The sequence below is a fragment of the Miniopterus schreibersii genome, assembly GCF_964146895.1.
Source record: "Miniopterus schreibersii genome assembly, chromosome: 16".
NCBI lineage: Eukaryota > Metazoa > Chordata > Mammalia > Chiroptera > Miniopteridae > Miniopterus > Miniopterus schreibersii.
The window spans coordinates 20,307,038-20,589,587 of NC_138116.1; the positions used below are offsets into that span (position 1 = coordinate 20,307,038).

The 282,550-nt window shown below is 51.8% G+C and overlaps 6 protein-coding genes across 19 annotated transcripts; 3 read left to right on the forward strand and 3 right to left on the reverse strand.

Moving 5' to 3' along the window:
- The first annotated feature begins 13,798 nt into the window (after positions 1-13,798).
- MRPL45 (mitochondrial ribosomal protein L45) lies at positions 13,799-22,049 on the forward strand. Of its 2 annotated transcripts, none has more exons than XM_081162648.1 (8): positions 13,799-13,903; positions 14,802-14,979; positions 15,395-15,512; positions 18,070-18,168; positions 19,603-19,651; positions 20,642-20,791; positions 21,226-21,399; positions 21,605-22,049. In XM_081162648.1, exons 1-8 carry the CDS (start codon positions 13,838-13,840, stop codon positions 21,689-21,691), a joined length of 921 nt encoding a protein of 306 aa, XP_081018774.1. In that variant the 5' UTR covers positions 13,799-13,837; the 3' UTR covers positions 21,692-22,049. The 2 variants fall into 2 exon arrangements, with proteins under 2 accessions (XP_081018774.1, XP_081018773.1); XM_081162647.1 differs by having other exon boundaries at positions 13,829-14,195.
- Positions 22,050-25,442: 3,393 nt separating this feature from the next.
- GPR179 (G protein-coupled receptor 179) lies at positions 25,443-39,364 on the reverse strand (the record flags this gene model as incomplete). Its single annotated transcript, XM_081162003.1, has 11 exons — positions 25,443-30,473; positions 30,888-31,034; positions 31,571-31,676; positions 32,270-32,408; positions 32,568-32,806; positions 33,111-33,220; positions 33,853-33,921; positions 34,736-34,971; positions 35,371-35,458; positions 37,098-37,206; positions 38,571-39,364. 11 exons carry the CDS (start codon positions 39,362-39,364, stop codon positions 25,443-25,445), a joined length of 7,068 nt encoding a protein of 2,355 aa, XP_081018129.1.
- Positions 39,365-45,020: 5,656 nt separating this feature from the next.
- SOCS7 (suppressor of cytokine signaling 7) lies at positions 45,021-75,490 on the forward strand. Of its 4 annotated transcripts, XM_081161228.1 has the most exons (10): positions 45,021-46,065; positions 52,613-52,677; positions 55,244-55,348; positions 55,816-55,917; positions 56,791-56,921; positions 57,376-57,544; positions 61,508-61,636; positions 65,893-66,028; positions 66,424-66,572; positions 69,708-75,490. In XM_081161228.1, the coding sequence occupies exons 1-9, from the start codon at positions 45,110-45,112 to the stop codon at positions 66,542-66,544; spliced, it is 1,914 nt and encodes a 637-aa protein (XP_081017354.1). In that variant the 5' UTR covers positions 45,021-45,109; the 3' UTR covers positions 66,545-66,572; positions 69,708-75,490. The 4 variants fall into 4 exon arrangements, with proteins under 4 accessions (XP_081017354.1, XP_081017355.1, XP_081017356.1 ...); XM_081161229.1 differs by lacking the exon at positions 55,816-55,917 and having other exon boundaries at positions 45,031-46,065; XM_081161230.1 differs by lacking the exons at positions 55,244-55,348; positions 55,816-55,917 and having other exon boundaries at positions 45,031-46,065.
- A 7,795-nt stretch (positions 75,491-83,285) lies between these two features.
- On the forward strand, positions 83,286-156,115 carry ARHGAP23 (Rho GTPase activating protein 23). 10 transcript variants are annotated; one of them, XM_081161085.1, is made up of 24 exons: positions 83,286-83,371; positions 116,083-116,244; positions 118,710-118,737; positions 119,940-120,035; positions 120,229-120,307; positions 120,470-120,524; positions 123,530-124,694; positions 126,172-126,327; positions 126,515-126,626; positions 126,811-126,868; positions 128,133-128,276; positions 133,402-133,713; positions 135,002-135,063; positions 135,354-135,484; positions 135,929-136,050; positions 136,419-136,574; positions 140,047-140,125; positions 142,617-142,690; positions 142,956-143,045; positions 143,662-143,787; positions 148,405-148,446; positions 149,003-149,099; positions 151,219-151,253; positions 153,663-156,115. In XM_081161085.1, exons 1-24 carry the CDS (start codon positions 83,363-83,365, stop codon positions 154,683-154,685), a joined length of 4,413 nt encoding a protein of 1,470 aa, XP_081017211.1. In that variant the 5' UTR covers positions 83,286-83,362; the 3' UTR covers positions 154,686-156,115. The 10 variants fall into 10 exon arrangements, with proteins under 10 accessions (XP_081017211.1, XP_081017208.1, XP_081017210.1 ...); XM_081161082.1 differs by lacking the exon at positions 83,286-83,371 and adding an exon at positions 91,440-91,522; XM_081161084.1 differs by lacking the exon at positions 83,286-83,371 and adding an exon at positions 91,440-91,522 and having other exon boundaries at positions 151,222-151,253.
- A 5,858-nt stretch (positions 156,116-161,973) lies between these two features.
- On the reverse strand, positions 161,974-228,851 carry SRCIN1 (SRC kinase signaling inhibitor 1; the record flags this gene model as incomplete). Its single annotated transcript, XM_081162004.1, has 21 exons — positions 161,974-163,970; positions 170,730-170,876; positions 174,620-174,742; positions 175,336-175,488; positions 175,763-175,917; positions 177,566-177,800; positions 178,263-178,509; positions 178,838-178,985; positions 179,139-179,269; positions 184,296-184,471; positions 185,522-185,709; positions 185,984-186,027; positions 186,277-186,369; positions 187,444-188,306; positions 188,822-188,915; positions 189,335-189,533; positions 190,133-190,328; positions 193,927-193,950; positions 203,663-203,970; positions 228,532-228,649; positions 228,780-228,851. 21 exons carry the CDS (start codon positions 228,849-228,851, stop codon positions 163,836-163,838), a joined length of 3,849 nt encoding a protein of 1,282 aa, XP_081018130.1. The 3' UTR covers positions 161,974-163,835.
- A 35,552-nt stretch (positions 228,852-264,403) lies between these two features.
- EPOP (elongin BC and polycomb repressive complex 2 associated protein) lies at positions 264,404-267,360 on the reverse strand. The gene has a single exon (XM_081160851.1). It carries the CDS (start codon positions 266,913-266,915, stop codon positions 265,773-265,775), a length of 1,143 nt encoding a protein of 380 aa, XP_081016977.1. The 5' UTR covers positions 266,916-267,360; the 3' UTR covers positions 264,404-265,772.
- Between the last annotated feature and the right edge of the window lie 15,190 nt (positions 267,361-282,550).

The following is a 282,550-nucleotide window of genomic DNA, read 5'->3' on the forward strand; positions in this document are numbered from 1 at the left end:
GGATTAAATGACCTGCCTGGGATGTCAGTGGCTAGTAAGTGGCAGAGCCAGTGCCAGAACTCAGGACGGGCACTCTTTCCTCCTCACTGCTCGATCTTCCCATGATCTCTTTTTGTCAACTCCAGGGCCAATGTAACCTAACCCAAAGAGTGGAACAAGACAAGGAGGAACAGAGCTTGAGTTCCTATTTCGCTCAGCCCTAGCAGATGGTGGGTAGCACGGCCCACTCAAGAGCAGATGAGTTTCCATCACCTGTTTCACTTAAATATCAAGAACTATTAAAAGACATTATTTTCTCTCGATGATTTTCAGAATCTCCTGACTTTCCAATAGTGCCACCCAAATCCTTTCTCTGTCTCTGGAACCTCTCAGTGCTTTAGTTTCTTCATCTATAAAATTAGGTGTTGGAGTAAATTATATAAATGTCAAATCACTATGTTGTGCACCTGAAATGAATAGCATATTATATGGCAACTATAATTGAAAAATACATTTTTTAAAAAGGAAGAAAAAATTAGATGTATTAGATACTCTTTGAAGTTCTCTCTAGCTCTTGAATTGTTTTTTTCTACTAATTTCCATAGAAAAAGTTATTATACTTGCATCCATCAGCTTTGGCCAATGAGGGCTGCAGTCCACAGTTTGTGAAGTTTAGAAAATTCCCCTTAAAAATGCTTTTCCCTTTCTTACATACCTTTCCATCCTTCTCACTGCCCTTCCCCCTTGACATTATTTTCCAGAGGATCTCTTCTCCCAACCCCACTCCCTTCTCTTTCTCTCCCTCCCCACCCTGGATTTGAGTATTCCACTCCACCCAAGTTTGTTCCTATGTCACAACCTTTGTGTTTCTACTCTCCTTCTCTACCTTTCTCTGGATTCTTTAGTGTTTTCGTTGCATCTGTTCTCTACGTCTGCCTCTATAAAAGCTACAAGACAGCCATAAAGCCTGGAGACGTACATAATAGCTTATTTTTTACAGATTGAACTCCCTTGATTATTTCTTCTGGGCTATGTAGGTTTATTCCGTGAAAATGAAAATTAAAGATAAGTTGTATGAGACAAAGCATCCCAGACTCGTTTGCAGGAATTGGTAGAGACTCTGTAGCACTGCGCGCCCCGTGGGCTGGAGCATCGCATTCACCTAAGCATTCCTAATTCCTAATGCGGGGCGTTATATTGGCATACCATGTAGCGTTATTGAAATAGAATGTATCCTAATAGCCATAAGCCTTTTGTTATGAATATTCACCTATGTTTTCAGATTTTCTGGCCACTCGCAGTCCATCAGTGGGTTTTTGCCCTTGCCTTTTCTTTCACTTTGTGTTATATGTATTTTTTTAAGCATGCTCTTCATTAGAACTAGCCATACATTAATGATTTAGCTGCAAAGATAAAGCCAAATGCTTGAGTGGAGTCTATCAAGAACCAGAAGTTACAGAACAGTTAAATTCTCTTTTGGACCCATGTTTGTTTGTCAATGGCCAGAATTTCTGTCCCAATTAAGAGGAGGAAGTTACTCAAGAGAGGTGTCTTAGCAACACTCAGCGTCCATTTAAAAAAAAATAGCATATCAGCCATGGCCTTTTTACCTTTCTGGAACAGTCTGAGAAATTATTAAAGGTGATAAAATACGTCTCTACAAAGCATGATTTCCTGAGCCATTAAATGTTTCTTATTCCTTTCTTTCCTTTTTCACAATATTGAGAGACAGGAAGTTACGATTCCCGCAGCACAAATGAGAACGTGGATGTACAGACAGGCTGTGAATTTCCAAAGCTCACAGTAAGTTGAACCAGATCTGAAAACAGAAACTGGGTCTGTCTGCTGGCTGAGCCTCCTGTCCGCGGCTTTTTATCCTGCAAGAAGCTATCTGGTTAATGTGGAGGATGTGGCTCATTTATTCATTGCTCTTGGAAAATGAACCTCTCTCTTCCTCTCTTCCTTCCTCCCTACCGCCTACCTCCAACACACACACACACACACACACACACACACACACACACACACACACACACTCACAAATAACCTCACTTTATTACATGAGAAAGAGGGGGAAAAAGTCCATAACAGCCTGCCATCTGGAATGGCTCAGGTGATAGCCAGCCACCTAGAAGCAGGGAAATGGCTGTGGTCACTGGTGATTTCAGTGATTTTTTTTTTTCCCCCACCACCAGCTGTCATCACAATTTCCAGAAAAGCTGCCAAGAAAAAGCAGTAATTAGCATTTCACAGAACCCTCTCCCTCCACACTGTTACGGATCTTGGAACTTGTTCTGACTGCGTTTTGCCCCCATGCCCCCCTTCCTCCACCATTCCAGATAAAGAGGCAAGGCATTGGTCCTCGCCTGCAGCTGAAGAACTCAGTACCCTTGAAGGTGTTTCCCTTCTGCCAGAAACCCTGCCCAAGACCGGGTTATTACTCCTTTCCCTGAACTGGATTGTTTCCCTCAGGTCAACCCCCCTAGGGATAAGCACCTTATTCCTACTTCCCTTTTCCTCTTCAGCTCTCCGACTCCAAATACACTCAGGCTTCTAGCTCTTGAGGCACTTATCACACTGTAGGTGACTACGGCTGAAGTGCTTATCTTCACCTCTAAGGAATGCGACATATATGTTGTACCCTAACCCAGCACAATGCCTGGCCCATTGTTGAGACTCAGTCAATCTTTGTTGAATAGAATTTGCCTAAATTGGCCTCAGGCACCTCCTGAATTTCTCGGAGTCCTGAGTAAGGCAACTGCTCCCTTCCTGTCTGGGGAGACCCACCCAAAGACCAGAACAGGGAGGTCACATCTCTGCAGAGAGAGGGGCTTGACTGATGTTTCCCTCTGCCTGTGATCCTACCCTACACTTTCTCCTCTGCCACAGGCTAAGTAAGGCAGTCCTCAAACTTGTTTTTTTTCCCAGACATTTTAGGGGTAGAGCTGCTAACAGAACAGGCTTTAGACTAGATAGGGATCAGGATAGAGGCCAAAGCTTGAACTGTATTATAGAAATCACTAAGAAAATTAGATTAATATTTGATAGGGACTGAAGTACTAGACCTATTTCCCAAGAGAGGTATCTGTCTGTAGGGGTGGGTTAAGAGTGCTGTCTCTAGCCCTGGCAGATGTGGCTCAGTGGTTAGAGTGTCTGCCCACACACCAAAGGGTCATGGGTTCAAATCCTGATCATGAGCACGTACCGGGATTGCAGGTTCGATGCCAGGCCCTGGTCAGTGCATGTGGGGGGCAACCAATTGGCCTCTCTCTCTCTCTCTCTCTCTCTTTCTCTCTCTCTCTTCCCCCCTTCTACTCTCTCTAAAAATCAATGGGGAGCCCTAGCCACTTTGGCTCAGTGATTAGAGTGTTGGCCCACGGACTGAAGGGTCCTGGGTTTGATTCCGGCCAAGGGCATGTACCTCAATTGCAGGCTCAATCCCTGGCCCAGGCAAGAGGCAACCAACTGATGTGTGTCTCTCACATTATGTTTCTCTCTCTCCCACTCCCTCTGAAAAGCAATGGAAAAAATATCCTCTGGTGAGGATTAACAAAACAAAAAACAAAACAAAAAAAGAGTGCTGTCTCTAGAGACTGTTATCTAGGTTCAAATAGTACTTGTGCAATTTTTGAACTGTGTGACCTCAGACACATTAATTTCTACTGTACCTCTCAATACCTCAATTTCCTCGCCCACGAAGTAGGTACCTGTAATAATGGTACCTGTGTCGTAAGGTTGTTGAAGGGTTAACTAGGTTAACACATGTTAGTGCTCAAGGAGAACGGCTTTTGGATGACAGCAAGTTTACTACGTTGAGGTTTTAATGTGCAAAATGCAGGGTTGAGGCATAGTAGGGTCTGGAGGTAGCAGAATTTCTTTGGATAAATAAGTGCAGAGAATTTGGAGTTTAGGGAGGAGGAACAATCAGAGAAGAGAGTAAAGAGGAGAAATAGGGAGAAGGGAAAAATTAAAATCAATTTCAAATTTACAATAGTATAATAGCAAGATATATTTTAAGGACAGGTATATTTAATTTGAAATTGCTTATGTTGCTGAGATCTAAACCCCCACAAAAATAAAATAGTACGATACCCCTTGGAGAGCAGTTTGGCACTATCAAAATTAAAATGTACACATTTTTGACACTTCAATTCTATTTCCAGGAATTTATCCTACCTTGGTACTTGCAAACAGACTCATGACCTCTTTGTAGAACCAGAGTTTGGGAACATCTAAGTGTCCATCAGCATAGTATATCTATCTATGCAGTGGAATACTGTGTGGCCATTAAAAATATCGAGGCAAGGTTATACATATTATAGCCTATTTGAAAAAGAGAGATATATCTTAGGCAGAGGGAGAGCACCAAGAGCCAATGGGAGGAGACATGCCAAAGTCCAAGCCAGAGTCTAAATACCTGGAAAAGTTTGGAGACATCATATTTGGAGTGACTGGTGGGGGTAATGAGGGATGGGAATCACAAAGCCTCCCACAGAGTTGCATGGAGGGAAGATCAGCATGACAACAGGTTGGGAAATTAGCAAGGGGGGAGGTCTTTGGTAATTCCTTTAAAAACATCTGGTGTTTGTAGGTCCCATACAGAAATCTGTATTTGTGTGGTCCCTGGGTGGGTCTGGTTTGCTTAATGGGCCAGGGACAGATGTGAGAAAGGTAGTAATGGAGCAGGAAGATGGGGCTAAGAAAATGAGCCTGGGGAGGTATGGGTGGATAATCACAGTTATGTAGATTTTTAACTAGCTTTTTAACTGAGCTAAAAGGATATTGATTAAAAGATTGATATCAACAAAGAGAGGGGCCTCACTGTCTTACTAAATATTTTTTAAAATCAATAACTTAGATCAGCAATTTCCAGCCTTTTTCATCTCATGGCACACATAAACTACTAAAATTCTGTGGCACACCAAAAAACATTGTATTTTTTGCCAATGTGACAAAAAAAAGGTATGATTTTGATTCATGCACACCAGATGGCTATTGCTGTGTCGGTTCTTGTCATTTTTTTATTTGACAATCTAAGGGAAAAGAGGTCAGTGTCTCTGACTAAATAATCAGGTATTGCATGTTTTAAAATTCTTGCACCACACCAGTTGGAAATTGCTGACTTAGATGGTGATCTAACTGGGAAAGATAATTTCTAGAAGCAAGACTTAAAATCATCTTGACATATTAGAACAAAGTGCCAAAATCAACAAGAAATTTGACAGGGATAAAGTGAAGACTTACACATAAGTTTTTAACAAATCAATAGTACAGGAAGGAGTGAGACTGGCTTGACAGCATTTGATATGAAAAAGGTTTGGGTTTCGCTAAACCCAATGCTGTCACAGTTTCATGAAAAGACACAATGTCAGATCAAGAGAGATAATAGTCTCACCACAGTTTGAACTGACCGGTTCTGGCTGCCACGTGTTAAAGAAGATATTGATGAACTAGTGTATGCCCTGTGAGAGGTCAGGTTGCAAAAAAATCCAGTAAGTTTGCCAGGTGAGGAAGAATGGGTCAAGCTTAGAGATGTTAAATATGGGGAAGAGAAGACCGAGGTGGGTAAAGAATAGCTGTCCTCAGCTGATTTGACAAGTGTAAGGCTAACACTATGAAGTTGCCAATACGCAACCAGTTCGGTGTCGCTTGGCTCAACCTAGTAGAATAGGACATAGACACTTTTTGTAATGCTGCAGAAGACAAACGAGAATCATCGGGTGAAAGAGGGAAGCAAAGATTACATCAGTATAGGAAGGAGTTTGTCACAGTCAGATGCTCTAGAGCAGACTGAGCTGCCTTACAACGTTCTAGGTTCCTTGTCACCAGGAGAGCCAAGGCAGAGCTGGGTGGCAGTCTGTTGAGGATATTTAGCATTTTCTGCATTCAGAGGGCAACTCTCCATGATCCAGCCTGAGTCTCCAACCTCTCCAGCTGAACTCCACAATACAAAGACAGCACACCGGACTGCTGTGAATGCCCTGGCTTTTCTGTGTTCTTACAGTGCTGTGTCTTTGCGCACATCAATCCTAGAATTTCATATCTCCTTACTGTGCACCCTGCAAATTCCTACTCACCTCTCCAGACTCGACTCAAGTGTAGGCCCATCTGAACTCCCCCAATGGTCTGTCACAGTCTCTCCTCTGCACCTGCACCTCGTGCTTGTGCTTACTTCTATAGTGGCACTTAACATTCTTTTGTAATTTTTTGTGGACTTGTCTGTTTCCTATTAAATGTGAGCTCCTTGTGAGCCAGAAACATGTCTCTTCCATCTTTATATCCCCAGTGTTAAAGCAGATATTTTTTGCCGGGCTGGGCGTGGCTTAGCCGTTGAGCGTCGACCTGGGATCCAGGCGATCGGGGTTCGATTCCCGGTCAGGGCTCATGCCAGGGTTGTGGGCTCGATCAATGACTCTCTCATCATTGATGTTTCTGTCTCTCTCTCCCTCTCCTTTCCTCTCTCTGAAATCAATAAAGATATAAAAAAAAAAGCAGATATTTTTTGTAGTTTCTTTTAATATTCGTTCATTTAATGTTATTGATTATATGATTGTGATGTTTTGATTATATATGTAAAATTTAAAAATTATTACATATGCACTTAAATAAAATATTAATTAATCAAGACTAATGCCCTTATTATGTATGATATACCTTGATATTTTCTATTCTATTTTGTTCATTTTTAAAAATGGAAGTCATGATCCAGGTTCCCAAAGTAATGTAGGTTTCCAGCCTTATTCTGAAAAACACTGAACTGCATGGTTAAGAAAAGGGATTTGAGCCCTGGCCTGGTAGCTCAGTTGGTTGGTGTCATCTCGATATGCCAAGGTAGCAGGTTCGAACCCTGGTCACATACAAGAAGCAACCAACGAATGCACAAATAAGTGGAACAACAAATCAATGTCTCTCTCTCTCTCTTTTTCTCTCAAATCAATTTTTAAAAAAGAGCAGGGATTTGAATGGAAGGTACGAGAACCTAATGAAAGCTGTGGGCCTTCTTGCCAGAAAGATGCATGTGTGCACTAAACTGACATTCAATTTCAGAGGCTCCCTGTACCCACTAAAGTCCTTCTGTGCATCATAGGTTATGAGAAAGATTCTTCTAACTCCCATTTTTCTGAGAAACATGAAGTAGTCTAGGAACATCTAAGAGTCATCCATACAGAAAACACAAAATTGGAAGGGAGGTATATAAAGAACAAATAGAGGGAAAGTCCTGAGATGGGGCAGGCAGGACAGTTAATCATGTGTGAAAGACAAAGGCATGGGGAGCAAAGTAAAAATGGGCTAAGGGTTAGGAGCAGGGAAAGGTGCAGTGCTCCTGGGCCAGGAGATAGGCCTGCTGATCTGATATTCTTTTCAAACTATGGAGTTTGGTAGCTTTCAGCCCTGTAGTTTTCTTTTCCCCTCCCGATGGCTCACTTTCCCTTCCTCCCCTTTAGGCAGCCATTATGGAAACTCTGAAACTTTTTCCCTTTTCTTCCAGATGGGGAGCTCTGGCAGAAAAAGTGTTCTGGCCTGTGTGCAATGACACCGTTCTCTCTGCCAAGGGATAAAGCTAAAATCTGCTTTCCTGGAAACCAGCTTTAGGAAGCATGACCCTAGTTAGGGAGAGACTGGGACCTTTGGATAAATGAGGGATAAGAAAAGAATTTTCAGCATCCACTTGTATAGTGACTCACAGGGATAAACTACGAACACCAACAAATAATTTTAAAATGGAATCTTCTGTTTCTGAGATCTAAACTCAGGATCACAGACTACTATATAGGTCTTCCTTGAATCTTAGATAACTCTACAGTGTTTTCAACAACATGTCGAGGAGGCAACAAACATACATCTTACATTTCCATAGGACATATAGCGAAAGGGACATAAGCATAACACAATTGATTTCCTATTGACCCTCAGGAATTTGGGGTTTTGTAAAGTCCAGAAAGCCCAGAACATTATTATAGTCCATAATTAACATGGCCAAGGGAAAGAATGGAATTTGGGGTGGGGTTAGGAACCTGAGTTATGTGCCTAGATAGGCCCTGACTCACTATGTGATAATGGCCAGTCACTTCCTGGCTCAGAGGTTCAGTCCCAATCCCCACTCTCCCCAGCCCCTTCCTCTGCCCAAGTAAAATAAAATAACAATTTTATTCTTTCTTGAGGAAGTTAAGCTTGATTGTTCCTATAAAACACTTTGGAAAATAGCCAATCTCTGAGTGTAGCAACGTGAGATGATTTTATTCATTTTATATCCAATATCCTGGGTGGTACCTAAAACCATGAGGACTATAAACTTGTTTGTTGTTGGAATCCTCAGATGGGGAGGAACTACATAGGTGGTCCGCTTCTTCTCTTCTGTCTCTTCTGTCTTCTGGGATGACACTGTTGTATTGTAAACAAAGGTCCGTGGGGAGATATTTGGGAGATAACTGGGTAACACCCAACTAGGTCAGGGAATGAGTCAGGGCTCAAGGACTCGATACCAACCTCTCCCACTCCTGCCAGGAAACCTCTTGGGGTGAGACAGAGATGAGAAAGGAGCCAAGGGGCGGGCCTTGTGGCCGCCTGCCCTGGGGCCTCTGGCTGGCCGGTTCACCCTGGTTTGCCCTGCAGCTGTATCGTGTCTGCTGACATGCAAGCCCTGACACGCTCTCCCCCACTCTCTCCCGAACTTCTGCTCAGTCTCAGAAACAGATGGCACATTCCACCCGAGAAGTGACTGTAAGAGAGATGAGAGGAAAAGGGAAGAACTAAACCAGGTGGAGATCTGTCACTTCAGAAAACACAGGGCAAAATACAAGAGATGTTTTGCCTAGGAGGTGAGTAGGAAGTGGAAACTAAATTCACCTCTGAGGAATCTGGATAAATAAAGAACAGAAGAGCATCACGGCGGGCTGACGATAGAACAGGATGGAGAGATAAGGCTGAGGAGGACCACGCAGCACTAGCCTGGAAGCCTGCAAGCCTCGAGAGCAAAGTGGCAAAAAGTCACCTTTCCTGTTTGTAGTTCCTCGGAGCTCTTGCAAATCCATGCCTCTTTCATCAACACCATTCCCTGTTGGTGGCAATTCTTAGAACTCTCCTCCAGGGCTAAAAACAGTTTTAGGCACCTAATGTCTACCAGTCGCATGTTTCCATAAGTTATTTCTCTTAGTGCTCGCAACAGCCCTAGGAGGTAAGTTTTATTATCCCCATTTAACAGAGGGGAGCCCACGTCTCCTGCCTCCCAACCGAGAGCCCTTCCCACTATATCACACTGAGACTTAGAGGATTTAAGTGATTTGTTCATAGAGTTTGGAAGTAGCAGGGTCTGTATCAGTTGCCAGTCCCCAGAGATTCCACTCTACCAAGTTGCCTTTGATTTGATGGCAAATCAAACCAAAATAATGCCAAAATACTAGAGATTTCTTAAACCTTACAAGGAGCAGTAAGGAGTAGATCAAGTAAAGAGCAATGGACAGAGATCTCTAAATCTCTAAATGTAGGTGTTTAAAAATCCTGGCACTGTTGGGTTTGCATAGGCCTCCCTGCAGTCTGAGATCCCAGTGCAGCCTTGGTACCCTCTAGTGGAAGTTTTCTGCATTCACACAGATTCCCTTCAACCCCAAAGAGCTGGAGGGCATCCCAGAATGGTTAGCTGGAAGGTACATGTTTATTTGTCAGGGTCCATGGCAGATAGGCAAAAAGAATACAGATTAGAGTGGAGGTGTGCTGAGCACTTGGTTCACAAGGAGCCCCAAAGGGAGTCCTTGTCAGTGTATTATAAATGAGCTCAGGCTTTTGTGCATTATTAATAAGAGTTCAATATACATTGCATGGGACTGTAGGCTTTTAGGGTTCTAGAGAGTGACTTTTTTTTTTTACATGGGGAAAATTAATGATCAGAGATGTGAAGTAACTTGCTTTAAGGCAGGGTAGGTCAATGTCAGCAATGGTGGGCCTAGAACCCACGTCTCCTGCCTCCAACCCAGAGCCCTTCCCACTATATCACACTTTTCTATTTGTTGGTAGATTGATTTTAAACATAAGTTGGTGTGCATATAAGGACATGAGGTTTAGGTATAATCAGGAAGTTGTTTTTCCTTCATCTGCCCAAATCTATACACTTTTCAATCTTTTGTTCAACACATTTACAGAGTGCCTATTATTGCCAAACACTACTCTAGGAGTTGCTTTTGCAGAGTACCCCAGCAAGTGAAGTGAGAACAGGCTCCAGGATCCATAATCCCATGTTTACAGCCATCCTGGCACTCCTGGAGCTTCGTCCCCATTTCCCAGTGCTAAGGTGTCAGATTTCTTTCTGTCTCCCTCCTCTTGCAGAGGTAATCCCTGGGAACGGAGACGGGTTAGAAACAGATTACTTTGATTCAGGGGCTTTGCTCTCTCCTCTCTAAACGTGGCGCTTGTGGGGGAAAGGGGGGGGGTCACAAACAGCCTGAAATTCTCTTTTAGGATTATTACTTGATTTAGCCAGCTGGGGCGAAAGTGGAGCAAGAAGAGGCCAGGGATTAATTCTAGATTTAGCTTGAACAGCAGGCAGCATGGGCTTCTTTTCTGGCTGAGCCAGAATGAGCATTATCTCTTTCTAAACATACCTTTAGAGATAAGGAGTCTGAGGCAGGTGGCCTTTGTCCTCAGCAGCAGGGATGAGTGGAAGGATGGATGAGAAAGAAAAGCAGCTAGAAGAAAGTTGTGCAGCACAGAAATAAGAAATCACTTTTGGGCTTGGAAACAAACCTGCCTTTAGTTGGTCTTAGTTTCAACAGAAGTGAGAACTGTTCTCTAGGGGAAGACAGCTAACACACAGGGCTTCCTCAGGATTTCCAGTTCATATCTGGGTTAGGAGCTCTCTTGCTTTAGATACTGCACTGGGGTGAACTCTGGGCGCAGGGATGCTATCTGTGTCCAGCTCAAAGAGCAGTGACACTTACCAGGACTCTGTTAGGTTCTGTATATTCCTTCCAGGGTCACGGGGCTCCAAAGCAGTGGCCATAACTAACCAGAGTGGAAACATGTATTAACTCATTTAATGGCTTAACAACAATTCTATGAGTTAGGTACTTATTTACCCCCTTTCTATGGGTGAGGAAAAGAGGTGGAGCTGAGATGTAAACTTAGGCACTATAGCATCCTTAACCATTACGTGAGAGTCATAGTCGACTCTTGGAGTGACAAAGCTCTGCTAACATTGTTAGCTAAAAATCACTTGGGAACATTTCCTAGAAAGTCAGAATTCTTGGTTTCTTCTATGCCACTTTATCTTGGAGAATTCACTTCTGCTCTTCATGCTCTCTAGGGAAGGAAGTACAACACAAATACATGGCAAGCCTGTAACTTACATTGTAATCATAACACGTTGTAATCGGATTCTTTCAATTCTCCAGAAGGAGTTTCCTCCTTCAAATCAACTGTGCTTCTCCTAAAATGTAGGTTAACAGGAAGAACTTCAGAAATATCAATCTTAGACGTCACCTGCCACTGGGAGGGAAAAAACATGCAAGTACATGCCCCCACTGCCCATTCTCTTTGGCTCCACTTAGAAATTTCAATAGGACAGCAGGGGATTCCAGGAGTCCCCTGTATTTGGAGAAATAAGGAATCAACTTTGTCCTCTGCTTCATCATATTTCATCTGGGCTTCTATTCATTTATTGAATAAACACTTGAATGTCTACTATGTGCAAGACTGTCCTTTGTGAGGCTGAGCCCCTAACCACTTTATTCCTACCTCTAATTGTACCTTCTCTTGCTTTTTCTGAAATGTGAATTACTAGGGTTATAGAATTAAGAAATATCCCGTGGTGTTACTTTCCTAGCAGACAGCTCCCAATTTTCCATAGAGTTAATGAAATAGAAAGATAATATAAATTTTCCAAAGGAGCAGTCAATTAAAAAAACCCCACTTACAGCCCTGGCCAGTTTGGCTCAGTGGTTAGAGTGTCAGCCCTGCGGATTGAAGGGTCCAGGGTTCAATTCCTGGTCAAGGGCACGTACCTGGGTTGCAATCCCCCCCCTCCTCCCGCTGCATCAGGGCTGAGGCAACCAATCACTATTTCTCTCTCTCCCCCCTTCCTTCTTCCCTTCCAATCTCTGTTAAAAACAACAACGGAAAAAATCTCCTCTGGGTGAGGATTAATAATAACAACAAAAAAAGCCCATTTATAATTCATCTCCAAATGAATTAAATGATATTAATTTCCCTTATTATTTCATCCAGGCTGAGATGAAACAACTTTGCATTCCATGAGAAGCTGATCAGAGAGCAGGCGGAGAATGATCTGAGATGTATTGGCTACCACGTGAGGCCAACATAAAACTCAACAGTGGAGCAGATAACCCAGATAAACGATATCAATGATCTGTATTAATCAATAACCACTGAGTTGAGTGGGGGTTTTTCACTTCAGTGGGGAGACAAGTAGAATAAAAACTCATGTTTTATTTTCTGGGGCATAGAGTACATAGACATGTGTCTGTTCAAATGACTAGATATCACCCTGGCTGTTTTTGCTCAGTGGTTAGAGCACTGGCCCATCAACCAAAGGGTCGTGGGTTTGATTCCAGGTCAGGGGCACATACGTCAGTTGCAGGTTCCTCTCCAGGGCTGGTAGGGGAATTCTTACCCTTGAAGAATTTGCTGCATAGTTGAGAAGTCAAGATTTAATACAAGTGATTTCCAAACTCAAAAGTAATCTCTCCTTCCTTTGATAGTCCTTAGCATTTTACCTGGAACTCGTAGCAATTCTATTCCAGCCAGTAGGCTCTTGTGTGTACATAGCATAGCTCCCAACTCATTGCAAAATACTGTAGTTAACTGCTCAATACACACTAATTGTCAGAATGAGAACCTATGTGTAAGCGTGAAAAGTGTTTGCCATTCCGCAATGATTACCACACTGGATTTTCCAGGATGATCCCAACATCATGCATCTTTTAACAACGGAATATGAAGCAGTACAGCACGGTAGGTAGTGTATGGATTCTGGAGTTAGACTGCTTGGATTTGAATCCCAGTCCTGCCAGTTATTAGCCATCTAATCTTAACCAAAATTTGTAATTTCTCTGTGACCCAGCCTCATACGTAAAAGGAGAATATTACTCGTTTGTGGTGAGAAGTAATTTAACTAATATATGTAAATGCTTAGAAAATTTCCTGGAACCTGGTAAACATATCTAAGTGTAAACTATTATTTGTTAATGTTAATCCCATGCCTCTTTCGCAAAATGACAGATAAGAAATGTTTTTGTGTGTCCACGTGTCTTTGGCTCCAATAAACGTAGTAGTCATTATGTTTGTTCAATAAACATTGTAGTCATTAATTTCCTTTATATGACACTAAGAAAAAATTTCCTTTACACCGTACTGCTTGGGAAAACCAGGGCTCAAATTTAAGGTTACACAGCATATTGGGGTCAGATACAGACCCAGAAACTATTTGTTATTGCCCTTCTGGGATCAAAGTTGGCATTGAAAACCCCCAAAAAACACACGTCTCAGAAGAGCCACACCTTCTCGTTATCCTCCGAATTGAAACACGGTGCTGCGATGTCCCAATCGTGCAGGAATGCAGCAGCTCCTGGCGGCCAGACAGCCTCGCGCGCAGGCGCAGCTCGCGCTTCAGCGCTCTCCGCTTGGCGCGTGACGGCCGTGCGTTCCACCCTACCCCCCAACGCCCTCTTAGTGCGCACGCGTACTCCGTACCCCGCGCGCACGTGCGCGTTCACGCTGCTCACACTCCGGTGGAGGGCGCGCGCCCTGGAAAATTCCACACCCGAGCCAGCTCCGCCCTGTGTGCCTTCTCTCAGGTCCCAGGCGCTTCTCTCTTAGTCCCCAACCCAGCAGCCTTTGCGAGAACAAAATGGCTGCCCCCATGCCGCGGGGGTTGTCTTGTTTATCCAGGGCTTTGGGATGGTGGTCTCGTCAGGTGGGTAAAAGGGGGCGGGTAAGACTCTAGTGACTGGAGGAGGAGGACAGAGTAGAGGGAAATACTCCCTTTGCAGGTGTCCTTGGTGAGCTTGGACGATATGAGTCATACCAAAGCAAGGGAAGAGTTTAAGGTAGACGGGGACCCAGCTACTGAGCTAAGTGGCCGAGTAGCGAAAGCCTAGGAAGACCGGGTATGAGGGCGAACAAGTTCTCGGGGGTTAAGTTGCTCCGGTTTGGTCTGGGTTTCTTTGGCGGGAAAGGTTTAAAGAGGAAAGACAATGGTTTGGAAGGTGAGCTCGCTTCCCCTTGATTCTATAAATGACCTAAATGTAACAGTATTTGGAAAGGAGGGAGTCCAGTATTGTCACTCTACCTGCCTGAGCAAACCTCAAAGGCCTGAGAAAAGAGAACTGGCCTTTAAAGAGATTATTAATCAGTTGGGAGCGAGAACGACTGAAATTTACAGTGATAATCTCAGTAAACATAAAGGAGATGCCAAGAAGGACTTTACTTATGCTTTAATAATAGCATTATGCTCATTTCAGCATTGAGTTAGACTTTAAATTCCTCATCAAATTGAAGGTTTTTTGAAAGCAGAAGCCTTGCTTTAATCAATCTATATCCCTAGGAGTTTACGTAGTCCTGTACTATGGAGGGTACCAAAGGGATGCCTTTAGGAAATGTTCAGTGGCGTTAGTAAAAGTTGCTTACTAGCTTCTAGTAAGAAACACCCATAAAATGTTAAGGTAGTAATGCATTTCCCACCTTGATATGTGGCTTTTTAATTGTTCCTAAGTCATTCTTTGGATGTGCCTTTTCTACCTTTGCTTAGAGTTTGTTCAAGATGGTAGGTTTTTCCCCAGGTTACTTATATTCTAACCTTTCCTGCTTTCCAGCCAGTCCTGGTGACTCAGTCCATAGCTGTAGTTCCAGTGAGAACTAAAAAACGTTTCACACCTCCTACTTATGAACCCAAATACAAATCAGAAAAGGAGTTTGTAGAATATTCCCGGAAAGCAGGAGTGCTCATTCCTCCAGAACGTTTGGAGCGTCCCATACATCTGGCATGTACAGGTGAGGCATGGTATTTCTGAGACCTTGATGCATTCTCCTTCTGTCAGAGATAATTTGGAAAATGGAATGATTTGGACTATGATTGACAGTATTTAACCTCACAATCAGTTGAGCCTCAGTAATGATGTACTTTGTATACACAATATTTTATGAGGTCATTTTTGATCTTCTTTTCACACTATTCCTAGAAGGCAAAGGTGAAACTTCCCCCTTTTGTAAAAGAAGAAACTGAGGCTCTGAGAGAACACTTAAATTATCTTATTCTGTTTTTCCTAATGTAACATGATTCCCTCTACGTGGAAGTTTAGTTCATTAGTCTAATTTACCCAGGATCCCTCTCAATTTTATATGACCTCAAGATGACTTTTTGTCAGTCTTTCAGTGCTTTGCTAATTTTCTCCTTCTCTCATCACAGCTGGTATCTTTGACGCCTATGTTCCTCCAGAGGGTGATGCTCGGGTGTCATCTCTTTCAAAGGAAGGACTGGCAGAGAAAACTGAGCGATTGAAAAAGAATGTGGCATCACAATTGTCGTAGGTGTCTGAAACAACTAGGAGTTAATATTAGAATAAAAATTTCTTGTTACTGCTTTATTCCAGAGAGATCATCTTGCGTTAATTGGGTTGGACATGACTCCCTTAACAACTTGACAGTATTTTCTTCTCTGTAATAGAGTCCATAGCTAATACAGAATAATATGGGCATTCTGATGCTTAGCATCTCAGCCTTTTTTGGTTGTTTTTGTCACATCAATTAGGGAGTTGATTATGAAGTTTGTAGGATTTTTTGATAACATTTTTAAATTTAAAGTAATAATAAAAGAGAGCATATATGAAAAGCAGGTATTAGAATTTAAATTTCAGAGAGTAAGAAAAGCCAAAAAAGGGTCAAGAAAACAAACCTGTTCTTGGGAGCTAACTGGGCCTTAGTTGAGAAGCAAAAGCAAAAACCCTCTTCTGAGTCCCTCTTTTAGTTGAAAGGACATTTAGTAATTGTCACGCAAAGGTTCTTCAGGCTCATATGTAGATTCATTTGCACAAGTATATTGAGTTGGTGTTAATTCTTAATGTGACCATAATTTATTTTTCTCTTACAGATCTTATCACATCACCTTTCCTGCTTAAAACTCTTTGTAGCTTCCTATTACCTAAAAAATAAAATACCAGATTTCTTCAGTGCTACTCAAGGCTTTTTGTAATCTAGCTCTTGCCTTCCTCTCCATCATCTCTTTATTTCATTTTTTTCATCCTGAACTTTAGCATATCCAAACTAATTGCCAGTTCCTTGACAGTACTGTGCTATGCTTCTGTGTCTTTGCACATCTTTTTCTTTGCCCAAAAATATCTTTTCCCCCCTTTTTTACCTGGTAACTCCGACTCATTCCTCAGGAACCAGTTCAGCATTGTGTCTGCTTTTAAGCCTTCCCTGACTCTTTTTGGAGCTGCCTTTGCTATAATTGTACCTGTACACTTATACAAACTACTTCTAATAACTCTATTCTGTGATGATTTCCTTTCGTGTATTATCTCTCCTGGGCTGTGTATGAACTCTTTGGTGTTTGGGTACGTGATGATGATGAACAAAACACGTGGTGTTATCATGGAGTTATCTAGGATAGGGAAACATCCGTGAAATAGTGATTGCACACACAATTAAATAATTAGAGGTATGATGAATATATGACAAGAAAGATATTTTGGTCTGGGAGTTCAGGGAAGGCTTCCCAGAGGAACTGACATTTAAAGATGGGACCTAAAGAATTGCTTGGAGTTAGGTGGGTAGACGAATGTAGTAAGAAATAGCATTCTAGGGAGACAAAACAGTATAAGCAAGACTCTAAGGTGAAAAGAGTATAAAGGGGTGTCTTGATTTTGTCAGATGCCTTTACTGTGTCTATTGAGATGATCATGTGATATTTGTCCTTTATTAATAAGTTGTAGTACATTAATTGACTCTTGAATATTAAGCCAACCTTGCATTCCTGGGATAAATTCCTCTTAGTTACGGTGTCTCTGATTCTCTTAATGTACTTATATTAACACTTTGATCAGATTGGAACTCCCTGTTTACATTAGTATAATTAGAAGATGGTATTGACAGCTGAGGACATTTTAATGATTTTTTTCCTTTTTTACATAATATATATTTTCTTGGATTAAGTTCCTTTTTTATTTTATTTGCTTACAGAACCCCTGGTTGTATAAGTTTCCTCTCAGTACATTGAAAACATTAAATACTTTATCAGTTTCACCTTCAAGAGGAAATCCCTTCTGGAGCCTTCTTACCTGTTTTAATCTATACTCATTGCTGTTTAGGGCCACTGTACGTCTTGGGATCTACTTTTGTCATCATCCTAATATTCCTTTTGCCTTGCTTTGGTGTTGTATTCCCTTTTTCCTGGATTTTATAACTTTCTCTTTTTTGGTTTATTCTGTTATTTTGGTGGAGCATATTTTCCAACAGCTTTCTGAGAAAGGCTGCATAGTAGATAAAATGAGATCATGCAAGTCTAAGAAAAAGTTTTTCTTTTACTCTCCCACTTCATTTATAATTTACTCAGGTATAGAATTCTGGGCTAGAAATTCTTTTTTCCCCTCATAATTAAAAGCACTGCTACATTGTCTTTCCGATATCTAATGTTGCTGTAAAGAAGCCCGATATCAATCTCTTTTTTCTTTGGGTTTGAGAGAGAGAGAAACATCAATTTGTTCCACTTATTTGTGCATTCATTGGTTGATTCTTGTATGTGCCCTCCCCAGGATCAAACTCACAACCTTGGTGTATCGGGACGGTGCTCTAACCAACTGAGGTACACAGCTGGGCTTATTGTGACTCTTGAGCCTTTGTATGAAACGTGTTTTTTGTTTCTTAGTGCTTATAGGATGTTTTCTTTGATGCCAGAAGTCTGAACTTTTACTGTGAGAAACCTTGGTCTGTCTTTAGAATGTTTAAGCGAGAGAAGGTTCGGTTTTACAGGACTTGACACATTAAAAAATACTGAATAAGTAGATAGACATTAACGGAAGTTAATATAAGCTGAGTTATAGAATTGAACAAAATCTTTAAAAATGATTATCATACTTTTTACAGAATACGGAAGATAAGAACGTATGATGCTAATTTTAAAGTAAAGGACTTCCCTGAAAAAGCTAAGGATATCTTCATTGAAGCTCACCTTTGTCTAAACAAGTAAGTGAACTCTATCTTTTTTTTTTTAAATCCTCACCCAAGGATACATTTATTTATTTATTTATTTAGTTTTTGTATCCTAGAGTAAGAGAGAGAGAAACATCGATTGGTTGCCTCTCATACGCACCCCAACTGGGGACTGAAACCCGCAACTTGGGCATGTGCCGTGACCGGGAATCATACCCATGACCTTTCAATGTACAGGACGATGCTCCAACTGAGCCACCCAGCCCAGGCATGAACTCCCTGTCTTACACCCATATGTTCTTCAGCAGCTATTATTATAGGCACAGATTTATTTTTTCCCTTCAGGTAGGAGTTTTATAGTGGAGGAACTTCCTGTGTGGGAAATAATTGGACCCTAGAGCTGTCCTTGACCCTTCTCCCTGCTGTTGGGAGTTTCACCATTTGGTCTGGCTCAACTTCACCTACAGGTGTTGGGAGACTCTGCTGAATGGCTGCTGTTTTCACCCCACCTGATCCCTAATTCTTTCTGACTCTTTTTGTGTGTTTGTCATATGTATGTACATTTCCCTTTTCTTGGTTATTTTGTATAAGTTTCTTTTTTTTTTTAAATATATCTTTATTGATTTCAGGCAGAGGAAAGGAGAGGGGGAGAGAGAGGTAGAAATATCAATGATGAGAGAGTCATTGATTGAGCCCACAACCTGGGCATGTGCCCTGACCGGGAATCGAACCCCGATCGCCTGGATCCCAGGTCGACGCTGAACTGCTGAGCCACGCCTGGCCCGGCTGTATAAGTTTCTTTTGAAATTTTTCAACTTTTTATTGATTCACCAAGGAAAATGTCAAGGTTGCTAGGGAGATGAAAAACTATTGAGGGGCCTGGAATAATTTTAAATGCCAGTCCTTGGACTGTTGTTGACATTCTTGAGCTGTCGCTGCTATGGCTAGGCTTCAGGTAGGTCCCCAAATCTGTACTCTAAATTTAATTATTTAGTTTTACTTTTATTCCCTCCCTCCCCTCCCCCCTCCCTCCCACTCCCCTCCCCTCCCCACTCCCCTCCCCTTCCCCCTTTCCTCCCCCCTTTTCTCCCCTCCCTCCCTCCCTCCCTCCCTCCCTCCCTCCCTTCCTTCCTTCCTTCCTTCCTTCCTTCCTTCCTTCCTTCCTTCCTTCCTTCCTTCCTTCCTTTTCTCTGTGCCATTGAGTGATGCTGCCACTGGCACAGTCCCAGAACAAGGACAAAATCGAGGGTTTCAGCACCAGCTACCAAATCCTGGCCCCGCTGCCTGTGTTGCCTTATTTCTTAAATTGTTTTTTAAATTGAAAAATATTTCAAACATATTTTAAAAAGTACCATTCATGTTAATAGATGTTTATATTTTATTATATTTGCTTCAGGGTCATTTTCAGCTTTCATACAGGGTATCCTAAAAGCAGGAGTCAGTGATATATGTCTCTTTCTTTTTTAGCTCAGACCATGATCGACTTCATACCTTGGCAACTGAAAACTGTTTTCCGGTAGGTTCTCATCCTTAGAATTGTGGGATGCTGAATGGGCATATTATAGACATCACCTTTGGTTTTCTTAAGAAGGATCCGTTTTGAAAGTGCAGGAAGTTTAAAGTAAAAGCTGAAGTTCCATTGTTTTTGGCTGAATGATAACGACTTGACATGGGCTCTGGTAAAGGCCATGCAAATGAGGAAAGAGGAAGTCCCTCAGCAAGCAGTACTGAAACCTCAGGAATGGATCCTGAGGTCAGGGTATGGGCCCCATTAGGCCAGCCTACACTTGCCTACTCTATAATAAAGGATTTAACAAGAATTCACAAGGCTTACATTGTGTGGTAACAGAGGTACTGGGTACTTTGGGAGACCCCCAAGGAGGGGGACTTTGTGATTCAAGAATAAGAACTTCCATTTCTATCAGTTCAGCCTTATCTCCCTAGGGACAGGGATAGCTAACCTAGTCTTAGCAGTTTAGCCTTTATATCCCTGTAAATCCCACTCATCTCAGCTAAAAAGGGATGGGGGGCAACATATATGCAGTCAGCAGCAATACATGCAATAATTAGCACAGTATGAAAGTGTATGGGAGGTTGGGGTGGTGAACACACAATACAATATACAGATAATGTATTATAGAGTTGTACATCTGAAACCTATATAATTTTATTAACCAATGTCACCCCAATAAATTCAATAAAAAAGTTTTTTTAAAAAGCTGGCAGTTTGGAATGTGGTTTTCATTGATTTGGAGAAGGGTCCTCAAGGAGGTAGGTTAGTCCTGAGTTGTGATTTAAATGAAAAGAGAGTTGTTGTGAGGTGGGCTTGAGCAACAGATTAATCAAAACTTGGGACAGTGAGAAAGAAGGCACAAGAAAGCATTTGGTGAGAAATGGTGCATGTTGGCTGTAATATTGCAAGAAGTGAGGGCAGGTGTGGAAGGAAGCACTAGCTTCCCTAAAGGGAGGAAAAAACTCAGTAGAACTTGCTGTCTTCTGCCCTCAGGACATGGTCTACGACATCCAATATAAGACTGTCCGCTGGAGCTTCATAGAGTCTTTAGAGCCAGCCCAAGTGGTTCAGGTTCGCTGTTCAAGTATGGTGAATGAGGGCAACGTATATGGCCAGGTCACCGTCCGCATGCATACCCGGCAGGTAAAGGCACTAGTTTACTTTCCTTCCAGCTTTTTTTACTCTCAGGTTGGGCACCCACCTCTGGAATTCTGGCTGCAGCTGCCCAGGACTGTGGGTTCTAAGGAAAGGTTCACTGTGGTCTTCCTTGCTCTTTCACTACGCCCTTTCTACTGCTAGAAGTTAGCTCTACTAAGACAGGTGCAAGGATATTCTCTCCCACCGTTCCTGGTCTCGACTTCCTCCCTCTTCCCCTCCCCAGTCAAATAAACTTGTAAGAGTAAAGTGTTAGTAGTTGACCAGTTAGTCTAGGTTCAGAATTCTGAGATATTTTTTTCTACCCAATTAAAATGTTTTGTTATGGTTGTTTTAAAAATGGTTGTGTGAAAAAAAAAAAGGGGAAACAAATCAAAACAACTCTGATGACTAACAGGCCAGACTTGCTCTCATCCTTGCAGACTTTGGCCATCTATGACCGGTTTGGCAGATTGATGTATGGACAAGAAGATGTGCCCAAGGATGTCCTGGAGTATGTTGTCTTTGAAAAGCACCTAACAAACCCCTATGGGAGCTGGAGAATGCACGGCAAGATTATTCCTCCATGGGCACCCCCTAAGCAGCCTATCCTTAAGGTAAGGCAGCTATGTGATTTAAGAGAGCTGAGGCCATACTAAGCCAGTGGCACCCTAAGCCAGTCCTGTTGGGCGCCACCTAGTGGAGAGGGGGTGATGCAGCACCAGTGAAGGAATCCTATTGGGGTGGGCATGAAGGTGAGGGTGAATCTCCTGGGTGAGCCATGGGCTTGAATGGTAGATAACTCACCTTCCTGCTTTTCAGACGGTGATGATCCCTGGCCCCCAGCTGAAACCCGGGGAAGACTATGAAGAGCCACAAGGAGAGGCCCATAAGCCTCAGCTAGCCTGATGGCAAAAATGACTCCTGGGGTGAAGTATGGGTGATGAGGTGGTTGGGAGATGTGAAGTCATCCATCTCCATCATGCTGTGGCAAGAACTACCTTTGTCTCTCCTGTCCTTCTTGGGTCTTTACAGCAGTCTCATCCTCAATAACCACAGCTGATGGCTGGGCCCAGGTCGGTGACTGCTGTGCACAGCCCTGGACCCACTCCTTTTTTAAATTTTATATTTACTTTCTGGGCCTCAGAACATCTGACACCAGTTTTTCCTGCATCAGGGACTGTCAAGAGCAAACTGGCAGAATTTTCTTTCTATCACAGGGCAGGGATCAGAGACTGAAATAAAACATTCTTGGGGTGTTGGATCATTTGTGGTTGGTTCTGTCCATGTGCCCTGGTTCAGGCTAGAAGTAGACCAGCCTTCAAATGGCAGAAATGGAATACAGGCTTAATTGTGACTTCCAGGAAATCCAGACTTGGGGAAAATAATTGGTGTTTATAAAAGATGGTATCATTTAAGAGGGTTTTTTCTCATACACTGACTCACTGAATCAGCGTTTGTATTTCACAGAAGAACATAAATCCAAAGAAATCATTTATCCCTCGGTCTTTGGATTGTGTTCTTGATTATTAGCTGCATCCTGGTGTGATTCCAGGAAGCCTGGGGTGGGGGAAGGCAGGAGCCATGGAGAAGTTCATACATTTGGGTAATCCATCTGAAAGACTTGGTTCCCTGATTTCTGTTACCTTTTATAGAAGGCGACTATTCTTTCTAGCGGAACACTTCTTAGCCAGAAGGCAAAGGTACCAGAATATGAACCTGTGTAGAGTGAAATGGCCCAGCTCTCCTTGTTCCTTAGCTCCAGCTAGGTTGTCAGGAGGAGGAAGTGGGACTTTCACATGGCCATGTGTCCCGGGTCATCGGAAGTAGCGAATGGGAAATCATTCTGTATCAGCAACAAGCTTGGCTTATGGTACTATTGCTTTCACCAGCCCAGTGTGGCCTTCCCTTAAAAAACAGTATTTAATTCTCATACTTTGTATTTTTCAAGCCTAGAATTTTCTTTTAAGGAGCCTGTAAGTTAGGGTAAGGATTAATCTGCTCTGACCTTGTCCTGAGAGTAGAATTCAAAGAAAGGAGTTGGTTGAGAATAACCTAACTCCTCAGTCTTTCTAAAATTACCATCTCAGCAGAGCAGCAAACAGACCAGGCCTCACTGGGGGAAATGGTTGTCTTTACAATGCTGCTGGCTATGGAAACAAGACGTGTATGCTTAGGGAAGAGGCAGCACTGATGGGTTAATCCAAAGCAGCCACTCTCATCATGCGACTTAGTTTCAACCCCTTTGGTTTAAAATGTACATTTTGCAGCCCGAGTGAGGTTTGGTGATAGCCTATTTGTGTGATCCCCGGATTAAGGCAAAATGAAATGGGAAGTGCTTTGAGCAGGATCCACAACAGCAAGGAGTAAAGGGAGGTAATCCAGATTGGGTAGGGAAGCAGAGAAAGCACACTTACTGGGCAAATGATACATTGATTTCCCTAAATATGTGAAAACAGAGTTTTAAATAAGCTGTTTCGCCCCATTCCCCCAGATCTGTCTCCAGGGTCTCTAGATAATCCTGAATAGCAGCTAAGCAATAGCTGCCAGCAGGGAGCCAGAGGATAAGTGCAGTTTTCACTTCCCCTTGAGATCAAATCCAGCTGAGCGAATGGCCCAGATGTAGAGGATTGGCTAGAAGGACCAGGCAGAGACCATCTGCAATGCCAGCCACAGAGCTGATGGCCTGAAGGCTAAAGTTTGTTACCTTGGGCTTTAGAGCAGGCATTGTTTTTCTTCCTGTTCTTGTTTAAAAACATTGAAAAAAGAACATCACCATGATGAATAAAGCTAGAACCAACCACCAAGAAAAAACAGTCTTTACTTTTTCTCCAGGTTTTATTTCATGGCAGTGGGTATAGGGACATTTTTGTTCCCAGCTAGACCAGACCCAATAGGATTATTCTAAGGTGCGCAGTTAGCAAAATACACATTGGCTCTGAAGCTGTGGGGTTAACCAGCCGGAGCCCAGAGCAACAACACACTTCAGATACTTCTCTGAGAGGCCAGGGCAAGGGACCTTGGTAAGTGGCAGGGCCTAGATATGGGAACAAGCGTATTCAGTCCCTGAAAATGGGGGTACTCTGTTCCTTTTTCTACTTTACAGAAATAGAGCACTTGTTACTTCTGTGATGTGCTGTGTCTGCCCAGAGTATTCACATGCACGCTCATTTCTTCCCCATTGGGTATTTGGTCTTGTTTTGCCTTCCCTCCCGGTAAATGGCATCAGTATCTATTTAGTTAGCAGGTGGGCTTACTGCCATCTTTAGAGCAGGGGCACATTTAGTTTGCTTGCTTCCACCCCCACTCACTTCTGCCATTCCTGGGACGTCTTTGACCAGTGTTTTTCTCTTTCCTCATTTCCCTCTGGTAGTATCATCTAATTCCAGCATTCTGTTATCTGGATTGCTTAAGTAAGGGTAGCCTGAACTGATTTAAGAGAATAGAGCCCAGCTAAGAATGAGAGAGCTCCTTAAGAAAGAAGGCTTTGTATTTACATGATGCCCTTTCCCCAGCCCCCAGGCCTCTAACCTGCCCCGTAGCACTACCCTTTCTGAGGGTAGTTACAGTGCTGACTGTAAACAGGACCTCCTTTCTTTCTCAGGCTTCTCAGGAAGGAGACTGATGTGGGCCTCTTGTTACTGAGCAAGTAATTTGGAGTGGTTCTCACATCAGAACCAGAGACTCACCCTGGCTCCAGTTGCATTGACAGGAGAGGGGTCCCTTTGATGTCAGCACTGAAAGGCTAGGACAGGGAGAATGAGCATGTGAGATGAACTCTGGAGACCGGCAGAAGATGGGGCAGGAGGCAGGGGAGGCCATCGGAAAAAGCTAGCAAGAGGCACACTGCTTAAGCTGGGAGACAGGGTGTCTGGAAAGGAGAACTGGACCTTGGCCAGCGTGGGGAGGACCCGGAGTTATTGCCTTTCCTCCTCTGCTCTGTCTCTGATACTGCTTTGGGTGCCAGATGATACGGATGTAAGATGCTTGGTTGGCTCCGCTTCAGCAGTCAAGCAAGGCAGGTCTGAGGATCAATTAATCAGAAACTGGAGATCCAAAGTCAAAATGACAAGGTCTTAAAGTATTTCAGGCACCCCTTTTGAACCATTTAGGTTTTTCCTCTTTTAATTTGAATTAAGTGGCTTCTTAAGCTTCCTATGGTGACCTGTACAGCCTTCTGTGACCCTCAGTCCCTATGTAGCCAGTGCCTTGTGTGGTTTAGTTTCTTCTTAAAAAAAAAAAAAAAGTCCTTTGTAGACTTCAGAGAAGAATAGGGTCTCCCCATGAGAAAATGTGGGCAGGGCACTGCTGACTTCCTTTCATCCTTAACATTGGCTTTTCAAGTGAGTAGACACAGACGGCTTATGTTGAGTACTCTAGCTGGAGAGGAGGATTCATTAGAAGCAGAGGGTCTGGCCTTTGTTCCCTACAGCAGGAAGAATTGGAAGTAAAGAGAGGGTACTACTTCCTGTTGGGGTTCGAGCTGCACTCTTCATGTACAGTTTGTCTTTGAGTGAGTTGACTTCTGGCCTTCCTGGAGAGGAGTGGTCAAGTGTCTTTGTTTCAGTTCTTTGGGAGCACCTAGGACTTGGAAAGGACCTTAGCTCCTGAAAGCCAGCCCCCCAATGTTTGACCTCACCTGAGTTGAAACTGGGAATTGTTACTCCCAGTCCCAAGGATAAACAGTTGGAGGGGCACATTCTTCATGTGGAGCTTTGGAAGCCACTTCTCCTTGGTCTTCAGTTAGGGAAGAATTCTGAGCCTCAGCTTCTTGGAGACTTGGCCCAAGTCCTGAAGGTCTTTCCAGAGTAAAAGAACTGTCTGGCTTGCTCACCTTGGGGCGGGGGCATTTGCTTTCTGGAAGGAAGCCACCCAGAGGTCTCTGGACCAAAAGGCATGGTGGGTTCTCAGGGACTCTGGGAAAAAATATTTCTGTCTCACTTGCTCTTAAAGCCAGGAGGCCAGATTCCTTAGATAGGGCTCCAGTTTCCTCCCAAGGACAGATGTCTGCCATGGTGCCCTTAATTTTATTTCCTTCTGGATCTGTGACTTCCCATTGACACAGCTCTGCCATCCTGCTCCCCACACTACTTGGTCCGTGGGGACTGACTTTGGCTTGGTCAGTGTCCAAAGCATCAAGCTGGGGGAAGAGTCCCCCTGAACCCGTGCCTTCCCAGGGGCAGACTGTCTCCTGATCTCTGCTGCCTTTTCCTGCTGCCTTTGACAAGTGTTCTTCATTCCCTCCAGACCCTGCCTTTTGAAGGAACAGCTCTCCTTGCCCTTGGAGGTCTCTGTCCACCTCCTGTTCTGGCCCCGCTTCCTCTGCTGCTCTTTTACGCATCTCCCAAGGGCAGATTTCTGCTCTCTTGGCAGAGGAAACCTCTGCCGCTTCCCACGGACACACTTCTACTACCCTGGCCTCCGCATTGCCTGCTGCCTCACAAGTGCCTTTGCTTCTGTCAGAAGCCTGTGGAGCTGGTTGTGGAGACAGACCTCCACTATCTTGACCCTCCTGGGGACACACGGCCTCTTGCTTACCATCTGCCTTCTCTGGCTTTCCCTGAACTGCCCCAGTTTTGGACTCTGGTTTTTCTGGGGCTTTCCCCTCCTCCTCTTGAGGTTCCCCTTTTCTATTCTGTATTGACACTCCTTCAGGGATTCTTTCAGTCACCTCCCAGGGACAGACTTCCGCTTTGATGCTGCTGTCAGGCTGATGAGCATCTGGGGCAGGAGTATCCCATGGGCACACCTCAGCATGCCTGCTTCCATTGCTGACCAGTCTCTGAGAGCCAGCTTTCAGTTGGTCGGGGCACTGACTTTTAGGATGAGAGGAAGAGACTGCCAGGGCCATGCTCTCCCATGGACAGATAGACTGTAGCTCATTGTTTGCTTTCCCCCCTTCTTCAGTAGTGATTTCTGCCTTTGAAGATGGAGCTTTTTCTTGGGTTATGTGTTCTTGGAGGGAACCCATTTTTGGGTCTTGTATCAGGTCCCCTTTCTCTGGCACCTCATCATTGACTTCCAAGGTGACTTCTGCCACTTTGTTATTCATGCTGCTGGATGAGCCTGAGATCCTAGGGGCCTGAGCAGAGGGTTCCCTCAAGTCCTTCTCCCAAGGACAAGTAGTTTCCTGCTCTTGACTCAGTTTTGTCTTCCCTTTTGATATGTCTTCCAGGGGGGTAAATCTCCCTCTTTCTGGGGTTTTGTCCCTCTGCCCTGCTGAATCACTCCCCATCTCTTGTTCCTGTCCCTTCCCTGTAGCTCCTTCATTCACCTCCCAGGGGCAGATCTTGGCTTTTTCACTGATACATGCTTCCTCCACTTCCCAGGGACACACCTCAGCTGGCCTGCAGCCTACATGGTCCAGTTCCTTGAATCCAGTTTTTGGTCTGTCAGTATCTACAGTGTCTGAATGCTGAGAGGAGCCCCCTGGATCTGTGCTCTCCCAGGGACAGGCCACCTCCCTCTCCTGGCCTGGCCTCTCTGGCTTCTTTGGAGCAGTAACAGCTATCTTGCTGGGTCTAGGATCTACAGAATCCTTTCCTGTAATGTTTGGCAATTTCCTAATGGCCTCAGTTCCCAAAGTTTGTTCCTCCCCTGCTCCAGCACTCACCTCCCAGGGACAAATCTCTTCCTTCTTAGCAGATACGGTATCCTCCACGTCCCATGGACAGATTGTGGCAGTTTGGCTTCGCATACTGCCTGACACCTGGAAACTGGCTTTGGATCTGTCTGTGTCTTGAGGACCTGGTTGTTGGGGGAAGCTCCCAGGTTCCACACTCTCCCAAGGACAGACTGCTGCCAGCTTTTGGAGCTGTCCCTCAGGTTTCTCCCAAGCTGTGACATCTTTGATCCCTGATGTTTCAGGCATTCTCTCCATGTCTTTTTGAGAGCCTCTTCCTTTGGGTGCCTGTCCTGATGTCCAGTCCTCTGTTTCATTTACTTCCCAGGGACAAATTTCTGCCTTAGCAGGTGTTACTGCCTTTACCTCTGGCCTGAGGTTTTCCTGTGGATACACCTGCATAGCTCTGCTTCCTCCGTTGCTGAGGAGTTGGCCACCAGCTCTGGATGAGGAATTGTCCAGACACGGGCTAGAGTGCCCAGGGGCTGTGCTCTCCCAGGGACACACTGACTCCTGCTGTGGACTAGATGCCTGCACTGCTTTCCCAGTTTGTTCGCCCATCTCTCCAAAGAGCCCTTTCCTGAAGGTTTGACCCTCTTGGACAGATTCTCCACTGGCCCCCTGACTCAGCATTTCCTTCCCCACCACCTCATTACCCAGCTCCCAGGGACAGATCTCTGTTTTCCTGATAGCAGAAGCCTCTCCTGCCTCCCATGGACACACCTCCGCAAGGCTCCTCAAGCACTTGGGGGTTCCTGGGGCCTCGGTAGAGATTGCTAAGGGGCCGCGGAAATCAGTCCTCTCCCATGAACAAAGAGACTCCAAGTCTCTGCCCAATTTCTGTTCTTTCCAGGAAGTTGCTTTCTTGTGGTTTTTCTGCTTTTCCTGGGGGAGCTTCTTGACTCCCTCCTGGAACAGTTTCTCATTCTCTCCTCCTTCAGTTGCCTCCCAGGGACAGAGCTCTGCCTTGGCAATGTCAGGTGTACATGCTTCTGGGCCTGTGACTTTCTGTGGACACTTCTCCACCTCTCTAGCCTCCATACTTCCCCCTGCCTCAGATCTGCCCTTGCTTCTCTCAGAGTCCTGAGGGGACAGATCCCTGGGATTGGCATTCTCCCAGAGACACACTGCCTCCTGCCCCCTGACCAGTTTCTCTGGCTTTTTCCAAGCAAGGGCAGCCACATCTTTGGGCTCTGATTCTTCTGGAGCTTCCCCCCTCTCTTCCTGGGAGTCATCTAGATCTTGCCTTAATGCTCCCCTCTCGGGACCTCCTTCACTTACCTCCCAGGGGCAGATTTCAGCCTTGTTGCTGTCAGGCAGACTTGTTTCTGACTTAGGGACTTCCCAGGGGCATACCTCTGCCACCCTGCAGTCAGCACTGACCAGGTGCTGGAGGCCAGCTTTGAGCAGTTCCTGCCTCCCTGCAAGGGCTTCTTTTGCTTGCTCAGTATTTTTATCCCCAACTGTGCCCTGCCTGACTTGCCTCAGTGGGGCAGGCCCTGTTTTACCTGCTCTCTTGACCTCCCCCTCCCCTTGACCCTGGAATGTCCTCTTGGCTCTGTCTTGTTCCCTGCTGCCCTCTTGGTAACAGACATGGAGCATTCTGCTGGTGTGTGCGTTCTGTTGGTTCTGGAGGGACTCCTCATCTTCATAGGGGGCTAGGGCAGCCTGCTTACTCACCGCCTTGCGCCCGCCTAGCCTGGGGGATCTGGGGCATGCCCCCACACCCTCTCCTGAAGCCCCACCCTTCTCCATCTCAGAACTCCCTTCCCCACTCTCCTTTTCTCTGTGTGTGCTCCGAGAACGGGTCAAAGCTTTGATAGCCAGTCCCAGGCTGCGCACAGAACCCTGCTGAACAGGGGTCTTGAGGCTTTGGGATTTAGAGAAGATCTTGGACCTGTCCTCATCCACATCATCAGCTTCCCGCTGGAGACGCCTGTCCTCCATGTCCATCCCATTCTCCCCAGCACCCCTTTTCTCTACAGCAACAGAGAGGGCCCTCCAGAGCCTGGCCCTAGCTGGGGCAGGGGAATGGTTGCCTCGATCTGGCCCTGCGGGGCCTTGAGCCACATTTTCTTTCCTGACTGGCAGTTCTGCATTCTCCCAGGGACAGATGAAGGTGAGTAAGCTGGGGCTTTGGGGGAGTATTGGGACTGGTGCTAGGTCAGGGACTGGGGCCAGAACCGGGACGGGACCTGGTATCAGAGCTGGAGCCAAGGTGGAAGTGGGAGACAGCATCCTTGGCTCTCCCAGGCAGGCCCCAGACAGGGCCATGATGGGTGTGGAGATCTGGTGCTGGATGGGTGGGTGAGGCAGCCTTCTTGCAGCCTCCTGAAGCTTCCCAGAGGTGTAGGAGCTGTCCATGCTGCTCCTGCTCTTGGCAGGGGAAGGTGGGGCTGACAGAGGGGCTCCTCGAGCTCCCTCCAGCCTCCTAGCTGATGGCCTCCGAGCTGGGCTCGCCAAGGCTGCCTCGGCCTTCTTTCTCTCCTCTCGCTCCTTTGCCTGCTGATAGGTCTCCTCCAGATAGGCCTGGCTGGCCACAAGCAGGGCCTTTTCCCTGGAGCCAGCCATGACACTAAGCGACTTCTGCAAGGAGGCTGGCCGGGCTCTGGGGAGCCTCTCTCCCACTGTTAGGTTGTGGGCGCTGGCTGACCTAAAGCCCAGGGCAGGGGGCCCCTCCACCAACTCCTGGCTCTCTGCCCGTGAGACCCGTTTGGCCAGCTTCCTCCTCAGCAGTGAGTCAAGGAGAGGTGAGTCCTGCTCCCTGTGGTAGTTGTGGTCGTAGGTGCTGCAGGACTTATGCAGGGCCTGTGGCCTCTCCGGTTTTTGGAGGCTGGAGCTGAGGAGCCTGTGGCGGGAGGAGCCGGGCAGGCTGCTGCGGCCTGGGGAGCCCAAGTCCCGGGAGTGCTGTCCGGCCAGGGCCTCGGGGAACTCAGCCAGGTACCTCATGAAGGAGCGGCCCAGGCCCTGGTGCAAGTTGCCCCGCTTCTTGGGCAGGTGGGGGTTGTTAGCAGCCATTTCCTTGGTCTTGTGGACCTCTAGCTGGGCATAGAGCTTCTTCAACTCATCCTGGGGGAAGGGAGGAGTGAGGAGAGCAGAGCTCACATATGGACAAATGGGCTAGTCTTTCCATCCCCTGCCTGTACCTGTTATCCCCCCCCCGCCTTTATTTAGACCATTTTCTCTGGGAGAGTCTCTTCCCCACCAAGCTGTGTCCCTTCCTTGCTTTTAAACCTCTCAGAATTTACTACTCCATTCCTACAAGACCGGTGCCAACCTGGTTCCCGGCAGACCCCCTCAGCTCTGAGGATGCAGCCCCAACTGACACTAGAGTCACCAGCTGCCTCAGTGTGCTGGAGACTCACGGGCTTCTTAGTCTGCCTTTGTGATGCCCTGCTGCATGGGAGTGGGGGACACGGGGAATGAGAGCCCTACTGATGGCTCTGCTCTGATTAACTTGTCCCTGAATGTCCTTGAACCTACCCGAATGTCTCCAGGGTCCAGGCTGCGCTCACTCCAAGCTGAGGCGGTGCTGCTGTTGAAGTAGGAGCCTGAGCGCTGCAGGCCCAGCTCGTCTTCATACACCTCTTCCACCATCTCCTCTCGAGAAGGAGCCCCTGGCTTCCGGAACTGGCCGGGGGAAATGGGCGTGGTTGAGAAAAAGACTAACCTTGGGTCCCTGTTCACTACTCCTCCACCTGCCCCATGGATTAAGTCTTTACTTCATGAATCTTCACCACCCCCTTCTCTGATTCGGAATTCCAGGGTCCAAAGACTTTTGCTCCCTCTCACCCCCCTTGATTTTCTCAAACTTAGAAACCAGGGGGTCTCAACCTCCTGCCCCCGCAACTCTTAGCCATATCCTCAGCTCCCCACCTCTCTCTGTAACTGCTTCTGAGTTGATTTTCAGAGTCCTCCAACCTTATAGTTTTGTTACAAAGACCCCTCCAGTCCTACCCCTTATTTCCCTTGCCCAGGGGTTGGAGGTAGCTTTCTCCCCCAAGTGGGCTCCTTGCGAAGGGCCCCTGTTGATCAGAACCCACACACCTGCAGGGTGTCATCCTCACCCTGACCTAGAGAGGCACTGCTGCTACTGCAGATCCACTGTGTCCCTGACAAAGGGGCTGGGGGCGTCTGCCTTACATCCAGGAGGAGGAGGACCTCACCTTAGGGATGAAGAGCAGAGCCAGGGTGGCGGTGACTGTGCAGTGAGTGTGGAAGAAGCAGAGGAGGAGGGTCCAGTCCGGGTGCAGGGAGGGAACCAGCACAAACCTGAGTGTGATGGGAGGGAGATGATCTGTAGGTGGGAGTGGCCCCTTTCCCCTTACCAGTCACACTCGTCCCAGCCCCAGTCCTGATCTCCATGGAGGTGCTGGTGGGGTGAGGAGGGCACTCCTCCTCCTTGCCCTCTCTGGGATGTAGGTCCTACCTCAAGGCTCACGTTAACACCCACCTGAGAAGCCCCCCCATACTACTACAGCCTACCTTCTCTGGCTGCCTATAGTACAGACTTGTGTGTCACAACTCTATTACAGACCATCCTGTGGATGGATTCTGCCTCCACCACAGGGCCAGGTCCTTATGGACACAGCAGGCATGCTGCTGGGACAGCTGAGGTGCGAGGTGGGACAAGGCAGAACTGAGCAAGTGTGGGAGGGCACTTCTTCTTGGGTGCTGGGTGAGACATGAGTGTAAGAAGGGTATCTATGGGGTAGGGAGAGAGCTACAGGTGGGGGGCCTTGCCCACCTTCCTGATGCATAGCAATGTTGTGCGGACGGCCGTGGGAAGGGTGTGCCCTCATCTGGGAGAAGCGCGGAGTAGTGTTAGGTGGGGAGGAGTCACGGGTAGGTGGGCCAGCCCTCACCTGGCTGCATGGAAGGCAGCAGAGAGCAGCAGCTCGTTGTGCAGGGCGATGCCCATGTAGCGCGGCTCATGGAAGGCTGAGGGCACAGCTCGGGTGGCGTAGCAGAGGAAGCTGCCCCAGCATAGGAGCAGCATCTCGGCTGTGGGGAAGCAGTGAGGGACAGAGCCGGCAGCACCTCAGCAGCCAGGCCCCCCCTTTCTGTAGGGCTTGCTGTGGTGAACCTGGGCTAGGGGTCAGGGAGCAGGACCCGAGGACCCGTGGAAATGCGGAGCCAGGGCCAGGGTGAGACTGGACTCACCCACAACCATTATGTAGTCCCAGCGGTCGTGGTGGCAGAGGTAGAAGTGGCGGCCCATGGGCGTGTGGCCTCGGGTCACCAGGGGCGTGTACAGGATGCCTCGCTCCAGGACCCTCACTGTCCACACAGCCAGGAAGCCCAGTACTAGTAGCAGGAGCAGCGCCAGCCACCGCAGCTGCTGCCCACTGCTTAGATAGGGGCCCCGCTGGGCCATTCGAGACAGAAACAGCTGGAGCACTCTACAGGGGTATAGATGATGGATGGGGGAGGGGGGAGGGCCAAGGAGAGGGGGGCAGGGCTCTGTCCTCTGATAATTGCTCCCCTCCCCTCCACATTTACCTGTTTTCCCATCCCTTCCATGGTTTGCTGCCTCCTTACTCCCAGAAAAGTTATGTGGAGGGGAGGATTATAGTGATGGGGGCAGGCCTTGGGGACAAGGGAGTAGAGCTGGTAAGGATCCTACTGTGAAGAATTCCACTCCATCAATGAGCTGGGATGGCCAGAAGTGAGTAGTCTGAGAGCAAGGTCTGCTCTAGCCCCCACCTGTAAAGCTTGAGTATAATGGTGCCGTAGACAACGGCAAAACCTAGCAGCCGGACCCAGCGGAGAGCGATGCAGCGGAATATACTGGGCTTGAAGTACAGGATGAAGACCTGGTGAGGAGAGGGCAAAAGTGGCTGCTTTCCACTGCACTCCTGTTATGTGCCAGGCCTATGCTAAGCACGTTATTGATCCTCCTAAGAGCAATAGAAGCATCATCTCCTCTGTTCTGCATGTGAGCAGCTTAAGAATCAGAGGTGCCCTGGCCAGTAGAGATCAGTTGGTTGAGTGTAGTCCTGTGCACCAAAAGGTTGCCAGTTCAGTTCTCGATCAGGGCACATGCCCAGGTTGTGGGCTTGATCCACGGTAGGGGTTTTGCAGGAGGCAACTGATCGACCCATGTTATGTTCTCACATAGATGTTTCTCTCTCTCCCTCTCCCATCCCCTCTCTCTAAAAAAAAATAATAAAAATCAATAATAAAAAAGTGTTTAAAAAAAAAGACTCAGATTAGGTAACTTGTCCTAAATCTTACAGTGGGTCATAGAGCTCTTTTAAGCCTGGACTGTTTGCTTCCAGAGCTCATTAGGCAAACCTGCCATTTGTCGATCTGAGTAGGGGGATTTGGAGGTCTCTGAATCCCCCCAGGAGGGCAGAGAAGAGGAAGCATTCTGGGGTTTGAAGGGCACACATTGGTACTGCGGAGGCCCTGGCAGATGGAGGTCAGCCTCTGGCTACAAACTCACAGGGAAGTAAAGCAGCAGAGATCCAAAAAGGATGGTTTCCAGCAGGACAACTCCAGATGCCCGGATTCTCTGTGAACCCAGGAACAAGAGAGGTGGGTAAGCAGGGAAGACAGAGCCTGGATGATGATGCAGGAGGGTCTCAGGCCTGTTTTAGGGGTCACTCAGTGGCCCTGGGCTAAGACTGCCCCATAACATTAGCTCCACCCTCCATCCACAGCCACGCCCCTACTCCCACTACAGGCTCTCAGCTCCCCTGGCACTAAGCCAGCTAAGGCCCAGGTTTCAGCCCCCACCAGCCTAGCCCCATTCTCCTCCCAACCCCAGCCTGGGCCCTGCTGCAGACCTGGGCTCAGATCAGAGGCTGCTGGAGCTAGAAGGTACCTCATGTATTCCTCCAAGCTTTGGTTTAAGCTGCTCCCCTTCTCTGCCCGGTAAACACTTGGTCGACTTTCTAGCCTGGCTCAGATGTCACATTCTCCAGAAAGTCTTCCCCATGCCAGCTCAGACAGGACAACTGGGTCCTTTCTCTGAGCTGCCACAGAAACGGACACACAACTCCATCCTTGCCTCTGTCTTGCTGCGCTGTCATTTTGTTTACATGTCTGCTTCCTCCATTCACTTGGGAGCTCCCTAAGGGTCCAGATCACTTCCCCTAGTTCCTATGCATTATTTTGAATCAAGTCCAGTGTCTTCATTTTACAGGTGAGGAAACAGGTCTAAGTGGTGAGGTCACTTGCCTAATGTCACATAGTGTGTTAGATTCAAGACCAGAACCGGTTTCTCCCAAATTCTAGTCTTGGGTAGCCTCTGGTCTCCAGCTGATGCTAGGGACCCAAGATGGGTAGGAAGTGTGTGCAGAAGGGAGGTGGGGAGCCTTGCTTACCTTGCTCTGGCGGCAGCGGTAGGAGACCAGCATGCTCAGGAAGACAGCCAACATGCAGCAGGCCTGGCAGGCCAACACTGCTCCCCGCAGCGCCGGGGCCTCCTCCACCAGGCACGGTGTGGCATCCATGCAGCTGGTGCAGCCCTCGGCACATGGCTGGCAATGAAGCAGCCTCCCAGAGCTGCCTTGCGGGGATCCAAATTGCCCGGTAGGCTGGGTCGCACTCTCCTCTAACCCTGTAAAGAACAAGGTGGGTGCAGGGAGAGGGGCATGGCTGGGCATCCTGAGATCCTTGCCTTCTTTCCCAGTGGTCACCACCATCACCCTCTCCCTGCCCTCCTATGGTGGCCTCTGGGGTAGGGTGGGGGGGGGGAGGAATGAGGAAGTGGGGACTGCCAAGGGAGGGCAGGGTAACAGGAAGAGGTGATGCCAAGCCGGGGCTCATCGCAAGGTCAACTTGCAGGAGATCAGCATGTTGCAGGCTCATCCTCAAACGAGATCCTGCCTGCCTCTTCGGCTTTTCTCGACCTTCTGCCCTTGCCCCACAAGTTTCCTCCCAGTGTCTCACCCAGATACCCACCTCCAGCCAGCCCAGCCTGTAAAACGCCTGCCTGGCCCTCACCACTGTTACATACCCGCAGAGAGGCTTGCGCCGTAGAAGCCAGGTTGGCAGCGGCAGAGGTAGCGGCCAAGGACAAAGCCCTGACTCTCCAGAGGGATGCACTGTGGGGACGACAAAAAAGCGATAGCTATTCGTATGGGGCTTTCCCTCCTGGGAAGAGATGGAGGATCCATCTACCTTCCTATCCATCGCCCCTGGGTCCACACTAGGGCGTCTCACCAAAGCCCTCCCGAGTCCCAAGGAGCCTTCCCTCTATGGAAACCCTACTCTACCCCACGCCCACTGCCTCTCTTCTCCAAGAGACGCCCAAGCAGAGCATAGCGCTAGATCACTCTTTTATTCAGACCAGCAGTGACAGGAGCCTCGTAGGTCCCGTTTCCCAGTGCCCAGCTGTTGTTACAGTGAGGTGGAAGTAGGGAGAACGCTGAACCCAACCATACCTGTGTGCCTACACCCCGCTTCAAAGGGTCCCATAAGCCTCCCTCTTTGGCACTCCGGGGGATTGAAAAGGCTCCGCAGAGGAGGGGCTTCCTCCATCAGAGGCCATCTGGCTTTGGCACAGGACTGCTTTCCCCAGTCCTAATTCCAGGCTAATGCCAGGCTGGTGGGATGCCAAGGCCAGCTCTTTATTTCACCTCCGCCCATTAATGTTTACCCAGCAGGGGACAGAGCAGACCTCAGAGCCAGGCGAGGAAGATGGGCACAGGGATGAGGCCAGATCTGCCGTAGGAAGTGGCTAGGAGCAGACAGCGTTAGCAAAGGAAAGGGTCAGGAGATCCTATACCCAGCTCCACATCACCAAGGAAGGTTAGAGGGTGCTGCCCTGAAATCGTGGCCCAGCTTCCCCTCTTGCCTGGACCCCTGGAACATGCTCTGCTTCTGCCACAGTCTGCACGATCAGACAAAAGCTGCCCAGAGATGTGAATGTCGCTAGGTTTTAAAATGCACTGGACAATGGGATCCCTTCTCTGTCCCTGGACGGAAAGCTCCAAATACATGTGCCCTGAAGAGCAGTAGATGCCCAAACTGGCCCCACCTCCCAGCAGGCTTCAGGGCTCTCCTTGGCTTCAGTTTAGCTCAGGAACAAGCATGCAGCGTAACTGCAGTGTAACTACAGAGCAGATTAGTGCACTGGCCTCCCAGTTCCCCAGTATGGGGCTTGCAGGATTACCAGCCATTGCTTTCCATTATCCAGATTCTTCTGCATCCATGGCTTTGATTCCACTGGCATCTGGCCTGGGTTCCATCACCTATACCAGTCCCAGAGCTCTTCAAACTCCTGCTTTGGTTAGATTCCTCCCACACCCCAACTAACAATTCCACTTATTTCAACAAACACCAGCTGAGCATCCTTTGTGGGTCAGAAGGAGCCTGGAGCTCAGTGACATGATATGACAATGTGGTCCAGGAGAAGGGAAAGGGATGATTAATAGAGGCTCAGGAGATGGTTCTGGAAAGGGTTCCTAGAGCACCCAGCACCAGAACGGAAAGCAGATAGGGAGGCACACTGAGATTTCAAAGAAATGAGGGTGGCTGTCTTGGTTAAAGGGTGGGAGTTGGCTGTACATGTCCGCACTTTTAAAAAGCCTGGAAACTCATTTTTAGCTTATCACTAGGAACTCCTCTGAAGCCCTGAGAGGCTGGTGTGCCTTTGTCAGCTCCTCCTGGGAGCTGGGTGGTGGCAGTGGTGGGAAAGGGAGAGGGAGGCAGAACCCTATGCTCTGCTGCCCCCTTCCTTACCTGGGTGCTGTTGAGGTCACACAGGTGCGTGTTAGAGTACCATCCCGGGCCGCTGGCGCACTGATTGATGTCCACCATCTGAAGATCTATGTCCATCTGCACCTGCCCCCTAGGGCAGTGAATTGGCAGTTAGGGGCACAGAGAAGGATGCCAAGGTGGACGTGAGTCCTTGGGCCCCAGACTGTGGGCAATGCAAGCTCTTTAGCACAGTGGCTGCAGTGCGTGGAGAGAGGGCACGCATGCATGCCATTTCTCCAATGCTATTAACCCTCACCATCTCTGTAGGCAACAATTCCTCTCCCCCAGGTCATCTCCCATCCCCCATCCTCCCTCAGCTTTTCAACATTCTAGCATTTCCTGGATTCTATCGATTGATAGAGGGAGGGGGCATGTGAAGACATTTGGGAGCTGGGACTTGGATAATCTGTTTGAAGGGGATTTTCACACTTCTCCACCGCATGTACCCACACATACATACACACACACACACACACATACTCACACTCACACACATGGGGCTCAACTATTAACTACCCCTCATTCTGCCCAAACCAGGTCTGAATTCATTATAGCAAAGGAGATATGGAATGGAGGAGCCCAGAGTTAGAGCTGCCAGGCCCAAGGGCTCCCAATCCCTTCTCTGGTTGAGTGGGGAGAGAGTTGGCAGGGATCCAGGCTTCCTTCGGCCACAGGGAACCCTGCTGGGGACAATGAAGGGGGACACATAGCTGGGAAAACAATGTTGATTGCTGAATGTCTTGAAGTACTGTGCCCATTGGCTGCCTCCTTCCCACCGGGACTCCCAATCACCTCATTCTGGTAGAGGGGTCAGTTATTTGAGGGGTATCAGACTCCTGGGTTAGGACAGGCAGGACAGTGGAACCTACCTGATGTAAGAATATAGCCATTGGGAGTGACCCTGAGGACCTGGCCAACTTCTGGACACAAAGGGCAATGGTTTCAAGCCTGCCCGCCCACCGCCCCCCCCGGCCCATCAAGAATTTTCCCTCTCTTGGAAAGCCTCCTTTTACAGTTCTGGATTGCTAGAAAGCAGCCGGCTTAGCTCTTGGAGTGCCCACATGGCTCCTCTAAGACATCTGGTGCATGAGTTGTCGTCTTCATCCACACCAAGCCCTCTCATACCTCTTACACCCACTACTCAGGCCTGGGAGCCGAGGCCTACACCCAGCTATACCCAAACATCTCACATCTGTACACAGACGTATGTGTATACCTATGTGTAAATACATTGATTCATACACAGTACACAGTATGTAAACTCACACCTGTGTGTGTTAACAGTTACAGATTCCCAGAGTCGACTGCAAATACACACGGCTGAATGCAAATGCACACATCTGTGTCCTCCGGACACACATGTGCATGCCAAACGGCCTGTGCACAGCCGGCTGGACTTGAGGCTCCCATCCCCACAACCCACACATGCGTCGAATCCTGCACAAACCCACTTACCTGATCTCCGGGCTGAGGTCTGGCTTGAGCCCATAGAAGGTGGCCGACAGTGTGATAAGCCAGCCTGGACGAAACTGGCCCCCCTGACATTCCAGGAAGGGAGGAGACAGCCTCACATGCTTCATGTCCCCCAGATACCCATCTCCCCGAGGCCACTTGGGGCTTCCGAGGCTCCCTAGGTCATTGGTGAGCACCCGCTTCTGCAGGGCATGAGTGTCCGGGGCCCTGGCTAGGCTCTTTTCCAGCACCCTGTGCCCAGACAAGTCCTGAAGGATGGTCTCCTCCCCCCTTCGGGTGGCCTGTAGGGCCAGCTGCGGGTGGCTGGCCCCTGGTGGAGGATTAAAGGTCAGCAAAGCCCGGTAGGCCTGTGGGTCCCCCTCGGCCACGCTGCGGACCAGCGCCTGGTACCACTCCACATCCTCTCCCACACTGGACTCGCGGATGTCGTTGGCTTGCAGCAGCATGTTGAGGAGATTGGCAGCCTGGGCAAGGGTGCCCGCTGCCCTCTCTAGGACCGGGGGGAGCTCAGGACTGGCTCCTGCCCCCCGGGCTTCATAGCGCTTGCTGCAATTAGTCCCCAAGAGCTGTTGGGCATCTCCAGAGTAGAGAAAAGCCAGGGCTGCTTCAGCACCCTCTGGGGGCACCCACATGGGTGCATATCCTGGCTTGACTTGGGAGGACAGTGGGGGCAGAGAGCGGAGGGGCCGCAGACTCCCCAGAGCCCAGCCACAGAGGAAACAGCAGCCCAGCAGCCCCCACACAGGAGGGGGCATGACCACTTTCCTGGGGCTCATCTTTGGGGCAGCTCTCAGGGACCCTGGGGTCCAGGCTGCCCCAGGGACTTGGTGGCTCAGGAGAGCCCAGGCAGAGAGTAGCTGCAGTCTGGGACTGCCTGCCTTCCCGCCTCCTTTCCTCGCTTTCTCTTTCCTCTCTCCCTCTTTCTCTCCGCTTGTGTCGTGCCGCCTGTTTTTTCTTCTTTCTAATGTCATCAGCTGGCTTCTGGACATAGGCATGAGGGATCCGCCTCCTCCTCTCTGTGTGGCCCCCTTCGTAAACCCTCTTAATCCTGGCACACCACTCTTCCCTCCCCCTCATCCGGTATCTAGGCTCCCCCCCTCCCCCATTCTCCACCCTACATCTGTTCCAGAGAGAGATAGATGGGAGGGGAGGAAGGGACCAGTCATTCTCTCTCTCTCCCTCCCTCTCTTCCTGCCTCCCTCTGCCCTTTGCTCCATTAGGAGAGGCGGGCAAATCCAGGATGGGGCGTCATAGCAACCACAGATGAGCCCGGGCTCCCCTCTCCATCCCTCTGCTCCACTCAGCCTCCTGGCAGCAATGCAACAGGCATAATAAAGGGCCAAGCTGCATCTCCTGGCAATCTGCTCTGGCTGCCTGTACCCCCTGACACAGTGCTGCTGAACTGGAATTTGAGACTGGGGATGGCGAGGGTGGGAAAGAACACTTCATATAACCATGATCAATCTCAATCACTGTACTGACTGTGCAGTTTATAGTGTTTTCATGTGCATTATCTCAGTTAATCTTCCCCACAACTATGCAAGGTGGACATGCTTATCCCCATTTCACAGATGCAGACACTGAGGTTCAGAGGCTCACCTGAGATCACCTAGCTGCTCACTCTGAGTTGAGACTCAAACTCAGAGCTCTGCTTCCCCTACACTGCCCCATCAAACCATGACCACCTCCTGGCTGTTCCTTAGAGACCTTAATCAAACCCCATTGCACAGGAGTAAATCAAGCCCAGAGAGGCAAAGGGACTCTCCTGGGGCCACATTGTTGCTTGTGACAGAGCAGGAGCCTCCACCAGGCCTCCGCCTTCCCACCCAGGGGATCCCTCATCCTGTATCACGGAGCTGCCTGCCACAGCCAATGGGGGGGGGGAGCAGATGGAGGCAGTGAGAAGCGAGTGAACAAAGTTCTGCTTCCACTTCTTCCACCTTCATTTCGCCATTCGAAGCCCCGCCTTCTTCCCATTTTCTTGAAAACCATGCCTAACCTCTCCTGCTTTTCTTGGTTTCCTTACCGCTCACGTTGTTCCCGGGAGCTCAGTTAGTCTGAGGCAGCCTCCCTGGATCAGAGGGGTGTGGATTATTTTGGGTAGCCACAGAGCTGGATCAGAGGGGTGTGGGTTATTTTGGGTAGCCACAGAGCAAAGCCCCTGCCTTCTCTCTCGACCTCTTCCATCACCTTTCCATCGCTGATGTGCTCCCCACTCACAGTGATCTGGCCTCACAGGCACATGCTGTCTTCAGGCTCCTTCTCTTCTCACTCTGCCCACTCCCCAATCTTTTTTAAAAAAATATATCTTTATTGATTTCAGAGAGAGGAAGGGAGAGGGAGAGAGAGAGATGAAAACATCAATGATGAGAGAGTCATTGATCGGCTGCCCCTTGCACATTGAGCCAGGGACCCGGGTGTGTGCCCTGACCAGGAATGGAACCTCGATCTCCTGGATCCTAGGTCAATGCTCAACCACTGAGTCACGCCCAGCCTGGCCACCTCCAACCTTTGATGCCCCAGATCACTGAGTGTATGTAGGAAGGGACAGGTGGAGGTTGCTAAAAACTTCCCTTCTTTACAGGTGGCCTCTGCAAACAATTCTGCTTCAGAGCCCCATGTGGGAATGTAAGGGGTGGGAGGACAAGAGGCTAAAGGACAAGCCTCCAGCAGAATCCCTAGGATGTCAGGACTAAAAGTGCCTACAGCCCAGACCGTTCTCTCATAGGGAAGGAAATTAAAACTAAAATTGAATGTCGGAAAAGTGACCTTCTCAAGGCCACAAAGCCAGTGTGTGGTTACTGGGGCCAGACCTGTATCACACATCCATAGCTGCTCTGATTCTGTGTGCTAACTAGCAGAGAGAGGGACAGAGGGAGCAAGTAACCCATCCCATGTTCTTGGTATTACCAGGTACCATTAGTTAAGGCCAACAAAACACACTGGGTGAAGACATAATAGTAAGTTGTTTTTTCCCTTCAAGAAGCTTTTCATAGTAATAACAGCTAACATTTGCATAGCGTTTTAGCATTTCATGTAAGTTTCCATTTAATCCCCACAACAGCCCCTTTTGAGGGGGATTATTATTGACCTACTTTTGCAAATGAAACACAAGTTCAAAGATGTTTAATTATTTGCTCTTGACCATGGAGCTCTTTGCTCCAGGAAATGGCATGATTAGGACTCAAATGAGATAGCAAGCTCCAGTGGGACAGGGAAAAGCCTGTCTCACTCATCACTGTATCCCTGAAGCCTGGCCCACTGCTGAGTGACTTAAGTGAACCTCAGCACTGGTTTAGATGGTCTGAATTGTTCTTCACAAACTTTAAAAACTAGAGTCCTACCACTGCAGGGACCATTTATATAGCCTTCAGTGAAACAGGTATGTGTAGACACAAAATCCGCTCAACAAACACACACCAATCCAACTCATACAAAGATATACTTCCTTTGGATCTTAATTTTTAATGTTTTTCTAGGACCTGGGCTACAGCCCTGGACATTTAAGGAAATGGAGAAAGGCAGTATTCCTTGTCCTGCCTTAGAAAGAGCCTGTGTGCATTCCCTTGTGCCTCTGTGTACTCTGGGCAGGTGGAGCTACCCGGTGACATAGTCTCCCTCTCAGGCCAAAAAAGTAGCTGGACAGCAGAGGGCGCTGCAGAGCTACGGATTTTGCATTCCCCTAGAAACTGTTCTGGGGCCAGAGTTTTTCAGACCTAGCCAGGGATCTTAGGTGGTCTTCTTAGGCCTCAGGTGTTCTGTGATCCTATAGCAATTTCTCTTCTTTTTTCGAGAAACCTCAATGACCTCTGAGAGCTAGCTGTGGGAGAGAGGGTAGAGAATAAAATGTTTCATATCAGACAGAGCTGGTTTTTTAAAAAAAATACATGTTTTTATTGCTTTCAAAGAAAGGAAGGGAGAGAGAGAGAGAGAAACACCAATGATAAGAGAGTCATCAATCAGCTGCCTCCTGCATGCCCCCTGCTGGGGACTGAGCCTGCAACCTGGGCATGTGCCCTGATGGGGAATTGAACCACCATCTCCTGGATCATAGGTCGATGCTCAACCACTGAGCCACGCTGGTGGGGCCAGAGCTGGTTTTGAATACCACTGCAACTTTTGAACTGTCTGATCTTTGGTGAATAACTGAGTTTGTTTCTTCATGGGCAAGGAAGGATATTTATTCTGTCAGGCTCAATGAGATGAATTTGTATCAGGAGACTCTTACAAGGTGTGAGGTTGAACAAGCATTCAACGCTTATTATCAAGGGCTTACTCTGTGCCCAGAAACAGAGTCCTTGACACTGGAGAATCCACGATGGGCAAATGTGGCCCCTACCTTCATAGAACTGACAGCTTAGTAAAGAAGACAGACTAACCAAATAACCCAACAGATAGAGGACAAATTTTATCTGTGCAATTAAGTGCAACAAAAAAGTGGTCCTGAACCTCAGTGAGGAGGAAGTGCCCAGGCAGGGAGATTTCCCTGAGGTAGTGAGAAGTTCAACCTAAAGAGTGAGTAGGACTTTACTAAGCAAAAAAGGGGGAAAGCCTTTCAAGAATAGGGAATAGCTTATACAACGGCCATATGTGTGCAAGCTTGACACAGAGCTAGTGGAGCTGCAGGGGAAAGAGAAGGGGGGGGGGTTGGTGGAAGACGAAGCCAGGGAAAGACAGGGTCAGATCACACAGGACCCCAAAAGCCTCCTTATGGAGTTTTGTCTTTAGCCTAAGAACAATGGGAAACCATGAAGCATTATAATAACCAGCTATTGGACAAACTTCCATTTTAAAAAGGTCTCTCTGGCTGCAGGACTCATAGCAGACCCTTGATCCCCTTCAATGCACCCTCAGGTACCAAAGTTGCTAAGTTCTGCTGGTTGCTCCTTCCTCATTACCTCTTGCATTGCTAAACACCTCACATGGGCTGGTGGTAAGGGTTTCCTAACTGATCTCCCTGCCACCAGTCTGACCTCCTCTCTACAACAAGCTTGATCTTGTTTGATCTTCACCATATGTCTGCAAGTAAGCAAAGCAGCAATTCTTATTCCTATTTTGCAGATGAGAAAACTGTGGTGCTATGGAGCTCGCTCATACAGGCTCGTGAGACCAATTATTAAAATTTCAGGAATCCTGCAAGCCAGTTGTTAAACACAGCCACTGTTTAAATTATACAAGTGATATTAAAAACAAAGGTAATAAATTCTCAAAACTCATCACTTCCTAATGATTTTACTATTATTAGTTATCTATGCTCTTGGGATTATGTTGTTGTTATCTGCACGATGAAACTATTACATAATGGTATGCTACTGCTCATCTCTTTCTAATTCTGTTCTGTAAAGCCAGGTCGGTAGATTGAAATCAGCCATGATGGGAGTATTTACACAACGGAAATTGGAAAACCATACAAATTTAGTGTTTTATTGCTTATCTGGGCTTAAGAAAGTGATGAAGAAAATGTTAATAATTCAGATTTAAGTTTAATGTGTTATGTCTGCATCCATTACATTGTGAATAGAACAAAAATTGCAGACATATTCAGCATTTGAAAACTGTGTTCCGATTCAGCAAAGAAGTCACTTCCATAATTGACAGTTAAGACTGTCTTTGTTTTTTTTTACTTTCCTTTTACATTGACATAGAGGAAAATATTAACCAACATTCACTCCTTGGTCAACTGAAACCACAGGGCTACCCTTCAAGAGCTTGGCAAAAATCAATGAAAGCATTTTGTGAGAACCAATTGGTTACAAGTAATTTGCAACTGCATATTATTATTTTTTGTAAATTGTGTGCTACGCATCTTTTACATCTGTAAAATTTATGATTAACTTAGGTACCTATACAAAAAATGCATACATCGTCTTTCCCCCCCCCCCGAGCGCCAGCTGTTCAACACTGATCAGCACACCTGAGTCTTAGGACACGTTATTCACGTGTCATTACGTAAATATTTACTAGATGCCAGGAGTGACACACTCAATGTCAGTGAAGAAATGACTCCGCCTCGGTCACACGTCGCTAGCGGCATAGGCAGGACCTGAACCAGAGTTACTCCCAAGGCCAGCAGCTCTCCGCCAGGATCACACCGAGTCCCAGGTCCACCCGACCGGGAGCAGGGGCTTCAGCCAGAACGCCCGGGAAGTGAAAAGCAAGAGTCGGGACCGGAGACCAACAGCCAGGCGAGAAGCAGCTCACGGCCAATAGCGGACCGGGCCGCGCGCAACGTCACGCTCCCCGGAGGCCGGCGCAAGCACGCCCTGGGGGAAAGAGGCGTGGCCACAGCCTCCCGGAAATGACGCCATCCGGGGGCGGTCCTCCGTGGCGGCTGCGCGCGTCCTGGGCTCGCGCTAGGCTCCGCGCGTCCCCCGTCCCCCGCCCCCCTCTATGAGGCAGAGGCCGCGACGGCCGTTAGCGCTGTCGCTCCGGGGCCCGCGGCGGGCGGGGCTCCGGCGGGGCCCGGCCTAGTCCCCACCCCAGCCCGGCTCCCTGCCGCCCGCCCTCCTTCCCTCTCCCCGATGCAGGGGGCCGAGCTCCGGGATGGCGAGGCGGCGGCGGCGGCCGCTTCGTACCGCGTCCTGAGCCGCCTGCTCGGCTATGGAGAGGCGGCCCCCGAGCCAGGCCCGCCGCCGCCGCCCCCGGGCCATGGCCCCCCGCCGCCACCCTTCCTTGCGCGGCCCGGTACGCGGGGCTCCCGGCCGCCGCAGCTGATGGTGTTCCGCAACGTGGGTCGGCCGCCGGAGGAGGAGGACGCAGAGGCAGCCCCGGAGCCAGGACCCTCGGAACTGCTATGTCCCCGGCACCGCTGTGCCCTGGACCCCAAGGCCCTGCCCCCGGGGTTGGCGCTCGAGCGGACCTGGGGCCCGGCGGCTGGACTAGAGGCGCAGTTGGCAGCTTTGGGGCTCGGGCATCCGGCGGGGCCGGGGGTCAAGACGGTTGGTGGTTGCTGCCCGTGCCCCCCGCAGCCGCCCCCTGCGCAGCCCCAGCCGCCTGCTGCCGCCCCGCAGGCCGGGGAGGACCCCACGGAAACGAGCGACGCGTTGCTAGTCCTGGAGGGGTTGGAGTCGGAGGCCGAGAGCCTGGAGACTAACAGCTGCTCGGAAGAGGAGCTCAGCAGCCCGGGCCGCGGAGGAGGAGGTAGCCGGCTTCTGCTGCAGCCCCCAGGCCCTGAATTACCCCCGGTGCCCTTTCCGCTGCAGGACTTGGTCCCTCCAGGGCGCTTGAGTAGAGGGGAGCCGCAGCAGCCGCCTCCCCCGCCCCCTCCTCCTCCTGGGCCCCTCCGGCCACTCGCGGGCCCATCTCTGAAGGGCTCTCTCAAAATCCGCCTCAGCCGCCTCTTTCGCACGAAGAGCTGCACCGGTGGCTCCGGTGGCGTGTGTGGGGCCGGCAAGAGGCCTTCTGGAGAGCTGGCCGCTTCAGCTGCGAGCCTGACAGACGTGGGAGGCTCTGCCGGCCGGGAGCTGGACGCAGGGAGGTGAGACCAGCTGCGGACTGACTTCCCTTTTTTGCTTTATTTCCCTTTTATTTTAACAAGATCCTGACAATTCTTGTGATATGGTCTTCATAAAGAGGCAAAGAATTGGGGCTAAAGGTGGTGACATCGTTCATTAGCGTCAGAGCTAATTATGGGAAACTGCTTTCACTCAGTTCATTCCCCTTGACACTTCTCAGTTGGTGAGCATCTCTAGTTCTGAGATTATTTGAAACCATGCCCCCATCCCTACCCTGGCCCAGCTTTTAAAGTTTTCCCAAGGTGCCTGTCTACCATTAACTCACTCAAGGAGGTTGCTGGAAATGTTTGTCCTTTGGGACAAAAAGTTGATGTTGCATTTTGACCACTTTGCTTATTACTCTTTCTGTGTACCAGCACCCCACCCCCTTCACACTCATGCATCCAAATGATGTGCCGAGTTGTAGGCCCACAATTAACTGGGCCTCTTAATTCCAAGTTTTCATGTTTTCCTGGTTGGTCTCTTAGATGTACTTGGTATGTCAAGCCTGTGTGCTGACCACTGTCAGTGGGAATAGAAAATAGCTTTGCTCTCAAGCCCCTCCCATGTGAGAATTCTAAGTATAAAGTATAGACATTAATTGGTGTATGAGTTCTAGGCCAGTTGATGAAACTTCCAAACTTAAGAGTTTTTTCCTGCATTTCTGAAGGGTGGACTGCTCTCTAACATTCAGTATATTGGTTTAGAAAGCTGTCAGCTTTTGTGTCAATGAAATGAGACTTGCCTTGTGGTAACTGCCATTGTGGTTTGTGCTGCTAAGTAGATTCTAAGAAAGATTGGAATTGGTTTTGGTGCAGCTCATGTGATGGAATCTTGAGACACACTGGCAGCCACAACCCAAGGCTGAAGAACAGGTAGGGGAATAGATTGAGAACTTTGTGCACCAGAATCACGTGGGGAGCTTTGGGAAAAGATCAGTATGTCTGAGGGCCCAATTGAATATTTAAAATGCTCCTCAGTTGATCCTGAAGTATGACCTGGACTGGGAACCGCTCATCCATGGACTTCTCTTTTCAAGGGAACTTGGGTACTCTGAAAGTGTGGGGTCACTTTGACTTTGCTGCCCTTTCTGGACAGCTGTGCCAGGGGCTCATCTTGGGGATCAGACCATACCCAAACTCCCTAAAGAAATCAGTAGGTTGATGCATGTTACCCCTTCAGGTAGACCTATGTTTCTGCATTTGCCTCCCAATGAACTTACGCTCAGGTCCTGAAAAGTGTGTGGCTGCTGAAACAGCTTTTTTAGTAGGTGTAGTAGGCTCTGCATCCGATGCTCCACTTAACCCGTATAGATGAAATTTTCATCATATTGGGGGGGGGGGGCGGCGCAGGATCGAAGCTGTGGGTAATGACATAGGATAGATTGCTAATTTTCTTGTGATTTGTCTTGCCTTTGTTCCATATTGACCAGGACTTGGTCTAAGATTCCAGAGACGCTAAAAATGAGGTGTGGCGTGAAATTAGCTGCTCCGTCTAATAGATTAGGAAGAGGAAAAAAGGCATATAACATTATACGGTTTTTTGCCTTTGGAAGCAGAATTTAATGGTCATTGGCTGCTCTGTCACCAACTCTCACGCTAAGCACAATACAGATTTCTGCTGCAGAGCAAATTGGGCTGTAGCTCTGCAAAGCTTAGTTCAGGGCACTGGAGAATTACATTTTTTGGTCCAAGGGCTTTTTCTGATGAATTGGAGAAGAGCTAGGTATTTGTGTATGAATGGTTGGTTGACTGCTGTTAGGAGGCAGCTTGTTGGACAGAGAATGTGAACACCTCGATTCCATTTAGGACTCCAGCATCAGCTGTGGGATGCTGGCCAATTTTGTTTTCTTCATGCTTCTCTTTTTATTCTTCAGTAAATGGGACTGATTCCTGTCTTCTTCCTGTCCTTGTAGGAATGGAGTGAAGACAAGAAAAGTGGAGATGGAATATTTTGTGCTTTTGGAGAAGTAATAAGATTGAACTGATGATTTTTTTATTTTTATTTTTTTATGCTTAGGATTTGGTCCTGTTAGATTTACTTGTTAGCTTTTACACAGCTTACTATGTGCCAGTCTTGCTGGCAGCCTCACAGCTGTGAGAAACTTGGTATGTCTGGCCAGGGTAGTTGTGATTTCTATGGATCTGCACCTCCTAAGTAAGTCCGCTCTGTTGGAAGGAAGAATGAGTTTGGATTTTTAGCTTGTTCTCTTGTGTTGATTGGTAGGACCTGGAAGCTGTGAGAAATCTCAGTCTCTTGCCAGAAGGTATATGCCTTTCTCCTTACCCATGGTTGGAGTCTCTGTAGTTTTTGCTGTATAATTTGGGGCTTTTATAGCAACCTCTGGGCATGATTCTCTTTGGTCTTCTTAAGATCTACCTTTCCCACAGCTATCACTAGAAAGTACTTCTTATAATCATTTTATAAGGTTATCAGCTTCCATATTTTAACATTAAGCAGAACTTCAGTTCCTTTCAGATGCTTTAGAGTGTGCTAAGTGGACCTACCTGGATGTTCTGAGTCTTAAGTCTAGTATGAATTAGCTTAGAGAACTCTTGAAGCAAAGGTTGAAATGGGCTCACCATCTAATCAGGTTTCTGTTGTGGAGAACTGGGCTAGGTCTTTAACACATATGTTGAATTCACAGAACTGGGCTTGATGCCTGTGGGCTTCAGTGTAATATAGAATTGCTATTTCAAGGAAAAACCAGTTAAGTTCCCTTTTCTGTTTCACATATGTTGAGCTGATTGTCTTCCCTTATATTTGGTGAGAAATGGCATTCGATCTGACTTTTTTTGAATGATCACATAATACACACTTGGTTGGAAATGGGGACCTTGTTGATTTTTTTAAGGTTTTTTTTTTTTTCTTTTTCTGAGTTAACAGTTGAGGCTATTACTGTCGATCTTCATAGTTGCAAGGTGGAAAAATGGAGAACAGTTTGCTATCTATTTGTTTGGGCAAAGAGATACAATTCTGGAAATAGAGGCAGGCTGCCTTGGCATCAGTTTGAGACCCTGCTGTTGTGGACAGACTTGGCAGACATGAGCAACCCTTTTCTCTATTTCCTTGGGTCTTCATGTCCAAGGGGGTAGTTTTAAGAAATAGCATGGCATGCTGAGAACAAAATGATTTTATGGTGTGATGAGGAAGTTCTAACTATGTTTGAATTTTGGGTCCATACTCTATTGATCTTTTTAACTATTTTTCACGAAGTGGTTGTGGTTGGCAGCTCTCATTTGGAATGAGCAGCCTGGCTTCAGAAATCTCTATCCATTTGAATCTTGTATCTTTCACTCCTTAATATTTTCTCTGCTAACATCATTCCTAAGGTTTTAGACCTTGGACTACACCTTTTGGCTTTTTCCTGGAAGTTCCCTCCATAGGTTCTTTAGTTGGTTTATGTGGAGTTTTGGATCTGACCTTGCTGCACAGATGTCTGTGTATTGGAACTAAAAATGAACACATGGTTTTTGTGCCTGTAGCACATGAACAGACACTGGCTTATGACGCGTTGGAAATGGCACAGGCTGGCTGACTTGGCACTGTGTGCTTTAGCAGGGGCAGGGGTAACTTGCGGCTGTAAAGCCTGATATTTGGACATTCTTGTTAGTAAGTCACTTTAGAAAAGAACATGTGTAAGTCTTAGGACATCAGTAGAGGAGGTTAATGGACAAGAAAGGGAGGGCATTGCTATTTCATTGTTTATATTTTAAGTTTCACAGAATTGAACAGTGGCCAGTGGTTATATCAGTGTGCTGTGGGCCTTTCTAGTCTAATGCTTTTAACTTTTTTATCGCACAGATCTGTTGCCATACAGTTAGCAATTTGCAGAATGGAAATGGACAGAGGGATTCTTTCTTTGTTACCTGTAGCACAGGCAATGCTTAGCTGATGCAAAGGACTGCTTAGCCTCAAAGAAGACCTTATGCCACCCCTGTCCTGTTCTGCCACCTGAGGCATAGCCCATCAAATCCTACCACACCCCACACCCCAAGTCGTTCTGCTACTCAGATGCATGTGGCCCACTGTCAAAGCTACAGTGGCGTAACTTTGCACCCTAATGCTCATCAAGGTGATCTGGAGATGAATAAAGTAACATAGGAATGTGGTATAGAAAGGTTAGTTAAAAATGTTATCTGTATCATTCATGATGCTCTCCAAAAAACACACAACACACAGCACAGCCAGCTTAGAATGGGCTTTTATCATTTTAAATGTTTCATATATACAAAAGGAGGTGTATAAAGTGTGTGCACTATAATAATAAATGCACACCTAGATACTCATCTCTAAGCGTAGCAGATAGAATGTTATCAGTTACCTTTGAAGACCCCTGTGTATTGCTTCCTGATTACATCTCCACAGCTACTGTAACCACCATCCTCAATTTTATGTTAATCATTCCCTTGCTTTGTTTTTTTATAGTCATCTAGATTGGTCTTTTCATGAGTGACTACCATTAGAATGCTCTCAGGATCCTTGAGACAGAAACTGCTTTGGATTTTTAGTTAGACAGCATCTCCCCGAAGAGAGAAGGAAACACTCATTTATTATTAGCCTTTCAGCCTCTTAGACCTTCTACTTCTCCAAGCTTCCAGCTCTGAGGCCCCCTTATTTGCCAGAAAAAAACCATCCCAGGGCTCTTAAATGGCTCTGCCTGGGTTTAGATTCATATGTATTTCTTTTTCCAGATCCTAGAAACTATGATTTTCTTCTTCAAAATGCTGGGGGCGGGGGAGAAGATGAGGTGGAGTGAGAAGGCCTCCGCAAGCTGTGTGCATTTGGGTACTGCCGTTCTTCAGTACTTGGCACTGAAGAGATTCGTCCCCAGCATGGGCAGATGGCAGAGTAATGCAGCTTCCTTTGAAAACAGGCACATTGCCAAGTGGCTGAGGTGTGAACCCTTTGAAAGGCCAGTGCTTTAGGTTTCTACTTGCTGAGTTTAATGTTGTACCCACAGATATCAAATAAAAATCAGTTTGGAAGATCTTCAGTCTTAAAGTTCATGTCCAGTGGAATTAACTATCCATTCCAGCCCTCTCAAATGTTGGAACCAAGCTGCAGACTGTCACGAGCAACTTTTATAAACAGAGGGACCATGTGTGCTTGTGTCTTGTTTTGATGCAGGCATCTCTCCCATGGGTGCCATGGATGGGGCATTTACAGTAGGCACCATCATTAGACTTCTTAAGTCTCATGGAGGAGATTGCAGAGGGAGTGTGAGATAGGTTGGGAGAGGAAATCTAGCATCTTGGCTATTTCTGAATAAAATCTTTACAGTATGGTTTTGAAACTTTGTTTGAAGTGCGTTCTGAGAATCTTAGATATCTATGTTAAACCATAAATGCGTTAAGATCTTCCAAAATCAAATAATTTTAAATTGGATTTTCTTTGTTTTCCCCCTCCTCCTCCATTGGTGCAGTTGAAGTTTCATTTAGTCCTTTGGGTGAGAGTACTTTTGGAAGGTGAGCCAGCTACAAGACTCAGAGTCAGGCACTCAAATCAGTGGTGGGAGTTCTTTTAAAAGTCTGGTTTGTTGAGGTATGATTTACATACCACCTAAGATTCACCTTTTTTAGGTGTCCAGTTCTATTAATTTTGATAAATACAGTCATCATGGCCTCTACCACAGTCAAGATATAGCATATTTTCATCACCTCCACAAGTCTTTCCCTAGTCGCCAATTCAGTCATCCTAAGGTGAATTTTTTGAACTTAGCACATTTCTAGCCAAAAAGTCTTTGTCGCCGCAGTCTTCAGATTTCTTTCATTTCTCTCTGAAAAGCCAATTGAAATTGGTACAAAGCAAAGTTACCTTTTGTGCATCTTTTCACAGTAGATCTGGGTTTTCTAGCTGGCGCCCTGGGTAGCATCAAGGAGAAGTCATGGGGAGAGCTATGTGACTGGCATTTCAGAGAGGGGAAGGGGCCGTCTCGTTTGGGTGCCAGGCAGAGCCCCTAATTGAGAAAGCCCCCTTGTTAGTTAATGGTTTTAACCCATGGCTTGGGGACATTTGTGCAGAAATCAGAGGTCTTAGTGGTTAAAGATTACATGTGCATCCTGTAGTGCTGGTCTCAAGTCCAGATATGTTCCCTGGCTCACGTTGGGACCTCCTGCTCATAGGGGCACACCCAGAGGGAAAGCTGTTGCTCTGAGATGGCACCTAGTCAGATCAAGAGCCTTTTTCTTAGTTCCCATATGAAAATCAACTGTGCATCTGACTTCCTTCCTCTAGAAATGGACTTGCTAATTACCACTCAAGGTGTTTTACTCTTTTAATGTGCTGGGTGTGGAGAGATCCAAAGGGATTTCTCATTGCTTTGTAGGCTGGTGAATTCTGTAGCCAGATCTATGTAAGGAATTGTCTTAATTATTTTATTCTCCCCCGAAATTTTAGGCTTTATTACAAAAGTGTTGCTGACAATGACCAGGGTTTGCTTTGTTTTTCAGTGCATATGGAATTGAGTATTGTAATGATTTAAACACACCCCGCCCTCTTGTTCTCTCTCTGTGCTTTCTCACCCCCTAGGAAACCCAGGTTGACAAGAACTCAAAGTGCCTTTTCTCCAGTCTCCTTCAGCCCCCTATTCACAGGTAAGGGTGATCTCTTTCTTTTTCTTCTGACATCTGAAAGTAGGAGTGTTCTGAGACCTGTCAGGAAACACTTACAGATGCATCACAGAGGGAGCTTCAGGCATGCCTGCAGTTATTTTCTTCATTCCCTGCCTGCTGGGTTTGGGGTGAGGCTATTTTTATGGTGCGGAATGTGTTCTTGACTTTGGATGCTTTATAGTTTGAGTAGTGACTGCTTGCTGGTAATTAGTTGGCCTGGCAGTTATGCAGTGCTTAGTTCAGGGTCATCACATATAAATTAAAAGGAGGAATTACAAATTTATAGGCTCGCAGTGCATGAAGGACTCTTGAGAAGTCATACAATTCCTGTCCCTGCTGCCAAGGGAGTTCATGGATTATCTAATAAACATGACCCATGGTTATCTGGTCTATTTTTAAAGACTTTGGGCAAAGGGGATTAAATGAACTCTTGTCTTACCCATTTTAGGGGCTAGCAGTTCTTGCAGCTGTTAAGAGTTCTTCGTTGTATCTAATTTAAGTTTATCTTCTTGCAGCAAGGAACACAGTTGCTAAAGTAGAAAAGCGGTTGAATGTCCTTTGGGCAACTGCCTTCTCTTTAATGGAAACTTTTTCAGAGGGAGCCCTTTTGTAATGTCAGTCAGATGTGAAGCTCCTGCTTGAATGAGCTGTATGAAAAGAAGGTCTTCACATGGCCTCAAGTCTCAGAAACTGAGGACTCATTGGTTGTGGCTGAGAAGGCTTTAAAAAAAATCCTAATTTCAAACTCTTTTGGTATTGTGTCTCTCAAAAAGATTGGAAGAATTATGATTAGGGAATAGACATTTCCAGAAGATATTAAGTGGGCTAGTGGGACTCCCCCACCCCCTTACTGCATTTACGGCCATGAGCTGTGAAAACAAGAGTTGGTGCCTATAATAGGCACAGGTGGAGAAGGCGGTCTCTGTGCTTACCCCAAGCCCAGAATTAAAGAATCTTATCCTGTAGTAATATCTCTTTCTAGTTAATAATTGTTTCCTCTCTAATGTAAGGAACACCCACATTTATAGTTTCTGGTTTGGTGTTCTGTTTGATGCAGCCTTAGGTCTTTTGAATTACATATTTTTATTGAGGTGCTACACCTACAATCTGGACCTCTCTGACCCTTCAGGAAGCACACTTGTCTGGGTTTAATGCATTGCTCTGGGCAGCTAGGCTCTCAGTTACTAAGCTATGTGATGAGTCTAGTACATCACATAGAACTTCCAATGATGATTTTTAGAAGAATTTTTCTGCTTATCTTAATAATTAGTGTTCAAGAAATTTATTAAACAAAAACAAAAACCCCCACAAAAACCAAAACTGTGTATTAGATTCTGAAAGCCCAGCTCCTGACCTTTTAGAGACATTGGTCTCTAATAATAAAATCTAGCTGAGGGATTAATTCAGCCTCCTGAATAAAAAAAAGGCGTTGGAAATAACACCCTCAAATTAGAGAAATCCGGAGTTCTGACCTATTTTTGGCTGTTAACCTTAGTTAATAAAATACCCTTCATCTTCTGGTGACTCATTGGAGAGAGAGTAGATAGGGCTGGGTGGCAAGAAGGAGTGCAGCCTGGCTGGACGTGGCTCAGCGGTTGAGCATCAACCTAGGATCCAGGAGACCACGGTTCAATTCCTGGTCAGGGCACATGCCTGGGTTATGGGCTCAATCCCCAGTCGGGGGCCTGCAGGAGGCAGCCGATCAATGACTCTCTCACCATTGATGTTTCTCTCTCTCTCTCTCCCTCTCCCTTCCTCTGTCTAAAATCAATAAAGATATATTTCCAAAAAAAAGAAGGAATGCATATGGCAGAGAACAGAACTGCATGACATGCCGGGAAGTAAAGAGAAACCACAGGCTACTTGCCCCTCTTCACTCCCCACTGAGAAGCTTCCAGTAAGCCTACCTGACTCTTGGCTGACTGTGAAAGTAGTTAATTATTAGGGTTGTAAATGCACCTTTCAACCTTTGTAGCCTCAGCTATTAGGAATTAGTTGATATCTGAAATGGGTTCTCAGAGTGAATATTCTGAAAACTCTAGACATGGAAAGCCATTTAGGAAGAAGTTGGGACTAACTTTGGAATCTTTATTTGTATTCAATGTACCATGCAGTTCTTACTTTTTTTCTGGCACTTGCTTTCTATGTTCATTTGGGCTGGTAACAAGCTGCCTGCTTGCTCCCTAGGGCAGAAATTGGTATACAAGTCTGTAAAAATAAATGGTGTGGTTTCCATTTGAGTAAAGAAGACCACTTGGTCAAGGTTATATTGTCAGTGGCAGAACCACAATTAGTTGTCTTTTCCACTGTCGAGGCCATGTTTTTGTCCTAAAGGATCCTTGACCATTAACAGGGCAGAGAAATGGTAGAATTTAAAATTGACTTCCCAGGTGTTTGGGGGGTGATTTCAGCCCTGGGAGTATTAGATTTTGAGCTTTTTAAGAGCCATGGACCTCTAACCTCCCTTGCTTGCCCTTCGCTTTCCTTTGCTCTGGCTTCAGCTTTGGGCATGGTGCTCTATAACATGCTTGCTCCATGAATCCTTCAGGTGAAACAGTGTCGCTTGTGGATGTGGACATCTCTCAGCGGGGCCTGACCTCTCCACACCCTCCAACTCCCCCTCCTCCTCCGAGAAGAAGCCTCAGCCTCCTAGGTATAGTCTCCTCTACTCTTTGCCTTCTTGCCCTAGTGGGAGGGGGAGCTCTCCGGACCTGTTGTTCTTTGCCAGGAGCCAAACAAGCTCCTGGGTTTCTAATGATGAACCAATTATTTCCTGTCCCTTTCTCAGCACCCCTACCATCTCCCTAAGCGGTTGAATGGGTCTCTTACCTGCATGCTGTTATAGCATTTACTATCCATATGTTGATTAGATCTGCATTTATCTTGCCCTGAATCTACCTACAGCTAGAGGGCTGCTTTAGAAATATCCTCACTTTCCCTGCTTTCAAGCAGAGGAAACCAGATTAAGATGGTTGTTGCCCTCTGTGCAAAAAGACAGGGTGAAGGTTGGGCCATCTTGCCCCAGAGGGCAGCGTGATGCTCCTTCTCCCTCTCCGCTGCTTCACCTTGCTCAGTCTGTGCTCATATTTCTGAACCTCTTGCTTTTGTTCTCTCTTCTAGATGATATCAGTGGGACGCTGCCTACATCTGTCCTTGTGGCTCCGATGGGGTCTTCCCTGCAGTCTTTCCCCCTACCTCCGCCTCCTCCACCCCATGCCCCAGGTTAGCTTAGCTTAGAGGCAAGATTTGTAAGAGTTGGGAGTACAAAGTGATAAACTTTTGAAGGATGGGAGAAATCTGTTTATGAAAATACAGAACTTATGGGAAAGCTTAAATTTTATCCCCTTGACTAGACCAGAACTCCTTGGAAATGAGGCCAAGAACTAATTTTTCTAACTTGTTTTATTTATGGAGTTGAATCTGATTTTTGTTAGAGATAAAAGACTATTGAATTTTTTCATCTTTTTGCTGCTGAGACTGTTTTTTTAATCCTTGAGTAGACATCACTGAGGAAACTACTGTAATTTCAGGACAGTGAGGAGGTTTAATATGTTGCTGGTTTTCAAAGTTCTGTGGTTTTTTTAAGCTTTTAGTATTGACTGCAGCCTTGTAAATAAGTAGCAAGCATTTAGTAGCCCATACCTGCTTTGCCAGCCTCCGGTACCCAAGGAATAAAATGAATGAAATCGGCATTCTTTTCTGCTTGCCTGGCAAAATCGTTACACTTCCTGGGCAAGTAAGCGAGTCACTATTTCCAAGGCTGCTTTACCGGCACTTCACCTCGAGGTGGGAGAAGTTGGAATCGCTCTAGGCTGGTGAAGGCCCTGAAGTAGTCACCTTAGTCAGGTTAGTGAGCAGCTCCCCCCCTTCCTGGGGTTCAGTGCCCCCACCCATCCTTCACAGCTTACACAAGCCCACACAGCTTTTTGTTCCAGCCCATTCAGCTCTTTCCCACTGCTTTGGCTTTCACCCTTTCCAGCTTAGCTTCTAATGCCTTGCCCCTCTTCAGTTAGCATCTCTGTTTTGGGGGGAGGGTCTACTTGTGGTTGGGAGCATTGAGGATAACCAAGTCACCACCACTCTCTTGCCCTGCAGATGCATTTCCGCGGATTGCTCCCATCCGAGCAGCTGAATCCCTGCATAGCCAGCCCCCCCAACACCTCCAGTGTCCTCTCTACCGGCCGGACTCAAGCAGCTTTGCAGCCAGCCTTCGAGAGTTGGAGAAGGTAGGTGGCACCTGAACACTGGAGGCTCACCTCCTCTCCCACTTCCTAATTCTGCATCTGGCTCTCCTTTTATTATTTTTAGAGGAAAAGTTGTTTTCTTGTCTCTACAATGACAAAACAATATGCTACTATTATCAGTTCCATAAAAGATGTTGTAAAATTGAATCTTGGGGAAATGTTTATGTAGTCTGAGCTGATTTTGGTAGATTTACTCACACGGGTCCCTCTCCTCCTCATAGGGCCTTGGCAATGGCATTGTAGAAATCTTCTGTTACTTTGGAGGACTAGAAGTATAGTGAGCCCAATGTTATTGCTAATGGTTGAGACACTCTTACAGCTTTTCCCTCCTGGAATGTTTTGGAAATGAGGGGTTCTCCTGTGATAAGATATATTGTGCTGAACACTTTAACATTTCAGTTCCGTTAACCACTTGACCGCTTTTTATCTTTGATAGTGTGGTTGGTATTGGGGACCAATGAATTGGGAAGATGCAGAGATGAAGCTGAAAGGGAAGCCAGATGGTTCTTTCCTGGTACGAGACAGCTCTGATCCTCGTTACATCCTGAGCCTCAGTTTTCGATCCCAGGGTATCACCCACCACACTAGAATGGAGCACTACAGAGGTAAGAGGTGCTAGTGTTGGAGGGAACCTTTCTCTGCCTTTGCTATTTGACTTTTCATAGGAAGGAGTCATAGAAGTAGAATTGTGAATAGGAGCAAAGAGCTCACAGATTCAGTTGAATGCTGACATGGCACTGGTTTCAGTCACTAGAAGAAAAATTGGCAGGGGTAGGGAAGAGAGCAAGGGCTCCATTTAAAAGTATTCTCAACATCTTGCTTCCTAAATAGGAGGGCCTGAACAAAACTGTTCAACAGAACAAAGCCAATAACTCTCTTGGTAGGAGGAAGAAATAACCTAGACAAATTCTCCCAAACTTTGTTTGTAATTAAACTTAACATCTAGAGATACTTTCTATTAAATCAGATAGACAAAGAGGAGAATTTAATGTTGATCCTGGACTGTTCTGTTCTGAATTTCTTTGCCTGACAGTCACATCAGCTTTTCTGCCAGTCAGCATGGTGATGATAATTCTCTCTTGGTCAGCTTTGCAGTCTCTTAGGAAGTAGTCATCAGAACTCCGAGAGTTTGCAAAATCAATATGCTTTAGACTGTCTGCCTGCCTCCCTCTGTGGTCACGTTGTGTTTAATGTTGCCGTCATGTCTAGAAGATGACTTGTTAAACACCACTGTCTGGATTGACTTTGCAGCAGTGCATTCTGTACTTGACTTGGGCCAGAAACTTGTGATGGTCATTGGTGGTAGGGCTGGATAATACGTCATTTGTTGAAATACCTGCATATGCTATAAATTTTAAAAGTGTAGAGAACTTTTGGAAATTTTGGGGACTTGCCCTTCCCATCCCTCACACTCTTCCCACATGTGATAACCTTAAATGAGTTGTATTAGACATTCATCTCAAATAAGAGTCTCTTTCATGCTCTTCTGAGGCACCACCATGTCTTTCTGCTCTCAACCATGTTCTGCTGGATTTATTTGGTTTGCTTCTCTTGTGAGTCAGAAAGTAGCTGTTAAAGAGCGTAGCTTTGTCCATGGTTTCCTCTGCCTCCACCTTTGCCTTAGAGATACATGAAGAGAAAGGAACTTCAGTCCAAAGACCTGAGAATTAGTTAGAAAACTGTGAGGTAGACTGCTGCCTGTTTTCCTGCTGTTCCTAAAAGAAAAAAACCAAACAAACAAATGCAAAACAAAGCATTTCAGAGTGAAGTATTTTTATAAGCCTATTAAAGTAAATGACTAGGCCATGGGAATGATGAATAAATGCTTGACCTCTAGGTTCCTGATAGGTGAGATGCCAGGAATGAGAGAGCTTTTTCAAATGGTTCTCCAGTTACTTTTTGTTCAAAGGGACTTTTCTTCCTTGAATAAATGGAATTTTTAATAGAAGCCTTGAGGGCCTTTCAGTTGCCAGTTTGCAAAGGAGCATTTGTCTTCCTCTTTTTAAGTGATACTGTAAGAGTAGCTATAGAGACTCAGATCTGCAGTTCTCTTGAGTGATTTAGTATCCCCTTTGTGGATGATTCTTTTAGATTTAGAGCTTTAGTTTTGAGGGGGTTTTATTGTTTTTTGAAGTCATGGGAGTTCAGATTCTCTTTTACTTTTGGGATCCTGAAGTTTGGGGTGGGATCTTTGTAACATGTTGGGGTCTGGAATTTAATTTTATTATTATTATTTTTAATCCTCACTGGAGGATATTTTTTCTATTGGTTTTCAGAGACAGTGGAAAGGAGAGAGAGAGAGAAGCATCGATGTGAGAGAGAGACACATCAATTGGTTGCCTCCTTCATGTGCCCCAATCAGGGTTGGGGATCGAGCCTGTAACCGAGGTACGTGCCCTTGGTCGGAATTGAACCCGGGACCCTTCAGTCCATAGGCTGACTGTCTACTCAGCCAAACTGGCTAGGGTGGGGCCTGGAATTTTAGAAGTTAAAGAAAGGACATAGAGTTTGATTTTTTTGTGCCCAATACATACATGAATGGGTAATACCCACAAAGCCACTCTTCTTGTCTTTCTTCGACTGTCTCATGAATACTTGAAGACTTAGATCTTCTTGAGGGGAATGTCATTTGAACTAGCTTTTGCTATGGCAATCTTTGTTTAAAATTTTTCAATTACAGTTGACATTCAATATTAGTTTCAAATGTACGGCATAATGATTATACATTTATATAACTTATAAAGTGATCCCCAATAAGTCTAGTACCCACCTGACACCATACATAGTATTACTACGTGTATATATATTTTTAATCCTCACCCGAGGACATGCTTAGAGAGAGGAAGGGAGAGGCAGAGAAACGTCAGTTGGCTGCTCTCTGTATGCTCCCCGACCAGGTATCAAACCCACAACCCAGGCATGTGCCCTGACAGGGAATTGAACTGGCAACCCTTCGGTGCACAGGATGACGCTTAACCACTGAGCCACTCTAGGTGGGCATATTACAATATTTTTGACTATATTCCCTGTGCTGTACTTTACAGGCCGTGATTATTTATAACTACCAGTTTGTATTTCCTTTTTTTTTTTTTTAACCCTCACCTGAGGATATGTTTTTACTGATTTTTTTTTTTAGAGAGAGAGAGAAACATCAACGTGAGAGAGAAACATTGATCAGTTGCCTCCCATGAGGACCCCAACTGGGGATCAAACCCTCAATCTAGGTATGTATCCTGACCAGAAATCAAATCCCACAACCTTTTGGTGTATGAGATGATGCTCCAGCAAACTGAGCCACTCGGCCTGGGCCAATCTGTACTTCTTAATCCCTTCACCTCTTTCATCCAGCCTCCCAGTCCCCCTTCCCTCTGGGAGCCATCAATTTGTTCTCTATCTATGAGTATGCTTCTATTTTGCATTTCCATTTATTTTGTTCTTTAGATTCCACATATATGTGAAATCATGTGGTATTTGTCTTTCTCTGACTTATTTCACTTGGCATAATACCTTCTTGGTCCATCCATGCTGTTGCAAATGGTAAGATTTCATTCCTTTTTATGGCTGAGTAATATTCCATTGTATATATGTACCAGTGTTTCTATCCACTCGTCTATTGATGGGCACTTGGGTTGCTTCCATATCTTAGCTATTATAAATAAAGCTCCACTGAACATAAGGGTGCATATATTCTCCCGGATTAGTGTTTTTGGTTTCTTCGGATATATACCCAGAAGTGGAATCTCTGGGTTATAAGGCAGTTGTATTTTTAATTTTTTTGAGGAACCGCCATACTGTTTATCATAGTGGCTGCACCAATCAGCATTCCTACCAACAGTGCACAAGGGTTGCGTTTTCTCCACATCTTCGTCAACACTTGTTGTTTGTGGATTTATTGAAGGTAGCCATTCTGACAGGTGTGAGGTGATACCTCATTGTGGTTTAATTTGCATTTCTCTGATGATTAGTGACATTGAGCAACTTTTCATATGTCTGTTGGCCATCTGTATGTCCTCTTTGGAGAAGTGTCTATTCAGGTCTTCTGCCCACTTTTTAATTGGATTGTTTGAGGTTTTTTGGTGTTGAGGTGTATGAGTTCTTTATAAATTTTGGATATGAATCCATTATCGGATGTATCATTGGTGGATATCTTCTCCCAGTCAGTAAGTTGTCTTTTTGTGTTGTTGGTTTCCTTTGCTGTGCAAAAACTTTTTCACCGATTTGTTTATTTTTTCTTTTGTTTTCCTTGCCTGAGGAGATAAATCAGAAAAAAATATTGCTAAGAGAAATTTGACAAAGTATTTTTATATCTTTTTTTGTGACTTGAATTTATTATTTACTTTAACAAAAGGCTTGTAAGACCTAATTTATGTCTTATTAAAGGATTTATCTTTCTTGTCATTAATTCTAGAACAAGCAGGAACAGGTGGCTTCAAGGACCTTTGTCTGACTCAGCTTGCCCATAAAACCTTGCCCTCCAAAAAGTGAGAATCATAAAAATGTGCAAACCAGTCTCCCAGATCTTTTAAAAATGTTTAACATTTTTACCTCTTCTTAATTTTCCATGGCAGGAACATTTAGCCTGTGGTGTCATCCCAAGTTTGAGGATCGCTGTCAGTCAGTGGTGGAGTTCATTAAGAGAGCCATCATGCATTCCAAGAATGGAAAATTTCTCTATTTCTTGAGATCCAGGGTTCCAGGTAAGGCTGTAGTTATTATAAAATTATTTAGCTTACTTGGGTATGGTCCAGTATAGTATCAAAATGCACCCTCCAAAAAAAGGCCACACTTGCTTAAAGCTTTTTATCCTGGCTCTTATAGGAAATACTCATTCTAGAGTCCAGTGGTTAATCCCCTCCCCTTGTACATTAAGAGAAGGAATCGTCTTCTCTGACCACATGAATGAGAAAAATTGATCCTTCCTCTGGATATCCAGGCATCATGTGAATATTTTACTCTCAGAGATGTCTCCTTGTCCCTGATCCAGGCATCTTATACTTACCTGTAAAACAGAGATGAGAACTTTCAGGTCATTTCCACTGGAACAGGGAAGGTAAAAGAGTTCACTACAAAAGCAATGGTGAGCGTCAAGGAGGCTGAATTCTGTGGCATTCCGCTCTAGATTTTGTCCATGTCATACTAAAATTTCTGTTAAAGATTAGATAGTTTTTGTTGTGTCTTGTATCCCTACCAGTGTTGAATACAAAAACTTCTCTCCACCTGGGAGCACTAGGCAGTTCCCACCTTTGCTGGTGTGATTATATGGTCTTCCTGCCCACTAAGTAGGGAGGTATCTGTATAATAGCTGTTGGAGAGGGAGAAGGGTTTGGAGGAATCTGCTTTAAACTACTGGGAAAAGTAAAATGACAGACAAATTAATCGAGGCATTTGTAAGATAAAAACAACTTAAAATGAGAATGTCATGCTTTTCCATTGAATCAAATTAAGATTTTTAAACAAACAGTGCCAAGAAATTGCTCTGAAATGAAGTTTCATGGGAGCCTCGGGCAGAACATCAGTAACAGGTCTGAGCTAGGTTACAGGAATGTGTTTTATAATCTTGGTGATTTAAATAAGGCATGACAGGATTCGAACTGTATTAATTCTCACTTCATTTAGTATTTGCCTCAGTGCTGTCAGCACAGTTGGGTCTAAGGCAGTTGACTTGATTAAAGGGAAAAGTTAGAATTCCTTTCTTGTAGGAATTGACTTTGCTTAGCAATTTTTAAAGTTTGTATTTTTGGGGAGTTTTTATTTAATAAACATTTATTTTGTATCTCAGTATCAAAAATAAGCCACAATTCTGCCTTTAGAAAGCTTGTAGCCTCAAAGTGGGACTAGGTGGAAAGGTAAAGGTAATAGCACATGTTAAATTCAATACGAGGCATAGCAGTGATCAACAAGGGCAGGCTAGTAAACTCTGTGGGTGAGCCAGGGAACCCTCTCAAAGGATTCTGGAGTCTGGAGCATGTATCTACTTGTAGAGTATTGAGAGACTTCATGGAAACTTGGACTCCTTTAGCTCATTTTATTCCACAATGTGCCCTGTCTGCAGAAATTTTAACTAAGGTTCTTAACATTGTTAATGGCTAGAGAGTATAATAATTGCTACTATTTATTGAGTGCCTTTTATGTGCCAGGTACTTTGTCAGGTTTTTTATTTATCTCTCTCTAAAGTTCTTTAGCTAATAGATTGTTATTTATAGATAAGACTTTTCATATTGTCAGTGAGTAAACTGAGGTTGAGGCTCAAAAGTGAAGTTACTCTACAGGTCACTTAGCTGTAGAGAGAGCCAGAATTTAAAGTTAGCGTGTCCTCAGTTGGGAGAACCTTCATCTGTGAAGGGCATGAAGATAAAATACCTTTTGTTTTTTAATCATACTTGGAATTAACTCGAAGGAAATCAGTCACTTCGTCTTTTGTAACCATCCTTGAGCTTATACTTGTTCAGTGACATGTCTTTGCTATATCCAGAATTTCTCCATTTAGCACTATTTACTATTTTTTAAAATTGATTTTAGAGAGAGAGAAACATCAATTTGTTGTTTCACTTATTGATGCATTCATTGGTTGCTTCTTGTGTATGCCCTGACGGAGGATGGAACCCGCAACCTTGGCATATTGGAACGATGTTCTAACCAACTGAGCTACCCCTATTGACATTTTGGGCGGGATAATTCTGGTCTTCAGGGAACAGTTTGGTGTCGCAGAAAGACCTACATGTTCAGGTATTAGACCTGGAAGAGATTTGTCATCCCTAACTTGGTACTTTTGGGGGGAAGAGAAAATATTGAAATAGCTGGTAGCTGGATTTGTGCCCAGGACCCCTGGCATGAGGACCAGAGGAAAGTTCCTGATGATCCCTGTTCACCTCGCCCTTTCCCTTTCAGCTACACTGGTGTCTTGTCTTGGCTTCATTTCCATTTTCACCTCTTCTGTTAACAAGCTCTGGATGTGAGAGCTCCAATCTTTTGCTAAGTTTGGGGGCAAATGGTAAACTGTCAGGTCGACACCAGGTAATGTCTGAGAATTAACAGGTTTCAAATTTCTATTTATGAACCTAAGGCTAAAAGTAACACAATAAAATAGGCAAGTATATATAGTCATTAAAATTTAAGTAGGTAAACAATCAGATAATTGTATGCTGCACATTATCCTGATCTCTTTAGACACAAGCCCTGCATCTTTGGGAATAAATAATTAGATACATAAGTTACTTTTATCTCTGAAACATCATGTTGAATTTAGCAATATTACAACGAACCCCCAAAAGCTTTCTGTTTGCCATAGATTAATTTACTAAAGAATATTTTAAAAACATATGAGAGAAAGAGTAAATTCAAAGAGGCATTTAAACCCCAAATCATTTTTAAAACCACTTGAGTTTAAATATATTTAAGAGAGAAATCCATGTTTGAATTCTTTTTCTTTTTTTAATGGTGTACGAGTAGTAGAGGGCCTACCACGTGGGTGGAGTGGGGCTGCAGTGCTTCAAATATAAACCGTAGGCTTGAAGGGTAGGAGTGAGAAGGAGAGGACTAGGAGACTGGTCATATCATAAATCAGGGTGTTGACTGTCCTGGAGAACAGCCCTGAGAGCTTCCCTGGGCTAAATCCCTCCTCGGGCAGCAATTGTTTAAGGCAGGACAGCTTTGTGAGCAAGTTCTCTAAGCCAGATAGGCCTCAGTTTCTTCATATGTGAAATGTCTTAAAGTATAGTTTTAAAGACTAAATGAATTAAATGTTTTTAAGATAAACTTACCTGTTTAGTAACAATATAATAGGTATTTTGATTAAAAAAATTTTTTTAAAGAAAGTCAGTTGTCAACGACCATGAAAAGGCTTTGGAAGGCAATCTGCAAACTGTAATTTTTTATTCTTGTGCCTTGAAACAAAATTTTTAAACAATTTGAAATTAAACTCCAAAAATAGAAGATATTTTATTTTCCAACATATTGTGTCTACGGAATTTCTTTTGCTAGGACAATGGCTGAGAACGACTTTCAAAGATTTTGCAACTCAGATTATTTCTGAGAGCAGTTTGCTTATTTACTTTCCATAGCTCCTTTGTTTATTGAAACCAGGATATCTTTGTTCCTTTGAACCTGTTTCAGTGTCCCTGCTGTTCTGGGTGTCTCCATTTTGTGGCACTGACCCTTAGGGGTTGGAATTTCCAACACAGAGCCTGCTGATATTGATGAAACATAAGGGTGTGGGCCTCGCATTGGGCCTGGCTGCCATCAGTCATCAGGCACTTTTCACTGAATAGTACTAATTCCAGCTTGCCCAAGCTACTGTAGTTTTTTTTCTTTTAATAGCATCATCTTTTTTTTCTGTTCCTGTACCCAGCCTAAAATTTCAGAAGCAAGAAGGGTGGTTGGGGGGTAGGAAATAAGAGGTAGCTAACCCTGATTGTCCTGACTTAAAGTAAGTGACAGGAGTTGTAGGCCTGTAAACTTTGATCCCACCTGTTGCCTTCTGCTTACCAGCCTCTCATTTGGAATTTGGTGGGAACCCCTCTGAACAGCCTTTCTGAGTCCTTACCTTCAGCATACTGCTAGATGTGCTGAACAAGTATCCCCATTCCTAGCAGGGATGCCTTTTATTCTTACCCTTCCCTGAGAGCCGCGGGCCTGGGAGTGGCCACTTGGCTCCCAGCACAGTCTCTAGCTTGGCATTTTTCATTGGGCTGTTCTGAAGAGCAAGATTCTCAGCTGTTAAGAGTGATGCTAGGAGGCCCTTGGCTAGGAAGAATAGATTCTCTTGAGTGAAATATGGCAGTGGTGCTTCTGCAAATGGAAATCGGCAGTCCTTTGTGGAAGGAGGCTTTTGCACAGAACACATAGATGAACTATAAAGAAGCCCATTTCCTTTCCCCGGACTCTCTTCATAAGGGCAATCATAGTTAGCTGCAATGTTCCCTCTGAATATTTCTCTTGGTTTTCATTCTTGAAGGACTGCCACCAACTCCAGTCCAGCTGCTCTATCCAGTGTCCCGATTCAGCAATGTCAAATCCCTCCAGCACCTTTGCAGATTCCGAATCCGACAGCTCGTCCGGATAGATCACATCCCGGATCTCCCACTGCCTAAGTACGATGCGGTCTTTAGGGTTGGGGCAGGAAGGAGGGTTACTTACAAATGTTAGTGAGGCCTGCAAGCCAGTTGCACAGACAGAGCCTGGCAGTGTTCACAGGCATCCTCCTCTCACTCCTCTGTGTCCTGGTACCTATCCCCATTGCAGCCAGAAGGGAGGAAGGTGTGTGTATGTCAGCCTCCCTTCTGCAGTCTCTATGAAGGGTGGAGGGAAGGAGACAGAACTATAATAAGTGAGAAAATGGGAATTTTGTTAGGGTAGCAGAGTCTTTGGTATAGTCTCAACCATATAGGAATTGGAAAGAAGGAAGAGTTGAACAAAGGTGGTCTTTCTTTCATAATCTACATAAATGACACCTTGTGTGTATCCCTCTTGTGTGTGTTTTTTACAGACCTCTGATCTCTTATATCCGAAAGTTCTACTACTATGATCCTCAGGAAGAGGTGTACCTGTCTTTAAAGGAAGCGCAGCTCATTTCCAAACAGAAGCAAGAGGTGGAACCATCCACGTAGCGAGGGGCCCTGCTGGTCACCACCGAGGGTATGAGCTCTCTGCCTCTCTGTCCAGTTATGTCTTCCTGGGCAGTTGTTATCATGCACGGACCTTGTGCCTCCACCCCTGCCATCCCATTCATGTACCCCTGATCCAAGCATCCACCCATAGAGTTACCACGTCTGATAATGGAGTCCCCAAGGGGCCTAGGGGGCACCCCAATTAGAGAAGAGCAGATAGACAAGGTAGGCTTAGAGAATATTTTTGCCAAGCAACATGCAGGCTAACCACTGACTATGAGGAAGGAGGGGGACATACACGTGGAACTAAGTGTGCAGCCTTCTCTCATACTTCGACTGAGCTCTCTGACATTGCACAAATGACACACAAAGCCGGAACCCAAAGTGGAAGGAAACTTCATCAAAGGAGACACAAACATGCCTTTAGTTGCAGTCGGCATGCACTTCAGTGAGAGCTCCACTGTGTGCCATGGCTCAGATTGCGGGGTTGAGGAAAACCAGCTCACTCCTCCCTTTAGAGTTCCATTTGGGTCATTGACAAGGGAACCATTCAGTAGAATAAGTGAATTCACTAAGGAATTCGTTTATCTAAGCGGCTTCTCCCATTACTACACCGAGTTCTATTCATTTAGTCTCCCATAAAATATTGTGGAATAGTGGTTTGTGTGGATGGAGTCTAACTAGTCTTTTACATTTCGTTAATGTGTGCATTGAAAGGTGAGTAGGGAACAAATTCCCGCAGAGTAGTGATTTTTTGGTAGTGCGGGTTTACATGCAAGATCTCAGATTCTAGTGATTGGGTGCGTGACACCCGCCCCCACCTTTCCTTAGTGTGCTTTCCTCGTTATGCACTGAATACTTCTCTTCTAACCTCTGTTCCCCAGTCCCGATCCCCACACCAAACAAAGGGGGAGAATCTACAAGAGCAACCACCTTGGAGTGAAGAGGGCTTTAATCTCTGCTCTCTCCGTAATGGGAGAGTGACAGTTGGTGTGTGTGTCCCATGGGTTTTCTTGAGCATTGCTAAGGTGAACCCAGCTCTGTGTCTCCCCTTGATTCTGGAAGTCTTCGATCCTGTGTTACTGGGAGAAAGTATAGGAGGGGAGCCAGGCTAATAAGGATTAACAAAGGGAGAAGGAATGAAGAGGAGAGATCAGCAGAAAACTCTGGGAGGCTGCAGAATTTTAACTTAAAGGATCCTGGATTGGATGTACAGTATCTTAGCGTGTCTTCAATTATATGTAAATTGTATGCCCTTGCAGGTGTCTCATAAAACATCTAAACGCCTGAATGTGTAGTAGCATTTCTCTGCTTGGTGGCTTTGTGGTTGAGATTAGGGTGGGAAGGAAAAAGGGAACTCAGGAGGCCCACCTACCAGACCACACCCTGAGGAGTAATTAGGACCCTTCTGTCAGAGCACTGCTCTGTGGCTGCTGTGCCCTCAGAAGCACGCATGTGAACAGGAGCACGTTCAGAGGAAGACTCGGGATGGTGGAGGGTTCCAGACTTCATCATATGGGGAATAAGTGGTTAACATGAGCAGAGAAGGCTTAGGGTGAGAGGGACTTGATAGCTGAAAGAAGTATTTGATGGATTTTTCTAAGGAAGAATATTAAGCGTATTTTGTGTGGTTCCAATGGGTGGGACAAGTTCCAGAATGGATGTTAGAAGGAATTAGATTCCAGTCCAACTTTAGAATAACCTTTTTAACAAAGGCCCAACAATGGAATGGGTTTTCCACAGGAATTAGTGAATTGTCCACTTTTTAATTCATTCAGCAGATGTCCATATATAAAGCAGCCAGTGTGAATTGGGAATGGAGTGCTGAGCATGATAGTCAAAGGTCCTGTCCTCACTGAGCTGCAACTCTGATGGGGAGAGACAGACAGCAAAGCTGTGAGTAAAGAAATAGGCTCATTTCAGCTGCCTGTACATGTTATGACGAAAGTAAAACTAAGTGAAGTTTGTGATTAAGTCCTGGGACACTACTCAGGTTTGGATGATTCTGGTGAGGAGGTGATATTTCAGCTGACTGAATATCAAGGCGTCAGCCATGAAAGGGTCTGGAAGCAGAGCATTCTGGGCAAAGGGTCCTGTAAGTGTAAAGGCCCTGAAATGGGAAGGAGCATGATATGATCAGGTATAGGCCAGAGGTAGCCATTTGTCACGAGCGGGGGTCAGTCATGTGTTGGCAAAGGATTGAACTGAACTCCCAGGGTCTCTTTTTACTGTGACACTGGCCATGTTTTCTGGGTCAAAGAATTAGCATCATGCTGTACTCACTTCTGATTTAGAGGCTAAAACTCCTTGAAAAAAGGGAAGTAACACTTCTCAAGGGAAAGGTCTTTAACGGGTAAAATTGGGTCCTTATGACTTCTTGTTGGGCTGATTTTAATTTGGGATTTCTGAGTAGACTACTTGGTCTATTACCTAGGGAATTTCATGCCAGGATGTTTGGAGTCTTACAGCTTAAATCAGCTTTGTGATTATATGTCCACCCTCTTCAATAGCCGGAAGCTACAGAGACCTACAGCTGTTTCTAGCCAGGTTCTCAACGGGCTCAGCTCCTTTTATATTTATTTTATATTTATTTATTTATTTTTTAATCCTCACCCAAGGATAGCTTTTCCAGAGTGCGGAACAGAGAGGGAGAGAAACATCATGTGAGAGAGATAACAATTGGTTGCTTCCCATACACACCTGGACTGGGGCTGGGGATGAGCCTACAACCGAGGTATGTGCCCTTGGCCGGAATCAAACCCGGGACCCTTCAGTCCATGGGCTGATGCTCTAACCACTGAGCCAAATTGGCTAGGGCTCAGCTCCTTTTTGAATCCCTAGAGCAGGTGGGCTTCGGGAGAAGTTGGGGAGGGAATAGGTGGAAAATTAAGGGCTAAGGGAAATGGAAAGGGAAGTTAGGCAAAGTGGTCAGATATACTTACTTTAGAAAGTTTTTTGGCATCCAGGTTGTAGGCTGCTCAGGCCTCCTGACAAAGGCTGTTGCTCCATCTCCAGCCAGCTACAGTGTTTGTGGAAGTGTTTGGCCAGCCAGACTCCATTCTCCTTTTGAGCTGTACTCCAGAGGCTGGGCTATTCCGTCACTCTATTTTGGTTCCACTCTGCTGAACCAACTCTAACTTTAATTTTTCCATTTCCCCCCTAGGCATTTGGTTGCCAAGCTCCAGTTTTGAAGAACCAAATGAAGGTATTATGAAAAGAGGAGCGGGGAAAAGCAAGAGGAACTAGGAAGGGTTGGGGTCCTCTGTGCAAAGACTTTGATTCCCCTCGCCACCCTGGGGCTTGGAAGAAGCACACAGCCATGCTGTTTGCGTGGGGAGCCACCTTTCCCATGCCGCCCCTCTGGTGTCCTGGAACTGGATGAGCTCCTAGAAAACTGGAAGAAGTCTCAACACTGTTTCTTTTTCACACGTTTTGTTTTGGATATTTACATTTCTTGGTGTGGAAAACTCACTTTAAAGGCAGCTGGGGTTTGTGCCCATTGGGTTGGAAGTGGTGCGAAGGGTGAGCAGGTCCAAAGGAGGGGTGGGGAGGGGATTGCCAGTGCCGGTCAAGCAGCTGGTGCCAAAGGCAGAGTGTGAGTCTTCACCATTGACCTTGAAGAAGGGAAGAGAAGGAGTCAGAGGGCAAATCAAGTTAGGTGTTTTTGAGGGAGCTTCTCTTTAAGCATGGGTAGCTTCAGTAGGAGCAGGAAAGAAAGGAGGTGAGTGGTCTCAGACAGAAGATTACTGGACAAAAACTGGCAGATGGCCTCTGCTGGGGGAAGCAGTGACTCCTCGCATCCTTTCCTTCTAAATTTAGGAACCTGATTTCAAAATCACCTCTCATAGAAGCTAGATTCATTTTGTTTAATTTTTAAGCTCTGTGACCTCAAGTTAACCCTCTTCTTTCTCCACCCTCAACCTGTTCCCCAAGATAACTGTACATTTCACTCTGGTCATGGTAACATCATTCCTCTTGCTTCCGCCAGCTGTCAAGGCAATAGTTTTTTCATCTCCTGAGCAGTGGAGCTCCAGTCATGGGCTGCTAAGGTTAATGGAGCATGCCTCCAGATTCTTAATGGCAAACTGTACCGAGACTTAGGAGTCAGTGTCACTCCATTTGCCTGTCAGCTAGTGAGAGGGAATGTGGAGGAAGGTGTGAAACAAAGCTATCATGGTTGTGCCCTTCCTATTGAAAGCTCTCCAGTGTCAGCCTTAAGGGAATGTCCTTCGATCCGAGAGGAGGAGAGCACTGCATTTCATGGTTTTAGGTTTATCACTGTCCCACTTCTGGAATGGGAGCTAGCAAGGGCTTCTTAATTTTCCTGTGTTCTCTCTGGCAACCCAAACATTTTCCTGAGTCAGATCCTGTTTGCCCTCCTTTCACTGGAATTCTGTCAGATGCTGATTTCAGAGTTGCCTGTCGTCCAGGTGGAAGTGAGGAGAGGAGGGAGAAAAACTCCAGTGCTTTTCAGTGGTCTTTAATTTTTTCTGAAGCAGGCCATTGTCAGATCTTATAAGATTATGCATTTGCTTTTCTGTAGAGCTACTCTGGGGAAAAGTTTGCTATTAAGATGTGAAAATTGAACTGTTTGGTCTTTATTACTCATTTGCAGTAGTGTTCCATTAGACTGCGTCTTTTGCTTCCCCTATGCCCCATCTCATAAGGTAGATAATACTATCAAGTTTGTGGTTTCCTGATGGCTTGAGGTAAGGCCCCGGTGTCTGGTTAATTTTTAGGACTGCCTCATCTGGAAGCATTGGCCTCTGCCTTACGACCTGCGTGGAATGACCAGCTTCCTCCTTGTGGCTGAGTAGGGAGGAAACTTGAATTGTTCCTTGCTTGTAAGAGGTGGCCCATAAATTAAGCTGTGTAACAGAAACACAGCCCACCTCTCATTTTTCAGGAGGTACCTCTTCTGTCTGTGGCTTCCATGGTATTATTTACCAACCAGTTAAGATTGTGATCTCAGAAATTGGCTTAACCTGTGAGTCTTGCCTCTTGAGGGTACAGATTAACTTGCAATCTTGCAGAAAGGGCCACCCTCACCCCCAACCCACCCCCGCCACTGTAGAGCCTGAGGTCTAGAATCCATTGGGATCCTTGAGTAGCTGATGTGCAGCTACCTGGGATTTTTTTTACACCCATTTTCACTACCCATAATTTTAAAACGATTTTTTAGTGTGTGTTTGCCTGGCTCTGGGCTAGATACTGTGGAAAACACAAGAAGCAGAAGACATAGTATCTGCCTTCAGGACCTTTTAGGTGACAGCCACACATGAAGCAATTGGAGAATGACTCAGCGTAGCATGTAGCAGAGAATCAAGGGCTGTGTTTAAAGAAATTTAGAGTGGGTAAGATCAGGGTAGACCAGATGGTGTAGGAAAGCTCTGAGGCAGTGAGGCTTTGGATCGTGGGCGAGGGCAGGACAATGAGTTGAGAAACACATGAACCAAAAGCATGAAAGCAGAAATCTGTGTGGTATAACTGAACAGTGCACAGCCCCAAGTTAGAGCAGAAGCCCTTAAGAATCCATTTGCAGTGCAGTGTGGTCTAGACTGAAATTTCCCAGTCATGGGCAAGTCTGAATGCTGAGGGTTTATGATAAAGTGGAGTCCATAGCCAGAAGCCAGCTGGGTTCCGGCCCATGGCCAAGGACTTCACTGCTGTCAGTGCAGCCTGGGTGAGGGAGGCAGAGCCCTAGAGCCCCCCTGGCACCAGGGTTTCCACTGGATAATTCCTGTGCTCAGGTACAAATCCTAACCTGCTGAGATGGCCCAGCCTCACCCCTGCCCTTTCTCCTGGGAAGGGTGGTGTTCACCTATGTCCAGGATCTGTCTGTGCTTCAGTCGCAGCCAGGCTGCAGCCTAGTCCTTGCTTAGAGTGGGCTGCAAGGCAGACTTGTGCGAGGGGAGACAGGCTCCACCAGGAGGTGTGGAGGAAGAGGTGCGGCGGAGGTGCCAGCCTGGTCAGAGAGTGCACGAGGAGCAGGAGTGCTTCCCCCTCACCTCTTCTGGCTGGGCCCACCCTCTCCTTTGCCGGTCCTGCGCAGTGCTAATTGAAATGCAGTCTACAGAGGGTACTTATTCCCTTTTGGTTGTATTTTAAAGTCACAAACTGGAAAGGGCTCTCGCTCCTAGGGACCCCTCGTTGATTTCTAAGTTGTGGATGGGTGATGTCAGTACCCTGGGGTGCTGCCTGTGCAGCCCTCAGTTGTTTATGGTTGATCTGCTGTAACCTTCCTCAGGACAGCGTGAACCACTGTGAGCTAGTGACAACTACTGCCACAACTTGCTATTACTGTACTTAAAACTCATGTGCTGGGTCGGAGCTCAGGAGTAAGGAGGGTGGGAGCTTCGGTATAGGGACTAGGTAAATGGGTGACCCTGGGAGTTTGGTACCATTGGTGATGACCCTGGCCTGTGTGCCTCGTTACAGTGAATGCATATTCACTGGAATGTGAGCCGAGGACTGCAGCCATCAGCCTCCTGGGAGGAAAGGGAGAGGAAAGGCAGGCGGGGAGCTCTCCATGCCACACTCGTCATGCCACCCAGTTTATACTCCTTGGCCTCCTTTCCTCCTTTTCACTTAGCTGATAATGTAGCCCCCTTATTAAGGTTGGGAATGCTGTTGAGATAGCTGTAAACACCCCTACAGTGCACATCCTGGGGGAACTGGGGAGCAGGGAGGATGGTCAGTGGTCCCAGATCCAGGTGTGAGAGACTGGAATGGAGCTGGATGCCCTGGGGTGCCAGCCCATTCAGGCCTCATCCCAGAGCCCCCCCAGAAGAACATGGCCTGCTAGGAGCCCTTAGGGCCCAGCAGGGTGTGGGGATGGGAGGAACTTTTCCTTTAGGTTCCATCTGTCTGCCCTATTGCCTCTCCCTTGGCCTTGAGCCCTGACGTTGGAGGACTGAGCACTGGGATAGAGCGCTGTGGCTGCTGGAGGGCAGTCTGAAAGGTGTGTGTGCATGTGTGTGTGTCTTCATGTGCAGAAGTCTTGCCACCAGTTGGGGTGCTGAGAGCATCTCCATTGGGGGGAGACTTGCCATTTGTTTTCCACTTTTAAGAGAATGACATGCCCCCTGTCCCTAAGGGAGGAGCTTTTGAGTTAGACATTTTCCCTATGGGAATCCTCTTGGGTTTGTCTGTGGGAAAGGGGGGAACGGATAAATGATTTTTATCTCTAATCGTCAACACAGCTGTTCTTACACTGAATTTGTGCTATTGCATACATGTAGCCATCTTTCTTTTCACTGCAGCAGTGTTTATCAGTAGTTCAAAATAATTTATTTGCTCCTGGGGAGTAAAACCTTTTTTATTAAAAAAGAAAAAGAAAAAAAAAATAAAGTGTACCCCCCCACTTCCCCCCATGATCACGATAAGATTTTTGGGCCACAAAGCTCAAGAAGGCAAAGGCAAAGTCAAGTCTGCCCCGTTCCCATGATCTATCCTGTTTTGATATTGGACCTTCTTGCTCAGCACAAAATGACAGGAGGCCTGGAGAAAATGTAGAGCAAAGCCTTGGGAGGAGCGCGGTGGGGTTGGACCACAGAGACGCACTGGGGACTCAGGTGCTGCAGTTAGAAAAATAGAATAATGAACTGTATTTAAAATACTGACTCTAATCCGCCAGGGAAAAACCTTTCTTTACATCCAGATTCTACGTTGTCTTGGTCCTTGTCATCCCTTGACCTGCCTGGTAGGTGCTGTCCAGTTTCTTCCTGTTTCCCTTCCTATCCTCTCTACCCCTTCTCCCGTTCCTTCCCAGCCCCATCTGCCTCCCGGAAAGCCAGTCCTGCATGCCCAGTCTGTGACATGCCTTCACACCCATTTCATCTCATTTAGAGGGTACCTGGAACTGCTCCCTCCCCCTCTCCCACCCCCTCCTCCATCATGCCAAGAGGCATCAAGGGGCAGGCAAAAATCAACCAGCCATGGCGGAAGACATGAATGTCTGGTTGCAGCTGGACTGCAATCATAGTTACTCCTGGAGAGAGAGTGCCAGGAAAGCTTAGGACACTCAGTCAGAACCCAGGGTAATCACAAACCGCACATCCCCGCTCAGAACTGCATCCTAAGCCCCCTACAGCTCAGGTGCAGCGGGAAGGCTGGTCTGACTACTCCATCCCTGGTGCTCCCTTGAACAGGGACCTTCCCCTCACTGTTAGGCCCAGAACCTATTCCAAGGGACAAGCAAATCCTGGCACCACGATGCGGGCAGGCCAGGTATTGGAATGCCTGAACTGGTGCTGCCCATGGCTCAGCCACTGCTGTACATTTTTTGGTTGTTTTTAAGAAACTCAAGAGGGGTGTCATTCTGGGCTTGCGTGGTTGCCAATTCTTCACCAGAGGGGAGCCACGCCCCTTGCAACCACTTCTGTCCTTCAGCCCCCCACTCCCCTGTACTTCTTCCCTCCAAGCCAAAGCGTGGCCTGGCTTTTCCCATTTCGTTTTCCTCCTCTCCTCTCCCTTTTTGTGCTTAATTTATTAAAATAGTTACTGTATAATTTATTTTCATAAACTATAAAAAATTACTAAATGGTTAAAATAGACTTGCAGGCCAATCTTAAATGGGGTGGGAGGGTCTGAGGGTGGGGTGGGGAAAGATGTTTTGATATAAACAAAACAAATGCACTTTGGGTGTGTTTTGGTATTTTTCTGGGGCTAGAGGGGTGGGCGTTGGGATGTCCCTGTAGATTAGTTCCAGAATGGGTTGTCTGTATATATTGTATTAATAGGCATGTTTGACTCTTGTAAAGGGACATTAGTAGCTGCTGCAGGTCCTGTTTGGAACCCCATGTACAATTCCCAGTTTTTTGTAAGTGTCAGTGCGGGAGACATTTGACTCTTGTGTTTGTATCTCCTTTTTATGGTTGCTGTACTGACCCATGTCTTTTTGGGGAGGGGTGAAAAGAGATTTGAAATAAAAATGTTTAGAAATTATTTCATCATTTGAATGTGATTTTCAGTCCCTCTTCCATCTCATATGACTCTTCACACCACACCCCCTAGGGTCAGATGACCCACTCCTAGGGATTGGGGAACCCCTGTGACCTCAGCCAACCAGAGTGCATCCAGAACTGGTCTTGTCAGAATTTAGAGATGTTGAAAAATTCTTGAATCGAATGGTTGTTCCTCAAAGCTCCCTTCTTCCTTAGGACATGCAGAATTCCAAAGAGCTTTGTGGGACCAAATGCCTGAGCCTTTTTGCCTTGGTGAGCAATGGTGTGAGGCTCTACTTAGGGAGAGCTCATATTTTGTCTTAGAAATCAGTCATTCCTTGTATTTACCTAGGCTGGCAGTCAGGGTTTTTTCATAAGTTTAATTTGTATCCCTCTGTCTTTCTAGCCATTCTCTCTTGAGCTGTGCTCTTTGGAGAGGAAAAGACCAGGTATCTTTCTCTGACAATTGTATATACTTGTAGCCACTCACCAAGTTCCCCACTGAGAAAGCCAATATACCACCTTGGCACATTTGGGGGAGTTTTCTGCAATTTCTCTGCATCCTTCTTGGTGGGAAAGCATGTGAGTAAAATAAAACCAGAGTTCTCAGGAGTTGCATTTCCCGAGAACCCACTAGAAGTGCCTCCAGGAGGAAATGTGGGAATCCCTCGTCCCCAGTCAGCTCATTCACAAGTCCCAGGTTCGTGTGATGATGAAACAGTAGCATATCAATATGACAGCATTAGCTCCTGATTAAAGTTTTCTTCCCTTTGGGAAGAAAAGGTGCTCCAAGCTATGCATTGTGAACTGCATTACAAGGGGAAATGCTTAACTCAGAATCAGCAATTCAAATGCTCTAATGGCCATCAGACACCCTTTGTCAATCATAGGGAATCTGCTAACATCAGTCAAGAGTGTTAGTGCACATCTCTGAAAGTAGGGACATAGATTTTCATCACTTCAAATTCACATCATTCATATTAATGAGGATTGTTTGTTTGGAAAGATAAGTACTAGTCCCTTTTGACTTAGGTGATAAAGCCACGGACGGAAAGGCATTCTTTTGGAAACAGCCTAAAATTAAACTACCACCTCCCACCCTCTTTACCCCCCAAACCTGAAACCACTACTTCATTGCCTATGTTCCCTGTGTTCTCCGTTTAACCACCACTTTCATTCTCTCACAAAGGCTGTTCCGTCTCACCTCGGTGGTGTCTCAACATGCACGTACCTAACTTACTTGAATTCAGTTATATGCACGTGGCAAATAGTAATAGTGCAGGGGATTCCCTCCTCCATTTCTTTGTGTGGCCCCCTGATTGAAGATGAGATGGGAAAAGTGAATTGTCTTTGTTGGTTCCCTCCAGCCTCTCCCAGTGTGAGCAGCTTGTGCATAATGATTCTAGTGCCTATTTGTGCCACGTGGGCTCTGAAGACCAACCATTTTCACCTGGTGCTCAGCCAAAGCACAAGAGTTGATTCTAGCTCTGAAGAGGCACTAGCTGGGTTGTCCTCTAATAAAGCCCCTTCCCAAGAGATTGATAAGAGGAATTTTGACTGTGATGTTATCCCACACGCTGGTCCCAATTTAAGCTGTGATTTCATCGTGCATCTCTCCTTAATTGCCATGTCCTAGTTTAGGCAGTCCCCTTTTCCACCTGAACAACTCAGTTTCCCAACTCATCTTCCTGTTTCCCCTCTCCAGTCCTTCTTAAAGTTCTTCTAAAGTAAAGATATGCTCAGGTCACTTCCTTAGTTTAAAATCTTCAATGACTTTCAACCTGCAGGAGAAAATCTTGGCTCCTCAACTTGACATTCAAGTCTCTCCTCCTCTGCCACACAAGCTGCACTCTGGTCACGATGAGTGACTTGAAGTTCTCAGATCATGGTGCCCCCTTCTCCTGTCACTCCACCTTCCTTCTTGCCATCCCCTCTGCCTGGAGGACCCTTACCTGTCACCTTCTGCCTGCAAATCTTCTCAGTCTTCAAGGTTCTGCTCCGAGGCCACCTCTGGAATTTTCACCAGTCACTCCCAGCCAAACAGATGTTCTTTCCTCTGTTAAGATATTTGTTCGTGTGTCTGCCTGCTTGCTCCACTGTGAGGGACAGAACCCATGTCCTGCTCAGCTCTCTTCCTGCCCCCAGGCCTGGAATGGTGGAGTAGATGTGCCAAGGTGGTGGTTGAAGAAACGTGAGATCAGCCCCCTTCCTGGGAGTGCTGCTTGCTTTCCTTGGTCTCTAGTCAGCAAACCTTGAACCTGGATTTTCACCTTTCACACAGGACAACTTGACTGTATCGGGGAGGGGTGGCCACTAAATGTCAGTCTTCAGAATTTTTTCAAGGGATTGAAGTTTTTGGTGGTCGGACTAAGGGTGGGTGGGATGTGAACCGTGGACCACTTCTTGGTGCCAATGGCATCAGGGAGAATGACAGAGCTGTACTTCACATCCTGGGCTTCTCATCTCATCCCTTGAGGTATCAAGGCCTGGCTTTCGCCCTGCCTAAGAAACTTGGCTTTGTTTCTGGGCCTTTATTCTGCAGATTGAGGGGTGATGGGACAGGCAGAAGAGTAGAACAGGCTAGCTGGGAGAGAAAAAGGTGTGAGAAGGTAACGACAGCTTGGGATGGTTTGGAAGGTTTGGAATGGGACAGGAGAATCTGGCAGCAGCTATCCTGTATGAGGGATTGATAGAGTTAAAGATTTCAGGGACTTTCTCTGTGTATTGGGTGTCATCTCCTGGCACCCTTTCCCTGCAGCTGCCACCCTCCCCCATGCCTGGGTGTTGTTGAAGAAAATTATAGTAGAGATATCTTTCTCTCCTGGATATGAGCATATGTCTTTGAATGGGGCACCAGATGTAGAAGTGACTGCAGGCCCAGCTTTAGACATGTTAAACTCTTATCGCACCTGGAGAGTGGGCTCTGGGTCTTGTTCATCTGCTCTGCCCCCCACCCCACAACCCAGCACTGGGCCAGCACACCAAGAGACACCCCCATGTTTGCTGGGCACGATGGAGTAGGTCAGACAGGAGGGAAGGTGGTGTGGGGGGGTCCTGTGAGTGGAATCACCTTCAATCCTGAATGTGGGGGTGGGGTGAGGTGGGGTAGAGTAGCCATGTGGAATAGGAACTCTGCTGGTGGTGAGGGGAGAACCCAGAATGCCATGTGCAGTTTGGAGGAGAAGCAGCAGGGCGGGGCGCAGTGGTCTCAGCCAGGACAGGAGTCTTGTGGGACTGAATCACTTGGACAATCTTTTCAAACCCCACACTCACCCTTAGACTAAGACACCCTCCTAGAATCTCAAGGAGTGGGGTGGGGGAGGAGGAGGTAAAGAAAGTGGACACAACTTCTTAGGTGCATCTGATGGGTCCTTTGCCTCCTGCCCACCCTATACCCACAGTACTCCTATGGAAGACCGCCACCCAGCATTTGCAGACCCAGGTTTGAGTGCTGGCTCCACCCCTTGGCAATCTATTAATGTTTTCTCAGTCTGTCTCCTCTTCAAAAGAGAGAGAGCATTCTTATTTACCTCAAGTGTGAGTAAATGAGATAATGCATGTAAAATACCCGGTACCTCTTCAGCATTCAATAAATAGCCACAGGCACTACTCATTATCTTTATTAGCAGCATTTTGAGGAGAAGGACTGGAAGCTTTTTGCCTTCCCAAAGGCAGAAGGAAAATGAAAAGATTTCAAGCCTTTTCAGGCTGCAGAGAGGGGTGGGCTGGAGGGAAGAGGGAGGAGGGAGGAGAGGTTGTTGAAAGTAGGGCTGTGGGGTGGATGGTGGGAGCTGGCAGGGCTGGATGAATTGTTGGGCTTTTCCTGCCACCCAGTGGTCTCTCCTGGGATAGGCCACGCAGTTGTCTTCTCTGGTCTGGTGGTGATGGGGTGAGGCTGGGCTTAAATATTCCTGAACGCAGTATCTCCAGTCCAATTCTACTGCCCCCATTCAATGCTCTGGCCCTTTGGAGACCCTGGTGGGTGACACATCCTCCACATGGCCCTGGTGTATGGGACAAGTCCCCTTTCTCCTAGTGGAGGGACTGGGAGAAGCCTTTGTTTTCTTGGCTCCCAGGCAGAGTGGGGAACTGAGGCAGACACCCCAGGGGCTGTTGGAGGCCACCATCCTGTCTGTCCTCAACCCCACTGGCTTGCTTGATGACTGCTAATGGTATTCTTGCCCCAGGGGGAGTGCCAGGGCCTCCTGGCACTAGGACTCCAGACCTGCCTCAGTGTCTGCCTTCAGTTTTATGTAATCTATAAGAATATTTTATTTTGTGTAGGCACTGGATTAGGGTTTTCCTGAGCCTCCCCCAGAGGACTTTGCCCTTCATCTCCAGGATGAGAGGAACAGGGGGCAGAGAACTACAGCCCAAGGTCTGCTGCTGGAGGGCCCAATTGGGGCCTCTGAGTCAACTTGGTGTCTGGGTCTCTCATCACCCCCTCCCCCAAGGGGAGCTGCCATCCCCTCTGAGGAGGCTGCCTGGAATGATGTCCTAATTGCATCATGTCCCATTCCAGCTATGACTTGTCCGAGAGGGGTCTGACCCTGGGGGAGGGGCTTCAGGAGTAGGCCAGGAGCCACATGAAGGAGGTACATATTGGGCTGGGAATTCAGAATGGGCAGTTTGGGAATCCACAGGATGCCTGGTGTCTGCCCTGCTGCACACTGCCCTCCCCACCCTGGACACCCACTTTTCCTCCGTGCCTCAAAGCCTCAGTTGCACCAGGCCAGGATTGCATCATTCTTGGCTTTGTTTGCGGAGCAGCAGGTGGAGGAGTGGGGCCTGCTGCCCGCCACCCTCCTTCCCTCTCATCTCCTTCCACTCTCTCCAGAGTAATCCTCCTTCTTCTTCCCTTCTCAGGCCCATGCACCCCAGGAATTGTCTGCCTTTCCCGAGGCTGTCAGCTCCCTTTCCATGTTCTGCTCCCTGGGGATCCCAGGAGGCTACAGGCTACAGAAGCAAAGGGAAGGAGGCTGGGAGCCATGATCAGCACCAGGCTAGAAACTGCCCTTCGTCATCTCTGTTCCCCACCCAGCTGAAGGCAGGTGCCACGCCTAAAAAGAACACCTGGTTGTAGCCAAGGTGTGGCCTCCAGAATTTGGGAATGAGGTCAGAAATTGTCACCTGCTAAACTAAGGCTGATAATAATCAGCATAAGATGAATTAATTCAGCTCTTTGTGCAAAGTACTATAGAGTATTTATGTGCTTGGTCAGAGGACCAAGCATTTTATATTCACGTCTCATTTAATCTTCTTTCATCAACCCTGTGAGGTGGTGCTATTATCATTCCTGGTTTATGGATGAAGAAGCTTGAGCTCATCTAGTCTGCTACTAGATGGCAGACCTGGGATTTGAATCTTGGCTTGTCTCCCTCCAGCGTGACTTGAAGCCTCTCAAAAGGACGGTTGGAAAATACAATGCTGACCAGGCTTGAACGTTTTTTTTTTTACCCCCTAAAAGGAAGTTTTTGCTCAAAGATACTCATCAAGAAACAAGGCTGTCCTCTTTTAATCTCATGAAGGAAATAAAGTAAGATATATATTAAATGGCTCGGGCTGAGCCCTGCCTCCATCCCCCACCGCTACCCCTCTGAATTAAGGCTGCTGCTGAAGGTTCTGGCCCATGTGGGGTGTAGAAAAAGAAAACAAACAGCAGGAGCTTGTGGGGGATCCAGGCTGCCAGAGAAGACTGGGGGGTTGCACATGTGGACCCCACAGGCTGGCAGAGACGGAGGACAATGCCATCCCTTCCTTTCCCAGGGACTCTGCTTGTGGCATTCCTGCAGGGCTCAGGGTGTGCTGATAAAATAGCTTTGGGGTTTAGCAATCTAGCCACCGTGACTTTGGCTGGCAGGAGTCTAGTCCTAAGGGGGAGCTCCAGTATCTTTGAGGACAGACAATTCTTAGCCTTGCCAAGTCCAGCTCCAGACCATAGGCCTGGCCAAGCAGCAACTGTTTCAGGAGCCCAGCCTGGGTGGATGCTGCCCCCTAGGCCACCTCCTCCTTGTTTTCATTCCCCAGTGGGCTCTGAAAGAAAACCAGAAGACAACCAACTGGGAAGAATGGAGTCTGCCTTCCACCACCACCGTGGTCGAAGGGGCATGCTTGCTGGCTGGCACTCTTCTCTGTCTCCTGTCTGTTTAGCGCAGGACAGACTCCGTCTGAAGGGACAAAGGGCCCCATTGACCCTATAGCCTTATGACCCCACCCAAGCCTGTCCCTCCCCTCCCCAGGCAGCCAGCAGGGCACTCACTCGGGTAGCAGACAGGGGCCATGAGGCCGCTGAGAGGGCATGACAGGGAAGCCAAGAGAGGCTGCAGTTTGCTGGCCTGGGAAGACTGGGAGTGCATGAGCAGTGCCCACCAGATCCCTGAGAAGAGGGGTGGCCAGGGATGCAGGGCTGCCAGTTCTCCTGGCTGCAATCCTAGGAGCAAAGCAGCAACTACCCCGCAGGGCCAAAGCATGGGAGGGCAGGGGGAGTCCAATCTCAGCTCCAAACTGGGCTTCCTGGGAGCTCAGGGCCTCCCTGGACTGCATTCCTGCCTCCCTGCCCCCAGCATGCCCCCCACACCCAGCCTATAAAGCCCCCTTTGTCTGGGCCCACTGAGGATCTTAGCTCCCATCTCAGCTTCCTGCCCCCTGCCCCTCACCCTCTGGTGCCTAAGGAAGAGGCCAGGGCTCAGTGAGAAGTGGTGAAACCCCCTTCATGCCAGCTTGGGAGCTGGCCTAGGGGGGTTTGGGCAGTCAGCTCCTGAACACTGATGCCCCCACCCCACTGCCTGCCTCAGGGCAGGTTAATTCCCACCCCTGTCCACACTGGGCTCCACCCTCCTGCCCTGGGCAGCATGCCTGCCTCTCACATGCCTGCTCATGTGATGCCCCCTCAGTTTGGCCCTGCCCTGGCAGGGGCAGGACAGAGAAGGAGTAGGCAGCTAGGAACCAGGCCTGATGGGGGTGGGGGGCTGAGAGAAGGACGCAGTCTTTTTGCCCCCTCTCTGGTCTTCACCATAGTGGGTGGCCCCACAGCCCGCAAGTCAGGTTCTCAGATGGTATCTGGGGCTTCAGATGACCCTTCTCTGGTGGTGGACAAACAGTTCAGCCGTCCTCCTGCTTGGCACATGCCCGGGGCATGCAGGTGGTGGGCGGCAGGAATCTCCATGCTGTTCCCCACACCCAACCCAGGGCCTCAAAACACATTTGAATAGAGGCTGGACCCTAGCCACAGGAGGTGGTCCCTCCCCACCACGTCCTGTCCTTACAGGGTCACAGGGTCCGACCCCTGTTAACCCTGGTGTGGGCCACCCAGTGTCTCCTTGTGTACCAGGCTCTGTGGATGTCTCTGGCCTGCTCTCAGCCAACCCCTGAGGTGGGGCATCAGCCTGGGAGACTGTTCTGGGCCATGGGGTCAGCTCTGTCATCAAGCTGCTGTGTGACCTTGGGCAAGCCCCTCTGTGGCCCCTGTAAAATGAAGGGTGGGGGCCATCCGATTCTGATAAATCTCAGGAATGAGGAGAGGGGTTTCCCTTGGAAGGGGTCTTCTCTGGACTAACGGTGCCCCCAGGACAGGCCGATCAGGGGGTGCTGGCAGGGGTGAGCCCTTGAATGTGGGAGGAGTGTGTGTGCATTGTGTATGCGTGTGACAGAGTGTGTGAGCGCGGTGCCTCCACTAGCTCGTGTAGAGGACGGGAGGGGAGGGGAGGGGAGGGGGCGGAGCCGGCGGGGCGGGGCGGGGCGGGGCGGGGGTCTGGGCCGCCGACACCCCGCGGCTCGGGCTGGGTGGTGCTGCACGACCGCGGCGCATGGAGGGGCCGACACCCCCAGTGCCCCCCGGGGCTGGCACGGCGAAAACGGCTTAGCTGGCAGCAGTATGGAGCAGGTCAGTGGGCGCGGGTTCGTGCCTGGGAGGGGAGGGGAGGGGAGGGCAGGGTTGGGGGGCGCGAGGACAGGGTGCGGGTGGGCGCGCGGCGAGGGAGGGGTCCCAACCACCGCCCGAGGAGTCGGATCCCGGGCGGGCGGGCCCGAGGCTCTGGGGGAGGAATGGGGCTGGTTTGGTGCACACACACACACACACACACACACACACACACACGCACACGCACGAAGTATCCCCCACCACCCACACACGGGGAGGTGTGCACGGAGGGGGCACTCGCTGCCTCGCTCCTCACCCCACCCCCCTCTCCAGAAAGAGATCACGGGATTTAGAAGCCCCCTCCCTACTCGGTAAGGTCCCAAGTCCTCCTAGGCCTGAGGGGGCTGCAGGCTCTGTAGAATGGAGTGACAGAAGGTGAGGGGGGCCCTCCCAGGCCATACAACTATCACGCTGACCACCCTGGTGGACCCCAAGACACAGTTGTCCCCTTTGCCCCCTGCACATCAAGGGGTTTCTCCCAGCCCGGCTCCCCCTCCTCTTCCAGTTACAGCAGCAGCTGCTGGCACCTTTTCATGGCAGTGAAAAGATGGAGTGGGCTGGGCAGCCCCTCCACGTGCCCCCCCCCCAATACAGGCCTGCACCCCAGCCAGGCTGGGGGGCTGTCTTTTTCACACAGGCTCCGTCAGAATGGGGCAGGGGTAAGTGCTCCCTCAGGTCAGAGCTCCTACCCTCTCCACGGAGCTCAGCAAATCCTGGGTGAGCGGGCCAGTTTCCTTAAGTACCCGGAGGGCTCTAGCCTGACTGGTAGCCCCCTGCTCTAAGAGGGGCAGCGGCCCTCAGGCCGAGTGAGGGGCTGCTCCTGGGGCTGCCTTGCTTCCTTCCTAATCCCAACTTGGTGCACGAGGTCTTGGGGTGGGGCCTAGGTTGGTGGCGTTTTCTGTTCCTGGGAGTGCCTTTGAGTGCTGGGCTCATGCACACTCACCGGCTCCTTGGGGGCTGCTGTGCCTAAAGCAGAGGCCTGGGGCCCTGGCTCTGAGGCGCCCCCTGCAGACTGAGCCGCCCCCTGCCTGTGGCCGAGGAGTTCCTGGCTGCCTGTGGAGGTGGTGAGGAGGGGCATGAGGAGGGGTGGAGGGAGAGGAGTCAGGGAGAGGTGGAGTCAGGGAGTAGGCAGATCCTAAGTTGTGGGGTTGGAAAGGGGCACTGGGAGGAAGAGTGAAGTGCTCTGGACATCTGCTCTGGGTTCCGCATGATGTTTGGGGTGGGCTGGTGGGCTGGTGGGCTGGTGGGCTGGTCTAGTCTCCAGGCCTGTTTGGCATCTTGGTTGTTAATTTAAATGGCCTGTGGCAGCTCCCTGCAGCCCCAGGCCTGGCAGGGGGAAGGGGACTCAATTCATCATTATCTGCTGCTGTTGTCATTACTGACTTTACCCTCAACTCCACTCTGAGGGCAAAAAAAAAATTTTTTTTTAATTAAAAACAATTGGAGGGGGAGGGAAGTACTAAATGCCACTGAATTGCTCAATTTAAAATGGTTAATTTAATGTTATGTGAATTTCACCTCAATTAAAAAAAGGAGAGGCAAGGCTAGGGGCCACCACTACTTTCTGCCTACATCACCCTAAATACATCTCACTGGGTGAGCAGCTTGGCCTGAGTTGCTTCTTAAAGCAGCCCCACAGGCGCCTCCATCAGCCTTCTGTACTTCTTCTGGGGGTCAGCTGCTTCCTCTTTCCAGAGGACAGAGCCTGCCTCCCCTGTTCTCTGGCATCATGGAAGGGAGGAGAGAGCCGGATGGAGGGTCAGGACATTGGGCTCTGGCCCTGGCCCCATCCAAGGGCCACTGGGAGGCCTTGGACTTCTGTCTTCTCTCTGGGCTGCTGTGAAATTCCTGCCAGCTGTGCTGAGTGGTGGCTTTCCAGGTCCTTTCTAGGTGTCCTAGGACACCTCTGCAGAGGAGCGCAGCAGCCAGCCTGTTCCCTGGACTGTGAGCCCCTCCACCCAGTGTGGATTCTGATGATCAGCACACAGCGCAACCGTGGAGGTGCCCAGGCTGATGTCAGTGCCTAAGGCAGCCCAGCCCTGCCAGCCCCAAGGGTATTGCCAGCTTTCTGCATGTGCCGGAAGCATAGTGTGTGTGGGGTGCTTCTGAAATCAGAGCTTCTTTCACGGCACCAGGGGAAGCTCCTATTTTAAGTTTCCCATGTGCTGAGCCCTCTTGTAAAGCAAAGAATCCTTTTATAGTGCAAGAACCACCCTGATGTGTCTGTTTGGTATGTGTGGATTTTGGCATGTAGGGTTTCCTTAAAGGGGAGCATGCCTGGAATCTCTCACAGGGGCTGGAATTGCCTGGTGGTGTGTGGGGTGGGTGCTGGGCTTGCCCCCCTGTGGTCAGTGCCCTGCCCCTCTTTCCTCTCCATCTTACGCCCCTCACTCCTGCCCAGGGCTTGGCCCAGGGCCAGACAGAGGCGAGGGAGCAGCTGCCGGGGATTTCTGGAGCTACCAGGGGGAGGTGGGAGCCACCCTTCCCCTCCTCCTTTTGTCCCTCCCCTCTGTTGGGGTTCCTTCTCCTTCTCTCCCTTCCTCTACACTCCCCTCCTCTCTCCTCCTTGCTTCTTCACCCCCTCCCCCATGGAAACAGAGAGGAGAGTGCAAGGGTGTGCAGGGGCCAGGTGGGGCTAGGCAGGGTCTGGGGGCCCGTGTAGAAAGCAGGGTTGCCGGTCAGTTGCTGGAAGAAAGAAAAAGCCCTCACACAAAACCATGGAATTTAGCATCTTGGAGCTGGAAGGGACTACCTGGCCTAGCTCCTCCCAGAGAGGTAATGCTTTGTAGAAAGAGCAAGAGCTTAACATCAGACTTCAGCAAGTTACTTATCTTCTCGGAGCCTGTTCCTTCCTTTATATAGTTGGGCAAATAATACCTGCCTTAAGGTGTTGTCATGGGCAGTATATGAAATCATGTTTGTCAAGAACTTGGCACACAGTAGGTGCTCGACATATTTCAGTTCTTTTCCTCTCCATCTTGGTGTTTGCAAGCTCCTGCTAAGTAATGTCATGGTCCTTATAAGTTGTCCGTTAACCTTGTACACATCCTCACACACACAGCCCAGGCCACCAGGCCTTCAATTGCCAGGTGTCACAAAGCTGAAAGGCTGCAGGGCTGAGACCCCAGCCCAAAGCCATTTTTCTCCCACACCATGACATAGGCTCCCCAAACATGGTTTCCCTGAGGGGCTGCCAGTTGACAGTGGAAGGGCTGGGGCATCTGTCATCCATGCTCTGCCCTGACACCAGGGCTTCTCTGGGTGTGGCTGGCTTACCCGCTGCCAGCCCAGAGAAGCTGAAACCTCTGGCTCCCACCCCAAGCCAGATGTCCAGAGGTTGCTGGACTGGGCCCCAGCTGTTTGACTGGTTGCTAGTGTCCCTGGTCCCCAGCCTGGCCAGGAGTCTATAACCTGCCCTGCCCTAGGGGTGCTCCCGTGGGATTCCTCTTACCCAGATTCCTCAGGGACCTGGAAGCAGGGATGAGGGTGGGGACTGGCTCCACCCTGTACCATTACAGATGCTCAGTGAGGGTCACTCTATGGGACGCCTGGCGCTTCTGCCAGAGCCTGCCCCCCCCCCCCAGCTTTCAGACTTCAGGCCTCCTTTCTCCCAGCTTTCAGACTTCAGGCCTCCTTTCTCCCAGCTTTCAGACTTCAGGCCTCCTTTCTCCCAGCTTTCAGACTTCAGGCCTCCTTTCTCTGCCACTTGCCAGTTGAGAGCGTTCACGGTCTAGGTCAAACACTGCCTCCCACGCCCCTGCCTTCCCCCCTCATTATGGAGGCTCCCACTTGTTTTGCTCAGTGCTCTGCTCACACCGCCATCACACCATCACCCCAGCCATCCTTTTCTGTGTTTGTTGCCCTTCCTGGAATAGGAGCTCATTGTGGGCAGGCATATTCACCAGTTCATTGAACTGTGCCCACCACCCCACACAGCTATTTGCATGTAGTCAGTGCTCAACAAATGTCTTTTGACTTGAATGAACTGGGCCCCCTGCTGCTTTGGAGGTGAAAATTTAGGTGAAAGTGGGTTGCTTTTAGTGACAAGCCCAGGACCTGGGGACTGAGAGCCAGAGGCACAAGAAGAGGTCAGATCTCTTCTGCATTCCCCTCTAGTCCTGCCCTCTTGCTATTTTCCACCAGGGGGTGCTCTTTCACCTCCAGTGGAAGGGCCAAAAGCTGGGGCCAGGTTTATGGCCACCTGTCCTATAACCCGCCTTCCCCCACTGTTTTTTTTTTTTCAGCTCACCACATGCTTTGAATGTATTTCAAATTGGATGCAGGCAGAAAAAGCCTTATTGTTTTAATCTTTCAGAGGGTGAAACTGACGCTTAGAGAATGTTCTTTTCTTCAAAGACATACAGCTACTATGGGCAGGATGGGAACCTGAACCCAGGTCTTGGGACTGGGTGCTCCTTGATGACATCATACAACACCTTACTAGCTCCTGGGCCAGGCCTGATACTGACCCTGGATGGTCTGGTCTGGGGACCCCCTGACATTCCCCCTGCTTCCCTCCTGGCCCTGCCTGGCCCTGGGAAGATGGGTTCTTTTCCCTCCACGCCACTCAGACTCTCTCCTTTGGTGCCTGCGCATCAACCAAAAGGCCTGCTCAAGTCTCCCCTACCCAATGGGAAGGTGCCTCACACATGGCTTACCTGGGCCCCCCTCCTGTCCTTCCCTGAGAATTCTCTTAGCCGGTACGATTTCACCACCTCACCCCTGAAGTTCTTCTTCACAGAACAGTCTGGCCTCTGCCCCCACCCCGCCCTGAGGTCCTCTCTGCCCCACATGGTGCCACTACCTCCAGCCACTGGCTTCCTCTCAGTCTTTTCAGGTTTCCTTGCTGCCTCTTCCTGTCTTACCTGCAACTAAAGGTGGGTGCTCCTTGGGTCCTGTCTCATATCTGTTCTCCTCTCTGCACTGTCTCTGGAGAATCTGCCCACACTACTGGTCCACAGTGACTCCAAAGCCATGTCTCTAACTCAGGCCTCCCTTCAGGGAAATGGACCCAGGGCTTAAGCTGCCAATCACTGCTCCACAGCCTGAGGGTTAAGTCTATGGACTCTGGAGTCCAAATGCCTGGGTTCAAATCCTAAATGGCCTTGGGTGAGATATTCAAGCTCTCAGGGCCTCAGTTTCCTTAGTCATAAAATGAGGAGTATAATATCTATTTCACAGCCCCTTTGTAGGGCTAAATTGGAATAATACATACAAAAAACTTAGCATAGCACATGTCCCCTCTCCCTGAGAATAGCTGAAACAGAAACCTTGGAGTTGTTCTAGATTCTTCCATTTCCTTCCCCCAATACCCAGTTGGTCACCAAGTCCCAGGGTCTCTGATGTTTGTTGCCCCATGCCCTGGTGCAATTCCCCATCCCCTTGCCCCCTGCCCCCCCCCCCAAGCATCAAGCCACAGTGGCCTTGGCACATCTTCTTTTAAATCCCTGCTCCAAGCCAGGCTAAAATCTAAGTGCCTCAGGCCCAGCCACTCCAGGGTCACATCCCCACCCGCATTTCCTTCCTCTTCCCTCCATGCTTCCTGTCCACATACCCTCCACTCGGCTCCAGCCACACCCACACCCCTAGTCAGCTATCTCCTGCCTCCCTGCCTTTGTCCAGGATAGTCCCTCTCCCTGGAGTGCTTTTTTCCACCTTCCCCATCCTGCCCACACCCCATCCATGAAGCCCCCCAAAGCTCAAGGCCACCTCCTTCTGGAAGCCTTCTGCTTCTCCAGCCTTGCATGGCTCCTTTTCTGGGATCTCGCACTAGTCAGGATAGGTAAGACCCAGACGCCCCAAGGGAAGGAGCTAGGCGTTATCTCTAGATCTCTAGGGGCCACCTCCACTCGCCCATGTCCTCATATATTAGGCCTCCCAATAAACATTTGTGAATGAAGAAAGGTGATTGGGCTGGGAGGGGAGTTTAGAAAGAGTATCAGGAAGATTCTCAGTGAGGGACACCTTCCACTCCATGTTGGACTTGACTGCATGAAACTCCAAGGAAAGAGTATGCCAGGAAGAGAGTAGATTTGGGAATGGATGGTGGGATGCTGGGAGTGAGATGAGGGAGTCAGGGGATGGGGAGCCAGGATGGAGAGGAAGGATGGGAGGAAGAGGTACTAGAGAAGATGGATGGGGGAGGGCTGGGACAGGATGGGGGTGCTGGTCAAGGTGCAGGAAGAGGTGGGAAGGGCAGCAGGGTGGGGGCAAAGCATACTTTCTGGGAAGTGGGGGAGGTGAGTGCAGTGCATTGTGGACAGAGAAATTGCCTGCCGGCCAGTGTGAGCTCATTTCCTCTCACCGCCTCCTGCAGTGTCTGAGGGTATCAGGCTCTGGAAAAAGTGAGCCAGGGGCACCCCAGGGGCCACCACTCTCCTCCCCTCCCCCACAGCCTCAGTTCAATCTGGATCTCAGATGCCAGGGATTCCCCCTTACATAGACGACCCATTTGTTCTGAGAGGAAAGGACCCCTGAGCCAAGGGGGCAGCAAACTTTGGACCACTGGAGCTACAGGGCAGGAAGAGTCAGAAACAGGAACCTGGTTGAAGCTTAAGCAAGAAAATACAGCCAATGTGATGGGTCAGAGCTAAATAGCAGGAAGGACTCAGGAGTGGGGGGTAATTCTGGCTGAGCATGCCCTTGATGAAGGGAGGCAGGGAAAGGAGAGGAGTCATTACTGCCCCTCATTATAAAAGCATCCATTCCCTTTGACTTCCAGGGGATTTAAAATAAATTAAATTAAACATAAGATTTAAAAGCAAGTCAGTATCTCCTTCCTCAGGTTCACAGGAGGAAGGATGGCCGTGATCCTGATCAGAGGTGAAGAGGTGGGGGCTTGGGGCTGACCTGATCTCAGGAGTCAAGGTGGTGGTTGTATGAAGTCTCCTTGCTGGGGGTGGGGGGGTGGAGGGTGATTCCAAAGTAGACAGAGTTGGCCTTCCCACTTTCCTTGCCTGCCTTATCCAAATCGTACTCCTATCTATCTGTGGCCTGTGCCTTCCCTTATTCAGAATCTGTAAACCTGCAAGAAGGAGTGGGAAAGAGGTAAGCATGGGCTGTAGGAAATAGGACGTAGGAAGGATGTTAGATAGTAGAAAAACTGCCCATCAGAAATGAAGGACTGAGGGACTGTCCCTTCCTGGACGGGCTGGAGGGGTCCTGCTTGAGGGCAGAAAAATGAGGAACTGGCTCAGGACCCCAGTGGCTCTTTGGGCCCAACTCAAAGCGAAGCAGGGAAGGGAGGCTATGGGTTACGTGTGACTGGGAGGCCTGAGAGGCCTCTGCTCTCACTGCAGAGAAGGTCTGTGAGCTGTCAAGAGGCCTGAGCCACGGGCTGGCCGGGTGGGAATCGGAAGGGCTGCGGCCCCGGCCAGCCTCTCTCTTCCAGCATCCATTCCCCTGCCTCTGTAAGGTCCTGTGCGGAGGCTCTGACTGGGGGAGCTGGAAGGCTAGACTGAGGGGAGCCCCTGAAGGTTCCCCTCCTCCTGAACCCCTGCCCACATGGGCTTCACCATCTCTGCCCTTGTCTCAGCTTCCTTGAATCTCTGGATGGAAAGCTCCCTAAGTTTTTCTGTCTTTCCCTCATCCATCCTGGATCTTTCATCTCTATCTCTGACGTTCTCTGCCTCTCTCACTGTGTCTCTCTGTCTCTGTTTCTGGCATCTCTGTCTAGCTGTGTTTCTCTCTGCTTCCCTTTCCCTTCTTGCCTCCCGCCCTCCCGCTCCCTGTGCTAGTCCTGGGTTCGATGCCCTTGTCCTGTTTCCTTGGCGGGCCCAGATCATCCTCTATTTGGGCTGGTCCCCTGGAGGCTGGCCCAGGCTGTCTCCCTGAGACCACCTCTCTTCCCCAGGCTGCGTCCCGCCCTCTAGCCCTGCTGCCAGCACAAGCCCCTGCCTCAGCCCCCTTTGCCCGGCTGGTGTCCTAGGGGGAGGCGGCGCGTGCGCCCCGTCGGGAGCGAAGGGGGCGGAGCGAGGGGCGGCCCCGCCCCCTCCCGGGTCCCGGCCCTCGCCCCCGACAGTGCCCCGGCCGCAGAGTCGCCGCTGCCGCCCGATGAATGGAGTCGCTTTCTGCCTGGTCGGGATCCCGCCCCGCCCGGAGCCCCGGCCCCCCCAGGTGAGGCGCTCGGCTGGGGAGGGGGGACGTCCAGGCGCTGCCGGGGAGCTGGCGGAGGGCCCGGGTCGCGGCCACCCGCCCGGCAGGCACAGCCTGGGGCGCACGGCGCGGGCACGGCGGGCACGGCTGCAGGGAATGTGGCTGGTGGTGGGCCGGGGCGGGAGGCGGGGAAGGAGGAGGGTAGGCGGGGGCCGGGACTCGCGGCGCTGCCGGGGCAGGGGGCGCAGACCGGGCGGCAGTGCCGGGACCCCCGCGGCCGGCCAGCGGGGGCGGGAGGTCCGCGCCTTTTGTCCGGGTTTTTCAGGCGGGGCGCCTGCCGCCGTTTCCTCTGCCCGAGTTTTCGTTTTCCGTTGGCGAGGCCCCGGCACAGCTGGAGGGAGAGGCCGTGGGGGAGGGAGTTCCCGGAGCGGGCCGTCCTTGACCACGGCGGCCGGACACCCCCTCCCCGCGCCACACTCGCCCCCTGCCGGGCTGGGCCGGCCACCGACTGCCCGGCGCGAGTCGGCCGCCCCCCGGGGTCCTGAGGAAGGGAAACGGCTTCGGGACCCCTGGTCCTGCCCGCGCGGCTGCTCCCTCTGCCCCCTCGGACCGGTGTGGGTGGGTCTGGTCGCGGGGTGCCAGGGGATTACTCAGCGCTGGGCTGCTTTGCTTGGGTTCTTTCATCTGCCAGCTGCTGAGGGTGGGGAGGGGCCAGCAGGGGCCAGCAGGGGCCTCCGGGCCGCATGGGGCCAGCCTCCTCCCGCTGAGCCTGGCTGCCCGGTCCTTCGGGAGCACCCAAACACGCTCTCCTCGCCTTCCCAAGCTGGTTTGAACATTGATTGTCAGGCCAGGAGTTCCCTGGCACGGACAAGAAGTTCCCTGGGGGTCTGTGTTGGAGTCAAGGTCTGGGCTGAGGCCTCTTCCTCTTTTGACAGGGCTGGAGGACTTGGGGTGCTCCTCTCCAGCCCTCCCCCCAGAGTTGAGCTGGGGTCTAGCACTTTGCAAACTCTGGGACTGCTGAGTTTCTCAGGAGCTGGACGGATGGATGCTCAGCTCTCTCTCAATCTGCGCCTCTCTCCGGGACTCCCCCTCCACCTCTCAGCCAACGTGCTCCTAATGACAAACTTGAAATTCAGGATGGACAGGGGGGTGGAGGTCATTAACCCTGAGTCCCTTGGATTCTCCCCCCCACAACACATACTTCACCACCATCTCAACGCCCACCCCTACCCTGTGGCCCAGCTGGGGGCGGATGGCTTTCATCCCACGTGGTTCTCCCCCTCTGCCAGGGCAACAGTCCCATTCCCAAAAGTGGCCGTTCTCACTGAGATGCTGAGCTCATTGGCATGCGATTTGAATCTCGATTACATAACCAGTCATTTCACCTCCAAACACAACTCAAAGGCCCCCAGCCCCAGCCTCTTCCACTTGCTCACAAGGTGGTTGAGTCCACCCCCAGGGGTATAGGAGTTCCCAGTTTCTGCATCCAAGCACCCCCCCCACCCCCCACCCCGTTTCTTGATGGGGGTCACAAGATGAAAACTTTTCAAAAGGGAACATTATTAGGAAGGTGGCTTTAGGACACCATGGGGAATGGGGCAGGCTTTTGAGGATCCCAGTCCAATTTTTGGACTGGATTTGGGGAATAGGCCTAGTGTTTGGGCAGCTTAAATGGAGACTTATGTGCGCTCTCCTCAGGATGACCCTGAGCTCATGGTGAAGGGGGGCAGGAGGCCAGTCTGGCCCTCCAGGGGTGCAGCATTTTTGGCATGGATGGGAGTGGGGGCGAGGGAGGGTGCTGGTACAGAACAGGGCAGTGCGGGAGTGGGCAGAGACATTTATTGCTTCATCCTTCATTGCAGGGATACTTAGAAGGATTTCATAATGTGTATGGTTACAAGAGAGACTACAAAGGAGAAGAATAGACTAAGTTACAATGTGAGGGATTGAAGTTAGCTCTTTGGGAGAACTTCCAGGGAGAGACTTGTGAGTCGCAGCATCCCAAACTAGCCTGTCAGAGAAGTTTCCTCCAGTATAGTGGGTTTGTTAGATTCCTATGAAGTTGGATGCCAGTACAGAAATCCAGAGAGATTCACAGGGGATGCAAATATAGTCAAATGAGCATATACATTAGTGCCTAAAAAGGGTTTTTAAGGAAGGGGAGTTTTTTTTAATAGCCCAGCTGATAGCTAAGATATAGAAATTACTCTGGGCCAGGATTTATATCAATTACCTCATTTAATCCTCACAATACAACCACGAGGTGTGGGTTCATTATTCCCATTTTACAGTTGAGGGCACTGAGGCATGGAGAACTGATAGCTTGAAAAAATCACATCACAGATAAGTGGCAGAGCCAGGGTAGGGTCCTGGCAACCTGGCTTGAGTCCATACTCTCACTCTGCTATCCCCCTTCTCAGGACCTGCCTTGCCCTGCTGTCATTCCCACCCTGAATCTGAGTCCATCTTGGATTCAGCCCAAGATCAAGGTCAACCTCTCACTAGATTAGAGCTTGGTTGTTTTTCTTTCAGTTGGGACAGGGATGGGGACAAGGCGCCTCAGGCTGGGGAGGCCTCAGGTGTCCATGGTTGGTGGGTGGAGGAATCAGCTTGTTTTCCTCTCCAGCCCCCATCTCCCCATGCCAGCCCGTAGCACTTGGCCATGGCTCTGTTCACTGGTGTTTTCCTTCCAAAGGGGCATCAGCCCTGGTCTGCTGGCTGCAGGGGTTCAAAGGTGAGATATTGATTTGGTCAGGAATTTGGATAAAGGCTGGTTTTAATTATTCTGCTCTCTCTCCCTCCCCAGAGAGAGGCATGAATAGGGCCTGTGGGAGCTGGCTCTGCCTTTCCCCTAGCACCCCACCCCTTCGCACAACCCGCCTTTAGATCCAGGCCCCCTGTTCCATGTAAAATTGTGCCAGCTCATCAGCAGGGCAGTGCCAGTTAGTACCAGGCAGGCGTCTTCTCTCCACTGCCTCAGTGGGACAGCAGGCTAGGGTGGCCTTGGGACTGGACTTTGGGGCGCATTTAAAGGCCTGTGGGGGTGGAGAATATTCATCAGCTGTCAGTGTGGGTCAGGACCAGAGGGGTCATCTTGTCCAACTCCCTCATGCTACAGTGGGGAAACTGAGGTCAGAGAGTGCCCAAACTCAGGTGGCCTGTGAGTGGTGGACATAAACCCAGGTGTTCTGACTGCCAGGTCCCCAGGCCGTGCCTTTCCTCGCACCGTTCCGTCCTTGGTGCCCCTCTCAGTGCGGGGTTCTGGGACTGGGCCCAGGAGGGAGAAGGGAGGGTGGAGAGGAGCAAGGATGAGTGGACAATGTGTCCCGTTCATCTCTGTGTCCCCAGTTGCCAGCACAGTGCCTGGCACAGAGTGATTCTCCAAAAATGTTTGTGAAGGCAGGCCTTGGAGCAGCCCCTCCCCTGGCCTCCCAGGGTGTGCCGTGTCTAGCTCTGCCCCTGGCATTGTAACAGTCATTCTACCCATCAGTCTCCCCCAGACTTGCAGTATTTGAGGGCAAGAAAAAAAGAATAGCAACTACTTCCAAAGCGCTTACCACTCTAGGCAGCTACATTATCATCACCCCATTTGACAGACAAAGAAGCTGGTACAAAGAGATTACATGGCTTCCTAAGGTCCCACAGCTGGTGGCTTCCTAAGGTCCTAAGAGCTAAGGAGTTGACCTTGCTCTTAACCTCATTCCAGGCAGGTCCAGAGGTGTCCTATTTATCTTGGTATCCACAGAGCCTGACATGTAGCTCTGTTTGTTGACTGACTGAGAGTGTATGGAAAACCCACAGAATTCTATAATCTAACCCTTTGGAAGTAGGTGGGATTAGTGTCTTGGGAAGGCAGCCTGGAGATGCATTACTGTGTTATCTGTGCCAGGAATGCCTGAGCCAAACCTAGAAAGGAAAGCTCACCCACACCCTGTCACAAATGTCCTCCACCACTTAACAAGAGCCACTGGGGGCCCTCAGTCTTTTGGCTTCTCTCTTCCCTCCCTCCCTCCCCTCTTCTCCCAGAGTTGGAAGGGGACAGTGCTGAACAGTGAGCATGTGGGAAAAGACTACAGGTTGGATTAAAGAAGCCTGTCCCTTTTTCATTCCTCTGGGCTGAGATGTTCAGCCCAATAGTTGGAGGGTGCACGGAGTGTTTGGTTTGGGGCAGGGCCTGTCACAGCTCTCAGTTCTCTCTCTCACAGGAAGGGGTATTGGATTTCTAGTCATCTCCAGTCCTAAACCCTAAGATGCCCAGGGTCATCTCCAACCTCCTCAAACCTGTGTGCTCCTGGGTAGGTGACTACTCCCCCTCTGACTCTCCCTGCTCCCCATCTGCTGGTTTGAGTGAACATCAGTCAGTCTTCATCACCAGGTCATACTTCGTGTGCTGACAAAGGCTGGTGGGGAGCTGAGTAGGAAAAAAGAAGACTCAGTGTGGGGCTGTGGTATGCCCTGTCATGGCCCCTTGGAACACTGGGAGGTCATTTGGGTGTCTGGGCCCTGGCTTCAGCCTGCTGAGGTTTCAGCCCTACCCCTTGTTCACTATGTGACCTTGGCCAAGTTACTTAATTGTTTTTAGCCTCTGTTTTCTTTTACTTTAAATAATCCCTCAAAATGGTTTTGGATTAAATTGGATTAAATGAGGTAATATAGGTAAAGTGGCTGATATTTGATAATCTCAACTATTTGTAGTAGCAACTATTATTAAACAAACAATAATCAATGGATGGAAATGAGAACAACACACTGTGGGCTCAATAAAGGGAACCCTTTATGGTCTGAGTAATCTGAAAAGGAAATGAGCTGCCCCTGGAGGTAATGAGGGCCCCAGTCAAAGGAGGTAAGCAAGCACAGGCTGGACTAGAGAGAATTCAGGTATTGGGTGAGAGGTAAACACAGAAAACCTTAAGGGCTCTGCTTAGGGATCAGCACTGTATAGTAGGAAATTAGAGGAGCTGTTCAGACCTGGTTCCTGCTCTCCGGGATTGGGGAGAGGAATGAGAGGTTGGCTGCTGTGGTTTGGGCTGTGCTGTGAGCTTCTCCAAGGACAGAGAGTCCTGGGAGGCTGCCTGGAGGAGGCCTGGAAAGGTGGGTGTGGGAGGCCCTTTCGGACCTGGAAAGGGCTTGGTGGCAGAGAGACATTGAGGCCCCAGGACACTAGTCCTGAAGTCAGCCCCAAGGCTGCCTCCACATTCTGGCTGCCCAAGGGGGTGGGTGTTTAGTGGTGTGGTAAATGGGGAGCTGGTAGCTCCCTGTCCCCCACACTCCCAGCCTCTCCTGGAGGAGGGGCCAGTGGCAAAGAGCAGGGGCCTGTAAGGAGCGGAACTGGGGAAAGAAAGAGTTCTTATGCCCAGTGCATTTGGGGGCGTCTGGGGGTCGGAGGAACAGTGGAGCCTTTGTCCCCAGCCGCCGGGAATCTGGCCGAGAAGCCAACCCTGGGTCTGGCTGGGCTCTCACGGGCAGGTCCTCTTTGAAGTGACCCTTTCAAAGCTCAGCCTGAACCCCTGGGTGGAGAGACAGCTTGGGGCGGGGTGCAAGGATGACAGACCTGCAAGCCAAGGATGGAAGCAGATCCAATGCCTCTGGGCAGGCAGGCTGGCAGGAGGTGTGTGGGCTGGAGGAATGCAGCCAGGCTGGGGGCACATGTAGGAGCCGTGTGGGAGGACGACCACTCCAGGACCTTGGCCTTCAAGTGGGGGTCAATATAGGGAAGGGCAGAGTTCATTCTGGCCCTGTGCCTGGCTTCTAGCATTTCCAGCTTGATTTCTGTCTGACTCTGGGCTCCTAAATCCATAGCTCTCACTCCTTTTTAATTTCCTCGAAGAGTGAGAGCTCCTTGGAGAGAATCTGGTGTGGCTACAGACTTAGAGCCCGGGTGGCGGGGGAGGCGTAGAGATCCGGACCATCAGAGTCTTTCCTGCTCCTGAGAGCCCCCAAAAGGCTGAAAGGGGAGGCTGAAGTGGAGGCCCCCACCCTCCACTGCAGAGCTTCCCTCATTCTCAGTGGGAGGAAGATCTGTAATGCTCTCTCAGAAGGAGAGAGGGAGGGAGGAGAGAAGCCCCCGAGAGGGAATATCTTCAAAAGTTTCAGCTGGAGAGCTCTTAGAGGCCACTCCTATCCCCCTGCTTCTCCATTTGACTCATGGGGAAACTGAGGCCTAGAGAAAGGCCAAGAAGACAGAGGCAAAGTGCCAGGGACAGGCAAAAGTGGGAGGAAGAGGGAGAGTGGAAGCCAGGTGAGAAGGGCGCTCGGGTTGCTGAGTTACAATGCGAGGGTAGTGACGGCCCCCTAGTCTCTTCTGCCGGCCCACTGTGATTCCATGAAAGGGAGGGGAGGAGAGGGTTTCTGTTAGTTTTTTGTTTGTTTTTGTTTTTTATTGAGCAGTGGACAGGGGAGCCTCCAGCCACCCAGGTGAGAGCCCTACCCTGATGCTGTTTTCTAGTCCATGCCCTCACACCCCGATCTCTCGGTGGCATCATGGCACTCTCTGTACTTGGAAAGTACCTCTTCTGAGTATGTGACCCCTGGTTCCTCCTCAAGAGAGGGGGAGGAGGGAGCTGAGGGCCCAGGTCGTGATGGGGGCTGCAGGCAGTTCTGGTTCTCCTCCGTATCTTGCACTGGCATCTGCAGAGCTGAGCCCTCATTAGCTCTAATGAAGCCTTGGCACTGTGCCCCCCCCTGCCCTGCAGCACCTGGTGGGGATGATAGGGAAGCTGAGGTTAGGCCTGGAGCCCAGGAGGGGGGTGGGATGTCTGTAAGAGGGGAGAGTGGGAGTCAGGAAATGGGGGCCATGCAGCAGGCTGGGGCTGCTGACAGGACAGAGAAAGAGGCACACATCCCCCCTTCCTTCCCCACTGGCACCTTTTCTTTATACTGTTGCTCCCAGATACTTAGGTCCCACAGCGCTAGGGAAAGTGTTATCTGAGAGACTGGGTGCGGCCCAGGGGTATTAAGGACATTCCCAGGCCTGGCTTGCTTAGAGTGCTGTCTTGCCCTAACCCTAATTTCAGCCTGTGGCAGAAGGACCTGACTCCAGACACTGAAGGTTCCATGTCTGGGAAAACCGGGCAGCAGCCAGATCTTAATGCCAACTGGCCTTTGTTCCTTTGGTGATTACTCCTGTGCACTCTCTCATTTCCTATGTTTCAGGTTGTCTGTGTGGGTCTTGGGACCTGGATGGAAAAGACACAACTCTGCTCTCAAGGGGTTTGTCTGTTTTTCCTGCCACCCAAAGACTCCACTAAGGTTTTATAACCACTGGTTCTGAGATTTGCATCTACACCATCTGCCAGACCAGAACACCTCTTGACATCCTCTGTCAAAAATATTACATAAAAATGATCTGGCATAATTGGGGAGACAGACCCCATGTAGACGTTAGTGACTGTCTTCACTGTGAAATCATTTGAGTGTGAATGTGGCCACAAGATGGTAACGGGTTTAAAGATGGAAACAATGTCGCTGGGTAGAATCCCTATAGGAGTTGGTTAAAAACCAGTTGGCGATATGATTAATCTCCTTTCTCTCATTTCCTGTTTCCAAACCTACCACTGAGGATTCTTTAGTAAAACTTTTTTTGACGAATTTTCAAGGGCCATTATGAAGTGGTTGCACATTTACTGCTACAAGAACTGAGACCCTAAGAGGGTAAATAACTCCACCAAAGGTCATCCAGCATCTGAATTTAAATCTGGGCCTTTCTGAATCCTAAGCCTGTCCTGTGTCACCGCTACCTTCCTTGACAAGGAAGAGCCTGGGAGAACACCCTCCCACCTTGGGAAGGTGGACACTCCCCCCTGCCCCCAGCTGAGCCCTGAAATCCAAGTAGGGGGCCGTGTAATGAAGGAGGGGTGGAGAATGCAGGTGCATGATTACGTTCTGCTTCTCCATGACTGCTGTGCACAGGGTTCTTCTTGTGCCTGCCTGGAGTCTACCTTTGCCCTTGAGTGGTATGGCGTACCCCAGGGCTCCATCAGTCAACAGGGATTGAGCCCCTACATCTTCTAAAGATGCTCTACCTCTGAGGGAAAGAAGGCTTCACTGAGGAGGTGAGGCTGGCCCAGGCTTGAAAGATGTTGCTGGGATAGTGGGGGGTAGGGGTGGGCATAGAAGGGAGAGATGGGCATCCCAAACCCAGCATGACTTGCTCCCATGGATACTGTGGAGCCATGGAAGGGTATCAGGCAGCAGAGGCAGCAAACCAGATGACAGGACTGAAACTGGAGTTGGGGATGGAGAGGACAGGATAGGAGCGGATGTATCACCCTCTTCCCCTTTCAGGAAACTTGGCACATCATCTCTTCCCCTTCTCTGAATAGCTTTTCCTGCTTTCTTCATTTCTCAAACTCCTATTCATCCTTCAATGCCCAGCTCAAATATCCTTTCTTGTAAAGCACCCCTCCACACACACACTCTATGTCCTCAAATATATGGGGACTTCCTCCTCTAGGCACTAGGCCTTAAGCCCTGTGAGGGTAGAGACTTTGTCTTGTTCGCTGTTCTATCTCCAGCTTCTAGCTCAGGTCCCGTTGACTGAATATTATTGACTAATGAACTGTATGTCCCCATAGCACTTGGCACTGCATTGTAAGAACCACATAATAATAAAAATAGGAGTATTGGTTACACTAACATTTATTGGGCATTTCAGTGACAGACACTGCTGTGCCAAGCACGTTACACAAACTCTGTCTTTAATCTTTGCAACAGCCCCATGAAAAACAGATTATCTCTGTTTTTAAATGCAGAAACAGAAGCTCAGAGAGGTTAGTAACTAGTCCAAGGACACACAGTTAGGAAGTGGGACCAAGTTGGGATTCAGACTCCCAAATCCTCTGAATCCTGTTTCAGAACTTTTAAACACTATGCTCTGCAGCCTCTTTATTTTTTGCATGTCTGTCTTTTTATAAAGTCAGGGACTGTTTTATTAATTTTGAAAAAAAATCCCTTGTAGACTACCAAACTAGGATTTGTTAAGCATCTCCCAGGTTCCAGGCACTCAACACGGAGTCCCCTCAAGGACACCACTTACAGCTGAGGAGACTGAAGCTTGGAGAGGGAAGAAACTTGACTGAGGTCCCACCGCCAAGGCCTGAACTTAGGTCTCTTTGTCTCCTCTTTCCCCAGTGTCACTGAGACCAGCCAAGTGCAAGGCCCTCGGTGACACCCAGCCGATAGCCCTGGAATGAAAGGAAAAAGGAGCCGAGCTCTGAGGTTGACTGAGTTGTTTGGGGGCACACGAAAGGCACAACTGGGTTGGGGACTGGGTCTTGGGCCCCTAGCCCAGTGTGCTCCCCACTGCTGTTACTGATGGAGAAAGGGGTCCAAAGGCAGGACAGGGACACAGGGACCGGGCAGGTACAATTTCCCAAGTGCCCAACTGTCAGACGTATGAGCTCCACGGAGGTGAGGCTGACCGGGCTCTGGGTGGGCAGGGACGGTGTCTGAAGGTTGCAGAGCCTTGCAGGCCCTTGACAGAAGAGGGCGAGAGGTCGCCAGTGCACAGTATCAGTGGAATTGGAGCCTCGGGGTGACTCCAGGTTTGGGAGCCGCAGCGGCCAGGGAAGCGGACGAGGGCAGGAGCTCGGAGCAGTGCAAAAGGATGGGCGCGCAGGGACCCGCGTTGAGTGCCCATCGGGCGCAAGTTCCCAGACCCGCGGAGACTCGCCAATCAGATAGGCCCGCTGCTCCCTATTTGCATGGCCACACCCCTTTGCTCCAGCCGCTCAGGCTTCGCCCCCGGGCGTGCCTCCTCGGGCTCCGCCCATTTCTGGCCCCCTGCGCCCGGCTGGCGCGGGAGGGCTGGGGTGGGGGGCTGCCGGGCGCGGGAAGGGCAGACCTGGGCCGCCCGCCCGGCCGCACTATTCATAGCCCAGGGGCTGGCGTAGTTCGCATACTTGGCGTTTCTCACGTCTGGCTGGCCCAAAGCTGTCGCCCCTTCGCGCTCCTCCCTCCTTCCTCCCCTCTCCCCTTAGCCGCCCCCTCCCCCTGCCTTCCCCCTACTTTGGTCCTCTGCCAATCTTCTTGAGATCTAGAGGTGGCCAAGCCAGCGGGAGGAAACTGAGGCCGAGAGAAGGGGCGTGCCTTCGTGCCGGGCCCCGAGGGAGAAACTGGTAGTAGGGAGGCGTGTCTTGCGGTGGCTAAGAGCCTGGGCTCTGTGGGCAGACAGACCAGGGCTTGAATCAGAGCTAACGCTGGTTGTGGGACCCTGGCAATTCCTTAGCTCACAGTCCGGGAAGCTTTTCAGAAGCCGGCAAGCTGAGACCTGGAGAATAAGGGATCAGTTACAGGAAGATGGGGGACTGGGAGAGATAAGTGTTATATCCCAGGGAAAGGGGACTGTGGATGTGGTGGGCCAGCCCTGAGTGGACAAGGGCTTGGCTAGCTGAGTGAGGGAACAGAGGACACTGCAAAGGGGATTGAAGCAGCTTCCCTTTTCTCCCCACCCCTTACACCCTTATTCCAGTACCCCCGCTTTCTGGATCTGGTTCTCACTGAGCAAGGGGTGAGATGCAAAAAAAGAGACAAAGATCTGAAGCAGCCCCTACCCCAGGTAGACGCCCCCCCCCGCCCCCAAAGACTGTCTCCGAGGAGAGGCTCATTCATTCCTTCACATTCAGAAATGGTATGCCCAGCATCCACCTTGTGCCAGGGGCTGGGGATTTGACAGCCAGCAAAGCAGCCTGTCCCTGCCTTCCAGAACTCACAGTCCTGGGGGTAGAGGGGAGATGTTAGTCAAAATAACCTCATAAATGTATAGACACCAACTCAAGAGTGCTGTGAGAGGGTGCAGAGGGACCAGACCTGGTCTGGGGCCCAGAGGAGGTGTCTCTGGGGAAGTGACTTTTTTTCTGAGAAATACAGGGTTGGTAGGAGTTAATTAGGGTGTGGGTTGGTAAGGCAGGGAGGGAGCTGGGGAAGAGAAAACAGCATTCCAGAAACAGCATGTGCAAAGGACCTGAGGCTGGAAGGGTGCCTGGTCCTCAAAGGAACTGGAAGGAGGCCAGAGTAGCTGGAGCACAGAGGAAAGGGGTGTGGTGGGTGTGTGTGGAGCCTGGAGGCATGTCCCACAGAGTCTGGTGGTCATAATATTAAAACAATTAGTCTGGATTGTCAGGGGGCCAGAGGAGTGATGGTAGCTTGGAGCAGAGCAGTAGACATGGTGAAGTGGATAGACCTAAGAGACATTTGGAAAATAGAGTTCACTCTCTGGGGGGTGGAATGTAGGGCTGGGGCCATAACACCTCCCATTTATCAGTTCCCAAAATGCTTTCTCAGCAACTTTGTCAGGCTGCTATCCCTAGCTTCATTTTGTAGCTGAAGAAACAAGAAAACCTGTGACACCTTGAGGTCGTGTAGCCAGAAAAGGGCTAGGGCCAGTACTAAGGGCAAGTGTGACCCTTTCTCCATATAAGCTTTCTTGATGCTGAGACAGTGATCTTTCTCACCAGCCTCCTATCCCCAAACCCTCAGTGCTCCTGTGGGTTAGCCCAGCATTCCTACCTAGCACCAGACAGGAGTGGGGGCAAGGGGCCAAGGTGGTGTGTGTGTGTGTGTGTGTGTGTGTGTGTGTGTGTGTGTGTGTGACACTTATCCCAAGAGGCTGCTTTGCTCTTCTTCTTTTTAGTGATTTTTTTTTTATTTCCCCCTTGCCCCCCACCACCCGGTTCCTGCCCCACCCTAGACCTTCATCACCCTATTGCCTGTGTTCATGGGCAATGCATATATGCATATAAATTCTTTGGTTAATCTCTTCCTGTCCCCCCTTCCCTCTGAGATTCGTCAGTCTGTTCCATGTTTCCATGCCTCTGGTTCTATTTTATTCATCAGTTTATTGTGTTCATTAGATTCCATATATAAGTGAGATCATGTGATACTTGTCTTTCTCTGGACTGGCTTATTTCACTTAGCATAATATTCTACAGGTCCCTCCAGAGGCTGCTCTGCTCTTAAATGAGGTAATGCATGTGCCGCGTGCCTGGCATATAGTAAGGGCTCAAAAACTATTAATATAGGGCCACGCAAACTGGTGAAGGGTAGAATCTGGGGCCAAAAGCAATGCCATCTGCCCTCTTCTGACCACAGAGCCCAGCCCAGAAACCATCTTAGCTCCCTCATGGACAGAAGCCAAAGGAGGTTGTTTGTCCCAGCAGAGCCACCATCCCCACCACCCTTCCAGCTGCCTCTGGGGCATCAGGGGCTGGATTAGGGAGAGGTTCAGCTCCTAGGTGGGGTGAAGGGATGACCTGGGCAGGTTGGGCAGGGCTTGGGTGAGGGGGTGGGTGGTTTCAGGGGTGGGGCTGAGAGCCTCTCCACAGGGAGCCCCATGTGCCCTGAGGGAGACTTTCGGAATCTGTTGAGGCCTGCCCTGGGAGGAGATGTGGTCTCAGCTTGAGTAGGACTGAGCTCTCCCCTGAAAAAAAAGCAGTGGATGCACCTGTTGTCTTTGCCCAGGTGGTCAGACAACAGGAAGATAGAAAGAGAGCCACTCCCAGGGTTCTCCCTCCGTTTCCTCTGAAATGAGCTTAACAGTGTGGAGTCACAGAATGGATATGATGATTTTAGAGAAGTCATTGTAGTCATTCTCCTGCCTCCAGGAATGACTACCCTTAACATGATCTAAGAGGCTCTAGCCTCTCTCCAGTACTCCTTGACCAAAGGGAGAACCTTCCTAAGGTTCCACAGCCACTCTGTCCTTCTGCAGGGGACCCTGTTCCCCTGTAGGAGATGGGGAGGGGTGATCCTGGGGTGTGGTTGGAGGCTGAGGGGCCTGGAGAATGCAATGGGGAGAGGCAGGGTGGAGGGAATGAGTGCACCCTGCCCACTCTGGGCCATGAGGGCCATAAGTGTGCTAGACCTGGGCCAGCAGGGGGCTCTGCTGCACATGGGACCTGCTTGCATCTCTGACAAGACTGCATCCTTCAGTGTGTGTAGGCATGTTTTTCTTGGAATGTGTGCATAAGAGAGCATGTGAGAACAGGAACTTGCCTCTGTGTGCACACGTTTGTGTGTATATGTTATGGGTGTTTTGTAGGCTTGGAATAGATCTGTGTGCTGTGCAGGGTAAGCCCTCAGGAGGCAAGAATCCCACACTTAGCCCAGCTTTTGCTAGGAAAACTCTTCCAAGGTCCTGCCACCAAGGGATATGGCACCCCCAGAGTTTGTGCCTCCATCAGTTCAGCCTCTGATAGATGGCAGGCCCTCATCAAGGCAAAGGACCTACTGTATCAAGGTTCAGACTCGCTGGCAGCCTGAGAGCTCCCCCTGTGCAGGGAGTACTAGGGCCCCCAAAGATGACAATAGGGAGGCTCAGAAGGCACAGTGGGGAGGGGTGGGAAGGAAAGGTCCTCTAGGTAGGAGGTGCCCAGCTGTCCTGGACAATGCTTCTGGGCCCCAATGGGACACCTGTTCACTTGTTCCATCTTTCAACAACATTTTTTTTTCCCATTTGAATTCTGATCTTGCCTTTTTTTTTATTGTGGTAAAATATACATGACATAAAATATACTGTTTTTAAGTGTACAGTTCAGTGGCATTAAATATGTTCACATTGTTGTGCAACTATCACCACCATCCATTTCTAGAACCTTTTCATGGTCCCAAACTGAAACTCCATACCCATTAAACAGTAACTTACATTTCCTGTTCCCCCAGCCCTTGAGTAACCACTATTCTGTTTTCTGTCTCTATGAATCTAGGTATCTCATATAAGCAGAATTATACAATATTTGTCCTTTTGTGACTGGCTTATTTCACTTAGCATAATGTTCTCAAAGTTCATCCATGTGGTAGCATGTGTCAGAAGTTCCTTCCTTTTTTTTGGTTAATCCTCACCAAGAATATATTTTTTCCATTGATTTTTAGAAAGTGGAAGGGAGGGGGAGAGAGAGAGAGAGAGAGGAAGGGAGAGAGGGAAACATCAATTGTTTGCCTCCCACATGTGCTCTGACCGGGTGGGGATCGAACCCAAGACCCTTCGGTGCGCAGGCCAGTTCTCTAACCCCTTGCCATACCGGCCAGGAAAGACTTTACTTCCTTCTTAAGACTGAATAAAATTCCATTGTATGTATATACCACATCCAAAAATTTTTTAAATTTATTTTTCCTCACCATTTATCCCCCCTATACCCTCTTCTACCTCCATCTACCTATCCTCTCCCATAATCACCACACAGTTGTCTGTGCCAATGAATTTCTTTCTCTCTTTTTTTCTTTTTTGCTCAATCCCTCTTCCACCAGCCCCCCCCTCGACAGCTTTCAGCCTGCTCTCTACCTATGAGTCTGTCTCTATTTTGCCTGTTAGTTCCGTTTGTTCATTAGATTCCACAAATGAGTGAAATCATATACTTGTCTTTCTCTGACTGCCCTATTTCACTTAGCATAACGCTCTCCGGGTCCATCCATGCTGTCCCAAAGGGTAAAATTTCCTTCTTTTTTACTGCTGAGTAGTATTCCATTGTGCAAATGTTTCATAGCTGTTTGATCCACTCATATGCTTACGGACACTTGGGTATACCACATTTTGTTTACCCATTCATCTGTTGATAGACATTTGGGTTGTTTCCATCTCTTGGTTTGTGAGTAATACTGCTATGAACATGGGTGTACACATATCTGTTTGAGTCCCTGCTTTCATATCTTTTGGGTGCAGAGCCAGAAGTGGAATTGCTGTTTAATTCTTTGAAGAACCACAATACTGTTTTTCATAGCAACAGCACCATTTTGCATTCCCACCAGCAATGCACATGGGTTCCAATTTCTCCACATACTCGCCATTAAATAATTGCTGAGGGCCTACTATGTACAAAGCACTCTAGTAGCACAAATCTATTTCTGAAAATTCACTAACCATTGTCCTTACAAAGCTTTCAGTCTGATGGGGGAGACTCAGGTCATGCCCTTGAGCAATCTCCAATCTGAGGAGAAAGACGCAGGCCATGACCTCTGGGAGACCCTAGATTGATATGGGGCAAAAGCAAACAAACAAATAAATAAACAAAAAACCCCGACCCTGCTGACAGGGAGCTCCCAGTCTGATGGAGGAAGTATAGAACCTTCTTTTGGGGAGTCCCAGACAGGCCCAGAGACCAGAATGGATACATGGAGGGCATGCATTGAGACATCAAGGGGCTGCTGAGTGGAGTAAATCAGGGGGTTGGAGAGGGCTTGTGGTGGGCCCTGGCCCACACTGGCCTGCAGTTGCCTAGGCAATGGCCCTGCTGTTTACTTTGTGGCTGGCTCTAGACTCACCCTTTTCTGCAAGTGCTCATTTCCCACCAGGAGGAAAGATGCTCATGTTTAGTCTCCCCTCCCTGAGGAGGGAACTGGCTCTCTTGCTGGGAAAGGCCCTGCCAACCTGGCACTTTTGCCAGGTTCCTTGCCTGCTAAGAGCAGGCCCCATCCTGGGGTCTCACATCCCCCACCCCTTCCTCACTCCCAAAGGACCTCTAAGACAAGGCTCTGGGCCTGCCCAAGTTCTGCTATGGAAGGGGGGCTCCTGAAGGTTCCTCCCTGCTTGAGGGGAATTGGGGCATGTAGGAGCCTATAGGGGGCTGGCTCTGGGAGGTGGCAGGGATGTGCATGTGAATTGATTCACCTGGCTCTGTGTAGATCTCCCTAAGTGTCTGCATGTGTCACCGTGTCTTTGTGTACATGTGGTTGAGTTGTCCCATGCCTCAATGTGAGTGTGGCTGGGCGTGTGAGTGTGAATATCCAAAAGGCAATCAAAACAGCTTGCATTGACCTTGAGGGCATCGTGCTAAGTGAAATAAGTCAGACAGAGAAAGACAAATACCGTACGATCTCACTTATACGTGGAATCCTAAAAACACACACTCCAAACACACAAAAACCCCACCAAACGCACAGAGGACAGATTGGTGGTTGCCGGAGGCCAGGTGGCAGGTTAGGGGAGTAAGGGGGTGTTGGGGGTGTGGCCAAATGGGTGGAGGGAGTCCAAAGGTACAAACTTCCAGTTCTAAAATAAGTCATGGGGATGTAATGTTCAGCATGGTGACTATGGTTAATGATAATATAGTATTGCATATTTGAAATTGCTAAGAGAATAGATCTTCAAAGTTCTTATCACAACAAAAAATTCTGTAACTATGGATGATGACAGATGTTAACCAGACTCATTGTGGTGATCATTTCGCAATGTATACAAATTTTGAATCATTATATCGTACATCTGAAACTAATATAATGTTGTATGTTAATTATACCTCAATAAAAGATATTTTTTAAAAAGGAAAAGAAAAAAGAACAACAAAGAAAAGCTTGCATTTATTGAATCCCTACTATGTGCCTAGGGCCTGTCTGTGCTAAGGACTTTCTTTAATTTTCTTAATTCTTCCAACAACCTATGAGGTGGAAATTAGTGTCCTTCCCATTTTATTGGTGAGAGAGCAAGGCTGTAAGAGATTAAGTAACTCCAGCGAGGTCTCACAGCCAGATAGTGGTAGAGACAGACTCAGACCTGTCTGAGTCCTGGACTTCAGAGCCCATGTGCTCAGCCCTAGTCCATGCTGCCACTGAAGAACTAGGGGATTCTGATCATTGGTCCCTCCTTGAGATGACAATGGGATTTCTGGCATTGCAAGTGCTTCCTCCTCCCCTTCCCCAGCCTCCCTTGGCTCTGGCCCTGTTTGAGGGTGGGAGGGGAGTGTCACAATCACCCCCAACTCAGGGCAAGATTGGCCCTGGAGGTGGGAAGCATGAGTTTGGAGAGACTTTTTGAACCACACCCCGCCCACGGGACCATACCAAGTGCAGGGTCTCCAGGCTCCCAGTGACTGGGGGTTATCTGCACATTGAGGGTGCTGGAGAGATACAGGCTTGCTGGGCCGGCTCGTCAGCGTGGCTTGTTGGGGCATGTCCGGATTGTACACAGCTGGTGCTGGGAACCAGGCATCTGAATGGGGCAAAAGGGTGGAGGAGTTTGGAGGGGCAGCTGCCCTTGAACCAGGAGACTGGGCCAGGGGTCGGAGGCCCAGGCGTGGGCAGGCGAGATGCCTTGGGTGTCACATTGCATGCATGCCTGGGAGGGACGGGACTGGCGGCAGATTTGCTCTGTCTGGGTGTGAGGTTGCGGGGTGGTTACAGGTCTGCTTTTGGTGGTGTGTGATGGGTGTATGTATGGGAGAAGTTGAAGCTTCGTGTCGGATCATTCTCTTAGGGTTGTCTCCTGGTTTGGGGTCTACATTCTGGGAGGAAAGCCAGAAGGAAAAGCAGGCAAATTGACCCCTAGCCTCTCTCTCTCACTTCCTGAACCACTGGCCCTTCAAAGCTATCAGTTTCTCTCCTTCTCATATCCCTAGACCCTTGGGCCCCAGGACGTTCTCCCCCTCCCCACTTCCTGACTGTCAGGCTGGCCCCTGCGGTTTTCTGCTCCTCCAGCCTAGGCCACCCTCTGGTTCAAGGGCTAACCTGGGAGGCCCCTGACCCCACCCTCAAACAAACTGTCCCCTCCCAGGGAGAAGAGGCACTGAACCCCTGATAAGAGGCCCCCTTGATATGTGGTAGTCTCCCTTTGTTCTGGGTGAACGCAGCTGGCTTGGGCCTGAATATGGAACTTGGGGACCCCTAACGGTTTCACTCTAAGTGTCTTGAGGACATGATCTGCACTTGTCTTATTCTCCAAGGTGCCCCAGGCCCTGGCATAGTACCTGGCCCACAGTAGGCGCTCAAGACATGGTTGTTGAAAGGATAAACAAGAGAGAAATGGAAAAAGATCTAACTTAGGAATCCTGGGAGCTGGTCCCAGCTTAGTAAAAGTGAAGCTTTGAACCAGCCACTTGTCCTCTGAGCCTCAGTTTCTACATCTAAAAAATGGATATGAAAACAATCCCTGGACATCCAGTTCTTAGGGTAAGGGTCAAATGAGATAAAGTAGAAGTGCTTTGAAGCATAAAGGATGATTATCTCATTTGGAGAGAAGACTGGGTGCCCACCCCTTGGGAGTGCAGCCCCCAAGACCAGTCCCAAGGACCCTTCAGGAAGATAAGGTTGAATGGATTTTGCAAGCTGGTCAAACTAGAGGATGATGGGAGGGACTGCTTAGCTGGGTAATTCCTGATTTGGGGGGAGGAAGCTGGGGAGGGTGTAGGGAAGGAGGACTCACACTAGGCAGGAAGGCTTGGAATAGAATCTTAGCTACGCCTGGTATTTCCCAGCCCTTGGCCCCCTCCCCCACGGCCCTCTGGGGCCCACCCCACATTCCTTTCCCAGAGGAAATGGGGGAGGGGGCTGAGAGGCTCCCCAGGCCTGGAGGATCATTTATTCAAACTACGTACAACCTTGGAGGCCCTACCATGTACATTCCCCTCCTGATGTCCCTGTAGAGGCAGCTGATTTTAAGGGGGAGGGTTGGGGAAGGGGTGGGTTTGTGTTGAACCAGGCTGTTACCTCCTTTGCTGGGCCTTGTTGTCCTGCCCAGTTAGAGGGCAGGAAATGGACATCATCTATGGCTCATCATTTCCCAGATGTCTGCAGCCCTGGACACAGAACCCCAAGTCCAGGAGTTGATCCAGACACAGCAGCACCTGTTGGCCATGAGAGGCTCCCTGGGGCATGAGAGGGGAGAGTCACTGCATTTCCTCAGAACCAGGGACTGGACTTGCAGCAAGAGGAAAGGAAATTAGGTATCTGGAAGGACTTACAGGCTGCTTGCTGGGACACCAGGCCAGACTCTGAGCAAGGACATCCCCGTGGCCATTGCCCTCTGCTTGGGGCCACAGAATCTCACATGGCTGACCACATCTTGGTGCTTCCAGCTGGGCTCTGAGGGCCTGGCCTTTGGGGGATGTGACAGGGAGGCTCAGGGCAGGCAACAGCAAAAAGAGGCCCACCCAGAGTCCTTGGTTTTCTAGTGATTGAGGAGCAGCGGAGGGTGCTGATGGAGAAGTCATGAGTTCTGTTCCCTTGACTGAGGTCCTTTCCCGATCTGCCCCTAAGCCCTCCTGACTCAGCGCTGATGGCAGCCTTGCTCTTCCCGTTTGGCTTCCGCCAGGGTGGGGGTGGGGGTCCAGCTCCTGCACAGGGGACCCAGCAAGCAGCAAACAGGAAACAGGAGAACAAAACCGCTCCCCGGCCCCCACATGCCTCACTCTCACCCTTCCTCCTCCCTTCCTTCTCCCTCCCTCACTCCTGCTCACCCTGTGGTCCTCTGTTTCCCCTCCCTCTGCCCCCAGGACCCCTCTCTTCTCTGTGCCCCTCCATGTCACTCCCCTCCCTCCCACAGGATCCACCATGAGGGCTGTCCTTCCTAGGATGGGATGAGGGAGCCAACTCTTCTGCTTGGTTCTCCCTTTGGGTGGCTGCCAGCAAGGGACCAGTGCTAGGATTCTTCCTCCCTAAACTCCTAGATTTGGAGCAGGGTGGGCTGGAGCTGTCTCCTCCCCGACCCCCGGCCTCCCTTCACTGGCTGCTGGCTAGAATTTGGGAATAAGATCCAGAGTTGGAGTGAGGGGCTCTGGGCTTGGAGTCCCAGTGCTGCCATAACAAGCTGGTTGTTCTTGGGCCTCAGTTTCCTTCTCTGAAAATTAGATGATAGCATTGCCAGGGCCACAGTGAGGGGTTGTGGTGAGAAGCAGTGTCTGTGAACAGTCAAGTGGGATAGAAATGGTGGTGATTACATACTAGCCAAGGCCTCTGCCAGCCCCACCCGGGAAGAGGCCTGGGAAGGGAGAGAGCCAGGAAGGGGAGGAGGGCAGGGTCTGCCATCAACATGGGCTTCCTGTCTGACTCACATGCTGGAGGTGGGGTGAGGTCCAGCTTGGAGCCCATTGTCAGCTTGGTGGTGGCCCCTCTGGCAGAATGAATGGGCAGTGGGTCCTTGGAAAGAGGGGCAGTCACGCGTCCTCACAGTGATGGTGGGGACTCCGCCTGTAGCCTTGGGGCATATCTGGTGTGGGGTGTTAGGAGAGTGAGTGCTGCTCTCTGTGCCGGGCAGTGTGTGCGCACACCGCAGCTTGTGCCTGTACAGAGTAGATATGCTGGGTGGCATGTGCGTGTCATCTCTCTGCTTTCGTGGGGGTTGTGGGCATCTCTGTGGGGGGGTGCGGAGTGTATGGGTGGTTACATGGGGGGTGTCTGGTGTGCTTTTAGGCCACAGTGGGTATGCTTGTAAATGTGTCTGTGGGATGTGTGGACCATGTATGTATGGGAGGGTGTCCAAAGTGTGTGTGCACACATAATGGAGTGCATACACAACGTGTGAGGGGAATAGTGTGTTGATGTGTTTCTGCGGGGTACATGGACAGAGGGAGGGTGAGCGAGCAGGTGTGTGTGTGTGTGAGGGTGTGGGGTGTATGGATGTGCGTACGTGGTGCAGGTCTGTACTGGGTGGGTAGGGTGTGTGTTTATGTGTGTGAGGGACATGTATACACATGTGAATGTGTGTTTCTCTGGGCTCAGGAAGCTGGGTGCCCTGTGTGCAGGCCGGGTACAGCCTGAGTTTTTGTGTGAGTGGGAGGGTGAAGGGGGTGTGTGCAAGTGTGCTTGCACGGGCTGTGCAGTGTGTGACTATGCGGGGGCGCTGTGTATGTGGGTGTGTGTGAGTGTGTGCGCAGGGGCGGCCGAGGACAGGGGCCGCCCCGGAGGGGGAGGCGTCTGCCCTGCGTGACTCGCCGGCGTGTCCGGGCCTGGCGCCTTCAGCCAGGAGGCGCGGGAGGCGCGGGAGGCTCGGGAGGCGCGGAGACGCTCCAGCCGTCCTGCCGCCGTCCGCGCGGGCCGTCCGTCCCCTCGGGGCCCCGGGGCCCTGGGCCCGCGGCTCTGGGGGGCGGGCGGGGACCCCTGGGGCCCGCCTGCCGCCGGGAGGGCCGAGGACGCAGCCCGTGGGGCGCGGAGGAGCGGCCCTGGTGCCCCGAGAGGCGCGCCCTGCTCCGGAAGCCGGGCCCCCGGCGCGATGGGGCCGGGGCAGGGGCGGGGGCCGGGGCCGGGGCCGGGGGCCCGGGCGTGCGGCGGCGCTCGTGGGCAGCGCCGCGTGGCGCGTGGAGCGCGCGGGGGCCGGGGGCTGGCGCTGGGAGCACGCCGTCGGTGTGGACTGCAGCGCCCCGGAGCCGCGCTGCCTCTGGCTGCCCTGCCTCAGTCACAGCGACGGCCACGCGCCCAGGTCGCGGCGGGCCAGGGTGAGCACCAGGGAGTGGGGCCAGGGGCAGGGGCAGGGGCCTGGGCAGGCCTCAAGGGGAGGTGGGGGCGGGGGTAGGGGCCACCAACTCCCTGTGATCTTTGAGCTGTGTGTGCCCTGCTTTCCTGGACCAATGCCCCGGAGTGGGGAGTGAGTGAGGAGCTGGAAAGACGCCTGTGAGGGCGGTGGGATTGTGGCTGAGAGATTTTCCAGGGGTGCTGGATGACAAACCTCAGTTTGGGTGGTGGACTCCAGTGGTTTCAAGCCTACTGGTTTACAGGCAGTGGAAGGATGGAAGGGACCAGGGTTGTTTGAAGAGATGCTGGGGCATCTAGGCTCCTGGGGAGTTTGGGCTGGCAGGGACTTTGAGCCAGGGGCTGGCAGGGACTTTGGGCCAGAGGCAGGCAGGAGTACCACTAAAGGCAGTGGTGGGTACCACTGTCCTCCCCTGATAGTGGACCTGGGCACAGGGGCACACAGGGTTTTCTAGTGAGTGAAGGAAGCTGAGGTGGCAGAATGGGCCCAGCAGGTATCGAGTGATCTGTGGGTGAGGATTGATAGGGCGGGAATGGAGGGGGGGCAGTGTTTCTGATGTCGGGGATCAACCAGGCTGGTAGGGTGTGAATCACAGTGGGCGCCATGCCCAGCATGAACGCTGTGCTCCTTGCAATGACCTCTTTATGCTCCTGGGGGGAGGAGCAGGACTCCTGGTTCTAGTTCCTGGTGTTGCCAACCTGCCAGGTTCTGTCTAATTTGTGGCCCTGAGGCTGTCTGTCCTCCCAGAATCAATTGGTATTTCTGGATGTCTCTTTCTTTCCTGACACGAGGGTGGGAGCGTTTGGAAGCAGATCTGGGGCAGGAGAGCATTAGTGAGTGATGTCCCTGTGTTCCCTGAGCTTCTCCCTCTGTATCCCCTTATCTCTGTGCCTACCTCAGAGCAGAGCTGGAGATGTGTGTGAGCTGTACTCCTTCCTCATTGCTGGCTGCTTCTCTGTTCCTGCATCTATCACCTTTCTCTCCCTCAGGATGAGAGCAAGACCCGGTATTGTCCCAGGTCGAATGGAGGGGAGGAAAGGAAACCTGCATGTATAATAGCATAGGATTGAGGTTAAACCTATGGAAGAGAACTTCCTACGGTGGGGCTGCCACACCTGGCTGTTGATGGGGCTCCGGTGTCTCCCCTTCAGGCAAGAGTGTGGTAGCTGTGGCAGGGAGATTATCACACCGACATTCTCAGGAGCGTAGTTGGAAAGGATGGGGGAAGGGAAACTGGAGGGAAGGAAAAGAGGAAAGGGAGAGGCTGAGATAAGTGTGGGGGCGCCAGCGGTGCCTGGGCGAGGAGGGGACCTGAGAGAAGGCGGCATGCCTCCTGCCCTGGATTACAAGCAGGCCCCCCAGAGGGTAGCACCCCCAGGCAGCTGGCAGCTCCAGGCAGGATGTGTGCTGGGGGAGGGCCGGGGGGCATGCGGGGACCTGTCTCAGCCACTTCTCATCACTGGGGCAGCTGGTGGCTTAAACCTTAATCCAGGACACCAGCAAAACAATGGGCCCTGCAAACAGCCTTAGTTCTGAGCCTGGATGGAGGGTGTGCAGGGGAGGCTGCCCACACTGGAGAGGAGGGGGCATTTGGAGGGTCTCCTGAGGTCCTCTCTTCTCCACGATCAGTTCGTTGCTGGGTCAGCAGAGATCAGAAATCCAAGGGATTTCAGACCTCAGTAGAATTCCCAGAGAATTTTCTCTGGGCCCCTCAGACACCCACGGGACTGTGGAACTAAGTGGGAGAGTCCAGGCTACTGCCATAGGTGGAAGGAACTGAGGGGCCCTCACTGGACCTCTGACCTCATGCCCGAATCCTAGCTAAACTGGGGGCCGTCCAGCTTTTGCTTGGACCCTTGCGAGGTCAGAGAGCTCACAACCTCATCCGGTCATTTTCCAGATGTACACATTAGAATGGTCACCTCGGCCTGGAGCTTCACTCAGCCTCTTGTATCACCCACCTGACTGTGTCCCCTGGGGCTGTATGGAGCAAGCCTATTGCCTGCGTCATACTTTTCTTTAATCTTTCCAACTGAGTGCAGCATAGCACTGGACAAAGGGCAGGCTTTTTTCCAGCAGATGTGTTAACAGAGTGGATGGTTATCTGATGGAGCTTCTTAGTATCAGTACGTTTGGGTGGCAAATTTGAGCTTTTTCCAGCTATCAGACAGGGAAGGAAGAGGGACTTCATGGCAAAGTGGGAGCCACTCCTCCCAGAACTAGTGGTCTTCCTTCTGCACTAACCTCGCCTTTCTTTCCAGTGCCAAGGGGGAGCGAGGGGGTTGAGGACTGTGTAGGGTGGGGATGAAGGAGCTTCTTGTCCTCTGAGGGGTTAGGTTAGGCTCCCTGAAGTGGGGGGTTGAAGAGCCCCCAAGGGAGGCCTTGCGGCTTTTCCCCAGGCATTCTGCCCTTGGCTCCCATCTTCTCCAATCAGCCCTCTGCCTCCTTGTGAACACATCTCTCTGACACCCTCCTTCACTTTTCCTCTCTGTGTCTGAGCAGGGGACCTGAAAGGAGCCCTCCCCCAGGCACTGTCCATTCTCTCCTCCTGCTTGTCCCAGAAACAGTCCTGTGTGTCCTCAAATCCTTGCCTTCAGACATCCTCTACCATGTCATTCTGGGGAATCTCAAGTATTCCAGCAAGCCGGTCAGAGGGCAACAAAATGTCCCCCCACCTGCTTTCTCACTCTGCTCCAGTGAACCAGCCAGGCTTCTGGGATGGGCTCCTGAGCCTCAGGAAGTCCCTTCAGTTGTCTGATGTCCAGTCCACTCCTTTGTGGCTCTTAGTCCCCAATCTGTTCTCCTGAAGGATGTGTATGGGGGACCAGTCCATCTGTGCATGTGTATGTCTGTATGTGTGGCGTGTACTGTGCAAGCGAGACTGATTATGTGCGACTGTGTGTGCACATGTCTCCTTGCCCGCGTGAGTGCGTGTGTGTACTCTTCTGTGTGTGTGCACTTTTCACATGAGTGCGCTTGTCTGGGTGTTGTGGTGTGTTCCGTGTGCATGAGTGTGTGTGGGTGTGTGTCTGTGTGTGTGAGATTGTGCAGCGGCTGGAATGAGCTCCGACAGCAGCAGGCACTTTGTGTCCAGTGCCCAGCACACAGTAGGTGCTCAGTGAACATTTGGTGAACTGAACTGAACCAACACCTGGCTCACTGCAATGAGTTATTTCCTTGGAGGCAAAGGTGTCATGAGGGGACTGAGAGGAAAGAAAGAAGGAAAAAGCTGTTGGGCTGATGAGGATGAGAGAGGAAGGAAAGGCTGAAGAGGAGGTCAGGGGCAGAGGAGGGTGCCTGGAACCCCATGGATCCCGTCCAATCCCCATCAGGTTCTCTGGGCTGCAGGAAGCAGTGTACAGACTTGGGACTGTGGGCCACAAGGCCACTCACCCGTCTTCCTGTGCTCCCACAGCTGCCACTGGGCCCTAGAGATGCGTGCTCTCCTGGGCGACCCCTCCCCTGGCAGGGGCCACGGACACTGCTGCTGCACAAAAGTCTCCAGGATGGCTTTGGCTTCACCCTGCGCCACTTCATCGTGTACCCACCTGAGTCTGCCGTGCATAGCAGCCTGAAGGTACCCCCAGCTTGCCCACTGCCCTGGCCCGTCCTGAGGAGGCCTTGATGGGGGAGAGGAGATTGCTTTGCACTGTTCCTTCCCTCTGTGGTCTTTCTTCTGTGGCCTAGGTGACTTTCATCTTCTCAAGAGAGGGGAGGGGTGGCAGGTTCAGGACAGGGAACTGAGAAATGGGGGAGCCAGGATGCTTGCTCACACTTCAGATCTTGGTCTCTGGAAGGTGGACAGCCTGCTCGGAGAGATGCAGTCCTAGGACCCCTTGTCCACTGGCCACTTCTGAGCTGGGTTTGTCACTCCCTCTCAGCCTGAGTTCTCAGTGAGTTTGTGTTAACATCCCTCTGGAACCCCTCCCAGAGCACCCCAGGCTCATGCCGGCTTCAGGTCTTTGTGCTGGAAGGAACACTTGGCTGGGATGAAGGAGACCTGGGTTCTCACCCTGGTACAACTCCTAACTCATGGTGGATCTCTGGGCTTCACTTTTCTTGCTATAACCCAAGGGCATTTCTCTACTTGACCCCTAAGGCCCCTTCCAGCCCTCATGTAAATGTCAAGTTCTTTTGAGTCCAGGAACCAGGCTGCTTGGCCCAACCTACAGTGTCAGCTGGGAAGAGTGGTCCCTGAAAGTGAAGCAGACATACAGGAAGGCATGAGGGGCCCTAGGCAAGAGCCAGGGCTCCCCAGGAGGGACTGGCTCCCTTTCCCAAGTCTCTCCCAGCAGCAGAGGAGGAAAATTTATTTTGGAGTCAACGAACCCGTTTCTCCCCTTCCCCCAGGGCTGGGACCAGTTTGCACAGCTGTTGGGGGACTCTCCCTTCAGGAGCTTGATCTCACTTGCCAGAGAAACTAGACAGTGGATATCACTGCCTGTGTTTGTGTGCTCGCACGGCTCTTTGTGGGCACATGTGCATGCACAGCGTGCTGGTCATGTACACACGCGTGTGTATGTAAATGTGCATATTGGTGCCTGTAAATACACATCATGTGTACATGGCTGTACAACTCTCCTAGCCATGTCTGAATCTGGGGCAGGGGGCTGCATCAACTATTCTCACTGGCTGCAGCTATGCTTCTGAGTGTAAGTGAGGGCTGATGGTATATGGGAGGGGCACTGTCCCACCCCTTGATGCCCACGGATACCAGCCCCCTAGTTCCTTGGAATCTTCAGTTCTGTCTTTCTTGCTTTTCCAGAATGCCCTTTCTTCCTGACCCCTGCCAGCTTCTTTCAGAGGTCCCTGCTGAGGGGTCACCAGGGCAAAAGCAGCCTTAGTGATCTAGATGGCTGAGTGGTGGGCTTGTCTTTGAGAGACCTAGTTCACATGAGTAGGGTAGGCCAGGGACTGGCTCCATTTCCAGAACCTGCCCAGAACTGGGGGCTTGCAGGGAGCTCAGCCATCTAAATGCATCTGTCTGCCTCTACCACCTGCTTCCTGTGCTGTCAGCTCATATCAGTGGGCACACACCTCACATGGGAGGGCCAAGGGCAGAGGGACTCTCAACAGTGCCCGGAGTCCTTCTTGTCCTGGCTGGGGTGCCAGAGTCCTGGGTTCCAGCCCTGGCTCTGCTATAAGTCATCTGTAAAATGGATAATCTGTGGAGAGGGTTAGACAAGATGACGCCGAAGGTCAGGTCCTGCTCTAAAATACCCTTCCTCCTGGCCTTTTGTGTCTCTCTGACCTTCTCCTTTCTCTAGTTTCTGTTTCCTCCCCAAATCCAGTGTCCTTCCCCCTCACTCACTAGGCTGTTCCCAGAGGCCTCCCTAATGGGTCCCCTTGACTCAGTTTCTTAGCCCTGTACCTAGATGCCAGAATCCTCTTCTCTAACTGGTATTTTTACATCTGCTCTCTCCCACTCATGAACCTTCACTGGCTCCCTCATTCTCTCATTTCAAACTCGAATGTTTTAGTCCAACTTCTGTGGCTTGCTGGTGTTGACTTTCTCCTTCAGCTCAGCTGATTCAGTCTTACATTTGCTTGCTTATTTCTGATACCAAGGGCCTGCACACTCCCCTTCCCTCACCCAGAGCCTTAAAATTCCCTCCCCCAGGGGAACACTAATCAGGCCTTGCCCTCCCATTCTCTAAGACCTGACAGCCACTGTTTGCACTTGTCACGCCTGCTTATCTGTGTCTGTCTGGTTCTCTCTCTGTTAGTATGTTTGGTTTGAGCTCCCCAAGGGAAGGGGTCATGGGTCCCCCATTGGATTGGGAGCTTCCAGATGGCTGAGATGTTGACATGGTGAGATCAGCATGAGAGAGAGCTCATGTCATTGGGGAATCATGCCTGGGACTTGATGTCCCCATAGACACCCCTCCCACCCCTTCCAGGCACTGGGCTACTTGAAGAAGATAAGAGAGTAGGCCGTTGGGTGAGGGAGATTGAAAGGCCCCGCCCAGGTGGAGCTGGGCCTCCCTCTGTGCTGTTGAGGGCTGGACTAAGGGCCAACACCCATCTCTCTGTCCCCCGCAGGAGGAAGAGAATGGAGGCCGAGGAGGAGGTAAGGAGTGTTGAGGGGATGGGCCCCAGGGACTGGGGCAGAGCCGGGACTCATCCTCCAGCTTCTTTTTCCCTCCCTCTCCCCCAAGTCAGCCTGGATTTTGCTGTGCCTCTCACCCTTGACGGCTGTTCCTGTCTTTGCCCTTCTCTGTGTGGCCACTGGACATCTGCTCTCTCTCTCTAGCCTCCCTTTCTTTTGTCACATTTGTCTCCCTCTGGGTCTTTCCATTTCACGCCAGAAGTGGCACTCTGGGAGCAGATGGATTTCTAAGACCTGGCCCCTGCCCTGGAGTTATTGCTAGCTTAAGCTGAGGCACACACAGGGGCTGCAGGGCCTGGGGGCTGCTGGTGAGGTGCAGCTGATCAAGGGCTGTCCTTGAGGATATGTTGAGCATAAGTAGGGGGACCCTGAGATCTTATCTTTTCCAGTATGAGCCTACACCCCCTGGCTGTCACCCTTACCATTTCAAAGGATCTCCTACTGGCACCCAGGCTCCCCAGGGTATTCAAGGCAGAAGTCCTTGAACAGGCAGCCTTCCTTCTCTGCCACTGGGCTTTCTGCAGGGAAGCCAGGGGGACACTGTCTTCCTGAGTCATCATCACAGAGGCCTGTGATGGGAAGGAGCCAGGTGACCTAGAACAGGCCCAATTCTCTGGTGGAGACAGTTAGCAGAAGAGTATTGCTGGGGTATAATGTGATGTTGGAGGTGTGGGTGTTGGGAGTCTGTGAGCTTCAGGGCCTTTCTGCAGCTCCCCCTGGCCTGTGGGTGTGGACATTCTCTGTGTATGGGAGTGTCCCTCCCTGCTGGTGTGTCTGCAGGGCTTGATACAGCCTCTTTTATGGTACCCTTTCCTTTGTCTTGTGATGTGTGTGTGTGTGTGTGTGTGTGTGTGTGTCTGTCCCACTAGACAGTGAGCTAAGAAGGGGAGGAACAGTGTCTCTCTGGCCTTTTTAGTCCACTTTCTAGTGCAGTGTTGGGACGCAGGAGGCATAAGGAGCTGCTCTGCATCTGTGTAGGTTTCTGTTCTCCCGGGAGCGTGTCCTCCTGTCTGCCCCTGTGCATCCGTGCCCTTGTGCATGTGCGGGTCTCTGTGTCTGTGTGAGTGTGATTGTTCTCTGAGTGTGTGTCCTCTGTGTGTGTAGCTATGCATGGGTGTGACCTTCAGCAGCCTCCCCCAGCTAACCTGGCTGATGCTCACCAGGACCCTCCCCCCGGCACCGCCTGGAGCCCATGGATACCATCTTCGTCAAGAATGTGAAGGATGAGGGCCCTGCCCACAGGGCAGGGCTTCGCACAGGTGAGCTGTCCCAGTTACGGGGCTCATTGCACCCCTCTGGGTCTCTTCTCCCTACCCTCTGCTTAGGATGGGATTCTTGGACCCAGGTATTAATTAGGGAGTCTTCTGAGTATTGTCGTCCATACTGAGTACTCAGGTGAGGCCACTGATACACCGTGGTCTGCTCACCCGTGGTCCTGCCCTTTGTCCCCAGGAGACCGGCTGGTGAAGGTGAACGGGGAGAGTGTCGTTGGGAAGACCTATTCCCAGGTCATAGCTCTGATCCAGAACAGGTGAGCGCCCTGCCTCTCTTCTCCCATAATCTCTCCTGCCCACTCACCGAGTCCCTGCACACCCCGTCCCCTTGGCCCTGGGGGTGCCCTGGCGACCAGGACCCCTGTTCTCCCAGCCCCTGTGGCTTCAGCTGGGCCTGACCCCCTGCCCTGTCTCTGCAGCGATGATGCTCTGGAGCTCTCCATCATGCCCAGGGACGAAGACATCCTCCAGCTGGTGAGTCCTGCTCTGCAGCCTGGCATGGAAAACCCCTGGGGCTCAAGGGGCAGGCCAGCCTTTCTCCTTGGGCCTCCCTCCTGCGTCTTCCCCTCTGCGGGCAGAGAAGAGAGTGGAGGAGGCAGCACCAGCCTGGCATTGCCCAATCAGGGATGCCAGGCCCATCCCTGGGCTGGGGCTGGTTGTTGCTTCATTCAGGGCTGCTCTGCGTTAGGGGAGGGGAAGGTGCCGGCCTAGGCAGACAGGATTCCTGCCAGGGTATCTGGAAGGAGAGTGGCCCAGCGGGCCCTGCCAGACTGGCACGTTTCTGTCCTCTCCAGTGAGACACCTTCTCCCTGCCTGGCCCCAAGTGAGCGTGTCTCCTATAGCTGTGTCCACACACACAGCACACCCCACCCCACTATCGTGTGCTCTCATTCACACAACACACCACGCACCACTCAATATACAAGCAGAACATGCCAGCTACACAGCCACACAACACAACCCCTTAGCACCCCTTCATCTAGCAGGCCATACACCACAGTACATGAAACACACACACAATGCACCTAGCACACCACAGCAGGCACACGCCACCACACACACAACTTCTCAGTGCTGCACACAGGTACCCACTCCCACACGGCCCCCTCAAATATCACAGTACAGCACAGACATCACAACAGCACAGCATACTTCTCAGTATCTCTGTTCCCCACAACACAACACATATACAGTGTATCACAACACACACACTTGAACTTCTTACCACTCACTGACATCACAAACGCTTGCTGTTGTCACAACACATGCCCACAAACATCGCAGCACACTCCAGCCCAGCACAGCACAGGTGCCAGCGCTCACCAGTATCACTGTAACCAAACCTTACACCGTCATGATGCCCAGTCCAAGCTCCCCTCCCCCCGCAGGTACTTCTGCACACCCAGAGCTCGGCATTGGGCACAGCAGATGCCATGGACACTACAGGTGGCATATTGTGCACTCACATGTGTACCTGTTAGCCCCACACACTCCACATACACATGCACACGCACATGCTGTCTCTCTCTGTGCCCCCTCCCAGCCTTGACCCGGAGCCCAGGGCAGTCCTCTCTGCCCAGTGCCCAGTTCCCTAGTCTCATGGATCTCAGCCAGATGTCAGCTTATTTGCCCCCAAGTTCACTGCCCCCCAGGGGAGGACTGAGTGCCAAGCCCAGGAGGCCCTCAGTGCTGGCTTCTACCCTGGATGTGTTCTCATAATCACTGTAATCATAGTGCCATGCTTGGCACCATTCCCCTCTGGGAACCTCCACCCCCTGACCTCAATTGTCCCCTTGCCCTTCCTGGCGAGGGGGAGACAAGAATGGGGGCCCAGAGAGGTGCACACGTCCCCTCAAATCGCAAAGGCCCTGCTCATACACCCCAAGGCTGAAGCTAGGCAAGCTACGGCCCAGAGCCCTGCCGTGCCCCCTCAGGCCTGGAGGGGGTGACAGGGAGGGCCTAGGGCGTGTCCTCCCATTCCTTTTTCAGCTGGAGGGGGCAAGAAATGAGGAGGGCAGCAACCTGGAGCTCTGCTACCCAGGCTCCAGTGGGCAGCCCCAGATGTCAGCATCTGGGGGCCTCCGCTGCCCGCCCCGTCCCCGCCGGCCAGAGGGTGGGGCCCAGGCATTCCTGTGGTTGGGAGCCAAGGCTGGAGGCCAATGGGGCCGAGGCAGCCGCTGACGCCACCACCGACGCTGCGAGGCCCCTCCACACCCATCTTCCCCTCCCTCCTCCCCCTCGCGCCAGCCCGGAGAGCCGGTGGGGGCCGAGGGCAGCCGCAGGGAGGGCGGACCAGGGCGGTGGGGGCGAGGAGGCCGGGGCTGGCGCGGTGGCCCGAGGGGGCGAGCGGGGGGCGGCGGCGGCGGCGGGATGCCCCGGGCGTGATGCGGGGCGCGCGCGGAGCGGGAGCCGGCGGGATGGCAGGAAGGAGAGGTATGTGCGCCGCCCGGCCGCGTTGGCCCGAGGGGGCTGAGTGTGCGGGGGTGTGGTTTAGCGCGTTTCCATCACATGTTGTGTGTGCCGGGACTGGAGGTAGAGTTATTCGCGTGTGTGTCTCATTGTGTTTCTCTGTGTATGTGTGAGTGTGTCTCTGGGTGTGTATTTTCCTGTGTCTCCTGTGGTGTGTGTGTGTGTCTGTCTGTTTTCACCCTCGCACCCATTTGATACTCACCCTGAGATGGGCCACCAGGCAGCCCATCAAGGGCCAGGCGAGGGCAGGGCCACAAGGCCGCTGTCCCTGGGGGCTGCCTCCTTTTTTGGCCGGCCTGGGCACTGGCCCTGTCACTCCTCAGTAATGCCGAGTCAGCCTCAGCGCCCAGAGCCAAATTCCAGGCCTCTGGTGGCAGAAGGTGGCCCAAGGCCCCTCAGCCAGTCTGGCCCCTCCCCCACCCTGGCCCAGACTGAGCAGGAGGTGAGCTAGTTTCTCCTCTCCCCAGTGGCCCAGGAGCGAGGCTCCCAGCTCCCATCCAGGGGACAGTTGGACAGCTGGGCTTTCTGGCTGCCTCCCCCAACAGCCCCCCCCCTTAGACACACCCCTTAACCGGCTCCTTCTCTGTCATTTGCCACTTTGACTGGTCTATGGTGGGGCTTCCCAGCTCCGCCTGAGGGGCTATGGGCACTGTTGGACATAAGGAAGCAGGAGGCAGCTGAGGCCAGCATGGGGGGAGGACCCAGAAAACAGATGTTGGAATGTTTGTGGCTAAAGGCAGTCCTTGTCATAAGTCTTAGAGAAATTCTAGCTCTTTCTCCAGTGTGTGTGTGAGTGTGTGTGTGTGTGAGTGGGACTCTCAAAGGCCTCTTATTTCTGTCCTCACTCCACTGTCTTTGGAGCATGCCCTTCTCCCTCCACCCACTCAGGACTTCCCCTGCTTGGTCCTCTCCTTTTAGCCCCCTTCTCTGCCATCCTGAGCTCCCAGGCTTCTGTAGCCCTGCCCTGTGGGACCTGTCCAGCCTGCTCACCTGCCTCTGTCCCCCGCCAGGCCTACTCCCAGGATGCCTACCTGAAGGGGAACGAGCCATATTCTGGAGAGGCCCGGAGCATCCCAGAGCCACCCCGCATCTGCTACCCTCGAAAGACCTATGCCCCGCCAGCCCGGGTCTCCACCTGGGCCACTATGGTGCCTGAGCCCATCTCAGCACTGCCTAGTGACCCCCGGAGTCCTGCTGCCTGGAGTGACCCGGGGACCCGCGTCCCATCTGCTGCCCGCATCCATTCGGACAACCCTTCTTTGGGGATGAGCCAGCCCCGCCCCAGCCCTGGTGCCTTCCCCCACCTTCCCTCAGAGCCCCGGACACCCCGTGCCTTCCCAGAGCCCGGCAGCCGGGTGCCCCCCAGCAGACTGGAGTGCCAGCAGGCTTTGTCACACTGGCTGTCGAACCAGGTACCCCGCAGAGCAGGGGAGAGACGGTGCCATGCCATGCCCCCTCGGGCCCGCAGTGCCTCCCAGGACCGGTTGGAGGACATGACTGCCCACCACCCGTGGCCCTGTTCCACCTCCCAGGGTGCCTTGAGCCAGTTGGGCCAAGAGGGCTGGCACCGAGCTCGCTCAGACGACTACCTGAGCCGGGCCACTCACTCAGCTGAAGCACTAGGGCCAGGGGCACTGGTGTCACCTCGCTTTGAGCGCTGTGGCTGGGCTTCGCAGAATCCATCTGCCCGCACTCCAGCCTGCCCACCCAGGGACCTGTCTGGACCCCAGGCTCCACCCCCGCCTGGTCTGCAGGGCCTGGATGATATGGGGTACATCGGGTACCGGAGCTACAGCCCATCATTCCAGCGCCGGACTGGCCTCCTGCATGCACTCTCCTTCCGGGACTCACCCTTTGGAGGACTGCCCACGTTCAACTTGGCCCAGTCCTCTGCACCGTTCCTACCAGAGGCCTCTGAACCACCCAGGGTTGTCCGGCCAGAACCCAGCACTCGGACCCTGGAGCCTCCTGCTGAGGATCGTCGAGATGAGGTGGTCCTGAGGCAGAAGCCTCCAACAGGCCGCAAGGCCCAGCTACCCCCTGCAAGACAGATGAACCGTGGGTTTGGTGACGAGTCCTCAGAGCCAGAGACCAGTGGGCGAGGGGAACACCTGGGCAGGAAGGTGGCTCCTTTGGCCACTGCAGAAGACTCTCTGGCTTCCATCCCCTTCATTGGTGAGTGATGGTGCAGGGGGCTGTTTTGGGAGACTTGGTTGTCTGTGCCCTGTTGTACTCCACCACCTATCACCAGGGGCAAAACTCTGAGTTTGGTGCTGATGGAACCAACCTGTTTCTTTGTCCATCCATCCATCCATCCATCCATCCATTTTTCCTTCCTCTCTCCTTCCTTTGTTCATTCATTTTTTTCTGCCTTCTTTCCATTCTTCCATCAGTCTTTCCTTTTACCCTACCTTCCATCCTTCTATCCTTCCTTTGTTTCTTTCACTCTTTGTTCTTTCCATCCATCCTCCAACCTTCCATCTATCCAGCAAGTATTTGTGTCAGGTACTGTGCTAGGCCCCATGCTCTCCTGGAGTGTGTGGTCCAACAGGGGGGATATATGATCAGACGAGCAATCCAGTGGGATGAGTTTGTGATGGGAATATAGGGAGCCCTAGGAGACAGAGAAGGGCCACGTAGCCTAGACTGGGGCATGGTGGCCAAGGAGAGAACCTTCAAGAAAGGAGATTTTGGCTAAGCTTAGAAGGACAAGGAGTTAGCTAGGGGAAGAATGTTCAGGGAGAGAGACTGGAAGATGCAAGGACCTTGAAATGATAGAGGCAGGATGTCCCTCCAGGTCATCAGAATGGGTCCAGATGTGCCTTGGCAGACTCTGGGAGTCTGGACTTTATCCTGAGAGCAGAAAATTTGTTGCCTCTAGAACAGCTGTTGGATAGGGAAAGGCAAGAGAGTGGAGAGGCCGGGTGATTCCCAGGTTTCTTGCCTCCCTGAAGAGTGGTGCCTCACCTCCATTTGGGAATGAGAGGTGAAAAGCTTTAGGGCTTGCTGAATATGAGGCACTTGTGAGGGAGCAGGGTGGGCTGGGCTGGGTCTAGGGGCTTGAGAGAAAGACCAGATGCAAAGTCCTGGGACTGGGAGCCAGGAGCCGAGAAATGGAGCTGAGGGTGGTGAGTTCACTGTAGTGTAGCCGTGGGAGTGAAGGAGAGGAGACCCAGGCTTGCCCCCCCCCTCCCCCCGCCAGTCTTCAGTCTATGTAGGCAGACAAAGCCCTAGTAAGCTCCCAGTCTGAGGGGGAGGTAAATCTTTATTTTCAAAGTACTCCCAGTCTGACAGGGATACAGCCCCTGCCCTCAAGGAGCCCCCAACTAATGCAGGAGATGTTCTTTATCCTCAGGAAACCCCCAGTCTGGTTGGGGAGACACAGTCCCTGCCCTCAGGGGCCTGGTCTAAGAAGGGCAGCTCAGCTCCTTGCCTGGGTGCCCTTGGTGTGACGGGGAAGGCGGACTGAGCCTCCATGACCACAGTGTTGTTGGTGGACACCCTTGGTCCTAGGCATGTTGTCAGCAGGGCCCTGGAGACTTGAAGGGCCTTGGGGATGTGGTCTGGGCCCGGAGACAAGGCTGGGGGTGGGGGACAGGCAGGTTCAGCTTTCTGCCACCTTCACCATTCTCCACTTCCTCCATTCTTGCAGATGAGCCCACCAGCCCCAGCATTGACCTACAAGCCAAGCACGTCCCCGCCTCCGCTGTAGTCTCCAGTGCCATGAACTCAGCTCCTGTCCTGGGCACCAGCCCATCCTCCCCAACCTTCACCTTTGCCCTGGGCCGCCATTACTCCAAGGACTGCAGTGAGTGCTCCCCACACCCCATCCCCACCCTCCCCCTTGCTGCCTGGTCCCCACAGTCTCTGCTGGGCCTGCTACCTGGTGTCTGACCTCTTCTGACTGGCTCCAGCTCCTCCTGGCCCTGCCCACACAGGAAGCCCCCGACCTGCAGCCCCACTGACCGTGTGGCCCAATGGGGGCGGTTTTGCAGGCAGCATCAAGGCCGGCCGCCGCTCCTCCTACCTGCTGGCCATCACCACGGAGCGTTCCAAGTCCTGCGATGACGGGCTCAACACCTTCCGGGACGAGGGCAAAGTTCTTCGGTGAGGACAGGGGTGGGTCCGTCACAGCCAGCTGGACAGGGCTGTCACGGGGCTTCCAGCCCCGGGGTCCCCTACACACCAGGGCAGTGAGAAAGGCGTCTGAGCCTTGGGGCTTGAGGGGGGGCTGTGGTTCAGGCCCTCGCTGTGCTTCCCACATCCCTCAATCTTGGCCCTTGCTCCCCAGGCGCCTGCCAAACCGAGTACCCAGCTTGCGGATGCTTCGGAGCTTCTTTACCGACGGGGTGAGTGGCGTGTGCGTGCAGGCGAGGGTGCTGGAGTGCTGGCCAGGGCCTGGCATAGGGGCCAAGCCTATGGCCTCTGACATCGGAAATGGGCTCCTTCGGTTCCTGCTCTCTCCTTTCTCCCTGCACCCACTCACCCCCATGTCAGCCATGTGACCCACCCTCCTCTGTGGGCTCTGCCATCACTTCTTAAAGGCACCGTGCACCCTCCCAGCCAAGGCCTTTGCGCTTGTCGTTCCCCCATCTGGAATGTGCTTTCCACAGCCCCCTATACCGGCCATACAACTCACTTTTTTACTTTCTTCAGGTTTTTTTAGGCCTTCCATGAAATTTCAGCCTCCACCCCTGACACTTTATGCCTCCCTTCGCCACTTTGTCTTTCTCCTTAGCACTTTTCATGTTCTGTAATTATGTCCGTCTCCTTTCCTGCCTGTCTCCCAGCTGGAACATAAGCTCCACGAGAGCAGGGATTTTATTTGGTTGGTTTTCTGCTTGATCTCTATGGGTACTTACAACAGTGCCCGTACCGGGGAGGCACTTGGTGAGTATTTGAGTGGTGTCTTCAGGGGCCAGGGACACCAGAAAGTAGGAGGGGACACAAGGTTGAGAATGATGGAGAAGCTAAAGTTTCCAGCCTCAGGACCTGGGAAAACGTATGGTTGATTATGAAGTGGCCTTATCTCCTTGATTAGGGATGGACTGGAAGAGCCATCTTGATTTCAAACTCTCGATATCTTTGGTTCATTTAACACCTTGATGATATTGTCACCTGGTTTATTCTTATAACTTCCTCTGCTTAATTCTTCCTTGACATGTCATCTCTGTGGCTGGAGTCCTATTGACACTATCATTTCCTCTGTTTAACTCTTTGTGGACATGACTACCTGCTCCACTAACTCAGTCTTTATTGATGTTTCGACTTCCTCTGTTTATTTAACTCTGTGTTGACACAATTACTTCCCGTTTCCTTAATTTCTTCAAGTCTATAAAATTACGTGAGGCTTCAGATTGGCTTTTCTGGCATAGTGAGGCACGTGGTCTGCAGCTCAGAGCCTTTCCTCCTTTCTGGCTTCCCTAGCACATGTGTCTCATGACCTCAACCTAGAGATTCAGAGAGGCAAGCAAGGCCATGAGGCCACACAGCACAGCAGAGCATAGCACAGGCATATGCCAGGCCCTTGTTGCTGTGAGTGGTTCCGTGGGGTTCCTGAGGTGCTGGCACTGTGGGAGCCACCTTAAGTTGCCCTCTGTTTTCTTGCTGCAGTCCTTGGATAGCTGGGGCACTTCCGAAGATGCTGATGCTCCTTCTAAGCGACACTCAACCTCTGACCTCTCAGACACGACCTTCAGCGATATCAGGAGAGAAGGCTGGTTGTATTATAAGCAGGTCCTCACCAACAAGGGGAAGGTAAGATGGCTGGAGGAGTGAGGTGAAGGTGGATGGAGGCTGAATCCAGCAGAACTCTCCAGCTTCTCACCCCACAGCCTCTGGAGCCAGAGAACCGACTGAGGCTGTAGCAGGGGCGTAGAGGTTAGATGTTAGGAAAAAACTTGTTGGGGAATCTAAAGAACTCATGAAAAGAGGTTTGTCTGTGGGATGGATCTGATCAAGCTGTGCTTGGAATTCTGACAAAACCAGTCCACAGTGATCCTTGGCAGATCACCCCAAAAATGGCCACTTAGAGCTCATGGAAAATGAGGGTGCAAGGCCAGGGTGATTCTCTTAGGGGGGCTTATGCCCCCCAAAGAAAGCAGAGGTCCACATTTTCAAGGCCAGCAAAAGTTTTAGTCTTTATCAAGGGCAACTGACAGCCCCTGGGGCCTCTTTCATGTGGCTTCCTGAGGAGTGAATTAGAGAGAGCCAAAGTAGAGGCAAGAAGATCAGTTCAGAGCTGCCACAGAGATCCAGGTGAGAGATCAAGGGGCTGGGGCCTAGAGTGGAGAGTGGGGGAAGAGGAGAAGGTGGGGCCCCTGGTCCATGGAGATTAAACCTCTGTTGCAGGCCAGCACCATAGCTGAGTGGAGGGAGGAGAGGCAGCCCCACTGCTGTCCCCCGAGCAGCCCAGGCAAAAATGAGTGGTGATCATAACCTGGGCTTGTCTCTTGACTGAAACATGAATTGCTGGGGAAGCTTAGGTGACTCACCTGCCTATGACTCAATTTCCTCATCTGCAAATGGAGCTAATAATAATCCCTAGCTCATATGCCTGTTGCTGAGGATTAAATGAGATGGATGTACCCAATGCCTGGCATGGGGGAGCTGCTGTTCTGCTTATTGCTATTACTTGACTTTTCCACCCTGCCTTCTAGGGGTCTTGTACCTGGAAAGAAGATAGGCTTTGAAGTCAGACAGACTTGAAATTCCTGCCCAGCCACTCATCAAGCATAAGACTTTGGGCATGAGGTCTCTTAACTTCTGAGCCGCACTTTTCTGATCTGTAAGATGGGGGACAACACTGTTCTACTTCAAGCACTGAGGGTGAAGTCAGATGTGTCATCCTGGCAGGGCTGGCTCATCTGTGCCCTCATCTAGTCTGTAGATGACTAAGGGCGTGGCCTGCCCTGATTCTCAGTTGAGGTTCTGGGATTTCATGGCCAGAGAGCCAGGCCAGTCCTTCCCTGCTGGGGTTCATGATGAGCAGAAATAGCTCAAGTTGTATAACACTTACTAGTGCTTGACAGTTGTGATGGGGGCGTCCAGGGCAATAGCGTACAGTAGGTTACCCTAGCCTCGGTGGAGTGGGTGAGACATGAAGGATGTGTGAGAATCCACCAAGCTAGGAGGGAAGAGAGTGGTCTGACAGGAGAGATGCCCTCCTGGATGATCTGGAGAAAGGTGGGGAGGGGGTTCTGGGTGGCTGGGAGCCAGGGTAAGAGGTGGAAGCCAAGGTCGGGAGTTGGGTGCCTGCACGAGAGGAGGGGGCTTGTCACTCAGGGCAAGCCTTTGCAGGGATTTAAATGGAGGGTGGGATATGTGTGAGCCTAGGAGGCAAGTGTTGCTTCTGTGACAGGAAGAGGCAAAGCCACTGCTCTGTCCAGGTGAGCGAGGGTGGGACCCTGACCAAGATGGTGGCATGGGGCTGAAGAAAGGGGACAATTTAGAGAGATTCAAGGGGAATAAAAGCCTGAGCTTTTGCTGATGTCTGGGAGGTGAGGGAGGTAGAGGAGTCAATGCTGGTTTGTGGGGTCTCAGCTTGGGTTGTGGGGTAGTGGGTTGTGGGTGGTGGGACCCTCCCCTTAGCCCCTGGCACTGGAGAGGCAGGTTTGGGGAAAAGAGGACAAGAGGTTCTTTTGAGGCCTTGTGGAATCCAAGGGTGGAGGTGTCCTGGGGACAGAGGCTCCAAGGGTGTGGCAGTCAGGATCGAGGCCCACCTGGGGAGGCATTGGTCCATCAGGGTGTGCATGGGCACCCAGCCAAGGGTGCAGGAGCACAGGGGGAAAGGGCAAGAGACAAGCTGCACCTTGAAAGGAAGTGGGGGGGATGGTGGCTAAAGAAGAGAGCCAGCAAGGTGGCAGCAGACCAGGAAGGGTAGCAGGGGCCAGCTGTGTGGCTGAGGAAGGGGAGCCAGGTGTAGACAAACCATTCTAGCCCAACATTTGAGCCCCTTGGAGGGCCTTTGAGAGCTGCTGCTCCTGCCTCTCAGGTAGTCTGTTCCTAGCTCTAGGTGGCTCCTGGGAGCCCAGCCACAGTGTCTCCTGGGCAGGGAGAGGAACTGGCCCCTTCCTGCTCACTGATGGGTTCTGGATGATGGGCTTCCACTCCCACCTTGACCAGAACCCGATTTCACTCATCCTTTCGGTGCCATGGCCTGGGAGTTAGGAGAGGGGTCCTCAAGTCAGCTTCAGGCCCTTGGTCTGTTCAGGGTCCTGACTGCCAGCCAGATGTTGTCTTTTCCCACAAGTCCAGCCTCTCTGGAGTGCACCCCCATCTCCCAGTCTCTTTCAGAGACACTGACTATCAGGCAGAGGGAGTGGGTGTGACATGTTCATCCAGCCACAGACCCAGCACTTGAGCTGGATGCGACCTGGGAGACCAGCTAGTTCACCTCTCGTTTTAGCAACAGGGAACACTGATGCCAAGGGAGAGGGCTTGACTTGTCCAAGGTCACCTAGCTGGGTGAGTCTCAAAGAGGCAACCTTATTACCACCTCACTTTGACATTAAACTTCTCCTGGAGGGCCCTGCTGTCTCCTGCTTGGGCCCCCAGGTGAGTGGCGGTAGGCAGGGCTCAGAGCCAGACAGTGACTGTGTTCTCCCACTTTGCTCTGAGGGCAGAGGCTTGTGCTGAGTGTGGAGTAATAGGAGGTCCACCAGCCAGAGGACAGGAGCTCTCAGCCTGAGATGGAACTCTTGCCCTCAGGGTGCCCCGAGGATGATTCACCCATTTTTCAGTAAATATTGATGAGCACTTCCTGTGCACCTATCGAGGCTCTAGGATGTGGGATGTGGACTGAGAGGACAGACAAGCTTTCTGCCTCAGGATCTTACCATATACAGGAGAAGTCCACAACCAGCATCACCTGAGAGTGCAGTAAGCCCCCAGGGAGAACAAACAGGCTATGCAATGGCCTTTAAGTCGGGAGAGGGGGTATAGTAAAAAAAAAAAAAAAGGTCAGAGAAGGCCTCACTGAGGAGGGGATGTGGTGACATTTGAGCTCAGACCTGAAGGGTGAGAAGGAGGCCACCCCGTGAAGCGAGAGAGAGGGCTCCAGGCAGAAGGAACAGCAAGAACAGAGGCTTGAGAAAGGGTGGGCTTGGCTTGTTCACTGAAGAAAACCCTGTGGCTTTACACAGTGAGGAAGGAGGGAGAGGAGAAGGGTCTGGAGAGGGAGGGCCCAGATCACAAAGTCCTTAGGTTTGATCCCAAGGCAGTGGGAGCCGATGAGAGGGTGCTAAGCAGGGGAGACACATGATCTTGGTTACATTTTAAAACCGTGGCTGCAGCTGCTGGGAGGGGAATTGATTGTAGGAGGCAACTGGGCAGGTTTGTAGTGGGGACTGGGCAGGTTTGTAGTGGGGACTGGGCAGGTTTGTGCAGTTGTCCAGGCAAGAGGTGTTGATGGCGTGGACAAGGTGGTAGGAATGATGGAAACAGGTGATATTTGGGAAGCAGAAGTGATTTTCTGATGGGTTGACCATCAAAGGTGAGGAAAAGGGAGGAGTCAAGGGCAACTTACAGGTTTCTGGGCAACTGGGTGGATTTGCTGAGCTAGAAAAGATGGGGGTGGCAGGGTGGAGAACAGGTTTGATGGTGAAGATCCAATGCTTCAAACTGAGCATGCAGGTGGAGATGCTGCACAGGAGTGGGAGGTACAGGACGGGCTGGGGACACACTGGGAATCACCAGCGGCAGATGGATGACATCATGGGGAAGCATTCAGGGAGAGGGGAGCCCAGGACAGATTTCTGGAGCTCCCATCCTTTAGGGCAGGGTCCTAGCCTCAGTTCTGTTGACATTTGGGGCCAGATGATTCTGAGCATCGGGGGCTGTTTAGCAGCATCCTTGGTTGGCCTCTACCCACTAGATACCATAGCACTTCAGGTGTGACAACCAAAAATGTCCACAGACAAATGTCTCCTGGGGGTGATGCACCCCTGTTGAGAAAGACTGATGTAGAGGAGATGACCAGTGGAAGAGAGTGAGAAGGAGCCAATGGAATTAGGAGGAAAACCAGGGGCCGTGGGATCCCAGGTGCCAAGGATGGTTTGAAGAGGAAAGGCCATGGCCAAATGCTTCAGAGAGGCTGAGGAAAGGGCAGAGAAGGCCAGGAAGCTGCTACATTGCAGGCCTGGGTGACCTTGTAAGTGGCTTTCCTGGGAAGGGATGCCATGTGGAGTTTTGGTTTTGTTTTTTAATTCTGTTTTAAATCCTCACCCGAGTTTTCAGAGAGAGTGTGAGGGGAGACACCAATATGAGAGAGACACATCAATTGGTTGCCTCCCACAAGCCATGCTTTTGGTTGCAATTGAACCCAGGACCCTTCAGTCTGAGCACTGACATTCTAACCACTGAGCCAAACCAGCTAGGGCCTGTGTGGAGTTTTGAGTGAGAGGCAAAGAAGCGGGGAGAGCAAGTGTGGCTGACACTCTTGACCAGTTCTGCTGTGAAGGGGAGCGTATGTGGACTAGGAATGGCTTTATAAGGATTTTATGGAAGATGGCTCCTGCTGAGTGGGGCCCAGTTGCCCTCCCAGAGCCCGGCTGGTTCTCTGGGGCTTTGTCAACTCCAGATGAGTGTTGATGCTCGTCTTTAAGGATGCTAGTCTTTAAAGAGAAGGTTTCAGACTCTGGGGAGACAGAACGATGAGTAGGGGTGTCCAGGTTGGTGAGGAGCTGAGAGAGTTGGAGGCTGCCTCAGGTTCCCACCAGAGTGAAGCAGGAGAGCTCCTGGCGGGCAGTGGGGTGTCCACTGTCTACAGCTTCTAGCCCGGTCCCTCCACCCCCACCTCCCGTGGCTCTGGGGCGGGAAGGCAGCCTGTCCTCTCACACCCTCCTCCTCCCATCTCTTCCCCCCTCCTTGTGTCTCCCTGCAGAAAGCGGGCGGCGGCCTGCGCCAGTGGAAGCGGGTGTATGCCGCGCTGCGGGCGCGCTCCCTCTTGCTGAGCAAGGAGCGGCGGGAGCCCGGGCCGGCGGCGGGGGCGGCGGCCGTCGCAGGTGAGGACGAGGCGGCGCCCGTCTGCATCGGCTCCTGCCTGGTGGACATCTCCTACAGCGAGACCAAGAGGAGGCACGTGTTCCGGCTGACCACCGCTGACTTCTGTGAATATCTCTTTCAGGCTGAGGACCGGGATGACATGCTGGGCTGGATCAGAGCGATCCGAGAGAACAGCAGGGCCGAGGGCGAGGTGAGGGCCTGGCCCAGCCCCCACCGGGCCAGAGAGGCCAGCGCAGGCCCCAGGGCCACCTCTCACCTGCCGTGGACCTCCCTTCATCACTCTGAGCCTCAGTTCCCTCTTCCATAAAATGGGCAAACAACTGTACCCACCTAGGATTTGGTGTGAAGAGAACATGCACAGTGGCTCACAGAGCACCTGACGTCTTTAGTGTGCCATGACCGGCAGGGACAGTAACTGTAGGAATGATAGTAATTATTAATGTTATTAATTACTGTTACGATTGCAGGCTCTGGCACAGAGAGATCAGCTCCAGGCCAACCTCAGCTCCTTGCTGCAGGTTCGGGGGGGGGGGGGGCGGTATGTGTTTCCTATGAAATGTATTATGGAATGAGGTGCCCCTGTGCCAGAACTGTGACTGGCCCTTTTGACAGGACTGGCAGGGACATGAACACATTGACCTTGGGAGGAGGCCAAGAGGCTTGGCCTTTGGCAGCAGGCAGCAGGGATTGAGCCAAGGCTTTGGCAGGGACTTTGGAGAATTTAAAAAATGGCGCCCCTTCCTGGGCAGCTGCACACCCGAGCCTGGGCTGCGGTTTCCGTCTCCACTCATCCCTCCTCGGCCACGTGCCTGCAAAAAAGTATCTAGACACGCCCTCACAAAGTTATGGGGGGTCCTACACATGGGGCTGGTCTGCCAAGAGGACAGTGGGCCTGGAGCCTGGTCCAGGGAGCACCTGCTCTGGCCTTGGGGAGAGGGGGGTTAGTGCACAGCCTCTGGGCCACAGACCCTCTCATTGAGGACACATCCTCTCAGGCTCTGCCCTCCCCAGGACATTGTCTTTCCTCATCGCAAGGAGGAAAGTACCTGGGATCTGGGCCTCTGCTCTGGGAGGCCTGGCTGGGCTGTCCCCAGCAGGGCTTGGTCAGGGGTCCCAAGTCCCCTTCATTATCGCAATAGCTGCCCTCATGCAGCACCTGTCCTGTGCCTTGGCAGGACTGTCATGAGTACTGTGTGTGTAATTCTGCACCCAAACCCTGAGGTTGTTATATTATTCTGCTCATGTTACTGCTGAGGAGACTGAGGCTCAGAGAAGCTAAGTGGATTACCCAAGGTCACACGGCTGGTGAGGGGGTGCTCAGGAGCCCAGCCTTGGTCTTTCTCGCTCCAGGGTCTGTGGCTTCCAGCTGGCAGATGGAGGAGAAGGGAGGCAAGGCTGAGGCAGGGGCCAAGGATGACTCCTGAGAAGGGCTGGCTGCGGGCACTGACCACATCTGCTCTCTCTTTCCCCTCCTCCAGGACCCCGGCTGTGCCAACCAAGCTCTGATCAGCAAGAAGCTTAATGATTACCGAAAAGTGAGGTGAGCTCGGCCGTCATGGAGTAGTCCTGGCTATGGGGCCTATGGGGGGGGGGGCACTCCAGGCTGAGGCCATCTTCCTGGCTCACCTCTAGGCCTGAGTGTAGCCCTGGGGTCATCCTCTGCTGGGGGCAGGGAGGGTGGCAGGGAACTTGAGGCCTCCAGTCCCCAGAAGGGTGTGGAAGGTTTGCCTCAGGGATAAAGGGGAGATCCACAGTGGTGGGAGGCCAGGGCAGGTGGCATGCTGGGTCACCCGGATGAAGACCCCCTTCTCTCCCCCTCTTTCTATGCAGCCATAGCTCTGGGCCCAAAGCTGATTCCTCCCCAAAAGGCTCTCGTGGCCTGGGGGGCCTCAAGTCTGAGTTCCTCAAACAGAGTGCAGCACGTGGCCTCAGGATTCAGGACCAGCCTGCAGGGAGCAAGGGTAGGAGGTGGCTGCTAAGGGGGTGACATGCATTCAGGTGGGAGGGTGGATCTGCAAGGGAGGAGAGGGCCTGTGTGTGTGTGTGTGTGTGTGTGTGTGTGTGTGTATCTGGGTGTGTGTGCCAGGGTTATCCCAGTGTGTCTGCCCATGTATGTATACCTGTGAGGGTCAGGTTCTCAGAGTCTCAGGGCTGGAAGGGCCTGGACCCTGATTTCTCTCTGAGACACCTCTACTGGATAGTCACTCAGTCTCTGCTGCTTCCCTTCACGGGCAGGAGGGTCATCCTCTCAGGAAGTAGTCTTTTCCATCTTCGCACACAGCATCCCAGTGGCTTTTCTGACAGAGTCCCCACATGTCCAAACACGTGTGAATGTGGTGGATGAGTGTGGCTGCTACCCCTCCCTGGGCCCGGCTCACCCTAGTGCTCTCTGCCTCCCCCTCCAGATGACAGTGTTGCTGCCTCCAAAAGCCCCTGGGGCATTAACATCATCAAGAAGAATAAGAAGGCCACCCCCAGGGCTTTTGGGGTCCGGCTGGAAGAGTGCCAGCCAGCCACGGAGAACCAGGTAGGCCCCACCACACTGCAGAGCAGGCAGGGGAAGGGGGAGACAGAGCTGCAAGGGACTTTGGAACCAGTGGTCCACCTTGTCTTACAGACACAGCTGGGGAAGCTCAAAGAGGGAGCAGCAGAGCTGAGGCAGACCCAGAATCCCTCACCCCTGGCAAATGCCCCTTCTCAGCCCAGGGCGAGGCTTAGGGGTTATTTCTAGCCCCCAGACAGGAGGCAGTAAGAGCCTTTTGTCCCCTTAAAGGGTTCCTGGCAGCAGTGGTGCCTTGTACTGCTCCCATCTTGGCCTCCCCACCTTCTCTGGTCCACTGGTGGAGAATGCTGCTCTCACCCTCCCTAATACCCCTGCCCGGCCTGTGTCCCTAGCATGTCCCCCTGATCGTGGCTGCATGCTGTCGAATCGTGGAGGCACGAGGACTGGAGTCCACGGGCATTTACCGAGTGCCGGGCAACAATGCAGTGGTGTCCAGCCTGCAGGAGCAGCTCAACCGCGGGCCCAGTGACATCAACCTGCAAGATGAGGTGGGCATGGCTAGGGGGAGCTGTGGGAGGAGGGCCGAGGTGGGGTGTGTGTCTGTTGTGTTTATTGTACCCTTCAATGTGCCTAGCACCGGGCCAGGGCACCAAGATGGGCAAGACAGGACTTGCCCTTGCAGTCCAGTCCTGGGGATGGGCATCACCCCAACTGGAGATGAACAAATAGATGCAGTCAGGGCCTAGGAAGCCCTAAGACAGAGGCTGGCTGGAAAGAGGTTTTGGGCTTTAAGGATGAGTGCAGTTCGCTACAGGCCAGAGAAAGCCAGGCAAGGGCATTGCAGGCAGAAGAAATGGCCTGGGCCAAGGCGTGGACTCTCAGGGTTTGCCATCAGTCAACATACCTTTTCAGTAAAGGGCCAGGTAGTAAATATTTTAGGCTTTGGCTACCATACAGTCTCCGTTGCATACGTTTCTCTTCTTCCTCCTTTATCCCCCTACAATCCTTTAAAAGTGTAAAACCCATCCTTAGCTTAAGGGCCGTGCTGGCTGGATTTGGCCTATGGGCTGTGGTTTGCAGACCCCTGGCTTAGAAGAAGGGAAGTATACGGCATTTTCTGGAGTGGCCAGCAATTTGGGGGCTGCAAGATGGGAAGGGAAGAGGCTGATCACAGGAGGCGAGACCAGCTCACGAATCTGACAGACACACTTAAGAGTTTGCAGCAGGGCCAGTGGTTCTCAGACTGTTTTCCAGAATCTTCAGTTTCCCTAGAGGGGCTGTGGGAGGCCAGGGCGGGGTCAGGACCCCCGATCCTTGCTTGAACTAGAGTGATCCTGCTCTACGGGTTTTCATGTACAATTGGGTTTTTATGTGTGATTTTATTTAACAAAAGGGACTCTGCTGAGAAAGAGATTTTTGGGAAACCATGAATCTGGGCAGTGGAGTCCCATGAGCCACATACCATGAAACCTCATGCGATACATGGCAGTCTTCCTGCCCTCAGGAAGGGAAGGAGATAAGACAAGTGTGTGTGAAATCGTGGGCAAGAGAAAAAGCTGATCTCTCATCAAGGACCAGATTGCGTGTTGAGGAAGGAGGGTGCTGAGTGCTGGAGCAGATGGTAGCCTTGAGTGTTTGAATCTTTGAAGGATGGGGGGTGGGGCAGGTGGACAGGAAGGCAGTCCAGGCAGGGCATGATGGCATTTTCTAAAATCCCAGAGAAGGGTCTGAGTGTTAGGACAGAAAATGTATAACCCCCTCCTGGGCTTGGCAGTGGGGAGGGTGAGACCCAGGGCAGGGGACAGAGGGCTTTTGATGGCTGAAGCCTTTGACCTTGATCAATGGACAATAGGAAGCCTTCGATGGGTCTTCAGCTGGAGAGGCCATAATGAGAGTTGGGTTTGAGAAAGAGTAGAGCTTTAGCTTGTACCTAACGGATGTGAATGAGGAAGGCCCAGAGCAGGGCACCTAGGAAAATTACTGGTACATTGGAAGTGGACTCAGTGGGCCTTGGAGAGTATGGAGAATGGCTGGGAGCAGCTCTGAGAGTTGGTTGCATAAGAGGGAGGAAGGAGGGGCGAGAAAAGCCAAAAGTTAGGACTGATAGTATCTATCCTGGCAGAAATTGGGAAATAGGACAGGAGAGGGAGGCTGTGGCAGGTAGTGGCCCCACTGGATCTGGAGTGAGGATGAGTCACCTACATGGGGGTGATGGCATAACCAGACGCTAGACCAAGAGCGGGCTAATGAGTGGGCATGGCGTCACACGGGGACTTGGAAGTGAGAAATGGAGCAAGCTGCTCTATGGGGAGAGGGTGGGTGTCAGGAGTGCAAGGACCGGGCTCTGAGTGGGCAGATGGAGAGAGGAGCTCAGGTGAGGCTGGGGATGAGATAGAGACTTGCACATCAGAAGGGTCAAGAAATACAGGGCAAGGCCTTGGGTTTGGCAGCTGGGGAAAAAGAAGAGCCCACACATCAGGGCAGGAGGTAGTGGAGGGAGGTGGGTGGGTAGGTACTGTCTGGGTAGGAGTAAGCATGCACTGAAGCACATTAGCTAGGCCTTAGCCAGGGAGAAGAGAGCCTAGCAGTGGGGGGCAGGGGGTGGCAGGTGTATTGGGTGTGTGGCTTTGCCTTACATATCAGTGGTGTCACTTGTCAGTGGGGTGGTGGGGATGCTGGAAGTTAAGTTTGTGTGTGGGGTGAATCTAACTCCTATTGAGGCTGTGGGGAGAGTAGTATTTGTGGGATGGTCGGGCATTAAGCTGTGGATCCATTGTAATGAGTTTGTATATTGTTGAACTTTGTGTCTTTAAATGTGTATATTGGCCAGTTGTATATCTCTGTTGTGTGTCTATGTTGTTTTCTGGGCATGAGTTTCTCTGAGCAGTTCCATCAAGGTTATTATCCTAAACTTTGTCCAGGGTGATGATGCCCCCTGGTGGAAAGAACAGACAGTGACCCGGTTGTTCATTCTTTTATTCAACAACCATTTATTTAGATCAGGGTTTTCTTAACCGTGACACTTTGGACAACATAATTCTTTGTTGCAGGAGGTTGTCCTGTGCATTGGAGGAGGTTTAGCAACATCTCTGGCCTCTAGCCACTAGATGCCAGTGGCACCCCCCAGTGTGAAAAACAGTGGTTCCAGACATTGCCAAATGTCCCTGGGGGCAGGGGGCAGAGTGGCCCTGGTTGAGAACTACTGACTTAGACCTTTTAAGTGCCAGGCTAACCGAGCTGCTGGGTGATAGCAACACAATGAGGAATAGGACAGTAAGATCCCTGCCCCTCATGGAGCTTACAGTTCCTCCAGGTAGACTGGCAGGAGCAAGATAACAAATGCATGCAATAATGACAAATTGTGGTAAGTGCTGTGGAAGAAACAAAATCAGGGCTGTGATACAGATGGCAGGGCAGTGGTGATGATGACCACTCTAGCTGTATCAGTCAGGACGTGACTCTCTGGAGAGGTGATATTTAGACAGTGTTAGGAGCCAGTCATGTGGAGAGTTGGAAGAGGAGAGTCCTAGTAGAGAGGGCCTGAGACAGGAAGGCACCTGCATGAGCATGCACTGTGTCAGGGACAAAGAGAGAGGTGTCCAAGGATGACTCTGCTAAATAGGGAGCACCAGGAAGCAGGAGTTGGCACTAAGTAGGCACAATGGAGGTCCAATGGGCAGGCTTGCATGGGGGTGGGTTTCACTTACTTTTGTCCCTCACAGTGCCTGTACCAAAGAAGGCGCCTGGTCTTTCTGTGTATGGGCAAATGTTGGAGCTCACTGGGCTGGCTGGAGCAGGGAGGGGCTAGAGCCAGGTGGTCAGAGGGCTAGCTGGGGACTCTGTTCTGCTGCCCCTGATGAGCCTTCTTAGCCCAGAGATCCCTGGTCTGGGCAGAGCTTGGTGTAAGTGGATCCCACGGAGGGCTTAGGCTGGACCTGGCTGGCCCCAGGCCTGGGGGCATGTGGTTTGGGCACCTGGGCTGGGCCTACCTGTGGCCTGACATCTTTGCCCCCTCTACAGCGCTGGCAAGACCTCAATGTGATCAGCAGCCTGCTCAAGTCCTTCTTTCGAAAGCTACCTGAGCCTCTTTTCACTGATGGTGAGTAGGGATTGGAAATGGGGAGGAAGGACACCCTGACCACTCTTTAAATTGGGTTTGTTGGTTTTATTTTGGGGCTTTTTTGTTTTAATATAAAAGAAATATGTGCTTGTAAAAAACTTAGGTAGCACAGATACAAATAAAGTAAATGCAAAGGTCCCTGTCTCCTGAGGTTATGCTAACACTCTCTGAGCATTTCCTATGTGCCAAGCACTACTCCCTACAACTCCAGGAAGTAGGTACTATTATCTCCACTTCACAGATGAGGAAACAGAGGCACAGAGAGGTTAAATGACTTGCCCAAGGTCTCACAGGTTGTAAGTGTTGGAGACAGGATTAGGCGCCAGGCTCCTGGCTCCAGAGCCCAGCTTTGACCATTTGCTGAGCTGCTTATTAACAACCTGTTGTGTTTCCTTCCAGACTCTCTGACACACACAAGAAAGTCACATACACATTTAATGGTGTGCTGATAAATGTTTAACACGTGGCTCTCTGGGAAAAAAGCCTTGATCTGTAGCATTTTCCAATTTTCATGGTATAAATACTCCCACCATGGCTGATTTCAAGCCACCAATACGCTGTCAGCAACGTGGAGCTGGGAGATAAACACAGTCAGCTCTCAGGAGCCAGGGCATGTGGCCTCTGGCACACCACTGCTTGGGTTGTTCTTAACAAAAGGAGGCTTGTAATTTTGAGATTCATTCCTGTCAGTACAAAGAGCTCTTCCTCATTCTTCTTTTAAATCAACCACATACTGTTTCCTAGTCTGAATAGACTATAATTTGTCTAATCACTCCCCTATCGGTGGACATTTAGGTTGCCTTCAAATTTTTACTGTGCAAAACCCATTGCAGTGAGTTCCCTTGTGTATGTCCCTGCACACCTGGATCAGTGTCCTCGAGGTAGATTTCTGGATGTGGGATTGCTAGGTCTAAGTCCTGGTAAACATTTTTAAAAATAATTTTTTATTTTTTAATTATTGTTGACATACAATATTATATTACTTTCAGGTGTACAACATAGCGATTAGGCATTTCTATAACTTATGAAGTGATCGCTCCGATAAGTCTAGTACCCATCTGACACCATACGTAGTTATTACAATATTATTGACTATATTCCTTGTGCTATAATTTACACCCCTGGGACTGTTTTTATAACTGGCAATTTGCACAGCTTAATCCCTTCCCTGGTAAACATTTTTGAAAGCTAATGCCAGGTGGCACTCTGAGAAGTGGGCCCTCCTGCACACCCCCATTAAAAGCATAAGAAGGCATTGGCTTCCCCCCACCCTCATCAACATTGGGTGTTATTAATATTTTAAACTTTTACTAATTGGATAAGGGAAATGGCGTCTCATTATTGTTTTCATTTTCATTTCCTTCATTAACTATCTTTTCATTAGCTTGTTGGGCTTTTCTTTTTCCTTTCTACTTGGCTGTGCACACTATGTGCCTATTTTCTATTTGGTTATCTGTCTTTTTTTCTGTTGATTTGTAGGAGACAAGCTCTTATATATTATAGATATTAATTCTTTGTTAGTTTTTGTAAATATTTGCTCTTGGTGTGCCATTTGCCTTTGAACTTCCAGTAGAGAAATTGAAAACAATGATTTTAAGGGTAGTCAAAGCTGTTAATCTTTCATGGATTCTGCCTCTCATGTTTAAGAAGGCCTTATGATTATGAAACTATTTTGTTCTTTTTCCCAATATTTTAACAACTTTTATATTTGGCTCTGTGATGCAATTAGATGTGTATTATGTGAGCTAGATACGGATTCCCGCCCATTGATATAGCTAATTGCCCCAGGGACGTTTGTTGACGCCTCCATCCTCCCACACTGATTGAACGGCTGCCCTATCACATAGTAAAGATGCACGTGGCCTGCTGCCCTCCTTTCTGTCCCTGTCCCTGTCCCTGTCCCGCTTTCCCTATCAGTCCCACTGCTTTAGCTGCGCTCTTTGTAGCATGTTTCCGTATCTGGGAGGGCAAATCCTCCCTCATCATTGGTCCTTTAAAACATATTGTCAGCTTTCCTTGTGCCTTTACTCATCCAGATGGATTTTAGAGTACACTTACCATGTTCCATTTTTTAAGTTTCCCATGGACTTCTGAAGCGAGTTGGGGGAATCTTGACACGGGTGGAGTGGGGCATGTGGAGACCGAAAGGCTGCTTCCTCTTTCTAAGTAACCTTGTCTTCTGACCTTGTGGTACCCTTGTCCTGGAGACTGGTGCAGGGACCCCTTTTTCAGTATTAACATGCAGCTCAGGTCTTATTTCTTCCCAAATGTACACATCTCGGCTGCCCCAGGTCAGGTGCACACCTGAGTGCAACTATGGTGGGTTTGGTCACATGGACACACAGCCACAGAGCCCTACAAAACTGGAACAGTGTAGGTCTCCTTGACCTTCAGCCCAGAAGCTTCTTACCCAGAGAGTGGGGAAAGAGCCCGCCTCCCATTTCTCTAAAGGGTCTTTGGTATGTTCTAGATAAATACAACGACTTCATTGAAGCCAATCGCATCGAAGACTCGAGGGAGCGACTGAAAACCCTCCGGAAACTGGTAAGGAAAGACTGTCAGGCAAAAGGCAGACTGGATTGGGAAAGCAGCACGGTCCCAGGAGGCCCTGAGTCCAGTGCCACCAATTCCCTCTCTGACCTTGGGAAGCCCTTCTCCACTCAAGGCCTCAGTTTCTCCATCTCTACAAGGAGAGCAGTTAGAGGGTGGAGTCCAGACCCCCTAAAATATGGCAATGGGAGCCCCTTTGGGGCATGATGGACGGGAGACCATGACAGCCTGGTCCCATGCCCTTCTCTCTCCTGCCCAGATCCGGGACCTCCCAGGACACTACTATGAAACGCTAAAATTCCTCGTGGGCCATCTGAAGACCATTGCTGACCACTCAGAGAAAAACAAGGTGGGTGGGGGCTCTGGTGTGGCGCGTGGGGAGGGAAGCATACCTGGGTCTCCTCAGCATATTCTGAGCTCCTCTGGGTCAGGTACGCTCAAGCCCCTCCAGGCACGCCCCCCTCCTGCTAGCGCTTCTCCCTCGGAATGGGCTCCTGAGTTTCTGAGGGTCGTTCAGAGGCCCAGGGCCATAGTCCCCCATGGCTGATAAAAATCCATCCTTTGATTTAGCTGGAATTCCTTGCTCTGCCTTTGCCCAGTCACACCTCTCTTATCTTCCGGTTCTGCAGCAGAGAAAATTAGGGGAGCTATAAGATTTCTCCCAGGCTTAAAATGCCTTCCAGTGAGTTCCCACTCCAGGGTCTCCCATTGCTAGCACAGTACAGTGTACAGGTTGGGCACTGCCCATGGCTGCTAGACCTGGAGGTGAGTGGGGCTGAAATCTGGTTTGTGCTCTACTTACCAGGCACCTCCATGCCCTTGCAAGGAGGTGGTCAGCCCCTAAGCCAGGAACAACTCAGAATGTGGTCAGGAGGGGCCTAAGGGGCCCAGGGTGAGGGAGATCTGGGGGACTGGAGTCAGGCTGCCAGAGTTATTGACACTGACCTGCTCCCTCCGCTGCCCAGATGGAGCCCCGGAACCTGGCCCTGGTCTTCGGGCCGACACTGGTGAGGACATCTGAGGACAACATGGCAGACATGGTGACTCACATGCCTGACCGATACAAGATTGTGGAGACGCTGATCCAACATGTAAGTAGCCACCCTGGCCGGGCCATGTGCCCTGACGCTGGGATGGTGAATGCCCTTCCAGGCCAAACAGGAAGAGATCCTAGAATCCCTATTGTCTGGGATTCCTCAGGTCCCCAGCAGGAGAAACAGGAGGCCCCTGAGTTTCCAAGATGTGTGTGAGGGTCAGAGGGAAAAGGAAGGTCAGAGAAGGTGCTGCTGGATTGGAGAGCAGAGGGTTGACTGCAGGGGCACCTTCAGAAGCTGGCCTCCAGGAGAAGTATCCTGGCATAAACCATCAGACGGGTGCAGGGGTGGAGGCAGGGGTGCAGGGGTGGAGGCAGAGCTTTGCCCTGAGGGAGGAAAGGTGATGCCCAGGGTAGGGTGGAGACATATGGGGCAGGGACAGGCATGGTCTGGGGCAGGATCCTGAATGTGCTCTGTGTATTTTGGGCTGGTCGCCTCCCTTCCCGTGGCTGCTTGGAGGCCCCAGAGGCCTGTGTTTCTAAAGATTCTTGTTATTGTCCATGAAGGGATGAGAGCTGAGGCTGGCCAGCAGAGGACGCAGGAGGCCTTTGTCTTCCAGAGCCAAACCCTGGGCAGCAGTGCCCCCTTCTGGAGCACTCAAGGATTTTTTATGAATCCTCTTAGATTTCTATTTCCAAATCTTGGTATGGCCTGTGGTCCAGACCACAAAGGACAGAACCAGAACTCCTCCTGCCAGGAGAAATAAGATTGGCAGCTAGTCAGGGGAAGAGGAGCCTTCGCCTCCCCCACCTCATACAGGCTTTAGGGAAGGGAAACTAGATCATGTTACCCCATTTTACAGATGAGGAAACTAGACTGGAGCTCAGAGAGGCAAAGTGTCTTACTCAAGGTCACACAACTAATAAATGGCAGCTCCAGGATGTTAACCTGGGTCTGTCTGACCAAAGCCTGTGCTTTTCTCCCCACCTACTGGGAGGGCAGATTCCTCCGTCTGTCCTAGAGCGAGGGAGGCTGGCTAGAGTCAGTGAAGTAAGGAAGTGGGGTCGACTTTGGTCATGCTGACTGGCCTCGCATGTTTGTTTCTTTCCTTCTCTACGTGGCCAGCGCTCTGAGCCATAGGGGGAGCATCATGGCCTGTTCTCACTCTAAAATTGGGACGAAAGCCTGGATGCCTATTCCAAAGCTGTCAGGGAGACCAGGACCACCAGGCAGTTTCAGGGATCCTGATGAGGCCTTGGTCTGGGGAAGCTTATCTCCCTTGGAAAATTCAGCTCTGCAACCCAACAGGGAGCCCGCTGGAGCCCCCATGAGTCTGTGCTCTGAGAGGGGGGTGGCAGTAGGGAAGAGAGGAAGGCTGGCCCCATGGCTTGGAGAAGTTCCCAGAAACTTGAGGCCTGTGGGCAGCTGGGATGTCAGGAACAACAGCCTTCAGGGGCAAAGGAGGCCCAAAATATGTTCATTTACTCTCTCCCAGAGCCTTGAGGGGAGTCCCCAGCCAACAGCAGCGTCTCCTCTGGCAGGGTGAGGGAGGTGAGGCATATCTGTCTCCTTCGTAAGTGTGTTCCCAGCACTGAACCTAGTGCCCAGTGCCCAGTGAATACTCAGTGTTTGTTGAATGAATGAATGAATGAATGAATGAATGAATTGCTATTGAAGTTATACCAGTCTGGGCTTTCCCACCCAGGGCATCATTCCTGGAAACTGAACTGATGATGCTCCATTTTCTGCTTCCTTGGCATTTGTACATAATCAGCCCTGGATGGTTGTTGAGGGAATGAGCTGCCCCTTCTGCAGACCCCTTAGCCACCAGCCCCACCCAGGTTTGCAAGGGTGTGTCTAGCCCAGAGGCTCTATAGCTAGGCATCAGTGTAGTCATGAGCCCCCACAGGGGGTGGATTTGTGGCAGAGACCACTCTGGCTCTGAGCCCTGGCCAGTCAGTGGGTGACATGGCCTCCTGCTGGGAGTTCTAGCCACAGCCATCACCTGGCGTCCCCTGCCTGGGACTCCTGTCATCTGCGGAACCCTTGGACAGCAGAGCTGGAAGTGGCTTTAAGACATCAGACTGGTCCTCACATTGCACAGAGGGTGGACACTGAGCTGTGAACAGGAACAGTGAGTTGCCTGGGGTTGCACAACAAGATGATGTCAGTAGAAATGAGCAAACCCAGGTGTTCGGCTTCTCAACAGCAAGTCACCAGCCAGCTCTTATGTATGTTTACTGAGTCAGATGCAACTCAAGCAGACCTTGTCACGGCGGTTGTTCAGGTACTAACTCAGCAAATATGTGTACACTGGAACTTCTCAGCCTTGGCACTTAGTGACAATTAGGCCAGATCACCCTTCATTGTGGGGGCTGCCCTGTGTATTATAGTAGGTTTAGCAGCCTCTCTGGCGAGGTGTCAGGCGCATCCCTCCAGTTGTGACAAAGGAAAATGTTTCCAGACATTGCCAAATGCCCCCTAGGGGGCCCAAATCACCCCCATTGAGAACCACTGTTGTATCAGTTGAGGGCATTGGCTGAGAAGCCTGCCTGCCTGAGACTGAACCCTAGCTCTGCTCCTTATATGCTGTATGGCCTTGGACGAGTCATTGCTTACTGTCTTTATGTCTCAGTTTCCTCATCTGTAAAGTGGAGATGATCATAGTACTTACCTCTCAGGGTTATTATGAGAATTTCATGAGTTACTATCTGCAAAGCACTTAAGATGGTGCCTGGCAGTTAGTAAGGGTTACAGAAGAGTTAGCTGTCCTCGCCGTCATTATTCTATGCCAGGGACAAGCAGGCACTGGGAGCACAGGTATGCAGCAAACTCAGACCCTGCTTGGAAGGAACACTGCCCACTGAAGGCATCGCTTCACACTCTGGGCTGTGCCCACAGCAGGAAGCCCCTGGGCACAGGGCTGGGTTGGTACTCAGGGAGCTCTTGAATTGTCTTAAAAGACCATGAGGCATTTAGCCAGGCAGAGAAGGGAGAAGGAACATTCTCGGCAGAGGGAACTGCATGTGCGAAAAAAAGCAGGGTGGCTTGAGCTAGCGTGAATTCTTCCAGAGAAACGTGGGCTATCCGGAAGCTTCCTGTAGACTTCTGGGTTCCTAGAGCACTTTGGGGGACTCTCAAACCCAGGTTAAAGGCTGGCTTCTTAGGGCTCCCTCTGGTAAGCTTCTCTCTGGGACTGTAACTTCTAATAATAACAGCTATTGTTATATTTAATATTTTATATATTTTACATATTTATAATTTACATATTATATTTAATAGTAATGGCCATTTATTATGCACTAACAATGTGGCATACTAAATGTTTTACATACAGTATTTCATTTCTTTGGTTATTTTTTGAGATATAATTGACATATGTTAGTTTCAGGTGTACCACATAATGATTCAATATTTGTATATATTATAAAATGATCAGTACAATAAGTCTAATTAACATCCATCACCAAATGTAGTTACAAATTTATTTTCTTGTGATAAGAACTTTTAATGTCTAATCTCTTAGTAACTTTCAGATCTACAATACAGTATTATTGTGACTACCCTTCTGTATGTTGCATCCCCAGGACTTAACTTATTTTATAACTGGAAGTTTGTACCTTTCGACCCCTTTCACCCCCAGCCCCATCCCTTCAACTCTGGCTACCACCAGTGTGTTCTCTGTATCTATAAGCTCCGATTTTGTTTTGTTTTTTAATTTTTTTACTCCACATATAGGTGAAATCATACCATATTTGTCTTTCTTTGTCTGACTTATTTCACTTAGCGTAATGCTCTTAAAATCTATGCATGATGTCACAGGTGGCAAGGTTTCCGTCTTTTTTATGGCTGAGTAATACTCTGTTTTATTTCCTTCATTCACCCATCTATGGACACTTAGGTTACTTCTGTGTCTTGGCTGTTGTGAGTAAAGCTGCAGTGAACATAGGGGTGCAAATATCTTTTTGAGTTAGTGTTTTTGTTTCCTTCAGATAAATACTCAGAAGTGGGATTGCTGAATTATATGGTAGTTCACTTCTTAATTTTTTGAAGACCCTCCATACTGTTTTCCATAGTGGCTGCCCCAATTTATATTCCCTCCAACAGTGCACTAGGGTTCCCTTTTTTCCACATTCCTCACCAACACTTATTATTTTTTATCCTTTGAATAACACTCATACAGTATTTCATTTTAATTCTCACCACAGTTCTAGATGTAGACACTCAAATTATTGTGCCCATTTTACAGATTAAGTAAATAGTCCCAGAGAGGTCATTTGCCTAAGGTGAACTTGAGCCCAACATGACTGGCCAGTGTCTAGTGAAAAACAGGCAGCGAGAAGCTCTCCCTGAGCAGGTCATCAGTCTCTGCTCCGACCCTCTCTCGCTCCAGGCTGCATTTCCCTCCCGCCCTGGGGCACAATCTTTTCTTTCCCCAAGGGTTTCTCATAGTCTGTGGAGTCGGGTTCCAGAACCCAAGGTCTCAACCTGAGACCTCCCTGGCAGCCAGGCCCGCCTGGAGTTTGCTGGGAAGAGGGGGCCCCTGCCTCTTGGTGCCCCTCCTGTCCCATTGCATCTGCGCCTGGGTGGGTCCTGCGGACCGAGGGTTGGGAGCCCGGCTCCCTCAGCCCCTTCCCACGCTGACTGCGCCACTTCCTTTTGTCTCCTCTGCAGTCAGACTGGTTCTTCAGTGATGACGAGGACAAGGGGGAGAGGGTAAGTGGTGCAGCAGGCAGCGGGGTGGGGTCTGGTCTGAGGTGGGCCCTCATCCCAGGTTGGGGGCGGGGGAGGCGAAGCGCAAGCGGGGGAAGGTCCCGTCCTTGTGGCATCCCCAGTCTGATGGAGGAAACATAGACCCTCTGCTCAGGAGCACCCAGTTGATGGGAGGCACAGCCCTTGCCTTCATGAGTTCTCAGTCTGAGGGGAGATACCGGCCTCCTCGAAGGAAACAGAGTCCATTAGCAAAGGCAGACCCCCCCTTCCGTCTTATGTGAAGGATACAGGTCTCAGGAGGGTCCAGTCTGGGGGGGAGACACAGGTCCTGCCTTCAGCTGGAGGAGCAGCTCAGGGCTTTGTGGTTCAATCAGGGTGTTGGGGAAGATGCAACATAGTCTAACTGGAGACATGTAGGACCTGCCCTGAGGGAGGCAGTCTCTGCCCTGGTGAGCCCAGTCTGATGGAGGAGACATGGGCCCTGTCTTCAGGGGACCCCATGCTGCAGGATCCAGTGTAGCCATCTGGGCATGCTGGCTGACCCTCCTTCTATTTGCAGACCCCTGTGGATGACAAGGAGCCTCAGTCAGTGCCCAACATTGAGTATCTCCTGCCCAACATTGGCAGGACAGTGCCCCCTGGTGACCCAGGTCCGGGTGAGTGCAGGGTCCTGGGAAGGGGTGGGGTGGGGGTGGGTTCTGCATACCTGAGGGTCCCAGATGTTGCCCCAGATGCTGGGCCAGATGCTCAGCTTCCCTACTTCTGCCCCAGCGGGACCCTTCCCTGTCCCCGCCACTGAGAAGGGGCGGTGGCAGGGCCTTCTCTCCCTCTGGGGAGGTCCAGCTTGCCTGTGTGCCCACCTCCGCATCTGCTCAGCTGCCCCACCCCAGGGCTGGGTAGGAGCTTTGTTCGCCCTCCTTCACTGGTTTCTTTCCTGAGCTTTTTATTTCTCATGGGCTGTGTCCTTCTGGGCATGTTCTCTTTTAATTTTTCTTCCTTTTCTCCTTGCACCCCTCCATCCCTCCTCCTTCTCCTCCCTGTGCTCTCCTCCCACCCCCTGGATCCTGTTCCTTCTCTTCTCCTCCCCTCCCCCCCTCCAGCGGACCTGTTGGAGATTTAAAGGGTACAGTGTGGCGTCAGTCGCGGCCTCGGTCACTAACAGTGGCGGGTGATTATAAGAAGGCTGGGCAGGCACGAGGGGCAGACAGAGACGTCAGGGCTGTGAGGAGCTCACCGTGACATGCTAGCTACCCATTATTGTCAACAACCCTGTCCCAGTCGCCTCCCATCTGAAAGCCCCTTCTCAGGAGGAAGGAAGCACTTGATAGAGGCCGATCCTGTCCCCCTCGCCAGGAAGTCTGGACACGGCATGGCTGCCCTCCTGCAGATCCCCACTCCACGGCCTTCTCTCTGGGCTGGGCCAGGCCGAGCCCAGCTGCTTCTTGTTATCGGGGCAGGGGGAGGCTTGGCAGGTAGCAGGACCCAGCCTCTCCAGACACCAGTGATACCACCTTTCAGAGGCCTCTCGTAGCTGTAGTTCCTGCCTCAGTCACTTTCAAGGACTGTCTTTCTGCTTCTGAAATCAGAGCCCCTGGTCATTCAGCCTGAGTCCTATTTCCAGGCCTCCGGGCAGAGTAGCCCAGAGACCAAGGAATGCCCAGTCCCTTCTTGGCTCAAGCCACTAACTCCTCCCACCCTGAGTGACCTGCCCTTAGTGTTTTGACTGGCCCCCTCTCTGACAGAGGTGGATCACAGCACCCCCAGTTGTAAGAGGCAGGCTGGGGGAGGGGCCCAGAGGACATGGGGTGGGGGTGGCAGAGAGGAGCCCTCGTCTCTTCTAGTCACCCGCTGCCGCTCCCCTGCCCCGTGGTGTGTCGCTGTGTGATCAGCACATCTGCTCTTCTCACTGTGTGCGGGGGCGGGCTGGGGAGGAGACATCTAACTTGCTTGCCAGAGAGTGTGGATTAACCGCACCTGCCCACTGCCCCATCACACCCCGGGAGGTCCTTGGATCAGCCTGCTCCCTGCCCAGTTCTGGAGAAGACACTGCCAGGACTTGTTTCTGGTTCCTTCTCCACCCCAGTCATATTAAGGGAGTGGGACCCAAGTCCCATTGAGGTAATAATGATTTTACTCTCCTTCAAAACTCTGGTTGTACACTAGGGCCTTGCCCCATAAGGGTGGATTGACCTCAAGTTTGGAGGTGGAACCTAACAAGGCTGTAGTCCCCAGGCCACTCTACCTCCCTGTGTCCCACCTGTATTTGATCATTCATTCACATGGTCCCCTTCCTTCTTGTGTCCTGGAAGTGGGGGGTAGGGGTGAATGTAGGGCTTCCTCCGCTCTATGCACTGTGTGGTCTCCATTCTCCAGAGCATCTGTGATTTGCTGTGTCTCACTGTTGTGGTTTCGTGGACTGCATCTGGTACTGGGCATTTTCTCTCCAGTGCTTCGGAGTCACAGGGATAGGAAAGGGAGAAGAAGTAGGCCCCCCCAAAGCCCCTCTTGCCCTTAACCCTGGGCAAATGAGGGTTCAGTGGCTGGCAGCCTGATGTCACCTCCTGCCTCAAAAGCAAGTGATGATTGACATCATTCTTCATCCATCCCTGTGCCATAGGAAATGACATCAGAGGCCCATCATGCTCCCAGGGCCCCGGGAGTCTCAGGTTTCTGAACTCCCTGGTTTCTGAAGCCTTTGAAGAGAGGGAATTGTGTTTACAAGTCTCAGCCTGCTCTTGCCCCGATCCAACTTTTCTTTCTTTCTGTTCTCACCAGCAGATTCCACCACCTGTAGTTCAGCCAAGTCAAAGGTAAGTGCCAAGGCAATTCTGAAGGTGTTATCCCTGTACAAGCCAGCCCACTTTACTTTTGGGTTAAGGGAATTGGGAGAATTGCAAGTGGACCCCGAGGAAAGTTGATGGTCTCTGGGAAGGAAGGTAGGAAACACTGATGTCCAAGATAAACTGAGAAGTTGCTCACCTTGACAGTGCTTGGTGAGGCATCTGGTGTTGTGAAGGAGCTGGCTTGGGAGGCAGTGTTGTCCAGTGGTTAGAAGCACAGACAGTCCTGGGCTTGAGTTCTGGCTCCACCACTTAGTAGCTTTGGGGCACTGAGCAAGTTACTTAACCTCTTTATGAGCCTCAGCTTCCTCATCTGTAAATGGTGGCTAATATTTATCCCCATAAATGGAGTTAACAATAAATATGTCCCATATAACTATGTTTAAGGTCTTTGGAGAGCCCAGAGCAAGCAGAAGGAAGGAAATAATAAAGATAAGAGCAGAAATCAATGAAATTGAAAACAATTGAGAAAATCAATAAAACCAAAGCTGGTTCTTTGAACCAGATCTCATAGCCAGCTACTCGCCTGCTCCAGCCTGCCCTCTGAGACAGAACCTGTCAGGCGAGGCTTCCTGCCCCAGGCACACCCTGCCCGACTGTTAGATTAGAGCTTGATGGCCAGTGGTGTGTCTTAGTCAGCTCAGGCTACCAGACAAAATACCATAGACTGGGTAGCTTAAGCAACAGAAATTTCTTTTCTCACGGTCTGGAGGCTAGATCCAAGACCAAGGTGTTATCATGGCCAGTTTCTGGTGAGAGTGTTCTCCCTGGCTTGTAGATGGCTGCCCTCTCCCAGGGTCCTCATATGTTACAGAACGAGCAAGAGAGCTCTGTGGTGTCTCTTCTCATAAGAGCACTAATGTCACCATAAGGGCCCCACTCTCATAGCCTCTTCTAAACCTAATTACCTTCCAAAGGCCCCATATCAAAATGCTATCACATTGGGGGTTAGAGCTTCAACATATGAATTTGAGGGGCAGGCCACAATTCTGTCCATTGTAGTTGGTGAAATCAGTTAAGTATTGGCTGGTTGAACTGGGTCTAGTTCTGTCTGGGTCTCTAAACATTGGCTGGTGCTCATAATGTATCAGATGAATGCACTGGAAAGAAAGAAAAAAAGCTACTCTAGTCTGCAGAGGTCCCTTGTAACTTCTCCATAAAGCCTCTACCTGCATACCTCTGGTGATGGGGAGCTCACTCCATCACAAGACTTCTGTGGCAGGAAGCAAGTTCATTATAGTGACCTGAATCTAGCTCCTTGTCCCTTCCACCCATTGCACCTGCTAGCCCCTGGTTTCCCATAGCTTCTAGACTAATCCCTTGACCTTTATGTGCATCTGCTCATACCCTGGTAGAGACTGATTCAAAGGTCTGGAGCTCAAATAGAGTTTAGTTTTAGACAAGGAGGCCTTGGGAGCAGGGATGTTCAGGAAGGGTATTTCCCAGGGGACATGAACAGCACGAACAGAGCGAGAAGAGAGGGGGCTGAGAACAGCCCTCGAGACATGGCTTCCTAAAGGGTAAGAGGGAGAAGAAGAGTCCCCTCCAGAAGTCAGAGGAGAGGCCAGAAAGGGAAGACTAAAAACTAGATTGGAGGAGGCAGTGATAGGCAGCATGGGGGATCACAGAAGTCCAAGACTAAAATACACCCACAGGGCTTCAATCCAAACCATCGAATTGAGCAGGGCTCTTGAGCCACTTTTGGCAGTGGAGCTGGCCTTTGGATTGATCTCGGGTTGGGATTGTTGGGGCTGGGCACTGGGAGGAATGGCTGAAATGCATGGCAGTGAGGTGCAGTGGGAAAGGGAAAGGAATTTGGACAGGTTGCCCTGGAGAGGCCTGTACACACTGAGTAGGGGCAAAGGCAGGTTTCCCAGGTGAGAGCGGAGAGAGGGCGGGATAGGGGCTGTGGTCAGAGAAGGGTCTCTGCCAGGATCTGGTGATTGTAACCCAGGATAGTCTATGTGAAATGGGTTCAAACTGACAAGTATTATTCACTGCTGAGAGAATATTATTACCAGAGGCCTGTCTAAAAGGATTTATCTAGCGCTGGATATGGAGAACGGAATGGAAATTGGGCTGGGTGGAGACACTAGACCAGCCCCCAGCTCACAGGGAAGAGTTGAGAGTCTGGATTAAGACCAGAAGGGGTGCCAGGGAGGCTTCAGGGTAGGGAGGAGGGCAGCGGGGATAGTCTCTAGAGCGGATAGTGACACTCCAGCTGGACGGCGGTCCCGGGGGAACGGCTTATGATGCCAGCGGGCTGGTGCCCGGGTGGGAACGTGGAAGGCGCTGAGGCCCGCCTGCCTGGGGCTGGGTGAGAGGGCAGCGCTGGACGCAAGCCTGGGCGCCTCCTGATACTGACCTGTCTCCACCCAGGGCTCGTGGGCGCCCAAGAAGGAGCCTTATGCCCGGGAGATGCTGGCGATCTCCTTCATTTCGGCCGTCAACCGCAAGCGGAAGAAGCGGCGGGAAGCGCGGGGGCTGGGCAGCAGCACGGACGACGACTCTGAGCAGGAGGCGCTCAAGCCGGGGGCGGGGACGCCGGCGCCCGGTTCCCAGGACGCGCCCGAGGGGCCGCTGCCGGGCGCGGTCGCCCCCGAGCGCCTCAGCCCCCCGGCGGCGCGGGAGGAGCGGCCGGCCGCGGACACGCGCTCCATCGTCTCGGGCTACTCCACGCTGTCCACCATGGACCGCAGCGTGTGCTCCGGCGCGGGCGGGAGGCGGGCGGGCGCCGGGGACGAGGCGGACGACGAGCGCAGCGAGCTGAGCCACGTGGAGACGGACACGGAGGGCGGCGCGGGGCCGGGGGCGCGCCTGGCGCGCCGGCCCTCCTTCACCTCGCACCACCTGATGCCCTGCGACACCCTGGCGCGGCGCCGCCTGGCCCGGAGCCGCCCGGACGGGGAGGCCGCGGGGCGGGGCGGCCCCCGCGTCGCCGAGCCGCCGGGCTCGGCCTCGTCCAGCAGCCAGGAGTCGCTGCGCCCTCCGGCGGCCGCGGCGATGGCAGCGCTGGGCGCGCGGCCCTCGCGCCTGGAGGCGCTGCGGCTGCGGCTCCGCGGCACCGCCGACGACATGCTGGCCGTGCGGCTGCGGCGGCCGCTGTCGCCCGAGACGCGGCGGCGCCGGAGCAGCTGGCGCCGCCACACGGTGGTGGTGCAGAGCCCGCTGACCGACCTCAACTTCAACGAGTGGAAGGAGCTGGGCGGAGGGTGCCCCTCGGAGCCCGCGGGCGCGGCGCTCAGCGACAACAAGGACTCTGGCCTCAGCAGCCTGGAGTCCGCCAAGGCGCGGGCCGCGTCGTCGGCGGCCTCGCTGCCGCCTGCGCCCGGGGCCCCCGGCGCCCTGCAGAGCCAGCCCCCGCGCCGCCCGGCCGCCGCCCGCCTCCATCAGTGTCTGTGACCAGCCCCGTCCCTCCCCGGCCGCTCGCCCCCGACTCGGCGCCCCGTGGGAAGCAGGCGTCTCCTCTGGCTTGCACCCACTCCTCTGTCGCCCCGGGGCGGCGCTGAGGCCATGCCTGCAGTTGGTGTGCTGGGATTGCTGGGGGGCAGAGCATGGGGGGGAGGGGCCGTGGTAAGAAGGAATAGGCTGCTGGGGGCCTGTGTCCCCTGGATAAATGGCAGTGTGCCCTCGTGGGCCTCTCTGTGTCTGCACTTAAAGACCCTTGTTAGCCATGGGGTGTGGATAGGGAACCCCCAAGTCTCAGACTAAAGGAAAGACACTGGGTGATGCTGGTTCTTCGCTTCCTTCCTCTCCCACCACCCCTTAGCTCCTAGCTCCTAGATAAGGGGGGCACTGTGTATGTATGTCTGGGGAGAGGGGGTATAGGGTGTTGGTGTCCATGAGAGGGGGTGTGTGTGTGTGTGTGTGAGTGTGTCTAGTCACTGTCCAAAGATGTTTCCAACAGCAACTTCTGCCGCCCCTGCGCCCTTCGTCTCCCCCCTCCCTCCCCAGGGCTCCCTGCCTTTGGTGCACACAGGCACCCTTCCCCTGCTGTTTTTCAGAGCCAGAGAAGGGGGTTGGGGCCACTCCACAGAGGCAAGACTGAGACTCTCACTAGGTTCACTGCCCCACCAACCTTTTGGTAAACTCTAAATCACTCCCACACCCACAGCACTTTGACCATGGGGAGCTGCCCATTCCCCAGTCAGTTTGGGGAGGGTCCAGGGTCCCCCCCCCACTAGACCTCCCTTGCCTCTCTCTCTGTTCTTCCAGCTGTGCCTGCTTTTTCCACAACTCAGGCACACAGACCCCCACCTTCTGCCCTTTCGGGGCGGGGGTAGTAAAATATCCCCAATCTCTCTCTCTCTCTCTCTCACACACACACACACACACACACTGATTTCTGGGGTCTGAGCTGGGCTCTCCTTCAAGATGGGCGAGACCCAGCTCCCTCTCCTCTTCCCATTGTAAATAGACCTCCCATCCCCAGGCCTCCCACACACTCACCAGGCCTCCCACATGCCCTCACTCATTCCAGGGAAGCCCACGTGGGGTTGTGAACCCTACCGCCACATCTATCAGTCCTCTTGGTTTATGCAAAGATTTGCTGTAAAGTAGATTTCTCTCTCCTTCCTCCCCCTTCCTTTTATTGTAAATATTGTCTCTAAATGTGTAACATATTATAAAGAATTTATAAGGATTTTTAAAGATGTTTTGCTCATTTAAAGAAGTGTTGTAACAGTGTTGGATAAGACTCTGGCCCCACGTCCGCATGTCTCCTTTCACTGTGTCTTTGACACCTCTCTAGGCGACAACTAAGATTTCCTGCTTCTGAAAAGTCCTGTCTTAAAAGTATAGTCTATATCTTGGAAATAAATGGCCTTCCTTGAGGCATGAGTCAGATGTCTCACTTGTTCTGGAGGGAGGAGAGGGCCAGAGGAGGTGGGGAAAGAGTGAAGTCTCCAGCTCAGGGAAGGAGGGCAATGGGGGCTGGACCAGGTGGTGGCAGAATGGAGGCAAAGCTCTTCCTCCTGGCAGTTTTGTAGGTGTCCTGTTCTGGAAGACTGGTATGAGCAGTGACATGGGCACAGAATGTAGGGTGAAAGGGCAGGTGACCCTCATTGCGCGGAGGTTTCCATGCACCTGCTCTCTATTCCTACAGAGGCCAGGTGGGTGCACAGTCACCTTCTCAGGCCTGCGTGGACCTTCAGAGTGGTCCAGAGGTGCTGCCCAGAAGACATGAGGCTTGGGCGAGGCCCAGGACACTGATAGGGCCCATCCTAGCCAGCTGTCATCACAGGCACTCCAGGCCCTGGCAACATCCCAAGAGGACGGTACGAGTTTTGCACACTGTCTTATTTACAGGTGCAAACTCACAGCATGAGACAGGTTTCCTTCTATGCCTTGGCTCGATAGTTTCCCTTGCCAGCTTCCAGGCTGCCTTTGATGAGCCTAGTATCCATCTGTAGGAAAACCAGGTGACAGTCATCACAGAGAACCAAGGGAGGGGCGCAGGAGCTGGGAAGAGAGTCCCTTGCTGAATCTCCCTCCTTCCTCCACCTTTGCCCCAAAGGTGGTTTTTGTTGGCAAATGAGCTAACAGTTAGTGTTAGAGTGGGCTCACATTGGCCCCAAGGGCTTTACAGGTCCTAAGTCAATCTTCCAACATTCTTTTTTTAAATATATCTTTATTGATTTCAGGGAGAGGGAGATAGAAACATCAATGATGAGAGCCATTGATAAGCTGCCTCCTGCACGCCCCCTACTGGGGATCAAGCCCAGAACCCGGGCATGCGCCCTGACCAGGAATTGAACAGAGATCTCCTGGATCCTAGGTCAATGCCGAACTGTTGAGCCACGCCAGCTGGGCTTTTTCCTTTTTTTTAAAAAATACGTCTTCCAACACTCGAGCTGTACACCACTTTCATCTCCATTTTATATATGAGAAAACTAAGGCACAGAGAGGTGACATTACTTGCCCAAGGTCACACAGTTAATACATGGGGGAGCCAGGATAAACCTAAGCCCAGAGAAAGGACATAAGAACAGGGTTGCCTGCCCATTGGGTCACCTTCGGTAGAATGTGCTAGGCTTTGGATGAGAATGGGTCAAAACCCTATGTTCTCCTCAACTCTCCAAAAATAAAGGAGAAATGGAGACATCTCCAGTAAAGAAAAGCAGAGAATTTGTCATTAGCAGACTTGCCCCATAAGAAATAGTAAAGGGAGTCCCACAAGCCAAAATGAAAGTACACTAGGTGGTAACTCGAGTCCACACAAAGAAATAAAGAACACCAGTAAGAGTAATTACAGAAGGCAGTGTAAACATTTTTATGTATAATTCTTTCATTTTTGTCTTTAAAAGGCAACTGCATAAAGCAATAATTATAAAACTGTGTTGACAGGCTTATAACATATAATGGCGAGGTCTGCCTGCGATGGTGTGAAGGACTGGGCGGGGAATAGAGCTATAATGAAGCAGAGCTTTTGCACACTATTAAAATTAAGTTAGTATTAATCTGAACTATATTGTTTTAAATTAGGGTGCTAATTATAATCCCCAGGGCAACCGCTAAGAAAATAACTGAAAAAAATATCGTAAATGAAACAAGGAATTAAAACGATATACTCGAAAATACCTATTTCACACAAAAGAAAGTAGGAATCAAACAATAGAAGGACAACAAGAAGAAACCAACCCACAGCATATGGGGGTAAATAGCGGCAGCAGACATAGATTCTACCTTATCAGTAATTACACTGAATGGAGATGCGGCAAATACCCCACGTCAAAAGGCAGGGACTGGCAGAGCAGACTAGAAAAAATGATCTGACTACGTGTTGTTTAAAAAAAAAAAAAAATCACTTTAAATTCAAAGACACAAAAACGTTGAAAGTAAAAGGATGAAAAAAGATACCATGCAAAGGTTTGCCAAAAGAGACCAAGAGTAGCTATCCAGGTATGGGAGAAAATAAACTTTAAAGACAAAAATTGTTAAAGACAAGAAGGACATTTTATACTGATAAAAGGGTCAATCTATCAAGAAGATAAAATTATAAATATATATGCTCCTAACAACAAAACCCGAAGCAAAAACTAACAGAATTAAAGAGAAAGTAGACAATTCAAAGTAATGGTTGGAGACTGCTGCTTTCACTAGTGGCTAGAACAACGAGGCAGAGGGTCAACAAGGAAGAACATTTAAATGACGCTATAAACCAGCTACGTCTCACAGATCTCAGGAAGATCCTACCCACCCTTGCTGGTTTTGCTCTGTGGTTAGAGCACCAACCCGCACGCTGAAGGGTCCCGGGTTCGATTCCAGCCAAGAGTACATACCTTGGTTGCAGGCTCTATCCCCCCGGTCAGGCAATCAATTGATGTGTCCCTCTCACATCTCTCTCTCCCTCTCCCCCCCACCCCACTCTCTCTGGAAAAAAAAAAAAAGCAATGGAAAAAATATCCTCGGATGAGGATTTAAAAATAATAATAAAAAATAAAGAAGACTCTACCCAACAACAGCAGAATACACATTTTTCTCGAGTGCACATGGAACATTCTCTTATATTTTGGTTGGCTCCCCTACTAGATGCTGATCATAGTCCCAGCGAGCAGTGCCTGGCAAGGAGTAGACATTTCATAGGCATTTGAAGGATGAATGAAGTGCTTGGCATAATCCTAGCATGCAGTTGACAGTCCCATTTGCTACTTGCTCTTGAACTGGCAATGAATGGAGTGATTCTGGGAGATGAGGGGTTTTTGGCTCCTCTCCCAGCTTTCTGGGAATAGGATGGGAAAGAGAAGGCAATATCTGCTGACATTTTTAAAAGGACATAGGACCTTGGCTCAGTCAGTTGGAGTGTTGTCCCGTACACCAAAAGGTTACGGGTTCGATTCCCAGTCAGGGCACATACCTTGGTTTCAAGTTCACTCCCTTGTTGGGACGCATATGGGAGACAACGGATGATGTTTCTCTCTCTCTCTCTCCTTTCCTCTCTCACTCTCAAATCAATAAAAACATATCCTCAGGTGGGGATTTAAAAAGAAACAGGACATAGGGATGCGGTCCGGCTGTCTCAGTCTGACCGGCTCCTTGGTAGGTGGGTGGCCCATGGAGTGGGTCAAGACAGTTCAAGACAGTGAACAGATCCTCAACCTCTGTCTCCAAAGACACTATTGACCTTCATAGGAGAAAAAAAGTGCAACTGGACCTCCCGTGAGGCCTGGAAGACCGGCTCTGGAACACTGTCATTACCTCACGAGATAGGAGGCTTGGTATTTGGGGGAGAAGGTAGAGGAAACCCAATAATACCCCAGGCCTCAGCTAAGCAGGAGAATGCCTAGAAGGGCAGCCTCAAGGACCTTAGAACATGCTGGAACAGTGGCACTGCCTTCAGAATTCCAGGAAAACCTAAAAAGCCTCATCAGGACATCTGGGGGTGGGGCAGGCTGGACTCAGAGATGACGACCTGGAAGAGTTCAGGCAGCTTGCTGGCTACAGGGTCAGGGTCCGGGGCCCCCACCCAATCAGAACCAAGGACAGATCTCCCCTCAGGGGTCTTTCCCTTTCAGAGGAGACCAGGGGTGAGTGGAGCCAGTAGGCCTCTGAAGAGAAGGCAGGAATGCAACATGACGGGCTGAAGCTAGATCTGCAGACGGTATGTTTCAAACTGTGGGTTTTGACCCATTGGAAGGTCATGAAATCAATGTAGTGGGTTGTGACTACAATGTTTAGAATTTAACAGAAAACAGTGGAGTGCATTGTAATACAGTCAGTGCTGTTTCACTAACCATACGGGTGTTTGTTGTACTGTTGAGATGAAAATGTATTCCTTACCATGAGTTGCAGTATTTAAAAAAGTTTGAAAGCTGCTGCTCTTGAAAAGTAAAACACACCATGAAGGGTCATCTCACTCAAAGGGCAGGAGGCCGAGACCCGACCCTGGGAACTACTGGAGGTAATCAGACCCTACTTGGTTTGGGGGGAAAGCATTGGGTTTGGGGTCAGGCAGAGCTGGATTTGAATCCTGACTGCATCTTACTGGTTGTATTACTGAGCCAGACACCTCACCTCTCTGGCTCTGGCTCTGGCTCTGGCTCTGGCAGCTGCCGGTAGTGCCAGTAGCGCCCTCACCGTGGTGGAGCAGCTAGCCCACTCGCCCCTCTCCAGCGCCCGCGCTGTTGGTTCGAGGCCCCCAGGGGCAGCAGCAGCCAGCCCCAGGCCATTTCCACCCCTCCCCCCAGCCTTGCCCAATAAGCTTGGGGGCAGTTGACTACCAGGGACCCCCGCCCTCTGCCCCACCCATCCCAGCACCTTCGGGGTGAAGCTGAGAAATAATGAGACAGCAGCCTACAGGAAGGAGATCCAGGAGAGGAAAAAGAAACGAGTTTTATTTAAGCCCCAAACACTCGGCTAGAAAAGGGAAGAGAGCAGGGAAGTGGGAAGAAGAAAAAGGACATTAAAAAAGAGAGACAGAGAAAACACAGCAACCCTTTTCCATTCAGAAGTTGTCAAGTTACACTGACGGAGGTCACAGAATATCCACAGAAGCCATCACTGCTACACCAACACAGGCCCTACGGGGTGGCCGGGCAGGGTGGGGAGCCAGGGCTGGCCCCGGGGCCCCACCTGGGACCCCTCTCAGAGCCCCAGGCTCCTGGGGAAACAGCATATTGTGGAAGGGACGGGAGAGAAAGCCCGGATGTGAGGAACACGGCACGGTGGGCGGGGGCCGGGAGGACCAGGTACAGGGCCCCCCACGACTTAGTTTGCTCTCGGTCAAGCACACACTGGTGACAGCAGCGAGGCGCATGCAGCGGGGGCGGGGGCATCGACGTGCTTGGGCTTCAAGGCCCGAGGGACGGGCTGGGAGGGCGGCCAGAGCGAGTGGTGCAGGGGCGATGGTCGCTTCACACGCGCACGTCCGCACGCCCGGGGCCGCGCACACTCGCACACTCACACGGGTCACGTGCGCCTCCACCTCCACCCGTCCGCACGTGGCCCACACGCATACAATCTCTCGCAGCTCCGCACACCTGCACACACACGTTACACACGTTCCCACACGCAGTTGTGCAGGTGGGCACGTGCTGACGCCCAAGCAGCTTTCATGCACCTACGTGCGCACGTCTCCCACACGGGGGTGGTGGGTCGCACCTGCGCACACACGGGTAAGTGCACTTGTACCAGTGCACACGCACACACACACACACACACACACACAGGCTGTGCCTCTCAGTCCGTAATGCGCAGGAACCAGAGTGAAAGATGCGAATCCCACTGGGCTTCACACGAGCAGGTAGGGCGGGCCCAGGGTTCCCTCCATCTGCCCCCTCGTGGATGGACACTTCCCCCTCCCCCCACAAAGGGACATTCAACTCAGGACAATGACTGTGGGGCACACATTCAGGTCACAGGGCTGAGGGTGGCAGGTGAGGGCAAGTGAAAAGTAGCAAGCAAAGAGTGATGGAGTGGAGGGAGGAGGGGGCACCACTCCCCCCTCCCCTCCCAAGTCAGGGGTCTCTGTACAGCCAAATCAAACCAAACCATGTTACTGGACCACAGAAGCCAGGCCAATGTGCCCATCCTCCAGCCCCCCTCCCCCACCAAAACAGTGGCCAGGGAGAGAGCGCCGTGGTTTTCTTTTTTTTTTCTTTTTTAAATATTTATATATATTTATATTACGTATATTATATATATAATATGTAAATATATTTTTAAAACAATATAAAATGTTAAGACACTTCACTTAAATGTAAAGAGTTGCCTGCAATTAAAAGTAATTGCATCATTTATGAGGTCCTTTTTTTTTTTTCTATTTTCCAGGTTTTGTTTTTTTCAGGAGGGATTTTTTTTCCTCTTCTTTTGTTCTTTTTCAAAAAGGCTTACTTGCCTTTTGTACAAAAATGATCCAAAGTTAGAAAACAAGGATGAACCAACAAAAACAAAACAAAACAAAAAAGAGAAATGAAGAAACACAACCCAATTTTCCCTCCCTCCCCAACCCTCGACAGCTCCCCCAGGCTCTCGCTCGGAGAGGACCTTCCCACCGGCTCCCAGGGTCTAGCAGGTGCTGCCCCTTCAGGGGCTCCTTCCTTCTGTGCTTACTCAGGGGGACTAATCCCAGCCCTCCCTCCCCTGTGCTTACCCCACTTTGTGCTCCAAACAGGAACCCTGCGCCCTGGGGACGCCCTCGGGCCTCCTCCTCCTTCCCCACCCACAGAATCTCCCTGCTGGCCCCTCACTCTGCCCTCCGGGGGGCCAGGGCTGAGAACCAAAATTGGCTTCTCCCTCCCCCTCTCAGGGCCTGGCCAAAGCCTCCCTGAGGACAGCTTCTGCAAGGCAGCCGTCCACAGGTAGGGGGCGCTGGCCTCAGGGACCCTCAAGGATCTCACAAGTGGTCACCAGCTCCCAGTTTAAAGACCGTATCTTATCCCTTCCCTGAAAATCCTCAGTCTCAAAGAGGATGTTCGAAGGTCAAGTCACCCTACCCCTGGGGCCAGAGCCAACCTCACTGCCCCCTGCCAACCTCCTCTGTATTCCCCCCATTTCCCTCACAACCAGACCCTTCCCACCCTCCAGGCCTCAAAATCTAATTATCTAGGCCCTTCATTCTTGCCCACCCCACCCCCATTAAATAAGTTAATGTCATTTAAAGTGCTAAATTAGAAAACTAAAAGTACCAAATACCCCTCCTCTGGGCTGCCCTCTCCCAAGGCAGTGTCCCCAGGGTCAGGCTGTCTGCTCAACCCACCGTCCACCATCCACAGCCAATAGTCCACAAGAGCCCCTTCCTCCCCTGGGCACAGGCCAGGTGGCTCTTCATCACAGCAGGAAGTCCCAGAAAGCCAACTCCTCTCCGAGGACACAGATTCAAGGGCCTCTCACATACCCCACACCCACCCTGAGGCCCCTCAAACTCTGAGGCCCCTCTCCAGCCCAAAAATCTTGACTCCAGGCCCGCTAGGGCATGAGTGGCCCAGAGCAAAGGAACAGCCGAGTTCAGTCACGTGCCGAGCTTGGACAGGTGGGGCGCCTCCAGGGTGAGTTGGCCGGTGTCCCATCTTCCAGCCTGACACTGGGGTTGGTCCAATGTCCAGGTTTTCCTCCAGGAAAGTTTCTGAGGGAGGGGAGAGCCGGTATCTCGGTATCCGTATCTTGCTGCTCCAAGTCTCCGTGGCTCAGAGTTTGTTTGGAGTGCTCTTGGGAAGTTGGGGGGAAGGGAGGTGGGAAAGGAGGAGGCGGGTACAGAAACTTTGGGATGGACTTAGACAGCAGAATGGAGAAAGAGAAAAGGGAGGGAGGTGATAGGAAGTGGGCCATTTCGGAACGGGGAATCAAAGGAAGGTGGTGTGTTTTGGTTCTTAGTTTTACTGTTTTACTTTAAAAAAAAAAAAAAAAAGAACGATAATTGAAAGTGAATCATTTAAAAAAACCCAAAAACACCAACAGGGGGTGGGTAGAGAGAAGTGAGGAGGGCCACACCCATGGCAACCCTTCCGAGGGTCTGGAGAATGGAGTGGGGTCAGGTGGAGGTGAAGAGGAGAGTAGGGAGATAAATGTCAGGGGTCAGGGAGGGGGAAAGGCTGGGGTGGAGGCGTGAGGGGGCTTCTAGAAGGAGATGGAAGAATTCCTTGCCCCAAACGAAGTCAATACAGGGATAGAGGTTCTGGAAGCCGAGGGCTTTTCTGAGACTGGGCTTGAGGTCTCATTCGACCCGCTCATCTCTTTAGATGGTTTAGTGGCCTGGAACAAAAACAGGGGTCAGGGGTCAGAGAGAGGAAGGGAGAGCCTTCATGCTGGCCCCCAGCTGAAGCTTTAAAAAAATGAAAAACCTCCACATATCCAACAGAAAACTGTAGAAGGAAGAAACCAGAGGGGCATCTGAAGAATTTGGTCTCCATGAGACAAGGGGGAGGGGGCGCTGCAGGGCAGAAAGGGGGCACAGAGTTGGACCAAAGGGCCTGGGAACTGGGGCGGGAATATAGGTCCAAGGTTACTGATAGGAAATAGAGGAGGCGGAAGAGAGAGACCAGAGAAGCACAAGGGCGCCAGGGCCAGCAGACAGGGAGATGGGGCGTGGGGAAGAGGACAGGGGAGGAAGGAAGAAGTGAAACGTTAGCTGCCACAGGGGTGCATGCCCTCGGGGCAGGGCACGAGGATAGGGGCTCTTAGTCCCAACTGGCCAGCAGCCCAGCCAGGGCCCCCTCCTACCTCAGCAGGAGGCTGATTCTAAGCAGAAGGTCTTGGGATGGCAACTGAGTGAGCTTGTCCTCCCAAGGGAGCACTTCCCTAAAGAATCTCCCCACCCCCACCCTGGAGGAAAAGGCTCTGGCTGCATTGAGTCTCACTCCCAACTGCATCCTGTATAACTCTTTCTCCAGCTTTGAGCTGGGCCTTGTGAGTAAGGGGGGTCACTCCCTGGTAACACGTCCCTCACTCACCAGTCAGCTCTGATAGAAACAGCCCAATCCCTTCCCCACCTCCAGCAACTCCCTGCATCTATCCTGGTCCTGGAGGTTTGTATGGTTCCAGAGCCATCTGCATCGCCTTCACAAGGGGCTGATGTGTCACAAATGCAGATTCCCGGGCCTGCTCCAGAATCCATCTCTGTGTGGCCTCAGGAGCCTGCATATTTGGCAGACACGCCAACGGATCCTGCTGCACACTTAACTGAGATCCACTGGGTTAGGGCTACACAGACTGGGTTTTCTCCCTGCGCTGTCCCTCCTGGCCTTGCTTACCTACTAGTAAAAAAGACAGAAAGGAAGAGGTCTGGAAGCAGAGTGCTCTGGCCTGTGGCCAGGGACCTCCTGCGGGTTAGGTCTGCGCAGGGTCAATCTGTTTCCCACGACCTACATTATCAGCCAGCTGCTGGGTCAGCTCTATCAGATGCCTTGCAGCGGGGAAGCCAGACTGCCCCAGCAGCTGGGAAGGGAAATGAGATCGCAGGCAGCCTGACCACTGCCCACGAACCTGCCCTTGCTGCTGGTGATCATCTTTTCTTCCCCATGTGCACGGTGATTCATCTGGGGTTTGCTGACCACACTGCAGTCTGCAATCTGCATTTTCCCCCAGTCAAGGCAAGCTCCCCGTTTGGGTCTTCTACCCCTGTCCTCTTCTGTGGCCACGAATTCCTTACTCAAAGGGGTTCTGGGGCTGCAGGCACAGGGTCTTTCCATTCACTCAGTCCTTAGCCAAGAGCCATGTGCCAGACATGGCCCCTTAAAGGCAACCAAGAGTTCTCCTACTCCCTGTCACTTACCTTGGGCTCCTGTCCTGCCCTGCCCCTCCCACCCCTTCCTATTTAAAGTTCTTTCCCCCAGAGCCAGGTGGGAGAGGAGCTGTCCTCTTTCTCCCCTGCCCCCCCCAAGTCTCTTCACATCTCACCAGGTCCCTGGCCAGCTGTTTGATTCCCTCCTGGCTGTCATCTTTGTTCTCAACCCATCTCTAGTTAAAAGATTTTTCTGTTCCTTCCCTTCAGCACTTGTTAAAAGCCTCTGTCTATTCTGAGCTTTGGTCTTTAAAACACCTGCCTTTCCACTTGGGGCCTCCACCTGGCTCCTGCATTCACCCAGGTGATGTCCCCCTCCGCCCACAGACAGTGCAAGGCCTCCAGACGTCAGTACTCAGCAGAGTTCACATGGACGCCACCACCCACCCCCTCTTCTTCACGACCTCTTATGGTTGCTCTGTGAGCATCTGTTTGGTAAAGTTCTCTCAGGCCATCTTCCCTCCCAGGAGACTGGCTGCAGTGGCAGCCAAAATCCACTTCCTGAGGCTAAGGGAGCATGTCCAACTTGTGTGCGTGACCTTGCCCTGTGCTGCTTAGAATTCTCAGGTGACACAGCTGCTGTCTCTGAAAGTTCCTGCCTCTTGCATTTCACCAGCCAGTCCTTCCCTGTTGCTCCCAATTATGTCCAGAGAAGCACAGCTTTGTCACCTCTGTGGCAGGGCAGAAATCTCACAGTTGTTCGGCTTTCAGCTAGGGAAGGCTGGACCCATTAGCTGGGGCCCAGAGGGCTGGGCCCTGCACCCCCCCTTCTTCCTGTGGGTCAGAGGCTAGGCTCTCCATGCCCTCAGCATGCTAGCCTGTCCCTCCATGCTATGACGCAGAGATTTCCATACAGGTGTAGATCATCCTGATGCAGCAGATCCTGCTGGCACCTCCTCCAGGACCATTCCCAGTGCCCCCTGCCCCCTGCCTACAACCCTTCTTCCTTGCTATTTGCCTAAACCAGGCGCTGGGCTGTCAGGAGAGGCGGGGCTTCTCCCAGCCCAAGGTGGGTGGGCCCTGATAAATCTACGGCAATTTCAAGCAGTTCCTTCTCCTTGCCAGTGGCTGATTTAGGAGAGCAATAAGAAGAGAGGGAGATCAGTTGGGGGCTTCTAGGAAATGTTCTCCTGCTTCTAAAAAGATCTGTGTGTCTAGGACCCCTGGAATGAAGGCAGCCATGGGGGGAGGGCAGAATGATGGGCCAGCAGGACCAAAATAGGAAAGAGACCCAGTTCCTGAGGCCCTTGAACTGCTGCATTCCCCAGTCCTGGATCCTCCCTGCTTCCAGACTTCTTGTTTTGTTACATAATACCTTTCCTTATTGTTTAAGCCATTTGAATTGGAGTTTCTGTGATTTGTAGCTAAAAGCATTCCAACTGATACAGGAGGCCCCAAGCTGCTCCCCCAATGCTCCTATCAACAATATTCAGGTCACTGGTGCCATCTCGCCAAGGCTCGGTGAGACCCACAAAGCTAGGCTCCCTGACAAAGCAGGAAAATCCAGCATGAAGACAACAGGATCTGTATCAGGCAAACCTGGGCTGAAGTCCCAGCTCTGCTGCTTCCTCACCGTGGGACCCTAAGCAGGGTCTCTCGGGGGGGCCTTCATGCCCTCACCTTCAAAGCAGGGAAAACAGTTCCTACAGCATCATAGTCACATGAGATGATGCAACACAGCATGAGGCCTAGTGTCTGTACTCAGGACACAATGAATGGTAGCTATTATTATGATTATATCATTTTAACATTTCAAGTCTCCATTGTCTATTTCCACCTGGATTGGGCCTGATACCTGGCAAATTCATGCATCCATTCATTCACCTACCCAACAAATATTTACTGAGAGCTCATGTGGGCCAAACGCTGCTCTGGGTGCTACAGGGATTATCAGTGACAAAGCAGATAAGTACACGTATTTTAAGATATAAAGTTGTTATGAACATTAGATAAGATACATAAACTTGGTACATGGAAGATGTACTGGCTATTTTCTATCTGCCTCTCCACGCCCCCACCCAAGTCCTGCCCTGCTCTGTGCCCTGTTTGGCTGACCACTCCCCTACCGGAGCCTTTGCTAACTAGCTTTTGGTTGGGTTTGGCCAATGGGAAGATGGCTGGGGGGAGAGAGGGGGGGTGAAGTTTCTTCCCCCACTACCCCCCTCCTTGGTGTTGTGTTGCAGGCAGCAGCCCCGCCCTCCGTAACTATAGCTCCTGCTGTCCAGCTCTTATTGGGCTCCCTGAACTCTATGCCTTCCTGCCCCCTCTCCCCAGGGAGGTCCAGCTTCCTGCTTTCACTAGTCCCCGGGTACCTCAACATCCCTTGTGTTTTCCCTCAACCCTCTGGGTGGTCCCTTCATTGCAGTCCCTTCACCTGAGCCATCTGAGAGGATACAGTAGGTGCTTATAGAGTTCTCAGCCCTAGTAGAGGAGGGGTTGTCCACAGTTTCACATGTGCACCAAGACCTGGATCTTTGCACCCTGGGAATCTGGCTGCCATCCCAGCCCTGGATCTTGAGCACAACATCCAAGGGATTTATCTCAATTATGTCTCTGATTTCTCTGTAGCATCAGGCACTGTTGCACTATCTCAGAACCTCCTTCCCTGGCCCCCAATTTCTGTCTCTGGTCCTGGCACTTCTATTCCCCTCCCCCACCACTGTCAAAGGCAGCTTCGAGCTCCAAGTGTTAGAACCACGTGATAAGGAAGAGGTCTCTGCTCAGTCCTTGACAAGTGTACAGTGTGACCAAGGACAGTGGCAAGTCTCTCCCTTTGGAGAGAGAGCACTTGGTGGCTTTCAAAGCTCTTTCCCACACCCAGCATCATGAGACCTCAGAACCTGCCACTGGGTTTTTTATCCCCATCGTACAGATGAGGAAAGAGCCTGCAAAGGGCAGAGGACTTTGACCAAGTTCACAGACTGAGCTGGTATGGAGCCAGCCCAGGGGATGGAGGCCAGGGGACCCAGGGCAGAGTGGCTGAGCAAATCAAGGGTGTGGGCAGAGGGCAGGGGGAACTGGGCAGAGGTACCCAAGCTGTCTTGAAGAGCCCTGGGCCACATGTGAAAGATTATCTATTTCCTTATAGGACAGGGCACAGGTTTCAAGCTGGGGGAGTGACATAATCAAATCTGCATTTTACAAACATCCTTCCCACCCACAGGTCTGGGAAAACAGGTGAGAGGTGACAGAAGTCACAGGGAAAGTGCAAAAGGGCATGCATTTAGGTGGTGGGGCATGAGAGAATTATTTTCCCTGCCTCTGTAACTTTACTTTAAAAAACACGAAACGTATTACTATATTAGAAAGAAGACACTTTAAAAAAAAAAAAAAGGCTACTAGAAAAGTGAGAGAGCCATAGCTAGGCCAGTGGCAGAAGTGTGGAGAGAGAACAATCATGTCTCTGTGGGAGGGGAGGGGAGGGAGGAGCTCCCAGAGATGCCCACTCGTGGGGGGACAGCTGCGGGTAGGTGACATTTCCTAAGCGGACAGCAGCTGGCAGGCTTGAGCTCAGAACAGAGACCTGGGCAGGGACAGATGGCACCTGGTGCCTGAGGAGAGGAGCATGTGGTATTTGGAGAAAAGAGGCCGAGGAGGCAAAGTGAAGAGGCGGTTAGAGGAGAAACTCCCAGAAAGGAGTCAGGAGGCTGACAAAGGACGAGAGGATGTCAAGTAATGGTGGGCCCACACAGACCCCGTTGTGTGTGTGGAGGGAGGTCATACGCGGTCACGCTGCAGAGGTGGGGAGAGTCTGGTTTAGAGGCCACTGGAGATCTAGCCCAGCGCAGGGGTGAGGCTGGAGGGCAGGCGGAGCGGGCTGAGGACCGAATGGAGGAGGGCGTGGGGGTGATGGAGGTGACCGGGGGGCCAGGAGATAATGTGCGTGCCGGGAACAAGGGAACACCCCATAAACGTCAGCTACTGCTCTGGACACAAAGGAGGGGCCAGCCTGCACAGGACAAGTGGAACTCATCCAGGGTGGTGTCAGGAAAAAGCTGGGATGGGATTTGCAGGTTGTATTGGGGGACCCGTGAGGAAGGTGGTGAGCTAGTGGGAAGCTGGTGAGGAGAGGTTGGTCGGGGTAGATGGGAGTGGATGGTCCATCTCCACTGGCTCCTCCAGGGGACCAGCAGGCAGGCAGGCCCTGTGTGCCCAAGACTGTCACAGGGCCATGTGGTGGGAATGACTTTGGGATTCCTGGGTCCCAGTCCTGGCTCTGACCCACCTTGCTCTGTACCCCTGGGAAGTCCTTTTCCATCTCTAAGCTGTCCCTTCAGCTGTAAAGGAGGCGCCTGCGCTCACCCATTTCTAACCTCCTGCCTCTGAGCCTAGAACCTTCTTTACGCCAAGCATCCAGACATTTCACAGCCCCCATCCCCACCCCAGCACCCTGGTTGGGCCTGGCATACAAGGAGCTGCTGAACCAAACAAGTGCACTAAAGGTCTCTCAACATCTAGGCCCAGGGACCACCCTGCATCTCTGACTCAGCCACACAGGGACCAGAGGGCAGAAACACCCACGGGTGAGGTCAACTCTAAACGCCAAACCTGCTAATTAAATTTGACAGAGGGTGAAGAACCCTTGCCGCTCCTTCCCCACCTGGGGGTCAAAGTCTCTCTCTTTTCTCCCCGGCCCCATCCAATGTCAGCAGGAGGACACTGAAACCCAAACACAAGACTGGAAAGCAGATGCAAGGTGGTTTCTCCTTCAGCTGGGATACGGCCTGGGAGCTAAGAGGGAGGCTGAAATGAGAGTGGGGGGGGGGGCACAGAGTACGGAACTGAGAGTGGAGAGAAGGAAGCAGAGAGGAGGGGGTGGCAGAAGATGAAGGGGCATATAAGTTCCCCTCCCACATCCCAGAGCAGGCCAGACCTTAGGAGGGGCCCCGTCATTGGGCTGGTGGGGAGAGGAGGCTGCTCGCTCCCCCTCCTCAGAAGCAGCCGGGGAGAGGGCTCCCTCTGGCCCTGTGGGAGGGGCCTTGTGAGGGGGAGAACCTGGTTGAGAACCTAAGTTCTAAACCAAATCCAGAGCACTGGGATCAGGGAGAGGAGAGAGATGGCCCAAGGGGCTGGGGGTGGGGGGACAGTCCTGGCAGAGACCTCTCTGGGCATCAGACGGGAAGGTGATCACAGGAGATGGACAGCACACAGCAGGAGCACCCCGCACTGCAGGGGTTGGGGTGGGGAGACTGGACGAGGCCAAGGTTCTGTTCCCAAGGTGCCCACCTTACCTGCTGCTGGGCCTGGATCCTCATGTACTCGGCCCTCTGCTTGCCATGCTTGCCTTTGTCGGGGCTGCCTGCCTGGCCCTGGGCTGCCTTCAGCCTAGAGGCCCCTGGAGTCACCACCTTCATGGGTGGGACACTGCCACCGCCACTCTGCAGAGAGAGGAACAGGGTAGGGGTTAGAGGGGGGACCATACAGCAACCCTAGGCACTGGGGCCACTCTGAGGCCAGGTTTAAGGCCCCCCTGAGGAAGAGGTGACAGGAGCCACCAGCTAGGTTCCTAACTGCTCCGCTCTCAAGTGAGAACTCTTTGGTGGTTTCCTGGCTAGCCCAAAGGCAGCTGGTGTCCCCTGGGGGAGCCACTTCTAAAGTGAGGGTCCCTAGTACCACCCCACTCCCAGCAAAGGGCACCATCCTGAGCCCAGGAAAGCATGCCTGAGACTGGGGGGATGAGGTCTTTGTAATGGCAGACGGAGCAGGATTGCAGCCCCAGCCCCACCTCTTCCTCTCATTGGGAGGATGGGGGGGTGAAATCTCCCTAGAGATGGACAAGCTGGGTCCCCTTGAACCAACCCAGGTACCAGGCATGCTCAGAAGGGCTCCGGGGACCCAGAGGCGCAGGCAGAGAACGAGAGAGACAGAAAGAGTCACACAGGAGAGGGGGAGGGGAAGGTGGGCAAGGAAAGGGGGGAGAGAACTTTATTTGTTGGTTCACAGATACAGAGCAGAGGAGAGGCCTTGGTCCCTGCCAGGGCTGGGTGGGCTGATCCCTGGGAGGCCAGCTTCCCAGCCTCCTTGGGCTCGGCCTGCAATCCCCACCTGGAGCCAGGCTCCCAGGAGGGTGGCAGGAGCTGAGAGAAGGCCAGTGGGAGGAGGGGGCTGTCACGGTGCTCCTGCAGCCCCCAACTCCCTCCAGCTCTGAAGATGGAGAGACTGGAGCATTAAGGCAGGAGGGGAGGACAGGGGAGGAGGCAGCCACCTTGGGGCTGGGGGGCAGGGGTGGGGGGCTGCCAAGGGGCCCCTTGGAGGGGGCCGTGCCCATCTGGCTCAAGGTGGCTTCCAGCTCCCGAAGCGTCTCTTCCAGGCTGTCCATCCGCTGGGTGGTGGCACCCCTCCCTGGGCAGCCTAGGTCAGCACCTGGTTGGCCCTTACACTTCCCGCTGCAAGGTTGGGCATCGTGTCCAGAGTCCTTGGGGGTCTCCTCTGGGTGGGTCTCAGCAGTGAAGGGCTTCTGAGTTCTGTCCGGGGCTGGTCCCTGAGAACAGAGGACCCTGGCTTCTCCCTCTTCTGGACTGTAGCCCCCTATCCCCTGTCTCTTCAGAGGTGTCCCTTCCTTCTCGGGCATCAAGCTGATCTTGGGCCAGGAGGCCTCGGTCACTACCTCTGGCTGGGCCTGTGGGCCATTCCAGCCCCTCCCACTGCCAACCAGGGTCCGGGGTTTCGGGGTGGGGGTCGTTCTGGGACCAGGTTCCTCATGCTTGGCCTCAGGTGGGGAGGGAGGGTTGGGGGCACACTCTGTCAAGATGATCCGGGGGATGCAGAAGGCCCTGGTGCCTGGGGCAGCCTGGGGGGGAAGAAAAATGAGGGAGAATATCATCCCTGTGAACCAAACCACCTCGAGCTGGGATGGGGTTAGACAATGGGTGAGCCCAGCCCCTTCCTTCCAAAGATGGGGAAACTGAGGCAGGAGACGGGCCTGAGTTAACCAGCAGTGGGAGGCAAAGCTGGGACTACAGCTCAGGCCTGTTTCCACCACACCTTCCAGTCTCCACTTTCTGGCACAGGCCAGAGATGTCAGTTTACCTAAAAGCACAGACACATGTTGACTTCTCACTGCCATTGCTAAATTCTGGGAGCAGGACTCACAGGTACTCCCATGAGCTTGCCCACCTGTGCAATGGGACAACAATGTGAGAGGTGGCTGGAGAACTAAGTGAGCTCATGTGGGCATGTGCTCAGAACAGTGCCTGGCACACTGTAAGTGCCTGATAAATACCAGCTGTTCGTTTAATTGAACCGAAGGATGGAGGCCAGCAGCCCTGTGTGGGTGAAGACCAGATGCTCTCTGGCCTCTGAGGGTTGGGCTCTCATCCTCATCATGGGCCAGAGACTCCTGGTCCCTCCACCTCCAACTTTCAGAGCTTCCTCCAAGGGTTTTGCAGCCCCAGCGGAGGGGTTCAGCCAAGTCCCTCTGCAACACACAGGCTCAGGCACAGCTAGAGCATCTGCTTCTGTGTGAACAGCCCTCGCTCTGGCTTTGCTGAGGGCACAGAGAGCCCCCAAACTGAGTGAACCCTGGTCTAATTCTGAGTGCCAGTTTTGTGCCAGGCTCTGTCATATACACCTTTACCTTTAATTTTTACCGTAGCCCACAGAATGGCCGCTGCTCTCACCTTTTCCACTTTATCAATGAGGAAATCAAGTGTGGGAGGGTCATGTGATTCACTCAAGGTCATTTACCCACAGCTAGTTACTGGCAGAGTCAGGATTTGAACCCAGGTAGTCTGACTCCAAATCCAGTGCTCTTCCCACTAAAAGGAGCCATAGGGCGATTCATGGGGGGCAGCAGGGTTCCAGCCTCCCTCCCAAGGCAACCCACCAGCCCTGCCACCTGCTTACCTGAAGGTGGGGGTGCAGACTGGGAAGGCAGAGAGGGTGACCCATGCCTGCCTGGCTCCACTGCACGATGGCGCCTCAGGATGCAGAGGGTGAGCCAGGCTCCAAAGGCCAGCAGAGGGGCTTTGCCCAATGGGCCCCTTCAGGATTGGCTCTCAGGGCCAGAAAGGGGCAGGGGCTGGGTGCTGAAGGTACAGCCTGCTGGGGGCACCCTTCCATACTGCTCATCCCCAGACAGCTCATTGGACTGCTCTGTGCCCATTCTCTGCCCAGCAGACAGCACTGTCCACCCATCTGGTGCCTGTCTGCTCCCCCTGGCCAAGGAGACAAAGCACCACCAGGCCTCAAGCCAGGCCAGAAATCAGGTGGTGGCCAGCATGGAGCCCACTGTGGGCCAAGGAGAACCAGAAAAGGCAGGTGAGCCTGTGTGTGCATTGGAGGCTACCCTCCCAGAGCAGAGGCCCTCCTGCCCCAATGTGACTGAGCAGAGGGAAAGATTCTCAGACCCCCTCCCCCCAGGTCACCCTCCCCATGCACAGTCCCCTGGGGGTAGAGATAGCAGGTCCACCCCCAAGTTCCCAAGAAAGAGTAAAAAGGAAATTAGTGCAGCAGGGCAGCAGCAAGGACTGAAGTTAGAGAGAAGGAAGAACTTCCCAAAGCCAGCAGCCAAGGAAGGGTATGAGTTTCTTCCATTCCAAGCTCCCTGACCAAGGGAGCTAGATGGGGCCATGGGTTGGAGAGAGGCTCTAAATGAGCTTCCCCCTGGGGAGTCCTGGCCCGAGGTGCAAGGCATAGATTCTAGTAGGACAAACAGAGCCCCCGCCTGGCACAGGGAGCAGAGTAAGGGGGATGGCGGGGACTAGGCAAGGGCTCAGGGCAAAGTCAGATTTTGAGTTGGACCTAAAGTCATCTGGTGAACAAAGTCCAAACTCCCATCTCGGACCAAGACAAAGCCCAGGCTGCAGGCCAGACCTGAACTTGGCTGAGATTGGAATAGAATAGTCAGGCCACAACGGGCCGACCGGAATCACGCCTGGAAGAAAAAGCAGACCCAAGGGGCCACTGGAGACCGGGCTGCTGGAGTCTCAGGGATGGAGGGAAAGGTTATGCACCTGTCCTTGGAGCAGGGGAGGGGGGAGTCCACGTGCGTGAGGCTGTGCAGTGGTGGGGACCTAGGGATGTGACTGGCACTTTAGCAGGTTAGCGTGACAGGTGAAGAGAGGAAGCTGTGGAGGCACAGGCAGAAAGAGTGCCGTGAGAGGTGGGGGCAGCCTGTTACCTTCCATGTGGGGCCTGGGGCTGAGCCCCCGGAGGACCCGGGGTCCTGGGGGGACAGCAAGGTATGGATCGGCTGGCGGCGGGGTGTGGGGGGGAGGGAAGACACTGAGCTTCTCTCAAACACCTGGGGAGCAGAAAGTGGGGGAAAGTTTGGAGGAGGGGCCCAGGGAGGACAATGAAGCCTATGACTCAGACTCCCACAGGGAGGGCATGGGCTGGCACTGGGATCCCAGCTTCACTCCTTGGCCCCTCACAATGACCACTGGCCACTGCGCTCCAGTTTGTCTCTCCTCCAGAAGCCCTGGAAGCCTGAGGTCTGCAGCCACTCAGGGAAAGAAGCTGAGAACACTTGGGTAGGAGTGACCAGGGATGGGCTCGAGGCACTTGGGTATAAGGGTGTTAAATGTTCGAAGAACATTCGAGGATGGGGGCCTGAGAACACGGGGGGGTCTCAGGGCAGTTGGGGGTGGCTCTCAAAAACTACAATTAAAAAAACCTCAAATCTGCAAGGAGAGACTTTAGACCCCCTCCCCCACTTTACAATGGAGAAAACAATCGAGGCAAGAAGGATGGGACCCCAACCTGGCCAGCGCTCAGCAGATGCCCGAGAGTCCAGCCATCTGTCCTAGTTCAGCCACCTCACCCTAGGGTCAGCTTGGCAGGGGAAGGGGGCAGGGCCTGGCTGGTGACTCGGGGGCCAGTCGCATCCTGACCCACCTCCAGCTCCGCAATGATTCGGTCCTCGTCGTCTTCGTCCTTGATGGCAGAGGCCATGATGGGCGGGGTGGAGGCTGGGCGGGCCACCTCGGACACAGTCCGGCGCAGCTTCACTTGGGGTTTCTGCACCTCCAGCTCCTCGGACTCGGCCTTCTGCAAGGCCCAGGCCCCATCACAACCAGGCTCTGCTCTGCCTCCAGCACCAGATCACCTCCCAGGCTCCATGGGTTCCAGACCATCTCCCATCTGCTCTAGCTCCCCATCCTCCCAGGATGGCCCCTTCCCACCGAGGAGCCCAAGCCAGAAGAGGAGTGGCCATTGGCCAGCCCCCTTCTTTCCTTCCACGTCCTCCAGAGGGTCTCTGGAGATCAGTTCAAGCATCCCCCTAACTCCACCCCCTCATCGCCTGCCCAAGGTGGGGTGGTACCTTGATGAAAGTCGAGTCCTTCTTGCTGGTGACCACAACCTCTCCAGTGCGCGTGGTGGTCAGGCCGTGGGAGGAGGGGAAGCTCCGGCGGGGAGGGGGCGGTGGGGGTGACTTGGACGGCTTCTCAGTGCGGTATCGCGGCACCGTCAGCTCATCTGCAGGTAGCCAAGGGGCTGGAGGTCAGGGGACCTGCAACCCTGGAGTCTGTGTGCCACATCTGACTCCAAGGGGATAAACCTTGTTTCCTCCTCCAGGGGGGAGGGGAGAGGAAAGCTCAGGGGAAAGGACCCAGGCCCCCTCCTCCTTCTCTCTTACCTCCCCCTGTAATCCAGCCCCAGGCCGCCCTGTCACTCCTCCTCTTACAGCACGCTCACCCCTCAATTCTCAAAGTGTGGTCCATGGACCAGCAGCATTGGCAGCAGCTGGGAGCTTGTTAGAAATGCGGAAGCTCAAGCCCCACCCAGAGCTGCGGGATCAGAAGCCAAATTTTGACAAGTCCTCAGGTGATAGCATGTGCACATTCAAGTTTGAGAAATGCTGTTGGAATTCATCTTTTCCACCTGCCCCTCAGCCCCTGCCCTGGTACAGATCTTCACCCTTTTTCCATCAAGAGAGAACAGTAACTGTTGCAAGAGCCTGACAGGGCCCACCAGGCTCTCCCTTCCCTCAGTTCTACTGAGGCTGGGGGCTGTTTCCAGGGCAACCTGCAGAAGAGTCACTCAAACATGACACTCCTCTGCCTTTGATCCTCAGTGGCTCCCCATTACCCAAAACCACATCCAAGCTCCTTGGCCCAGCACCCTCTGCACCTGCCAATCTTTCAGCCTCAGCTCTGCTTGCTGCTCCCTTGCTTGGACCCTGCTGGGCAACACCAAATACATACCTCTGGGCATTTGCACATGCCGTTTCCTCGCCCTAGAATGCCCTCTCTCACCGGCCAGAGAAGCACCTACTTGTTTTCAGGACTCCAGTGGAAAGTGCCTTCCAATAAGAAGTCTTTCCTGCCCTCCCAGGGCCTCCTCTAGGACTGCTCAACACCAGAGCTCACCTCCACCAGGCCAGGAAGGGAAGCCTGGCCTCATCCTACTCTGGTTTACACTAGCCTGGGACAGATTACATAACCACAATGAGCTTAGTGCCCTCATCTGTAAAATGGGAATTACCACTGTAACTGCCTCCTGGGGTTGTTACAAAACTGTAAGAATATATAGGAAGCATTTGGGGCAGTGCTTGTCACATAGTAAGTGCTCGATAAATGTATATGTTAGTGTCATTCTCCCACTCAATTTTAAACTCCTTAAAAGCAGCAGTTCCTTATTCCCAGCACCTAGCACACAGTAGGTGCTTAACACATATGTGTGGCAAGAATGAAGTGAATGAATGACGACTGCCATTTCTGGTTCAGATTTCTGCCTCCTCTGTGAGCTCACAGGCTAGGGTGAGGGGCCGGGAGCACAGAAACCACGTCTCTATTGATCAGCGATGCACCCGGTGTCAGGGCACAGGCCGGGTCAGAGGTACAGATGGGTGACTCTGCCTGGACTTGCTCTTCTTCCCTGTGTGGTCCTCTCGGCAGCAGTCAGGACAGTGGGAAAAGCCCTGGATGGGTCCAGCTCTAACCCAGCCTCCACATCTCCCTTTACTGGCTGAGGGTCAGGCTGCTGATGTCCCAGCACCTCCCTTCTCCAGCAGCCTGATCACAAAGGTTCTCATTCCTACGTGCTTCCCCCATCAACCTGAGAACTCCTGAAGATGGGGCTCCCCTTCTCGGGGCTCTTCACTCACCCCCACCTTCCCCCGTACCTGAGCCCCTCCTTCCGCTGGGCTCCGTTCGGGGGGCTGCCTTCTGGCCGTGGGGGGCTTTGGGGGGCTTGTGGTCAGGGGTAGGGGCCGGGCCTGGGTGGGCCTTGCTCGCACAGTCCAGGTCAGGGATGGCCTTCAGCAGCTCTGCCTGCGTCTCCTCCAGCAGCCGGTTGATGTCCTTGGCGCTATACTGGGTCAGGGCTGCCCGCTTCTCCTCCCAGTCCCGCTCGGCAGCCTTAAGAGGAGGGGGCAAGAGTCAGGACTACAGGGCTGCCCTGCTCCTGGGCCTTTGGGACCTCAGCCCCTTCTCCCAGCTACTCTTTCAAAGAATAGTAAAGGAAGCCCCACATTTGGTCCAGCCCCCCGAGGACTTTCCCTTGAATATTACATGCTGCTCCGTGAGTCTGGAATGCTACCTTCTTTATATGCTACTCTCTTGATATACGTAGACCTGTTTTCGGACATTGTCTTCTGTTTCATTGACCACACAATCTATTCTTATGCTGACACCACACTGCTTTAATTATTATAACTTTATAATATGCTCTTCTGTCTAGCAGGATAAATGCCACCCTTAAGATGCTTCTCAGCCTTCCTTCTCCCCCAGGAAAAAGTATCCACGCCACGTGGGCACTTCCAACCTAGGATGGGGGGAAGAGCGTGTGAGCCTAGCTGACCCCTACCCCGAGCCCAGTACCTCAACAGACACAGCCTTGTCCATGCTTCTCTTGCCAAGAGCGTCCAGGCCTTTGGTGGGGTTGCCCCCCTTGGGGGTAGAAGGGGCTCCCTCAGCTGGCCCACTCAGCTCATGGAGGTTTAATGGAGGGCTGGGGGGTGGCATTTCGAAGTCCAAGCTCTTATTGAAGTCAGTCTCAGCTGTCACTTTCTTAGGGGACTGGCTCAGGAGGTTGTTGGGGGGCGGCCACACACCCTCATCCACTTGCCTGGAGTTGGAAGAGTTAGGAGCAGCTGTGAGACCAGCAGGACAGTGGGCCCATGGAAAGGAAGCCTGGCCTGAGTGGGGCAGGGTGTAAGCAGGGCTCTGGGATATTGCAGGACTGAGGCAAGGGCCTGGGGAGGAGTGACTGCAGCGAGCGTTAAGGACAGTCAAGCCTATAACAAGTCAGAGTTGAGGTGTAGCTCCAGTTGGCACATCAGTGACCTTTAAAGAGGAGTCTGGATAAGGGGTCAGGCTGATCTATCAATCTGGGCCCAGTGTGTGACCCCATGGGAAATCAGAGGTCAGAGATAAGAGGTCAGGGATAGAATGACCTTCGGATCTGGGCCAGCATGTCTGTGACCCCACGACAGCGCTTGAGTAGCCCATCCAGGCGCTGAGGCTCCTCCTTCAGGAACTTCACTGCCTCTACCTCCACACGCAGCACTACCCGCATCTTGCTCTGCAGGCCTGGGAAGTGAGCTGAGGGGATAGGAAGGAGTTAGCCAGGGGTGGGGCAGCTCAGAGGACTAGGAGAATGGGCAACCGAAAGGGCAGTGCCTGGAGGGGCTGGCGGGGGTGCAGCAGGGACTCCCACCTGGACCAAGTGCCACATTCACTGGCCCCCAGGCTCACCCTTGAGTTCAGTCAGTGTCTCCCCGAGCTGTTTCAGCACCAGCGCCTTCTCCTCCAGCTCGGGCCCGGGCACCAGCCGGTGGTTGTGGGAGACATCCCTCTGGATCTTCTCCACCGACTTCTCCAGGTCACTGCAGCCACAGAGAGACCCTCTCAGTCCCTTCTGGCCCCAGCCCAGCCCCCTGAAATTGGGCAGCTGGAAAGAAATCAGGCCACCAGTCAGATCAAAATGAAAGCCATCCATCAGGCCACATGCCCAAGTGAAATCGGAAATGCCAAACCTCAGAGATGAGACTTGAGAAGAGCTCCCTAACAGGGGCCCTGGCTCTCCTTTTGAAGTTCTGATCTTTAGCCACATCAGCTCAAATCTTCCTTCCTATAACTTGCATCCTCTGACTCGCATTCTGCCAAGGAAGCACGGGAACTTGGCAGCCTTTCAGAGAGCTGGAGGCAGCTTCACGTGCCCCTAAAGGGTCTCTTTTCTTGCAGGGTGGCACTGCTGTGTCCACCTACTTTTCTCAAATGATCCAGACACTCAGCCTCTTTCTTTGAGGACAAAACTGCTTTTGATTTTCAACTGGCTTATGCTGAGCTTGTGTCATTTTAAACCCATCTTTCTAAAATGTAAATCAGACCAAGTCACCACCTCGTGTTGAACCTTAAATGGAACCCATCATTCTGAGGCTAAAATCCAAACTCTTCACGGAAGTCAAGAAGGGCATGAGGGTAGTAGCTGAAAATTTGGCTCCAGAGTCAGACAGACCCAAATTCCAGTCCCAGCTCTGCCCATGCCCGAGGAGAGATCTTAGACAAGTTACCTACTATCTCCAGGCCTCAACCCCCCTCATCCAAAACGTGGGGGTGGTAAGAGTTCCTCCCTCCTGGGGCCAATGTAAAGGTTAAATAAGCTAATGCAAATGGGAAAGGGGTAGCAAGGGGTCAGGCCCTGGGGACTGCTCTTATTTTCCCTCCAGTCGCATCTCTTGTCCTAGTCTGGCTTGCTCCTGTTTAGAACCATCCAAAATTTCTCCGCAGTCCTTGTATGTGCTGTCCTCTCTGGGCCTTTTTAATGCCAATTCCTCTGCTTAGAATACTCCATTCAACCACACACACGCCCACACACATGTGTGCACGTACACATGTACATATGACTAATTCCCATTCGTCCTCAGGTCTCAGTGGGAACCTCTCCCCTATTCCCTACACTTGGGGTTGGGGGTCTGCTCCCTGCTCCCCCACCCCCAGCCCCTGGAGCTCCTGTTTGCTGGACTGTGTAGCTCTAGGCAGGCAGGAACCATGCCTTCCCGAGTCATCTCCGATTCCCAGCACCTGGCAGGGTGCCTAGAGCAGAAGAGCTGTCTGGTAAATAATTGTGGGATGAATAATTAAGTGAAAGAAAGAACTGTTGATCTTGGTGGGACCTCAAAAAAAAAAAAAAGGGAACAAGAAAGAAAGAACTGCTGCCCAGGTAGGTCATCTCGATTCTATACTCGAGTCACTGACATCCCTGGCCCACATGCGGGACTTTACATACATCCCTGTCAAATCCCATCTGCTGGATTTCAGCTCAACAGTCCAGGTGGAAATAACTTCTGAATCTCAGTTCTACCATCCAACAGATTTGCTCCCCCTCAAAGCTCTGTGTCATCAGCAAATCTTATCAGCATGCCTTATACATCTTCATCCAGCTAGTGGGTAACAAGACAGGCCGCTTTGGAGCCAAGGATAAAATCCTGTGACTCAGCACTACCAGTTAGAGCTATCATGCCCTAAGCACTTATTGTATGCCAGGTGCCACATTCAGCCCTTCCCTTTCATTGCCTTATTTCAGCGATTTTCAACCTTTTTCATCTCATGGCACACATAAACTAATTACTACATTTCTGTGGCACACCAAAAAATATATTTTTTGCTGCTCTGACAAAAAGAATAGATATAATTTTGATTCATTTACACCGGATGCCTATTGTTGTGTTGGTTGTTGTTATTTTTTTATCTGACAGTCGAAGGGAAAAGAGGTCAGTGCCCCTGACTAAATAGTCAGGTATTGCATGTTTTAAAAATTCCTGCAGCACACTGGTTGAAAATCGTTGCCTTATTTAATCCTCACAACAAATCTTGTGAGTGGGAACCATCATTTTGACCAGGCTACACAAAGACAAACAGTAGCTCGGATACCAGACTACATTTCCTAGCCTCTCTGGCAGTTAGAAGTGGTCATTCAACTGAGGTTTAGCCAACAGAATATGAGTGAAAGGGGTACATGCTATTTCTAGGAATGGCCCACAAAAGCCTCCTATGTAAGCTCTTCCATGCTCTTTTCCCCTTCACATTGGTTGAAAGACAATGACCTTGTTGGTGATCTTGGAAGACACATAATGAAGATGGCAACACCTCCATTAGCCCAAGTCCCTGAATGACTACGTGAAGGAGGGCCATTCCACTAACCCACCCAATACTGTTCCATGAGAAAGATATGTCTATTACTTTAAACCATTATATGATTTGTTATAGCAGCTACCCCAACTAATTAATTAGCCACCTTAACTAATACTACTGGCTTTGGCATTTTAAGAAAACAGGCTCAAGGAGCTTAAGTAACTTGTCATACAACTATTTTGTGGCAAAGCAGGATCTACTTGTGTGTGACTTCAGCTATTGAGTTCCACTGCATCTCACTCCCACGCTGGACTAACATCACCCCACAGCCATCCACTGTCTCACCCAGCCCTTGCTCTGTCACACGGACAGAATAAGTCTCCTCTGCTTTGCGTGGCACCTGACTGGCTCAGGGCATGCCAGTTTTGTAAAATAATCACTCCCAAACATCACTCTGAGCAGGGAGAGACCCTCATTTAAAGGAGGACACAGGTAAGCCTTGAGGAGAAGACAACACTGCCACTCTCGGGCAGAAAGAACTAGCCCCTTCCCCAACCTTAGGCTCAATTAGCACCTAGATTTGGGGGCCTCTAACTTGGGCAGGCTCTGCAAATGAGTCCCTGACCAGACTAAGTCTAGATACTGGGATCAGAAAGCGGTTGGGCTTTGCAGACCCAGGTTTATTCTTAGAGAGGTGAAGAGGGGAGGGTCAGGACAGACCAGCTATATAATCTGCAGGGCCCTACACAAAATAAAAATTTTCCCCCTGGTTAGAAACTTAAGAATTTCAAGGCAGTGATAGCAGAGCACTAAACCAAGCATAGGGCCGTTAGGAGCATGGGGCACTGTGTTATTGCACTGTCGCTGCCTACAAAGCCGGCCCTGGGTTAAGCCAAGTTAGGCTCCAGAGGCCAAAAGGTCTCAGTCAGCAGAGGCTGTCCCCAAGGGCAATGTCTACACAGAGCTCGAGTGCTTGGCTAGAAGAACAGGTGAGTGAGCCAAGCTGACTGAAGCACAGTATTGGCCTTAATTTCCTGCAAGAGGCCAGGGCAAGAAGAAAGGGCAGAGCAAAGCCAAGCAAGAGAAAGTGTACAGAGGTAACGAGGGGCCTGCTGGTCCACTTAATGCACCAGGGAGGCTGTGGGAGCTGAGCAGGTAAGGACCTCATGGCCAAGCTGGAGCCACTGCAGCGCTGGTCTGCAGCTCAGCCCAGACACCACCCCAAAAAGGAAGAGCCCCCTTCAAAGTGGATGGAGAATCCTGCCAGAAGCAATCTATCATCCCCCAAACTCTCTCAAGTGAGCAGTCTGAATAACAGGGCAGGGGGTAGTGAGTCTGTGTATTTCTGGAGAACCAAGGGCCCCAGGAAGCTGAGGACCAGACACTCATATGACAAAAGCATAAATCCGCCCTTTCATTTCTTCTGCCTCTGTGCTTTTTTATTTCCTTTTATTTCCCTTTAATGTCTCAATAAAGTGGTTTTTTTTAAAAAATTCCAACCCAGCTCCTATGTGTTGAGTGAAACGGGGCAAGGAAAGGACAGAAAAGTCAGGTATTAGAATAGTGGGTGGGGGTGGGGGGATGGCAGCTGCCAGTCTACTTGGAGATCTCACCGAAGCTGTCACTAAGCTTTCACACCTGGAGTGATGGGGTGGCTGCAGCCAGCTTACTTACAAGTGGGATGACCCTTTATTTCATCTCAGCCACAGGGGTCATGGGAGTCTTTGCACACATACCACCAGGCTGTGTGGGCTCAAGGCTGAGGAGCAGGGGCACCCTTGCAGGAGGTACAATCCAATATGACTTGGTAAGGAAGCTGGGCTCATCTGAACAGTGTCTCCTGGCTCCCTGAGTCATTGGCTAGTTGAACCCTAGCCCCCTCTGGAAAGAACTGCAAAAGTCTTAATACTGAGCACAAGTGAGGAAGCCACAGCACAGAGAAGGACAGAAACTGCCCTGATCACATAGCCTCTCGGTACTGGAGCTGGACCTCAGGTCCCTTGAGCCCTGTGCCACCAAGAGAGAGGCCAAAGGAAGGAGCAGGGCCTCTGTCTCTGACAAGGGAAGGTTGCAGTGGGGTGGGTGTCATCACTGCTCACACAGTAGACAACAGTGAAAGGTAGCTTCTTCCTTCAACGGTGCCAGACAATCGAATCTTGGCCAGACAGCTATTTGCTAAATTTGGTTCAGAGGACTATCTTCTGTTAACTCTTCCACGTCTAAGCATTTGGGGGTGGGGTGTTCTCATTCCTTCTGGAAAAGCTAGAGCTGTACTAGGACGGGGGTGGGTTTTTTCCTTGACTATACCTGGTCTCAGAGATCAGGGAATTGGAGTGCTGGCAACTGTGGCTGGTCAGCACCAAGCTAACCAAGCTGGCAACACCTGAATGGTCCACCTGAATACTCTACTGGAAGGTCAGTTTACACAGATCACAGGCCAGAATAAAAGCAAACAGAGTGCAGAGTGAAATCAAGCAGCTGGCCACATGAAAGTAAGGCTGCAGGTCACGGGGTGTCCAGACGGTGGACCATTAGGAAGAAAGTCCATAGCAAAAGCAGGCATCAAGCCAGAAAAAAAGAAATCAGGAATTGAGCCAGGTGGTCAAAGGTTTGTGGGTCACCGAGAAATCATGCCACACATAAGGAAATTAGGCTTTAGAACGGACCAACGTCGCCTGTGACTCAGAAGGAAGGGAGCTGCGCCTCCCAGTGAAACCAGGTTGCTCGCCGCCCAGGCCGCACCCACAGCCCTCCCTCCGCTGCAGGGCCCAGCCTCACTTGAGCTGCTGGGTAATGAGCTCCTCGTCGTTGAGGTAGCGCAGCCGCTCCTCCTCCACCAGGGTGCGCTGTCGCTGCAGCGGGTCCTCGTGCCGCCTCGCCGCCTCCGACACGCGCATGCTCAGCTCCGCCTCCGTGCCCTTCAGCAGCGCGCGCAACGACTCGAGGTTTTGAAGCTGCCGAACGCAGATGGACCGATGGACCGGGGTGGGAGGGGATGGAGGCACGCATCAGGGAAAGGGCCAGAAAGAGGCAGGCAGAGGACAGCCCGATGCCGGGCGGGCTCCACAGCAGATGCGGCTGCTCGGCTGTGGCCGTTAGCAGCAGCGAAAGGGTGGGATGGTGCGGGGCAGAAGCCAAGGGCTAAGTTCTGGAGAACAGAGGCGGGAGGAGGAAGGCATGGGAACAGTGGCGGGAGGGGTGCTGAGTTGGCCCATGCAGAAGGTGCGGCTGCATGACTGTGAACGTGAGCAGCAGCGAAAGGGTGGGATGGTGGGGGGCGGAGGACAAGGTTACTGTGCTGGGGAAATACAGAGGCAAGGAGAACAGGGTATTTGGGGGACAAGGAGTGGCCCTATGGGGGCCCTGCCGACCATGGCTGTGGCTTCGATGGACTCAAGCACTGAGTTTCCGTGACTGGGACGGGTAGACTAACTTAACCCTGGAACCCAGTTCTAAGGCCAAGTTGGGGTAATGGTGGGGGTGGGGGAGATCTTATCTGTTGCCCAGATGGCAACTCTCTGCCCCCCCTCCAACCTGTCTCTGCTCATTATTCTCACCTGACGGGCTCTAGGGCCCTCTGGAGGAGCGGGCACAGCGATGCCAGGCTCCTGACTGGTGGGACCATCTGCCAGGCGGGGCAGGGCGGGGAAGCTGAGGGGGTCTGGGGGCAGGGCTTCCGCCCCTGGGAGGGGAAAACGGACTTCCCTGGGTACTGACGGGGAGGCGGATCCGCGGCTGGATGGGGGTTCCAGGAGAGCGGTGAGGATTCCGGGACGTGGAAGGGCGGCCGAGGGGTGGGGCTCGGTGAGAGCACAGAGACTGAGCAAGGGGCAGAACTCCAGGACGGGAAGGGGAGAAAGCGTTCGGAGAGGGGCCCAGTGAGCGGCGAGGGACTCGGCGAAGCCAGTAGGGGATGGGGCGGGACTCATGGGAAAAAGTTTCGGCCCAAGTGGGTGGGTCCTGAGGGGGCGGGGCCCGGGGCAAGGCCCGGGAGGGGGCGGTACCTGGAGCTTCCTCAGTTGCTGAAGCTGGCCGCGCAAGTCGCTCGTGCTGTTCTGTAGACCACGCAGGTGCAGCTGCATCTGCAAACGGCTGATGGCAGCGGGCTGTCCGGCAGGGGTGCTGCTGGCTGAGGGTGGGGGAGGGCCCGACACTGGGGTGGCCCCGCTGCTCCGGCTGCCTGATCCGCAGGCTGCAGAGGGACCACGAGGATGGGAGAACCAACCATGAGCTTGGAGGGGTTGAGGCAAGGTCCCCCCACACACAGTAGCGACAGAGGCACGTGGCTCTGACTCCCCTGCCCCAGATAGTAGTCAGCTCTTCTGTGGGGAGCCAGTGCAAAGACATCTTGGGCTAAGGTGACTACTCATTTATCCTTTCAAGCCTGGTATAGCTATTGTTTACAGATTGGTAATCTGAAGCTCAGAATTTAAGGACCTGTGGGGGAGGAGGGAAGGGTCACTCACGTGCTGAGGGTGTGGCTGCTCCATTGGAGCCTTCAATCTTCTCACTGTGGCACAGGGGAAAAGATGGCCATCAGAGGGTCCAGGCTGGCCCCAGACAGTCATAGCTGGGTGAGACCTTAACATAATCTCCAGTCCCATGACCTCAGGATGGAGTCCCAGAGAAGGGAAGGGACTCACACCCTGAGTCACATGGTGAGACATTGGCAGAGCTGAGCCCAGGGCTCCTGCTGCCCACTTTCCCTTCCTCTTGCGCCAACCACAAGCCCTGACTGGTGTTGGGAGAAGGGCCTCACCTGGGGGTCTCCGGCTCCGAACCTCGTAGCAGGGCACTCTGCACTAGGCCTGTAAGGCTGGCAATCTGCTTCTCCATGGCCTCCATTCGCTCCCTGAGGAGAACGGTGGCTTTGAGCAAACCCTTCTCTAGGCATGGGGTCCCTTCTGCCCAGCCCCCCATTACTAACATTGAGAATTGGAGGAAATACCATTCCCTCCAGCCACCAGCACAGACAATTCAAAGTGCCCCAACACCTAAGGATCAAGCCCACGGTCCCCCCCCCCCACCACCACCATATAACATTGGTAAGCTTGTCTCTACCTGACAGTCACCCCCTCCCTCTGCAGCCTCATCTCTCACCAGTGGTTCCCTAATGGGCCCCACCCTTGACTCTCAGAGCCTCCACATGTTTTCCCTTTGTCTGGCATGCCCTCCTCCCTAACTCCTCTCTGAAGCTACCCCAGAGTCCCAGCAGCCTCCAGGAGTCCCTGTACACCCTCCCAAGGGAAGTAAAAGCATTTTTAGTGTGTCTCCCCCACTAAACAGGACAGAACTGGGTTTGCCCAACTTGGCATTGACAGTGTCCAGTGCACTGCCTGGACACCTTCACAGAGAGCTCTGTAAATGTAAATCAGTTCTTACCTCTCAGCAGCACTGCCTGAGGGCAGAGGGGGACAGGTCAGTGCCCTGGTTACCTCCTCCAGCCCTGCATTCTTAAGAAAGAGCTGAATGATGGGCAAGAGTTCCCCAAATCGGAGGCTACCTAACTGAATATGGCCCTCTCTCCCCATCCCTGTTTCTTACCAGCACCCCCTCCCTGGTGAACTTCAGCAGGCCCTGTGCTGGACAGCTCTCGGCTGCAAATTCTGTCTGGGCAGGAAAGGCGCTAAAGTGCCGGTTCAGCCTTGATTTTGGTTGCGGAAATAGGTTCAGGGAACAGATGCAAACCCAGGCCTCCAAAGTCCTTGTATAGGACGCTTCTGTCTTGTAGACAGGAGGAAAATGGAATGTCCCTCTCTCAACTGCCTTCCCTGCTACATGCAAGATATTCTGACAACCCCGCTAGACACTCCAGGTCTACAAAGGACTCCAGGGTCTCAGAGTCCAGAACACAACCCTGCCACAACCTGCAGTGCCCCCTCTCCATCCCACCCCATGACCCTGAGACCTCACGAGCGTCCCTTACCTAGTCTCTGTGTCCTTTGCTGGCACAGGAGGCCCGAACCCAACGAGCGGGCGCTCCCCAGGCCCGGGGAAGAGCTCAGGAGGGGGGACTCCGGCCGTCGAGGCGCCCCCTGCACTGCGGGTCTTGCCTCCGGGGCTCTCTGCGAAGACGGATGAGGAGCCCGAGTCTTTGCGGAATGATTGGCGCACCGGCGAGCCGCGGCTAGGTGGCCCCGAGTAGGGACTGTGCGGCTGCGGGGGCCCTCCGGGTGGCGCTGCCACGTCGGCCAGCTTCTGCGGCGAAGAGGGTGGCAGACGGAAGCCATAGCCGTCGCCGTAGAGAGGACCGCCGCCCGCTGCCTTGTACAGGGAGTCCTCCAGGTCGGACTGCAGCGCGGCGGCCGAGTAGGTGCTGAGCGAGCGCACCGAGCCGCGCTTGTAGAGGCCGCCCGCACCCGGGTAGGCGAACGGGTCTCCGGGGGCCCCGGCCAGGCTCAGGCGTCCCTCGTGGAGCAGCCCGTAGGGGTCGGCGTAGAGGCCCTCACCCTTCACCAGCACCATGCCACCCGCCTTGCTCGCCAGGTCCTCGTCCGGCTTCACGTCGCGCCGCTCAAGGATGGCGCTGGGGCTGGGGCTGACGCCCTGGGCAGCGGGGGCGCCCCCCAGGCGCTCTGCCGCGTGGTGCACTGGGCTGCCAGCGTAGGAGGGCGGGCGCCCCCCAGCGTAAGAGAGGCGCGAGCGCGACGGGGAGCCCGACGGCAGCCCGGACGGGAGCCCGGACGGCAGCCCGGGCGGCGGGGAGCAGGACGCCAGGTGCGGCGCCGGCGATAGGTTGTTGAGGCGCCGCGTAGGGGACGACTCCCTCGATGCATACACCATCTCTCTCTGTGCGGAAGACAGTTCCGGAACCCCACAGGGCTGGTCACAACGGGGATCCCTTGCTTGAGGAGCCAGCACCTCCCCTCCCACACACACACACACACTTAGGAAGTCCCTTCTGTTCTCTGCCTTCCCTCGGTCCTGCTGCATCTTGGGACCCTCTCCCATCAAGGCTCCCAGAATGGAGGAAGAAGTGGCAGATGGATGGGCACCAGAGGGGCAACCCGCAGCCCACCCTATGGTGAGGGGCAGGGAAGCCCAACGGGAAGGAGTGGTTCCTGGAAGAGTCCATCTAGAATATCTAGAGGCCTGTTGGAGCAATCCTGAGTGGACGGCGGGGGGGGGGGGTGGCGGGGGAGAGGAGGGACTCCTCCGTGACCCCAAAATTAATGGAGGCCTCCTCTGCTTCAGCCTCTAAGTTCCTTTCTCCAAAGCTGGCCCTGATCCCTGATGACAAGGGACTGTGCTCCAGGACCACATCTTCCCAGCCTCCCCAATGCCCTGGGCACCCCCAGCCATACCCGGAGGTCCCCGTTGGTGAGGTGTGAGCCAGGGAAAGCGGCGTAGAGTGGCTCCTTCCTATAGATCTTGATAATACTGCGGTCCTGGATGTCCCTGGAGGGCGGGAGGAGGTTCAGAGGTCACCATCCCCCAGCCCTGTGTTAAGGGGGGCAACTAGTCCAGGGGGAGGGAAGAGGGGTGGCAAGAGGGGCCAAGAGCCCCAACTCCTCCCTAACTCCTTGCTCAGTGGATCTCATGCCTCAGGCCACCTGCCATCCATACACACACCCAGCACCCTCCACCCCGTCCACTTCCTCGGCCTCAGGGCCAGTTTCAGGTTAGCTCAAGACTGGGAGAACCAGCCGAGGCGGACGATTTATAGGGGAGGGGGCGGGGCGGGAGGGCTCCGGGAGGAGAGAGGAAGGGCTGCGGTCCGGTCAGGAGGGGGCTAGGGAATGGCCTTCAAGGTCAAGCCCCGCGCGGAGGGGGAGGAGCGGAAGCCCACCATCCCCCCCCCCCGGGGCCACGCCCACCGGACGTCCTCTAGCTCGTAGAAGACGTTGCGAGCCTCGTCTTTGATGAGGATGGCGGTGTTGGGCGACTTCAGCATGCCCATGGTGAGCTTCTGCGGGAACATGTGCGCGATGAGTGCGTGCAGCGTGTCCAGGCTGCTGACCTCGTGCGTGATGTGCACGCGCCGAGTCTCTTCCCCGAACTGCAGGAACAGCACCCCTGCGGAGGAGACGCTGTCAGTGCCGCCGCCGCCGCGCCGCCGGCCGGGAGAGCGAGGGCGGCCTGCGGGAGCCGAGCCGGGCGCGCAGAGGCAGGGTCTGAGCCCGGACGCTGGCCCCGAGTGCAGGTGCACCCAGGCGCTCCGCATGCCGCCGGCCTCCCAGGGCACCTCCTTGACCCCAGGCAGGCTGGAGCCTGGACGAGGCAATGGAACTGGGGCGAGAGCAGGAGGGACAGAAACTGGGGGGGAGGCGTTGCTGAGGAGGAAAGAGGTGAAAAGGGTATGAAGTAAAGGGGGGCTGCTGAAGAGGGGGAGCGAGAGGGCTAAAGGAGAGAGAGATGGGGCAGGGGATGCTGGGGAGGAGAGAGGGCTGGGAGAAAGGATGGAGAGGTGAGGAGAGGGCTGGGAAGAGAAACTGAGGAGGGAGAGGCTCGGAGGGGAGGAGGTGGCTGGGGTGGAGAGATGGGGAAGGGAGGCAGAGGCTTCTAGGAAGGCGGCTGAAGAGAGAGGCGCGGTCAAGGGGCTGAGGAGGGTTATGGGCCAGCCGAGCAGAGGGAGGAGCCAGGGGCTGGGAGGAGAGTGGCCCGGCCGGCAGTACCTGGTGAGCGCAGCTTGGTCTGGCTGGCAGATCGGGAGAGGGGCAGGCTCTGTCGGAAGCGGTTCATCCTACTGAAGCCCAGAGGCAGCTCGGCCTCAGACATGGTCTCCAGCGACTCAGCTGAAGCGTAGGACAGCTTGGCCGCCTGGTCTGCCAGCCCTGGCTGTGCTCCCTGAGTGTGGCGTGAGCTGCGGGTCTGCAGGGGCAAGGCAGATAAGAGGAATGGAGCGTGAGCCCTTCGCTCTGCCCACTGCCCCCACCCAGGCCCAGGGAACCCCACCAGCCAGCGACAGACACACAGGAGGGTCTCTTGGATTCCAGACTTGGCTATGTGGCTGCAGGGAGTTCCCAACCTCTTGGGGCCTTGGCCTCCCCGCGGCACCCAGCAGGTAAGGAGTGGGCAAAGAACTCAGGCACCCTGGGAAGCCAGACAAGAAACCATCTGAGCAGGAACCATGGGCACACCCGCTATTTTAAGCTTTCAAAGAACAGCAACAACACAGATTTGTCACTGAGGTGAGCAGGAGGATCGTTGAGCAAATTGAGGCATTAGTTCCAGACATTAATTAAGCGGCGGGTTTGTGAGCGGCGAACTTATCCTTCGTGGAGTTCAGAGGGTTGGGTTGGGAGCAGAAGGCAGAAAGCAAAGAGAACTAGGGGACTCCAGGATCCCAGCTCTGGGGGACTGGGGTATGGGCCCTCACTGAGCTGGGCACAATGTCCTTGACTTAGGTCACTGGGTAAACCATCCCAAACCCCCTAAAGCCAGCTGGACCCCAGTTTCAGACAGATGGCCTGCCTATTACATGCAGTGTACATGCTAAGCCTGGTGAGATCCACACACACACATGGCATAAGTGCTAGGCCTTAGCCCCTCCCCGCAAGGCACATGCTGCCACACAGCCAACCAGCTAGCCCCCCCAAACTCCCCTGGAACCCAGCATAGCAGCATCTTGTCTCAAAGCTACAGATGAAGGTAATATCTGGCTGGGGCTAGGGAAGGGTGTCACCCAGTGACCACTCCCTACCCCGGGAACAGTTTGATTACTCTCTCTGTGGGGAAGACGTCACCATGATTTCTATTGCCTTAAAGAGCCTACTCTGGGCTGAAGGCTAGGGCTGTCACTCAACCACAGCTCCTGCCAGTCTGCCTCAGCCCGTCCTCAGACCTGATCATTGTGAGAAACTCATTTAAGGGAGAAAGATAATGAGATCTATGTCATCCCATGTTATATATATGATATACACATATGTATTATATATTCATAAGTTATCAGGAAAAAATCATGCTGCCAAAGCAAGCACTCTTTTTACTTTATACATTTTCCTACTGGGCAAATTTTGCACAATCAGAACATACCACTTTTATAATTTAAAAAAAAACACACAAACAGCAGTAAAAGTACCTCTAAAAAGGAATAATTTATTCTCCTCCCCAGCCCTGTTGTTCCCCAAATCCTGAGTAACCCCTAATTAATCTCCATCTTCACATTAACTCAATTAAATGTTCCAATCGGATTAGCACTCTTGAAAAGAGAGAGCATCTTCCTTTGATGGGCAATGTGCCCAGCTGTCCCCAAAATGGCCTCAAGGGTTCAGGGATGTGGAAGGACAGATTTGGGGACCTCAGGGGGCATCCAGCCTCAAGTACAATGCCTTGACCAGTGGATGCGCATGGATCTAGGGAGGAGGAAGGCAGTGTAGGAACTGGGGGGGGGGGGGAGGAGAGGAGGACAATAGGATGCCTGTGCCCAGACTTTGGACCCCAAAGTTCATATCTAGGCTGACCACCAATGCCAGCCTGTGCCCTTCTCTGTCACCTCAGCCCCGAGGCAGTGTGGGGAACCCTGTCTGGTCTGGTGGTCATAAGGTTGCCAGGCAACTGCAAGGTCAGTGGTTGCCAGACTGGTGTGGATGAGGGGATACAGAGTTCAGGCAGAATGAGCAGCTAGCAGGGATGCAGAATAGGGGGTGTCTGCAGTGGCTGGGGGGGCCACAAGTGAGGTGCCAGTAAGAAGATGGAACAGGGGCCAGAGCAAAGGGGGGGCAGGGATCCTAGAGACTGCTGACTCCTGAGAAGGCAGGACCCTGCCCAGAGGAGCCTGCAGGAAGAGATGCCCACATTCTCTGCCCTATCAGTTCCTGTCTCCATCCTGGCCCCATGGGCACCTTTCTAGTCTCACAGCCTTTGTAGAAAACCCTCTTGAGAAGAGAGAAAGCCTGTTTTCACTTCTCTCCATCCCTGGAATTAGAACAGGGCAGAGAAAAGTGAGACATCCAGAAGGACTTCCCGATTAGGAGGGAGATGGCAGGAAAACAAAACAGCAATTCAAGCAGAGTTTCCCAAAGGTAGGAAAGGGGCTGCCATGGGAAGCTGCGAGCACCTGTCACTGGAGATGTTCCAGGGAGCCAAGGACTCCTCATCTGAGATCAGGCAGAGGGAGCCTTGAGTGGAGGCCAGCAGACTAGGATCTGAGGTTCCCAAACATTCTTGACAGGCTGGGACAGAATCATTTGGGAACTTTTTTTATTTTTTTATTTGAGAGAGAGAGAAAATTGTTGTTCTACTTATTTATGCATCATTGGTTGATTCTTGTTTGTGCCCTGACTGGAGACAGAACCGACAACCTTGGCTTATCAGGACGATGCTCTAACTAACTTAGCTACCCAGCCAGAGCCTCATTTGGGACTTTTAAAAACACTTTTGAGGATCCCATATTCACTAAATCAGAATCTCTGAGGGTTGGGGCCTGGGGTTCAAGATTTCTGACAAGTTCCCAGGGTGATTCTGACTTGGGAATCAAGTTGGCGTCCGTGACTCTAATAGTGAACGAGGTAGGCAGGCTACCACGTAGCACTCCCTATGAGCCAGGCACTGTGCTTGGGACATGCAGTGTCTCATTTCTTCTCTCTTCACAACAGCTCTATGATGCAGATATTGTTGTGCCACTTTACAGAGGAGAAACTGAGGCCCAGGGGATTATGTAACTTGGCACAGGCCACCTAGCTAGTTAGTAGCAGACTGGAATTCACCACCAGGTGGTCTGGCTCTTGGATTAAACCACTCCACTCCACTGCCTCCTCCAGAAAGACTACGCCTGATGCCATGATTCTATTCCATGATTCTCTGATTCAAGGAAGTCCTCTCTCTGGCAGATTACATGCAAACAAGATGACACTGGGGAGTCTGGGATGGACACCTCCCACCCCCTGTCATGAGGCTTGAGACTTGAAGGGCTGGAGACTGTAGGATACAAGTAGCAGCCTAACTTGGTTCAGCTCTGGGCCTGGGTGCCAGGGAAGATGGTGGAGGCGCCTGAAGGTGCTCTCCCAAGGGTCCATAGGATGCCCTTGGAGGGGCAGACAGCTCCCTAGCTGTAGATATTCCAGCTCCCCACAGTGGAAAGTAAGAGCAGGATGAGGGACCCATCATAGTCACAAGGCCTCCCTGGAAGATGAAGTTCCAGGATCTGAGTTCAGAGAACAGGACCCTCAACAAGATTATGGGGTCCAGGCCCCTACCTCAGAGCCAGCAGTCCTGGCCTGGGAAAAAGCCTGAGTATCCCCACTCAGATCCCCAGCAAGGGTGGCCCAAATTCCGACACAGGATCCACAATCCCCTGGCAGGTGAACTCAGACTCTCAAAGCAGCAGCCACAGCTTGCAGCCCCAAAGCCCTCCACCCACAGCAGAAGGTCCCGTGCAGTAGCACACCCCTGTGCAAAGCATGTGCGGGGAGGGGTAGGGGGAAGAGCACATGCAGTTGTCATGGAAGCAGAAGCACCACACACTGACCTTGAAACTCCAGTAGTTTGGCTGCTGATGGAAATAAGAGAAGAGATGGTTATGAGGGGTTGGGAGTGGAGAGTAGGGGCAGGGGTAGGTTAGAGACCTTTGGAGCTCAGCACTGGGCCCTGGGACATGGGCCCTAACCCTCCCAGGAGCAGGAATAAGCTATGCCTGGTATATCCCATTTTCTACTGAGACCCAGTATGGCCCTGAGCAGGCTCCGGGCCTACAAGTCGGGGTGGGGAGAACCATTCCAGATATTTACAAGCCAAGCGTTCTAGTCACAGTGACTGTCCTCAGAGAGTTACAGATGGGGAAAGGTGCCGATGACTGTAATACAGGGAACCCACAAGACCCTGACTGAGATGAATCGGAGCTGCAGGGTCAAGGAAATAGCATCTGGTTATGGTAGGACAGGGAAAACTTCCCGGAGGAGGTGGCAATTAAGCTAGGTCTTGAAAAACGAGCAGCTCAGATTGGGAAAAGTCATGCTGAGCAGAGGGGACAGCATGGGCAAGTGCCCTGGGGCAGGCAAGCAGAGAGTGTGTTGAGGGAATTGTCAGTTATCCAGTTTGGCTGGTGCAAGCCCTGGGGAAGTAGCAGATTAGGCTACAAAGAGGGGGCTGGGGTCAGATGAGTGGGCTTAAATGCTGAGCAAAATCATGTAGACTTAACAGGTTGGATGAGCAGAAAGCATTTGAGTGAAGCATCGTGGGGTCAGAACGGGACGCCAGGAGGGTTGATGGGGTCGGTAGTGGAAGAAGGAGGCCTGGGACCAAGGCCAGGGCAGGGAGGCCTGTTAACATGATCGACCTGGATTATAGAGAAAGGTGGACAGATGCCAGTCACCTTACAGCACTGGGCAATGGATGGGAGCCACGGGCAACAGAGGGAGTCGGGGAAAGTGGGAGCATGGGCAACACCTTGTAGCCGGGTAAATGAAAGAGGAGAGCTCCTTGAACCCCTAAAATGGGGGGCTCAGATTCCTCCTCATTCACAATAACCTAGGGTCACCCTGCCTTCCTTGGAGGCCAGAAGGCTCTTTCAGATTGCTAAGGACAGGAAGGAGTGGCCCGGGGCCTGGTCAGTTCTTGGCAAAGCTGAGGGCACCCTGCTGACCGGTGCCAGCCTCAGCAGGAAGACAAGAGGCAGCAGATGGCCTGGCCCTGGGGTGCCTGGCACCAGCAAACAAGATTCCCCAAGCCTCAGAGCCCCTGGCAGAGGAGAGGGACACTGAGGGCCCCCAGTGGGAGAAGAAAACAACATCAGGGCATCCTGGGCCATCTGAATGCTTTAATGACAAAGAGGAGTTGGACTGGGCTGAGTGGAGGGGCCTTGCTGGAATGGAGGCTTGCCCTGAGTTAGACCTGTAGGGTGGGGGTGGGATAAAGAAGTTCACCCTTCAAGGCCACCCTCATCTATCCCCATCTGAGCCACAGTCCCCAATTTTCCCTAGGCACTGGCTCCCAGAGATGCAAAAATAGTGACATGGCAGGCAGGGGAAGGGGACAGCAAAGTCTGTGTCTTAGCCAGTGCCTGGAACAATCTATGGACACATGCCACCCCCATTGGTGCCAGGGGATGCCCACAGGTGCCGAGGGGAAGGGAGGCAAGGGAAGGAGCTAGAGTAACAGGCTCTTGCCACAGCTGCCTGTGGCCTTGGGAAGGGGGGCAGCAGAGAGAGTGGACACATGGGGGGCAAGCAGAGCCAGGCGGAGAACACAGGAAGGCTTATGATGAGAGTCATGTCTGCAACCCCAGTGATGACGGACGGCTCTGCAGAGAAGGCTGCTGTCCCTCATCCACCACCACCGTTACCCTGTGTACACAGGGCCTGGCAACACGCAGGCCCCACGGTGAGCCCATGCACAGACTCTTAGGCATCCTTGTTAAGGACATCACCACAATCACACCCGGAACAACAAAACACATCCACAAAAATACATAAGCCCTTGGAGAGAATCCCTGCACAGTCAGAAGCAACCCCAGAAACAAGCAAACTCAGAGACAGAGATATTCACACATAGACTACCCCACTCATACACAAACACGTATACACTCCCAGAGGACCCTGACTTGCTCACACACACTGCCACAAGCTCCACTCCAATCACAAACATAGAGGCACTGGCGCCTTCACACACACCCCAATGTTCCCCACAGAGTCACAGAAACACGCAGAGCCATGGACATCCACTCACATGTATGTACACAGACACACACTAGATGCAGAAGCACACAAAGCAGTACACGCACATACAAGGAGAAAGTCTCATCCCTCCTTCCCCCCACTAGCTAGGTCAGGTGCCTCTGGCCACTTCAGCCATTGTCTCATGCCTATGATGTCACAGACATCATGTGTCAAGTAGATGCACTCCTGATTCAAAAAAGGCAGAAGACGCCCCATCCAGCCCCCAATGTCAACACATCCAATACAGTATGTGCAGATGGTTAGGGCCCACCTCATGCCTCTGGGAGGGAGACGGGGATGGGACCTGTCCACAGCCACGCCGGCTATGCCCTCAACATGGGCCTACCTCGGGGTCCCAAGGCGAGGCACATCCATGGGGCAGTCAGACCTGCAAGGGAGGGGTTACAAGCTGGGGCCAGGGGAAAGGGCTGGGTGGCATCAGTGCCACAGGAAAAGGCAGCCAAGTCCCACTAGAGGGTAAAGATGGAAGGGTTGCTTCATTTGTGCTTGGTGAACTTGGAGTGAGGCTACAGTCAGAGTCCTGGGACTTCGGGCTCCGGTCTAGAGCACGCTGAGTGGATCCTGCCCATTGTCCTCTCTGGAAAGTGGGAAGATTGATCCTCTTTCATGTTGGCCCCATCAGGAGTGAGACAGTCTCCTGGCAACTCAGTGTCCTTGGAGGGGGGAAACCTAGGAGAAGTATCCTCGGGGATGCTGTCCATCCCCTGCCTCTGTCTCTTTCCAGGGTGTTAAACCCATGGGACAGCCTTGGGTTACAGAGCAGAGGGCTCCACCCCTGTTCACTAAGGTGGGGCTCTCCCCATCCAACCTCCAGCACCCTTCACCTCCTCCCCCTTTTCCTGGCTGGCTCTCCTGCCATGCCCATCCCAGTGCCTGGTATATAGCAGACCCTCAACAAATCTTTGACCATGAATTAATGCCAAGAAAATGGGAGAAGGGGGATGTCTCTGAATACTCATCTAGCACCACTCCCTCCATCTCCTGGTACCCAGCACTGCTCAGCCTCCGGGCCCTTTCCTTAGGGATTTCCCAGCATCATAACACCTTGGAAAGAGGGCAGAGGACGGGGGGGGGGGGGGCCAGGAGAGGTCAGGCTCCCCAGCCCAAGCCAAAACCTCCAAAACCTGGGTGAAGCTGTCTCCCTCCCTTTAATCAGGGAGGGGTCTCCCCCTCCCAGAAGACAGTGAGAAGGCAAAATAGAGTTGAGTAGGGAGACCCTACCATGGGTAACTACTGTGGGGAAGAATCTTACAGGGACCAGGGAAAGTGTCAGGTGTTCTAAGAGGATAAGATGGAAGCTCTCCATCAACTCTCTAGGGACAAGACTTTCAGAAATGGGGGGGGGGGGGCAAGTGCTCCAGGACCCAAGGAAGCAAGGCCAGGGAGTCCTCAAACTCCCTGGAGAGGAGAAAACATCTTCTTCCCTCTGGGGACTGGGGAGTTAACTCCCTCCCCCACCCTAGGGGCCCTTAGTGTGGTTCTTCAGTCCTTCCCCTAACAGCTGGTCCCTTCTCCCGGCTGTTCCCTGAGAGGGAGGGGTTGTGCCCCCTGGGAGTCTTAGCCCAGCCAGACAGCTGAGGTCTCCCCACTCTCCTGGGCCGACGCCCCCTGTAGGCTAGGTGAGTGTATGACCCCTCCTTGACCTCGAGCCCCTAAGAAGCAACCTCCAGAGACAGTGAACAACCAATAGGTCGCACCCCTGGCTCCTCAATCCCCAGGCTCCGCGGGCACCAGCGCACACACCCACCTCTCAACTCCTGCGAACAGCGTCCACGTAAACAGCCGACCCCCTAGGCTGGGGCTACACAAGGCGCCCCGCGGGCGCCACCTCCCAACGCGACGCACATGCACGACCCTCCCCCAGGTGTGCCCCTTGACACTCCCATTTCCTAACCCTTCCCAATGCAATGTGTGTGTGTTGGGGGTGGGGAGAGGCTGCGGGACCTGCGCTGCGTCGGGGGGCGAGGATGCACCCCCGAGAAGGTCATGACTTTCCGAGGTTGGGGGAGGGGACGCCCACTGCATTTCGGGGTAGGGGCCCGGCCCACGCGGAAGGCTGCAAACCCGGTGGGGGAGGGAAGGGGGCGTTTCTCAGGGATCTGGAACCGCAACGGCCTCCGCAACCCCACCCCCAGACGGCCCCTAGGAGCCTCGGAGAGGCACCCCATCTCCTTGCCCTCGCTCCCCGCAGAGGCCGAGACGGCGACCCCGACACCCGCAGCCGCTCCGCTCCCCCTTACCTGCGGCCACAGGTGTATGCGCGGGGGCTCCCAGCCCCAGGTCCCCCGTCGGGCGGGGGAGGGAGGGCGGCCCTATTCCCACCCGCCCCGGCTCTCCCCTCCCCCGGCCACCTCCGCAGCCGCGGCCGCCGCTGCTGGTGCCCTTTGCTGCAATGCGAGAGCCGCCGCCGCCGCGCCGGCCCGGGCCCCGGTCGCCTCGGTAACCACGACTCCACCTGGCGCGGCGCGCGCCGCCGCGCACATCCTCTCCGGCCCCCTCCCTCGGCGCGGCCCTGCGGGCGCAGCCCCGCCGAGGAGGCGCGGAGGCTAGTGGCTGCGTCGCTGCGGTCACCCGATACTCGGGCCCTCCGCCCAGGACTCGGGTTGCAGGAGGAGGGAGGGAGGTTAGACAGCCTAGTGGGGGTGGGGGAGGGGCCACGGTTTGGAATCTAGCCTCCGCTCGCCTCCCGGGGTCTTCTCCAGGTCCTCACCCCCAAAGGTCTGGCACAGGGTAGGGGGAAGAGAGTGTCCTGCCCCCTGACCCGCCACCCTGTGAGCTCACAGCCTCTCCCCACCAGTCCGCTGTGCATCGTTGCCCGGTTAGTTCTACCATGACTCAATTCCCAGCCAAGTCTGGGAGGCCTAGCATGCCTGTTTCCTTGGTGGCTTCTGATCCTGCGCCACTGTGTGACTCTGGCATTTGTTGAACTTCTCTGGTCCTGCACTTTAAAGGAGCCTCAGACTCAGCCATGGTAAATTGGAAGTGTTTGATAAGCACTAAATATCAAGTGATGACAAAATTCTGGGCACAGCCACTTTTCTCGGTAATTCCAAGGTTCTAGGGGGAGGGCTCCTTCAAGCTCTCCTTCCTCCACCAGAGCAGATGTGGGCAGGCCTAGAACCTCTTGTCTTGAGACACCTGAGCTCACCAAGCCCAGCCTCACTGCTCTTCATCACTCCAACCCTATTCTCACTCCCAGACATTCCATCAGGGAGGCCTCTGCATGCCCCAGGCACCACGTTCCTGTCCCTGTCTCATCAGCATCCCTCTTCCAGCCCCATGTTGGCCTCCACGTGTACTCAGCCACTCAGGACAAGTCTGTCCCACTTGCCATCCAGTCTTGGGGGCAGACACATCTTTGTTCAGTCAAGATGGGGCAGAATGCTGGGAAAGGAAGTGGCTGAAGGCCCTGTGAGTGATGCCAAGCCGTGCCAACCTGTTGCTAGATTTGAGTTCACTCAGCTAAAACACTGGTGTTATGGAGCCTTTTCCTTCCCTAGACACTTTCTTTCCTTCTATTTCTTAAAAAAGTCAAAGCTTGCTGCCCCTCCCCAAAAGGAGCCAGGTGTATGAGCTACCCATGGGCTCCCCTGCCTCCATACCTCTGCCTCCAAAAGCTGAACACCAAGTCTAGGCCCCTCGGGGCTGCCCCTCCTCCTTGCAACTCCAATTCCCTGACCCCTCCTCCCTGTTTGGGCCTCAGAGGTCTATTTTTCTCCCATGGCAATGTCCAGGCCTGAACTGAGAGCCCAAGCCCTGTCTAAGTGTGCCCCTGTCCAAGATAAGATCCATCTTCTCATCAGGGAAACTGAGGCTTGATGAAGAAACAGGAAACAACTCAGAACAAATGTCCAGATGCCAATGTCCTCTTAAAGTTTTGAAACTAAGCCCTGCACATAGCAAGAAGGGTGGGAGAGAGGCATCATGAAGAACTTCCTGATGGTAAGGAAGACATCAGGGAAGGTTGGGGCTACTCAGAAATGGAAGGGGGGCAGGGAAAGCGGAATGAGATGATCTGCAGTGGGTGGGAATTAAGTTCAGGGCATAAGAGACTCCTGAAAACCAATGAGGTGAAGGTGGGGAGAGACTCCTGTTTAAAGAAGAAAAGAACACAAAAAAATTTTTTTCCAAAACCTGAGTATTCCCCCTCAAAATATTCCTTCCCCAGAGTCAAACCTTGCCACAGGTTTGGGGAGGAAGTGGTAGGAATTAGGCAACCAGGGGGAGAATACAGGGCATAAGAGCCTCCTGAAAATGGGAGGCTCCTACGTAAGAGAAAAGGTGCAGAATAAAACTGGATATCCCCCCTCCAAAAAAAAATCCTCCCCAAAGCCAAACTCCGCCATGAGTTTGGGGTTGGGGTGGAGGTGGGTGACTCACCTGGGCCGGCTGGCCAGCCCCGGAGGGGGCAGAGTCGCCATGGAGGTGGGAGCAGAGGGAGCTGAGAAGGCACACGGGGTCCACGGTCCAGCCGCCAACCTGTGTGTGCGAAGGGGGGGACACCCCATTAGGGGGAGCGGGCAGGAGCCACTGGGGGGCTGTGACGGGCAGGAAGGGGCATTCTTTCACACTGCAGAGGGACCCTGCAACACTGGCTAGGCCCTTAGGGAGGCTGGGTCTCTCAGAGCCCTTGGTCTGTTTCTGCATGTTTCTCTTCTGTCAGACTTGGGGCTCCCTGAGCCCAAGGAAGAAGCTTCCCCGACTCCTGAGGTCCTTTGCTTCAATTCTCAACCATCTCCTTGTACACTCTGCCAGGGAGCTGCTCCCATTTCTCCCCTCCTCCAGTTCCTCATTTCCTCCTCACTGAAGATGTCACTTCCTACCCTCCGCAGGGGTCTTGCCCCAGCGTGCCCCTTTCCCCACTGCACCTTTCTTCCCTGCCATCTCAGAGGAAACTTCTCTTCTCCCACCTCAAGGCCACACCCCACCTACGGCTCAAAGTCCATCCCCTTCTGATGCCTCCAGGACTTTTCCTCCATGGCCCTCTGCCCCTCAGCATCTTCAAACGCTCTCATCTTCATTCATTCCGAAAATATTTGCTGAGCCAGCACCGGGCTTAGGCACTAAGCATCCCATGGCAAGTGCACCGCCATAGGTCCTACCCACATACACTCTGAGGGAGGGAATGAATGAGCTGTTGAACAAAGGAATGAATCCGAGAGTGAGTGGCTGCGCTTTGATTCATTTACTAAGTATTTACTGAGTGCTGACTGGGTGCTAAAGAGCATGCCAGACACCATGAGGCCCACATCTCTCACAGGCCTGCTGCCCCTGGTGGCCACCACCTTGGCTGTCTTCATCTTTCTTTGGCCAAACTTTCCCAGACAAGTCTGAGGCCAAGGGTCCTGTTCCCTCACCACCTCCAATCTCCTTGGAAACTGGCCTTGACCTCACCACACCTCAAAAAATGAGCTCTCGATCCCCTCTGGACCCACAGATCCTGGCCAGTCCCAGTAGCAGTTTCTCTCCCTGTCCCTCCTGACTTCTAAAGTGCAGGTGGCCCTCCTGCTGGGCCTTTCTCCTCTCCCTCAGATGCAGAACTGTTCCTGGTCCCCCTCCCCCAACGGTCATGGGTCTTCTCTCCTCTCAGACTCCATTCTGCCTTGGTGGCCACACTATGCACCGGGTCCCACTTCCATTCTGACTTGATGGTGCTCAACCCTTCTCCTGAAGCTGTGGTCCCTTTAGAGTCTAGAACTGTACAAACAGTGCTTAACAGATGTCCTGTCGATACCCTACCCACTCCTCAAAATCCTCTCCCTATTCCTGTCCCCTACCCCCAAATTTCCCTCCCAACTCTCTCATTTCTCCCCAAGGCACCAACATCTGCCTGTTCCCCAGGTTTTCCTGCCTTTACCTCCTGGATCCAGTAGCAAACAAGCCTCGTTCAGTCTTCCCTCCAACCCCCCATGCTTTCTTCCCTTTGCCCTCCAGGACACACTCTCTTCTTCCTCTCCTCCTGCCTCCAGCCACCTCTTTGTCCCCTCCTACTCACCATGAAAAACAACCACTGTCTTACCCCCCTTTTCCAGTCTGCCCCACACACCTCCCCCTGACCCCGAGTCTTCTGCACCAGGCAGGTGGGCCTCTGTGCCAGTCCCCAAACCAACTATACTCAGGTCTCTGCTCCCCTCCACTTCCCCACACCTTCTAAAACCACAGTCCTTTTCTTGATGCCTCATCAGTCCTTTTTCATCCCTCTAAGCCTAGTTTAGGTACCTCCTCTTCCAGGAAGCTTTCTCTCACCAGGCCTGCCATTCTGACTCCCCTCCTCCAAACCCACTCCCAACTGACTGTGCTCCCCATATTTAAGTTTAACCATCCTTTCACCCCATCTAGATAACACATGCCCCTGCTTCCTCCTCCCAAGCCAAAGCAAACAGCGGGAACCCACAGAGGGGGGTCCCTGAGAGTGGGGACCATACCGCCTTCATCTGACACTCTCCCTTATTCCAATAAGGACTCTTCTCCCAGGAGAACTCTGGAGCTGGGAGAAAGGAAAAGCCAGATAGAACTAGAGGTGACATCACGGAGCAGATAAGGTACCAGAAATGAGCCAATTCATCCTTAACTCCTGCAGTGATGATGGGCTAGGGACACTCTTCCCCTTCCCCAGCCACACCCAGAAGTACCTGGAAAGGGGGGACAGAGCAAGACAAGCATGGGAGCAGGGACTGGTACCCCAAGGCTGGATTGAAAGGATGCTGATGGGATGCGTCACCCTCCCCTTGGTCCCTTCTTCCAGAGTGGACAATGCCTGAGTCTCAGCAGCCATCAGGTACCTCACCAGTGTGAGAAGGCTAGTCCCAAGAAAGAACTTTCCTACAGACAAGAAGGTCATATTTGGATGGAGATGCATCCAGGAACCCAAGGGTCTGGGAGAGGTTGACAAGGGAAGCACCCCTCACCCCTATACAGAAGGAAAAGAGACTGGCCCTGAACCAGAGGCAGGAGCCCCAACTCCTCTCTAAGGCTTACTGATGGCAGGAGAGAAACCAAGGCACAGAGATTCTTGGGGAAAGGATGGGGGTGGGGAGGTACAAGGCCCCAGGAGTTCAGGGCCCGGGGCTGGGGGAACATCAGATCCAGACTACTGAGGCTCCCACAGGGCCATATTACAGAAGTGCCAACCCAATGTCTCAGCTCCACCAAGTTCAGGACCCTTAGGTTCAGAACAGTCAGTTCCCAAGGTGTCCCGTCTTCCTCCCCAAGGCGCGCTTTCGGGGCCCCCAGCCCAGTCCCACGGCCTGAGTTAGAGGCTGGGCCCTCTCCGCCCGGCCCGGTGCTCGATTCCAGGGCAGCGGGCAGAGGTCTGAGGCTGGGCCCCAAGCCCTCCCTCCCCAGGCTCCAGAAAAGGCCAACCAGGGCAGCTGCCCATCTCTCCTGTTTTTCCCTCTCTGCCCCAGAGGCCTCTCGGAATCGCAGCGCCCTGGGGGCAGCGGAGCCGGGGGCAGACCCCTCCCCCCAGCCGGCCCGCCCCGCCCTCCCCCAGCCCCTCCCCGCGCCACCCGCGGCCGAGGCCGCACTCACCTGCTCCCGCATCCTGTCCTGCTGGCCGCGGAGGGCCAGGGCGTGCTGGGGGTACTTGCTCTTCAGGTGGTCCATGAAGGCATCGCGCTTGCGGTCGGCGTCCGCCTTCTGCAGCCCGCTGAGCGCCTCCAGGCTCTGCGCGGCGATCACCGTGTGCCGGCGCTCGGACGTGTGCACCAGCCCCACGTTGGAGAAGCGCCGGCCCGCGCCGCCCCCCCCGCCCCCGCCCCCGCCCCCCAGGGTCCGGTACTCCCGCGGGTACTCGGCATCGTCGGCAGACAGCATGGGGGGGCTGCTCCGCTCGGGATCTGCGGGAGGGGGGGAGAGGGGACGTGGCCGGGTCACCGCGCGCCCAGCCTGGGGCTGCCCAGCCCCCATCGGGTCACTACGGGGAGGGGCGGGGCCGGGCCTGGGAAGAGCAGAGACCCGCCTGGGGCGAGGCGGGTGCTGCACCCCGCGAACGAGAGGCCAGAAGGGGGCTGGGGCGGAAAGCCAGCCTCGAGTCAAGGAGGGTGGGGAGCCAGGGCAGGGGCCAGCTTCCTGCTCTTTGGCGGGGGGGGGGGGGGGGGGGGGCTGGAGGGATGACTGCAGGTGAGGCTCTGCCCTTGGAGGCCCAGAGGGTTTGGAAGCTGGGGTCCTGGACACCTCCCTAGTCACACATCCCCTTACGCCTTCTTCACGCTGGTTTGAATGGGTGAGGGAAGCAGAGTTTCCTTTTAGATGCTTCCTGAAGGATGTAGTAAGGAGCCTGCACTGTCATCCTTTCAGGAGCATGGGGGGGGGGGCTCCTCCCTCGGACTAGTATGTCCAGGGCGCTGTCCTTCCAAAGGCTGGGGGTTGGCTTGGAAAGGGGCCAGGGCTAGGTTACATGGGGGCAGGGTTTGAAGGCAAAGGTCGAACTCTGGGCTTCCCAAGGAGATGGAGGCCCAGGGGCTGGGGCATGGGACCCTCTTTCCCCTCCCTTCCCAGAGACAAACATGGACAGACAGGAGAGGCTGGGCACAGAGAGGACAGTGAGAGGTGGATTTAGGATAAACTCAAAGGGAAAAGGCAGAAGACAGAACAGCTCCAACCCTCCTCCTGGGACCCTCCCATCCCCCCCTTCTTCAGTCTCCCCTCCCAGGACACACACACACACGCACAAGTTCAAGACCTACAGGGGACAAAGGACAGTACAGAAGCAAGAAAAAGAGAAGGCCGGGGGGGGGGGGGTCCCCATGCAGAACTCTGAATCCCTTCCCCACATATTTGCCAGCCCTGAGCTCCTGGCCTCCCCAGGCCGAGCCCTGCTGTCACCCACCCTGAAGTCTCAGTGTTGACCTTCCCACAGCCCAGCAGGGGACAGTGGTTCCAGAGGGTTCCAGGGGTGGCAGGAGTTCCTAGGGCTTACTTCAGCCATATTCCTGGGCTTAAAACAGATCGTCCTCCCATCCCCAGAAGTCACCCCCACTGGGAGACAAGACAAACACAGTCTTCTGACACACCCCCAGCCCCACAATCCACCAGCTTCAAAACAGTACCCCCCAAGTATAGCTTAGGTCTGGGGGTGCCAGGTGCTGCAGCAGACGCACGCACCCCCACACAGGGGCTGACTCATAGGGTCAACTGGGGCAAAAGAGGAGGATGCTGGGGGTTCAGGGGACCAGCCAGGTTCCATCCAGCCAAGCCCCCTTCTGCCCCCTCCCTCCACATATCCACTGTTCATCAGGCCTGCTGCCAGGCCTGTCACCTCCTATCCACCAAAGGAGGGAAAAGGAAACCCAACCACCTTTCAGGAAAAGCCACCCTTCACCCAACACACACACACACACACACACACACACACACACACACACACACAGGCACACACTCTCCTCCCTGGGCTGTGGCTGAGACGTGTAGATCTGGGGAACAGAGCCCAAGAAGACCAGCACCTCCCACCAAAACCAAGGGGAAATCCGCTTCTGTGGACATGGATTTCCACAGCTTCTGAGGGTCTGCCTGTCATCATCACGGCCTATGAGCCTTCCAGTACCCGTCAGAGGATGTTACTGTGGTCCCATTTCAGAGATGGGGCTACGGAGGTCAGAGAAGTCCAGTGACATGTCCCAAGCCACAGTGAGTGGTAGAGGCCAGATTTGACCCCAACACCTATTAGGCCCTCCTCACCCCATCCCACCACCCCCTCCCATCACACTTTCCAGACATGCGGCAATTGTTTATTATGGAACACTGACACACACACACACACACACACACCGCCCTCCCCCCTGCTGTCTCCCCTTGTGCTGAGTCTGGGGTCTTTCCCTCCTTCTTCCCGCAGGTGTCTGTCCCTCTTACCACAGTCACCACCCTCTGTTGTGCTCCCCAAAGTGAGGTCCAGATACACAAGAGACAACTTTGGAAAGAAAATTTTTTCATAGTTTAATAGCTATATCTTTTTTTTCATAAGGATTAGAAAAACCCCAACTAGGAGGTCCAACCACTGATTTCGTGGATATCATTGCTTGGAGTGGCAGACAGCTAAGGTTGCCTTTCAAGTAAATTTGTTTAAGTTCAAAGTGAGCCAACAAAAACCATGTTGAGTTAGTACAGTGCAAAGGTTCCCTGATAGGGAGAAAATTTGTGAAGATGGCTCCTGACTGAGGGAGGCTGGGGCAGTCTCCAAGGGGACCCAGTACCGCCCCTTGGGGAGCAGGTGGCCATTTAGGATGGCCAGTGAATGTGGCTGAAAGGCAGTGACCTCATACTCATTCAGAAGGAGGAGCTAAGATGGGGTGCTCTGAGCCTTGAAGGTATAGCCCAACCAAAGTCAGGGTGCTGCCTCCTGTGGCCCTAAACCTCCCTCTTCCACTCACCCTCAACACCAGCTGGAGGTTTGCAACCTCATCGATAAAACCGAGCAGGAAGAGGCCCTCTGCGGCCAAAGACCCTGGACACTCCGTAGCCCTCTCTTTGCCCAGGTGGGGGCCTTGCTGATAGAACCCTGCTCTGGAGTCCTGCCCAGCTCTGCCTGAGCCAAAGGGACCTCTCCCTTATGCCAGACAGCCAGGCTTGCCTGCCTTCTGAGGGCTCTGGGCACACATAGGTGCATTGGGACAGGTCTCCAATTCTCATCTGCCCTCCTGGGCCCAGAAGAGCTGCTCCTCCTGACCAGACCCTACAAGCTGGCACTTTTTTCCCTGCCTCCTAAGGAGGATCTTGGGGTGTCTGGGTGGGACAGTGTGCCCATCTGAGATAGTCAGGGGCTGTGGAGAGGCCCAGGGTCACCCAGGCTCTTCCAGGTTGATTAAAGGGGCAGAGACAGGGCTGGAAGGGAGGGGTCCCAGGCTAGTAGAGCAGACAGTGGGAAGCAGCTGCAGGGACAGCCCTACTGATGACTACAGTCCCCAAAATATCATATGGGCAGTGGTGGTGGGAAGGGGGCTGCTGAGCAGGCCTGAGCAGAGAGTGGAGCAAAGACTAACTCCTCCCTGCCTCCTGGAGATCAGGGCTCACCCCTTAGGTGCCCAGGCACTGGTAGAGCGAGTGGCCAGGGGTGAGGCATAAGCTGGATTCTGGGGAGTCTCAGGGGGAGGGAAGGGGGCAGGAGATACAACTGCTGTCTCTGAGGGGTGGTGGGAAGAAGAGGCTTTGATTTGAAAAGCTTTAGAATTTGTAAGAACCTTTCAGATCCTTGGCTTTATTTAATGAAGACAGAAACTAGGCTGGGGAAAGAGGTGAGGCCCCTGCATAACCCAGGGGTCCTAGCCCCTGCCCTGTGCATTTCCCCTCCTTTCTGCAGGGTCCCAGTGGACTAGCAGGACTGGCCTGCGCTTCTGGGTTGAGGGGCCATCCTGTTACCCTTAGGAGAAGGCCCCTGGGAACTCACAGGCTCAGGGGCCTTCTCTTTGAGCCCACCCAGGTCCTTGAAGTCAGACCACTGCTAGAAAAAACCCAGGTCAGTGCCACCCTGGGTATAGAGTCAGCTCCTTCCCTGAGGGAGCCCGGGTTAGCCATTCATTTACTTATCCAGTCTGTCGACAAGTATCTTCCCTCTAGGAGCCTGAAGGCACTAATCTGTAAAATGGGGATATTAACCTCTAAATGCTGCCCACGGGCACTGAGGAGCTGCCAAGACAATGGAGGGGAAAGTACACTGTTTTGAATTAAAGACATTCCTGGCACAGAGCTATTGGGCCCTAGCAGGACAGCCTTCCCAATTCATTACCCCTGAGCCTGCTCCAGCCAATACCAAGTCCTCACAGTCTCCCTGACCCTCTCTGGACTGAGCCGCCCACTGAAAAGCCGGGGAGATCGATTCCAATCTAGCAAGCAGCGGGCTCCGGGCTCAGGGAACCACAGCTCTGAGTAGATGGATGCTTCCCGTTCAGTAGGGGGGTGGGGGAGGTGTGCAGTGAGGATCCATTCAGGCAGGGGTCTTGGGGGGATCAACCAGGGAGGCCTTGAGGGGGTAAGCAGGGCTGGGTTCTACTGGGGCAGGGACATAGAAATTGGAGGACTCAGGTGTAAAGGCAGAGGCAGGGGGCTCTAAGGGAAGAGGATGGTTTGGGGAGCCCTGGAGGGGGAGCAAAGCTGGGGTATACTGGGGAAGGGGCAGACTGTTGGGACTGAAGGCCTCTGAGGGATGGGGGTTGGGGGAGCCTGAGAGATAAGTTGGGACCCTCAGTGTGCAAGGCTGACCACACTGTGCTGGGAGGTCAGAGATTCAAGCTACAGGGAAGATGCCCGGGACTGGTGAAATCCAGCTCAGAATAAGGGGAAAGGAAGGGTGGGGAAAGGGGTCTCTGGTCAGGCTCAGCCCTCCCAACCTGGGCCCTGGGAAAAGGAACGTTGCCCAGCCTTGGATGATCAGGAAGAGGTGGGCGCCCCCCAGTGGCCAGCTGCAGAAAAAGGCGCAGGGAAGAGAGCTACACTGTTATTTGTTCCACCAATTCCAAATTCCATGTTTATTTATGAGCCTGATTTATTTTTATCCTCTGCATTCTTTTACATGAGCTCACTGAACTCATGATGAGAATTAAGATTCCCTAAGTTTTAGTGACACCGTCTGGTAAGCCATCAAGCCCATCCCCACCTGGCATCTTTACCCAGATGTCACCATTTACTCTGGTTGCCCATGGGCAGTGTTCACACATGACATCATTTTCAGAGGAAGAGAATGTGAAGAGAGGAGGGGGAGGGGAAGGGAAGAAGAGAGGGGAAGGAAAGAACGAAGCTACAAGCTACAGGACAGAGAAAGGGATTCTGGGGCCCCTGTTTTGAGGACCCCAAGCTCAGGACTTGGAGTTCAGGTCCCTGTCTCCCTCTCCCTGGAGATCACGAAGCTGGTCAAGGTCCCTCCCTTGGGAGCTGAGAGGCCTCACAGGTGTGTCCCCATCCATTGCCTGGGCAGAGGTGGGGGTTAGGCAGCCCCTCAGGAAGCCCACTGGGCCTGGCTAGATCCAGTGAGGCCCACAGGCAGGGCAAAGGGAGGAGTGCGTGGAGATTGCTGGAAGGGCGGAGGGCCTAGCTTAGACCTCACAGTGCCTTGTCCAAACACACGCACTTGCAGCTTGAGGCTCCCCCAGTCCCATTGTCTGTAGCCAAAGCAAGAGGAGCCCAAGTTACCCAGGAGGAGCCCCGAGGCGACTGCCACCATCAATTGTGCCTGACAACTTTATCCTGCTGGGTGCCTGCTGCAGCCATGAAGCACACTGTGCTGGGATGTCAGAGGCCAGAGACCAAAGGTCAAGCTTGGCAGAGGCTCTGGGCACCTGGACCAGGTAAGGGGATCATCCTTTGCCCCACCCCTTGTCCTTGGGTGCCCCTGGCTCTGGGGTCCTTTGTGTGCCCATGCCCCTTCATCCCTGCTGTCTGTGTATGGGTCCTTGGAGCAGAAGCCCATATGTGTCTGTTTTCTAAAACCATCTTTTCCACCCCATCCCACAGCAACCAAAGTCATTTTCCGGGCAATTGCCTTTCTGTAAACATTCCTGTGTAATATCCCCCCAAATTGCTAATGTCCAACGCCCTGTTGAGTCTCCCTGTCACTCCAACCAGAGCCTCAGAGGTGGGGGCGGGCAGTGGGGGAAGGGAAATAGGAGAGGAAGAGGCAGCTGGAGTGAGAATTAGGGACAAGGCTTCATGTCCAGCTCCTGGCACAGAGAGAGTGCCAGAAACCCCACACCTGCCCTTCACGTTTCCACATTCCCCACCAACTCACCACCACCTCCCCTGAATGTCAGCCACCTCTGGAGAACCTGTCTGGGCTGGGAGGGAAGACAGAGAGGATGGGGAAGGGGAACTCCTGGGAGGGAGGCCTGGGAGGAAAAGGAACTGACTTAAAAGCATGGAGATGGCTGGAAAGTAAAGGTGATCCTGGTGACAGGGATCAAGGACACTAAGGAGGCAGGGGCCAGGCAAGGCAAGCTGTCATCACTGCATCCCCAGGGAAGGCCAGCTCCCCCTCCCACTGAAGTGTGAGAGGGAGGGCAGGGAAGTGGGAAGAGGCCAAAGGAACCCATCTCCCCAAGAGGGACCACTACCTGGGCACTGCAGTGCTGGGAGGAAGGCAGGCCAGACAAAAGGGCAGCAGAGGCAGGGTGATCTTCGACTGGTGACACACGTGAGACCCCCTCCCCAGCTCTCAGCACTAATCTACAAAGCCACTGCCAAGGGCCTGGGGCTGGTGATCCTCCTCACAGTACAGCAAGGGAAACTGAGGACCAGGGAGGTTGAGTGATTTAATGAGAGTCACCATGTGGACTCCCTTTTGGGGGTCCGGGGGTGGGAGGAGGGAAGAGGGAGAATAGGGCTGCAGCCCATGGCCCTCTGGTCTCTTCCACCCCCAAGCCCAGGAAGCTGGCTATCTAGACTCAGGTGGGCCATGGAGCTGGGACCACAGAGCCCAGAGGGAGCCAGGAGGCAAGGGAGAGTGCAGGGCACTGCCAGTCACAGCTTCATGCAGGCAGAAAAATACAAACCAATTTGCGCAGATTTAAAACCCACGGAAGGCCACTTAGTTGGTAAACGAGTTGGAATCTAATTAAAGGACCTTGCAGGGCTGGGGGAGGGAGAGCTCACCTGCCTAGGAGGAGCTGTTGCATGGGGGGCAGGGGCAGGATAGGGGAGAAAGCTGGGTCCCAGCAGCTCCCAGTAGGGCTTCTGGGGCTTTCCCCAGGGAGAGAGAATTTGGGGGGGGTTGGGTACCCTGGGGGCGGGCACTGTCCCAGCCAGATGCTGCCTCTGCCAGCATTTCCTTCTCACCCATCCCTAGGCTGACTCTGTCCTGCTGATTCTGTCCACTTGCTCAGAGGGAGCGCCCCCAGGGCAGGGCCTCTTCCCTCAAAATGGGCCCATCCCAGGGCAGGCTCCATGTTTCCCCCATCAGACTAGGGGCTCACCTAGGACAGAGCCTTGTCTCCTCCTCAGACTGGCCAGTCCCTAAGGGCAGGGCCTGTGCCCCCTCTCTGAGGGGAGATAGGGTAAGGCCCCTGTTTACCTCATTAGATTGGAAACTCCCTCAGACTGGGGCCTCCTTGATGACAGAGGTACCACCCCAACCAGACTGGGTGGTCTCGCCAGAAGGAACTGGGTGAGGCGATGAGACCCGCAAGCCAACTCAGGAGTAGGCGTGGCCTCGCACCCTCGGGCCAGAGGCCTGGCTCTGCGGGGCTGAGGAGTTTCTGCTCCCTTCCACCTGCTGTCCCCACCCCCACGTCCACAGGCCACACAGCACAGCAGCCCTCTAACCCCTCAGCTCTTATCTCTGAGGCAGGGAAGAGCGATGCCTTGAAACTGTTCTGCTTGTCTCTCTCTTTGACTTGAAAACCATGCTCTGCTCTTCCTCCGGCCAAACGCCTTTCACAGGAAGGAAACCGAGGCACAGAGAGCAAACCTACTGGGTCAAACAGGAGCTGGCGGCAGAGCCAGAAATGGAACCCAGGCATCCCAGTCCCCAGGGACAAGGATTTTTCCACCCCCACTATGCCACTTCCCAGAAAGCAACTGACAAGGGATCCCCTCTCCAGGCGGCAGGCCTCTGGAGGGCCGACTAACAACCTACTTAGGAGGAACCAGCAGCGAGGTAGAAAACATGCCACAGAGCCCTGGGCCCAAAGGAGAGCAGAGCTGTGGGTCACAGCCCAGCCACACCCCAGGTGCTCACCCCAGCCAGCGGGATGCTCACCACTCAGAAATCAGGGTCCCTGCGTGATGTCCTAACCACACTCTTCAGACAAGGCCCCCCTCCTTGCAAAAGAGCCCACAAGCAAGCCCCTGACCAGAATTTCAAATATTCAACCCTCCTGGCACACCTTCCCAAGCAGGCCAAGCTACAGCACTGTCAAAAATCACTGAACTGGACAAGAGAAAGCTCTGTGCAAACCCAGCTCTGCCTGACTAGTTGTGCGACCTTGAGCAGGTCAGCAGCCTCTCTTAGCTTCAGTCCTCTCATTTGCTTTTGTTTTTCTTTTCTTTTCTTTTTTGTTAATGCTCACCCGAAGATATTTTTTCCATTGATTTTTTTTAGAGAGAATGGAAGGGAAGGAGGGCGGGGGAGAGAGAGAGAGAGAAAGCGAGAGAGAGAAACGTTGATGTGAGAGAGACAAGCACCCAACCTGGGCGGGGATCCTGAAACCCAGGTACATGCCCTTGACTGGGAATCAAACCTGCAATCCCTCTGTCCACGGCTGTTCTGACCGCTGAGCCAAATCAGCCAAGGCTGTGTGTGTGTGTGTGTTGTTGTTGTTGTTGTTTTTCCAAAGCTAGTAACACTCAGACAGGAATACAGGCTGCACACTGCACAAAGGCACTGGCCTAGGGAGCGTGTGGGAGACAGTTCCTCCCGGATCTACCCAGTTGCCCGATTTTGTCACTCCGCTGTCAGGATATCAGACCCAGGACGGTAGGGTTTTGATTTTTAGCTACTAATGAAGATCTGGCTAATTGGCTTCCCCCAGAAGGGAGGGGGCGGAGGGGCAGAGGGAAGCACATCACCCCCGGTCTGAAGCCTTTGCTGGAAAAGCTGGGAACAGCCCTGGCATGTGCCCACGCGGCGCAGCGTTCATGAGCTAGCTCCCGGTGGCGTCTCTACCATCACGCGCCCAGGGAAGGTGTCCTGTCAGCTGTGCATCTCCCTGGAGAGGCAGCGAGGAGGGACACAGGCCGGAGGAAGGGAAGGAGTGAACACAAGAGGGCAGGAGGAGAGGGAGGGAGGCGCCGGTCCTCCCAGCTTGGCTGCCACTCCAAGGAGGCTGCCAGAGCTCCTTCTCTCCCAAGGGACAGTCCAGCCTCAGGGTGCTAAGGTCAGGGCAGTGGGTGTGGGTGAGGGACATTTACCATGTCCCTAATGCCTGCCCAGAGGGACACATCCTGTTTCCCTGGGAAGAGACTCCAATCTGTTGGCAGTGAGGGGCAGGAGCCCCATCTATCCCACCCCCCTACCACAGGGAAGTGTCAATACCCAGTAATCACCCAGGGCCTCATATGTGTTGCAGGAGCCTCAGCCTGGCCAGACCCCTTCACAGCCTCCTCAGCAACACCACCCCTCATGGGGTCAGGCTCTCTCCAGGAGGCCTTTTCTCTTCCAGCACCCAGATGGTTCCCTCTGCCACCAGAAAGATCAGGGTCCTGCTGCCTCCAGGTTCCGAGCACATGCTCAGTTGCTCGCACACCCAGGCACACAATTCTCACTCACACTTCTGTCATCGCACTTGGGCACCGGGGCACATGCCCACATGCCAAGCACATGCTCACCTACATATACGCAGTCACAAACTGCCTCATCTGCACCCCCACAGCATCTACATGTACAGGGGCACTCCCAGGCTGGGCAGGACTGGGCTTAATACACAGACTCCACCCTGACTCACCACTCTGCCATCTTAGATGCCACAAGGACAGATGAGGTACCGTGCCCATGCACACATGTCATGTACATTGAAGATGCCCTGAGAGATCACAGCACATCTGGGAGCTCCATCAAGTGCCAGGTCAATACATCTCCAGCTTGCGGTGCAAGACAGTAGCGACCCCATTAACCCACCCTGAGTCCAGCTGCACCTTCTCAGGAAGGCAACTTCCTCAGCCCCTCTCCTTCTTTGTCAAGTTCAGAGTTCCCTTGCTGAAGTATTTACATTCTGTCTTGAAATAGATGGATGAGCCACTCCACTCTGATCAGTGCTCAGCCAACAAGGCAATGCCAAGGACTGAGATGCTCCTCTCAGGCCTGAGCACCAGCCCATGTTCTACCTCCACAGATACTCAGCCAGCCTCCCCCACCAGGGCGAGGGGCCGGTGCACCTGCCGCAGGTGAAGACAGGGCTCAGCCCTCCCCGCACAGGTTAATTACTCTACTGTCCAGCAAGCCAACCAAGAATGTAGGCTGTCAAGGTTGGTACCATGAGAGACTGCAGGAAGCAGGAGGCAGGGAGCCCAGAGTTCAGAGAAGACAGGAGGAGACTCAGCGAGTTTCCTGCCAACCACTGGGTCTGGGCTGACCTGGGAGGCCTGGTCAGATACCGAGGACACCTTTCAGAAGTCCTCCCTGTAGTCCAACCAGAACCTTCCCAGGATCCGGGAAGGTGGAGCATAGGCTGGAAGGCAGGGGAGAGATAAAGTCTCCCCTTCCATCTATCTGCAAGGGACCCCAAAACCCCCACTGTCCTGACAGTCTACAAGGGCTCCTACAGCCGTTATCATTCAATTCTGAGTGACCTTGGGAGGTTGCCCTCCCCCATTCCACAGGTGAGGAAGCGGAGGTTCAGGAAGGGGTGACTTGGCCAAGGTCAGAGGTGAGCCTGATCTCAGCTGTGGGGGTTCTCAGCCCAGATTCCACTTCTTTTCCTACACCCGGCTGCCCCTGAGGAAGATGCTGGTTCTGCCCCCGAGGCATCCCTGAGTCTCTGTCCGAGCCAGTGAGCCAGAGCCCCTTGCGTCTCCCCCTTCCATCCAGCTGCCTGAGAAGGAAACACAAACTGCCCTCTTTCCCAGAGAAGACGGACCCTCAACCTCATCCTCTTCAAGGAGACCTGCACTGGCAGAGCCAAAGGGACTCTTCCCCAGGGCACTGCTGAGAGGTGGGAGAGGGGCAGGGGACAGAGCTGCCCCAAAGCCACAGGTGGGGATGGGGTGCCACAGTCCTGAAGGAGCCTCTGGGGAGCCTACCCTTGCCTGGCCCTCTTCTCACATCTTAGCTGGGTACAGAGTCTTCCCAACCCCTGGACAGGCTGTGCTGAGACAGGAAAACTGCAAGTTCTCCCTGTTTCAGGAACACCAGGCAGCCAGGGCTTGGATACCGCCAAGAAGAGAGAGCTCATTACATCCAAGGCACCAATCATTTTGCGGGGCTCCTGCTTCCTTAAAATGAGCCATCCTCTGTGTCGGTGGCCTTCACAGGGGCCTTTGGAAGAAGATGGAGGGTCCTGAACTCAAATGTTCTCTTTTGAGCCCAACATCTCAGGTCCTTCTCTGTGTGGCCTGGTCACTGCTCCCTCCCCAGCCATCTGCACTGCCCTATGTTGGGTGAGCCCCATGTTGTCACCACCCCTCTTAGTTGGTAGCCTTCATAACTATTCCAATGGTCCATATGATGTCTGAGCAGCCCAGATGACCCCTTTCTACTTCTGTCCTCATCAGCCCTCCCCCTGATCCCCAGCATGCGTGCCAGAGAAAAGAAAAGCCCAGGGCATACACAGCCCTGCTCTGGGACCAGAATGTTCCTTCTTCCTTGCCTCCCACTCCTCACGCTCAGGCCTCCCTTGACCTGAGGGCTCGGAGGGGGCCAACTGGACTCCTCCTGCCTGAAATGGGTGGCTCTCCTGGCAAGGTCAGCTGACCCTGCCTGCTCCTTCCAGGCATTTCCATCTGCCCTCAGTGCCTGGCCTTGCTAATGTGACTCAAGGAGTCTGCTCTGGGTCTTAGCCCCTTGCTAACAACCATGCCCCGCACAGCCCCAGCAAGGCAGATCCAAGCTCAAGGCACCAAAGGATGTGCCCAGGAGTCTCAGTGGGCAGGCTGCTTTGCCTGTTATTCTCTGGTTCGTGGCCTGAGGCCCTGGATGCCCTGTCCGGCAGTCAGCCATCTCAGGGGTATAGCCCAGCCACACTTTGAGTACTGGAAAACCACAGCCCACAAGATAATATCTGATGATTATTAACCACACAGTGCTTCCTCCCTCCGACCTACTTCCTCCTCCCCAGTGCTGCCCCTGCCCTGCTGCCAGAGGGCCCAGGCTTGGAATGAGAGTCTCCTCCACCCCTAGCTGCTTCCCTAGCTGTGCCCTATGTCTGTATCCCATGCTCGCACTGTGGCTAATTCTGGCGTCTCATCAGACAGTAATTATGGGGGAACGAGCAGTGCTGTCATCTCTGCAGCTCGGCACCTGTCACCACGTCGCCATCCCCAGGCTGCTGGGACGAGACCGCAAGCTGAGGGAGGAGGGGTGCGCTGGCATGAGGGGCACCTACTCCCTCCTCGCCTCTGCAGCTCTCATCTCCTTCAACCCTACCTACCCTCAAGGCACATAATGCATGTCAACCAGGAGGCCACTAGCCTCCCCATTACCCAGAGCAGGTACCGAATGCATGTGTCATGGGTCACATGTATACACATCCATGACCAACACGAAGTAGGAAGAACCCAGCAAGCCAAGGCTCAAATCTTGCCTTGGCCACTTCCCATACACGACCTTGAACAAATCATTTTACTTCTCTGGCCGTCAGTTTCCTCAACAGCAAAACAGGAAAAATGGTGCCTGCCTTGGGGAAGATGGGAAGAAATAAATATGTAAAGTATGTAGTGCAGTGCCTGGCACGTGGATGGTCATGTATTCACTCAGCAAACAATCAGTACACATCTACTACGTACTGTGCAGTGTGAGGATGTCAAGACAAATTAATTGCAGTTTAGCAAAAGCCACACTCGGGCCACTTGAGACACAGGCATTTTGTTTGGCTGGTGGTGTTATGTTTTGTTTTCTTTGAATGTTAATGCCTTTAAAGGGCACATGTGCTCTTCTCCTCACCACAGTCCCCACCATTCCCTATTGTCCTCACCCACTGCTTCACCTTATCCTGCCCCTGAAGGCACCGAGTTTGCTGTCCCCAAGAGTAAACATGGACTAGTTGGCTGTTATGTCCAAAACCAATGGCCACAAGAGATTTGCCGGTGCTGTGGGAGTCAGAGGGGCCAGCCAGAGGTGGTCAGGGAGGGGCACCTCACGGAGATGCTGGCTAAGGGAGGAGCAGGAATGGCAGGTGACAAAGGGAGGGTGGTCCTGGAAGAAGAGTCACAGAAACAAGGGCTGGCAGAGGAAAAGCCAGGCCTAATGGGAGCTGGTGGAGACAAAGCTGTCTCAGGAGGTCCCTCCTGGTGTTAGATCTCCAGGCCCCAGACTTCAGCACCTTCCACTTCTCCAGATCCCTCCAGGATGCTTTCTTGGGTGGTCTTATTGGTGGAGCTAGGATATAAGACCACCTCCCCTTGTCTCACAACCAAGCAGCTGTCACAACCAAGCCACTGAGTCACTTCCCTGTCCTCATGGGTCTTTCTCCCCAGATGGAGAGGAACTCAGAACCAAAAGGAGGTCCACAAATGGGAACTCTCTAAGGTCCAGTCCCCCTCCCCACCCCACCCCACCCACCCCTAAGTCTCCCCAGGGACAGAACCAGGAATGGGGTTGGGGAGGAAGACCGGCATGAACCTCAGAGTTAATTTTCAGTGGCATGAACCATGGAGGAACCCTGCTTGTGGGAGCGCAGAAGTGAGACAAAGGCGCACCATTCCACATACAGCATGAGGGACTGAGGCTAGATCTGAGAAAGGCAGAAAGGGGGCTGAAGCTTCCATGATGGATGATCTGTGTGACCCTTGGCGTGATGCTTACCCCCTCTGGTTTGCCTCCTCCCCTGTAAATGAGACCAGAGCATCGAGCTCAGGACGGTTGTAAGGATGAACCGAACTAACAAACGGACAGAGCTTAACGTAGCATATATGCCTCATATCTTATGGGTCGTCAGTATCTGCATTATCACCAGGGATGACTTTTCCTCCCAAACTCAGCAACAGCTACATGAGCCCCCGACCCCTTGCCAGCCCTCCACCCTCCACTCCCTTCTCTTTCAGAGCCCACAGAGGGAGCTCAGGTCTCTACTAACCTCAACCAGTCATTGAGGGGCTGACCCCATGGTGCCCACCTCTGTGGCTGCCTCCCACCGCCACCCCAGGCATCATTCTAACAATCCTTCACAGCTCTTGTCCAAAACCCACCCAGGTCTCATCCCCTCTGGGTGTAAGAAGTACAGTCTTGAAAGGTATTGAGCTCCCTGACTCTGGAAGCATTCCAGAAGAGGGCGGGTTAAAGAGGGCGGCAGCTTTCAGGCCCCCTCCCTGGTTCTCTGCCCCTGAGCCCACCCTGCAGGCCCTCTGCTGTTTGTGCGGGGAAGGGGGGGTGGCCTGCAAGGCCAGGGCAGGGCAGAGGGGAAGGACTGCGGGTCTCTAGTCACGCCTGCCTTCTCCTGGCAACAGCCGCTGAGGATGGGGGAGGGGAGGGAGCAGTGCCCTGGCTCTTTTAGGAAAACGGTAATTTTAATTAAGAGGCAGACAAACGAGCGAGAGCTCTGCATTTTGTCTCGGAGCAAAGTTATTAAAAAGCCATCAAGGCGGCGACAGCCACAGTGGCAAGGAGAGCTGCCTCCCCAGGCTGCCTGCCTGGATTGGGGCTAGAGCATCCTTCAGGGAGTGGGAGAAGGGCTGGAGGACACGGAGGCACAAACAGCCAAGAGGGGGGATTCTGCAGCCCCTCTCCCATGGTGGGGGCAGGGGCGGCACCCACATAGTACCCAGGGCACAGCCTGCCCACCCCAGGGCAGGGCAGGAACAGGGAGGGGGAACAGAAAGGAAACCAGCAATTGGGCAGCCCCTGCTGTGGGCCAGGCTCTGGATAAGCCACTGCCTTTCCTTTACTCTTAACACTGCTTGGCAGGTGTCCTTGCACCATTTCCCCGGAAGGACATGGAGGCTCAGGAAGGACAGGTGGTCTGCCCTAGGCCACACAGCTAGGAAATAGCCTAAACGGGGTCTGGAGCCAGGCTAGACTGACTCTCAAGTCCAGAACTCCAGGTTGCTGGTCCTGGGCACAGAAGCGGGGGGGTGAGGCTCTCTGCCCATTCTCCCTCCCGAGCCTGGGCTTCCCCAGGCCCTGTGAAGTGCCCTCAGCTCTGGCCCAACAATGCTGCCCATAGTCACCAGGGTCACCAGGGTCTTGGGGCAGGGAGCTAGTCACTGCTTGCTTGGTAGGGGCACACTACGAGAGGGGTGCCATTGGGTCAAGGGACACTCTACAAGGACATAAAGTACAGAGCAGCTGCCAGGAGAGGAAGCAGGGGCGGACAGGGGCATCACGGGACATAGAGTCAGCCCTGGGATGGGGCAGGCACTCCACAGTCAGCTGGCCAGGCCACAGCCCCAGGGCCCACAGCTGGTGAATTCAGACAACCCCTTAAACTCTACTGGCTCACCTGTCTCGGTCACTGTTGGACTCTGAGCCTAGCCCAGTGACTGGCACAGAGAAGGTTTTCAATAAACCTTTTTTGAATGAATGAGTAGATGAATAAATGCAGGAATGAACAAACGACTGAATAAATGAAATGAGATCTCAGGGTTGCAATTGTCTATAAACTAATCAACGATGTGTTGAGGTAGGATGTGATCCCATCTCCCATCCCCCACCATCTGGCCATGGCTGGATCATGAGCTTCCTTCCCCCCAGGAGAAAGACCCCTTACTCCTGACTCCCTCCCCCAAGGCCACCAGTCCCCTCAGCAGAGGGCTCCTGTCTCCTCCACCCTCTGCAGTTACATGGAAGCTTTGCCACCAGCACACACATGTACATGCACACGTGCTTGCACACACACGCTAACTCACATGCACACACATGCACACAGACACATTCTCTGCCAGGCAAGGTGCCCTTCCCCGGGTCAGGTCTCTGCTGTCCCCTCCCCTGGCAAAGGTCTGGGCCCACCAGGGATGGCCCCCTCCCCCATTCCTGACCCTCTAGGCTGGGGAGGGGCATCTGGCTGAGAAGCAGGGAGAGTGGAATGGTGGGGGAGGCCTCCCTCCTGGCTTACCAACCTGGAGACTTTAAACAGAGGGAACAGAGTCCTGGAGACTTCCCTCCCGCTGCACGCTGGAGCCCTGGGTGAGGGACAGGAAAGGAGGAAAGTCGTGAATGAATGCCCAGAGCTGGGGGAGAGGAGTTGGAGAAAGGAAGGGGCTGGGGCAGGGCTCCCTACGTGGGCTGGGCTGGACAGGGGCCTTGGGCCATGGGCGAGGAGGGGCAGGGACAGCAAGGCAGAGCCTCAGGAGCTGTCCCTTTGCCCATGGCTGGGGCTGGAGGGCAGGCAGAATAGAGACTGGGTATTGGAGGAAGAACAGGGGCTGAAGGGGTAGACACCAGTGGGAGACAGACAGGAGGACAGACAGCAGGACAACACAGAAAACACAGGATCCCCAGAATGAGGGCCCCAGGACAGACAGCCTACAAGCTGGCTCTCTTCCCAGAAATGGGACAGATTCTTTCCTGGGGTGCCCACACAAAATCCTAAATGACAACACTCTGGAAGGCTCATCTACCTCCCCAACCAAAGTCACCCTATTCTGGAAGGTGGGTGGGCTCAGAGTCAGAGGGGCCTGCTATCACTGCTCTGCTGACAGCCCTCTCCCAGCCCGAGACCCCCATAGGCTCCACTCAGCCCCTAACCCTGAGGAAGGTCCCCCCCCCCCCCCCCGACTGTAACAGAGGAAACAGGCATTTCACACCCAACAAGCATTCACCACTCAAACTGTGATAGGGGCTGTGGGGGGAGGCAGCCCTGCCTCAGATTGCCCAAACCCCTGAATCTCACTCCTGCTCTACACCCACCTCAAACTGCCAGGGCAGGGCCCCCTCCTCAACTGTCCGTTATGGCTGCCTCTTCTCACCCTACAGGGAAGTCCTTCTAACTGTACTCTGTTCCCCCCATGCTGCAATAGTCACCTCTCACCCGAGGTTTCACTTTCTGAAGTTTCAGTTACTCGTGGTCAACTGCAGTCCGAAAATATTCCATGAAAAATTCCAGAAATAAACAATTCATACGTTTTAAATTGTGCGCCATCCTAAGTAGCATGATGAAACCTTTCACCTTCCTGCTCTGTCCCACCTGAGAAACGGCTCACCACTTTGTCCCGTGTTTTTACTGTATACACTCCCCACCGGTCAGCGGCAGTCTCAGTTATCAGATCCACGGCCACTGCATCGCAGTGCTTGTGCTCAAGTCACCCTTATTTTACTGAATAATGGCCCCACAGTCATTCACATAATGACTTTTACAGTGTATCGTTATAACTGTTCCATTTTATTATTAGTTACTATGGTTAAACTCTTACTGTGACTAATTTATAAATTAAACTTTATCATAGGTATGTATAGATAGGAAAAAATATAATGTATATAGGTTTGGTGCTATCTGCAGTCTCAGGCATCCACTGGGGGTCTTGGGAGGTATTCCCATATATAAGGGGGCTACTATATCTGTCTATTGCCTTGCATCCTGGGGCATGAAGCATTAAGACCAATCCTACCTGGAGATACTGTAGCCCAGGCACCCTCATGGGCACAGCCCTCACTTTGCTGACCCAGACCCATCCATACCCACATCACGTCTGGCTGCAAGCATTCACAGAGCCCCCTGCCAATCTTATGGTCCAATTTTCCCACCGATTACCCAAGACGCAGGCATCCCAGGGAGAAACAACTGTCAACTCCAGATGTTGGGACATTGACTAGGGGGAAAAAATCAAGAATGCTCACTAACATGTTTAGCCTCATAAGGCTTCCTGGGTGAGGCAGTGGGGGCTGTGGGTGGGGCACGGACAGAGGGCCACAGGGTAGGGGGAGTGAAGACTCAGGAGGGCTAGCTTTCCTCTCACCATCAGCCATAAGTGGCAGCTCCAGAGGCCCAGCTCTAGATAGGCTGAGATCTAAAACCCAATCTGGTTTTCTCATGTAAGCCCCTTCTTCCAGGGAGAATGGTCTCCCATTCAATCATTCAACTCGATAGAGAAGAGGAAGATGAAGACAAAGAGATTACTATTTATTGAAAGTTTATGATGTGCCAGGAACTGGGCCTGTATTACCTCATTTAATCCTGGTACCCACCCAGTGAGGAAACCACCGTTATCACCCCAATTTACAGATGAGGACACTGAGCTTCAGAGAGGTAAAGTGATTTGCCCAAAACCACACAGGGATTCAGAGCCGGGATGCCAGCCCAGATTTGTCTGACTCCAGAACCTGAGCTCTTGACCACTGAGTTAAACTGCCTCCCATCCATTTTCCCCAGTCTTGGCTATTTCCTATTCAATGACCTCTGGGAAGTTCTGACTAAAGTCTAACCTCTTTCCATCCCATGCTCCCGTATAAACTATTTCTTAAGGACAATAAGTGAAAGAGAAGGCTTCGCTTCAGTATCTTTCTGCCTCGTCTTAGGGGTGGGAGGCAGATGATTCTAATCCTGAGCTGTTGATGGACCAGGGACCAGGGACCAGGGGAAGGGGGTGAGCTGTCAGGTTCAGGACAAGTGGGTCCAGGATTTCCTGAGCTTCATCTTTAAGAGACTTCTGGCTCTCCAGGAGCCCCTCTCCTGCTCTCCCTGCTCCATCATGGAAGAGGCTCAGGAAGCCCCTCAAAGGCCTTCTTGTTTTAAGAGCCTAGAAAGTCAGGGGGCTGCCAAGTCCTAAAACCCCTCGCTTTTCCTTAGAGCCCTAACTTTCAACTTAGGAGGCTGGGACAAGAATGGGGATTCATCAGGCCAGCCTGCCACTGGTAGGCAGGAAACAGCCCAGAGCAGGCAGAGAGGCCGGGCATGTCTGCACAGGGCTTCAGTGAACCTCAGAATGCCTTCCCGATGAGCAGGGATCCTCAATTCTTCCCCAACGAGGCAGATGCCTGTGCCTCTGGTGATGCTACAGAAGCCCATGTGTCTGCAATTATCAAATGCGGGGGGGGGGGGGGGGGGGCAGAACACCCCCCTCCGCCTCCTATGCTCCCTACAAACCTCTCTAGCTAGGGCCTCTCCGTGGGGTCTCTGGATCTGGGGGGCCCCCCTGGGTCCCTGGGTCTGGGTCTCTAGCACGCTCTGGATGGGGTGGAAAAGAAGCCAGTGTCCAGGCATGAGGATGTTTGCAGAGGTGAAGAAGGCAGGCAGGTGAAAGCCCAACTCCTTCCCAGTCTTAGGTGAATCCACGCCAGGACGTGCAGGCAGCTGGGCCAGGTGGCTGAGGCTATCAGGAACCAGAAAGAGGTTGTCCTGGGAGATGAGCCACCTCAGTGGAGGAAAATGCGGACTGGATCACAGTCCATGGCTGGAATGGAGTGTGACTAGGTAGTTCTGCAGCGGTGGGAGGAAACGAGCGAGTTTATGATTCAGATGACAGCTGAATCCTATAGCCACTCCTTTATCTACCCTCCAGGCTGAGAGGACAGATTTAGGCAAGGTATGACTTTGGAGCAGGAGGGACTGTTTGTAAGGGGGGTGTGTGTGTGTGACTGCGGGTGCAAGCGCCAATATTCTCTTGGGCCAAATTTCCATTTTTCCTGGTGTAGCTGGAGCTGGAAAATATTCTTCCCACCCTCTATGTGGACAGGCCTTTATTATCTCAGGGGAGAGGAGGTGGGTAGAACCTGTGACAGCTGGAAAAGGCCTTAGAGATTCTCTAGTTCCACCCTCTCTTCCCACACCAAGGACACTGAAGACCGGAGCGGGCAACTGCCTCACCCCAGGTAACAGCAGTAGGGAAGGTAGACAAGCTGACACCAGTCCAATGCTTTCTCTTTACATTGTCCTTCACCTCTCTGTCATTGAGGATCAAAGAGTAACTTCCCTGTCCCCTCTGAACCTCTCTCCACCATGGCCCCCTGCACTCTGCCAACCACAGCAGCCACAAGAGCTTAAACCAAGGCCCTGCCCCTAGTCCACTCAAGTTAAAGGTCATGTCCACCAATCCCCTTCCCCTAGCCTACTCATGCTCATACACACCTATCATGGAGGAAAAACATGCGAAAAACACCACCAGAGCTCCCCACCCTGGAGCAGCCACCCTTCACAGGGCCACCCTTTGCATACCACCACCACCACCACCACTGGGAGGTCTTCCTTCCTATCTAACCTCCGTTCCTCCTGCTGCAGCGTGGGCCTGCTTCCTCTCAAGCTGTCCGGTGCAAAGATAGGGGGAGGGGAAGAAGAACAGGTTTCCCAGCCTCCAAACCCTTCTGTTTGCCCAGCAGAGAGGAGGGCAGGGTGTCCCAGGGTGGCTGGGCCCTGAGCCCAGTGCATGCGTGGGGCACAAGGGGTGCAGTGGGGGAGTGGCAGACTGAATGTGGGAGAAACTGCTCTTCTGAGAATGGTTCCTCCAACTCCTCAGGCCCTGTAAAATACTAAATCTCAGGCTTTGGGGAGGGTCTTCTCTAGGTTCAGAGACATTTGTTCCCACCCCCATACTGTTTATTGAGTGTTTATTGTGTCAGGCACTGTCCTAGACATTTTCATCTGTTATTTCATTTAATTTTCACAACAATTCCATGGTCAGAAACTAATCTTCCCCTGGGATAGTCCGTCCTTAAGACCAACTAACCCCATCCCTCTTGCTGCACTTCCGCAGGCCCAGTTCTCCTTGGAGGTGAAGGACATTTTTGCTCCTGTCTTCAGAAGTTCCCACCATTACTCAGTGGCCCCACATTATCTTCTCCAGGTGCCAACCTTTAACCCAGTCTTGTCCCATGTGATGGGCATTATAGGGGTGAAGGGAACTGAGGCAGGACTAGGGCCTGGGATCAGGGCACTGGCCTGTGCCAAATATAGAGCACATACCAGGCAGCGGAGAGGAGGCCCTGGGGGTAGTCCCCATGAGATCAGGCTGGACCAGCAGAGGTGGGGGCAGAACTGAGAGCAGTAGGTTCTCCCTCTCTCCCTCCCATCCTGATTATGTCTGTGACCCTTGCAGGGGGCAGGGGGCCTCACCTTTAGTGTAGTGACTAGGCAGGGCCCAGAGATGCAAAGATCTAGTTCTCTCAGTGATTATCTCTCAGGTCCAGGTTCCCACCCACGCATACCCAGAGCCCAGGGGGCTGAGCAGAAGTGGGCAGGGGTACAGGGCGGCAGGACTTGTCCTGGGCTGTGAGTGGGAGCTGAAGCCAGAGGAGGAACTCTTACACCTAGCTCTGCTCCTGGCATCCAGAGAGTACTGAGGCCTCCTGGTGCAGGGGGGAGACGCCCAAGCCCCTCTGCCAGCTGCATGGGGTTCCACACAGAGTTCCACACACCCAGTGGTAGCCATGGGCAACTTTGGTGAATTTACACACTACTGGGTTTCCCTGTTTGGACCTTTTAGAGCCAAAGAGATGAGGGCAGGGGTCCCCTCCACTAGGGCTTTTCCCCCATCCTGCCTCCAGCATGGGTGGAACAGAGGGGCCAGACCCACTTCCCCAGGGAATGCTCAGGCCTCAGCTTCCACCCCTTGGGAGATTCAAGCAGGGAAAGCATAGGCCAATGGGCAAGGGGAATGGGAATGGTGGGTGGGACTCTGGTCCCTGTGGGTGGTACCCACCCCCTTCCAGCAGGCACCATTAATATATGCAAAGCATATGCAAATCATCCAGAAGAGAGACACAACACGGTTGGAATGTCAGAAGAGACCTTGAAGATGATCCAGCCCATACCTCCTCCTTTTACAGGTGAGGAAGAGGCCCCACCAGAAAGGGACTGGCTCAAGGTCATTCGGACATTTGGGCACTGAGGAAGGAGCCTAATGAGGTCTTTACTCAGTCCAGTTCTCTTTCCATGACAGTCTTGTCTTTCATATGGGGGTTTACAAAGGGGCAAAGGGGGCACAAGGTCTAGATGGGGCTCCAGAAAGGCCCCCACCTTCCTGCCTCTGAACTGGAGATGGTGTAGTGAGTGTGAGGGGAGCAGTGGGCAGTGATGCCTGGGATTGTGGGTGACCAGAAGGATGGAGGGGCCAGAGGCATTGTTTTCCTGCAGCCAAGCGGCAGAAGGCAGCAGAACTGGAGTGTCTGAGCCCAATGTCAGGGCAAGGTGCCTGCTGTGGTGTGGGGAGGGGAATGACGGCCTTACTACACACACATCCCTAAGTGCTCAGCAACCCCCTTCCGCCTGGACTCTGACGACTATGGCACCGGACAGGCCATAATAAACCCAGGCCCATCCCTTCCTTGGCTGCAGCTGCCCTCCCACCCCCCAACTTGGCTTCTCAACCTTCCAGACAGACCTAGAAAGCAAAACCTAGGCTGGGGAAAGGAAGACAGACAGATGGGAGGGGCCAGACAGAAAAAGAAAAGGGGAGACTGAGGAGCAGAGGGGGAGACTAGGGGGAGAGAGCATGAAGGGCAGAGCAGGAGAAACAGGGGTGGGGGGAGATCACGAGGAAGGAAGTGGGGAAGACTGAGGGGCACAGAGGGGACTGTGGGAGTAGGGGAGCAGAGAGGGGAAGGCTCCCAGCCTCCGGAACTGAAGGACAAAGCTGGAGCCTGGATATGAGGCATAGGAGCCCCATCGAGGCCTGGGGCTGTCTGGCAGGAGTTGGGGACCATGGCCCTGCCCCTCTGCCCACCTCCCCAGCAACTCCCCAGGCTGCCAGGAAATCAGTCCTCCCTCCTCTGCCTTCTTCCCTCCCTCTTTCTATCCCTCCCCTCCTTTCTTCCCTCCCTCCCTCCTCCCAACCCCCTCCCTCGGGGCAGGCAAGCCTGCTTCCTAGCCAAACCCAAAGCCTTCATCTCCGCTATTCAGAGCTGGGAATGAAAGAAGGGGAAGCGAGTGCAGCCCTCAAACCCGCTGACGGCCAGATTTTTATTATCTTTGCTGGAATAGGCCCTAGGAAGTCAACAAGGGAATCTTCAAAGAGCCTCTCAGTGGCTCACTGAAGCCTGCACCTGCACTGACTGGCCCACTCACCACAGGCAGCCAGAGCTTGGGGACACAATCTGTCCCCCAACTCCCACTAAGCCCAGAGACCAGATCCGAGGCTGCCAAGAGCCTCACCCTCAGCCCCTGTGCCAAGGCAGGGGCCACTTGGCCAGGCAGCCAGGCTCAAAGGCCAGACCCAGCGCGCTGGGCCTCAGAGGCAGTCTCTGTCCCTCTCTGGACCTCGAGTACACAAACGAAGGAAGAAATCAGATCTCTTTGCCAAGGCTTGGAGGAGATAAGTGCTTGGGATTCCTAGAAAGAGAAGCTTTTGTGGCAAGCCCTAGATTCTTCCCCTAGATCCTTCACCTGAACTCTCTGCCTGCCCCACACCCACAGACCCCTCAATTGCCTGTTGATTCCCCTTCATAGAAGCCCTCCCAACCACAGCTGCCCCTCCATTCCTGAGCCCCAGGCCCACTACTCAGGATGATCCTCGAACCCCAGACAGCTCCCTCCATTCAAATCCTCAACTCCATCTGCCTTCTTTCCTCAAAACCGAACCTGGGGTAGGGGTGGGGCTAAAATAAACCTGGTACTTCATAAAACCCTCTCCCTCCTAAGCTTGGATTTTGTCACAGAAAGACAAGGTTGGCATTGAGCAGATGGCAGTCATGCCACCACCACCACCCCTGCCCGCCAGCTCTGACCACACCATTGAGATCAATGCCCGAAGCCAAAGAAGGAATCAATGGTTCTAATTAAACCCTTTTTCCAGGGTGGGTTCCTGGCCAGAGAGAAAGAGCATCCAAGGCTCTGCATCCCAGCACCCAACCCCATTTCCTATAAATCTTTAAGAAACCTGGAGCCCAGCAGGAATCAGGTTTTGAAGACCCCAGAACCCCACATTAGGCAAAGAGGCAAGCAGAAAGCCTAGAGTCAGGGCAGTTCTCATTCCCAGGGACCTTTCCCCTAGGAGAGCCCCCCTCAGCACACAGCACAGCCTGAGGACCACAGCTGCTTCTTCCGGATCCCCAGAGCACATGGGGGGCCCAAGTGTCCATCCCCCCCAAGGGTCATCACAATAACTGGTCATCATGGTAAGGGTGGAAGAAGCAGGGTTGTGGGGGCACTGGACAAAGACCCTCTTGTCCCCAAGGCGGGATGGCAGGAAGCCAGGGCAAAGCCTTTGCACTCGCTGCCAGCGGTGCCTGGGTGCCAGGCAGTCTGGGTTGGGGGGATCTTATTCTTGGGACCCCCCCTCCCCTTATGCCCATAGCCCTCACCCCCATCCCTTGCTTTTACACCAGGCCATCAGCTGAGTCTCTGCCCCAACCAATCTCAGTTTGCCTGGAGCCCTCCTTCCTGTGTGAATGACAGGCCCTGACACTTGCCCATAGTAGCCCCAGCACCAACCAGAAACAGCAAAAACTCTCACACATAAACCATGACTGCCCTCCACATACATACAAACACACAACCTCACAGAAACCACCACCATCACAGCTGCCAACAATGATGACAGAGCCTCATATTTTCAGTGACAGTCTCCATCAAATGCATCATCAATTCTTTAAGATCAGCAAAAGAGATATGGAAGGGAATGAGGGAAACTGAGGCAGAGTTAGACAGCAAAGCAGCTGACTCAAGGTCACTCAGACCAAGATATCCAAAGTTCCACCTCCCACCCCAAGTGCTCAAACCCCAAGCCAAAAACCATTCAGACCCACAAGCCTGGAAGTCTGGTCAGCTACTCCCCACTCCCAGCTCTCATCTGTTTCCCAAAAAAACAGAAGCTCCTACATCTTCAGCTTCAGCCAAGAACCCTCAGCTCAGGGAACCCACTTCCCTTAAAGTTGGGGGCTGCAAGACCTCCTGGTTTCATAGTGTTTGGGCGGACGGAAAGACAGTCTGGGATCTCCTCTTTGCACAATCCCTGCTCCTGCTCACCTGGCTCCCTTCGGCCCCCGGGGTCCTTTGGTCCGGCCTCCTCCCTGGGAGATCGGGAGCTGCCCTCAGCTGTCCTCTCCCACCAGGCCAGGGCAAAGCGCCGAAGGCACTGCCAGGGCTGCATGGGGAGGGGTGGGGCGGGGGTGCTCGCACTAGCAGCCGCACACGCCGCGCCGGGCCCTGCCAGCCGAGCTGCGGAGGCACCCGGCCGGCCCCCTCGGCTTCCACCAGCATCCTGCTGCCCCCACCGACGGGACTCGGAGCTGGTCCCGGAGCTTCTGACGTAGCAGGGGGGTGCGTGGGAGGGGAGGGGGAGCCATGGCGCGTCCCCTCCCCAGCCCCGCCCTCGGCCGCTCAGCCTCCAGCGGTCCCCAACTCCGCACTAATCCTAGATGCTCTGCCCAGCTGGGGGCGCCCTCCGCTGCCCTCTTCAGGGGGAGGGCTTAAGATCAAATAGCCCCTCCCCAGCCCCTCCCCCTTATAGCCCCTCCCTACCCGCCAGCTGAGCTGGGAGCGGGTCCCCAGTTTCTGCAACTGCTGCCTAGGCTCCGAGGTCTCCAGGGCTAGGGCCCCGAGGTGAGGGGGGCGGGGTGGGTGGTGGTGGGGAATGCAGGCTTGTATCCTGGCAACACAGCCAGCCCCAGAATGCACTCATCCCCTCCTTCCCTGGGGGACTGGCTCAAAGCGCCTACCACCACCACCACCCAAGTGCCTGCACCCCATCCTGGGACCTGAGGAGGAGGCCTTGGATGCTCCCCCCACTTCTCCATTCCCCCCGCCTCCCCTTTCATCCTCCTCTTCCTCCACCTTGGATGGCCCACGCCCCTCCCCCACTGTCCTCACCATCCGTTCCCCTTCCTCTTCTCCCACCCCTTGCCCCCTCCACACAGACCCCTCTCAATTTAACCCCTCGGGCCCCCTCCCCCGGCATTACGAGGCCCTCCCCACCCGGCCTCCAGCCTCGCCAATTCCTGACCCCCCCTCGGGTCCCAGCGCTCCGCTCGCCCGGGTCCTTTTCCCAAGCCGGGCGCGCCGCGGCCCCCTGCCCCCCACACACACCTGCGCCCGGAGCATCCCTCGCCCCTCCGGCCGCCGCCTCCCGGACCCGGCCGCCGCCCCCGCCCCCGGCCGAGGGGAAAACACACAAAGAAAACAGAAATACCTTCCACTTAAGCATGGAGGCACATTAGGGAGGAGAGAGACAGGGACATGCCTTGGGACGGAGCGTTCCCCATCGGGCGGGGCGCGGGGGGCGGGGGCCCCGGGCCGGCCTGCCTGGCGCTCGCTCTCTGGCCGCCTCTCGGGCTCCTTGCTCTGCCCCAGCCCCGGGGCGCGGTGCCAGGCGGGCAGGCCGGGGGCGCGGGCCCCGCCGGGGTGGACCAGCTGGGAGGGCGCCGGCGGCCGGGCGTGTGGGTGCGCGCGCGCGCGCGGGCGTGTCACCGAGTGTGCGAGAGCGAGTGTGTGTGTGTGTGTGTGTGTGTGTGTGTGTGTGTGTGTGTGTGTGTGAGCGCGCGAGAGAGCCGGCGCGGGTGTGTCACTGCGGGCGGGAGCGCGCGCGGCGCGGGCACGAGCCTGTGGCCAGAACGTACAAAGGGCCGCCCCGGGCGGGGAGAGCGGGGAGGGGAGGGGGCACCGCGCCTTGCGCCCTCCAGCAGCACGGCGGGATCCCGCGGCGCGCGGCCGGGCCGGGGTGCGGGGCGCGCTCCCGCTCCCCTTCTCTCTCCACCTGCTTCTCCCATCCCCAGCTATCCTCGCACCACTATAGAGACAAATACCTAAGGCCCAGAACCGACTTTGGGGGAGGGGGTGCACCTCGAGAATTGTGGGGACTTCTCGGTCTCCAAGGCCCCGCGCGCCTTGGGATGGAGAAGCTTTCGGGGAGGGACGGAACAAGGAGGCAAGGCCGGGCGGCGGGACTGGGGGGGGGACACTCTTTAGCCAAGGTGACCTCCGAAAGCTACAGCCGGCCTAAGCAGGGAGAGTCCGGACCCTCCTCCGCTTCTGCCCGGACGCTCCCCTCCCCCCTTGCTTAGACACCGCTCAGATCCAGGGACCCAGTCCCCCAGGCGCCCCCTGCTGGGCCGTCTCCTCGCCCCCAGCTCGGGTTGCGACCCCTCCTGCAGGCAGCTGCTGGAACTGCAGGGGCTTATGCTAGCAGTGAGGTGTGTCTAGGATCACCTGTCAAGTAGGACCCCAAACGAGGGCCCTTTCTCACACTTCGCTTGGTGACTCCATTGCCACCTCCACCTTAGCCTGCAGAGGCCCACCCCCCACCTTACTCCCACCCGGCCCCTTACTCCCACCCCTTCCTTAATCCTACCTTGGCCTACCTGTGTGATCCACAGACTTTTCCAACTGGGACCAGCACTGACTCCTCCTGTCCTGGTTGTTTGCTCCCTCTCTCTCTCCAGTTTTCTGTCCTGTTTCTTCTCTCCCAAGCTTCTCTTGGGAAGGGTAAGATGAGCTAAGTCCCCTGCCCCTTTTATTTACTCCCGGCATCCCCACAGCCAGTTTAGATGAGCAAGGAGCCTGCACAGTACATCTCCTTGCTACAGGCCACCAGGCAGAGTGGCAGGCAGGCAGAGAGTTGGGAGAGAAGACCCCACCCCAAGAGGCCCAAATGACAAACCGGTTTCCCCACTTCCTGTTCTACCCAGTCGCTGCCTTAATCTAGGCTCTCTGACTTTCCTGCCCGCCCCCAGACCTGCCCCTGAGCCAGCCACATGCCTGGCTAAGGGCAAGTCCCCGATGCCCCTTAGAGATTAATCTCCAGTTGCAGTAATTTAGGTGGCAGGGCCAGCGCAGGAGGAGGAGGGGGCCCTTCCCAGCTCCAGCCAGACTGCTAAGGAAGGCAGCCAATCTTGGACACACCGTTTGGGCACACGACCCCAGCAGTCACTCTGACTTCTCCCCTCTTGAGCCAGCTGCCTCTCCCTCTGCCAACTGGACAGTGCCCATCTTTTGGCCTCTGAGTGTGCACTGGGCACTTGTCCAGCTCCCTGCCTGGCTGCCTGCCCAGGATGGGCATGGGAGGCAGCTGGCCCTGTGTAAGAGAGGGGTTGACAAGGGGAGGGGGGCTTTTCCTCAGCTGTGTGGACACTACCTTTCAGGCCTCTCAAAGCCCTGAAGTTGGGGGCTCACACTGCTGCTCGCGACATTCAAATCCCCACTTAACTACACAGGACTCTGTCTTTTGCCTCTCCCTCAGGTACCCCCTATGAAACAAGGTTTCTTCCCTCCTTTACTTTGTGCCCACCTAAGAGGAAGGGTATCAGCAGATGCTTTACCCATATTCTCTCATTTAATCCTCTCAACAACCCTGCAGAAGTGGGCATTTTCAGCCCCATTTCAGAGATAAAAGTTGAGGCTTAGATAGGTATAGCCACTTGTCCAAGCTGAGAGCAGCAAAGCTGAAATTCAAACCCGATCTGCCTGACTCCAAAGCTCCCAGCCTCTTTTCTATCACCGCCACAATCTCCTAACCCTGTGGGCTGCCAGGAGCAGGACTAACCTCTGGTACATGTTTCATGGTGGATGGGAGAGGGTGGGCTCCAGAATGTGGCTGAGTGTTAAGACATACATTTACGTCAAGGTTAAGAAACTGGGCATTATATCCTGGATGACAATTGCAAAGATACTCGTTCTGTCACATGGAGATTTTTTCTGCCCTTATGCTAAATGCCAAGAAGCCACTGCCTCTGAGAGTGAGGGGGAGAGACTCCATGAATCAATCCTTAGAGATTAGAAACAGTTTCAAAGACGTCAGCAGGACAATGTGTTCATTTTTCCCCACTCTAAGTTGACCTGCATCATGAGGGCCCCCTCCATATGGAGGAGTTTAAATCAGATTTAGGTAACATTTTTTATGTATCTACCTTACTTTGTCAAGACAATCCTTAACATTCCTGATCATCTGCATACTGTGAGCTCATCTGACTCCCTTCTCTCCTCCATACCCACCCAATCCAGGACAGTGGCCTTCAAGTGTCCCAAGGAGGGATGAGAAAGGATACAGCTCCTGAACAGGAGCAAAGACCCAGAGGCTCCAAGTGGAGACACAGAGCAGATGGCCTGGCACCATCAACCCCTGGATCCTCTGCCCCCATCCCCAGGGAAGATAGATGCCTCCTCCCTGTCCCATCAGATCTCAGAAGCAGAGGCTCCTGGGGCAGGGAGAAGATTTATCAGGGCTCAAGCAACACAGGTATGATTTTTCCAGACGAGAGATGAGAATTGCTCCTGTAAGCTGGCATGGTGCCTGGCACAACCAATGTGCCAGCTGCCTCCACCTGAGATGCCTCAGGTGTCACCCCGCCCCCACTCTCATTCTGCAACAGGTAACTTCCCCCTGGCCCTCCTCCCCTGCGTCTCTCGCCTTGCTCTCATTTGGGAGGGGGCAGCTGGCACTGCCCACCTTGCCCTTCTGAGTCACCCCACCCAGCCTCCTAATCTGCTCCTGGGATCCTACAGTAGGGTTATGTGGGAGCACCCTAAAGCTGAAAACACTCAGCCTCGCCTCTCCTTCCCCAACGTGCAGTTGGAATAGAAGTTGCACCTGGACACACATCTGAACAGAAACAGGGTGATAGGGCCTGGGGTGAACAGAGAGGGGCACAGGGGCCTCTAGGGAAAGGCACAAGGAGAGGGTGATGCAGAAATCATGTCTAGACACCCTGAACTGCTCCCTCTGCCACCTTGGAGCCTCCCACCCCAGATCCTCAAGAAAGCCCCCTGCCAGTGGGGCTACGGTCAGGCCAGTACATTTCATGGGCCCCTTTTGGACCATCCAAGCTCCACCAAGGAGTTTGCGGGCAGTGAGGGCACTGGGATTTGGCCCTGTTCTGGGGAGAGAGTGACCAAGGCAGTGACCTGGCATCTAGGGCAGAAGCTGGTGTGGGTGGGGGCGCTGAGGAGGAAGCGGGTGCTTCCCTTTGCTGAAGGCCTGCACTCTTCTGACCACTCTCCCAGGCCCTCTCCCACACCCTACAGGAGAGGAGTAAATGGCTGTAAGTTTCAAAAGGCCCTCCTTCATTCACAGAGGTCCCTCTCCTCCCCTGCTTGTGATTGTAATGAATGCTAATAATACTCAATAATTGATGCCCTCATTAGCACATCAAACCCACTTTGAACATGGATGGGAGGTTCTCTGGGGGCCTGACTGTAGCCAGCCCCCTCCAAAGAAACTCATCTTACTGCTTCCAGCTGGGAGGGACCCTGGTAGAAGCACTTGCAAAGAGAAGCTTAAATGCCACCCTCTGGGAATTTTCTGAGCACAAGGCTCTGTCTTCCCTGTCACATGGCAAGCAAGATCCTATCTCTCCGGTAAGCCTGGGAGCACTGAGTAGCCCACGTTAACCAGGGCTCCCCCTCATGGCAGGGCAGTTGTTCTTACACTAAAGAGAGAATCAGAGTCACCGACAGGGCCTGTTAAAACAGGACTGCTGGCCCCATGCCCAAAGTTTGAGGAGAGGCCTGAGAATTGCATTTTTAATAAGTTCCCAGGTGATGCTGCTACTGGTGGTCAGAAACCACACTTTCAGAACCCATAGAGTTCAGGGCTGGCTTCTCCTTGCTTTCCCAGCTTAGGGCTTTGCCTGCTAATGTGGCTCAGCTGGCAGGTCACTGCAGGGCCTGGCACACAGGGAGTGCCCTCCCCTTTCCTCAGACTACCACCAAGGCCACTTCTGCCACCATACACGCCCTTGACAACTCCCTTCTCCCCAGACCTTGACTGTCGATCTTGAAGGACAGAGATGACCAGAACTGGATCTCCTATCCCCAGCTACTAGCCACCATGCTGGGGCGCTGCAGGCACACGTGGGTCTCCTTTCCTGGGAGAAGGCGGGAACAAAGGCAAGGGAGAGACTTCCCTATACGCCCCTCACTTTGGGGTGACCTACCAGGCCTAGGTGGGGAGAGGGATTCATGGATACAGTCCATGAACCTGCAGGCAGCTCCCTACCTCCTTCCTTCCCACCCAGTCCCCTAGGTGTCTTTGGAGAGTAAATGTCAGCCTTAGTGCTCTGGAGGGGGTGAGTAAGAAGACTGGAGCAAGACTGTAGAGATGGAAGGGAAGGGGGGAAGAGGGTGGGCAGAAGAGAACATGAGAGGGGAACCAAAACACAGCAGACAAGGAGAGAAGAGAGGGTGAAAAAGAGTGGGGAGGGAGGGAAAGAGGGGGGGAAGGAGGGAGGGAAAGAGGGGGATGAGAGGCCCAGGAAAGGGAAAGGGAAGAGAAGACAGATGAGGAGAGGGGACTGGAGCAGGGAGGAGGAGGGAGGCAGTCTGAATCTATCCCTGAGAGCATATATTGCGAGCTACTGGGGCCCAGGTGGACCACAAGCCCAACTCCTGCAGGGCTACATCCAGCTTGGCTTTGAAGCTCTAGATTTCACCATCTGATCCACATGCCTGGTGAGAAAGGGAACACACACGTACACACACACACACACACACACACACACACACACTGCCACTCCAGCCAGCAGGGTGGGGAACAGAGCAGGTATCACCCGACCTGTTTCACCCGCGCCAGCACCTGGTGACCATCTCCTTGCTTTCCAAGGTCACAGCAATCTCCTGTGTAACAATGAAATGAGACGGACCCTCAGACACTGCTCGTAGGAATGTGAAACGGTTCGGCAACTCTGGGAAACAGTTTGGCAGTTCTTCAAAAAGTTAAACATAGAATCACCATATGACCCAACGCCTCAGTGTCCTTCAGTGGGAGGTGGATAAGCTATCTGTGATAAGGCCATACAACGGAACATTATTGGTCCGTGTAAAGAAATGAAGTACTAATTCATGCTTAACATGGATGAACCTCAAAAACGTCACGTAAATGAAAGGAGCCAGACACAAAAGTTCACATATAGTACGACTCTGCTTACATGAAATATCCCAAATCGGTAAATCCATAAAGAATTGTCTGGGGGAGAAGTGGGGAGCAACTGCTTCATGCATATGGAGCTTCCTTTTGGGGTAATGGAAATGTTTGGGAACTAAATAGATTCGGTGGCTGCACTACATGGTGAATACACTAAATGCTACCGTGTTGTTCACTTTAATTCTATGTATGTGAATTTCACCTCAATTTTTAAAAGTTATCATGAAAATAGGAGTTTTCCTGGGAGTTCATCAAGTCAACTGCAGATTTCAGAGTCTACCTCCTTTGGAAACGGGAGCTTGTGCCTACATGAGTCATGGCCTTTCCTGATGCCTGGGCACAGGGCATCTGCTCTGAAGACTGGGGAGATGCTCACGGAACCCCAGGATGCAGTTTTCTGGACCCACATTGCATCCCTGCAGCCCCCTCCTCTGCCTGGCTCCCACCCCGAGGGAGGCTCCCTTTCAGGCTCCTGCTTCCTAAGCAAGCAGCAGATGTGTGATCTGGCACTGAGGAGCTCTGCTCCCCATCTTCAGCTAGCCTCCTGCAGGCCCACCCCTCCCTGATCTTGCTCCAAACAATTTTTAAAATCCTCTGGTTTTCCTTCCGACAGATTTTTTTAATCACCCCCCAAGTGGACTCCCTGCTCTCTGGAATCTCTTACTCCCCATAATCCCCTCTCCATGTGCCAGGCCCTGGGCGGGCTCCCAGGATGAATCAGGCACATTTGCTGCTCCCCACTGCACTAAAGCCCCATTAGATCCTTCCACTGAAAGACCTTTTTTAAAAAATTGATTTTAAAGAGAGAGGAAGGGGGAGGGAGAAGGAGAGAGAAACATCGATTGGTTACCTCCCATACACACACAGACCGGGGATGGAACCCGCAACCTGGGCGCGTGCCCTGACCAAAATCGAACCAGCAACCTTTCGGTGCACATGACGACACTCAACCAACTGAGCCACATGGGTCAGGGCCACTCAAAGACCTTCAGTGACCACTCCCCACAGTAGGGGGTATGTCCTTTGGGGACCCCGAACCCTTTTTGGTTCTGACAAATGAATATACATGCTCATCCACAAGGAATCTCTGGCCCCCCCTGACCTCTGCAGCCTATCCAAGGACCCCTAGGGCGGGGCTATTCTAAGAGTGGAAAGTGTGTGTCCCCACCACTGCCTCTGTCCCCAGGCGCCCAGGTCCAGCCCAGGAGCAAACACCATTCCCAGGTCTTTGGGTCTCTCAGGCTTGCTCTGTGATCATGAGCACTTTCTTACCCGAACAGCAGCATACATACAATACACACCTCAGAATATGAACTGGAGATTGTTCTGCCTCGGCACATAGAAAGGTACCCGTTGGTGGGTGTTTAGGCTGTTTCCAGGGCAAGGGATAGCCTGGTAGTTACTTTATTTCACACAATGTGAGCCTATCTGTAGAATTAATTCCTCAGAGTGGAATAGCTGGATAAAATGTCTGTGCATAAGTGTTTGAAATATGAACCATTGTTTCTGTTTTTGCCCTGATTAGTGAATCCATAGCAAATAATTTTTCCCAGTTTGGCCAACTATTTCCCTTGTGGCATGCCAGCTTGGGAAACTGAAGCAGAGACTGCCCACCTCCCCCCTGGAAAAATAATAAATTGGGTGAGGACCCTGAAAGCAGAAATAATCCCAGCTTCATTGGTTAGAAAAATGCCCCAAAGATCCTGTCCACCTTAGGAAACAGAGGGAAGCAGGGGGTGTCTGGCCTGAAAAGAGAGAAACTAAATAATGATCACCTTGTGTGTGAACAAGGAGACAAGCCTTAGAACAGCCAAGGGTCCCGTTGCAGCAAGAGACTGAAGTTAGCTCCAAGTGTGAACTTCCTGCTAGTGCAAGAGGGGTGATGATGGCCTGGCACCAGGGAACAACTGTGGGTGACTCCCTACTCAGAGATCATTAAACCAGGATTAAGGGTGGAGGACCTGCCAGGCCTGCTGGGAGCAGAAGGCTGGAGCAGGTGACCATTTAGCCAAGTGAGGGCACATCCTAGCCTAGGTGAAAAGGCAGAGAATTGGATTAAGAAGGCAGGGCCCAGAGCTTTATAGTCTTCAAAGTAATCCCATAATCGAGCCTTTGAGGAAGACAGCAAGGATTATGAGCAGCCCATTCTGCTGATGAGAAAACCGAAGCCCAGAGAAGTTAAGAAACTTGGCTAAGGCTTCACAGCTGAGCCAAGACTTGAACCCAAGCCTTCAGCCTCCAAGTGCAATGCCCTGCCCTCTGGAAATGGAACTTCCCAAGATAAGACCAAGGCCTCCGTCCTTGGTTCCTCCACCCACTTCCCCAGGCCCTCTGCACCCCAGGCCTCTCCACCCACAGCCCAAGAGCGGGGTGGAGACAGCGGGGAGAGGCTGCAAGTCCCTCGCCTGTCTAACAACTGAGCCGAAGGAGGAAAAAGGAGATGGGAACAGGTCCCCAACTCCCATCTCACTTGTCCTCGCCCATCTCAGGCTCAGACTCTCTCGTGATAGGAAAGTAGGCCAGTTTGGAATATGTCACGGATATTTTCGACATCCCCATCTGTACTAGAGCTTCGCACACAGCCAAGTGGGGTGGAGCAGGAGCCTTCCTGCCGATGAGGGGCACACCTGCTACCTCTGGGGCTCAGAGCCCAGATAGGGGCTGGGGACATGCACGGGAGACCCTGGAGGGCACTGGGCAAGTGTCCAGCACCTGGGCAAGGTGGGAGCAGAACAGCTATGACCTGTGGACACCATCCCCCCCCCCAACCTGGGGATGGAACATGAAGGAATGAGCAATTCGTCCTGTGGGGAAAGGGGTCTGGAAAAGCTTATGGAAGAGGTGACTGACATTTGAGTTGGGGCTTGACTGGGAAGCAAAGACTTTGCTAGGCGAGGAAGATGGGGGGGTGGTTCCCAGCCAAGGGATGTGCTTGGGGTACGCTGCAGCCGGTGTGCCCAGCAGGGTAGAGAATTGACCAGAGGGCAGCTGGAGAAGCTGGGAAGGAGAGGGCCAGCATTCGCGAGGGAGCTGTTCATGGCGAGTGCCCAGCCCTGAAGCACTGGGTACCGGCGCCTACGGAGGCTAAGGGCCATGCTTCAGAAAGAACATGCAGCTGTGGGCAGGCAGGAGTCACCCCGGGAGGGGCAGGGGTGAGTGAGAGCCCTCTTGGAGCCACCAGCCACCCTGACCACAACCTTTTCCAGTTTGCTGGCAGGGGCACCTCTCCTAGTTAGGGGGCAGGGGGTGGCCAATATGAGAAATGAATTCCTTGCAGAGGTGTTAGAGGCTTGCCAGCTTAAAGGGGCCAAGGTCGGGATGGAGGTTGCATAGGAAGAGACTCTCCTGGAAAGGTTGGCAGAGGAGACACCTAGACACTATTTATTAAGCACCTACTATGGATACTTTGTACCCTGGCCTCACTCAGTCCTTACAACAAGCCCAAGAAGTAGGTATGCTTTCCCCCTTTTTATCGGTATGGAAAGTGAAGTTTAAGTTTCAGTACTAAAGAAGTAAAGGGCAGTGTAGGTCTCTCCCTAAGGTCCCACAGCTTGTAAGTGGGATAAGAATTCAGGTCTGTCTGTCTGTCCCAGAACTCATCCCCCTCATCTCTCACCACCTCCCAGAGAAGAGCCAAGGCTCCCTCCCAAAGAAATGACTCCCCAACCTTCACCCCTCTCTCACTGTCTCCGCCCTCATCAGGGCTCCAGGGCCCCACACCAACTGATGAGACTGCTACTCTCAGGGGAGAAAATGGAGGCTCAGAGAAGTTAAGTGACTTGCCTAAGGACACAAAGCTAATTAGTGGTGGAAACAGGATTCAGATCCAGATCCCTTTTCACGCCTAATCACCCTGCCTTATTCCTCCCTAAGCATTTAGCTTCTTTATTCCCCAGTTTCCTGGTCTGGAAAATGGAACAAGGGGGATTAGTGAGAGAGCGCTCAGGTATAAGCCACTTGGCACAGTGCCTGACATTCATTCAACAGTTAACAAGGATTTATTGATCACGTGCTAGGAGCAGGATCCTCTTCTAAATGTTGGGAGCTAACAGGAAACAGAAACCAGCCCCTGCTCTCTCAAAGTGGAGAGGAAGACTGAGACTGAGAGAAGAATGGGCACAGAGAAAGCAATCACTAATTGCTCCCACTAAGTTCCACCTACTGGCTGTGAGAGCTTGGGAGAGAGTCACTCTGGTATCCCTCCTTCTGGATCTAAAAAACAGGAAGAACACAGGGGGGAGATGCTTTACCCAGGAAAGCAGGCCATGTATTCTGTCACTGCCAGCCTCCCAGGTGAGCAGCCCTGCTCCAACCCCTGTGAGATCAGCAAGACCCCTTCCTCCCCCACCGTGCCTGGCCCAGGCTGTCCCTAACTATATTAGTATTCACGTAAAATGTAAGTAGGCTAAATGCTCCAATTAAAAGAGAAAGATATCAACCCTGGCCAGTGTTGCCCAGTGGATAGAGCTTTGGCCCCCCAGGTTCTATTCCAAGTCAGGGTACATAACTGGCCTGCGTGCGGGCTTGATCCTCAGTAGGGGGCCTGCAGGAGGCAGCCAATTAATGACTCCTCATTGATGTTTCTATCTCTCTCTCCCTCTCCCTTCCTCCCTCTGAAATCAAATTTTTTTAAACACATTTTTAAAAAAATCATGCATAGTGTGTTCTCTGGACTCAGTGAATTGAGCTGGAAATCAGCAACTAAGAGATAACTTTAAAATCCCCCAAATATTTAGAAATTAAGTAAGAAACCTCTAACCCATGAGGCCAAAGAAGAAACCACAATAAAAATTATAAAATATTTTGAACTGAATGATAATGGGATACAGCTAAAACCATGCTTAAAGAGAAATGTATAGACATAAATTCATATGCCAGAAAAGAAGAATGGATACAAATCAATTATTTAAGCATCTATTTAAAGAAGCTTTAAAAAACAAACAGCAATTAAACCTCCCCTCCCCAAAAAAAGTAGAAGGAAGGAAACATTAAAGGCAAGAGTAGAAATCAATAAAATAGAAAATAAACATTCAATAATAGCAACAAAGCCAAAATTGGTTCTTTGAAAAGACCATTAAAAATTATTTTTAAAAAAACAAAACAAAAAACTAACAAGAGAGAATTAAAAAATAATTAACAGTAAGAATAAAAATGGAAACATTACTACAGATCCTACAGGTGTTAAAAAGATAAGAGGATATTACAAACCACTTTATGTCAACATTTGAAAATCTACATAACATGAGCAAGTCATTGAAAAGACACAACTTACCAAAAATGTTACAGGAATATCCAAAACTGTCACTAGAATATTCTGATTTTTGAGATCACAATAGGTGGGGCTATATCTGTTAAAGAAATTGAAGCCTTAATTTAAAATCTTCCCACGGAGAAAACTCCAGGCCCAGATGGCTTCACTGGGGAATTCTTCCAAAAAGTTAAGGAAGAAATAATACCATCTTACACAAACTCAAAGAGTAGAGGAAAAAAGAACATTTCCCAACTCATTTTATGAGACTTGAATAACCTTGATACCAAATCTGACAACAATATTACAAGAAAGAAAAGTTACGGCAAATATCTCATTTCTACTACTGTAACTTAGACCTCGATAAAAAATTTAATCCTGTATAAACAGTACATCAATTATATACAAACTGGATGTTTTAAAGAATTAAACAATTGTTTGGTTTAAATAATCACAGTAAGCATCATACTTAATCAAAAATATTGAATGTTCTTCTCTTAGTTTGAGAACAAGACAAAAAAGTCCACAATGCACTAGTTTCAGCCAGTGCAATTAGGCAAGAAAAGAATATGAGCATTGAAATGGAAAAGACAAAACTGTAATTACTTAAAGATGACATGATTTTGTATGTAGAAAATACAACAAAATCTGCAGATAAACTATTAGAATTAATTAAAATTAGTAAGGTCTCTGGATACAAGATCAATAGTCAAAAATAATTGTTTTTCTATATACTAGCAATAAATGAATAGAAAACAAAGATTAACAAAAGCACGATATACAAGGACAGAAAAAAATCAAATACCTAAGCATACAAATAACAAAAGAGTTGTAAAACTTCTACACTGAAAACTAGAAACCAGTCTGAGAGAAACTAAAGACTACCTAAATTTTTGTTTGTATGTGTGCCAATAAAACTTTATTTACAAAACAAATGACAAGGCAGATTTGGTTCGAAGGTTGTAGTTTGCCAATTCCTACCCTAGGGTTTACAATATTCATCTTTAACTTATCACCATATATCTTTAAATAATATTATACCACTTCAAAGTACATTTTAAAACTATGCTACAGTATACTTCCATTTCTCTCCTTGCATACTTTGTGCTAATTTGTCATATTGTCATAAATTTTACTTCTACACGTTATAACCTCCAAAATACACTGCTATTATTTTCACTTAATATCAAGATAACCTAAAATTTTTAAATGTATTTAAATAAATAAAGATTTAAGTAAATAAAAAGCAATACCATGATAATGAATTAAGAGATTCGATATTGCTAAGTTGTCAATTCTAATTTTTTATAAATAGAGTGCAATACAAATCAAAATTCTGGAAAGCTTTTTTGTAGAAATTGACAAACTGATTCTAAAATTTATATGAAAATGCAAAGGGACTAGATTATCCAAGACAGTCTTGAATAACAGCAAAATGAAAAGACGTATACTACAAGATAACAAGGCTTTTTCTAAAAGCTATGTATATATATATATATATATAAAGCTATTGTAGGGCAAGAATAGGCAAATAAACCACTGTTGCGAAATAGAGTCCAGAAACAGACCTACACATATACCATCACCTAATTTACAAAGAGATGAAATTCAGTGGGTGTTTTTAAATGATGGTGTTTTTCAATAAATGGTGCTAGAATAATTAGATATCCACATAGAAAAAATGGAATACTGGCTCCTATCTCAAAAATATCCAAAAATTCATTTGAGATAGATCATAGACGTAAGTGTGAAATATAAAAACAAAGCTTCCAGAAAAAGTCATAGAAGGATATTTTCATGGTCTTGGAGTAGACAGAGATTTCTTAATCCAGAAACAATAAGCACTAAACATGAAGTAAAAGACTGATAATATCTGACTCATTAAAATTACAAACCTCTGTTCATCAAAAAGTACTCAAATCACTAGGCAACAGGAAAATGCAAATTACAACCACAGTGAGATACCAATGCAAATCTACTAGCATGGGCTAAAATTCTTGAAACTGAAAATTTGTGATGGGAGTGTAAATTGGTATCTTTCATAAGGTAGGCTATGTTTATCTTTCATAGAAGCTGTCAAAGAGTTTTCAGAAAGATAAACATAGCCTACCTTATGATCTGGCAACTCCATGCCTAGGTACAAACACAAGAAATAGGAATGTTTACTTCACAGCAACAACAAAAAAGTCCCACCAAAAACTGGAACAAACCAGATGTTTATCAATAATAGAATGGATAAATTGTGTTATAGTCGTACAAAGGAATTCTGTACAATGAAAATGAATGAAATCCTGCTACTGAAATGTGGATGAATCTCATAGACATAATGTTGAGTGGAAGAAACCAGATACAAAATAATATGAACCATATAATTTTATTAATATGAATTTCATATTAACGGGGAGACATCTTGGGGACTGGAAATGTTCTATATCTTGATCTGGGAGTGCTTACACCATAAAACTATGGAAAAAGTCATCAAGCTGTAAGATTTGTGCACTTTAGAGTATGCATGTTATACCTCCATTAAAAAGTTTTTAAAAGATAATGAGAGGGTGTTATTAATTACTATATGTTAATAAATCTGTAAATTAGAAGTAGGGAAATTCTTTAAAAAGCACAACTTACCAAAACTGACACAAGAGTAAATTTAAAATCTGACAAGTCCCATATCTATTAAGAAAATCGAGTCAGTAACTGATATTTACAAAGAAAACTCTGGGCCCAGATGGCTTCACTAGTAAATTCTTCCAAATATTTAAGAATGAGATATAAAACTTATACAACAAATTCTCTCCAATTCATTGTATGAGGCCATTACAACCTTGATATTGAAACATGATAAGGATATTACAATGAAAAGAAAATTATAAATCAGTCTCTCTTATTTAAAAAATGGAAAAAATCTAAACAAAATATTAGCAAATCTAATGCAATAATATTATTCATCTCTTTACCAGAATAAAGCACAAAGTCCATATGATTATCTCAATAGATGCAGAAGAATTTGAAAAAATTTGACACCAATTCCTAATTTTTAAAAAAGAAAACTCTTAGCAAAGTAGGAAGAGAAGAAAATTTTCTAAATTGGATAAATATCAAAATATCAAAAGCTTTCCTCTGAGATAGAAAACAAGAAAAGGATGCCTCTATCACCACTATTCAACCTGTACTAGAAATTCCAGTCAATGTAATAAAGCAAGAAAATTATATAATAGGTACAGGCTTAAAAAGGAAGGAATGATCACCATTATTCACAGATAATATAATCGTGTACATAAAAATATATATATAATATAAATATGTATTATGTATATAGGTCAACTCTGTTAATAGTATTGGTCAAACCTTCTATATTCTTAGTGATTTTCTGTCCACTCTTTTATCACTTACTGAGAGAGGGGCATTAAAAATCTCTGACTATACTTGTGACTATGTCAATTTCTCTTTGCAGTTCTGCTTTTGCTTTATGTATTTTGAAGCTTTGTTATTAGGTGAATAGACCTTTAGAATTATGTCCTCTTGTTGAAATGACCCTTTTATCATTATGAAATGGCCCTCTTTATCCTTTGTAATAATCTTTGCTCTGGAATCTATATTAATAGAGCCTTTTTGATTAGTGTCAGCATGACACAGCCTATATTAATATGGCCACTCCAGCATTCTTTTCATTTGGATTAGCATGGTATATCTTTTTCCTTTTACCTGCTTGTGTCTTTATTTGCTTATATTTATACAAGTGGGCTTCCTGTATGCTTTAAGCCAGGGGTCATCTCTGAGGTAGAGGCCCAGCCCTGAGGGCCTGAGCTCTATGAAAGGGGAGGATTGGTGCACCCTAGGACATTCTGGGCAGCTCATCCTTGTGGGGAACTGGCACAGGACTGATGCTGCAGAAAACATTTTTGGTGATGTGACCAAAATTCAAGTTGGCAGCATTTTAAGAACTACCTGAGATTGCTAGCGTTTGGCCTTGTTTTTCCTGCAGACCGAGTGAGAATCCTGTCAGACAGCAGTCCTCACCCCGGGGATGGGAGCTGGTTGGGGTGGGGGGAGCAGACGGTCTTGACCCAGGGAATATCTGGGGATATTTTTGGTTGTTAGAACAGTCCCACACAGAATGATCCAGCCCAAAATGTCAACAGGGCCGAGGTAAAGAAACTGCTCTTAGGCCTGATCCAGCAAAATGTGACTATATCGGTTCATGAAACCTTTAGATTTTAAATGCACTTACATGTATTGTATTTTTTTATTTAAAGGAAAAGTAAATAGCTGATATTTTAAGAGAAATAAATACATAAAATAAAGTGGGCTTCTTGTAGACAGCATATAGTTGGGTCTTCCTTTTTTCTTTTTAAATATATCTTCATTGATTTCAGAGAGAGGAAAGGAGAGGGAGGGAGAGATAGAAACATCAGTGACGAGAGAGTCATTGATGGGCTGCCTCCTGCACGGCCCCTGCTGGGGATCCCGTCCGAAATCCAGGCAGACTGGGAATTGAACCTCCATCTCCTGGATCCTAGGTTGATGCTCAATGACTGAGCCATGCGGGCCTGGTGGTTCTTTTTTTTTATCTGCCTTTTCATTGCGTTGTCTAGACCGTGTGTATTGATTGTGATTATTCATATGGTTGAGTGTAAATCTACCATCTTGGCTGCACAACGGTATAAATTTACTAAAACTCAGGTAGACCACCAGGCTCCGAGTTACCCCTTCTGTGCTGTGGCCTGGAAACTCACTCCAGGCTGTAGGCTGGGACAACTGTGGGCCGTATGGCTTTGTTTTTCTCTTCTCTCGGGGATCACTTTCCTGTGCTGCTTGACTTCTAATATCTAAATGCCATCATTTCATATATTTCTGTTTTTTCAGTTGTTTCAGGTGGGATGGTAAATCCATTCCCCATTATCCCGTTTTGGACCAATGCACAAGTTCGGATCATTCACTTTGGAGAGTCATGTCCCTCGAGTCTGTGATATTTTCTTGTATTAATTGTTTGTCAATTTCCGGCCCTCTTCGTTGCTGTCTTCTCTTTCTGGGACTCTTACAACAGTGTACCTACTCAACTGGCCCACCTACATAGCCTGGCATTTCCCCCCACATTTCTCTTCTTGGGGGACTCTTAAGGGCAAGGGCTGTGCATTTTGTCTGCGTTGGTCACCAGAGACTAGCACAACACCTAGTGTTTAATGGGTGCCCAACAAATTTTATCTCTGCCTTCTCGCGCTGCTGGGTGACTTTTTTGTTTGTTCATTTGCTTTACCTTTCCAACCCTACTGCTGTATATTTAGTTTCCAAGAAATCTCTCTTATTCTTTATGGCTCTTTTTTCAGTGCATTCTAGTCTTAATTATTTATCGATTGATTGACTTTAGAAAGAGAGGAAGGGAGAGAGAGAAAGAAACAGTGATTTGTTGCTGCACTTATGCATGCATTCACTGGTTGGGTCTTGCATGTGCCCTGACCGGGGATCAAACCCACAACCTTGGCTTATCAGGATGATGCCCCAACCAACTGAGCTACCCGGCCAGGGCCTAGTTTTTTTTTTCTGTTTCCTTAGCTTCTCTTTTCCCTTTTTTATTTTGTCTTTCTCATTCACGCTGGCAGGATATCAGCCATGGAAATACACCACCCAGATCACCCTTCAAGAGAGAATTTGCCGTGAGGAGTGCTGTCAGCTGACAAACTTCAGCTGCAACACTGTCTCCATCTACTGCAGCGTTTGAACCAAGGGACACACTATCCCCAGGCCACTCCAGTCAGTTGCTGAGCACGGGTTGGAGGGGAGGGGTGCGGACGGTCCAGCCCAGCAGGCTCCTCCTCTAGTGGGCGATCTTTGCTCCGAGGCCTGCTGAGGCTCTCTTGGGCTGCACCACAGCCTGACTCTTCCTACCTGACCCTCTCCTTCCCCTCTCCCTTCTCACTGGCAGTCCTGCATCTTAGCCTCCAGGCTTTCCTTGTCTCCTCCTGTTCCCTCTTCTCTTTACTCCTCACAGGCATTACCCGCAATAAATCTCCTGCACTCCTAGCTTCATCTGGCGTGTCCCCCAGAGGACAGGAACTGACACGGGAGTTTTCCTCCTTTGTCAGGTGATCCTTGCTCAGCCATTTGTATTTAAGGGAAAAGCAGGAAAAAGCAGACTGGAAGTTCCATAGCATGAGTGAGGCTTTTTTTACTGGTGGATTTTGCTTTTTAGTCATTGGGCGAAGAGCCAGCTGTCTCACTGGAAACCCTCCAAATGTTAGTATATGGAATTTTTCTTTGGGGCCTTTCCGTTTCTCCAGATAAGAAGCTTCTGATCTTCTGCCTGGAGGTAGCAACCTGGTTCCTGCCTTTCTGGGCTGGGGGGGTCAACTGGTTTGCCGCGCCAGGCCTCACCTCCACCCCTCCGGTGCCTCCGAATCCCTTTCCCCTTCTTATCGTCTGTCGTCCTCTGTCCCGGTGGCTCAGCCTGTGACTCTTCCCTGATCCACTCCAATCTCCCAAAACATTGCTGAAACCCTTTATCTGCTGAGGTACCGTTTTCTCTGTCTTTGTGGATTTATGTCTTCCTTCTTTCTTTGCTATCTTTTTAGCAGGATCCTATAAGAAAAAAAGAGATGCAGTTCATCACTGTTAACAAGAAGCGCCCACATCTGTCCTGGCCAGTGTGGCTCAGTGGTTAAAGCATCGGCCCTGGGACTGAAGAGTCTCAAGTTTGATTCCTGGTTAAGGGCATGTACCTCGGTTGCAGGCTCCATCACCGTGCAGGAGACAATCAATCGATGGGTCTCTCTCACATCAATGTTTCTCTCTCTGTCTCTCCCCCTCCATTTCACTCCCTAAAAAAATCAGTGGAGCCCAGCTGGCGTGGCTCAGCGGTTGAGCATTGACCTAGGATCCAAAAGATCGAAGTTCGATTCCCAGTCAGGGCACATGCCCGGGCTGTGGGCTTGATCCCCAGTAGGGGGCACGCAGGAGGCAGCCGATCAATGACTCATCATTGATGTGTCTATCTCTCTCTCCCTCTCCCTTCCTCTTTCTGAAATCAATAAGTACATATATTTTTTAAAATCAATGGAAATAAATATCCTCAGGTGAGGATTACCAAAAAGAAAAGAAAAAAAGAAGCCCCCACATCTGACTAACATTGACCCACGGCCACCCTACTGCTTTGTGGAGAGTGGATTGCAGATGGACACGAGTAAAAGAAGAGGCCACTGCTACAGAGAGGTGAGCGATGAGGGTGACTAGGACTGGGATGGTGGCAGTGGAGATGGAGAGAAATAGCGAATGCGAGCCATATTTAGGCAATGCTTTTTAACTATGACCACAAATTCTTTGAGATTCCTCCCTCCAAAACATGGAATTTAGTTTTCCTCCCCCCGAAGGCAGGCTGGACTTAGTGACTCATTTCTATTGAATAGAATTCAGCAGAAGTAACAGTGTGTGACATTCAACACAAGATCAGAAAAAGCATTGCAGCTTCCGCTTGGCTCTCTCTCTCTTAGATCACTCACTCCAGGGGAAGCCAGCTGCCATATTATGAGGACACTCAAGAGCTCTAGGATGTCCACATGGCAAGGAATGTAGGCTCCCTGCCAACCATCGGCGTGAACTTAACAGGCATATTAATGAGGCCCCTTGAAAGCAGACTCTTCAGCCCTGGCCAGCCTTTTAAATGACTGCACCCTCCTCACTGACATCTTGACAGTAACCTGAGGAGAGACCCTGAGCCTGGGAGAGTCACTTCTGGATTCCTGACCCAAAGAAGCATGTATTAGTGACATAGCCAGTGCTTATTATTTTAAGACACTAAGTTCTGGAAGTAATATGTCATGCAGCAATAGACAACTAATACAGGAGGTGAGGGGGAGAGGAATCAAAGACTTACTCTGGATTTTTGGACTTAAACAGCTGCATCAATGACAGTACCATTTACTGAAGTACGGAAACCTGGGAGAGGAAAGCATTTGAAATCACAAGGTTGACTTTGAGATGCCTTATAGACATCCAAGTGGAGATATCAAGTAGGTGTTGTTATAAGCCTGCAAGCTGGAGAAATATTGGCATGGCTGGTGGTGAAAGCCATGGACACCCAAGGAAAAAAGGTGACGGGTCCTGGTACCAAGCCCTGGGGCCCTACAAGCTTTAGAGGTAGGACAGAAAAGGAATCATTCTAAGAAGGAGTAGTCAGCAAGGTGGGAGGAAAAACAGAAGATAGTAGTAACTAAAAGGCATGAAAAGAGCGTTTCAAGAAGGAAACAGAGATCATCTAAGGGACTGACAGCAGAGGGAGAAGTCCAGAGGAGCAGTTACGCCTCAGTGACAGCTTCTTCAGAGAAACCGTGGTTAATAGTAAGCACACAGTTACCAGTTGTTGAGTGCCTACTCCCTGCCTGGCACTCTAATAGATTTTCTTGTTGGGTCATCACAGTAACTCAGTGAGGTAAATATCATTACCCCCATTTCACAGATGAGGGGACCGAGGGACAGAGAGATTAAATAACTTGCTCAAGTTCATATTGTTTATGGAGTGGCAGAGGCCATGTTGAAACTCAAGTGTGTGAGACACCAAAGGCCTTGATCTTGACCACAGGGATGGGCAGAATGCAAAGGACCTGCCTTTTTTTTTTTTGCATCTCACCATAACTGGGTTTCCTAAGTTCTTTTGTAGGCCCTGAGAAACATAAGCAAATGTGGGCCCAACAGGTGGGTGTTTCCCCAGAAAGTGAGCAAAGAAAGAGAAGAGGGGCAGAGGTGAAAAAGGCAGGGGAGGGGGAATCTCTGCTTTTGACTTTAAAGGAACAACATGCAAATTATATTCAAAGAGCATGCAAATGATATGTAAATTGATTTGTGAATGAGCGTCTGTTCTTTTTGAGTCAACAGCTCAGGCACTTTTGGGTGAGCCCTCCTCAGCTTCCTCCCAGGGTTGCCCAGGGTCAGGATCCCTTGCAGGATCTATTGTCTAAACTGGAGAAGTAGCATGTGCCTCTCCCCACGGCAAACCGGGCTCTGGACTGGAAGGAGAGCGCTGCCTACCATGTCCAGGTGACTCATTTAATCACGCGTTTGTCTGACAAATACTTGTAAAGTAACTAGAGGAAGATAAAGGAGACAAGGAGAAGACTCATTATTTCTAATTTCTGGGAACATATTCTAGTGGGGGAAATAAATAGATACCGTAAACCCTACGGTAATATCTAGAGTCTAGACGAAGTTTTCTCCGCCTCAGCACTATTGACATTTTGTGCTGGGCAATGTCAAGGGCGACTGTCCTGTGCATCGTAGGATGTTTAGCAGCATCCCTAGTCTTTATCCATTAGATGCCAGTAGCACCCCTCCCCAGTTGTAACAACCAAAAATGTCCCCAGACATTGCCAAATGTCCCTGGCGTGGGTGTGAGGGAACCAAAATCACCCCAGCAGGGAATCAGTGCTCAGGACCCTAAGGCTATAAGCTCCTTGAGTGAGTCAACAAACTCACTGAGCTCTGGGTTCACCTCCAAGAACCCATGTTTTCCCTATTTTTGTATTTGCACCATTGTGGAGGGCGGTCTTTCTGAAATTTCTCACCTAATTCCTTCCCACCAAGCATGACCTTCTCTTGACTCTCCACTCTGAGCAAGTGCTGTTACTCAGTTTGGCTCCCAGAGATTCTTGAGGAGCAATCAAGGTCACCCCCAAACTAAATGGCCCCAGCCTCGAGCCCTTCAGGTTTACATGTCTGCTCTTCAGCATCACTCTGCTTCTTTCTCTGTCATCGAGTTGTCACCTATGGGACTGTCACTCACGCTCCTCTCTGCCTGCACCCATCCCCTTTGATTGGCAGCTTCCAGGAGTTAAGAAACTAGATTTTGCAGATCAGTGTTTTTCTCACTGTGCTCTGCCAAGCACTGTGAGTCCGGCGGGGCCTCCAGAAGCCCCTGGGGGGTGGTGGGAGGGGCAGGAGAGGCTTCCAGGAGGCAGGAGGAAAGCAGACATGTCTCCCTGGCCCTTTCCATGGCTTCTGCCACAGCAGCTGGGCTTCTCTCAGGTTTGTTTTGCTCTGCTTCTGCATGATAGCCTTTGAACAAAAAGTCCCAAGAGTTAAAGGTGTTTGCAAACCGCTGACCTCAATGGGGGGCATTGTGGAGAGCAGAGGGCTCCCCGACACCTAAGATGGTTGTGCTTTGGTTCGCAGCTCGGTGGTGTCAACCATGGCTGCCTGGAGGCCCTTTAAGCTTCCTCCCAGCTCCTTGCTACTGGACAGATGATGGGGGCGCCCATAAGGTGTCACTTTCCACAGACACCAAGCCCTTTATCCATGTGGGCAGATGAATGGACCCCAGAGGCAGACCAGACCCCCAGGCTTCCGAATCAGACCACAGTGCCTCTTCCTGGGAAGAAAAGGCAGTAAACCCCAGGACATGAGGGCCCTTCATCCACCCAGACAGCAGAGCAGAGTCATCGCACTGATTGACAGCAAAAAGAACTGAGGCAAGACACCGGGAAGAACTTCCCAGCTTGGCACCTGGGGAGGAGCAGTTGGGAGCTGCCCTGGAGCAGGCAGCTTTGGGGCAGGGGGGTTTCCCAGTTCCTGGCTAAGGAATAATCCACCACCCTTCCCCCCCCCCCCCCCCCCCGGCCTCTGCCCCAAACGGAGCTCAGTCCTGCGCAGATAAACCTCCAGGCCCTGAAACTTGGTAAGGGGTGGAGAGCAGGGTGTGGGCCATGCCCCGTCCTGCCATCTCTAAGAAGCCCTTTCTGTCAGAGCCTTGCCGGACAGCAGCACAATGTGTGGGGATCTTGTTCCCAAGGGGCTTGGGGATGGAGCAGGCTCTCCCTTCTCCCCCAACCTCCAGGCCCCACTGAACCCTCTGGACACAGGCACAATCAAGCATTTCATGCCTCCCAAGGGTCAGAATGAAAGGCCTGTGTCTGTCTGTGCACCCCTCCCCCACTTCCATTTTCAGATTTTTCCATCTGCCCTTGAGCCAGAGCCTCATCTTTCTCCCCCCTTTCCCCCTCCTGCCTGCTAAATTCTTTACAAATATCTGGGAACAGAGGAGATTGCCTTCGATATTCAGTACTGAAGCCACTAACTCAGGTCTCTAACATACCAGCGAGGGAGGGAAGATGCTAATGATCCTCCCCTGTCACTCACAGGAAACTGGAGAGCTCAATGACACCCCAAGGTCATACAGCAGCAGCCAGACTCGATGTTCTGCCCCCCTCCCCCTCCCACTCTGCCCTCCTCCATGGTTTGCTCCGGATCTGGGGTGACTCGCCACTTCCTCACGGAGCCAAAGGGCTTCTTCCCCCTGGAAAATCCCCAGACACTGAAATGACCAAGATCAGGAGGAGCCACTGAACCTAAAACACAAGTTCAAATCAGACTTCACCCTTCTGACAGCTGTGCGTCCCAAGGAAGGGAAGCTGTCTGTGAAGGCTAGGGGTGCTGATCCCTGACATGTTCGTCCCCCCCCCAATGCTGAAGCCAGACAAGCAGCCAGGAACTGGCGCCCCTGTTCTCCAGTCCCTCTGCCGCCACCCGTGAGCAACAATTCCGGGGCCTGACATTCTCTCGGATTCACACCACCTCCCAGAGCCCCAGCCAGGAGCGCTTCCTGGATGAAATATTAAACATGCAAATCGGAGACAGTGCCTGAACGAGCGACAGACTGCACGACCACAGCCTGGCAAAGGAGATGCACGCCGTCCGGGGGTGGGGAGGGGGGTGAGAAGTATATATAGATATAGACTTTGGATCTATCTGTGCAACGTGTGTATAAGGCAGAGAGCAGCAGGGATGGAAAACTACCACAGCAGCCTTCCAGCTGGGGTGGCCTGAGGTCGGCAGGAGGCTGGGGAGGGAGGGTCAGGAGGATCCCCAAAGCAGAGAGCTCAGAGTGGGGGATGACAAAAGCCCTTTGTGCTTGGATCTGGGTGGAGGGGGCCGGAGGCTCAGGGCAAGGCACTGGGCATTGGGTTTTGGAGAAGAAATTGGTTAGAGACAAGGCCACTGGGAGGAAGAAGAGAAAGGTGAGAGAGGAGGAGGCCAAGGCCTGGGGAGTCACCAGGAACAATGTCTCACCTCCCATGGGGCACTGAAGGCCCTTTAATAGGTGCCCACATTGACCTGGGTGTCATGGAGCTCACATGACATTGACTCAGTGTGGTTCTACCTTGGTCCAGATCGGCATTAAGTTGACAATAGTGTTGTTCACACTTTAGTGTGCATTTGAATTTTGAGGGGCTTGTTAACAGTGCAGGAAGCTGATTCAGATCTGGGTGAGGCCTGAGATTCTGCATTTCTAGCAAGCCTCAGGTAATGCCAGTGCCGCTGGTCTACCCACCTCAATCGAGCAGCCAAAGTCTACAAGGAATTAGAACTACATGGAGTTCACTTTGGCTCAGATGGACATAGAACTCACAGGAGTTCCGAGGACCCCGGGGTGATGATGAAGATGGTGTCTGTCCGTGGTGTCCAGCAGGTCAAGGAATTAGAACCATACGTCACTTCCCTGAGTCCAATCTGGCATGGAACTCCCAGCCCAGAGTGTCAGAGCTTCCACAGCAGCTCACACAAAAATGTCCACAGGGCTCCAGACTGACTGGAGCTTGTGGGGCCTGGGGTGACATGGAGGCCAGGAGGCTTGAACTAACTAATATGGGGCACACATTGCTTCAGAGAATCAGGGAGCCCACAAGAAGGAGTTAGACTGAAACAGAGCCACTTTGACCCAGAGTAAGATGGAGCCCACAGTGGGGTCTGGACTGACTTGGAACCCACAAAGGACTAAGGGTTTACCCACTTTGGCCCAGGGTGACATGGAGCTCACAGGGCGTGGACTGATATGGCACCCAATACAAAGCCCCTGAGCTGAAGAAGGCCTGCAGCGTGGACCCCACACATAGCAGGGGCTCTCCGTGGACTCTCCAGGACTGGGGACTTGGAAGACAGGAAGGGAGGAGCCAGAGGAAGCTGCAGAGAGGAGGGGCCAGAGCCAAGATGCTGCCAGCTCTGGGGCTGTTTGCCGTGGGCTGAGTGGTACTTGGCTGGGCCCTGGGTTGGAAGGTGTTGAGGGAGAAGGTGCTGCTGCTGCTGCAACAGCTCAGATGGAGGAGGAAGTGGGAAGCTGGATGCAGGGTGGCACGGGGCCCTGGCACGGGGCCTTGGCACGGGAAAGCAGGGCCTCCACAGGGAGGCCTGCCTTAGGCAGGGTCCACTGCCCTACCCACGGCCCTGGCATTCAGACTCCCGGCTCCCATTATATACGGGAGACTTGGGGAGTTATTGGGTTAGTGGTTAGGGACCCCAGATGGTGGGGGGGTCCAGCACGGGGTTGGGGGTACAGACAATAAGCATCTCCTCGTTTGGGGACTCAGGCCCCAGAGGAAAAAGGATTCTCACTCCCTGGGACAGGAGGCCCTTCCCATGCAGCCAGGTCCCTGGGCAGAGTGCCCTGACCCCATTGTGTCCTTCCCCAGGGGAAAGAACAAAACAATGCAGGTTCTTCTCCCCGGGGGAAAGACCCATCAGTATCTGGAGACGGATGCTTGCTATCTTTTTCTTAACTAAATCTAGCCTCACTCCCCCATCTGATCAGAGGTTCCCTCAGCCCTATGCCCCACCCAAGTGAGAGGCTGCTCAGGGTCTACCTGCGGCTTCTCTTTACTGCCCAGGTGAAGGAGGGGAGGAAGGGATGGGGGGGGGTTGCTGTGGGATCTTGCTACAGCAGATCTGGCAGTATCAGGCAGGAGGGACGCCAGACTTTTAACAAGGGGGAAAAAGACATTTTTCTTGACCAAAGCCCTAGAGGCCTATTCCATACAACATGTGGCCCCCCGCCCACCAGCCCCAGGCCAGGACACCCCCAATATCTCCACCTCTCTGTCTGCCTCCCACACCCCCATTCCGGGTCTGGAGTGATAAGGTTCTCCCCTCCTCCTACCCACACTTTTTTGAGCCCGTTCCTCCCAGGCAGGTGTCAGGAAGAAGCTAAGGGGCCTCCCAAGTCCAAGGGTACCTTTCCCTGCCTCCTCCCCCTCCTCCACCCTACCATCTTTCCCCATTCAGCCTATTACTGCTAGAAATCGATCCATAACTCCACTGCTTCCTGCATGCTGACCTAGTTTCTGGCTCAGTGCGGAGGGGACACGTCCTTACACAGTCCTAGACACAGAGCCGTGCATAGCCCAGGGACACACGCTCCATGTACCTGGGATAGCCTGACGCAGGACCTTACCGTGTGCATTCCCAAACACACACAGACTCACGCACGCATGTGGGCACATCCAGAGACACCTCCCTGACTCAGGAACACACCAGGGACCCCCTCACACACGCAGGGCTCCCTTATTCATAGGACCAACGGATACCTGTGCATAAACTTACAGGTCCTCATGAGCCATAGACACAATTCTCCACAGGGCCTCCCCACTCTGTCTCCATCTCCAACTCCTAGATCTTCATCTTCTAGATCAGGAAAGCACCAAAGGAGGCACCTGGCTCCCCACAGGGCCCTGCTACCATGCTGCCCCAGCCATGGGACCAGGGATCACCCAAACCCAAGAATAGATCCCTGGTCTCCCTCCCTCCCTCCCTCTACTGGAGCTGCAGGTGACTTATTTCCCGGAGACAGGACCCTATACCTCCATAGAAGGGATCTAGGGGAGAGGGACCCTTCCCTTCTGTTGTCATGGCAACAAACTTAAGGTCATGTGACTTTGGTCTGTGGAAATGACAAGAGATGGGGTAAGGAACCCCAACTGTGGGGCCTTGAGCATTTTACTTAATCCCTCCCAGCTGTTCCTCTGTTAAAACAAACACTTGATTGCACAGGTAGGGAATATGAAAGCCTTTGTAACAGTCAAGCTCAAGGCCACAAATGTAAGAGTTTATTCCGCCTGTGGATGACCACATGTCCAGAGGGGACCTCTCACCTCTGCCTCCCAACAGCCCATAAAGTCATTCAGGGAAGACTCATGTCACCAGCCACCCTGCCCACACCCCTCATATTGCAAAGACTCTGGCTCTTGACTCCCAGAGCGTATCTCCAACCCAAGTCCTGCTGTCACACTGGGTAGCCTTGGGGTCCCAGCAAAACAGGACAGGTAGGCAGCCTCCGCTGACCACATCCCTCTTTCCAGGACCTTGCCTCCCTTCTCCCACCTCAGCTCTCTGTGTCTTCCCCAACACCTCCACACCCTTACCTCACGCTTCTCAATTTTCTACTGACTTCTCGGCCCCATCCTGTCTTCACCTTCCTCCCCCGCCCAACCCCTGGGCCCTCACTTCATACCCTCACGCTCGTGGTGCTTGACTTCCCCTGCAAGCTTCGGCAAGAACCCTCGCCCCAGGCCGCCCACCTGCCCGCTGGCTCCTGCACCCCAGCAGCTAAACTCAGCTGGGAAAAGCCCCCACATGCAGGAAGTGTGGTGCCCCCACCAACTCCCTGCTTCCAACTCTCTGTGTAGTTAGCAGAGTCCTCTTAACCTCACGGTTTCTCCCAGCTCCTCAGTCCTCTCCCCTCCCCCACTGTGCCCCTCACCTAGTCTCCCACTTCTCAGGAACATAGAAGCTCTCTAGAAAGTACCCCTACTCCTGCCCCCACAGCTGCCAACCCACCCATCTCCCCGCTCATCTCTCTTCTGTCTCATGCGTGTGTATGTGTGTGCACACGTGCGTGAGTCAGAGCACGCTGGCCCCTCTCCACCTGGGTCGCAGCCCCTGCCCCTCCACACAGGCCTCACTCCCTCACTCACCTTTTTCCAGGGTCTTCAACCCCTAGTCTCCCCCAACTCCACTGTCATCCTGCTTGACCGGGAGTTCCCTCCTAGGTCCCCCTCCCCATTTCCTTCCTTTACACCCAAGGTCCTCAAAAGAGATGCCTGCGTCGACTGTATCAACTTCTTTACCTCCTGTATCATCCCCACACCCCTGAAAGGGGGCCACTAGAGTCACCAGTGACCTCCTAGCTGCCAAGGCCGGTGGACCACCTTCATTCCTTATTTTATCTGATCTTCATGCAACATTCAACACTCTTCCCCGCTTTATCTTGATGCGGCCTCTTTCCTTGGTTCTCCTGTTAGTTAGGGTAAGTTATATTAGTTAGGCTATTTTTTTTATATTGTATTTTAACTTTATATTGTACTAGGTAGGCTAATAATTTTTGTTATTAAACGAATTCATTATATTAGTTGGGTTATGTGGCTAAGTTGTGTTAGATAAGCTAAACTCCTGTAACAAAGATCCAAATAGGAAAGTGGCTTAAAGAATGTAAGGTCCTGTTCTCTCTCGTGTTCCCAGGGAACGCTCCAGGTCAGTGGGGCTCTGCTCGCACAGTCATTGGGGGGCCCAGGTTCCTTCCGTGGTGTTGCCGCACTGCCCCCTAGGGCGCTGTCAATGATCTTAGGCTGCAGCTGGGTGACAGCCATGCTGGCCCCAGCTCAGGAAGGGGAAAGGGGGTGGAGACGGGTATGTCTAGGGTCTTAAAGCCCAGGAGGAGAGGAGGGGCCCATTCCACTTCTCCTGGGCCTCCCACTGGTGGGTATAAAATCACATGGCCACATCGGACTTCGAGGGAAGCTGGGAAGCGAGTGTACCTGGGCAGCCAGGGCAACACAGACTTTGGGGGACAGTGGACGACCAGCAGTGGTCACCAGAGTTCCACAGTGTCCCTCCTACCTCCAGGACACTCCACTCACCTTGGTTAATGTCACTCAGGGTTCTATTCTTGGATCTCCTCTCACTCGGACACACATCCCCTGGTCATTCTTGCCCAGCCATATGCTAACGACACCAAACATTCTACCTCCAGCCTAGATTGCCCTCAAGCAGCAGACTCAGGGCCAAAAGCTGGGATTCCAGCCAGACTCCTCCTCTCCTGACCCCCACACTCAACCCATCACCGAGGCTGGCAGTTCTCCTCTATAGAGGCCTCTCCCTCCTCGCAGCTGGCTTCCTATCATTTCTCCCAGCTGCTGTCCCCAACACTTTACACCTCCCCCCAGTGAAATGCAGGGATTCAGGCCCAGCCCCAAGCCCTCTTCTCTTCTCACTTTTTCATCTTTTCCTGAGCCTGCATCTAGCCTCCAACCTCCATTTGCACGGACACCCAGGTGACTCACACGAGTATACTCTGACCTTCCCCTTTCTCTGAGCATCGGACCCAACATCCACTCAGATGCCTCAAGGGCACCGCGGACTCTACATGTCCAAGCCTGAATGAAGGCTGCTCCCCATGTTCTGACCCCAGCACAGCATTTCCTATCCCACTGTCAACCCCACGTCTAAAGCCAGAGTCCTGAGACTTACTCTTGTCACCTCCTTCTCCCGCATCCCCCGGATCTAATCCTCACCACATTTGGTCAGTTGTACCTGGGTCCACTTCGTTCCCCGGCTGCATCCCCAACCCTGCATCCATCACCGACACAGGCCACCATCATCTCTTGCCTGGACTATGACAGTAGTCCCCTCACCAATCTCCCCACATCTGCCTTTGTCCCCAGTGTCCACACTGATGCCACAGTGATCCTCCCAAAACAAAGATGATTGCCACAGCCCTGCTTAAAATCCACCGCTGGCTTCCCAGTGCTGCCAGAATAAGCCAAAACCCTTACCTTGCCTGCAGGGCCCTGCATGATCCAGGCCTCCCCCTGCCTCTGCCCAGCATCTCCCCACGACTCTAGGCTCCGGCCACACTCAGTTCCTTAATGCACATTTCTCCCTCCAGCTCCAGGACCATTATCCACACTGTCCTCTCTGCCTGGCACACTTCCCTCTCCTCTCCTGTCATTCATTCCTAGTAATCATTGCAAGCTCCTCTCAAGCGTCACTTTCCCAGAGAAGCCTCTTCTGCTCTCAGTGCCCAGGTCAGATGCTCCTGGCCCAGCCCCCAGGCCCTTGCACCCCTTTCCTTCCCAGTGCTGTTTCAGCTGCAGGATTCTTCATTACCATGGCCTCCCACCACCACCACTGCAGGCTCCAGAGGGCCAGGACCTTACCTGTTTGCTCTCAGTGCCTCGCACAAGGCCCGGCACATAGTAGGGGCTCAATTAATATTTATTGAACAAATAATAAATAAAGTAAGGTTTATGGCCACCATGGTCTGACTGGGTCATCCCTCAGGGGCTCCCCAGTGCTTTCAGAATAAACTCCTTAAGCTGATATACAAGACCTTTTGTGTTCTGGCCTCTGTCTACTTAATTTTTTCTCAAATGCACCCCATGTTTCAGGCACTGTGATCTGTTTAAGAGTCCCACTCACTCAAGCCTCAGTGCCTTTGCTCTGCCCTCTCTGTCCTCAGCATCTCCCAGGCCTTCATCACTTCATGAACCCCGCCCCCCCTTCAAGTCTCAACTCAGATATTTCCTCCTCTGGGAAGTCCTCCCTCACGCCAGGCGCTTCTCCCACATGCTCCATTGTTCCCTCAGCCTCCCTGAGCTCCATCTCCACTTGGCATGCTCTACTGTGACTACTTGCTCACTCTCTCTCTCCCTTAATAAGCTGTGAGCTTTGGGGAGAGAAATATGGGGTTTTAGTCATTTCTTTCCCCAGCCCTTACTCCATTGTCCAGGACAGTTAATGCCTAAGTAAATGTTAACTCTCTTTGCGCCTCTTCACTGCCCCTCCCATTCCTTTAAAACTGTGCCATACATAAAGCTGACAACTGGAAATGACCCAAACATCCATCAATGGACTATGTAAATTGTACATTATTCATAAATGAAATACAACATGGTAATGAAAAGAGTAAACTGTTACCCGCAACAGCATGATGAATCCACATGCAAAAGAAGCCAGACCCAGAAAATTACCTTCCATTTATATGAAGGTCAAAAACAGGCCAGCACGGTGGCTATCTCAAGGTCAGGGGGATTGAGTGGGATTGAGCCTGGCGGAGCCTCCCAGAGAGCTGGCAGTAAGGCTTACCTAGACCTGGGCGGTGATCACACAGACATGTGCCTGTGTAAATGTTAATCAAGCTGGATTTTTTGTGCACTTTAAAGTAGGTAACGTCACCTCTATTTTTTTAATGCTATAGTTTTTGCAATAAATCACCATGGATAACAAACTTCTCCTGTCTGAGAGTGATTTCCTACTACAGAGTCCCCTGATTTTAGGTACTAATACTGAAGCTCAGAGAGGGTAAACCACTCAGCTGGAGTCACCCAGCACATCTGTGGAGACTTCACACCCTAAGGAAAGGACTGCATGTCCTGCTTTTCCCATGCAGCTAAAGGTTTCTCAAGGGCAGGCTCTGTGTCTTTGTGTCTCTGGCACAGAGCTCTGTGACCTCCAAATATCAGGGGGCTACCTCCGGTTCATAACTGATCACTGCTGGGTTAGTGAAACTTGGCAGTTGTGTTGTTATTAAGAGCACAAACTCTAAAGGTACTATTCTGTAGCTGTGTTGTATTAACCTCTCTGTACCTCAGTTTCCTTATCTACAACATGGGGTAATAATAGTACCTTCTTCATAATGTTGTTCTGAGGGTTAGGTGAGTAACTGAGCATAAAGTACTTAGAACAGTGCCTGCCTCCAAGAAAGTGCCATGTAAGTGTTTGCTATAATAAATGCTATTAAGGGAAAACTCAGTCAGACAGACCAGACCAGAGTGAAATTCTGCTCCTCTGCTGGCTGTGTGACCTCAGGCAAATCAATTAACTTCTCTGAACCTTCACTTCCTTATCTATTAAACAAAGATAATAATAACTATCTATTGTTATTAAGGCAAAATAATGCATGCAAAGCACCTGACTAAGTCCTGGTAGGTAGGTAAGGAGCATTTCTTACAAATCCCTCTAATCAAACCCAGCACTGGGACGGGCTCAGTTGCCTGGAAGAATTAATCCCTGCACCACGCTCCCTTCGCCAGCCCGGCATCCTCCTTCTAGTGCTAGCAGACAGCATCATCTAGCGGACATCTCTGGAACTGCATCTAGCCGAGTGCCACTGGCCTCGCTGTGGTGCAGTCCTTTTAAGTAAGCCTTTTAAAACACGCACTCTGCATTGGACAAGTATTTGTTAGATGCCTGCAGCGATAGGACACGGATCCAGAACCTAAAGAAAATGAAGATATACAAGATGCCTTAGAGGGGTGCAAGAAAAAAATTACAATGATCTTATCATCAATACCCTATATTTTTAAATCTTAAAGAAACTATAAATACCATATAGAAGGACTTGGAACACTGGACAATATCTTCTCCGGAAGTTTTTACAATTTCAGGAGTGATTTTGAAGTGACCATTTTTGTGTCAATGACTCAGTTAAGGCCAAAGCAATGAAATGAAAACTTAGATCAGAAAGGTGATCCCCCCCGCAGGGCAGCCTGACTTAGCTTGCTGGGTTCGCCATGGAGAGGGGAAGCGGCAGTGTTTGGCTCCAAAGCCCATAATCTTCCGCCACACTCCAATGCCCCTCCCGCAGAGTGGAGAGGTCTATAGAGTTCTTCATAAAAGAGTAAAGAGGGTCTAGAGGTGACATGATCATGTCCAACAGTAGAAACCAAAGAATACTTCATGGAAGAGATAGCATTTCAAATGGGCTTGGAGAATGAAGATACAGAAAAGGGTAGATGGCTGGGAAGGAAGGGCATTCCACTGTAATCGACCACACAGTGTATAAAGTGAAATAACAGGTCTAGGCTGGACAGGAGAGTTAGGGTCAAAGCATAGAGGGCTCCGAATGACAGGTCAAGAAGGATGCATTTAATAAAATGAGGGGACCCACTGAGTAAGACGGTAATCTGATCTGAGGGAAGCAAGAGAAATCAAAGATACAGAAACTAGTTAGGTGGCTACTGCAATAGTCCAGGCTAGACTCATGGGAGCTGCACTATGAAGGACAGCATACAGGAGATACTGGCAAGAAATAAAATGACACCAAGAAGATGGTGAAGCAGGCGTTGGAGGGCTCCTCAAGGGCATCCTGGGCTATACTGAGGACCAAGTGGTCTTCTGCAACTTTAACAGTGACAGCCACTCTTCCACCTTCGATGCTGGGGCTGGCATAGACCTCAACGACCATTTTGTCACACTCATTTCTTGGTATGACAATGAATTTGGCTATAGCAACAGGGTGGTGGACCTTATGGTCCACATGGCCTCCAAGGAGTAAGAGCCCCCTGGACCATCAGCCCCAGCAAGAGAAGAGAGGCCCTCAGATACTGGGGAGTCCCCCAACACACTGAGAATCTCCTGACCTCCACAGTTTCCACCTCTGACCCCCTGAAGAAGGGGAGGGACTTAGGGAGCCCTACCTTGTAGTGCACCATCAATAAAGTACACTGTGCCCAGAGAGAGCAGGAGAGGGAGGGGGAGAGAGAGACAGTGAGAGGGAGCTCGAGCAGGAGGAGGTCCAGAAATAGATAGCAATGGGTGGAATGGGAGACCTGGGTGAGAATTCAAGGTGCTGAGTCTTGGGGAGGGAATGGGAAAAAAGACAGAGCCGTGACCAGAACGTAGACATGACCAGGGGGACTGATGTGGGCAGGGTGTGGAGACAATCAGCTCGTTCTTCATTAGGGAAAATATGAGTTGCCAGTGTCTACACAAAGATATGGGGCTCAGGAGAGGGGCTGGGCTGGAGGGTGGGGAGGCAGGGACAGTCATCTGGGAGTCACTTACCTATGAAGGTGCAAGCTACAGATTTGGGAGAAGACAAAAGGAATCACCTGGGGAGACTTGGGGGTGGAGGGTAGACACCCCCTGGACATCACTGGGCTCCCTTTTTTTAAAGCTTTCTGAGGACAGAGGAGGGAGAGGAGGCACAGAAAACAAGAAAGGAACCTGACAGAGAAGTAGGAGAGGTTGGTGAACATCCAGCAATGTCATCCATCACGGAGAGATCCAGGGGTCAGGACAGCAGGGAGGCAACCATTGGATTTGTGGTTGGGGGTGGTCATGAGTGACCCTGGAAAAAGTGGTTTCAGGGGGCAAAAGTCAAACCAGAAAGATTTAAGAGGCAAGAGGCAGAGGGTGTGAGGGCAGCTGAGGCGGCCAGGACAGGGGAGGTGATGGTGAGCAGAGCTGGATTAGCGTGAGGTCGGCCCCAAGGCCTTGTGGACAAAATTTAAGGAGGCACACACTCTCAGGGCTGTGCAGGTGGCCCTGGTGAAGAGGGGCAGACGCAGGCCCGAGAGCTGTGGAGAGATGGAGGCCCACGGAGAGAGAACCTCTGAGGCTACAGGAAAAGAAATAACCCGGCAAGAGAATTCAGAGACCCAGACAGAAGTGAAGACCCTCGATTTCCACATCCCGCAAAACACACCGTGGCCAGTAGCAGAGCCTGGAACCTGGGGGAACATGAAGGATGGGGGAGAGGCAGACAATCTGGGAACGGGCTAGGGACACCCCACCTGGAGCAGCCAAGACACCAGGGAGGAAGGGAGAGCTTCCTTGGACCCTCCTGGGGACATTAAATTGAGCTTCCTTTCCCCTTTGGTGAGTGTTGGGGGAGGGGAGTCCCAGCATCTTCGGGGTCAGCCTGGGAAATGCAATGGGTCCAACTCTTCAGTTCAGGGAGGCTCGCGGCCCCAGCTCAGAGGCAGCACTCCACACCAACCCCAACATGTTCACCTCTTCCAGAAAGTACGGGCAAGTTTCTCCTTTCCAGAGCTGTTTCTGTAGTGGGCTGAATGGTGGCACCCAAAAGGTATGCCTGTCCTAACTCCCTTCCCTCCAGACCTGTGAGTGTGACCTTATTTGAAACAAGGGTCTTTGTCAATGTAATTAAATTAAGGTTGTCAAAATGACCTCAGGCTGGATTATCCAGGTGGGCCGTAAATACAGTGACAAGTACCCTTATGAGAGACAGGAGAGGGGAAAGCCATGTGACGATGGAGACAGAGACTGGAGTGATGCAGCCACAGCCCAAGAAATGCCTGGGCTCTCCCCAGAAGCTGGAGGAGGAGGGGAAGGAATCCTCCCTGAGAGCTGTCACAGAGACCATGGCCCTGCCAACAGCTTAATTTCAGACTTCTGGCCTCCAGAACTGTGAGAGTATAAATTTCTACTGTTCGAAGCCACCAAGTTTGTGGCAATTCGTTACGGCAGCCCTAGGAAACTAATATAATTCCCTACTCTATAAATTACTAGAAAGTTCCTAGCGATGCTTCCAGCCCTGAGATTCCCCAGATTAAACCTTTCAGCAAGGAGGGGAGTTCCAGGTCTGGTGAAAAGGTGCTCACAGCCCCACCCCCCTTCCAGGATGAGGCTTAATACTTTCACTTGAGGAGGGAAGACAAATTAAGGGCCCACCTCCCACTCCTCAGAGGAGAGTCCCAAGGAGTGTTTCATGACCCACCACCCCTTCCTTCTTCGCCCAAAGCTCATGCCATCCCGCCCAGGCTGGGCAAAGGGGCCAAAACTAACCCAGACCACATTACTAAAAGCAAGGAGCTTTATAAAACAGGACTTCTGCCTTTCTGAATTTATCCTTGCAAACACCACCCCCTCTTCACAGCGGCTCTCTCCCCACCCGTCCCATGTCCCATCTTCCTTCTTCCTCTGCCTTCCGTAGTCTTGGGGGGCAAGATAAGAGGGATACCCCTGAAGCACAGGAATGGAAGGCACTCTCCCGCCCTTCTCCCTCTTCCCACGACACAGCTGGAGGGGGGAGGGGAGGTCAGCAGGGTTCATAAAGGCCAGATGTTGAGGAGAAAGAGAGCAGTGCCCACCCCACGCCCACCACCCCACCCCCACCCTCACCCCCCAGCAAGAAATAATGAAAAGACACAGTTTTTAAAACGAACAAAATTTTTATGGTCCAAAACAGTATTTATCAAGAATCTGCTCTATGCAAACAATAACTTTTTACAAAGCATTTTCACAGAAAAGGAGACAAGTCCTTCCCCAATATCGTATGCGGGAATTGTTCCTCCCTCACCCCGCTTGGGGGGAAAGGGGGTTTTATTCTGGTGTGGACAGAAGGGTCACTGGGTCCCTATGTTGTTGGGCAGATCCTCAATCCCCAGGTTCCCCTCACACCTAAACTTGGAATCTCCCTAACATCTAACCTCCCCTGACCTCACCTGGGTGGAGGAGATATCCACTCCATCCCTCCCTGACTCTAGGGGGATCCTCCCAGCCTGAGGGCGTGGTCCAGGCCTAGCTCTCCCCTCCCCCCCAGAAAACAGAACCTCTGACCTCAAAACTAATCCCCTGGCCCTGCCCCCTTCGGATCCATCAGGTCCCTGACAACTCCCAAAATGCCAGAAGTAAAGGGGAGGAAGCTGAGGGTACCTCAGCCCAGTTCCCACCCAAACCCAATCCTTGCCCCTTCAAACCCCACTGGACCTTGTGGTTTGGCCAAGATCCCTTCCATTTACCCCTCCACAAAAAGCAGCTTGTCCTGTGTCTACAGCAGCCCTGCCCCTCCTAATATGAGGAGTAAACTGGAGGAGGGGGTTGGTTTATCAAGGGGCATCCTCTTTCACCCATCAGACCTCATAAACTGAAAGCAAACAGGAAAACTGAAGAAGGAAACTCCAAAACTGGACAAAAGGGAAAAGTTGGTGGCTGAGACTGACATCTCGACAATCAGGGGACTCCTGACTTGGGGGCCCCTAGGAAGGGGGTGATAGTCCCCTTGCTCAAGCTGCCCTTCCCCCATGAAGGCACCTTGGTGCTATGAGTGCTGGGGAAGGCCTTAGGGGAGTGAAGGGTTAAAGGCCTAGATGGTGGGGGTGGGGGATGCCCCCAGGGAGCTGCCAATCACCTCCCCACCCCCACCACAGCCCCCTCAACCCCGAGCTCGCCCACAGAAACAACCGGTTTGTCCATCACCATGGTCTCTCTCCATCTTTTTTTTGCCTTGTCTTCGGGCTGCAGCCTCCTTAGCTCCCCCTGGGGTGAAGGCACTGCCCCCAGAGATCCGAGATGGCAGAGGGGAGGGGCTGGGATCTATGTCATTAAATCTTTTCCGTTAAGCCTTCTCCTGACTCCAGCCCTTCATTCATCTCCAAAGGATGAGGGGGAGGGGGTGTCACCCCAACCAGTTAGGTGCTTGAAGATCACTGTCATTTGAGGTCCCTCTGACCACAGTCCATAAACCATAAAGGGGCCAGGCAAGTGTGAGAAGGCAGCCGGCAGTTTGGCTGTGACCCCAACTTTTCCCTCTTGGTAGAAGAGGTCTCACGTTCAGAGCTCCTCCAGGTTGATCCCCCAGAATTTGACGCCGGGGGGCTCAGGGACAGCGGGACCCCCCACCTGCCACCTCCACAGCGGGTGGGCAGGCGGGGGCTTGGCGTCTCCCTGGAGGCGAAGCGAGGACGCGGGCCTCAGGTCTCCGTCCTCGCCCACGACCAGCGCCGGGGGACACGGGAAGCAGTCGAGGAGGCTGAAGGTGCTGGCGGTGGGGAGCGTCGGGGCCGGGCGGCGGGGCTGCGCGCTGCGCGGGGGGGGCGCCGGCCGCCGGCGCTTCTTGGCGGCTCCCCGCGCCGGCCCTTTCGCCGCCGGCCGCTCGGGCCCCCTGCGCAAACTCGGCGTGTCGAGGGCGAAGCCCTTCGCGTAACACCACAGTTTCGACCGGCGGATCAGTCGATCGAAATGTTCCTGGCGGAGGTTGCCGGGCGCGGCCGGAGCTTCGCTGGCCGTCGAGGGGCTGGCGGCGGGTGCCTCGGGGCCGGCCTGCTGAGGGGTTCCGTCGACCGCGGCTGTCTGGCCGGACTGGGGCGGCTCGGGCGCGGCCCCGGGCCCCGCGGGCTCGATGGAGAGGCCCGCAGGTGGCGGCGAAGGCCGGGAATCGGGCTCCTGAGGCGGGCTGGCGGCGGCAGGGCCAGGCTGGGACTCGAGACCCGGGGCTGGCCTACGCGGAGCCGAGGCGGAGCTGGTCGGCGATTCCCGAGGGCTCCGGGGCGCCGGGCAGCGGCCCGCAGGAAGGCCGGAGCGGGCGCCGAAGTGCGGGAAACTGCCTCCGCCCTCTTCCTCCTCACGGCGGCCCCGGCACACTGCGGCGTCGGCATCCTGGCCGGCAGGGGGGCTCGGCAAGCTGGACCGCCCGGCCTGTCCCGCGAGGTGCTTCGGGCCATCCGGGGCCCAGCCGCCGGCGCACAGGGGGGCGCGAGGGCCCAGCAGCACAGGAGCCCGCGGCGCCGGCTCCCCAGGCCCCAGGCCCAGAGAGGACGCCCGGGGTTTGGCAAGGGCGCAGAAGGCAAGGGCACGCAGGCAGAGCGGAGAGAACTCCTGGGTCCCCAGACGCGGCTTCCTGGGTGTCGGGGAGCAGGGCGACCCTCGCGGGGACGCGGGCACTGCGAGGCGGGGAGCGGGGCACAGAGTCTCCATGGAACCGCCTAGGGGGGTGCCCACTGAGGGGGCCCTGGTCCTAGCGGCGGGATGCCCTGGCTGCCCGAAGAGCCCACGGGCGAGGGGAACATCGCCCCCCCTCGACGGGGAGGTCTCCGCTCACGGTCGCCCCCGGCCCGCCCCCCTGGGCCTCGAAGCTCTAGCTCCCTCCTCGATCTCGTCACGCGGCCCTCCCGGCGGCCGGACTCCTGGGTCCCCGCGAGCCCCTGCGCGGTCGGCCGCCCTTCCTGCCGCCGCGTTCCCTGAGCAGCCCCGGCGGGAGCCCCTCTCGAGTAGCCCGGAGCGCAGAGGCGGGGGAAACAAAGCGACCGGCGACCGCGGGAGGCGGGAAGGACCCCGGGCCCGGCACCCGGTGCCCGGGCCCAGGCGGCGAGGAGGGCGCCTTCCGCCCGCTCGGCTTCTTTCTTCCCCGCTGGCTCCCGGAGACCGCGTTATAGAGAACTGCCCCCTCGCTGCCCCAATACCAGCGCCGGGGCCGCGAGCCCGCAGCTGATTGGGCGGCACTGCCGGTGACGCGCGCCCGGACCCCACCCCTCTGGCGGAACCGCCCCCGTCCCCATTCCGCGCACAGACACACACACGTGGACCTGGCGAGGCTGAGCCCGGGAGGGAGCGTGCGCGGGTGGGTCCGCGAGCGGCCAGATGCGCCGCTGCACGTGGCCGGGGGACGTCCCGGCGCTCGGTCGTCGCAGAGCAATTCCTTTTTTCCCTCCACAGTCGCGGTTTTCTCATCTGTAAAATGGGAATGTCCGTATCTTCTTGGGGCTACTCGAATGAAAATAGATGAATCTCAAAAACAATGTCGAGGGATGGGATGAAATGAGGCGGTTGTGGCCTACAAGCTTTGCACAGCGGGGACTCCCCTGGGCAGAGAATGTCCCCTACCTCTCTGTTCCAGTCCCCTAGAGCAGTACCTGGTACACAGCGGGCAAAAAATGTTGAACGAGTAGTTAGGAATTGAGTACGTGTGCCAGGTGAACATAGGAAAACATAAATTCGGGGGCGGGGGGGGCGGGTATTACACCACGGAAGACGATAGACTTTCTCAGTACCTGTTTCCATTTCTCTAATGCAATTTCTAAAGGGCCTCTTGACCAGACTCCGAGGGGCTAGCTCTGACTTCTGAGTCTTGAGCTTCGAAAATGGGTTGAGGAGGCCAGAGAAGGGGACACACAGACCCTCACTCTTATCTCCCCCAAAACAGTAAAGCAAAGAAAAAGTGAATCCCAAATAAAAATCCCCATAATGGAGGACCACCTCCCCCCCAGCACGGTCTATTTCCTTACCCTTCTTTAGGTTCTGTATAGCTTACTATGATATGAAAGTCTGAAAATGTATTGTCTGTCTCTCCCATTAGTCTGGAAATGAGCTGATGAGAACTTTGTCTTAATCACTCCTGCATCCTCACTGCCTAGAACCATGCCCAGACATAATAGGTGCTCAATACAGAATTTTAAGTAAATGAATGAATCCCCAGAATATTTCTCTCATGATAAAAATCAGGTTGGAATATGGCTGCCTCCCATCCCCAGAAATATAAAGAGAGCTTGGTATGTTGGCTTGGAGTAAGTGTGTGAAGGGGGTGGGGAGATGTCACAAAAATCTCATTCTGGGGTTAGGGTAAGAGAGGGTTCCTGTAAGGGTACAAATGATGTGGCTTGCATCTGCCCCTCCTGGCCGTGACAACAGAAGCAATTTTTTCCTACGTGTCAGCAAATAATACTTGGGAGGAAAGGAATCAGGAAGGTCACCCTCCCCACCTCCCTTTGCAGAGGCCAGGGGTAAAGGCCCCAAGGTGGAGCTAGAGTTTAACGAATGGGGGACAGGGATGTTCTGTTGCTCAAAACTCTCACCCCCTAGCATCTTCTACAGGTTTCCAGGGCAGTTGACCTGACGGGAGATCCTAGGATCCTGTTGGTCTAGACTTCAGGGTCCTAAGTGCCCCAAAACCCTGCTCCTCTGCCCCCTTCACACACACAAGAGGGAAGTTCTGGAAGGATGTTGATCTTCACAGCTGTCTCTTTTGGGGAACAGTTCTGAGGACTCTTACCCTGAGACAGCAGTGCCTGATTTCTTTTGTTTGTGGGGCAGAGGGGCATTTGCTTCCATCTAACTCTACTCCAGCCTCATTACAGCTGCGATGCCTGGGGAGGGGGCTTGGGCCCCACCTGCGGGAACCTGGACAATGCAGATCAATGACCTCCTCCTCCCACTCCAAAAGCCACCAGCCCCCCAAATCTGAGTTTAGGGGCTTTATCAGGGACCGTTACTATTTAGAATCCTTCCATGGAGAAGGAACTCCCTCCACCTCTGCTTCCCCTTCTTCCCCTTTTTTGAATCAGGCACCCCAAGGATATACAGCCCGGATGGGAAAGCCCTCTGTGGCATAGAAGCGCTTTGCAAACAGGAATTCCTGTAACTCTCCAGCTGAAGGGACCTAGAGTAATCAAGCTTCAGTTTTCAGAGCACTTGGACTGGGGGTGCCAGCTGCGCAACCCTGGGCAGGTCACCTAGGCACCCTGAGTCTCAACGTCCCTGTCAACGTAAAGGGGACAACAGTAGCTGCCGCACAACATTGTCGGGAGGGTGGAAACTTGATGCGAGCGGGCTGGCACAGCTCTTGCAATTCCCGTTAGCTACAGTAGAGGACACTCGACCCCGTCATCAGCCAGCGGGATGGGAAGGCGACAACACCGGTCTCTCGAACCCCTATTTCCCCATAGGAGAAAAAGAGGCGAGGCTGGATGCTGGGTTCCCACCGACACCTCCGGAATAAGGCATATTCAGTATCCCCCGAGAGACCTGGAAACCAGCCCTTCCCTGTCCGTGGCCCATCTAAGTTTCGCCCAAAGGCCTGTGTTCAAGAATTTGGGAGCGGGGAACCTGCCTAGTTGCCCTTGCCCTGGAGGAAGGCATAGTAGGGAGCTGGCCCCCGAGGTCCAGCCCAATAGTAACTTCTATAGCACTGACTACATTCTAGTCTCAGGTCTAAGCACTTTATGTTATCTAATCCCCATAACAATTTTATAAGATACTATATATACACATATTTAGTTTTGTTAATTCTCACCCGAGGATATTTTCCCATTGATTTTTAGAGAGAGGGGAAGGGAGGGGGAGAGACAGAGAGAGGAATGTCAATGGCTGTCTCCCGCATGCACCCCGACTGGGGGTCGAACCTGCAACCTAGGCATGTGCCCTAACTGGGGATCAAACCTGAAATCTTTTTGGTGTGCAGGACGGCACTCCAACCAACTGAGTCACCTGGCCAGGGCAAAAGCATAATGTTTTTGAGGTTTGTTCCTGCTGTAGCGTGTATTAGCAGTCTGCCCCTTTTTATCGCTGAGCAGCACCCATGGTATAGATATAGCACAGTTTGTTTATCCAATCACATTCGTGTTGTTTCCATTTTCAGTTACTATAAATAATAGTTATGAACATTTGCATGCAAGTCTTTGCGTGGACGTAAGTTTACATGTTAAAAGTGGAATTTCCAGGTCATATGGTAAATTTATGTTTAACTTTTGAAGAAACTGCCAAACTGCTTTCTAAACTGGCTATACTATACCATTTTAGATTTCCATTAATATCCATGCTCTAAATGAGGAAAGCAAGAGACAGAGACTAAGTGACTTGCCAAAGGTCACACTGTTAGCAAGTGTCAGAGCCTGGACTCAATCCCAGGTCCCAAGTCCATGCTCATTACCAAGAGTCTGCCCCATGACAATGAACCTAAGAGGGAAGCCATTTCTTGCCCTACCAAACCATAGCCACCACCATTTCTGCCTATCTTGCTTCTAGAATTCCCTAAGGCAGGCTGCGTTCCAACCCAGCAGGGCTGCATCGCCCCTTAGCCATGCCCACACTTTGCTCTACTCCTGGAAATTTGCACCCAGAGTTAACAGCTTAAGTTCTGGACTCAGATGGGTCTGTTCATATTCCAGACTCATCATTTAACCAGCTGTGTGATTTCGGGGCAAGTTACTCAACCTCTGCTTTAGTTTCCTCATCTGTAAAACAGAAATAGAATCTTCCTTCATGCCGTTGAAAATGTTTTATTATGTATAGTCAGTAATACAGCAATAACTACTTACGGTATCAGGTGGGTCTGGGAAATATTGAGAGAACATTTTGTAAAGTATATGATTGTCTAACCACTATGCTGTACACCTGAAACTAATACAAAATAATAGTGAATGTAAACTGTAATTGAAAAAGAAAATTTAAAGTTCTAAAAAAATGTTTTATTATGGAAAATTTCAAACCTATACAAAAGTAAGTAGAGGAATATAATAAACCTTCACATACTCAACACCCAGCTTCAACACGTATCAACTCATGGTCAATCTTGTTCTATCCTTACCCTTACCCACTTCCTCCCCTACATCCATTTTTGAAAAATCAACTTTACTGCCCTGGCCAGTGTGCTCAATGATTAGAGTGGCAGCGCTCACACCAAAGGGTCTCGGATTCTACTCGGTCAAGGGCACGTACCTGGGTTGCAGGTTCAATCCCTGGCCCTGTCGGGGCGCATGTGGAAGGCAACCAATGTGTCTCTCTCACATCAAAGTTTCTCTCTCTCTGCCCCCCTGTTCACTCTCTCTAAAAATTAATGGAAAAGATATCCTCAGGTGAGGATTAACAAAAAAATAATCAACTTTACTGAGGTATTATTTAAACATCATAAATGTACATTTAAAATGTATGGCTTAAATCGTTTTCACAAGTGAATACACCCATGTAACCACAATTAAGACACAGAGCACAACCCATATTATCTTGAGATAAATCCCAGACATCGTATATTTCAATCCTAAATATTTTGATACATATTGCTACAAGATAAGGACTCTATAAAAATACATATATTTTTAACCCTCACTTTTAACCCTCACCTTACTCCTCACCCGGGGATATTTTTTCCACTGCTTTTTCAGAGAGAGCAGAAGCGGAGGGGGGAGGGGGGAAGAGAGAGAAACATCGATGTGAGAGAGATGCATCGATTGGTTGCCTCCTGCCCATGTGCCAGTGGGGCCAGGGATTGAGTCTGGGACTGAAGTACATGCCCTTGGCCCGGGATCGAGCCTGGAACCCTTCAATCTGCAGGCCAACTCTCTAGCCACTGAGCCAAATGGGCTAAGGCAGGACTCTATAAATATAAACATAACCTCAATGCTATTATCAAACCCGAAAAGAATTAACAGTCATCCTGTAACATCATCAAATAGCCAGTGTTCAAATTTCTAATTGTCTTACAATATTTTTTCTTTACAATTTGTTTAGTTTATTTCAATTAAGACCCAAAGAAAGACTTCCAGTGGTTGCTATGGCTCTTAACTCCCTTTTAATCTGCACATTCCTCCTTTACCTCTTTTTGTTTTCTCCTTACAACTTATTCACTGAGGGTACCAGGCTACCATGTAGCTTTCCCACAGTCTGGAATGTACTGACCACATCCCCAGGGTGTCATGTAATTAAGCAACATTTATTCAATAATATTTATTAAGCGTCTACTATGCACAGGGTTGCCAAATTTAGCACACAAAAATACAGAACAAATTTGTACTAAAAATTATTTATTGTTTCTCTGTAATTCAAACTTAACTGGACATGCCACATTTCATCTGGCAACCCTATCTACACACCTAGCTAGCGCTGGAGGCACAGGGGTGAGCAAGGCAAACTCCCCCTCCTCCCCAGAAGTTTCCATTCCAGTAAACTAGGGGAGCCGGGTAATATGCAAGCAGACAGTATTCCTCCTGGGGATACTGTGAGGACTAAACAAGAAACCCATATGTTTAGCACCTGGTCCATAGATGCCCTTGATAAATGCAAGTGCTCTTGGCAGTGGCTTAGCCCTTTCCCCTTCTGTCTCTTCCCTTTTCCCATTCCTAGCCCACATCCCCAGGAACTACTCCAGGCTTGTGCTCCTGCTCTCCTTCCTTCACGTGTCTATAATGAGTTCATTCATCTATTTATCCACAGTCGCTGAGCACCCGCTTTGTAGCAAGCCCCAGGCCAGGCCCTGGGGACTCAGAAATGATGGAGACGCAACCTGGTGGGAGAGGTGGATGTTACTAATTTGAGAAGTAGCAATAGAGGAATGACCGTGGTCCAGACAAGGTGACCTTGAGGAGGGAAGTCTTTTCAGAGAAGGTAATCTCCACTTAAGTTCTAAAGATGAGCAGGAGTACACAAAGGAGGCATGAGAGGAGGGTCCCAGAGGCAAGCAAGTGCCTGGCCTGTTGCTGCCAACTATCAGCCATTGACAGCCATCTATTCCTGTTAAGTCAAGAAGATGCCCTGGCATTGGCCTTGTCCCATGGGCCCTCTCAGAGTCACCCCTTACCCCTCTTTCATGTTTCTTCCATCAAAAAGCCAAATATTCCCTTGACCCTGTAGGTTCCAGCCCCCATCTCTCCTCCCCTTCACAGCCAAACTTCCCGCAACAGCTGTCTACATCGTCTTCCTTTTCTCACCTCCCACTTACTCCTCAACCCACTTCCATCTGCTCCCACCTCCACCGCCACCGAAATAGCTCTTGCCGAGGTCCCAGTGGCCTCCATCACATTAAAACTGGCAGGCTCCTGTTAGCCCCCCGGTCTTGACCTCTCAACGACGTCCCACACAATTGGCCACTTCCTCTTTCTAGGAACTTTCTAGTCTCCTGCCTTCCAGGCACCTGGCTTTCCTTGCGTCCTCCTGCCTCACTCTGCTCCTCCTTGGTCTTCAGCGCAGGCTCATCCTCCCCTCCTCAGCCCAAATGTCGGGGTTCCTCAATGTTCTGTCCAGGACTTCCCCCACCCAGCCCCGGACATTCTCCTGTGCCCGCTCCACAGTTACCATCTGGACACCGAGGAGCTTGGCCCGCACCTCTCCTCTAGGCTCTGACCAAGACACCTCACCGCCCACTCAGCTTCTGTCTCCGGCATTTCCAAAGCCCAGCAGACTCAACCTGTTCCAAACCATCAGCAACCCTCCTCCTCTGCCACACTGGCCCCTTCCAAGGAAACCTGTCCCAATGTATGGCGCCCGTGTCCACCCACTTCCACAGCCAGAAACCCAGGTGCCACCCTGGCACCGCCCAGCCAATGCCTCAGCAAATAGTGTCATCATTACACTGCATGTCTGCGTCTCCCCACCTCCCTTCCAGCAGCACCCCCACATCCTGCTACGCTCTCTGGCCACAAGTTCTGTTTCTAAGCCACAAAGTGGATTGCATTACCCCTTGTTTGAAACCTTTTAATGTCTTCCCATTGCTTTCAGGATGAAGAGTGAAATCACTCACTGGGCTCACAGGTGAGTCTGACAACCATACCCACAGGGCCTCCTTTAGTGCCTAAAGCAACAAGGTCCCTCCCCTCCCTCCCTTAGCAGGCACTGCTCCTTCCACTGTGATCTTTCCACCACCTCCCTTCTCCCATGCCTGGCCCACACCTGCTCCTATTCCGAGCTCCACTGAATCATTTCTGCCCCAGAGAAAACCTCTCCCACCCCTGCAGTCTGGGACCAGGTCAGCTTCCATCATCATATCCCCTCAGACCTGTGTACCTTCCTTTGAGCGTTTTCATTCACTTGTCACTGTTCATATATTAGTGTGATTAATTGGATAATCACCGCTCCCGCCACACTCCATGTTTCAGGGAGAAAAGACCACATTAGATTTTGCCTTAGCTCAGTGATGAATACATAGTTGGCACTCAATTCCATATTTGAAAATCTTTTCTATTATGCACATTTCAAACTGAAAAGAAAAGTAGAGAATAGTGAAATGAATCCCATGTGCCTATTACCTAGATGGGTAATTGTGTTAGTAATTATTAACATTTTAGCATATTTATCATTTTTACTGGAATACTTTCAAGTGATTTTGAGTTGTCATGACTGTTCACTCCTAGATACTTCAGGAAGTTTTCTTACTACAGTATTATAACCACACCTTACAAAATTAACAATAACTCCGTAAATTATCTAATAACCAGCCCATATTCAAATTTCCCTAATTGTCCCCCCAAAATGCTTCTTTTCCATTTGGTTTGTTTCAACCGGGATCTACATAAGACCCGTCCATTGCATTTGGTTATATCTCATCTCATTTAAATCTAGAATAGCTGTTCTCCCCTACGCCACAGAGTTGTCGAATTGCTAAAGTATTTTAAGAAAATTGCACACATCTTGTCCCACCTTCTAGATTTCTCTGATTGCTTTCTAGTTGTGTCGTTTATCCTGTGTTTCCTGTAAACTGGAAATTAGATCTATAGGCTTGATTAAATTCAGATTGACTGGCTGACAGGTAGGCCCCATTGATGACAGCTGATTCCTTTACTGCGAGTTCCTGCCTAGGGCCAGCAAGTAATCTGTGGTGCGTGGGGTAGGTCACTGTGGCTGAACAGCAGTGAGGACAGTGGGTGAGAACCAGAACTCAAAGGGTCATAGGCCTTGATAAGAAATTTGGACTTTATCCTGTAGGATGGGGAATTACGAACCACTTTTAATCAAAGGAAATCACGTGATCACATTTGGCAAGGGAAAGGGGTGGAGAAGCATGAAGCCAACAGGGACCTAGCGTTTCCTGAATGCTCGGCCTGAGCCTGGCTCTCCGCTAGGTGTTTGCCACACTTGATCTAAGTGAAATTTTCACTGTGTTTAAAAGAAAAACCCTACTTTACGGATGAGGAAAATGGAGGCTCAGACTCTCAGTCACTGGCCCAGGATCGCAACAAAAGATGAAGACCTAAGGACAACAGTGGACTGGTATTTGAGGCAAAATCAGCAGCACTTGTAAGCCACTGGCTATGGGGAGGAGGGGAAGAGAGAGCCCTGGCTGAAGCTGACTCATGGGTGGGACGCAGGAGGAGGCCAGCAGGTTGGAGGGGAAGATAGTGAGCTCAGGCTCCCAGCTGCCCAGATGTCTCCAAGCTGCTCCCTTGAGAAATGATGTTTATAACATGACAATGTCTATGATTTGGCTTCCGGCATGACTCGATAATTAGCTTAAGTTATCCCTCATTGGCATTTCGCTCAAAGCAAGGACACTCTTCCATTCATTCTGATGAGGCCTGTTTTCTGTGTTACAAGGTGAGTGTGAACCTGGAGCTGTGCGGTCTCTCTCTTGACTCCAGGAGGCCAGAGACTGAAGTCACAGGGTGGGTGAGCTGTCTGCTCTCTCAGCTAGAGTCTGTCTGTCTCTGGGGTGTGGGCTCCCCCTGAAACAAAAGCTGCCTGAGGGTGGAGTCCTGGAACCCGCCCAGTCAATGCCCAGCATGAGTATGGTCCAGAGATTGGTTCCAGGAGCCACATGAAGGACACAGTGACAAGGAAGATGGGAGGCAGATGCACAAGCCAACACTCTAACCACTGAGCCACAGTGGCCAGGGCGGGAAAACTTTTTTATTTAAGAGGTATCGACATGGTAGATTTTATAAGACTAGGCAGCTAATCTGGAGAAGGAGTGAGAAGAGCTGAGAAAGACCCTCCAGTTTTTGTCTCAGAAGAGAGTGGAGGCTATTAACTGAGATGGGACCTATGAGAGGAGGGTGGGTCCAGGGATGGGGAGATATTGAGTACAGTTTGGGTCTCAGTGAGCCAAATCTAAGTAGGTGTGGTCTGAGGAGACCTGGGAAAGGAGGTCTAGGACTAGAGAAAGGAGGTCAAAACTAAGTCACAGGAACACAAGTCAAGGTAGAAACTACAGGGGTAGATATGCTCTTCCTGGGAAAGTCGTGTGGATCCATACGGGATGGGCAGAGGAACAGGACCCCAGCAAAGACAGCTGAGACATGTGAGAGGGTGAGATGTGCAGGGAGGTCATGGGGATCCAATGCCATGGACAATGACTGAAAAGTTATTGGCCTTAGTGATTCTGAATGAACCAGTCAGGGGTCTAGGAAACAGGCTCTGGCTTATTAGCAAAAAGAGAAATGGGAGGGATCACCTGGAGGTAGAGCCCAAGAAGCAAAAAGCATAGCTGTCTCTTAGCAGGACATGGCACAGGATATAACACCCACTGGCACCACTAGCAAAGCCACCAAGAGGGATCCCACCTGCCTCTCTTCTGGTTACTTGCTCCTCAGAGCAGAGCGCGAAGGCATCAGATTGGCAAGGTTTAGATCACATGCCCACATCTCAGTCCCCAGGGCGAAAAGACGGAAGCTCAGAACTCCTTCCTTCAGTTCTTTCAGTAAATATTTATTGAGCCCTTAGTATGGGCCAGGCACAGGTCTAGGCCCTTGAAAACAGCAACAAAATCCACAAACATCCTTGTCTTCATGGCCCTGACATTAGAGGGGAAAGGCTGACAATAAACCACAGACATAAACATGTAAGTAACGTAGAAGGTTAAGGACGAATAAAAAGTATAAAGAAGGTTGGAAAAGTATAAGGAGTTGGGGAGGGGGCACAGGTGGCAATTTTCCATAGTGTGGGCAAGGAGGACCTAACTGAGAAGGCAGGGGCGTGTCTGGTGAGCGCAGGAAGCAGCAAGGAGCCGGTGTGACTGCAGCACATGAGCGAGGGGAAGAGAGAGGGCCAGAGCGATCGGGCAGCAGGCTGGGTAGGCCCCTGCAGGCCCTGAGGACCTGGGCTTCCCATGGAGCACAGTGAGAACTCTGGAAGGACTCGGACCCCGATCATCCTACAGTTTCACAGGATCTTTTTGGCCACTGTGTAGGGAATAGATGCAGGGGCAAGGATGGAGGCAAGGACACCAGTTAGGAGGCTACCACGATAATCCAGGGGAGAGAATGATGATGAAGATGGTGGGAAGTCATCAGATTGTGCATGTTTTATGAAGGTAGAACTGGCAGGATTTGCTGACAGCGATGTGGGAGAGGAATCAGAAATGATTCCAGATTTGGGGCCTGAACGACTAGAAAGATGGAGTTGCCATCAGTTGAGATGGAGAAGGCTGTGGGTAAGGCAGGTGGCACGGGGTGGGGGAGGGAGGGGATGGAGAGTTCTAGGGTAGATTACCCAATGGGGCATTCCCTTGAAATAGGAGAGGGCACTGGGCAGCTACAACCTCCAGAAAACATCCACGGCTGGTGACCTTTGGCAGAGCAATTTCAACAGGGAGGTGGGGGAGCCAGAGAGTAATCTTGAGTCAAGCACTTGGGGTCTCCTGATTTACAAAGCAGAGCAGGGATGGGAAACAGAGGGACCCAGAGACAAAGCCAAGGGGGTAGCATTTTGGATGGAGGTGGCCTGAGCCCATTTGGAGGCTGAGGGGAAAGAGACAAGTGAGGGAGATGTTGCAGATCAGAACAGAGAAACTCCACAAGAGGGAGGAGAGATGGGTCCCAGCTGAGGCTTGGCCTAGAAAAGCTGAGGTTCAAGCTCAAGGCGAACAGAAGGAAGAATTCCACACAGTTTGACAGAAGAGGTGGTAGCGCCGATACTGGGTGAGTAGGAGTCAGGCGTACCCTGAGAATGTTGAATCCAACTCCCGCCACCATCCTGCAGGCCTTCCACGTGAACTGAGTCCAGGTTTCCTCAGCTTCCCAGCGCTCCAGCCCCCAGCCCCCTGCCCCTGCCATGACCAAGGGCTGCCACACCCCAGAATCCTCAATGCTCTGAACACAGCCTCATACCTGAGTTTAAATCCACATGGCTGCTTTCTCCACTTCTGCCACAGGCCACAATTGTGGGACACCAATCACTTGCTGTCCCTTAGCCCTGCCTAGCCCTCCTGTCCCCAGCCCTGAGTGGCTCCCTCTCCTGCGCTCCACCTGGGCCCCCAATTCAGCAATGGCTTTGTTTCCTGTTTCAGAAAGAAAGTACAGTGCTCATGGGGTGGGGGGAGGTTGTGGGAAAGAAAGGGTCAACAGGGAAAAAAAGAGGACATCTGCAATACTTTCAACAATAAAGATAAACTTAAAAAATAAATACATAAAATAAAAATATTGAAAGAAAGAAAGAAAGAAAGAAAGAAAGAAAGAAAGAAAGAAAGAAAGAAAGAAAGAAAGAAAGAAAGAAAGAAGGAAAGAAAGAAAGAAGCTGAGTGAGAGAAGCCAAACACAAAAGAGGACATATTGTAAGATTCCACTTTTATGAAGTTGTAGAAAATGAATCTATCATAATCCATAGTGATAGAAATCAGGTCAGTGTTGCTGGGGGCTGAGACAATGCAATGAGATATGAAGGAACTTTCTGGGGAGATGGAAATATTTTTATTGGGGTGGTGGTTACACGACTGTATATATTTATCAAAAGTCATCACTTGCACACTTAAAAATGTGTGCATTTTATTATATGCAAATAATACCATTAAAAACTTTATTTTAAGAACGGAATGATAAATGTTAACTTATTGCAGTAATCACTTCACAATATATACATATATCAAATCATTATATTGCATACCTTAAATTAATGCAATATTTTATGTCAATTATATCTCAATAAAACTAGAGATATTGATAAAAATAGAGAGGGAATTAGCCCTGGCCCGTGTGGGTCAGTTGGTTGGAGCATTGTCCCGTGCCAAGGTGGCAGGTTTGATTCCTAGTCAGGGCACATGCCCTGGTTGTGCATTCAATCCCCAGTCGGGGCAGAGTGGGAGGCCACTAACTGATGTTTCTCTTCTCTCTCCCTTCCTTTCTCTGGAGTCAATGAAAAGGTGGGGGGATAGAGACTAACAACAAAATTTTTTTTTAATGTTTTTATTGATTTCAGAGAGAGGAAGGGAGAGGGAGAAAGAGAAACATCAGTGATGAGAGAGTCGTTGATTGGCTGCCTCCTGCACAACCCCACTGTGGATGGAGCCCGCAACCCGGGCATGTGCCCTGACCAGGAATTAAACTGTGGCCTCCTGGTTCATAGGTTGATGCTCAACCACTGAGCCATGCTGGCCGGGCTAAAAATCTTTAAGAGAGAAAAGACATGCTATTACTGTGGCTGGTGTGGCTCAGTTGGTTGAGCAGCATCCCATGCACAGAGTGGTCATCGGTTTGATCCCCAGTAGGAGGTGTGCAGGAGGCAGGGGATCAATGGTCCTCTCATCGATGTTTCTCTCTCCTTCTACCTTCCTCTCTCTCTCAAATCGATAAAAATATATTTTTAAAAAATTCATGCTATCAAGCAGAGAAAGCCCTACACACACACGTTCATCTGTCCCCATCCTTCACATCCTTCCTTTTCTCTGGGGGAAGCAGAGTGGCCCCCTCTGGTCCCAAGTCCTTGTGCTGGAGACTGTCCCAAAAAACTGGAGCCATGCCTCCCTGACCTTGCATCCTCCATACTTTCTGTCCTGTCTCCCTCTAGCTTACAGCCCAGCCCCTAGGAAAGTCTTCGTCTCCTGCTACTGCAATCCACAGCACACCCCTGGACCATGCCGGACCCGTTACCCCTCTCTGACACACCTGTTCTGTGGGCCACGCCCTCCCTCCTTCCTCTCTCCTCCCTGGTTTCCATGACACCACTTTTTCTGGGGTTCCCCCTCCATCTCTGGACGCTACTTTTCATGCCCCTTCCCTGGCTTCCCTCCCTCTGCCCCCTCATAAATGCAGGTGTTCCCTGGGCCTCTGGCCTTGGCCTTCTGCTCTCTGCACCTGCAAGCCTCTCAGTGTGATCTCACTCACACCAGGGCTTCAGTTACCATCTATTGCTGACAACACTCAAAGATATCTCTGAATATTTTTTTTGAGTACCAAGGATATGGCAGAAGAGACAGGCAGAATATTACATGTGCTTCAAAAGCATTAGCAAACCCTCTCTGGGCCAGTCCACTGGACCTCAAATTCAGCAAGTCCTAACCTGAACTCATCAGCTCTGTCCTAATCCTGTTCCTCCCTCCTTTCAGGAGTCAGAAACTTGTTTAAGACAGAGACTTGGCACCCTGGCAGAGGAGATCAGTTGGTTAGGATGTTGTCCCCATATGCCAAGGTTGCGGGTTCAATCTCTCGGTAAGGGCACATACAAGAATCAACCAATAAATGCATAAGTAAGTGGAACAACAAATCGATGTTTCTCTCTCTTCCTTTCTCTCTCTCAAATAAATAACACAGATCACACTGTATGGTGCAGTTTGCCTGCCCACTAGCCAGCCTTTCCTCTCCACCCTGAGTGCCTGCAGGGCTGTAACCACTTTGATCTTTGATCCATACTGCACCACCAGTGCCTGGCCCATTGTCTGGCATGCAGTAGAAGTCAACAAGTGGAGGATTCAATAAACAGCAGTCAATTTGCAGTAGTGTCAGACAGGGAGAGGCTTGGGGAGAAGGGAATAGTGAGTTCTGAACTAGCTCCAGACCAGATCCCTTAATTTGGACTGACCCTGTAGTTAAAGGCAAGGTTCAGGTCCTGCTTCTGCACCTACTGGCTGTGTTCGCTGAGCTGTGTCCTTCCCTCTATAATGGGAACAAGAATAGAGCCCATCTCAGTGTTGTTGCAAGGAGCGTGCTGGATGCTTAGTACAGTGCCTGGCATATTGGTTCTCATAAACAATGAGCTGTTATCATTGCTATTGTCATCATCACCTTCACCCCCGTCACTGGTGGCCATCCTTGCCTGCCGATCCTCCCATCTCCCTAGCGCTGTTCTCTGCTATTTCCTCCTTTCTCATTTCCCAATCTATGCTTGTCTCAGTGCAGTCGCCTCCCCCTCCACCAGTGCCCAGGCTAAGGTCACCAGGGACCTCCTCCTAGCAGAGCCCTTTCCTTCCTTAACCTCTCAATAGCATGTGACCCTGGCATTACTTCCTCCTCAAGTGTCTCCCTGACTTCCATGACGTGAACTCTCCTGCTTCCCAGGACAGCTTCTGGCTCTGTCACTCTGGGTCTCTCCTTCCCAGACTCTGCTAATCCAGACCCAAACAATTGACTGAGCATCACTACACCATGTTCCAGACACCTGATGTCAGGATGCCCAAAGCAGCTCCCTACCAGCTCCACCACTCTGCCCTCACTCCTGGGGTCTACTAGTGAGTGGACAAATAAGCCCATCCACCAAGTCCCCCAGGCCGTGCCTCTGGTAAGTCCCAGTTCTGGTCTTAACATGCCACCTTCTTTTTCAAAAAATATGTTTTTATTGATTTGAGAGAGAGGAAGGAGAGGGGGAGAGGGAAACATTGATGAGAGAGAGAAACATTGATCAGCTGCCTCCTGCTTGCCTCCTACTGGGGATTGAGCCCACAACTCAGGCATGTGTCCTGACCAGGAATCAAATCTGTTACCTCTCGGTGCATGGGACAATGCTCAACCACCCAAGCCACACCAGCCAGGACACATTCCCACCTTCTTAACATCCTTATAACTAGCCCTCCTCTCATCCCCTCTGCTTCTGCCAGAGTCAAACCCTCATCTCTCAACTGGACCCTTACAAGTCTTCTACCATTCGCTGTTCAAGTGGAGCTTGTTTAGAAAACTGGATCTCAGACCTACTGAATCAAAATCTGCATTTTAACAAGACTCCTAGGGGATTCACATGCACATTAAAGGTTGAGAATTGCTGTTCTAACCAATCTCCCAACCTCTAGCCTCTCCCCAACCCTGACCAATCCCATACATGACAACCAATGTGCAAATATGGCTATGCACCCCTTCGTTAAAAGCCCTTAGTAGCCTTTAGTCCCCCACTGCCCTCAGGATGAAGTCCAAACTCCTTAGCAAAATATCCAA

Excerpts from the sequence above, each read along its gene's own strand:
- MRPL45 (XM_081162648.1), top strand. The coding sequence starts at position 13,838 with ATGGCTGCCCCCATGCCGCGGGGGTTGTCTTGTTTATCCAGGGCTTTG. Across the intron at positions 14,980-15,394 it reads CATACATCTGGCATGTACAG|CTGGTATCTTTGACGCCTAT; the intron begins GTGAGGCATGGT and ends CTCTCATCACAG. Across the intron at positions 15,513-18,069 it reads AATGTGGCATCACAATTGTC|AATACGGAAGATAAGAACGT; the intron begins GTAGGTGTCTGA and ends TACTTTTTACAG.
- SOCS7 (XM_081161228.1), top strand. The coding sequence starts at position 45,110 with ATGCAGGGGGCCGAGCTCCGGGATGGCGAGGCGGCGGCGGCGGCCGCT. Across the intron at positions 56,922-57,375 it reads GCCTTCGAGAGTTGGAGAAG|TGTGGTTGGTATTGGGGACC; the intron begins GTAGGTGGCACC and ends TATCTTTGATAG. Across the intron at positions 66,029-66,423 it reads CCGGATCTCCCACTGCCTAA|ACCTCTGATCTCTTATATCC; the intron begins GTACGATGCGGT and ends TGTTTTTTACAG.
- ARHGAP23 (XM_081161082.1), top strand. The coding sequence starts at position 91,460 with ATGAATGGAGTCGCTTTCTGCCTGGTCGGGATCCCGCCCCGCCCGGAG. Across the intron at positions 91,523-116,082 it reads CGGAGCCCCGGCCCCCCCAG|CTGCCACTGGGCCCTAGAGA; the intron begins GTGAGGCGCTCG and ends GTGCTCCCACAG. Across the intron at positions 136,051-136,418 it reads AGCCAGCCACGGAGAACCAG|CATGTCCCCCTGATCGTGGC; the intron begins GTAGGCCCCACC and ends CTGTGTCCCTAG.
- EPOP (XM_081160851.1), bottom strand. The coding sequence starts at position 266,915 with ATGGAGACTCTGTGCCCCGCTCCCCGCCTCGCAGTGCCCGCGTCCCCG.